The following is a 288,358-nucleotide window of genomic DNA, read 5'->3' on the forward strand; positions in this document are numbered from 1 at the left end:
GAGGTGATATGACCCATATGACACAAATGAGAAAGCAGTGCATAATGGATGATGGAAACATTGTCATTATTATGAATAAATTGCATCACTAAGGCCCTAAGTTATTTCTGCAGTTTGCAGCAGATGATCCTGAACAAAGCATTTTGATCATCCATACTAAAAATACAATCAAAAGCTCCAGAAATGACAAATGAAAATTATGGTTAGTGCAAGGATTAGGACTAAAGGTTAAAATTCAACCGGGGTTAGCATAAACATCAAGATTGTTGGTACTAATTACCTAGCAAAATTGTCAGGGTATACATTCACATTCTAACTGGCATAAGGAAATTTCTTCATTTGTAAAGATCATTTGGAACTCAGTACAACAGTCACTGACTGCCTTTAGTGACTGCAGTATAAGATCTTGATGGCTTGGACTGCTTTTTGACACAAGCTAGGGGCTGGATTCAAGGCTGTTGGTACATATATATATTTCTTTCTATTAACATACTCATCTGTCAGAATGAATCACAGATGCGAGGATAAATTTAAATGAATGGAGGTCAATGTGGGATAGGTTAAAGCTGGTCCAAAAATAAATCTAGTAAGAGTCAGAGAGAGAGAGTTGATGCTTTCACCCCTTCTAGAGTATAATTATACCAGTGTGTTGATAGTCTAAAAGGGCTCCAGTAAATGGAATGAGATTGAAAGCCCACCATTCTAAGAAGTCACATTTTAATGGACACCCAACAGTGAAAGATGAGATAGATCACTCTAGCACAGTGTAATTCCCCATGATTCCTCATCTCCATTAGTCATTCCTGCACATTTTATGACACATCAATTGTGTCATCGTTTAAAAAAAAAAGTGTCAGACTTATCAAAGATGATCGGATGATAAAAACCAAAGATAGTTTATTCAAACAAAAGCAAACCGTCCAAAATGGAGGGCAAAAGAATATTCCAAAAAACAGCATAAAGTCAGAACCATGAATAGAGAGTGACACCCAAGGTGATGGGACAAAAAGAGGAAAAAACACCAGGAGAAGCAAGGGCAAATATTACACATGGGACAATAAAACAAAGAGTACAAGCAGCTGAGATGAAACCTGAGATTTTTACAGTTAAATGAGAGAATTGGCAACAGGTACAGGCAATTAGAAAGCAACGGAACTTTAATGCTGGTGACTAGAATAGAATGGGGAAGTGGGCGACACTGGAGGATTCTGGGAATTGGATCTTCTGGGGGATGGAGCGGTTGTGACAAATAGACTTGTGGATGTTAGTGGGTGTAGGATAATTTTTAAAACACTCCAACATAATGCAGTTCAAGGCTTATATGTAAATAATAAATGAAAATTAAATACTTGTCTTTATGACTTCTAAAGTGAAATGATTGGACAACATGTATTGTGCAAGTAGGGATTTGGCAGCCTGTGTAGATTTAGTTACTAGTCTTAGTGTTTGGTCAAAATAAATAATAGTGATATTTTACTCATTTATTTGTTCATTTTAGTCAACTACAGCTGAACAATTTAGTTAACATAAGCACCCCCCCCCCCCCCCACACACACACACACACATAAAGTCATCAAAAGATATAACACAAATGGAACTACCTTAATAGTTTAGCATCTTCAAAGTAGACACCCTTTTTGCCTAGAATTTCCAGAAATGTATTCTACCCATTTTCTCAACCAACTTCTTGAGGAATCCTCCTGAGATGCTTTTTAAACACTATTAAAGGATTTCCCACCTACCACTTATTGGCTGCTTTTCGGAATATTTTGCTCCAAGTAATCCATTAAAATTAAAAAAAAAAAAAAAAATAGTAAAGAAACTGAAAATGAAAGAAATGAAGATGTTGGCACAAATTGTTTTGTCTACAACACTGATTTTAAACATTTAATCATACACTTTCAGTTTTTAAGATCATGAGAAACATTTCAGACAAGAGTCTCCAAACTTTTGACTGGTAGTATATGTATATATATATATATATATATATATATATATATATATATATATATATATATATATATATATATATATATATATATATGTGTGTGTGTGTGTGTGTGTGTGTGTGTGTGTGTGTGTGTGTGGGTGTTATTTATAATATAACATTTGTAATGATTTGTAATTTGTATAATATGTGTGCTTGATTTGCAACGGTGTTAAGGTCGGTGGCATGTGTCAAAGTAACATCCACATGAATGCCAGGACCCAAGGTTTCCCAGCAGAACACTGCCTAGAGCATCATACATGTGCATTGGACCACTTTTGGTAGGTACTAACTAATGCATACCAGGAACACCCCACAAGACCTGCCATTTTGGAGATGTTCTGACCCAGATGTCTAGCCATCCAAATTTAGTCCCTGCCAAAGACCCTCAAATCCTTATCGTAACGAGATAATCAATGTTATTCACTTCCTATATATATATATATATATATATATATATATATATATATATATATATATATATATATATGTGTGTGTGTGTGTGTGTGTGTGTGTGTGTGTGTGTGTGTGTGTGTGTATGTCTAAGACTGCCAAAAATAGGGGAACACTTTTCCATATTCTATTCTTTACAACGTGTGTAATTATTTATGGAATTATTGTGATGACACATTTATTTAGCATGCATAGAACGAGTCTCTAGTGCTTTGTAACATTACTTTAGGTTTCTCGTCATGGTGAGGACTTCTTGCCAGAGAATAGTGTGGCTCGGGTTGTGTTTCTTCTTTTGCCTTTTTCTGTCTTCTTAAATTCAGAATAAACTGAGAGAATGACTCCATACAGCTGCTACATGTGTGTAAGTAATAAGATGAACTAACTTGTTTAGTGGATGTTCTACAACATTAAATGCAGAAAACTATACACACATAAAAAGTACTATGTCCAATGTACATAGTACAAATTTGTACAAATAACTAAAGTACAATGTACAAAGTACAGTTGCTAACATTTGCAAATTACTGTGGTATAAGCGGAATAAAGCAGTTCAGGAAGTGTTCATAGGAAAAATAATAAACTTGGGGGAAATCATGGCCTTTCCATCATTGATTATTTTCCCAGAACTGCCCTGTCTTGTTTTTCTTCCCTACTTAAACTACAATTCATGTGTATAAATTTCAACCTTGACTTATGTTATGTGGGATGTGTACTTATGGGTATGCAGGTTACATAATTCATATGTGCATAAAAAAAGTCCTCCTTTGACACACAAGGATTCACCACCTACACATTGACACATGAGTTTCACTGAGCAGTGCTACACAGGAAGATGGAGTAAAAGAGCAAGAAACCATCACTTAGCTTAGGACAGAATACCTGAGAGACAAAATGGGCTGTTGAAAAATTATAGGAACATTTAATAGCACTTGTAGCAATGTGGATCACTTGGACTGTCTCACTTTCCTTTAGGGTGAAACAGTAGTTTGGTCTATGACTGCAAGCTGTGATTCAGTTCTACATTTTATTGATTCTGAAGATGGACAGATAGACAGGTCAGACAGAAAACAATACATAAAAGTTTAATTACCACACCGATCGAATTCATTAGTCTATAAAGCTGCATAAGGTGTGTTTCCATGCATGGTAGACCACTTACATTCTAACTTGAAAGAACTGCCATTGCATAGCTGGACTTAAACATTATTCAAGAAGTATTATGGTCTGCACTTATATAGTTTATTTTTATTTTTAACCTTAGCGGTTCTACAAAGCCCTTTACACAGGTTCTCACTCACCCATTCACATACACACACACACACACATACACACACACACACACACACACACACACCAATTAAATTATTAGTGTCTTAAAAATATATTAAGGTTGCCCAAAGCTTGTTATGAAAGCAATATTTGTTGCTGGATGTAGGATTTTACAGATCTGACACCCTCTCTGATTTCTCTTTAATTACAAGCTACAAAAAGAAAAAGATTTCATAACATGAGATGTGCTGTGTTATTCACTACACAGATTCATCTGATGACTGTCCCAAGCTGCATTCTACACACTATGCCCATGTGTTCAAGCCTCAGAGGATATAATTACTGTATCTGCTACTGTTATTGTCATCTCCTTAATATGATGAAAGCTTTAAGAATAAACATTTTATTGTGCATTTTGACAGGTCTGTCAGTTCCAAAGTGTTGGAGAAAGTGCAATCTCTCTTGCTTTTAACAAGAGCTATTTGCTGTGTGCGCTATGCTACAATCACACTCTGATGATGATGCCTCGATCCTTGATGTCATGTTGGGCCTATACAATAAGTACAATAAGTGTCACATATTCTTCTTTTTTCTTTTGATATAAAGTTTCTTTTGATATACTAGCATGTCTAAGTATACATGAAGAGATATATAATAGGTACCAAGAAACATATATTGATTTTAGATGCACAAATGCATAAAGAGTATAAATATTTAGTTCAACTTTTATATTAGGCCCATATTTGATTATAATATTAGATTATAATGTGAATACATTTTAATCTACTACATAATGTATTCCGAATGCATTTTAGCATGTTTTTTTTTTTTATTTATTTTTTACATTGTATTTGGAAAAGAAACTTTAAATCCCCTTTAATCAAATTCTGTTCTGTTATCATAAAATCATGAGTTCAAATTCCAGCAAAAATGTTGCAATTCAGTTTGACAGGCACCATCTGCTGATCATGAAGCTAATTCAGTAGCTCTCATCATTAAAAATAAACTGTAACCATGCATCCAGTAAAATTACTGTTAATTTTGTCTCAATATACCTGCCCATTCCATTTATATACTTTATGTATTTTCACAGGGGGATGCACGGTGGCTTAGTGGTTAGTGAGTTTCCCTCACACCTCCAGGTTTGGGGGTTTGATTTCCTCCTCCACCCTGTGTGGGCAGAGCTTGCATGTTCTCACCGTATTTGCGGGGGTTTCCTTTGGGTGCTCTGGTTTTCTCCACTGTTCAAAGACATGCATTGTAGGTTGACTGGCATTTCCAAATTGTCCGTAGTGTGTGAATGAGTATGCGATTGTGCCCTGCGATGGGTCTGCACCTCATCCAGGGTATCCACTGCCTCGTGCCCGAGTACCAAGGGATAGGCTCCAGGCTCCCCACAACCCCTATAAGCAATACAGAAAATAGATTAATGGATGGATGGATGGATGTATTTTCACCAATTTTATAGCCTATAACTACACAAGACATGCATACATAGATGAATTCATACAAAAATCCCCAAGCAATATTTCTTTACACTTTATTTTGAGGGTACCTACATATGATCTTCATAACACATTCATAACCATTACATTAATCTTTTATAAAATAATGTCAGTGGCTTTAAGAAAGGATTATGTCAAAACTGGTCAGGTGAGGTTTTTGTTTTCTACAGCTATGCCATATTGTAGTAGAGGGGAGCTACAATCTGAGTTCAAATGAATAGACTAAATGTAATGTTTTTGTCACTTTACTTTAAGAGCATCAAAATCATTCATAACATTGGCATATATGCTTCTTAAGTTCATAAATTTATAAATGGGATGGACCTCTAGAGGCATTGTATTCCTACATAAATGAAGTAAACAGTTAAAAAAAAAAGAAAGTAAGTTGGCATATACTTATTTCAACACATCCCAAAGCTCATATGTGCTCATGTGTTATCTAACTGTCTATCAGTCACGAGAGGCCTTTTGTCTCCGCTCCTAATCTGAGATATTGCATATAATGTCACCTGACCAGATTTGACAAATATATTTTTTTATAAATTGTCTAATGTTGCTTAATAATAGATTTATGTAAAGTTTATGAATGTTTTATGAACTGGAACCCTTTTCTCTCCACTCCTGTGACATATTGCATGAAACCTGGAATGTCACCTGATGAGTTTTGACATAAGCCTTTCATAAAACATCTAACACTTTTTAATTAAAGCTTAATGTAATGGCTATGAGTGTGTTATAAAGTTCATATGTAGGTACCCTTCAAATAAAGTGTTACCCAATTTTTTTATTATGTCAAGAATGATGACAAGGATTAGCTAACTAGCTCCGTACCTAATGTAATACTTTGTTAGACCTATGGAGATATCATAATTGCTGTAATATTGGAAACACTGTTGATCAGCATTGTATTATTTTGCTATTTATTAAGTGAACATCAACTTTGGGTAACCTCTGCTCAGTATCTAAACAGGGATTTATTTAACTATTAGGAATAATGAAAGAAGTTAGTCAGTAGTTATTCCTTGAAGCCAGACTTTTCATACACCGGTGAACAAAATTGGCTCCTGCTTTCAGCTTTGCTCTCAAGCACCATATAATATTTATAAATAAAATTAGCCCACTTCTATGCTACTGTAACATTTGATTATTTGGTAAATAATAATAATGACATCTCTGGTTAAACTGAATGCCCATATTTGGATATTGAACAGGATAGGTACTTATAGTTTATGACATAATAACACACTGCAGTCACATGTTCAATAGTAACTCAGAGTTCTCAATGAGCTTCTCTGGCTTCTTAAAAGAAGGTAGCAAAAAACATCTTGGGCGATTTTTGAAGGGTTTTTTATTTTTCTTTGCAACATCTGTACTGTTCTCAATACAATATTTTGCTGGACTCCTAAGTACATTAAAGAGTACATTAAAATTGAGCCGTACCATAAAAACGAATCCGTGTACCAGTTAGCTTGAATTATAAAACAAAACAAATCTAGTGTCAAATAGTTGGCAATGATATTTAGACACTTCCTTTTGCAGCATGATTTTCATACATTTTCACAGTTATCTTTCAAGGCAATTTTTGGCTGAAGTAATAACACATTAATTTAGGACACTGAGTAGTAAAAGCACTAGGAGCTCTGATCATTTCAGCAGATGCGAGGAGCAACAGAGGGCTTAGTTCTTAGACATGATACAGTGGGCATTTTAATGAAAATGTACTGCTCAGCATGGAGGAGCGTCATCCTCCAGCCTCTCAACTGCACTTTTCGATGATCAACCCGACAGAGACACAAATGAGCAGATTGATTTAAAGCCTCCAAACGGGCAGAACCCATTGCACTGAGAAACTCCATCCGTCAGCACGGCACAATAGCTTTCTCAAGCACATCACAGGTAAGAATCACTCCATCAACTCAGGCTTGAGAGATGGAGAGCTGAGACTAACTACAAATGAGCTCTCTGTCTCACACACTAAGGAAGCCATCATGACAAACAAAGTAAATTCCAAGAAGTGGAGAAAAAGTGGAGTGTTGTCGACAGTTTAGTCTGCCATACTGTTTATTACACCTTTGAGATTTCTTGGTAACAAAGTGAAACTGTAAAGTGTTTCACAGAAATAGGTACACATCTAATTCCCCCTTTTCACTATTTCGCTGACTTCTTTTTAAAGTTAGTCATATTTCTTAAATGACATATTTTGTGCCCCTGTTGAGCTGTTGAATAGCTGTATGAAAATGGGAGCACTGTGTCCCTATAGAGTATTAAAATAAGTTGAAATAACATATTAAACAGAACTGTAGCTGGCTGTATCTACTATCCATTTACTTCATTCAGAAAAGAAAAAAGTCAACTCAGTGGAAAAGTGGATCACTTCATTCAAATAAGGTTGAGAACACATGAGTAAAAGCAATGTTCTTCATCAACTGATGAATAGAAATGATTTAAAAAAGGATTCAGTTTAAAATCTGCATAAATATATTGTGTGACTGCATTGTCATAAATGAAAAAGAAAAAATGATTAGTTGATGCTGGAAACTACACAGTAAAATCCCTAGTGTTCATTTGTGTCCAATGGACTTATAAAAACACTGTAGGGTGTAAATTCAGCATTCTGGGTGTTAAATCATCACTGGGGATTTTGCTGTGTATGATGCAACCATAACTGATTCGCAGTTAACATTACACTTCCTACTTCATTCCTACTTCCTTTGTGGATTGATCCATATTAAACCAGATTTTTTTTTACTACTTTTTGTGCTATAGTAGTGTCCTCCTGTGAATTACATACATTGTTCCAGATATGCATAAATATTGCATGATTTTCAGAACATTTTGATAGAATACTTTTCAATACAAATACAATTCTCAATACAAACTGTTTAACTCAATTTGAGGAAGACTGCTAATATGTATTATTTTACTATTTGCGAACAATTCAAGTGCAAACAACTCAATTTGGTGTCCTAAATTTACTAACTGTACTATTAGCATTTTCACGGCTACATTTATTTGAGGTAAATATACTGTACAACATATGCCATGTAGTCATGGAGGCTAATTGGTTCTGCCTATGCATTTTTACTGCAGAATCCTTGTGTACCACAATACATTGCACTAATTTGATTGCTACTAAGTTAATGCTAGGATTTTGTATTTTTCTAGGATTTTGTAATATGTTTTGTAGGCACAAACATTTGTAAAACATTGTTTAATATTCTGCTTCCAAATTTGCTGACAAAATCACAGTTCTGCGATTTTCATTGGAATGGGAGAAGAAATTGATAATCAGGCCTACTAAGATTTGACATAGCCAAGCAGAACCCTGGCAAATTACATCTCATGCTTCACTACACTGTCATTCAATCTCTAATGGAAAGAAGATTAATCATATGCACATATCTCTAAAATAATTTGCACTATTAAAGATTGAAGGAAGTGTCAAAATTCATTTGTTTTAGTCATTTCCTTTTTTTGTCAAAAAAATCAGCTGTATTTTTCTCTAGCTCTAAATGCTTTAATACTGAAAGCCAAAGCTCTTGCTAGTTTTCCCCCCCAATTCATTTTGCCGCTGAAAATATAAATCAGTTTAAAACAATATTGGACTGTAAATGACTGATTCCACTGTCATAAATGTTTTAGGCAGAGTAAAGTGAAGCAATTTACGGTTCTCTTGCCTGTACAATATCTGTCAGGGGGCGGCTCGCCAAGGTGCTAGAGAGAGGAAAGATGTGGAGGGAATTTCAATCCGGACCTCTCCTGCATCAGCCTTTTTCAGGGTCACCACTTTGACATGACTAATGCTTGGTGAGTGAGACTTCTTTCCTGACTCCATTTTCACAGTTATGTCTTTTGAACAAAGGCCAAATGCTGGATCCTGATGATGCTACTATAGAAGGATATTTACTGTAGATACAATATCAGGAATGGTGTTGGAACTGTCCTTGGTATTCCAGTAGTGCTTATGTTAGGAATTTCTTGTTGTTATTTATACTTCCAATTGATGGCTACTTAAGTGTGAGTAAATATTATTGTCATATGTCCAATATTTGTGTACATTTTGAAGTAGGTTGAAGCAATATTATTGATTATGTCAGATCCATCATATCCAGGTTAGTGCTGATGGCAAATCATACAGCAACACTGTGAAAACTAAGGAACTGATCAAAATATGTTACAGGTGTCAAGAACCATACTGTAGTTGTTACCACTCCCCCTCGTTCAGTCTGTTATTTAGTTAGTCTAGCAAAAACAATTTAATGTGAAGTTACTTATGCTATTATATTGAGGAGTAATTTCTTCTTCTGAATAACCTGGGTTCCTTTAGGCGGCATTCCACATTCTCATATTCATATTAATGCTGTGCAAAGTTGACAAGATTTCTAAAATAACTACATATAAACATTCTGTTTTCTGCAGTTTCTCAGACTGACGTCCACTGTAGCCAATTAGCAACAATCATGTGACGTTCAATAAGGACCTAGCCTTTCTGTATTGAGTTAGCATTGATATCTTTGTTATTTTGCTATTGTGTTTTCACATTTGTTGTGCTGTTTTTGGTTTTGTTGCTGTGTCGTTGATCTGCTGTTCTGGTTTTGGTTTTGTTGTTGGTTGTGTTTTTGATTTGCTATGATGTTTTTTTTTTTGTTTGGTTGGATTTTTGTGTTTTCTGATTTGCTGTTTTGTTTTTGGGTATGCTGAGGCCTGTTTCACGAAGCTGGCTACCAAGGTAAGTTTGAGTTTAGTTTGAGCAAACTCTGGTTTTTCGGTCTCAACAAGGTGGATTGGTTTTTAGTGGGTTTCATCAACATGGTAACTTATGCTACAACCTAACCTGCTATGGAGCAGGTTTTATTCTGGGTAAGAAAGCTCAAACCCAAACTCAAACTCAGAAGAGGTGGCTACAAGGTTTGTGTAGCTCGGAGTGCAAATAATAAAGGTACTTTGAAGGGAAATAACTTTTAGAGACAGACACAATCATCTTGCTTTTCCCGATGACCATCTATACAAAAGATTTGGGGCAGTCGGTATAGTTTATCTTTGCCATCTTCTTCAGCCACACATTAAAAATCTAATGCGGTGAAGCTGCTCTTACTGTACCGCAAACTGTATGTATTGCTTTTACTGCATTGCGGTTCTTTGTGAGTAATACATAATGTCATGTGGTGGCATTATTCCTGTCTTAATATAATGTCACAAATTTATATTTATTTATTAATATGTAATTACAATAATTTATATTAAATGAAACTGGCATGAAATATGTTGGGGTTATAAGTTTTCAATCCATTTATTCTCATTGTGAGCCTATAAAAGTGGACTTACACATTTACTCAGTCAGGAATTTTCCTAATCTTTGGCAGCCACAATGATATGATTTTTGTGGTTAGTGTAGGTTTAAATTGCTCTTCAACTGGAAGTATGCACACCTGTTTTTTTCCACGTTGAATGCTACTGGCTGTTTACTGCAAACGTCTGACATTTATGTGCACGCGCACTCTGAGTAAACCTCGATTTAGAGTTAAAACCTGGCTTGACTGAGAAAATTGATAACCAGCGACATGAACCTGTTAACCTTAATTAACCAGGGTTGGATTTGTTTGGTTTTGTCAACTCAAAACTTACAGTACTCTGCAACACTGAGTTTGTTCAACTCACTTTGTGAAACAGGTCTTTGTTATTTTAACCATTATAAAGGATAGATCTATAGCCCCCTCTGAAACTATTGGAATGGGAAGGCCAAGTCATTTCTTTCTTTTTGCTGTAGACTGAAGACATTCGCGTTTGAAATCAAAAGATGAACATGACAAGAGGGTTTAGAATTTCAGCTTTTATTTTGTGGTATTTATATGTAAATGACATAGAACATAGCACATTTTGTATCAGACCACCCAATTTGTAGCCAAGCAAAAAATATTGGAACTTGTGACTGACAGGTGTTTCTTGGTACCCAGGTGTGTCCTTTTAGATTGATTGTTTAAACAATAAATTTCTCAAGAGAAAATCTGCTCTTGGTTTTAGCCTTCAGTTTCACCTGTGAAGACTGCATTTGTTGTTAAAAAGGATAAGTCAACATGCAGATCAGGGAGCTGTCTATAGGAGAAAATCAAGCCATTTTGAAGCCAAGAAAAAAGAGAAACTCGGTCAGAGGTATTGGACAAACATTGGGCATAGACAATAAATACAACAATTTGGAATGCCTAGAAAAAAACGAAAGCCCTGGTGTACTGAGCAACAGACACCGAATGGGTCAGCCATTGGGTTTGCTTTATTTTCTATTTGCTGTTGAGTTTTTAGTTTTACCATTGTGTTTTTAGGTTTACTGTTATGCTTTCTGATTTGCTGTTGGGTTTTTGGGATGTTAATCAGTATTGTACTTATTGCTTACAGTACACAAATGACTTATGAATAAGTATATTAGTTGGCTCATCTCTATCATATAACTTATGTATTATGTAAACTGATTCTGATTTAAACTGAGTAAACTGATTTAATATAGAATGAACCTATTATCCCAATGCCAGCCAGAGCATGATAGACAGCCTGCCTTGAGACTTGGTCACTTCTAACGCTTATTCCTCCTTCTGAAGTGTTTTTATTCTTGCCCAGTCATCCTTGGCTTTTTTGCTGCGGATTTACTCACTGATGTCTGTGATTTTGTTTTGTTTGTAAAGGTGATATACAAAAATGAATATCACTTTAGTTTCAGCACACGCTTTATGTGGTTATGATGTATCCTACTGTACACTGCTGGTACTGGATAGCTTTAATAAAAGGGAAAATAATTAGGTAGCAGAGTGTATTTGAGATTGATCATTATACATACAGTATGGTAAACAGGCATTACAAGAAGGTTGCAATATGATTGCTCATGAGTGTTGTTTTGAAGCCATTTGAGAGTATTTCAGTAATGAAAAGGATGGTGTGTCTCTGATCAGTGGATACATAGAGGAAAAAGCAGCAGTGAACAAAAGAAAGAGGGTATTGTTAGAGACAGATATGAGTACAGAACAGAATCACAGTGACCACAGAACAGTGCATCAAACTTCTCTCTTCAAGAACAAAGCTCCTTTCTGTCAGTGCAGCCAGCTCACAGTGATGGCTGCTGCTACCCGAGCTGAAAGCATATCTGAAAGCATATAAGCTCAAAGTGATCTTCACTCTGAGTACACAGACAAATAATCATTTCAGAGAATTTTTTTCCACCAATTTTTCTATTTTTCGGTTGTTTCTCTGGCAATGAGCCTATGTCCCTTCATGCGAATGGTGTACTGCCTATTGGTGAGGCTGCTGCAGTCTAGAGTCATCTCTGAGAGTGTGTGTGTGTGTGTGTGTGTTGGAACATTTTAAGGTAGAGAAGTAGATCAGATAGGATTGACTCTAGATGCAGGAGGCAATTCGTCAGGACATTGCTGCTGTATTCTATCTCTTTCTACACCTCATTCCCAAGTGCCCCCTCTTTACCTCAATCTCTTCTCAGTGTAAACCTGAATTAAACACAGGCTCATATAATGTGAGGGCATGATTGCAGTGCTAGATCGATAGGTTTTTAATCCCTTTCCCATTGCTCTTCTATCCACTCAGCCGTTTTTGGTATTGTAGCTAAATGCACTTTGGCTATCATTTTGATGCCTCCTGTACCCTCTTACCCGCTGGCAATTTGTTCTGGTTCAACATTTTACTCCATGCCTATCTCCTGTATTCTTGATCAAAGTCTCTCTCAAAGTCTCTCAGTGTAATTTTCTTCTTGTCTGAGGAACAGATTCTTTTTGAAACCCTATCTCTTTTGGGGGAATGTTTCGTAGCTTTTGGAACATTTTGCATATTGCAACCTGAAAACCTAGTGATTGAAGGTTGATATTGCATCAATACATAACAGAGCTCCAACCTACATCAGGTTATGTGTAGTGATACATTTCTAATACACATGTGCAACGAATAATAAATAATAATAATTTAAAAAATCACCCTTTTCTGTTTTTGTGTCTTCCACTGTCCAAATATGTGAAAGAAACAGAAGAGGGTTTTTTTTTTGTCAAACTTAATTTAATGAAGATTCTTTCTTGGAGTGTTATTTTCTGACATTTCTCTAAAGGTTGTGTCACATCACTTGGTGATATGATTTAATGAAGCTTGTGAGTCGTGTGGAAAATGAATGAATTTTGATTAAGACACCAATCCAAGGGCCTTAGGCTTGTTTACCCACATGCCAGTGATTATTTATGCCAGTGATTATTTATTATTTAAGTGATTATGCCACTCTATTATTTGGACATTAAGGCAATGAGAAGTTTTTTATCCATGTTCAGAGTTCAGAAGGTCTATCTTTTGTAATGGATCCTTTCTTCAGACTTTCTGTGTGTGGTCCTGACTACATAATGCTACACAGTGCTCATGCTGGCCAGACTCATGGTCAGAATTTCTGTTTTCTCCTTCTCCCAGTGCTGTGTCTTGATATATCTTGCTGTGCCTCTTAACCAGTCTATTATAGACACCTCCAGTGAAGAAGAAGAGAACAAAAGAGAATATTCCATCTGGTCTCGTATGAAGTGGCACCACACACAGAGCATTTCTAATTAGAGTCAGGGTCGACTAATTATAGACTGGGAAGAAACCTTTAATTTTGCTTTATTGAGCGGGGTGAGGTGGGGGTGACAAAAAGCAAATGGAAAATAGAAAAAAATATATAATTTTTCTAGTTCTTCACCCCCCCCCCCCCCCCCCCCCCAACTTTTTCTTTTCAAGAAAGAAGGATACTGGTGTCAAATATGGCTGTAGTCCCTTATTCTCATTAGGAGCAATTACATTGTTGGCTAAAGTGAAAGGAAATATATATTATAGTCCAAACTTGTATTGGTCATTGGTTTCTTGAGTGATCATATTAAAATGCATATATTATGCCTATATGTTAGTCACAAACTGGTCCTTGACTCTACAGGGTGTCCGAAAAATCAGGAACCAATAAGAATAAAATTACATACACTTAATTCTATATTTATTATCTACAACATATGCTCTACATGTTCACCCTTACACACTACACATTTTGTCAGCCATTCTATCATTTTTCTGCTAATTTTGAACAACATATTCAGATTGACATATTTACTTAACATATTCCCATTGGTTCCTGACTTTGTGCCCACCCTGTGTAATACTCCTATAAGTACAGAGAATCTAGAGAATATATTTCACTCTCATAGAATATTATTGATCATCAGACATGGTCTGTATATTAAATTAGTGATGTTGCAAACCAGAGGAGCTTGGTTTTTTATTCTGACAGAGAATAAACAACACTTTTGTTCTAAATATGGTCTTCCAAATTTCAAATTATTTTAAACTATACATTGTGTTCAGTAGTTCACTAAAAGCATTGGTTTGGTGGGTTTAGTCTTACAGGGACTTCAGGTTTTGCTCTGGTGATTAAGTCGGAATTAGTGGAACTGAAATTACATAAACCGAAGCCTTGAAGGCAGCTGCTTCACATCCGCAATCAATAGTCAACATATATATAAATATATGTATATATATATATATATATATATATATATATATATATATATATATATATATATATATATATTATTCCCTGCCAATTTTTCACATTTACTTGGAGATGGGGAGACCAAGTGCACAGAGGTTTTTCAGAGTTTTTGGCTTTTCTGTTTACCAAAAAAAATGTTGTCACCTATTTTGGAATTCATTCACTATCTCATCTTCAGTAACTGCTTAATCCTGTTCAGTGTCACAGTAGATCAAAAGCCTATCAAGGAACATTGGGCATGAGGCAGGATTAAACCCTGAATGGAATGCCAGTTCATCGCAGTGCACCTCACACATTCACAGTAGCCAATCTATCTACTGGCATACTTTTGGAAGATGGGATGAAACCGGAGAACCCAGTGGAAATCTACATGAACATGTAGAGGACACAGAAAATCTGCACAGACAGTAATGTGAGCTCAAGATCCAATTTGAGATCATGGAGCTTTGTAGTGGCAATGCTACCTGCTGTACCACCATGCATGAACAATGTATATTATACAATAAGTATGTATTGGGAATTTATTATTAATTTCTGCAATACAAAATAATAATTTGCCGGAGTTTGCACTACAGCAATAACAACAAAATGATATAATGTACCTGAGCTGTAGATACGGTGTGCAAGTTAATTACATTCTGTAAGTTACCTATGAGTTCTTTTACTAAAGTGCAATGCATTTCAAGACAATTATGAAATACTAGGAGAAGCAGCCAGTGTCCCACTAGAGAAAGACTGGAGCATTAACTCCTACTTTACTTTATAAATAACAAAAATGATTCTTCTGTTGAAGCTTGAATTAGAGATGAGTAGATGTTGTGCCACTTACATCCAGCCTGAAAGCAGAATACAGTGCTGCAGAGCTGTGAATGTAGGACTGATAACTATTGGTGATGTGCATCAGTGCATAGCCGTTACTGAATGCATAATGATGCCTCTGCCTTTGCTCACACTATATCCACGATGGATGAAGGCAGGAGGAATGAAAAGTCTATCATCTATCAAAGGAAAAATCATTGACAAATACATCACTGATAGATGTGGTTGATGTTTTGGTTATGTTTTATTAAAGAACATTGTGGAATGCTTCCTACCTAGTACTTCTCATACTTTGTACAGTTAAAGGACATTTGCCTCATCTCTATGATAATCATACAACATTGTAACCAATAAATAGTTTGTAATTATTTTTTTGTTATTAATAAAACATGGTACTCTGAGTGTGTTTGTATGTGTAGAGGTGCTAGGTGAGTATTCAGGTTTGCCATCTAAAGATCTATCTTTCACCCATAGTGCTTGACTGTTTCCACAGTAACATTAAGGAGACACATTCCAGTAAGAGGCATGACAGGCTGTGAGAGCAAGAGCTGATAAAGACTGTAGGGTGCTCCACCTCTGTCCTCATGTGGGCCAGTGGTAAGCACCCAGGCCTCATTATAGACCTAACAGAAGATTCTGCTGTCAAAAGGCCTTATTAAAACCATCCCACATCAAAAGCAGCTGAAAGGTTGTAATGACGTTAATGTATAAATAACTGACACAAGATACAGCCCTCTCTGAAAGTAATAAATGTTAAGGCTAATTGTTTGTTTTTGCTGTACACTAAATACTTTTGGGTTTGCTATCAAAGGATGAATATGAGGCAATATGTTAGATGATGACATCTAGATGTGTTAAACAACTTAGAACATGGCACCTTTGGTTTGAACCAACTCATTTTTCAAGTGATCAAAAATATTGAACATGCGACTGACAAGTTTTTCTTGTTGCCCAGGTGTACCCTGTTAAATTGATTGTTTAAACAATGAATAGCTCTGAGTGTCTACTCTTGGTTTGAGCTCTGGGTTTCAGAGCCATTGCACAATCATTGGGCCTTAGCCAATACAACAATTTGGAACATCCTGAAAAAGAAAGAAACCACTGTTGTACTAACAACCAGCCATTGAGCAGGTCAGCCAAGGAAAACGTCTATTACATTGTTAGATATATTATTTTATACCACAGAACTTTAGAATTCTCAAATCTGATTGTTCATATTATTTCTACAGTAACAGCTAATTTAGGCACTTGTATGGCAGACACTCTGCATAATAGTAATAATAAATGGATAAAAGAAATAACATTGTTTAACAAAGAACAATGTTTTCTGTAAGGAGATGTTTATTTAATATTTATGCAAAGAATCTCCAGTGTCAGTGCTTTGTAACAAACAGTAAGCTTTCCACCGTGGGGAGAGTCTACAAGACAAAAGAGAAGCTGGTGAAGAGAAGCTGGTGAGGGGATGACACTTTTTATTTGCTATAATGTAAGTGATAACAGTCTTAAATGTAGTTATAAAGTGATAAAAAGTATGACATTCATTCATCATCATTTTCAGCTTGATCCTGTTCAGGGTCAGGGTATTCTGGGGAATTCACCCCACATGAGACCCCAGACCATCACATGGCAAATGTATGACATGGCTCTTTTAATTGCTAAGAAAATGTAATCATTGGCAAATTGGTGTGATGCTAGAAGAATAAAACACTTTGGGGAATGGTTATAAGAAAATAATTAGCTTTGGGTTGCATGCCGTTTGGCCACATCACACCACCTCATTATTCATTGTTTTCCTATAATAGCACATATTATATTTATAATATCTATCTTATAATATAATATCATGTTTTGTACTTGAATTGGTAGTAACAGAGTGTAGCAAGCTTGTATGTTTTAAATAATCTTTTTGCATTTAAATAATTTAAATTTCAAGACCACATTGGAATTCATATTCACAAAACTGAAGTAGTGTAAAAAAAACAGCTATTCCCATAGACCTGCATTTCCCCAGACATCATTCATGTATTAAAATGTTGCACTTAGGCCTGTTTTGTATGCTGCTTAATCTGTTTCGGGGTTAATCTGGTTGACTTTCAGCCCTGGTTGGCTGCTATGTAAGCAGGTGCTGAGGAACTTGCTCATACTTTCATTCTTGGTGTTTGTTGCACTGTCTGTGTGTGTGTGTGTGTGTGTGTGTGTGTGTGTGTGTGTGTGTGTGTGTGTGTGTGTGTGTGTGTGTGTGTGTGTGTGCATGTTTGTGTGTGTGTGTGTGTTTTGCAGGTTGGGTATTACTTCCTCCGGCAGATTAGGTGAATAATTAATTTCCTCTCCGATATGGAAGACTGGCTGTAATTAAAGAGACGAAAGAGGCAAAGAGAGTGCCTCCCACCATCTCTCTCTCTCCCTCTCTCTCTCTATCTCTCTCCCTCACTTTCTTTAATGCACACTTTTTTTTTTAGCTGTTTCAGAAATTTTGGATCACTTTACTTAAAAGAGAAAGAAAACAAAAGGAGCATACAAAAATATACTACCATATGAATCAGCCAATTATCATAACTATAGCTTAACTTCCCTTTTTGAGTCCTCTGGGTTCCAGTGAGTTCTCCATGTCTCTCCTTAGATACACTTACATCATTTAATTGTTCATGTTCTGTACCTAATTTTTCCTAAGGGTCGTGGTGGATCTGGGGCCTATCCTGAGAACACTGAGCATGAGGTGGAAATACACCCTGTATGCAACTCTCTCTCTCTCTCTCTCTCTCTCTCTCTCTCTCTCTCTCTCTCTCTCTCTCTCTCACACACACACACACACACACACACACTTATTCACACCTACAGCAATTTAGTTTGGCCAACTGATATGATATGTTTTTGGGTGCAGGGAGAAAATTGGAGAACCCTGAGGAAACCTGCTGCAATGCAGACTTAATAAATCATAAATAGCTGTGCTTTTTGACCAGATCCCATGAGAATGACGAACTATAATGCAACTAGGAACTCAATACAGTAATGCTGTTATAGGGACATTCATTTTGCACCAAGGACCAAATCAGACATGACTGTCAATTTACTTTTCACCAACTGCCCTCCTGCCACAAATATGCCAGGGCACTACCTTGTTTTGTCTTCTGTGTTCCAGAGACTTCTCCTTTTCTCTCCTTAGATACATTTGAATATCATACTATTACATTAATAGTAGATATATTATTTAAATGCAGATCAGTTAAGATTAAGAATCAACCCCTACGCTTCATACATAAAAGGGAGAAAATCTGTTATCACATTTTAATATTTCATCCCTAAAATGACGTGTAGAAAAAAACAACAACAACGGGTTAATTGTCCTGTTTTGATAGTAAGACACCCGGAGGATGCGTCGCACCCCAGATAGTCTCCGCGTGTCTTTAAGCAGAGTGCGGTTTGACCGACAGGGGGCGTGGCTTGTCCACGGGCCGCGCGGCGAGAAGAGAGAGCAGCCTTAGCGCGCGCTTTCCTCTCCGCTCCAACGGAACAGCTCAACTACTTCCTCCGGCTCTGTGACTGCACTCCAGCTCGCGCGGCTTCTGCCAAAGCAGGTAAGTGCCTACTCCTTTCCCGTTATTTATTCCGCTAGAACTGCACGAGGTGACAGTTTTCACTGTGGGACTCTTAAAAAAATGTTACAAATGTGAACGACGCCTTTGGGATCCGGTAACTCATGTTGCGGTTTGAAACCTCACGAAAAAAAACAAACAAAAAAAAAAAACCCAAACGACGCACAGTTGAATTGGATTGAAACTTCTGACCTAGATCGGACAAATTTTCTCCGTGATGACGTGTTAAATATCTCGGACGGTTATGATTGATAGTTAATAACCAGTGCCAGTGTTGCGTGACCCCGAGTTGGTGATGCCCTATCATCATCAGCCCCCCCCCCCAAAAGTAAGTAAGTAAGTAAGTAAGTAAATAAATAAATAAATAAACATCCTTTGCATTGAGAAAATAGGATGTGATCATTAAATACTCACCATTACCTATACAGACTGTCAGCGCAGCGACGCGGCACTGCTTAGACGATCCATATCTAATCCACTAAAAGTGAACCTGTGTGCAGATATGCGAATTTCCCTGCTTATTTAACCAATCTATTGGGATAAAGTTGATAAAAAGCAGGAGGCATATTTTTTTGGCGTCGAGGTCAAAGCCATTCGCCATGAAGACGGCTGGCCAGAAATTCAACTAAAGCGTGTGCTTTTAATTGGAGCGGTAGTGGGGCTTGATGTGAGGCAAAAAGTTATGATATGATAGGAGTTGTGTGCCAGTTCCCTGAAAATAGGTATAATTTATGGACGCTCCAACACGAGCGCGTTTCGTCTCTGCTCTCACTGCTGTATTGAAGAAGGAAGAAGAAAGCTGAAGTAGCGACTTTGAGGAAAATCTTCACTCTCTTGGGATGTTTTGATTTAAATCATTAGAGTCCACATTAGAGCAGTAAAAAAGTTCAATACTCGAGAGGAAAATAGCCTATGCATGAGGACTTTTAAACGATCGAGGAAATGAAAATAATAAATAAATAAATAAATACATAAATAAATAAGTAAAAGAAAGACGGCTTTTAAATGCTGCATGCCTGCTGCTGCTAATAACAAGCTTTAAGTTGTGTGGTTTCAAATGCTATATGTATCAAATGGCTGTTTAAGCCTTTTAGGTGCAAGGTCTCAGGCGGTGTGAAATGCGTCGAGAAAGCAGAAAAATATCCTACAAGGCCAGTCAGGAATATGGGCAATTGATAACAGTGCATATTCGCAATTCATGTTAATACAAATAATCAATCAGGCTTCCATTCACTGGATCCAGTGCAAGCAGAAATATCTATCTAGAACGAAGTGACAGCTGAGAAATCCTCTCTCAGTCATATCCGTGTTCCTGACGCGCACAGAAACAGGCCTGTGTTAATAAGCGATATGTTTGGTCGAAGGAATAAACTCGGTACTTATCACATTTTATATTTGCAGTGGTTTTTATAAAACACAGAACATTGTATCTAACTGCTCGGCAGTATAATCACGTTTGTCTCGCTTTAGGCCGCGCATCGCTGTCCATGGTGCTGAAATCCCTTCGGCCCTTCAAGGAGGCGGAATTAAAATCTTTTGATCAATTTAATAAACGGACTGTGCATTCTTACATGATATATATTAACTACATCATTTAATACATCTCAGTCTCAAACATCCAATGATACATGTCGAACAAAACTAGGAAGCCTGCAATACTAGTTTATATTTCACAGTATAAAAGTAGCCTATACTCATGGCATCTCTCAGTAAACTGGGCAGGTCAAGTAATGTGAAGGAAAGCACACAACATAGAAAATCCAAAAGTATGACTGCCAATATTAAGTGCATTATGTTTGCTAATACATTGCGGCAATATATATATATATATATATATATATATATATATATATATATATATATATATACATACTATAAAAGCTGGTTTGATTCCGTTATTTGTTACTCAACATATCTTAACCATAGTCCAAACTCTTCTACAATCAATCAGTAAAGAATCAGTAAAAGCCTATTCATTACAAACACGGGAGTATTTATGTCCGTGAACAACGCGCGTGCTGTGTGTCGCTTATAGCCGAATATCTCCAGAGTACAACAATACAACAACCCCGATACAAACTGTTGATTTTTTCCCCCTTGATCTTTATTCTGGACCCGTTTACGGGTCTCAGGCTATAATCCAAAATCCACAGATCGATATATATAGCTTTACGACACGCTGGATTCAGGGGACCACATCTGATGAGAAAATTTGCGAGATTAGCGAAGACATTTGGTGGCAGGCACGCGGCAGAAAAGCGCCGTGTTTGGGGCTGATTTATGGAGGCGGATCGATGTGTGGTGATCGGCTGCAGTTAAACATGCCCGGTGTCTCCCGCTGTGCCTCTCATGCCGCCGCTGATCTCGGCTCGACGTCAGAAGGTGCGCAGCAGTGCAGCACAGCGCCTGCATTAGGCGAGCGAGCAGAGCTCAAGCGCAGAGCTCTCACCTCCCGCGGTCCGCGCTGAATCACGCGGCTCGTTAGTGGATCTCCAATATCCTTCTCGTTGCTCTCTTTCAGGCTGCTCGCGCATGGATTTCGGCTGGATTTGTGCCGTCTGACATGGATGGCCCGAGGCTCGCCGAGTCGGAAGCCCGTTCCTTGGTGCAGTGAGAAGGAAGGACACGCGGCGCTTTTCTGGAAACGGATGCGGGACGCGAGCGCGCGACTCCTCCGTAACCATGCCGTGATCTCTGAGCGCTGGCCTTCACCCCTCCTAGACGACTAAAGAGCAATTCTGTGGGGAGTTTTGCAATCCAAAGGAATTAAAACGATGTACATTGCAGGCATCATGAAGATTACCTCCCCGTTGATAACTCATGCGAGCTTCAGGCGATCCGTCAAGATCCTTCTGCTGCTTCTGTTATGTGTGGGATACTCTCGCGGGATGCCACATGTTTTAAGATTCGGTAAGAGCATGCTTCTGTAAGTAAATACTCACCACGACGGCGATTTGTTTTGGTCGCCATAGTTCGCGGTGCTTCCCAGTTCACATGTTGCTGTGCCACTCACATACTGTTACTGTAACAGGTTGTGCTTGTATTCCACACCTGTTTGCATTCCTCTTATCTGTTATTAATATTTTATTTATTTACAAAGTACATCGTCGTGAATGGCAGTACTTAGTTTGGACACACACACACACACACACACACACACACACACACACACACACACACACACACACAATGTTTTTTCACTTATTAGATTATTATTAGCTATAGTGTTTTCCCACTGTTAGTGGTTATGGTGCTGATGAAGTTTAATGCATTTGAGGCAAGTTCCACAATTCTTAAAAGAAATCAGAAAAAAAATCTCATAGCAGAAATCATACAGACTTACTGTATATAATTATTATAGAATTACAATATCTTTCAGAGTTATAGACAGCCATTTAAAAGACAGGCGGCTACTTAGTCCGCTCCCTCATACTGCAGTTTTACCATTATGTGTCATCTTTTCAAGTGGATCTCAGGGTAGTGTGTGTAGTAGTAAGCTCTGAGCAGAACATCTGAAGTGCAGTCTCTTTGTACAACAGCATTTCCTCTCAGATGTTGCTATTAGCAACCCCTTCAAGGCATGCTTTGTTCCTGCTCATGCGTTGCCATTAGCTCTCACATACAGGAAGTTAGGTTTATAGACCAAAATATAGACTTCTAATGTTAGTCCAGTTATAGAAGCTAATATTATCTAGCCCACTTAAACGTTCGGGACACTGAGAAGAACGATTTTTATGACCATGTAAATTGAGCTGCTGTAGCTCTTAGGGTCAGGCCGGTGTGTGGAATTCTCCTATTCTTGGTTCTAAGTCAGTGCAATCATTTTCCTGTCAAACAGGCCAAGGGGAATTTTGCACCGCAGCTTGTGGTTTGCTTTAATTACGTGCCGTGTCAAAGTGATCGGCCTATAGCACCAGCTTTAGGGCTTTGCTAATTTAAGAGGCACAACAACCAGTGAAGGCTGATGCTGGATGGACTCGACCTCTCAGTCTAATTTCTCTTACCTTTCTCATAGTAAGAGTAAGCTAGCTACAATCTTAGAAAAAAACTTTCTTCAACGATTCTTTAAAGGTTCATTTTATAATGAACCATTGTATTTTGTTCACTACTTAGCAATTGATGTACTGTTCATGAGTCATATAACATTTTTGGTAGCTGAGCCAGAAAATAATATTTAAAATCACTAACCTGAATAGATCTATGTTTTCGGCGAACCATAAAGACACGCAAAAGCCCTTCTTATGCCTGGGGATGCTAGCAGCAAGTGTAATCAGTGTAATCAGGCACGAGTGAAAATAAGACCTGGAGGTAATGTAACATACAATGAATTCAGCAATTTATGTCATTTTTGGTGTCAATTGAGTGTCAGTTAATATTTCACCGCTTCTTGTAATCTGCTTTTATTCTTGGGTTATAATGACCCAAACATAACCTGTGTCATACAAAATATAAAGAGGTGGAGTGGGGTGTAGCCTACAGCAGATGCACCAGAAGCAAGTTTGTGCTTTTTTATGTTCAGTAGTGAAGAAGAGAAAGGAAAGAAGCCAAAATGAACAAGCACATAACATTTCATGTTTTAAAATAACTATGGTTCCCCAGTAAATAAAAATGTAAAACATGTCAGTTTGACCTGACAAGAACATAAGCGTTAAGGATACGTAGCTTCCAAAACAAAAAAAGGTATCGTCTCTGTTTTGGGCTTCTACATAGAACCTTTAAGGGTTCCCAAGTGAGACAGTGGAAGAACCCTTTAAAAGTTCTAAAATGTGATATGGCCTAGCTATTCTCTCTAGTAAAAAACCTAGCTAATCTCTCTAGTCAACTGTAGTGTCATTTTGAATGGATAAAGCATTAGGTCTATTCACATCTTCTTTAACACATCAGTGTAAATTCAGTTCAGTTCAAATCAAACCCTTACTTAAACTCGGAGCATCTAGAGGGATAACCCTCATTTGCAATGCAGCCTCATAATGTAACTCTGAGCCAACCTGATCCAACTCATGAATTATTTGTTCATTAGCAAAAAAGAACTGTGCAGAGAAGTGGATTCGCAGTGCTGGAGTCGAGATCCTTAAATCATTAAAAACTCAACACTCAAGCTGTTACCTATAAGTGCAAGTTTAAAACAATGATCCCCCAGGAGGTTTGACTAAAAGTATTATAACAGTATCATTATCATTGTACTGTAAACAATTCCTAGTAGTGCATCTTTATTTACCTCTTTGCTGCATATCACGATTAGAGCTGTTATAGTGAGGTACGGGAGCTCAGAATCTCACCAGGCCACAGTAGAGACAGATCCGTAAGGGTTCTTAGCTTCCTGAAGCACACTGTTGCAGAGTTTTATGTAGAATCTTTAAGGGTTCCCCAAAATTCTTAAGTCAATTTGAAGAAACTTTTAAGGTTCTTGATTTATGCAGTCTAGTTAGAGGGGAAAATGAATTCCTTTCCTTCCTTCCTTCCTTCCTTCCTTCCTTCCTTCCTTCCTTCCTTCCATCCTTTGAGATTTTTCTATCGTCACACCACCAGTGTAATGTAAATAATTTAATGAGTAACACACATATATGCATTTTGTCCATAAATACATAGTTTGAGATCAATTATTATTTTGAGAATAATATGGTTGTTGTGAACTTAAGGGTAATAATGAGGCAGTTTTAAGTTGCTTAGTGTAAATGCCAGTTGTTAGAGTCATTGGAATGATACATTCGAAAGATTTTAGGCCAGTTGGTGCTCAGCTACTGTACTGTGGGAAACACTTTTCGAATGTGTCTCCTTACCAATAGAGTCCTTAATGTAAGCATACGCTAATATTGTGTTTTGATATTTTGTTTTATTTTGTTTGTAATGACAATAGTGCATGCTGACATGATAACTTAAAATGTACAAATATGGTGCGGCAACGTATTAATCTTAGCTAAGCTACTAATGGTCTCTCATGCTATCATGTATCTTCTACTTGGTGGTATTTGACCACATACTTGTTAGAAAAGCAAATTATTAATGGGTTTGATGAACTGCAATGCTTCATTCGTTATTCACTCAGGAATGTACCAAGAAAAACGCATTTCATGAACATTATATTATTAATAACAAAATATATATATATTTTAAATTGAAGTAGTATTAGTAATATAATTTCTTTTGAGTTAGGTAACGTTTCTTCCCACTGCACAATCATCTTCGATTTATCCAAATGAACACTTTTTCCCCAAATCACAGACTTGTCCTTTTTAACAGAAATGGTTGAAACTTCAGCCCTGTAAAACTAGATGTGCACATTTCATGACAAAAGTCATAAAATAGAATGCTAATAAAGTTAAGTAGGTCTTTGAGTAAATAAAGAGAGTAAAAGGGGTTACATGGCTTTGGAGATATTTTCAGCCATTACCTGACAGCAAGAGAGTAATGTGCACTACCCCTGCCCTGAACATGGTGTGTAAATAAGAAGATTTACAGAGAATTAAAGCTACTTAGAGACAATGTGTGGATAAGCGGATCATTGAGCAATGGACTTGGATACGAAAACAGAATGATAAGCAGGGAATGTCTGTATTTCACAAGCTTAGTTAATCTGTTTACCCTGATCGATCATATTAAGAGTGTATTAATGAGATGCTGAGATCATTTTAGCAAGAAGGTACTCATTAGATAAGACTGTGAAAGCACTGCAAAGTGAATTTCATTACAATGGCAGCCACTATTTCATTCCCCGCAATCATACAATGCTTCAGATATAACAAATATAACAAACTCTATTAAATTAAAAGCTGTTATTATTGGACAGAATATATATATTTTTAAACTTCTGTTGATTGACAGGTCAAAAGAGAATGGGGGCACTGGGCAATGCATGAGAGTTTGTCATTTTTTTCTGTCATTGAGTTTCTTCTGTCCTTTGTGGTGCTGACCATTCATTTGGAACGACACTGACCTTGTGACTCCTCCCTCAGTATAGGCATGCTTCTACTTCCACATCAATGAGTTGTGTGTGTGTGTGTGTGTGTGTGTGTGTGTGTGTGTGTGTGTGTTCAGTCATCTTTAGTTACTTGCTTACGCAAGAGGTTTATATGGTACTTTATACTGTATCTTTGTCCATTTTGACCCACTGCAGCTTTCTCTTAAACCAAAACATTGTGATTTTATTATCCAATTGTTTCAGATGATTACTTTTATGGTATAGTATCATAATAACTGAATGATAATTGAATCTACACATGGAAAGAGGTTTTGCCAGTGGGGGAATTTAAGACATTTGACAGAACTCAGTATCTTTATGGAAATATTTTCCTGTAAAACACATGTGCTCCTCCTTCTGCAGTTCCCTTTGTTTACTTTCACTATATAATTTCCAGAGTTATGTTTTCTCTTTCCTTGTGCCAATTTTCTCTGGATTATGTGCTTATAAAATTTCTCAAAGAAAAAAAAAATCTTTAAGTTAATTCAGTTAATTGACTTTTTGCTTAGTGCTGCCAGTATGAATGATCAGCTCTCTTAAATAGACTTTTTTTGTGGGTAGAAGTTTTTTGTGTGCACTACATCCTCTCCTGGCCTGGAGCCGGAGAACCCAGAGTCAATATAGCTATTTAAATCATCACTAAGCTGCTTAAAGTAGTCATTTTCAGTTTAAAATAATTTACAGAATTGTGAACTTCTCTCTAACTTAGCAATCAGTTTTACACTTGAAAAATATGTCTCCATTTTCAGGAACAAAAACAGTAAGTAGTACTGGTGAATTAAATGACTTGCACACAAAGAAACAGAGCGAGTGGTAGTTCTGATAATGATGGATTTCTCTAAGCATTGTCTTTTCCAATGACCTTAATTCTTTGATGCAAGACGTAATTTAATATGCTTTTCTGAATGATTACTCTAATACCTCTCTCTCTGATTTGAAATTAGACTATATTTATGGTAGAAGATAGTAACAGTTAGAGGTTGTATTTGTTTTACCCACACAGCAGGAGTAGCTCTGTGAACTCAGGTCTATCACTTACTGGATTAGCAGTGGCTCAGTGGGCAAAGAATTGTGGGTGCCAATCTGCCAATCATGGACACGGATCTGTCAGATGTGGAATTCATACTGAATGACTGCAGAATGTAATGTTCCTGGCCTTCCTTTGACCCTGCCATTATGCCCATGAATAAGACAAGTTGTTCTTGGCTGCCTTAACATAACACCCTTGTCACTACACTTTCCTTCACCCCAAGGGCTTGCTTGTAAATGACGATATGTTTTCAATGGGCTGTCGAAGTAAAGCACACTGCTGTAGCCTTGCAAAGATGGTCACTGGGCTTAATTGAATTTTGAAATGGCCCATGGGATTTTAAGAAGGTCATGCTTCTTTTACAGCATTTGTTCAGCTTTAGCACTTGTGAGCTGTCTCTCTTTCTTAAATTATTTCCAAACATAGAAGACATTTCTTTTTTAGGTGCATTAAATCATCACCGTGACTCTGTTATGTTTCTCAGTTTGAATTTCACTGAATGTTGCATTGATCAAATGCAAATGCAGGCTTAATACCAAGCCTTACATATTGACCACTGAGTATGTTATAATTCAATCAGCATCTAATGTGATTGATATTGATACAGACTTCACTATATGTTATTCCCACAGTATTCTATTCAACACTCCCACCAAATTGAAGGACACACTACCAATCAATGCTGACACACACAGTTTTTATATACTAATAATGCAGCACATCAACCTACAGAGACGTATCTTTACTTGCCAGTAAAGTGATGCCATTGTGGAACAATTTTTGGTTTCCAAAAGACCCTTTAAAATGATGGATCTTTAACATTTTTACTGGTGCAACAGAGATCGAAAAATTCCTAACATAAAGGTTACCATTAACGTAGAAAGCTGTTTATACTGGAAACTGATTATTTCTTTTATTGAAGCCAAAAACAATGGCTAAAGGATCTTTGACTGAAAGATGTTTTTAGGGAACCCTCTACTGTATCCCTCTAAAGAACCTTTTTCTGGAACATTTATTTTTGGAGTGTAAAAATTAATTCACTAACACTATTAACACTCTTGATATTGCTGTGCAGATTTCATATACTATTTATATAGCTTTATTTGGAATGGTCATTAGTCTTTCCAAATGACATTAGTAATTCCCAATAATGTGTATAAAAACTGGAATCATTTTGGGATGTCTATCTCTGTAGATAAACCCAGACTCAGCAATAAACTAAATTGTAACAGAGATTATGGTGGTAATGGTAGTAAAAACATCTCTAATGGATTATTTAAAGAGCTTTACATTATTTCTGGAAAATGTTTTACATATTACAGCTTACACAATCCACACAGTGCATTTGAACATACCTGGAAGCTTTAGAGGAGTTCACACTTTGTATCCACCCACACATTTTACACTTTAAAGAGGAGCTGGAGTGGGTAAAAGTACAGCAGATCAGCTCAATTTATCCTGTAATATGCATAAAGATGTAGTGGCTCCAACTGCTGACTACAGAGTTAATAAAATATTAACTGACATGAAACACACATGGTAGTAGATTACATGCTTTTACAGAAAATGATCATGATTAGGCCCACAAGAAAATGGCATCAGTAAGTTACATTTCATTGTAATATGCAGTAATTGGATTGTCATGAGAAGTGTGTGAGAGAACCAGTGGCATGCTTCAGGCTGGTATGACATTACTGCATTGGTAGACACACTGGAGTAAAGCCACGGCACTGGGTCCTGATTGTGGAAGAGGTTTTGGCACATGGTCATCCATGATCTGGTTGACTTCTTCTGACCTTTAACCCCAAGTAGAACATGAGCGATGCTCTGAATCACAGCATGAGGACATGCCACTCTCCCCCCGCAAACAGCAAAAACGGAATCCGGATCTTATTCAGAAATGATTAAAACTCACATTTAGATACACAATGGCTTTTTAATCATGAGTGCACAGGCAGTGTAGGTGACAAAAGTTTCTGATATGTAAGTGCCGAAGGACTCTTCGATGTAATTGCTTTTCCTCTTGTGTTATTTTCGGGCTACTGAATGGTGCAACAGAAAAGAGCTCACCCTAATGTCAGGAGATTATGAGTTTGAATCCTGAAGATTCTACAGCCATCTGTGGCCTGGAGTCCAGAAGAGTAAAATTGGCTATGCTCTCTTGGTGGGACAGATGGCGTACTCTCTTCCCTGTCAATCAGAGGGACACTAACCAATTGTGGGCATCTGTGAGCTCATGTATGCAGAAGAGGGCAGATAGCACTTTCCTCCAAGTGTGTTGACCATGAGCAGCAGTTCAAAAAGCTCTGGTAGCTGACTTTACCTGTCTCTGAGGACTCATGGGCTAGCTGTCATGTGATACTAGGAGAGATAGCTAGTGGGTGGGAATTGGGAAATGACCAAAATGGGTTTTAAAAAGCTGTTATATAAGCTGTAAAGCCGTTTTTTGTATTACACACCTCAACAAATTGTTTTTTTCCTCGTATTTAAATGAATTGTGTCCTTATAAACATGACCCTTTAAAACCAGATGTATAGGTATGTTTTATTTTCATTGGAATAGTGTACATCAAAAAGCTACTGAAAACCCCCCACAATTCAATAAAATGTATATTAAGTAGAGTAGCCTCAGGTAGCCTGAGAGAGAGAGAGAGAGAGAGAGAGAGAGAGAGAGAGAGAGAAAGGGAGAGAGAGAGAGAGAGAGAGTAGTCTGAGAGAGAGAGAGAGAGCATTGCTTGTGACTTGGCTAGCACAATCATCTCTATTCAGTTTACGAGAAGCTGAGAGAAGAAGGAGAGGGGGCAGGACAAGGTCTTAGCCCCCATCACACCCTGCCATGGGACATCCCTGAGTCAATAACTCATTTGGAGGGTTGTGAATTAGAATGATCTGGCTCTGGGGAAGGTAGATTCTGGACTGTATCCTGCCTCTGGTCCCAGAAGAAATCAGAATAATAATCTACTCAGAAGAAAAAAAATCGAAGTAGAATACAAAGCCAAATTGGACAGATATCAGACGTCCTCGTCTCTATTATTTGGTCCAACCCACCAAATGAACAAATTTCGGCCAAAGTGGTCTTCAAATTCAATTTAGAAAATCTTTAAAAACGATATTATATCATTTAGTTTGGTTTGAGTGTTCAGAGCGACAGCTGTTCTCTTGAGGGCAGAGATTATGCAGCCCGTCTATTTCAGTCTAGCTTGCAGGGCTTTCTTTTAGTATAGCACTTCAAGAGAAGTATCACTGTATTAAATAGAGTGAATATTACATTAATATTAACAAAAGATATATATATATATATATATATATATATATATATATATATATATATATATATATATATATATATATATATAGAGAGAGAGAGAGAGAGAGAGAGATAGATAGATGGTAAATGGCGCACTTATATAGCGCTTTACACTGTGTATCATTCGCCCAATATATATATATATATATATATATATATATATAGAGAGAGAGAGAGAGAGATAGATAGATAGATAGATAGTGTGTGTATGTGTGTGTGCTTCCCTACACCTGACATCCTCTTTACGGCTTATTCCCTGGGGGAAAATATTTAATCCTTTCTTTATTTGCCTGAACCTCTAGTTTTCTGTTGCTCTCTCTTCTTCCTCTGTAGTTATCAGTGAATATGGCCTAATCAATAGCTGTGCAGAACTCTAAGTTAGTCTTGTCCTGCTCCCTCTCTCCAAAGGAAAATCATCAATAGTGTTCCCCAGCAGGTCAGGGTGCTTATTAAATGCCAGTTAAGCTGGGCCAACAGTCATCCACTGAAAATTTCAGATAATTTTACTGGAACATTGGGACAGGGAGAGCAGTTCATAAGCAGCAGTTCAGAAGGAAGGAAGGAAATAGGAGGAGGAAGGAAGGAGGTGGAAAGATGTGAAGTGTGTTTCCCTTTCCTTGTCCATCAGTCATGTGTTGAGCTATTCTGGCTCCAGTGTGTGTGAGCTTTGTTTTATGACTGACACTTGACCCTTCTTTCACTTTGAGTGACCAAATGGCTACAAGGCAGAGTGCAGATCCTTTAACACAGCTTCCCATGTCCACAAGCAAGGAGGAGGATTTGTCTGGAAGTCCATCCTTGTGTATCTAGAAGGTTACCATCTCACACACTGACCACAGAAAACTGCATGATTTCATCAATAAATTGACAACTAATATAATAAACACTCATACAATCTGGATATTGGATTATACATAGTACAACAGTGATATCCACTATCTGGCCAAAAGTATGTGAGCACTTGCCAATCACACCCATGTGTTCCCATTCCAAAACCATGGGCGTTAATATGGAGTTGCTCCCCGCTTTGCTGTTATAATAACCTTCACTCTTCTGGAAAGGCTTTCCACTAGATTTTGGAATGTGTTTGTGGGAATTTGCTCATTCAGCCCCAAGAGCATTAGTGAGTTCAGGCACTGATGTCAAGTGAGGAGGCCTGGGGTGCAGTCACTGTTACAATTCAACCCCAAAAGTGCGGTTGAGGTCAGGGCTCTATGCAGGCCACTTGAGTTCTTCCACATCAACCTTGGGAGACCATGGCTTTATGGACCTTTATGGTAATGATGAAGCATGTTTGGGCCTCTTAGTGCCAGTAAAGGGAAATCTTAATGCTGTAGCATACAAAGAAATTCTAGACATTTGTGTGCTTAAAACTTTGTGGGAACAGTTAGGGGAAGATCTACATGTGGGTGTGATGGTCAGGTGTCCACAAACATTTGGCCATATAGTGTGTATCATGAGGTGTGGGTTAGCGTTAGCATTTGCATTGTCACCGGTTATATAGATTTTTTTGAAAATAATTTTTTTTTACCGTAATTTAAAAAAAAATCCTGTCCTCAAACAGCATTTCTGAAAATATCTCTGTCCACATGACAATGAAAAACCAAAAAAAAAACAAAAAACAAACCCACTGAAAACGCTCCCATGAGTGTGCCAGCCCAGCGATAGTATTTCATGAACTAGTCCATTAGATGCCTCAAGAATGACATTAATAACTGATATGATTAATGACTAATAATTGAGCAGTAGAGAAGCTTAAATGTGGAAAAAAACAACAGTCCTCTGCAAAAGGTTGTAATAATAAAGCAAAGTGAATTTAAATTGAAAAGTTATCAAATAAGAAATTACAGATCACAAACTGCAAACTGGTGGGCAGCAATGAGTCCTAGTAGATTCATAACACACGAAAAACCTCAATGGGCAAATGCTGTGAAGTCAGCATTTTCAAAAAAATGTTTTTTCTTTTCTCATGATGAAAATTGTATCTACCTTTCTGGAAAATATCTCCAGTATTTTTGCAAAGCCTTGTTTTCAGTGAGTTCACATGTTCACATTTTCATGTGGACAGGAGGCCAAAAATGCAAAGAAAAAAACAAACTATGTTTTCATAAATATCCATATACTACATGCGGTGGAGGCATGAACTGGTGTCTCTCTATGCATGTGATTGTGTGCATGTGTGTGATTGTGTATTAGAGTTGATGGGTGGTGGGTGGTTGAGAATGTACAGTCGAGTATATCTGCCTCTGCACTAGACTTTAGTCGTGCCTTTTTTAACTCCCAGGGTCCTATCTGATTTCCATGGTAGCCCGTGGAGAATGCTATCAGACGCCGAGAGGCAGAACTCAGTACGACTCCTCTGGTGTTAGGGCCCGGACTGGGAGGATTTGAGGTATTTGTGTTTGTGTGTGTGTGTGTGTGTGTGTGTGTGTGTGTCTGTTTTTCTGTGTTTGCACTGCCTTTACCATAAGGGAGTGGTAGAGCTTTGATTTCCTTCTATGTCACAGTTCATCAGGTCTTTTGAGCCTCATCAGTTCTTTTGAGAAGATGACTAGGATAGTGAGCAAAAGACAGACAGAGAGTGAAACAGAGTAGAAAAGATAGAGATAAAAAGAGAAATAAATAAAGCATGTTTCCCTTGAATTAAGCATGATGTTAAAACGCTCTGAGAGACGATAGTGACTCTGTTCTTTTTTTGGCTAGAGAGCATCCCGACAGTAAGCTGCTGCCTCAAGTGCTTTGGATTATTGAGGAAGATGAACTGATGTGGGGTGTGTTGGAGTATGTGTAATGGAAGTGAAGAATGCTTGTGGGATGTAAATAAATGGTGTGTTCCGTGGGGAATATGCTAGAGAAATGTGAAATATTAGATCACAGAAGCGCAAGAAGGCCCCTTGATGATTTGAGAAACATATGCGTTGCACGGATAGAAAGCTGTGCTGCGTCTGATGAATTCAACTAATCTACACTAGCACTGGAACAATAGCAAGGGGAAAACTGTGAAAATTGCAATAAACAAGTACCCCTTTTCTGGGTATCACTCCTGATAATACTTCAATTTAATGATAACTCAATTGTAAAGTAAGCTGAAAATGCTCTATGGCACAGCACAGCAAAATTTCCACTTGCTGGCTTGATTGATATTTGTTTAAAATTAGTGTAATGCCTATGTTAATTGTAGATATTAATTAGCCTTTGTTCCTTATTAGTTGACATAATAGTTATTGTAACAACATGCTTTCACAATCGCAAAAACTATTTGCATGATCAATTCATATGAAAAGGCACAAAGTGAGACAAAAATGACCTAGTGGAACCTTTCCTGGGACACTGGGTGCAAGGCAGGGAAGCTACTCTAGAGATAAAGAGAAATTATTGTATAAACTGTGTAATTTACAGTACAGTGTATTGGTATAAAAGTATAACATTTGCATTTTTTATATTTTGGAGTGTTACAACCTTGAGTTAATATGTACTTTGTTACACCCAGGGTGTATTCCTGCCTCGCACACAATTTTCCCAGGACAGCCTCTGTACTTACCATAAGCCTGATCAGGATAAATAGGTTATAGTGGAGATGCATGAAGGACTGTACACAAAATCCCCTATAATTGTGATTGCACAAGTATTGACCTCCATTGCTGTGGAGCCTCTAAATTAGCTCTGGAGAAACCAGTTCCTGTCAGACCTCACATACTTAGCTGAATGTAGTTAACCTGTAAGCAATGAAAGTGTCACATGGTCTCTGGAAATCATGAAAACCAAGGAGCAAAACAATTCCAAGATCTGGAAAAAAGTATCAATCAGAGTTTGGTCATAAAAACATCCCAGAATTTGAAAATCCTGTGAAAGTCCATTAAATCCATTATTAATAAATATAAAGAATATGGCACAACCACAAAACACTTCTTGAGGAAGTGAGGACCCTCTGCAAAGCTTGGCTTTATGGAAGAGTGGTGAGCGTTATAAAATTGCATCACTACAAATGGCAGAGTATTATCAATACTTTATACAGCCACACAAATATATATTATGATACTGCTACCAGTCTGTGAACCACATTTCTTAAGGTTAATATTATAAAGAAAACCCTTTTGGAATAGAGTGTTTCTGTGTTCACCTTGATTTGATATGAGAGAGTGAGCTGCTACAGACATATCACACACAGTATATCACAGTGTATGAAAAAGATATGTTTAATAGTTGGAAAAGAAGCCATGTTTAAATCTTACTTCCTCATCAAGTGAAACGATGTAGTGTTTTGCTGTAAAATGCTTGTCTGGCCATTTAGAAAGAACTAATCAACGTAGAGAATGTTTGCTCATTTCCTGTGATCTCAAGTGCACCTTAGTCATGACAATATTTTTGACAATGAAAGCTGGACAGCTACTGTTAGGTCTAGCTCGTTTCCTCTCTACATATTGCAAAAATCCACCAAGACTTTCTCTTGCTCCACATGGTTGACCTGTCAGATTCACTTGAAGAAGAGATCGATAGAAGCATGTCAAAGCATCACCGAATCAAATGAGTTTGACGTCATTGCTATCAAGGATTGAGGATAAAACTTAACATGATCTTTAGGGTCAGTAAAACCTTTTATGAGTATTTTTGGAATCTTTTTATCTGTGTACAAAAATAATTTCCACATTATTTTCAAAAGTCAGAGTTCTCTGAGTATGTTGGCTGTGTGGAGGGTGAAAGCAAGCAAACTGTCTATTTGTCTAAATTGCTTGTGCTTTTCCTCTCTTGCTGTTTATTTAGTGACCTATCTTCTCATCATTGAACGGTTTCTTTTCTTTTCACATTTTTTCTACAGTACAGTAGGTCTTGAGTGCTTGTGCAAAATCATCTTTTAGATGTTTTGTAATGTGTCAAGATTCAGGTACTACTCCATCAACTCATCTTTTGTTTTCTTTGAATGTTAACAATGGTCTAGTTGAATGTTGACTGTCAAAAACCAGGTTAGTGATGTGCTTATCTCTAATTTCGTTTCATTTTTATTTAATGGCTGGGTTTAGGAGAGGTTTTCAGGTGATTTAGGGCTCACATTTTTTCTCTTTTTATTATTATTATTTTTTTTGCAAAAGGCACTAAAATTCAAACGACCCAGAAACAGGAATTTTACTTACTGTGGCTTAAGATGAATTCTGATAACTGTATTACACTGACACACAGTAACTGATGTCTGAATCTGACTTTACAAAGACATACCTCTCAGTGTGTTTGAGACACAGGGATCAGAAAAGACACATGCCATTAGTTGTATAGTATAAATGGGAAATATTTGGACACAGTGTGCTAAAGCAGCATCTTCAATTAATCAGAAAAGCCAAAACACAGAGTAGGTGCATCAATTTTTGGTTACATGTTTTGGTTTAGTTAAAATACCATTATAATGAATTATATAGAGCCCTGGAGAGGCCACAAAACCAGTTTATGCAGGTGTAGATCAAGTGTCTGCTATTAAAATATTTTTGTCACCATATGGTGACATATTGAGACACTTTGCCATTGAATCCCATGGACTTATTACATGATATTACACATGCACAAGTTCCACCATCATTAATATTTTGATTTAGGTGAGGTTTTTGACTTTGTTATAATACAGTTAAGGCAAGAGGACATACATATGCCTACAGTATACACAGTCCACCTTTACCCTGTCTATCAGTAGAAAGGGACCACTATAGGACCACCTATGAGCCTATAATTTTAGGAGGTGGACCATTCTCAGCATAACATTGATTCTCAGCATATCACATTATTTAGTGTTGCTCTGGTATGGGTGTATCAGATACTGCCATCTTAGTTTGTTAAATGTAGACTTAATATAGTCTTCATAAATATAGTCAAATGTTTGGATTTATATGACTTTTATATATACATTTTTATAACATCAATCTGAATTGTGATCATAAATTTCAGAGAATAGCATGTGGCACTTGAAGCAGAAAGATCTACAGAACATCTTATATGATATATTGGATATTTATATTTTGTCACATTAAATTGTCATTTTAATGTACATTTTTATTTTCAGTAATCCATTCCACTGAAGAAATGTTTTAACAGAATGTTTTATGCAGTTTTTCTATTTAGTCACATATAAATGTTAGATCTGGAAAACTTTGTAAGGAGGGATTTGGTGTTCTTGTGGTGGTGCTAGATAAATTGAAACTCCTTTTAAGTCTGTAAATATTGGAAGGAATCTTCAGACCTTCCTAAGTCATAAAGTAGATAATGAAAACCCAAATATAGCAAACAGCACAAAATTACAGAGTTCCATTTTGATATATTTTTTTTAAATTATAGACAATTATCCAACATTAAATGTTTTGGGTGGCATGGTGGCACAGCAGGTAGTGTTACCGCTTCAGCTTGGTTACTGTCTATGTAGAGTTTTTACATATTCTTCCCAAGTTTATGTGGGTTTCCTCTGGGTTCTCTGGTTTCATCCCATGAGGGGTGACTGTGGCTCAGGTGGTAGAACAAGTTGTCCACTAATCACAGGGGGTTCAATCCCCGGCTCTTCCACAGTAGATGGATTGGCTCTAACTTTAAATTCATCTAATGTGAATGAGTGTGTGGATGTGTATATATGCATGGTGGCCTGTGATGGACTGGGGTCCCATCAGGAGTGTAGTTTGTCCTTCATGCCCAGTATTCACAGAACAAGCTCTGGATCCACCTTGGCCCTGAATGATGAATGAAAGAATTAATGATTACATGTCTTCATCAGGAAAAAAAAAAATACTGCTGGGATTATCAGTTCAATTAAGCAGATAATTAGAGTCAGGATTTTCAATCAATGGAATGGCAGTGAAGTGTGAGTGGTCTTGTCCTATTTAAATTTTAATATAAATTTGAATCCTAAAAAAATTCTAGTCTTCACCACACAAGTTTGGGAACCCATGAAATTCAACAAATCATATTCAGAGAGTTTTGAGGATGTTAGAAATGAGAGTTCTCATCAGGGTGGAAAAGATTACAAAACAGATTTGTGGCTTTAAATTTCACTGTCAGGCAGATAGTTTACAAATGGAGAAAATTCAATGCCATTGTCACTCTCCTAAGCGGAGGTCATCAAAAGAAAGAAAGAAAGAAAGAAAAAGAGAGAAAAGCTCCAAGACATATAATATTGTGAGACACCACGGGGTAACGTCTAAAGATTTTTTTGTCTTGTATGATAAAAATTATGTTTGGCTAAGACATTATACTGCATTCCAACATACAGTAAGAATTATTATGGTTTTGTTGTCAAAGTACATAACAACTTGACATCATTGATGGAACTATGAATTCTGGGTGTCCATCCATGAACTCCTGCTCAACTGAAAGGATCTTGAAACACTCAGCCTCTACACACGTCAGGTTCAAGCAGAAGAAATTTCACATTTTGGACTGACAAGGTTTAGATCGTAACTGAAGAGAAATGTTGTGGTAGACCTCGAACCTGGGAGTTAAAGAAGACAAAGGTTACTGAGGAGCAATAATACACACACACACACACACACACACACACACACACACACACACACACACACACACACACACACACACACACACACACACACACACACACACACACACTGTATATAAGAGTATAAACACAGCATAGAAAAAGAGATGTCTGTGTGAAGGACTACAACTTTCTATCTCATTACTCGCTTCATTTTAACATTATTACCATTCAGTGCAATTATAACCAAAGCACTGGCTCTCTGTTGGAGCCCCTCAATAATGGATGCCAGCAAACATTAAATGCTTTAGCACAGGAATTAGCATTTGACCTTTTAAGTTCGGAAGAAGATAATGTCTGAGTAGTGACTAAGGAGAGAAGATGCTGCTGAAAGGATAGATATTAAAGTTGTTACAGCAGAGTGAGAGTGGAGGGAGAAAGGAGGTGGAATAGTCTTGTATCTACTTCTTATTATAAAACACTAACCTTTCTTTGTCTGAACGATATCTCTCACAGGGGCTTTATTCTTAAGACCAGTGGTTCCAGTAGTTCATCAGACACTCTCATAATATCTCTGATAATATTATAAGATATAAATCTTATAAAAAAACTAGATAGAAATAGTCCCTCAGAAATACCAGCTTCTGACATGCAGTAAAAGTATGGGAACATAAACTCTAATAGTGCAAGAGTGGGGAAATACGCTGTGGAAGAAGAGCTACACTGAAGGATAAAAGGAGAGAAAATGAATTTAGAGTGTGGGGAGGGGATGAGAGCGGAGAAAACAGGTGGCTTTTATCAGCCCACAAGGCCTTTGTGTTAGGATTGCTTCTGTCAATGCTTCTGTACTTCTATACTCGTTCTACACTCAAACAACCATGTAAGGTTCTTTGCTGTGATACTTTTATGCAGAGTGTAGGGAATAGAACTGGTTCATTTGCTGAATAAATAATGATACACAAAGGAAGAAAAATACAGAGGGAGACTAAAGCTGGGACATGGAAGCATGTTAACTGAAATATGGAGAGAAAGTTTAAAAAGAACAAACAGTTCAAGGCTGAAAAGCAGTTTTCCTCCAAGGGGTTTATGTAGAAAGTGCTATGTAAAAATCTGTTCAACATATTTTCATTTTAAGTTTAATCAAGCTTCAGGTTGATAGTATTGATAGTTATCTAAAAACTAAATCACATCATTTTGTTTATTGAACTGTTGATCACTGAATTGTAAAATAATTGTAAATGTAATGTTCACTGGATGAGCAGAAATGCAGGCATGAGCGTCATTTTTTTGGTTGGTTGCATTTAATAGGGGGTAAATGGTGCTAGCTCGTGTAGATCTGTGGGACTCTTGGCTCTTGTGTTGAAACTGAGTGCCTGTTTTGGAAGTAGAGTATGTGCTCCATATGGCCTGGGCAACATCCCTGTGAGCTTGTCCATTGCCTCATTTGCATTCTGTCTGCTGTAGCAAATTAGCAGTGCTTGCACTTGTTTAAGCCTAATAAAAAATCAGTTTAGAGAAAGCACTACGATGAGGTCACCATCTGTCACCTGCCTATACAAGAAGAAAGGAGAACTTAACTTTTCTCCTTCTTTCTCTCTCTTTCCATAATTCTTCCATAAACTTTTTTCACTACTGTATAAACACATGCACATACTCAATCACATGCAGAGAGATGAGCAAAGCTCCCAAGGCAAAATTTCTGAAGAATGTGATTGATTTTCCTCTCTGGTTGTAGTTGCAGGGTGAAAACGGGCCTGTCATATTTTTCAGTGCTTTGTGTTTTAATATTGCATACAAAGGAGAACATTTTTCATGGGCTTGTGGCTGTTACCATACTGTAGCTGCAATGAAACAAGGTCATATGTGAGTGAGAGATTGTCTGTGTAGCATTCTATTAGTCCTGCTAATAAATGCATTTAAGTCCAGCAGTCAAGTAAAGGCAGAGAAATAGGTAACACTGTCACATACAATCTGTGAAATTAAAAAAAAAAAGATCATTGCAAGCAAGCAAATGGCGGGGCGGCTGTGGCTCAGGTGGTAGAGTGGGTTGTCCACTAATCGTAGGGTTGGCGGTTCAATTCCCCGCTACATGCCGAAGTGTCCTTGAGCAAGACACTGAACCCCAAGTTGCTCCCGATGGTAAGTTAGCACCTTGCATGGCAGCTCTGCTACCATTGGTGTGTGTGTGAATGGGTGAATGAGAAAAGTGTAAAGCACTTTGGATAAAAGAGCTATATAAGTGTGCCATTTACTAAAAAATAAAAAATCGACACACAGAGGACCACAAAACACTTTGTTTTCTTGGTGTTGTGAAGTGAATAGAGAGACTGTCTGTGTTATTGATTCAGGTTTGTTTTTTTAATACCTGCAGTATTAAAAAGTCAGCAAGGTTCTATGGGCCGTCTTTCATCTATGCCTCAGAAAACAATATGAAGAATGCTGAATAAAGACTCCATTAAACATGTTGAAAACATATTGTTTTCTTTGTGGTGCAACATTGCATAGTCATAATGTGCAGAACAACATATGTAGAACATATTCATTTTAACACTGTAATGTTTGTAGAAAAAACAATCAAACAAACAAATAAACAACATGGCCAGTACCCACCATTTTCTTACTGGAGCAGTATTACTAGAATTCTCACACATTACACATAGCGCACGCTCCATCTGCACCACTGACATGACAGTGCACTTAATTATTATAAAAAAAACTAACACTCAAATGTACAGCAATGCCTAGGGTTAGGGTTAGGGTTAGTCGATGTTAGGGTAGCTATATTTAGAACGCATTTCACTTAAATATGTGACATAAGACAGTGAATAAACCACAAATTAGTGTTTATTCTGATTACCCATAACACAATGCATCTACTGGCGGCACAAACATGACACCGTTATATATTATGATTTTAAAGATGACTGTATATAAACAGCAGAAATGTTCACGTCCCATGTGCTTGACTCTAGTTATGCTAATTGTATAATATTATTTACAGTTTATTCAATTGCAAAGAAGCATTTTCAGTACTAGATCTCTTTTTCAAAATGCTTCACATGCTTAGCACAACACTCTATTTATTTAACTAAATAATGAACAGTTTTTTTCTTATTTGAATGCAACAAGCATTCACAATTTCCAAAATTGTTTCATTCACTTTTCACTCTATCTTCAGCAAAACGGTGTATTTCCAAAACTAATATGAAAATAAATTAGATATCAGATATAGATATATTTCTGATTCACAAATACTATGTTGGACAACAACCAACGCCCAGAAACTGTTATAGAGACAAACTGCTTTGAATTTTGAATGTAAATAGGATAGTCACAGCTCATTCCCATTTGACTTCTGTACATTATATACAGTACACCTGTACATTATATATATATATATATATATATATATATATATATATATATATATATATATATATATATACAGTTTTGTCATTTTTATTGTAATGTTTATTTTATCTATATATTGTTTACCCTGTATAGACCAACCAAATAATAATAAACTAATTATAATACTACACAAACTACAGAGCAAATAATTATTTACTACTTCATTGTCTATGTAAATAGTGGATGTACATTAATTCCAACAGTTAGTGGTTCTTAGCTAACTGTGTTGTGATTGACAAAGTATTCTTGTTACAAGAACACTAATGTTGAAGCTTTGGGGAAGGAGTTTATTTTAAGATGTGTTTGCAGTGTTTTGATCACTGCAGAGCATTTTTGGGCACAAAATGAACTGTTATGCCAAACATATCTATGTTTAGGTGTGGGAAAAAGTGAATGCACTCCCAAAAGATGCTTATTAGCAGTTGTAAAAAACTGCAAACACATATTTCGTCTTTTTTTTTTTCTTCAGAAACCTCAAACACAAAAGATACACTAGTTTCAAACTTATTGGCCTCCCATAACAATTAATATTTTTGACACCTGCCCTGGAGAGAATAACAGCACTTAACAAAAAGAGAACAGAGTCTGTTTCTGTAATGTATATTGTGAGACACATTTGTAGAGTGATCCTGATCCACTCCTCCATGTAGAACATTATAGCCTCCTTTATATTCTTAGGTTTGTGCATGCATATGCACAGATTTTCAACAGGGTTAAAATCCAAAGTCCGAAATGGTCAAAAACAAACAAACAAACAAACAATCAAAACTACCCACAATTTTGATTTTCTTTAACCATTTCTGTGTTGATGTGAAAGTATATTTGGCTCATTGTCTTGGTGAAAGGTCTATTTAAGTCTGAAACTCCTGGCAGAGGCAACAAGGTTTTTGGCTGAAATATTCTGGTTCTTAGCAGAATTCTGAATGTCGTCAAGTTTCACAGTAGCCCTAGAACCACCAGTTACAAAAGAGTCCCACCTCCTCTTCTTCTTTCTTGGCCACATCCTTTTACTTGCTCTCTACCTCGAGTTCTCCCTGTCACCTTTTTGCTTTTTGCCATTACAGCAAAAACAGCAAAGGTGCTTACTTTATGTATGTATTCAAAGTGCAATACTCTAGAGCTAGGTATGAACAGTTAAGTTGGTTAGTTCTTATTCCATGACAGCTGTGTAGTGTTTAAGTTTCATTGTAAACTGAAATGTTGTGGATTTTCAGCATGACAACATAAGGTTAAATGTGCTTTGTGATGACACATATAATTACAGTTATGCAAATGTATGTTTAAGGTTCGTGGAATTGATGTTCAAGTTACTGGAATTTGTGTGAAGATGACTGAAATAAACTGTATAAAGCTAAATAGTCCATTTGTTTCTGGGTATATAGGCATGGGTAAAGCAAAATATCAGAGGCTTATGAGAAGTGTTATGAAAATAAAGAAATGGTACTGTGTACCAATGAGTATTAACCTACACTTCAAACCCTGTGTAAAACAAAATATTTTTACCAGCTTTATTGGATTTTAGCTTAGATGAACAGATGATATTTTGAGTAAAATATTCACAGAATTTTAATGGGTTCACAAACTTTTTAGCACCACCGTATGGTTATATTAGAGCCTGTGACTGGAGCCTGAGCTGCTGTTTATTATGCAGATTTGCATAATCATTCCATTCAGCATTAAGTGGCACTTCTCCAGATTACAGGCTTGACTGAACCTGTGTATTTTTACAACATCTACAGAAGGAGGCCATAGAGCCTGCGATATTGACACAACACAGGTTTCAAAAGATTGCATACTGCAGATTGTGCAGTAGCACACCTTGCATATGTTATTTTCATTACAAAGTTCAGGCTTGTCATATCCAGTTTTTAATAATACAGAATCAGCAATGCATTTTATTAGGCGATACAAGACATGCCGTTATAAATACAGACTGTGAGCACAAAAAGGACATAATGTAGATCTCAATTCTGAAAATGCAACAACTATAAAATTCATTAGCCCCTAGGCTTAATTAAAATTGATAGACTATATCAGGATTTGATTAGCACTGAGAATTAAGATTCTTAATTGTGAATAAATTACATTTCACTTGATTATCCTGTGAAAATGAAACCATCTGTGAGATTATGCTTTAATGTAAGACCATGGTTTTAGATGGGAGTAAAATAATATGTTCATTTAGCCATAGATGTCCTTGGCTATTTTTTTTTCTTCCAATGTGAATGTCTTATAGTTGTATTTTTCTGCTTCATATCAGGTGACCTGGAAGGCTATAATCCAGCAGTGTAGGGATTTCCATACTCAAATACATGCCCTGTATGTTGTAATCAAGTAAGGAATTCAGGTTTAACCACAACACACATAATGAGTTAGCTAAATAACCTCTGACATCATTCTATTCTATGGTTTTAAGGTTAGATCTTGAAGTTTGACTATATGACTATATTTGCCTCAAATGACCAGTTTGGCTGAACGATCAACCAACAATCAATTGACTTGAGTAGTTCTTTCCAAATTATACTTGAAATGAAGGTTCTACTTTAGGAGTTCTTTTAGGTTTCTGGAACCACTTTTATGCCGTTTAGTGGTGAAGAACCCCTAAGACATCTTCCCTACTTCCATCCATCCATCCATTTTCTGTACTGCTTATCCTAAACAGGGTCGCAGGGAGTCTGGAGCTTATCCCAGGCGGGGGACATCCTGGACAGGGACCTATCCCATCGCACACACACAAACACAAACACACACACAAACACACACACACACACACACACACATTCACACACCCATTCACACCCTACAGAAGATGCCAATCAGCCTATAGTGCATGTCTTTGGACTTGGAGTACCCAAAAAAAACCCCAAAGAGAATATGCAAACTCGGTGCACACAGGGAGGAGGCAGGAATCGAACCCCCGAACCAGGAGGTGCAAGGCAAACATGCTAACCACCAAGCCACTAAGCAACTTACTTTTTATTATTTTAGAAGGGATGGATAGAAACTACATTATAATGTTTTTGAGTGCTTAACCATGGTCTCAATGTGTTTTGAATGGAAAGGAAAGGAAAGGAAAGGAAAAGAACAGAAAGGAGAATAATGATCTCAGTGGTCTTGAAAGCAAAGCAAAGGAAAAAAAAATCATGATATCAGTGGTTTTAATGGAAAAGAAAGGAACAGAAAGGATAGAAAGAGAAAGGAAAGAAAGGAAAAGGAACCGAAACAGGGAAAATAATTACCCCAGTATAAGATGGTGGAGGAACAGCAAAGATATTAAGCTGTATATTTCTGCTGATAATTAAGAAAAATATATTGCCAAAAACCATAATTAATTTCATCACCATAAACTAAATTATAATGGTAATAAACTAGGTTTATTACCATTCTCTCATCAATTAGTTTAGAAGCCAGCGCTAAAAACCTAGTTAAAGTCTACTCACTGGTATGAAATGTACCCATGTAATAGTTTATGATACTTTGGATCCCAACTACTACATGTTAATGCCACAGAATAGTCCTAAAATTGGTGGTGCTTTCAGAGCTCTCTATGTCTGCACAGTGATTACTTGAAGATCCAAACAGAAATAGCAACCATACATTGGAAAGGTAAATTAGTTAGAACGTGATTAGTGATAAAACGCAAAAGTTTTTCTTGCATGGCTGAACCCAAAACCCGAGAACATTGTTCCATGGTTAGGATGTGTTGAGAAGCTAATCACAGAACATGTTGCAGTTGCTCTAAAGCAGCACCCTCATTAACCTACAGATTGTACAGCAGGAAAGAATGACAATCATCTGATTAAGCTCGGTCTTCCTGTTGTTCGCTGTTTTCACTGCTCATTTTAACATCTTAATGCTTCCATTCTTGCTTATCACCTTTGTTTCCAAACAGTGTGCCTCGGGACAAAAGGTACCAGGTGCATGTTTTCAGCCAGAGGTCATTCCCTCTACCTCTGTCTAACTTACTTATTTTTGGCTGTATGTCAGTCTGTCTCTCTTTCTCTCCCTCGCTCAGTGTGGTGCAGTGCCGGGGCTGTAATCACCTGCTGAATTGTGATGACTCTTTCAGTTGCAGAGTCCTGCTGTTTTTTCTTATGCCTTAGGCCTTCTCTAGATGCATTTCAGCAGGATAAAGCTTGGTTTACATCACTATAACTGCACTTGACATAGAAACTGCTCAAACTATGGGCTGCATTTACATTTGACACATTTGCACAAGACTTTTGACAGAATTTGTTCAATTATTCATTTGCCGTATTGGCTTTCCAAGGCTTGCCTTGTTTTACTAGTGAAATCAAATGGATTTTCTAAAAGGTATAAGGGCATCACTGCTAAAGGAAAATGATCCTGCAAACCTGTAGACTTCTCTCTGCAGCACTTGACTGTAGGATCAGATTTCTTTAGCAGATGCCTTTATACAGAGATCTGTCTACAATACCTAAATGAAGAATGGAAAAGCACATGGGCATGCAGATTCCCTGGACATCCAGCAAGGTTTGGTGAACGCAACACATTTTGATGTGGATATACTGCACCGTAGCATCAGCAATGTGACATGATTGATTGTTTCCTCTCATTATATGTGTTTTGTATGCTATTTTACTTATGAAATATTGAAAGCAATTATAGACATTGTAGATTCCCCTCCCTTTACCTCCCCCTGAACTTGCAAGACAAAACTGACTTGATTCTCAGTCTTTTCCATTTTGTAGGGAAATTGGTTCCTTGCTGAAACATTAATCCACTCTCACTGATTCTAAATCCAGTTTCCTAATCTGTGCTTCATTAAAAATACATTGCATCACATGCTTTATTTCAATGGAGGTGACAAGGGCACATGTGTAGGCAGTCTGGAAGGAGAAGCCAGCTTGATCCAGCCTGAGATGGTGGATTAACTTTATTTTGAAAAATGTTGACTTAAAAAGGATTTCTTAAAAACCCTTTGAATGTTAGATTTATAGAGAATCCTAGATTGATCTCTATCTCTCAATATACATATAATAGTAAACAGTAATCCACATAATTGAACACAAAACAACTATGATGATAAGCAACTAAAAACTTTAAGCCTTAAGTTATGACTGCTCAACATTTGGCCTGTTTAAGGATGTGCAATCCCAATATGACAAGTCTTTTCCCTCTCCATTTCTCCATTTCTGCCTGTGAGGAAACTGAAATGTGTCCATACACAGAGGTGAAAGGTCACTAGTTAGTGGTAGATGAGAGGTTATTGACTTACAAGGTGAATAATGAATCGACTCTCTCTTTATTGATTACTGTAACAGCTTGGGGATGGAACACATGATTTAAATGGTCAATCCAGATTCAACACTGGTTACACTAGGAGGCAAAATCATGGAGGCTAGTGAAGTGGATAATCAATATTAAGAATATGAGAGTTCTAACTAGGCATTTCTTTAGGCAGACAACTGCAGCACACCTCTTTCCTTAGTTTCAGCTCTTTCTTTAGCTACGAAATTAAATCAGACAGCTCTCATTTTTCTTTAGGCTTCACATGCGCTGATTTGTCAAAGTGTGCTCTTTCGTATGGTACCTTCACACTTTCTGTAGAGTTTAGGAAGCATTTAGAAAGGTTAGGCTGCATTGTCTGGATGAACCATCAACATTCTGTCTCATCTACTGAGATAAAAGTCACTTGCGGCATTTATTCACAAACTTCATTGTTGTCTCTTCACTGGACTAACCGCTGTCTGCTCTTACATCAGTGCAGAAATAATCACTGATTCATTTAGCCATTTTATTTTGTTGGATAAATTTCTTGTGTTTTTATTAGGTCATTTACAGTCATGTGAAAAATAAGTACACAACCTTTTTCTGAAGGCCTTTTCAGATCTTGGCATGATGACACCATATACCTCAATAACAAAGGGAACACCAGAAACTAGATATGAGAGGGGTATAAATAAGACAGGTTCCACCTGCACTCCCTAAGCAGCTTCTAATCACTTGAACCCAATCTTGAACACCTGATTCTGATTTTATGGATTTGACGGTGTGATCCATATATAGGGGTGTATTTACTTTTTCCTGTTTTTTGTTCATTTAAATTGGGAAAATTACTACAAAAGGTCAATTTTATGTGTCATTTCATAGAGTGTCTACTTTATTAATAGGTACTGTTTCAAAGAGGCTCAAATGTTTGCTTGTCCAAATATGCCAAAAAAGCCAACAATTTCCATGGGCTATGCTTATTTTTTTCACATGACTGTATACATTTTTACCCCTTTGTCTGATACAGAGTGTGTAAAAGCTCTTCTTTGTTTTGACAATGTAACAGCACAGGTACAGGATGGAAAATCTAAGGGTGTTTTCACGTTTGGTCCGTTTCAGTGCTTCAAGTGGTCTCAGATCCATGATTCAGAATTTTTGTGCATATAAAACAAAACAAATTAAATCAGACCCCTCTAAAGTGACCCAAAAGTGAACCATACTCAGACCACCTTCAGAGGTGGTCTGAGTACAATTCATTTGTGGTTCATTTTGTGGTCCACTTGATTTGTGCATTGTGTCTTAGTCCACTTCACATTTTGACAGAAAAAAAACAACTCAAATGGCTTTCCATGAGGTAATGTGGTCCCACAACAAGGTCAGCAGTGTTAGGTAGCGACATAGCAGATAAGCTAATAAAGCCACTATGGCACTAGCAATTATGCTTTAGAAATTAAATTGTTAGACAGCAGTAATAATAGTATTGTGTCAGTGACATAAACAATAGTTATTGTATAATACTTTTAGTATACATCATGTGCGTAATATATGTAGTGTAATCATGTATTTGGTCTACCCTAACCACTCACATCAGCATGTAGTACACTGTGTAGCTCTGTGGCATGAAGCATGAGTTGATCTTGATGGTTCAGCATCAAAAATGTTTCTGGTATTTCACTTTGACTCTGTTTCGTCTGCTCTGTTTTTCAGTCAAATCATAGCATTTCAGCCAAATGTAAAACAACCATTTAGAATGATACTATTCATTGTTACACAGATTCACTATTAAACTAATAGTGGATTGTTGTAGTGTGAACAACAAGTGGTCTGAAATCTCATCAATTCTAAAATTTTCCGAAAGTCCCCTGTTGAGTCCACTTGTAATTTGAACCCCCAAAACACTGAGGCCATTTGCAGCAAGTTCCCTTTTGGTTCCACTTTAACAGGGCTGAGTATAGTTCATTTAAAAATAACTATAAGTGAAAACACCCTACGAGTTTTACAATGGCACAACTATCCAATGATTTGATCAATGCATGAAATTCATGTAAGAAAAGTCAAACTATATTATTGGAAGAAAACTCGAGTTTTCATCATTTTCCAAAACATGTTTTCCTTTTTCTCACATATGTGCATGTAAACATATTGAAAATCTACTACAGCTCTTTTTCTGATTGTCTTCTAACCGAAAGAGTACAGTAGTTATTGTCATTTAGCAGCACAACTATAAAGTGCCCATGATCTAAAAGAAATGGCAGATGAATTTTTACTACCTAGTTGCCTTATATAAAGTATGTTATTAGTTCCATGTAATGTCAAATTTGGCAACACATTGTGACAGTCTGTCACAGACACTCTGCCTTTCCGTGGTGTGACATGATGCCACAGCGAATGCGTTCACAGCCTGACAGCACTGTGCTTATGAGATACCCAAATCTACTAACACATATTATTATCTTATGTGGGTGAGGCGGCATAGCAGCTCACACAAGGTTGTTATTACACTGTCTGGGCATGCAATGCTAAAAATCTTCTGTCACACATCCTGTGGTCTGTGTGTGTTTCTCAGCTTGGGTTCCTGCTTGGATAGAGTGTGTTTGTATTTCAACTCTGAAGTATCTGCGTGTGTGTTTGTGTGTGTGGGCAGTGGAGGTGGTGGCAGAAACAGCTTTAAACCCAAACAGGTGGAGACGGGATTGTGTAGGAGGTCTGAACTTGCACCATGCTGAGAAGTTGGTGGCTGCTGTTGACTGTGTGGGTTGTGGTGTAACATGGCTTTTGATTTGACTCAAGAAAGTCCTCTGGACCAGAGAGTGTGTGTGTCAGATTGCAATCTGAATAGTAAATCTGAACTACCTTTATTAAAGCATAACTTTATCAGATGAAAGGGAAAGCATAGTGAAAGAGACATACTGTAGGTGTGACTTTGTGTGTGAGTGTCTATTTTATTTATATATATATGTGCTCTATAGATATGCTTAGATGTTGATCTCACTCCTACAGAGAGTGTGCACCTTAATTGTGGGCTGGTGATCTGCAGTTTCCAAGTCAATTAGCACCCATAATATGCCTGTGTGACTGAGCCTCATTTATTTACAGACTTACACACACATGCCACTTAGAGGCTTCATGCCACTTAGGGGTTTCCCACCTCCATTTACAAACCCCAAACATGAAAGCGTTTTCTGTGCCACACACTCCACGTTTCTGTCTCTGAAGCTCACTGATGCCACACAAACACGACTCACGCAGCAAATTTTCCCCACACGCCTCAGCATTTTGAATAAATAGGCAACATTATGCAGAACACTGAAAGTGATTACCTGCCTTTAAGAGCCTATATGAATATTTATAAAGGGCTACTGTCACTACGTATTTCCAAGGTTTTTTTGTTATCCTGGTCAGGACTCCTAACATTATTTGAGCAAATCTTTGATGTTCTGTCTTGAACATTAAGAGAAATCTGGGGTTGACAAAGTCTGGGTGATATCACTGAACACCTCATGGAGAGAGAGAGAGAGAGAGAGAGAGAGAGAGAGAGTGAGTCAGATGTATTTAGACCATGTGTGGATTTCCATGGGGAAGTTGTCATGGCTGGTTAAAAGATTTGTTTATTTCTTGATCGACACCCAAGGCTTTTTGATGCCTTGATGATGAAAACCAAACTATTCAAGATGTGCCAAAATGAAAATCACAGCCCCTGGCATATGCTGAGGGGGAATATTATTACATCTGTACGGAAGTAATAAGAACAGCTTTATTTCTTGAGTTATGGATAGTGACATGGCTTACTTGTTTCTGCTTCTTTTGTTAAAAACTCACTGCAGCATCTTCTGCATATAGAACAGTTTGACGATTTATGGGAACTTAAGGATTTCTGCATTTCATGCTTTTCATCATGGTCATATGAACTAGGGTACTCTGTTCTACCTGTGCATAAAATAGGCTACTTGAGGCTACATGAGGCTACAGGGAAATTTAGAGGCCTAACTGTACCAGTCATCTTTCCTTTTAAAATCTTAGGGAGTGAGTTAATTACTGCCATTCTTTCCCTGCATCTTTCACCCATCTCAAAGATTCCCAAAGAAGCATCTAGAAGAAGGCAGGGGTGTGTGTATGTGTTTGGGGGTGGATGTGTCGGTTTGCAATAGCTTGCCCCCACTGCAAAGACCTGCAAAGGTTCCTCCGTTGCCATGGAATCCATCTGCCCATGACCTTGCAGCTGATCTGTAGCTCATTAGTTAAAATAAGCAGCCATAGTCCAGTCACTCAGCCAGGGCCAACTGACCAGGATGCAAAGCCTTGACCCTCGTCTTGTTATGAAGGAAATGTGTGAGGAGACATGCAGTGAACACACACACACACACACACACACACACACACACACACATACACACACACACACACTGACAAGTCCAGCATGTCAACGAACACAGCTGATAAGAAACAATGATATTTGCTAATTCTACTGAGAAATCATGCTTGATGTTTCATATTTGATCACAGCACAGAAGAAAGTCTTCGGTGTCTCAGTCATGTTGGCCTGACATTATAATTCAACACACATTGAGGTTTCTTTTTTCTCTACCAGAAAATAGAATTTCTGTCAATTTGATTTGCTGCCCTTTGTTTTCTCATTATCTGTCATCCAAACACACCAGCGACAATTTTATAAAAACAAAAACAGAAACAAACAAACAAACAAATAAATAAATAAAAAACAGAAGGGAAAATATTCATCCTGGATTTATAACCAAATCCACTGTTCTGATATCTTCACACACACACACACACACACACACACACACACACACACACACACACACACACACACACACACACACACACACACACACACACACACACACACACACACACACTGCATCGGCTCAATTTTATCCAGGCACCTTTAGAAATTTTCAAACGGATAAATAGGGTCCCGGCCCCAATTCACACGGAAATGTGTTCTGAACAAGATGACAAATGTGCTGGGAATAATTCTCGACATGATGATGGAAGCACTTCCCTTTAAATAGGGTATGTCTTTGTAATGCTAACCCTCTTTTTCTTCCAGGCTCACAAAAAATAGATCCTTCTGCTTCGTGGGACTAGAATAGCTCTTACTTGTCCAATTGTTCCAAGCTGTGGATCGTAGTCTTGGGAATCACATATGCTTCTTTGTAACTGTGAAAACCAACACCCCTTGTATTTTCACAGAAAAATATACAATTTTTTAAATAAAAACAGGTATAACAGTCAATGAGAAGTTGGTTCAATCTGCAAAGCTTCAGCATTTTCTGTTTATCCTTTTATATTGCTATTCATGGCTGTTTAAGAGTTGACCCTTGTGCAGTAAGTGTTAAGAAGAGAGCCTATAGATCCCCCTAAAGATGACTATGTACTGTATGCAAAAATGTACAGCTAGATTAATCGTCACTACATACGAGATCACTACCGGCTTGATCATTTACCCAGGCTCCCACATTAAGATGATGACCCTCATGAGACACATATTCATATCTCAAATTTAAATTGAAGAGGGATTATCATGCAATACTGTGTCATGGACTAAACCATGTAAGAAATGAGTGAAAATGATATCTGGGCACTTCTTCCCAATCATATCTCTATCCATGCTGTTGAGATCATATCACACATATGACTGCAAGTGGAAAATCAATATGCTATGGCTAAGTTCAAAAAGAATGCTCATTAAAAAAGAAGAAGGCAGCCTTTTTCGAGACTCTCATGGAGCTGTTCCAAAGTAGGGGGGTCAAGCTGGAGGGAGTCTTAGCATTGTTAGGCAAATCGATTTGCTGAGGGGAGGCATAGGGAGGAAGAGAAGTAATAAGATTTATGTTGAAGTGTATACACAAAGTGGTACCATCCAAAAACATGAAATGAAAGAGCATACGGCCAGCGCGACTAACTGCTCACCTCAGCAGGTAGGAAATTAGCTGTGTTAACACAATATGTTCTGGTGTGCTCTCATCCATTTTGTCAGCTTTGTTGCTGAGGATCCTGAGCGTTACTCCCTGGTGTATTCACAACTGTCTAAAGAGCACTTTAAGCTAGAATTCCCATTAATCTGTGGGTCAGATACATTCTTTAGAATCAGCTTTTCAACATGTGGGCAATGGACTCATCTTTTGTGTGTTTAGTTTTTTGGTTAGTCACACTCTGCAGGCTTCCTTTGATCTGACCCGTGACCTTTTGTTCATAACCATCTGTGTGAAAAAGTTTCTTTTTCATAATTGAAGTCAAAAGCCAGTCTTGCTGTGAAGTTTTATTTTACTATGAATCTTCTCAGTTGAGGAGAAAATAAAAACGATTAAACATACTAGATATCATTTATTTAGCGTTGTCTAGCAGATGGTGAGTTGTAGGTCAGTTTTCAAGGTTTCACTTTGGAAAGATTTGCTGTTAGAACAGTTTTAGAAAAAAAACTTTATAGAATAAAATAGAGATTGCATCAGTGAATTTCTGAGTGTTACATAATGCATTGATTAGATCAAATGGTACTAAAAGTTTATGTGTAATTCACTAGTGGATCTTTTGTCCTTATCCAGAAGTCCATCCATCCATCTTCTATACTGCTTTAACCTATTCAGGGTCACGGGGAAACCTGGAGCCTATCCCATGGCACACCCTAGACAGGGTGCCAATCCTTGGCAGGGCACAATCACATACACATTCACACACTATGGACACGCCAATCAGCCTACCATGCATGTCTTTGGATTGGGGGAGGAAACCAGAGTACCTAGAGGAAACCCCCGCAGCCCAGGGAGAACAAACCCCCGCAGCCCAGGGAGAACATACACACACACACACACACACACACAGGGCCAACGTGGGAATCAAACCACCAACCCTGGAGGGGTGAGGCGAATGTGCTAACCACTAAGCCACCATGCGCCCCCTTAGCCAGAAGTATTAAATTAAAAGATAATAGTGATTTATAGCGGTGGTTCTTAAAGTGGGATCTGTGAAACATAGCCATTATGTTGGAAAATCACAACCTACCTGTCATGGTTGTGCCGAATACGGTGCAGGACTACAACTCCCATAGGCCATTGCACCTCACTTGCTCATGACACGCATGTCACGTGACTGTTTTCACCTGATCCACATTTATGTTAAATGAGCACTAGTATTTAAGTCACTTCTTGTACTGCACTCGGTGTCTAGCATTTGTCTTCTGTTGGTGTCATTGTACCTGATTCAAGTCATTTTCATGCTGTTGCCTTGCTTCGCCAAGCATTGTTTTGTTTCTCAGTCTTTGTGTTTTGTCACTAGCAATAAACTAGTCTGCACTCACATCTGCCTCCTCTACCAATTCCTGACACCACCATTATTAATGTTATTTTATTTATTATTGAATTCTTATACTTATTACCCTGTTTGACTGGTCTCTTGAATCAAATGCATTTAATTAAATTCAAAACACAAAACAAATAGGCCTATATGTAATGTCAACTTGGACATAATGTGTTGTATTCAGTTGTATTCAGAGTGCATAGTTCAGGAACAACTCTATGGCTTCAATAAATAGGCAACACATTATTGTATACCTTTAAACAATTATCCTAATATAAAATAGTTACATTATGTTCATAAAATATATCTGTGGAATTTATTTACAGTTAAAGTGTTCCTGGTTACAAAAAGATGTGTAGCTTTGAAGATGAATATCTGGGTGAGGAAATGTTAATTGAACAAGTGGGTTAGGTTATATTCTGGTACCATTATGATGGTCAGTTCTCAGTCTATATTCCTCTCCTGTATTTGTGTCCACAGTGTCAAGACTCTTTCTAGTAGATGAAGTTAAATCAATATTATACTATTTGTTTGCAGGAACATAGAAAAAAATAGATTGCCTAATTTTTTATTGGATACCCACCTCTGAGAACTACTTGCAGGACATTAGAGGAAGTGTATTAGTGTAAGTCTGCTAATCTCCTGGTTTGGTCAATATTGAGGACTAACAAAAGCCAGTACTGGGCACCAGATTTCCTCACATCCCTCAGCCTGTTCCCTGTCACCTGAATCACAGCTTCAGCTGTGATAAAGATGGAATATGTCCTATAAGCTGTTTACACTATGCTATGCTTCTCGTTACGCTGGGCAGACACTATGACACTGATAGCCATCAAGCTGTCACTATCAGGAAAAAAGAAAGAGGCAATGCGAGTATCCTATTTTCCACATAAATAAGCTCTAAAGCAACATCAAGCAGAAACTAGCACTGTAATTAATTTCTCTGGGGATTTTTTTCCTCCTTCAAAACAAATTGAGATGGATTATACTTCATCTTTGAATCTCTGCCTAGTCACTATGATGGACAGATGCAGAGATTAGCTATGCATGTCCTGCATGCTAACAAATAGTGAAAAACAAGGGATTAGAGAGTTCCTATACTTTTCATGACAAACATACTGTACAGTTTACGAAAAGAAAGATGTGGAGAGAGTTTGCCATGCACTTTAGATGCTTCAGCCCATAATTAATTTGTGCATGAGCAGTTTATGGAGCTACCAGGTAGTTATTAATATTTCACACTCATTTGAGATTGTATGTGGTGTCTTATTAGGGTTAATCTAAGACGTTTCCAAGAAGTTAGTTCTTGGAAAGGCATCAATTGGAAAGTGTATGGAGAGGACCTACCTCAGATAAACAGCTATGGGCAGTTAAGCGTAAGATATATACAGTACTGTGCAAACATCTTAGGCACCCTATTTTTTCAGTACAAACTTTTTTTATACAAGCTATTTATAGAATTATGTCTGAGATTGATGTGTATAAAGTATGCAGAAAGGTGTAATGATAATCCTGTACTTCTCCTATACTGAGTGGCCATCATTAGTGATATTTGTAAGAAATTTAGCAAGAAGATGAGTATTAGATTGAAGTTTTCAGATACCCATATATTAAGCACATGCAGAAGATCAATAGAGGATCCTAGTCATCATCAGTTAGTTGGTGTATGTGCCCTTGAACAGAGCTTTTAAAGTGTGTAAGAAGCTAAGGAAAGGAGGAATGTGTGATGAGTTTTTTGGGCCCTTGATTTGAAACAAGCAAGACTGAATGCACCGTTGCTTTTGCTTCACACTAAGCTAATATATGAGGAAATATTGTATATGGGCTAGTAGGAGGTTACATGCCAAGAGACAGGTTTTCTATGAGCTAGGCACATGTAGTGGAGAAATGAACATATAGTAGAATCTAAATGGAGGCAAGAGTATTACCCATAAAAAACTCATAATAATCTTTAAATTCCCCATTTGATTCTCCCTAATGGAGAATCACTACAGCACATATACACCAATATAACCCTAAAAATCTCTGGGAACTGTTTGGTTGTAAACTAGATTGATGTTTCATTCCAAAAACAACATATTATATAATGGTGAAACATGAACACACATGAATACCTGCCATATCACGTGTCAGTACTTGAAGATGTGGGTGTTGTTATGCCAGATACAGACTATTCCTGTATCCATTAATTTATACCAGTGTTGTGAGAACAAGCCTCATAGCAAACTGGAATTTTATTTAAGGCTGAGATCTGATTGTGTATGTAAGTTTTGCCTGACATACAATGTTTATAACATTAACATTTTTGGGGAAAAAAAACAAACTGCACACTCAGAGGAAAATGGAGCGATCACCAAAATGGGAAAATTCCTGAACTTCCTGATGGGTTTCTTGACTAGATTTAAAAAAGTGCCTTTTTGACTGGACAACACATGGTCTAAGGACAGCTTATTGTGGGCTATATTTTGAATCAGGACAGTACATTCTCTTCACCTCATTAACCAAATTAATGCCCCCAAAATGCATTGGCCACTAAATCTGGATGGTACATCACACCATGCACTTTTCTGCAAGCCAGAATGTTCTTGTATTGTAGAACGAAAGGTTAAATGACTGCCAGTGGCCTCATTCTTTAACACAGACTTTATAATCTACAGGTTTGCTGAGTTTAGGTGAAATAATTAGTCTTATGCTGTATCGGAAAGATTGGGCTTGATAGCTCTGACCTTGTTTCAATTATATATAACTGCTTACAGCTATTTTCTGGCACATATTGCATTGAGACAAAGGCCATGTTGCCGATCTCTCTTTAGTTTATAACTGTTCCCAGTATAACATGTAGATCTATGTTAGTTTAGGTCATTTTGAAACTGCACAGCTCTTGTATATATGTGTGAGCAGTGATTTTTTCAGTTCCAGGAACATAGTAAGTCAGAGTGTGAAGTGTTATGCTAGAATATTCACATAGACACCACAGTTTTACTCCTCTCTCTAATTCTATTTCAATCATACTGTTTGGCGCTAAACCAATCTGAAACCCTCTGTCCTATGCATCTCAGTTTCACTGTTCAGATAAAGTCGTAACCCACAATCAAAGCTATTATAGTTTGCTCAACAGCATTAATACCCCCGATTGACTGGATTACTGAATATATTTATCAAAGGTAGCCTCACAAGCCTTTTATAGTGAAGAGCAGACATGCCAAGATAGCAGCAAGTGCATCTATTGATTCCTGTGAAGCATGTGGAATCTTAACATATAAAAGAGAGCAAGCGAGAGAGAGAGAGAGAGAGAGAGAGAGAGAGAGAGAGAGAGAGAGAGATGATGATGCTAAAGATAGAATGCCCATAGTGCCCATAGTGCTTTAGCATTAAGTAATAATGATGCTTCCACTAATGATGTTTCCCTGTCCACTAAAGACAGATGCACAGTAACTCAGTGTCTATTAGGAAAAGTCACTTGGTAATTCATAATTAAATATAGAGCTAGCTTCTTAAGTACCACATTGTTAATTATATCCTAAATGTGTCAGAGTCAGATTTCTGTCTTTGGATGAGGATTATGCAAATGTAATCTTAACACAAATTTTGTGTTCAAAGTGCATTTAACTTTCTTCTCACCTGCAGCTTAAGCTATGCAAACAGTTGGATTTATGCCTATACTGAGAGACTCACACTTCTGCCCGTGCATGCTAATGTTTTTATAGAAAAAAGTGTGTGTAAATGGCTAATCTGCTAAACATTTTATTGTGATTCTCTGTGAATTTTTTTTAGCTGTAATTTTCAAAGTAAAAGGTGTATCTATCCAGACCAGAGAGAAAATATTCTTTGGAGTTACTAAATTATGACTGTAGTAGCATTTGAAACCATTCCTGTGTGGAAACTGCTTACCTCAATCATTATTTTCTTGACCAAAAAAGTGATATAAAATTAAATGCTGTTGATTTAAACGGTCAAATATAAAACCAGCAACAGAAGATCGTATGCAAGGTGTCTGTTGTTGGGCAGAGAATATGAAATTGATGTTCTATGGAAATTCTATTCAGTGGTCTAATAAGAAGTAAAACAAAAAATGACTGCTGAGTGTTACAGCTATTTTAAGGTTTCTAGCAAGTTTGAATCTCTATGAAGGCACAGCCAACTTTGTATTGGAGTCTAAAAGAGCATAATTGCCACTTCTTTGTGAGTGAGTAGAATCACTTTATTTCCCTCTTCCTCTGTTAATTAGGGCTACACTAGCCAAATCCCTGTTGTCTATTTGTTTGCATAAACCAAGCACATTCAGCTGCTCTGACACTGTAAGCAGCAGTTTGAAACAAAGAGGTGACTTTCTCTATGTCATCACCCTCCTGTATTGCTGTCTGGTATAGAGGCCTAGAAAATGAGATGTGACCAAATTGGGAGAAAATTGAATTTCAGAAATGGAAAAAAAATCATTATTATTCTTATAAAATAAATAAAAATTCATACGGGAAAAAAAATATGAAGCTGAAGTCAGCTATTTGTGCATATTGCTGGATAGCTGTTTGACTGGAAAGGTCATGGCAGTGATGCCTATTTAAAGGAATAGTCAACAACGATGTAACATTATACGTTTTGTAAGAACTTGCATTATCAAATCTTTGCGGAAGCAGATACATTTGCAGCTCATGTGTTATAGACAAAATTGAGGTACTCAACGTTGCATGAACTTTATACTGTGAGAAGCACCCTCACGTGTGACCGGTATCTGAAGCTTGTGTAACATCATGACTATTTATAGGCCTGCCGTGATCAGGTGACGTGGCAATTAAGCTCGTTGCATAATATAAATCGGCACCTGTGAACCCGACCATCAGTCTTATTATCTTCAGCAAGACTACATGTCAGTCATTTGTGTAATGCTCGCAAAAAGACTCTTCATTTCCTCTCTATCTTTTCAAAAAAAGGAAATAAAAATCTCTTTCCTTTTCTGTCCCTTTAAAAAAAAAGAGATAAAAAAGGATGAGTGAGAGAGAATTTAGGAAGTGTGTCACGCCTTGCTCCATTTTGATCATGGGGGGACAGACACCCTTCCTGTGTGAACTGTCTAGGGTAGAGCACGCCAGGGCAGCCCTTGATTGGTCTGACTGTGTGCATTGTAAACACCTTACAATTAGGCAGCTCCGCTCGTGGCTCGCTGTCTTCTTGGCTGAAGGGAGTTGGGTTTCAGAGCCTCACGGATCTGGGCTGGCCATTGCCGAGGCAGCCAGCCGACTCAGGTCCTGGGGCTCTTGTATGGATCTGGAAGAGGAGCTGGAGACGAACGCTGCTCTATCTCTTGCTCTGTCTTCCAGGTCCGGCTCTCCGGTGGATTATGGAGCTTGCGTCGCGACTCCGAGGAGCCAGAAGGGTGTGCCAAAAATGGAAAGCAGCTCTCAAGCATTTAAATAGCTGCTTGAAATGATGACTAAGGCTGGACAAGCTTTTTTCTCTCCAGTGAAACTAAATCTCCCTCTCAGTGCAGAAAACTGCCTTTTCTCCAGAAGTGCATGACGAAATATCAGGCTTCTGGGGAAAACCATACATAAGCTGTATTTATAACCCCACAATGTGGCCATCATGGGAAATGAATGGCATGGCTTTTTAGCTATGCCAAAGGTGAAGGAGGCGCTTGTGAGCTACCTCTCTCCATTGATGGCAGGTAATTTAGGGGGGCCGTCTTTGCCATCTAGGCCATGTAAGGCCACATCGGCGCTAGTGGGCAAGGCCTGTGTGGCAGTGGATCTTGCGTGTGGGTGACTGCACACAATGGCAGTGTTGTAGGCCTACCAAGCAGACCTGCTGAATGAGCTCGACATGCGGCGGCATTCAGCTTTGTCGTGTCGAGTGTGTCTTTGCATCCACGAGAGGAGCCTGGGACAACGCAAGTGCATGGGAGGCACAGAAGGCGAGTATGGCAGCCCACTTCCCCCCGCGGAGAGCCAGGGGAACCGGGCGGCCACAGTCACAGCCTGTTAATAGGCGTGATCTGAGAATGGTCATAAATTCCAAGCAGACAAATGAGGAGCATTACTGAGGGGCTGCGGAGGGATGTATCAGGGGACACGAGGTTGTTAGGGCAGATAGCCCCCAATACTACTGTTGGGCCTCCCCTAGCCAAGGCTGTCCCAAGTTTTCAGTATTCTCTGGTCAGCAAGCTGTCACAGGGTAACGAAAATCTGATGCTTTCCCTCCAATAGAATGTGTAAAAGTTAATAACTCTAAAAGACCATCTGGGAACTACTGCCAAATGTGTCTACATGGGTTCTGTTTACCATGGAAAAGGTTTACCGGGCCAGTTCAGAGCTCGACCCCCCGGGTTCATAGGTATGCTCACCTCAGTCAGCACTGAGCAGAGCCTGATGTCAGAGCAGGAATTAGTATACATCTTGGACAAAGGGGCCATAGAACATGTACCCCGTTCGTGTGGGAGTCAGGTTTTTACAGCCGTTATTTCCTGGTCTGCAAAAAAGATGGGAGTATGCGGCCAATTTTAGATCTGCGTTATCTGAACCGTACTCTTCGGACATACAGGTTCAAGATGCTGATGCTTCAACTTATTGTTCCACAGATTCAGTTTGAGGACTGGGTTGTGAGGATAGATCTAAAAGACCCATATTTCCACATAGAAATATTGCCCTGCCATAGGACGTTCCAGAGGTTCATGTTTGGAGGTGAAACATACTAATATTGGGTTCTTCCCATCAGGCTAGTTTAATGCCCTCTCACCTATACAAAGTGCGTGGATGACGTTCTGGCTCCCTTGCAACTCCAGGGCATCCGTTTACTAAACTAATTGGATGACTGGTTAATTCTAGCACGATCCAGGGAACTCTCAATTCAACATTGAGATGTTGTTCTCACCCACATGAAGAGCTTTGGGCTCAGGTTGAACCTCAAGAAAAGTATGCTTTCTCCAGTGCAGAGAACTTTTCTAGGGGTTATATGGGATTCTACTACGATAAGGATGTTTCTATCCCCAACATGCGTAGGTCAATCCTATCAACATTGAGCAAGATAAAGCTTGATCTGTGCATCCCCTCCAGTCTCTATGAGAGACTGTTGGGGCTTATGGCAGCAGCAGCTAATGTCATACCGTTGGGCCTATTGCACACGAGACCATCTCAGTGGTGGCTTAAAAGTCCGGGGTTACGTCCGAGGACAAAACCTCTGAGAATGCTCTGTGAGTGCAATTTACATCCCGGGCAAGCAGAATGTGGGGGCAGACATCCTGTTGAGGCAGGGGCTGAGGCCCGGGGTTGTGGGCTCCATCCTCTAGTTGTTGAGTCCGTATGGCGGTGGTTTGGCCAAGCTGAAGTGGATGTGTTCGCCTCCGAGGAGACAACACACTGCCCGGTATAGTTCGCCCTCACTCCTCCCGCACCCTTGGGGATGGGACTCCATGGTGCTCACATGGCTGAGGTCAAATCTATATACTTTCTCACACCACTCTGTTCTAGTGCGAGTTCACCAAGACCATCTACATCTGCTTCTAGAAGAAACTTATTTGCCAGCTTGAATATGGTTCTCAGAGATAATATCCTTGCTAGACAGCACTCCTTGGAGGATTCCCGTCCACAGGGAGCCAATGTCTCAGGCCAGAGCGCTGATTTATCATCCTCGGCCGGAACTATGGAAACTGTAGGTCTGGCCCCTGAGGGGCACCAGTTCATATTCTGGTCTCACAACTGAGGTTTTGGAGGCCATGTTGAACTTTAGAGCACCATCCATGGGGAAATTGTATGCGCTCATGTGGCGACTTTTTGTCTCGTGGTGTGAGGAACGTCAGCTAAAGCCAGTGAACTGTGCAATAGCTACAGTCCTGGAGTTTTTACAAGGATGTTTCTCAGCAGGGTTGGCTCCTTCTACAATCAGGGTCTACGTGACCACCATTTCGGCCAGCCATGCCCTACTGATGGAGGTTTATGCATGATGTCATGTGGCTGAGGCCCGTCTGCAGACCACACACACCTTTCTGGGACCTTTCTGTGGTCCTGGAAGGTCTGTCAGGTGCCCCATTTGAGCCCTTAGGGTCAGCCTCTGAGAAGCTTCTGACTCTAAAGGTAGCTCTTTTGCTGGCCCTGACATCTCTCAAGCGAGTAGGAGATCTACAAGCTCTCTCTGTTGCCCCTTCCTGCCTTGACTTTGCCCCTGGATTAGCCAAGGCCTTCCAATATCCTAGGCTGGATTATATTCCTAAAGTGCCTACATCTGCTGCCCAGCTAGTAGTGTTACAGGCTTTCTGCCCTCCTCTGTTCCTCATACCAGAACAAGAGAATTTGCACCTATTGTGTCCAGTAAGGATTCTGTACTTACATCCACAGCACTGGCCAGTGGTGTAAATCAGAACAGCTGCAGGTCTGCTTTGGCGGCGACAGTAGGGGTGATGTGGTGTCAAAGCAGTGCATCTCTAATTGCATAGTGGAAGCATTCTCTATCGCTTATGAGGTGCTCTGTCTCGCTGTGCCTCTGGGCATAAGGGCTCATTCCAGGGGGGGTTGACTCCTTGAAGGCTTTGTCCAAAGGGGTACCCTTACAGGATGTATGTGCTGCAGCGGGGTGGTCTATGCCGTGCACATTCATTCAGTATTACAACCTATATATATGTTCCACCCCAGGCTCTAGTGTCTTACGGTAACCCTTGGGCTCTGACCTTTTGAACAGGCCATGCCCTCAGTATGACAGCGTGGGTATTCTCTTTCCTACAGCGTAATGCTTACGCATCGTTGAGTTCCCCTTGAAAGGGAACGTCAGGGTTACGCAAGATGTTGCGTAGCTTCGGCATCCTGGGGCATGCCTGTGAATTGCGTCTTTGCTTCAGATAATAGATGCTTACCGCATGGTTCACCGGCACCGTTTTTATATGACGTGATGCGCATAATTGCCACATCACCTGATCACGGCAGGCCTATAAATAGGCATGATGTTACACAAGCTTCAGATATTGCTCTTTATTGTCACACTGGAAGTATCCATTTGAGTTCCTTTGATCCTTTTCAGGAGGAAAATTGCTGCTTTTCCTATTCTTTTCTTCTATGTGAAATATAAACACTGGGAAATCTCTGCCTCTTTTAAGTAAGTGTTTCCATTCAGTGCAGCAATGAGTCTGTTGTGCTATTATAGATTGTGTCGCTGCTGTGGTTGAGAAGAATATGTCAAGGCTGCTGAGTGTACTATTGAACGCCGTGTCACACATGGGTTTGACACATGCTGCGGGCAGACACAGGGCATTGCTCACAAGACTGGTGCCCAGCTGAACCAGATCAGTCATTGCTAGCCCTCAGGCTAAATGACAGCAAGGCAGGCAAATCTGAGCTCAATTGTGAGACTATAATGAGCAGACGTGCAATATTAAGCACACACAAAACACAGCATTACACTGGATGACGGTTTTCATTGTTACTGACATCCTGGTAGAGCTTCAAAGCCACCACTTATAGACTTATAGAGGTTATTGATTAATGAATGAGTGTAACCCCTGAAGCCAAATGAAAGTTATGTCATGTCATCTCGTGACCCCTGAGTTGTTACTGATAATAGGGAGAAGTATATGCATGTTCATGATTTATTTCCACAGTTAGTGAAATTCTAGCTCGGTAATTCCACCACACAAAATTTTTTAAATGATGATCAATCATTCTAGACCTAGTTTGCTTGCTAATGACCAAGTGGCTCACTAATAGGAAGATAAGTTAACCAGATAATGGTAGTAGATAGCTAGCACCATGCATTTACATAAGATGATTGGCATGGTAAAAGAATTCTTAGGGTAGCTAACAGAGTTCCATGAAATTGCTAAATTACTTAGACCTAGCTATATATATATATATAAAACCTTTTATATATATATATATATATATATATATATATATATATATATATATATATATATATATATATATATATATATATATATATATATATAAGGTTTTACCTAGATATTTACATTTTCTCTTAACAGTGACTACGTTTACATGGACAGCATTAATCTAATTAATGACCACGTTCGCCTCCCACCGCCAGGGTCGGGGTTCGATTCCCACGGCTCTGTGTGTGCGGAGTTTGCATGTTCTCCCCGTGCTGCGGGGGTTTCCTCCGGGTACTCCGGTTTCCTCCCCCAGTCCAAAAACATGCATGGTAGGCTGATTGGCGTGTCTAAAGTGTCCGTAGTGTATGAATGGGTGTGTGAGTGTGTATGTGATTGTGCCCTGTGATGGATTGGCACCCTGTCCAGGGTGTACCCCGCCTTGTGCCCTATGCTCCCTGGGATAGGCTCCAGGTTTTCCATGACCCTGAAAAGGAGTAAGCGGTTGGAGATGGATGGATGGATGGATGGTGTTTACATGAGTCGCTTATAGAATACTCCTGTCATGTTCCCGTTTTACATGTTTTAGAACATAATTAGATTAACAGCCCGCATCATTACCTCTCCACGCCAAGCCGTCCGACGTCCCTCCAGAATTTCACGTATCAACATATAGTTGGTCTTCGTTATGGTACCGTATACAGTTTTGGATGTTTTTATTAAATTTTTTTACGAACGTTGCAGTTAATTATTTGTCATGCTGTACGTGCTTTTAGACAACTGCTTCAAGCCGTGGGCTGCGTCCCAAATCGCGTAGTTACCGTCTACAAGGTAGCCGAGATACATGTATTTTCCCCACTACAGACCTATAGTAGGCAAGTATGCGATTTGGAATGCGGCCGAACTCTCCTGTTCGCCGTAAAACTGCCGTGTGTGATCGTGTCCTGTCGCAAAATGCGGTGAAAACTCTCACACGACGTTCATAATGTGATTAAGGTTTTTACATGTCTGTAATACACGCCCATAATGCGACTAAAACAGGAGTACTCCACCTGTCTTAATTAGATTATTGCTTACTTCGATTATGACGTTAATTAGATTAAGGTAAGTAAAAATTGCTGTTTACATGTTAGTTTCTTAATTAGAGTATGGTCTTAATCGGATTAAGAGTGGATTATTGTTGTCCATGTAAACGCAGCTAATGAGCATATATAATGATTGAGAGGTGCAACAGAAAAATGTTTGCCAGTGGGTGATTGCAAGTTTGAGTCTCAACAATGCCACCTGTAGGCAGGAGAACATTTGGCCATGCTCTCTGGGTGGGAAGGATGTGAGATCATGTATACGGAAGAGGGCAGACAGCACTTTACTCTGAATGTGTTACACTATCCTTTGATGCAGCTGGTTGCTTCACATGTCTTGAGGGAAGCATCTGTTTTCCTTCACCCTCCCTGGTTGGTTGGTTTCATATGATGGGGAGAGCTGGCTTTTGGAAAGGGTGAAAGTCTAAAAAACAAACAAACAAACAAAAAAACAAAACAATATACAAAAAACAATGAAGAAATATTCAAAGTTGTTTATGGGGTGGGTGAAATTGTAATTTAAGTAAAAATCTGTTACTATCACTATTGCTGAGCAGGTGCAACGGCGTAACCATGGTATGGACATTGGGGGGGGGGTTTACTAGCCCCTCCAATATCCAAAGTTTGATACTGAAAATTCGCATATTTAGAACATAGTTTTAGGTTTACAGTTACCATTTGAATTCACGTGATTTCTGAGTGATAGAAGCTCCCACAGCATGGGGAAATTGTGGGGTGCTGTGGACGTCCTGTGGGCAGATGTATTCTCTGCTCCATTACCTACCATGAAACCTACCATACCAAGTAGAGGCGAGCTAAGATGTTCGCAGGCAAACCACACACGCTAACATTTAAACACGCAATCACGACTTTTAAACAAAGTCAGAAAGGATGGCTACGAAACTAAATTCAACACTATATATGTTGTAAATACAATTTCCCCACGGATGCTTCCAAGCAATGTTGTGCTGCCTGCATTGTGACCAGTTACCATTATTTTCCCAGAAGTGCAATGACTGACTTAGATGATCATTTTAATTTGAATAATAATAAACTGAATATTTTGTTTGGGTAACTGGTGTCATTTATTATGCTGTTTAGCTTGCTATGTAATAAGTGTACAAAGTGTACAACAATATATAGTGGTAACCCGAAACGTTAACTATGTAAAGGGTACTGGAGTTGTCTTTTCTTAATTCTAAAGACAAACTGCCATAACTAGTTCTGAATGGATAACTACAATATGACCACAACTCAGATATTAGTTCCATATCTCTCGTTGCCAAGCTAGCACATCTCAGCATTATGCTGAGCCTTATATTTGTAAAATCACTTAGTTGTCCTTAGCCCAAATGTAGTGTAAAGGAACGAAATGCTGTGCAACTTTCCTCACTTTCACTCGCATTTATAACAGTCTGTCACAACGTGACTGTTCACAATGAACTCGGCCGGAGGATATGCAAGGGAATGTAACGTTAATGGTCAAAAACTGGAACTGACGTTAGCCTAACCTACTTCGTGGGTGTGCAAATATCAAAAGTTAATTGACGTTCTTAAGAACAAACCAAGCCATCTATACTAAGCTAAGCTTACCTACTATTTAGGTATCTAGTTACTTACTGTCTGAAAAAAGCTTGTATGTTCTGCTGCACTTTTTTATGCATGGCCGCTGTCTCCATTTCTTACAGACTGAGCTGCTAAAATATATCAACGAACTTGCGTTGAGTGTGGGAGCAACCAAGTGTACAATTGCAGGGGGGGCACACACCTATTTTCCTTAACAAACGGAAATATTTTAAAAAGGAATTGACATAAATAAATAGAATAGATGAAGAAAAGACAGATCCGTTGGCAGGGTTCATTAAAGGGGGACATATAGAAAATATTTTCTACTGTATATTGGGGGGACAGATTGGTATTTCCTCAACATTGGGGGGGACACGAGCCCCCCCAAAGAATGCGTGGTTACGCCCATGAGTAGGTGTAACTTTTATGGACACATCCCCTTTTGCTGAAAATAGTGTTTTTACTCAACCATATGTGCTGCAAATGTATTCATTGTATTGTGACTTTTCATTGCCTTCTTCTGGTCCAAATTAATCAGTCATTATATTTAATATGAAAAAAGATGGACTATTCACTAAAAATCTCAAAACACTGGGAACACTGGGTGAAATAAACATGGCATGGGATTTAAAGAAAAAACATTTTGAGAGTTAAAACCCAGAAAACAATTGAATTTGTGTGTTTCCCTAAAAGAGAGGGAGGGAGAGCTTAGAAGAGGAGACATCTCTTTAAAAATCTTCAACACTTCACTTCAGCACTCACCCAGCTTCATACTCCTCTAGTTATTTACTAGATCCTTTATACTACTCTTTTCATTTTCAATAATGTTTCCTCTACTTGCCTGTCCACCCTGCATTATCATTTCATTCGAGCCAACGGTAGGACTTTAGCTGCAAATGTGCTCCCTCTGTGTGAAAAGATGGTTCCAAATGCAGACTTCCAATTATAGTACATCCCTCTTAACTGATGGTTATTAATTCCTTCAAACTCATTATGCCATGCAAAATAGGCTTCCCCCATGGGAGGAATATTAATGAAGGAGAAACTTTGCCACATTCTTGTTACCATCACAGACCTTCTCTGTTTCTTTACACTCTGTGTTACTGTATATATAGAGATTATTATGAGATATGTTTTAAAATTGAAGAGTACTGAATGGAGCTTTTGCAAACTGCAGTTTTACAATAACATGAAACAGTATATTTCTTGGCTATCCAATCCACATATGAGCCATATTTCCTGTCTATTACAAACACGTCTGAGCCAATTAATCTTTATTCATGCTTGTTTGTGTGGAAAAAAAATAGGTTGCCTACAAGAGAGGAGAGAATATTGCTGTATGGTATGATATGTATATGGGAGCACTGGAATTCTGCACAAATTTCATGCCCGATAACTTACCATGGCTGGCTGGTAAATTTATTTGATACATTTATTGGAGATAATTTGCACTCACATGAAGCAATTCATTAAATACAGAGTGACTGTATTGTGCAGCTATAACAATATAACATATGTCAGTTTGCACTCTGCTGGTGATTCATTAATTGACTATTCCACATAGCAGCCTTTTAGATATAGTTGATATTTTATTAGAAAATTACTTTATAAAGTTTATATATCATATCAAGAAATGTGGTGCTATGGTGGTGCAACAGGAAGTATTGTTGCCTCACAACTCCAGGATCCTGGGCTTGAGCTACTGTCTGTATGGAGTATCACATGCTCTCCAAGTTTGCGTGGGTTTTCTTGGTTTCCTCCAACCTCCTAGGATCTAGGCAATCCTGTGTAAATTGTGCCCTGCAGTGGCCTGGTGTCTTATCCAGGGTATGTTGCCACCTCACACACAGTATTCCCTAGACAAGCTCCAGATCCACCGGGACACTGACCAGGATAAAGTGGTTACTAAAGATGAATGGATGAATGATTTAAGAAATTGCCTCAAGAGTTATATACATTGTGAGGCTGAACCCTCTAAGTAGAGCAAGTAAAAATGAAGTCCAGCTTTACACTCACTTTACACTGAGCAAACAGGGCCAAATCACAGGCTGATCCCAATAAAACACTTCAGTCTCTCCTGGTCATGCCTTACTGCTCCCAGAGGTCTTGATTGATTGAGCCGCTGGCCAATCAAGACACATTGATCTAAGAGTCTCCAACATGGCCAGCATCCAGTCATCTAGTTTCTGTCAAAACAATTCTCAAGACAATGGCTGTGGTGTAGCCGACTCTCTTGCACTGAATTGAACTTGCACTGAGCAAAAGGACTATATGTGCACTTTATGACATTTCCCCTTTCTGTAATGGCTTTACTTCTTTACAGTGTAATTTGTTTTATTTGTTTGAACTCCTATGCAGACAACAAAATTACACTGAATAAAAAGTTATATTTATAAACATTTAATTATTTCATCTGGTAAATAAAATACAAATTAAGCATAATGTGAAATGAAACCTTTTTTTCTCTCTTTTTTTCTCTTCGTTCTAGGGGGGATATTTGAATCCATTGAAACTGGGCCATCTGGTGCTGAGGAACTAGCCTTTAAATTTGCTTTAAATACAATCAACAGAAACAGAACCCTACTGCCGAACACAACACTAACATATGACATCCAAAGGATAAACATCCATGACAGTTTTGAGGCTTCCAGAAAAGGTATGGCACTCAAGTTATTATGTGCTCAGTGAGTCACACTATTATAAAACCCACATGAGAAGACATGTGGGTTTTATAATAAGTCTTGTTAATAAGGGAAAACAATGCTGGCAACTTGGTAGGTAGACAGGGAGATTGGAGATAATAGAGAAAGCTACTACAGTCAGGGATAAAAATAAACTTTAAATAATCTTTATTTAATTATATAGCACTTTTCCAACAAGTTATTACAACAGAGTGGCGGCACAAAAGTAATTTTTGGTAAATTTTTATTATTGTTTACATATACTTGATCAAGTACTGTATATTAATATGCAGTATATTCAAGTTTTTTTTTTCTTGTTTCAATTAAACTAGTACTTAAATATACTGTATATTTGGAAAGTCAAGATAATTTTAAATATATGTAATAGAGTTGGTAGATTAATCTAAAAATAATTTTAGACTGTTATTTATGATAGATGGTTGTTAAATATTAGTTTATTACTTATTTAATATTCTACCATTATTAAGTGTTGCATTCCTTCCCTAGCATGTGATCAACTCTCTCTGGGAGTGGCAGCTATTTTTGGCCCCTCTCACAGTTCTTCAGCCAATGCAGTCCAGTCCATCTGCAACGCACTGGGGGTGCCACACATCCAGACCAAATGGAAGCACCAAGTGTCAGACAACCGTGACTCATTCTATGTCAGCCTCTACCCAGACTTCTCCTCCCTCAGCAGGGCCATCCTAGACCTGGTGCACTTTTTCAAGTGGAGGATGGTCACAGTGGTGTATGATGACAGCACAGGTGAGAATTCGCTCATTTGCATCCCATACACACAGAGTAGCCACTATACTGTGCAGTATCTTAAGTAGCTTTATCTTTCCCAATCTGACCCACAGCGTTGGATTTTAAATGATTCCTTGGTTTCTGTCTGAGCCAAAGCCTCAGGATGACACGTCCTGTTATAACAGCAGGTGCACATACCTCAGCAGTCAGGCTACATATGCCATATGCCAGGGTTCAGCTTAGTAGCCAGCAGATGGGACATCCTGCCAGCTTTCCTGGAGTGTACATACAGGATTTCTCCAAGCTCCCTGTTGTGTGTAGCCTACAGCCATTGTGCAATACAGTGCTCTCATTTTATATGCATTTTAGGCATTGTGAAGTTCTATAGCATGCTATCCAACTTGTCTAGAGGTGGAAATGTAAGGTTACACTGCCTATGGCATTGAGTTTTGCTGCAGGCACTGAGGTCTCCTGGCACAGTCTGAACTTCAAGATAGAATTGATCACTGTGTTTTTCAATCCTTAGATTAATTAAGGGATAAATGGACATGGCCAGCTTTCACCGGGGTTAATAGTGCCTTGATTTTCTGTCACCAGACCTAGATATGTGAGCGAAACCCCAACTGAGGACCAAAAACAAGAGCCACTTGTGAAAAGATGCTGTAAATCAGGAGCCTTTGACTGTGAGGGGGAAATAATAAAGATGTGCCTGGGTGGTTGCATGGATGAGTCCACCTGTAATTAGAATTCATGAATTAGCCATGTTTACTGCTAGATTAATAGCTCATTCAAGCATAGTGGTTAACCATGAACAAACACATAAACAAGCAGATCAATAGCCATTATTACATTCAACTAATGTCTCAACTTTGTGTATTGGAGAAGCAGAGCAGGCAGAATTGGTCTCAGCCTGCCATTCTTGAGAGATTACTGAGTTTAAAATGAGTCATACATGGAATAGACAGATATGAAGACTGTCCAGAAGAAGAAGGAAATGACCATTTTCATCCTTTTCATTCTTCTCATCATGACAGTAGAGAGTGACACTTCCCAAACCAAACATGAGCCCTTTATGAGACCTTTGAATCTGGCAACATGACTTTAAAGAGTTGTTTTTGAAATTCTGTATTTTTTATCCTGTACTAGGCTGACGTTCCCTCTGAAAGGGAAGCATATATAACCAGAAAAATAAAATGGAATTGGCTATATAAACCGCACTGTGGTATACTTTTTTCCTCTGTAGAAAGGTAATTTACTGTGTGCCCAAAGCATATCAATTACTTTTTTCTGATAAATTGCATAAAGGTCAGTACAGACTACAGACCAACAATAATGGTTACTGAGGACAGAACCTGATTGTGGGGCTGTAGGCCTAATGGACTTGCAGTATAAAGTTATCTGGGATGATTAGGAGCATTTTCACTCCAGAGTTCACACTCAGTTACATTGTGGTATATAATACATTTCAAATAACTAAACTGAAAAATGATTAACACCAATAAACATTAAAAAAATCTTAATGCAAGTTCTGTGCACTTTCTTTTTTTCAGATGAATTATATCATGTCTGTGTTCATATTTAGGTCTTTGTAATGACCAGATTTAATTACATTTTTAGTTTATGGTTAGGGCTACAGTATGGGGTATGCATATAGTGCCCTCCACTAATATTGGCACCCTTGCAAATATGAGCAAAGAAGGGCGTGGAAAATTGTCTTAATTGTTTAACCTTTTGATCTTTTGTTAAAAAAATTCACATAAATACTCTGCTCTCATGGATATCAAACAATTGCAAACAAAACAATAAATATAGGTGTGGAACAATTATTGGCACCGCTATGAATTCATGTGAAAAATATATTTGAAGTATTGATATTTTATATTTTTTAGTATACCTGGATGACTCGGAACAGGAAATTGTTCAACCATAACTTGATGTTTCACAGGGGTATAAATATGAGGTAACACATATTCCAAATTCCCTTAGTCACTCATAACAATGGGTAAGACCAAGGAATATAGCTGTGATGTGTGACAAAAGGTTGTTGAGATTCACAAAATGGGAAGTGGCTATAAGAAAATAGCACAAGCACTGAAAATGCACATCAGTGCAATAAAGTTCCAGTCGACTGGATATTTTATGAATAAACCTGGAATTGGACGTGTGTATATATTGTCTCAACACACAGTGAAAAGGATGGTTCATGTGGCCAAAAAATCTCCAAGGATCACAGCTGGAGAATTGCAGAAATTTGTTGTATCTTGGGGTCAGAAATTCTCCAACACTAAAATCCGAAGTCACCTACATCACCACAAGTTGTTTGGTAGTGTTTCAAGAGAAAAGCTTCTACTCTCATCCAAAACCAAACTCAAGCATCTTCAGTTTGCCAGACACTACTGGAACTTCAAATGGAATCAGGTTCTATGGTCAGATGAAACAAAAATAAACACCAGACGTGGTTTTGGCACACACTCTCTGTAGCCATATGGAAAAGTACCTCATGCCTATGGTTAAATATGGTGGTGGCTCTTTAATATTTTGGGGCTGTTTTTCTGCCTGAGGACCTGGACATTTTGTTAGGATCAACAGATATTAAATGAAAACCTGACTGCCTCTGACAGTAAGCTTAAAATGGGACGTGGTTGGATCTTTCAGCAGGACAGTGATCCAAAACATACATCAATATAAACACAAAAATGGTTTACTGACCACAAAATCAAGGTCCTGCCATGGCCATCCCAGTCCTCTGACTTGAAATCCATAGAAAACCTGTGGGGTGGACTGAAGAGGAGAGTCCACCAGCGTGGACCTCGTAATATGAAGGATCTGGAGAGATTCTGGATGGAGGAATGGTCTCAGATCCCTTGCCATGTATTCTCCAACCTCATCAGGCATTAGAGGAGAAGACTCAGAGCTGTTATCTTGGCAAAGGGAGGTAGCACAAAGTATTAACTAAAAGGGTGCCAATAATTGTTGCACACCTATATTTAAGAATGTAAGATGTTTTTTGGATAATCCTGAGTTTTGTTTGCAATTGTTTGATATCCATGAGAGCAGAATATTTTTGTGAATTGTTTTAACAAAAGATCAAAAGGTTAAACAATAAAGACAATTTTTCACAACCTTCTTTGGTCTCTCTCTCTCTCTCTCACACACACACACACACACACACACACAGACATACATATATATATATATATATATATATATATATATATATATATATATATATATATATATATATACACATACAGTATATATATAGTGTGTGTATGCACACACCTATGCTAGGCTAAAGCTGAGTGTGTCAAATATATTTCAAGTTTCAAGCTTGAGGCAAGAGCTTGAATTGAGACAAGCACTGCTGGAGTGCACCCAAAGTCTCCTAGGACCCCTTCAGTAATCTGTTTCAATTTGATCTGTGTGAGTGCACCAAACCAGCGGCGCCATTCACAGTAATGAAGGAGCCAGCCCATCATATGCTTGGCTAGTGTTCCCTAGATTGTTTAGAGTGTCACGCTGCCATTTTTCCTAAGTGGCATTGTAATTTAAGGCTTCTACATTTGTGCCCTAATAAGTGCTTTGATGATTTCATCTCTATAAAAGAGCCATTTTCACAAATACTCGTAATGACATTTTAATGAACATTTCTACAATTTGTGGTTCTTCCGTCTCGCTTGTTAAATACAGCCTTGCCATAGTTTGCTTTAAATCAGCGTTATACCAAAAATAAGACAATGCCAATTTTAATTACTGCTCAAAGCCCATGCTAAAACAAAATGTCCTTGAAAGAGTTACTTCGGTGTGAAGATGGTCTAATAAGATGTTGACATCTTATATTAAAAAGACAGCACCTTATGGTAGTACCAGCAGTACATCTATGTGATACGTTGACAAGGTGTTTAAGCATACACCAGGCATGACGCTGCAATGCAGATGTTCTTCTAGAGTCGCTAAACGACTTGTGGTTATGCTCTCCGCTCCAGCCAAGGCAGCAGTCTGGTGGAAATTCTCTCTTCACCCTCATCTGGCAGTGTTGTGGACTCCTTATTTTCAACTCTATTGCTGCTGAAAGTGAAAATGGGAATGAAAAATTACTGAGAGAATGCAAGCATGCATGTGTGTAATTTCCACAAAGTAGAATGCCTCTGCCCTTCAAGCTGGCTATTAAAATCTGTGACCGGAAACTTGCTGTAATCTGCCTACAATTTGTTCAACATGTTTAATTGAACTCAGATAAGCCTGCCCATGCAGCAAGGGCTACCTTCACGTCTGACCTGTACTGTATGTCTGCAGCTCTCTGGGACAAGCTGGCTGTAACTCTGCAGTGCTGTTGCCAACACAAAATTTTGCCCATCTGCACCCATTAAAGTACTTTCTCTGGTAGGAGCTCTGTCAGGCAGTGTTTTGGGTACTTTGGCAGGGAAAACTCATTAAGCAATTATGTCTCCTCACATACATTTATCAAATGTTTTTCTGTTTTACACTTAAGAGGCTTCTAATAAACACAGTGATGGGAAGACATGTCCACAGTGAGTTAAATATGGAGCTAGGAGAAGGTGGGAAATAGTACTTAATACAGATCAGCAGTGGCAACTGATATTTTCCTTTTGAGTTCCTGCCATGTTTTCTGTGAGTACATACATGCACTGTTCTACACTGACAGGGCAGAGGGGATGAGCAGACATGACAGAATAGCAATGATAAAGCTAAAGACAACTACACCAACAGGAACTAACGATTTAAGAGAATTGGTGTCAAAGTAGGTGACAAAGCTAGGTTGACTAACTAACTGCAGTGCTGTGATCTCTGCAGTCTTAGATGTGCACCTCTATATATCTTAGATAGCATAAATAAATGACTGGATTTCAAAGCAATTTTAGCACACAAAGGACTTACTGTTTAGTATTAGAGAAATGCTGGATGTTTAGCAATAAAGAATGGCATCTATTAGTGCATTTTTCTGCATCATGCACACCTGTGAAAATGACATTGCGTTCATGTACAGGACAGAGAGCTCTATTCAGCAAACTGGTGTCAACTTTAATAACTATGTTCTTTTTAATGTGATGTTTAAGATTTTTGTACATCACCTGCAAGTTTTATTACCCTGATACAAAGTTGACCTGTACATATGCATATGTCCAATGTGCTCAGTGATACATGTTCACCATGTTAGAAGTTCCTATAGGTTTCCATCATTTGTGTAATATAGAGCATTTATTTGACCTTATATCAAAACCACTATGGCTGAACAGGAGTAAATGAGTAAAGGGCTGGTGACAATCTTCAAGGGCTATATTGATATATAATGTCCTCCACTAATATTGGCACCCTCGGTAAACATGAGCAAAGTCATCTGTGAAAAATTGCCTTTATTGTTTAACCCTTCACAAAAAACTCACAAAAATGTTTGTGAATTTTTGAACCAAAGATCAAAAGGTTAAACAATAAAGACAATTTTTCACAGCCTTCTTTGCTCATATTTACCAAGGGTGCCAAAATTAGGGGCACAGTAAACTGATGGGAATACTGATTCTCTTGACTGAGTCTGATCATTTGGCTCAGCTCATAAATAAGAGTTGACTCTTTCAGCTCCCAAATAACTCATTGTTATTTTTTATTTGTAATACAGATGACATTTAGTGATATTGTGACTGGTGATTGTTCTATGACTGAAATTATTTCATGAAATCTTACTCTATCTTGTACTTAACAAAATAACATTAATTTGAATTATATTTGATAAAATCTATTTAAATGCTTGTTAAAATACAGTAAGAATTCCTTTATTAATTTTATTGTGCTTGCTGTCTATGTGCTTTGTTAAGAAGATTAATTTACATTTATTATAATAACTGCTTGCCACCCATAAACACATAGAGTACATCTTTGACAAGCAGCAGTGCAGTAGATCCTCCCTGTCATGCTACCTCACACATCTTACCATTCACACTAATGAACAGTTCAGGAGTTGAAAGAAGTTTCCTTGTTAGCATTTTGATTAAATTGCACTGCAAGAGTAACAGCATGAGTAACAGGTTGGAGAGTTGGCTCTAAATTTTCACCTAAAAAAGCAGACTTACAGGTGACCAAGGAAAAACCAGTATCTACTGAAATACTGTAGCATTAAAGTAAAGTTAACATAAAGCGTCAATGCACCTTGGCATAGATTCTACAAGTATCTGGTTCTCTCATGAACTCTCAAATCCAAAAGTCTATAGGCTCTGTGCTGCAAATTGACAGGCAAGGTTTGTAATCAAAGAAGAGTGCAGAAAATATTTAGGACTGGATTGTGTGACAGTAGGAAAGACCAAGACAGAAACAGAGAATGAAAGAGGGTGGGGGGTTGGGTAGAGAGAGTATAGCAGTCGGAATATTTCAGAGAGGGATAGATTTCATTAAAATTAAACTCATATTAGTCATCCATTCATGGGGCATCCTTATCTTCTTCTAATTAAAGTGAAGGAAATCAAATGAATGAAGAGTATAATTTAAATTATTCTCAATCCATATTTGTAATATGTATGTCGAAACTCTGAGCCAACTCTGAATGATAGTGAAAATTCTGCAAGTTATGCATTTACAAAATCTAATTTCTCTCAGACTTTGTTAGTAACAGTGTTACTAATGATCTCTCTCTTTCTCTCTCTCTCTCATTCTTTATCTCTCTCTGGCTCTGTTCCTCTTCGTCTCCCTTTCTTTCAGGTCTTATCCGGTTACAGGAGCTCATTAAGGCACCCTCTCGTTACAATATCCGGTTAAAAATCCGACAGCTGCCAGCAGAGACAAAAGACACCAAGCCACTTCTTAAGGAGATGAAGCGAGGGAAAGAGTTCCATGTGATCTTTGATTGTGGACATGAGATGGCTGCTACCATTCTTAAACAGGTGAGCTTCAAATATATAGTACAAGCATAAAAATCAATCCTGCTCATTAGTCCAATATTACCAAGTTTCATTTTCTGTACATATCAATATTGAAAATTGCCTTTTGTTTTAGTCTGAGGCTTCAGTATCAGACAACAGAACTTAACAGACAACAGACATCAAATTCAGCTGAAAGTTGTCATGTTTCTCCAGAAGAGATAGTTAAATATTAAAGATATCATGATTCACCCCTTACAGGAATATTTCTAATAAATTTCTGAATGCAGTTATTGTAAAGAAGGTCAACATTGCACATCTGAGCAATTTGTGTTTTTCACAACACATCATAGTACTGTCCTAGTTTCCTCTAAACCATTTCTAGGCAGCTATTTATTATATTTATTTTTTCCAATGCAAAACAAAAGACTGTGATTGTGGACAGAAATGTCTCACTGATTAGTGTGTGACTGAATGAGGCTCAGTCCTTCAATAAGTCACACTACTGGTCACATGGCATGGTGAAGCCCCTTGGCATGCTTGGAGCATGCTGCTGAGGCCAAACTAACCAAACTGGCATCAGGATGTGAGGGAATTTGCCATCCAACATTTAAAATGAGGATGTGGCCAGTTGTGTTCTCTCTGGGACCCTTCTCACAGATGGCACACAGTCAGAATTAGGCATAGCTAAGCAGTGTGTTTAGCATGTGAGACAAATATGGGCCAATAATATGCCTTATATGACTTTCTGGCAATTCTTGCAATTCTCGTTTTCCTTTGCAAGAGAGTTTTAAATATGCTTCGACTGCTGATCTACTGTCCCAAAGCCATATGGCTTAAAAGGGTGGGGATGCTCAGTCTTAGGTAGAGCAGCAGTTTGTCTCATGATGTAAAGTATTTACTAATCAACAAAGTCTACTGTAACAATCAACTGTAAGAAAATTCTACTAGTTAAGACAAATTCAGTACTTATCATAATTTACTGATTTGAAGTTTTTCTCATGCTTAAGATATAAGATGCATAAAATAGGAGTCGGGAACAGTCTGTGTCTATTAAGCACCACTTTGATTGTTTTAGTGTGTTTTTGAATATCATTGGTAAGTTGGGAGGTGTGAAGTGTGTTGGGAGTGGGTCGGCCACTCAAGCTATGATTTACTATGGGTTTGTGTGTGTAAAAACGTTTAAACATTCAAACAAAAGAATATATGTAAATAATAATAATAATAATAATAATAATAATAATAAGAAGAATAAGAATAAAAATAATAATATAAAGCCTATTGGTTTACAGAGGTTTGCACCTATAATCTGAGTAAAATAGCATGAGTTTGCATGACCATTTTGTGTGCTTGCCATAATGTATATGCAATTTGGAGCATTTCTGTTCATTATTGCAAAATACAGGGTTGTACTGATGCAAATTAATTCATTTTACTTAATTCATGGGCAAGTGGTAATTTTGTGGAAGCCTATTTCTGCCAGTTGAGGTCAATATAAAACCATTATTTTATTAATTTGTTGAAATGTTGTCTCAATATCTTAAAATGATACCTTAATATTACTATAAAAGTGGTTTCATATTAATGTTTGTTGCATGTACACATGTCGATCCCATCAGCATTTAAATAGAGCATGTGGAAATGGTTCCATGTACGTTTATTTTATGAAGAGACTGCACACAGTCTAAAACTCTTTTATTTTGCATTCATATTGTATTTTGAACAGTCTACAGGCGTTATACATCACACATTTGTGTATAATATATGTGTAGCAGGTTTCACTCTTCTGGAAATTTCTGAGATCTGAACTTGGCACAGTTATTGAGAACATATAGCATGTGCAAAAGCCTCATTTACATATTGGGCAACACTTTCCATAATTTTTTTGTGAATTGTGAATTCACTAATGAATAATAATTTAATAGTGTATACACACATTAACAATGGCATGACCTATCATTAACAAACATTTGTTAATGCTTACATTCTGATTGCATTATGATTTGTTCATGTTGAATTATGTAATTATGTATTGATGAAGGTTATTAGAAAGTGTTAACACATATTGGTTCCTCGCCCTACTTTGCATATGCACACATTTACTGTATGCAATTATAACTGCAACACGGCCACCGACTGTACACAACACATTCATCAGCTTGCACATGCAAATTAGTGATCTTTATTTAAGATCTTAGCAATTAGGAAGGCATACTAGAATTTGTCAGATTAAAGCTCGATTTCTGTGGCTATAAGAAACAGCGTTCATTTGTGTCCAGCTGAAAATAAATGAACCGTTGTTAGTGTTTACGCAACATAGTGAGTGTCAATCCAGCACTGGGGATTTTGCTGTGTACACTGCTGATATGAATGCTGCTTTCTGAAATGTGTGTAAGAGTGTCCCCTCAATCAGCGTCAATTGTCTCCTGGAGTTTTTTGCAGTCCACCTGGACACTTAGCCGCCTGACACAAGCTGCAATTACTGTTCTGACCCTGAGCCATTCTATTCGCTCTTACCTTTCCCTCACTATAATAATAATAATAATCTGTGATTCATAATCTGTTCAGCTCTCTGTACTCACCTGCTCATCTACAAGTGCTGGTTTATGCTGCATGGCACACAGCCAGACCAGTTAATGGCAGCCCTACACCAACGCAGTCCAGGACTGTAACGGCAACAGAGATGAGTGCACCACTAACATTTCCATTTGCGTTGGTACAAAAGCAGGAGGGCAGCTTTAGCCCACTTGTCTGTTCATTGCAGCCGTTCCAGCCACCTGCTCTTTCTGAGTGTAGCCTGCTGAATTTTTCATGCTGCCCCCAAGAGGAATTCTGATGAACTGAATGATTTGAACAGATCAGACACTTAAGCTCGCCGATTGTTTCTGTATCGTTCCGCAGCACAACAGCTTGGCCCACAAGCTAATTAGCATTATGGATTGAGCCATCTATCTGTCTGTGAGGGATGCTAGCAAAATGCAGGTTTGGGTTGGAGAGTAAACCTGAGAGCTCGTTATCATTATGGAGACATACTGAAGAAGAGCCAAATCAAATCCCATCTGCTCGGTTGTTAGATTACTCAGTCCCAGAACCCGCTGGCTGTAAACAGGAAATCCACACTCATACCTCATGCATTTCAGCAACTCTACTCTGTAATTGAAAAAACAACAACAACAACAACAACAACAACATTTATTATTCCAAACTGTAGTCATTTAGAGTAGGTGAGTGTTCTGGATGGACAGAAACAGAGTGTGTACTTCAGAGGACAGAGGACAGGCATTACTTATTTAATCTGATGCTGACATAATTCATGTTTCAAGACATATACAGTACAATACTGCAATAGAGAAAAATTGCAGTATTTTCAATCGTGATTTCCTTGTAAGGATTTGTTTCAGATTTACACCAAAGCAGCACCATTTCTGCTGTCAATTTTATTTATATAATCATTGTTCTCCTCTCTCTCTCCCACTCTCTCTTGCTTTCTCTCTCCCTCTCTCTGTGTTTTCAGGCTCTTGCTATGGGGATGATGACAGAGTACTACCACTATATTTTTACTACACTGGTAAGAAGCAGTCTGTTCACTAATTGCAATTTATTCATTCGTTTTCATTTTCTTTTATATTTTGACTGTTTTCTACCAGTTTAGAATAATAATATAGACGTTAACACTCATATGGAATTTTTCAGTAACCAAGAAAATCTAAACTATGCTACAATTTAAATTACAATTAACAATATCTTGTTAAGATGAAGTTTTAACTGTATCCTCCTGATGAAAATGTACACACTCTTGGCATCTTCTTAATCAACTTTGTGAAGAAGATTTACTCTTTGTTGCCAAATATCTATTTGTTAACAACAGGTTTTATGCAAAAACTACTTAGAAATACATTTTGATTCAGAAATAAATTTATACACACTTCACTATTTACATTGGTCTTACAAACAAATGTCAAACCTAAGCCTTTATCAAAATGTGTGTCTGAATGTTTGACTGCTAGTGTAGTCTTTGAAGCTTTTTAATATATAAAAAGGACAGGCAGAAAAGTGTACAGGGAAAAAAAATTATTGTGATAAAAGATTAAAAAAAGTTAGTAAAATATAAACTGGTCAAGAGATCTTGATATACAACATAAATATTCATGATAATATCTGGCAAAGAGGGAAGGATGAAAAACACAATAACCTTGGCTAAGATTAAAATGAGAACAATAATAAAAAAAAAACATTAAATCTATCACATCCAGAGTAGGACTAGAGTGATATGAAAATGAGTGATGTGGCTGAGTGTCGCATATTTTCTCAAGTAAAGTGCAGACCTCTTTTATACACCATCCACTACACTTTTATATATGACTGCACACATCACTAGCGAACTGCTTCAGGTACAAGCCACATTCAGATGAAAATGTTTGACGAATGTTCAAACAGCGGTAATATATGCATTGTAAATGAATGGGCAGTGAAAATTGCATCCTGCTTTGGAGACTATATCTGAGAATCTCCAAGTCCTGATGGGCATTATAATCTGTGTCTGAATGATACACAGTTATGAAACTGAGAAGACGAGGTGTGAATATGGACACAAATTGTATTCTTCAGGTTTTTCTGTTAAGGTCTAATGGCAAAAATCATAATCAGATCATATATATTGTCTTGGAATGATTTGAGAGTTTAAATGTGTGAACCGCACTTTGGTGAAAAAAAAAAAACTAAATGTTTTTGATGATCATGGTTACTGATATGTGAAAAAAGGATGTAAAATATAGCAAAGCTATAGGGATGTTTTGCAGAAAATACAATTTCAAGAACTATTTGTGTATGAACAAATGAGACATCTGTGCAAATTTACAGGGTGAACTAGCATTACATAAAATGTTTTTTGTTAATTTCTTTATGATGTGCATACTCATTACTGTTTATTGTGCAAAATTATAAGACATCTGTAGTGTTACTATAAACTCAATAGACAAACAGCTGCTATCTTAATGGTCAGGAACGATCTCCTGTTCACAAAAAGAGTTATTAGCCCTTCCTAGCTAATGAATGCCTGCTTGTTTAAAAATACACTATTTCACCAAAAGTATGTGGACCATCACACCCATATGTGGGTTTACTCCAAACTGAAAAAAAGGAATATGTACCCAGCCAGATTTAAGAGAACATATTATGTACGTGGGGGGGTCAGAGTGGATTAGTGGTTAGCACGTTTGCCTCTCACCTCCGGGTTTGGCATGTCGAATTCCACCTCCACCCTGTGTGTGGAGTTTTCATATTCTCTGTGTACTTTGGGGGGTTTCCTCCGGGTAATACGGTTTCCTCCCCCAGTCCAAAGACATGCGTTGTCAACTGATTTGCATATCCAAATTGTTTGTAGTGTGTCTGAACATTTCGTTCAGGGTGTCCCCCGCCCCTGGAATAGGCTCCAGGCTCCCCGCGACCCTGTGTACAATACTTGGTTTGGAAAATGGATGGATGGATTATGTATAGTTTATGTGATTTCAAAGCAAAACTTCAATGCTTATACTTAATTGCTTATACGTCATTGTTTATACTTAATTGCTTTTCATTGTGATTTCATTGCTTATACTAAAACTGAAACTTAATTTACAATTTTGTAATTACTAGATTGAATGGAGAGTGAGTGTGATCAATTCACGTAGCATTAACGTAAACCACATAAATGAGTGGCCTGACCTCAACCCCACTGAACACCTTTGGGATGAATTGGACTGTGACCCAGGCTTTCTTGTCCAACAGTACTGCCTGATCTCACTAATGCTCTTGTGGCTGAATGAGCAAATCCCCACAGCCGTGCTCCAAATTCTAGTGGAAAGCCTTCTGAAAAGAGTGGAGGCTAATAATTACAGCAAACTAGGGACCAACTCCATATTAATGCTAATGTTTTTGAAAAGGGATGTTCATCAAGCACACCTGGTTATTATAGTCAGATGTCCATATACTTTTGGCTATATAGTATGTCATCACATTTATAATTCAGTTTTTCTGATCATCATTAAACAATAACTCATCAGTGCTCTATTGATGTGATGCTACAGACAACCTTATTTCCTCCCTTCTTGTTTTATTTTCATATACAGGTCTACATGATGCATTTGCACATTTGTCATAATGTTCAGGGGCAGCTATTTTTAACCCCCCCCTCTTGTCTTAAGGAAAAACACATCAATATCAAAAAGACATCAGATCATTTGCTGTCACAAGGTGGATTATTTTGGATTTTTGTGCAAACAAATGTATCAACACCACCAATGGTCACAAGAAAATGACACAGAACGATATGAAGACAATTTCTTACTAGTCCAGACTGTAGATTCTTGCAGATTCATCAATGATGGTCATGTCAGGTGCTTACACAGAGTGACACGCCCCATAGATTGTGTGTGCTTTTCAGATGATATTTTTCACAGTCCACGTTGCTGACACATCTGACAATTGATTGGTAGTGATTGAGAAGGCACACGTGAACCAAAGTCACCATGGTAATGAACTTGAATGTAGTGGATTATTTACTCACCCTTTCCCCATGCTAAAATTCATCTGGAGAAGAAACCAAAAGTACATTGTCTAAGCACATGTTGTCCAATGAAGTACAAATTGCAGAAAAGGACAGACAGATCCGTAATGTTACTGTTTTTTTGGTTTGAACAAAAATGTTACATATTTTATGTATTAAATTTCATATTCAGAGGAAACATGGTGTGATCCCAGAAGGGCATTATGAAACACTTGAAACACAAAATTAGAAATCACTAATGCAGCTGCCTGTCTGCCATTAAGTGTGTGTGTGTGTGTGTGTGTGTGTGTGTGTGTGTGTGTGATAGTTTTCTCCACATCATTGTCAAGCATTAGCTTATATTATATATTTATATACAATAGATATTTTATTTTAGCCCTCCAATCTAACATTTCAGCCAGCCATCACTGTACAAAATACATGATGTTCTGTTGTTCACTAGTGTAAGTTTTGGTTTGAAAAAGACTGAAGCCACTGATGACAAGTAGCTACAAAAACAGAAAAAGAGAGATTAGAGAAGAATGCTGACATTCAGCACTTGTGTAACTGACATGGCCCTTGGCCTCATTCAGAGGACTCTTCCCTTCCTGAAATTTTGACAAGTACTCTTGTTCTCTGTCTCCATCTCCCCATCTTTTCCCTAATCTTCTCTCCACTCTTCTCTCTTTCCTTTTCCCTTCTGCCCTATTTTCATGACTTAGACATTATTAAAATTAAATTTTGATTAAGGCCATATCTCACATATATCAGTGAGAAGCCTGCACTTGCTGTTTCTCTGCGCTGCCTGTTTCCTTGCAAATTAAAACCCTCCAAGCCCTCTAACTTACAATGATTATGAGCTGTATCCTCAGGAATAATAACAATGCATTTACCTGCTAATACATGATATTTTTGTTTAATTTTATCTGAAATAAGCACAAGATGAAAATAAAATTTGTTTGATACACATGGACAGTCATATTTGAAAATTTTAAAAGAGGAAGGATATGACTGATGACTGAATGTGTCTGACAGCCGAATAATTAGTTTTGCCAATAGAGAGCTTGGCAGATAGAAAACTCAGAACTGTGAGCTTAATTCACCCAACAGAGTGAACAACCGTGCTACAGAGAGGCTGCATATGGACTCCATTTTCTGCCAGATTTTCTTCCCCTAACTACTATCAGTTCCCCGTCTGTGCGTGTGAGAGTGAAAGACAGGCAGAGAGAGAGAGAGAGAGAGAGAGAGAGAGAGAGAGAAGGAAAAAGAACAGAGAATGGTGCATGAAGTATTAAATAATAGGACACATCGCAACACATCTACTTTGCAAGTCTTCTTTCTACACAGTAGCCTCTTTACTAATGTTATAATATATTTAGGGTGCCACTATCTGTATTAAACAATTATATATCTATATGTATTCAGATTCAAAGTGGGCGTGGCCTTTTAAAAAAGTACAGATCTGTATGGGTCTTTCATTTATTTATTTATTTGTTTGTTTGTTTATTTATTTATTTACACTTCCAAAGTTATTATTTTTGTTTGCACCTTTTATTTGCACCTGCAACATTTTCTAACGAGTTTAGGTGGAAAGTAGAAAGCTCCTGCTTGTGTGACTTTTTTGTTTTCTGCAGGATCCCGTTGCCAATACACACGTCTAGTCTCAACCAGATGCTCTGTGGACATTTCTGGCAAGCCTTGTTAAAGCAAGCAAACAAACAAACAAGCAAAACAATCCAAAACCCAGAATAGTGAACCTCATATTCTTATATGTATTTGTATCTGTTTAGAAAACATTGTGTTCATTCCAAACAATATATTCATATTTGGTTAAATATTTGTTTACATCCCTATAATATACTGTATGTATAACATACATTATATCATAACATGACATGATCTAATTTGTATATTATTAAGTTTTGTTTTCCCTTTTCGTGCAGGATCTGTTTGCGCTGGACGTCGAGCCTTACCGCTACAGTGGGGTGAACATGTCAGGGTTCCGTATTTTAAACACAGAGAACAGCCAAGTGTCCTCCATCATTGAAAAGTGGTCCATGGAGCGCCTTCAAGCACCTCCCAAACCTGATTCTGGCTTACTAGATGGCTTTATGACGGTAAGGCATGTTGGTTCACATGAGTTTGTCATGTTTTATTGTCATTTGTTTCCATAATTCAGGAAATGTTATTACTGTTATGCATTGTATTGTCTAGTATTTGCATTGTCAAATCATATTCTTTAAATGGGTACTGCAGTTGGATGTGAAGGGAAATCAATTGAGGAAATAGTAGTAATCTTTAGTGTATAATTGATGCTGAGGCCTCTGATGCAATAAGCGGTTTTGCAGCGAAACACAGCATTTCCCAGAGGACGCGAATACACAACCTCCGGGGGTGTGCTGAATTCTGAACCTCGTGTGATAAGCAGGGCCTCTGCCTCAATGATCTAAACGCTGTCTGATAGCAGCATGCTGGCAATAATGACTTCTCCACAGCTCTCACTCAACACTGCCTCTCTGATCTGGGAACAGCGCCAAACCTTGAACTCACCAGAGACACGACGAGAGGAAAAACAGAGAAAATCTGCCAACACAACTGCTGTAGGTTATAAAACAGTGACATGACTTACAGAAGTGTTTAAGACCTTTCAGTTTGGATTGTGCTTGTTCATCTAAATTGATAAGTCTTTGATTGCAAGCTTTGATTTTGACAGAGAGAGAGATAGCAGTATTGAGATTTAACAAGTGAGAGTTGCAATGAAGTAAATTTTCTCTTGGCATTTTTAAACACAGTCAATTAACAGCTGAAAGAGTATGGATTAGCTGACTCAGTCCCCAGTCGACATGTGTGTATACACACACACCACACTACGGTAGGGGTATCTGACAGTTTTGTCCCAATGAGAAACATTTATAGTTTTTATTTACAAAACAAACATATTAAAAATATTTCCTTCTGGCTACTAATGTAAGGTAGAGTTAGATTTCGGGTGTGACATAACATTAAATCACTGCATTAATAATAATTATACCAGATGAAGGTCCTCAGAAGGAGAGTAAGACAAACATGTGTGGGAACATTTGGTCCCGACTGATATATATGTGAAACATGTGCCCCCACACACACACACACACACACACACACACACACACACACACACACACACACACACACACACACACTGAGTAACTCTACCTTATTGAGTAATCAGTCTTTACTGATTTACTGAAATCACTTAAGATGATCTCTCTTCCATAGATCTGTGGGTTTTTTTTTTTCAATTAAAATGTTGGCTTGGCAGTCTGATTATTATTATTATATATATATTTTTTTATCTTCTGTGGTTTCAGTGTGACAGCTATTAAGGAAATAATGGTATGTGCAGTTGAAGGTGAGAATTGATTAATTGCACAAATGACAGTCAGGCAGTGGCTAATGCATATCGACATGGTGAAAGGTTCTGTAAACCTTTGATTGACAACTTCATTTGTTTGTAGTAATTATAGTCCTGTATGCTTGAGTACTGGCCTGCCACAGTGCAACTTATGGACCAGAGATAATGACAAATCACTCCTAGTGGAAACAAAGAGTCAGGAATTTTGAGATGGATTCATTTCTGTGTGAGACTGCAGTGAACAATCCTGTGAGCCATGTAAGTATGTCGATTGAGGAGAAATCCTGGGCTGCAAGGAAATTTAGGAAGGCTTTTACAAATTGCCCATTTGGTGTGCCACATTTGTCATTTATTTGTGTTTATTTGTCTCTCTATGCTCAGATTAACTCACAATTCAGCAACCTGTTATTTTGTTATTTTAAATCAGAGAGATTTTTGTGGCCCAATAAGGCTGTTTCCAAGAGTTGCTTGAGAGCACTGCTTATGAAATCCATTTCTCCACCTTTTCTCATTGTACATAATTAATCTTCCTTTGGAGAAACCCTGCCCCAAGTCAAGGCTTAACATGCATAATGAAAATGACCTAACAAGCTCCTCAGGCTTATTAGCATAATTTCTCTCTTTACTAATTACTTTAGCTTCTGTTTGATTTACTTCGAGAGAGTTAATCTTTGGCAGATTTGGAAAACACTCAGGGATGGAGTCCCCGGTCTCATTTTTGAGAGGTCCTTTTAGGAATGGGGGAAAAACAAGAAAGACTTTAAGGCTGAAGATTTTTTTTTTCTTGTATTCTGTGTCTGTGGAATATGGATGCTGATAATATTTTCACATTATAAGTGACCTAACAAAGTTTTTTTTTTTTCTCTCTAAGTGGTTTATTCATTTAATTGCTTAATTATTCTGTGCCTTGGGTCCTATTGGTTTGGTATCATACACACATTCATGTGAAAAATAAGTACAACCTCATGGAAATTATTGGCTTTTTTGACATTTTTAGACAAGCAAACATTTGATCATCTCTGAAACAGTGCCTGAAACAGTTGATAAACTTAAACAAAACTACAAGGAAAATTATCTTTTTCAATCATTTATTCAATAGATGTGATGTTCTTCTGTAGAAAAAGTAAGTACACCCTTGACCTCAGAAGCTAGTATTGCCACCTTTAGCAGAAATAATTCTTGTAGGCATTTTGCACAATTGTCCACCAGTCTCTGACATCAGCTTGCTGGAATTTGTGACCACTCTACTATGCAATGTTCTTTCAATTGCAAGATGTTTGAGGGTTTTCCATACTGTCCATATCAAATCCCCCCACAACATTTCAATGGGATTCAAATGCAGGTTTTGACTAGGAGATTCCATAAGCCTCCATTTCTTCTTTTTGAGCCATTCCTTGGTGGATTTGCTAGTGTGCTTAGGAAAGTCCACTTTCGGTTCAACTTCAATGTTCGGACAGATGACCTCACATTATCTTCAAGTACTCTTTGATATGCAGAATTCATAGTTGAATCAATGAATGCAAGCTGTCCAGTCCCTGAGGCAGCGAAACAACCACAAGTCATAACATTTCCACCACCGTGCTTCACAGTTGGTATGAGGAGCTTCTCCTGAAAACTGTCTTTCATTCGTCTGTCCAGAGCACATTATTCCAAAAGGACTGGTCTTTGCCTATATGTTCATCGGCAAACTGTAGTCTTGAAAAGGCTTTTTCTTGGAACGCCTCTCATGCAGGTCAAAGTTTTGCAATCTCTTTTTGATTGTAGACGCATGCATTTTGACACCAACAGTTGCAAGACTTACTAGCAGATCCTATGATTAAATTTTGGGGTTTTTGGAGACTTCTTTTTGCATCAAAAGATCTGCTCTTGGGCTAGACAAATTGGCAGTCATTAGAAATCTGTGCTACTTGCAGATTATTTTCCTTACAGTTGAATGATGTATTTCAAATAATTTGGAGATAATAATTTGCCAGACTCATAGGCATCCTGAACCTTTTTTTCTGAAGGCCTTATAGAACTCTTTAGATCTTGGCATGATGACACCACACACTTCAATAACAAAGGGAACACCAGACACTAGATATGAGAGGGGTTTAAATAAGACAGGTTCCACCTGCACTCCTTAAGCAGGTTCTAATCACTGGCACCCAATCTTGAACACCTGATTCTAATTTTATAGATTTGAATGTGTCATAAATGTAGGGGTGTATTTACTTTTTCCATGTGACTGATCTGTTTTTTGTTAATTTAACTTGTGAAAATTATAACAAAAAGTCAATTTTATGTGTCATTTGAGTATATCAACTTTATTAATAGGCACTGTTTCAAAGAGGATCAAATGTTTGTCCAAATATGTTATAAAAACAACAATAATTTCCATGGGGTGTACTTATTTTTTCACATGACTGTATATAGTTCAGTGGATGGATGAACATGCAGAGGAAATGAGAGTGTTAAAATTGCTAAGACTGAGAGACAGGTATGGAATTTCCTTTCCAGTATCTAAAGTCCTCAGCTCAGCCTTACAGTATCTCACAAAAGTGAGTACGCCCCTCACATTTTTGTAAATATTTGATTATATCTTTTCATGTGACAACACTGAAGAAATGACACTTTGCTACAATGTAAAGTAGTGAGTGTACAGCTTGTGTAACAGTGTAAATTTTCTGTCCCCTAAAAATAACTCAACACACAGCCATTAATGTCTAAACCGCTGGCAACAAAAGTGAGTACACCCGTACGTGAAAATGTCCAAATTGGGCCCAAAGTGTCAATATTTTGTGTGGCCACCGTTATTTTCCAGCACTGCCTTAACCCTCTTGGGCATGGAGTCCACCAGAGCTTCACAGGTTGCCACTGGAGTCCTCTTCCACTCCTCCATGACGACATCACAGAGCTGATGGATGTTAGAGACCTTGTGCTCCTCCACCTTCCGTTTGAGGATGCCCCACAGATGCTCAATAGGGTTACCTTCACCCTTAGCTTCTTTAGCAAGGCAGTGGTCATCTTGGAGGTGTGTTTGGGGTCGTTATCATGCTGGAATACTGCCCTGCGGCCCAGTCTCTGAAGGGAGGGGATCATGCTCTGCTTCAGTATGTCACAGTACATGTTGGCATTCATGGTTCCATCAATGAACTGTAGCTCCCTAGTGCCAGCAGCACTCATGCAGCCCCAGACCATGACACTCCCACCACCATGCTTGACTGTAGGCAAGACACACTTGTCTTTGTACTCACCTGGTTGCCGCCTCACACGCTTGACACCATCTGAACCAAATAAGTTTATCTTGGTCTCATCAGACCACAGGACATGGTTCCAGTAATCCATGTCCTTAATCTGCTTGTCTTCAGCAAACTGTTTGCGGGCTTTCTTGTGCATCATTTTTAGAAAAGGCTTCCTTCTGGGATGACAGCCATGCAGACCAATTTGATGCAGTGTGCAGCGTATGATCTGAGCGCTGACAGGCTGACCCCCCACCCCTTCAACCTCTGCAGCAATGCTGGCAGCACTCATACGTCTATTTCCCAAAGACAACCTCTGGATATGACGCTGATCACGTGCACTCAACTTCTTTGGTCGACCATGGCGAGGCCTGTTCTGAGTGGAACCTTTCCTGTTATACCGCTGTATGGTCTTGGCCACCGTGCTGCAGCTCAGTGTCAGGGTCTTGACAATCTTCTTATAGCCTCGGCAATCTATATGTAGAGCAACAATTCTTTTTTTCAGATCCTCAGAGAGTTCTTTGCCATGAGGTGCCATGTTGAACTTCCAGTGACCAGTATGAGGGAGTGTGAGAGCGATGACACCAAATTTAACACACCTGCTCCCGATTCATACCTGAGACCTTGTAACACTAACAAGTCACATGACACCAGGGAGGGAAAATGGCTAATTGGGCACAATTTGGACATTTTCACTTAGGGGTGTACTTTTGTTGCCAGCGGTTTAGACATTAATGGCTGTGTGTTGAGTTATTTTGAGGGGACAGCAAATTTACACTGTTACACAAGCTGTACACTCACTACTTTACATTGTAGCAAAGTGTCATTTCTTCAGTGTTGTCACATTAAAAGGTATAATCAAATATTTACAAAAATGTGAGGGGTGTACTCACTTTTGTGAGATACTGTATGTTGATGGTCCTGACTGTCACAGTGTCTCACAGGAGATCTCTGTGAATGGCAGCGCTTGGTGGGGAGAGAGCAGCACACTGCAGGGTAAGCAGTGACCCTCAGCACAACCAGCATGACTTTCTCATCAAGCTAACCCTACAGCATGACCCCCCTTCTTCCTGAACCCATTTCAAGCTCTCTAGACCTTTTTGTATTAGTTAAACTGTCAGTATGAAAACAGATGGCCATTTTAACTGCTCCTGCCATCCCTTTATATTATCTCCTCTCAAACAGTGCTGTACCTAACTGATGTTTAATCACAGTCTCTAGAACAGGGGTTTTCAAAATTTTTGCATACAGGGATCTCTTTAACTATGAAATGAATTCCACAGACCTCCTTAGCACAGATGTATTGCATGAGCATTATATAAATTTGTGCAATACTATTTTGCCTGTTTATTAGAGCCATAGAGCTTATAATTCCTGAATTTTCTACTGACAGAACACATTAGGTCCAATTTGATATTATTTATATACCTACTTGTTTAGGAGTTATTGAGGTTTGGATTATATTGGAGTAAGTTTGAGATATTTGATAGGAACTCAATAATAAATGTAATAATTCATAAATGTGGGTTGTGATTTGCACCACTGTAACTAAGTTAAAAAATCACAGACCCCCTAGCTATGCTTCTGCAATGTGCAATTAGTTAAGGCAGGATGCAAGTGCAAAATAAATGTGCCTTATTCGGGTGAATGCAAGATTCATCATGAAGGTCCATAGCTTGAACTGTGTTCAAAATGGAATCTCCATTATCAACAACAAAAACATGAGCAAGGTTCACCAGTAAACATATAATACAGAAAAAAACACTTGGATGTAATGGGACAAATGCACAATAAAAGTTCATAAAAGGGGACAGAAAACGAGGGCATAAATAGACAAACTAATCAAAAGCTTAACACGGAACAGGTAAACAAGTTAGGGTAATCATCCAATCTAAGGAATAGAATAGAAACAAATGCACATGACATAATAAACAAAAGCTCATGAAGTGAGCTCAAAATAAAAAAAACATGAAAGCAGAGAGAGGGGGATTCATGACAGGCCCACTGACGCTTGGGTTTTTTTCCAGTTCCCACTTTGAGAACCAACAAACCAGAAGGCTTGGACATTCCTTTTTGAAGTTTTCAGTAGCAACCCTGGAGTGGTTAAGATTAGGGTGTGTATGACAGAATCAGCGGTATTCTAGCTAAGAGTTGCACATGACGTCTGATGAACACTCCAGAGTCAGTGGGCGAGAGTATGTGGTGTCACTTTTGGCTGAGAGTTTTCTCTGTAGTGACTTGGCTCTATCTTATGCCAGATCTTGGATATGTGAAGAAAGCTCCCTAGCTGTTGCTCTGCATGTGAAGCCGATTTAATCCCTTGTCCGCTTGCCTGTTCCTCAGTTTGGTGGCTGAAGGGTTTTGATTTGGAAGGGGGGGACTGGGCTTTGGCACTGACTCAGCCCACATGCTATGGGAGGTTTTTGGGCACGTCTGTTACTGAAGCACTATTCCAGCAGCTGGGTTGGCAGGATCATAGCCTGGGGTGCTCTGTACCACTCCTTCACAGGCCAGGCCAGAGCATTTTGCCATAGGGCTGACCCAGGGCCAAAGCCCTGATGCATGGCTTTCCAACACACTGCCAAAGGTCTCATGACACCACTTTTCTAGTGCAAGTGCAACAAACATCTTGGTGCTATAAATTACCTGATGGTGCTCCATTTATTGACTTCAATTCATTACAGTTGTCAATATGTGTACCTCCTGTTAGCCTTGATTGCATGTTAGGTCAGAGTGCATCTTTTGTGTTTAAGTGTTCCGAATCACATTAAAATTGATCCAATTCTGTGATGCCAAAGTGACACAAGCCAAAAGGGAAATGACAGTACTATATGTCCCATCATGGTTGTGTAATTATATATATATATATATATATATATATATATATATATATATATATATATATATATATATACCTGATTATGGCATTGCAGTGCAAAATAGATACATGCCGTCGCATGGTTAGTGAGCAGACACATGAAGCATGATTAATGACTCTCAGCCCTCCAGTCTCGCCCAAAGGTAGCTGGCAAGGCAGGTGTCCCTGGAGAAGAGTTAGCCTGCAGACAGAAGCCATCCTGTTGATTTTGGGAGCAGAGCTAGCATGATGAGGAGGTCCCTCATTCCATTCTCTCTTGTTCCTCTTTTCTTCTTAGCTTTATAGGCTGCTCCCTAGAGCCCTGCTGTGTTTCATTGCACTTCCACCCTCATATCTGTTAGCTCTGTGTCTTTTTATCAAAGAACCAAGCAACCCTTTGTCCTGTTTCAGATCTGAGGTTTTGTCTCACCTAAATGTAATATTTTAATTCAGCTTGAATTAAATTTGATGAGTTTTTATAAGCCAGTTGTTTTTTTTTTCTATTCATATTGTGTAAAATGTTCATTGTTTAACTTGAAGACAACTTGAAGTAAGTTTCTAGGGAATTTTCCATGACATAGTGTCAACAACAAATCCATTTGTACTTCATTCAGTCAGTACCACCAGACATCATTAGATTGGTTATCCTCTCTGAATGGCTGGAAGGTCTAACCTGCACTGTCTCCACATGCCAGCTCACTGATCCTGCAGGCACACACACATACACATACACACACACACAGACTAATATATATATATATATATATATATATATATATATATATATATATATATATATATATATATAAGAATAGGGCATGGTGCAGTGGTGAAGGGGGACTGTATTGTCAAGGGAATCACTGTTCCATATCACTGCATTGAGACTGAGTAGTATTATTGCTACACTATTTTATTATCGGCATGACATTTGAAGCAGAAGAAAAGAAACCGGTATTTTATTTCACTCAATTTCAGACCATATAGCCTGAAAGTTGGGTTAGAACATATCTTTGATGTGCATAATATAGGACATATCACAAAAAAACACAGCACTAGTCACTGAACCCCATGGGCCATTAGAATTGAGTTACATGCATGCGAGGATTTACTACAAAATTTGGACATATCGAGTAACACAGGCATGTCTTGATTACACACAGTTATGACCCTGAAGTTAGGGCAATTTTTCATGTGTTTACAGGAATGAAAAAAAAAATTCTTTGTTCAATCAATTAATTTTTTAACCCCAATTTTTGGGGCAATTAAAGGCAAGAGCTTTAAATGCTGTGGTCTAGTCACTCAAGAGTCTGAATGGGGCACCTAGAAAATAAATTTCATTACATGTGTAACTCAGTATTGAGAGCTGAGTTAAGCAGGATTTCCTCGCAAACTATTGACTTTTGAACTTAAGTTGCCAGCTTAAGTTTTCACCTCTGAATACTGAAAATCACCCAAATAAGCTAAATAGTTTCATTAATGTCATTGAAATGCAGCCCATATTCTCCAATGTGCAGATTCCTCATTTTCTTCCTTATATGACTTGGGGGGGAAGCATCAGATGCAGCAGAGTGTTTAAGGCTATTAGTCCTTCTGACACAGCGTCTTAGTCATGCTACTGTGATTTCTGCTAGTTAAGCACACTGGTAAAGGCTCCATTCAAGTCTGGACTGCCCATGCAAGCAAGCACACAGTTAAAAGCATAGCCATTTATATGCCTGACAGAGTGTGGTTCTTTTTTAATTGGAAAAGCTACCTTTAAAGACCTAAAACTCATTTGTGTCTCCCAGAGTGAGATCAAACAGTACACTGGGAGGGGCTGATCAGCTAGTTTCATAGTCTTGGTCTGTCATATTCACTCAGCGATGGGAGACTGAGGCTGAACTCACAAAAAAAGATTTGGATATAGGTAGTCTTGTATATATTGTGGCAGCTCACTACTGATTCCTTCTCCATCTTGAATTAAGGTTGTATTGGTTGTACCTGACCTGAAAAATGAATGACTTGTGTATGATCTTTATCTCTGTCTTGGAGTGTTCGAGTAGAGTGTGTCATATAATAAGCTTTGATTTGACCAATTAATAGGTGGCTCTAATATGCTTTATATAACATTTGGTTATTTTTTTGTCGATAAAACCATGTTTTCTTCCACTTCTTTGTAACAGATGTAGAGTGTCTCTGTGATCAGGAAACAGGATGCTTTATATGATGCAATAACAACATTAGAGAGCTGGATCTGAGTGAACAGCTGCAGGTAGCATGTCTCACTGCTGCTCAAAGCAATTTTAAGTACAATTACCTGAGAATGCTGCCATGTTGGACCATGGCGTCTGCATGGAATAACTGTCTCCAGTACCCCATTTCAATGCGACTTTAAATCTTTCAAATACCCAATGAAATCTGTTGACGAAATCACAAATGCCACACAATTTGCAGTAAAATGAATCATTCTACAAAGACAGGAGTGTGTGAGATATTCCTTTATTGCTCTGCTTTTTGGGATTCAAATGGCTTTCCATCTACAAAAGACTGCAGAAAAGAGAGTCACCAATGGAACTACTTTCTTTGTGAATGCCACATCGTATGAGACAATATCCCAAAATGTTTACTGCCAAAGATGAATGTCAGATTCAGAGAGAAAAGGATTAGGCGTTTTCATATCCAAACCCCTCCAGATGGATAACAGGAAAACAAATAGAGCAGTTGTGTTTGTTCTCTGGTCCTGCTTTAGATGGACTGAAAAGTGGAATTCTGGGTTATAATGTTTAGTACTAGAAAATGTTGTACAATGTAATATACCTAAAAAATGCATTAATCTATAATAAATCAAAAGAATAGAAAGAAAGAAGAAATAAAAAGAAAAAAACATACAGGGAAATGAAATCACCAGAAAGAATGAACAAAAGAATGAACAGGCTGAAACAGCTTATAAGGGTAGCGTTTTTTTCCCTCAGTCTCATAACACCTTGTTTGAACTGCACACATCCTCATAACGAGAGGAATTCAATTAGGCAAATTAACCATTTACTCGCACTTAAGGTATAATGATACTCAGTGGAAACATTAGAAACTTCAAGTGTGTGTAAGTGTGTGTGTGTGTGTGTGTGTGTGTGCGTGTGTGTGTGTGACAGAGAGAATAAAAAAGCAGACATACGCTCTGTTTTACACACACACACACACACACACACACACACACACACACACACACACACACACACACACACACACAGAGTGCACAATGTGTATGAGTGAAATTCCCCAACATAAAATACTCACTTTTTATTTAGTCTTATCAGAACATTTCATACAAAAACTTGTTAAATTCCCTGTGCCGTTTAAGCTCACTGTAATCGGAGCCTCCTGCTCCCTGTTCTGTCTTTAGATGAGACAAGAGAAGTGCCAGGCTGACAACACAGTGAAGTGAAAAGGTTTTGCAAAGCCAGAGGCTATCTCTCATGGAAACAACCTGACAGCAGTTTCTGCCTGGATTTCTGTTTTATTATTTTTTTTATTATGATTTCCCTCCAACCTTATGGTTCTTCTTTTTGAATAAAAGTGGTTATACAGTATATTAAAAATATATTTGAAAAAAAAAACAACTAATTGCTTATGAGAAAAATTTGATTATGACATTCTAGCAAAGAGTTAATTATGATATCAGTTAAAACATCAAATCATTGAATCCGAACTAGTGTGTGTGTATAATTAGTGAATGAAACAGTTATTTGGTAACTTTAACAGCTTACTAATGCTTTATTTAGCCTTCTTATATTCTTAAATTGTGGTAAGTTTTATCTGCTTGTCCTTAATAACTGCTGTTTTTGGAACCCTTACAATTTTAGCCTTATCATTCATTTTAATTATTTGAACAAATACTAAAGAGAATTGAAATCGATCTGAATATTCTTTTGACCCACAAATTAAATTGTTTCACTAATGTCTCCTTTAATACTTGATGCATGGGAGAAACTCATATTTTTAAACTCTAATTGAGTTTAACATCTTTTCACCTGACAGAAATACCCAGTGCTTTGCTGTAAAACTTTATATATGTAACCAGGTGGTAAATGGTCTGTTTATTTTGTTTCATTCCTTGCAGTATATGAAATCTATTTAATGTTCTGATGAACGTTTCCAGCTAACTATAAAGGCAAGAAAAGCTGTTATTGCCTAAGTTATCCTGGAGGTGTCAGTAAGTAGCGATGTTAGGTACAAGTGGAGAGGCTGGACACACACACACACACACACACACACACACACACAATACGCAATCCTTAGTGAGAAGTGTGGGAGAGAAGCATGCTCCGGGGTTTTGCTTGGTAGATTTCATGTCATCCAGTGGTAAATGTGATAGATCATGACAATATTTTGGTGAAATACCACTTCTGGATATTTTCTGGTTTTATGACAATGAAATATCATATTGTGAGAGTTATATCATGTGTAATGTCCACGATGGTATGATGCAATACTATGTGGTGCATGTGTACAACTAAAATGTTAGGAGTTTCATCTCATGTGTACTGAAGGTATCGTGTGGTGCAGGAGCTCATAATTTTTCCCACTACCGCGTTGTCAGATGTAACTAGTTGAAATGGTTTGGTCTTGCATAATTTTAATTTTGATTGCCACATCTGGTGATAATATACCCTGTCCTATGATATAACATATTTGAAGTTATACTGTGAATTGCACATATGGTTGTTAAATGTAAATAAAAGCAAACTGAGGGAGAAAGTAGGGTTTTATTATCAGCTCTGTAAATTCTTGTTCCAGATATGAATGCGGTTTTTGCCAACTAAATTTGTTAGCAACACTAGAGTCAAATAACTTTTCTAATCAATTTCTGAATAAATTAAAATCTAAGAACCCATTAAATGTGTTCCTGGTGGTAAATCTAAATCCGTGGTCACACATTTTTGCTACCAGGAGTGGGGTTGTTTATTTAATTTGACCAATGTGCAACAAACAGCATAGCTAATCTAGACAAATACGGCAGTGATGAAGATCAGAGGCCGGCGAGATTGTAAAGGATGTGATCAGCCTGGGACTGTCGGAGGGTTTCCAGTGTACTGGAGCGTCAGTTACTGCACGGCCTGGCCCTGCATGGAATAGTTCTATGCACATTATATATATATATATATATATATATATATATATATAATGTATGTGTGTGTGTGTGTCAGTGTTGCAATGGTGTTTTAAAAGCAGAATTACAATGTTACAATATATATATAATGTATAGTGAGTGTGTGTGTGTGTGCTCGCAAGTGCATAAAGTGCATATAAGGAGGGCAATGACATTAAAGCAGTGGCAGGAAACTGACAATTTCCCATTTAACACCTCATTGAGTTCTGGGTTATTCCATGTCTTGGCTAGAACTAAGATGGTAGCAGTACCTCACCCGTTTCACAATAATGCCCCTCCTTCTTTCCTCCACAATGGAGTCAGGGAGAATAGACATGCTGCACTGTGATGGGAAAAGCCATCATGCCCTCGTTCTTGAGAACTAACAGTGATCTACCTCTAAGTTTACTGCCATTATATAATGAAGAGAGAACCATCTATAAAAGCAATCACCAGATATTTTGGTTATCAGTGTGGTAAAATTTGCTGGGATGTTTTTTTTTTTTTTTCTGAAGCAACAGTATCATCATGTGTTTGAAGATTTGTTTTTGAAGGAGAAAGATAGATGAAAAAAGAGACGTTAAAAAAATCAAGGTAATTACTATAAATAGAAACAGTATCTGGCCTAGACCTGTTTGCCAAACAAAGAACTGGCAAACTCAATTAAAAGGCCGATTTCCCTCAGGAAGCAAGGCGATGTGAAATTATCCCTGCCTGTTAAACCTGTCACTTCATTTCACTCTAATTATTCTTTCTGATCCCAGGGACCTTTTAGCTAATTGTTTTTGCTCCTTCTACTTTAACATGTTTGATGTCATAGGAAAAAGCTGGTGTGTGTCTTTTCACATGTACACTCTTAGAAAAAGGGAAGTATTCAGGGCTTCTTTAAGGTTTCAGTGAATAATGAAAATTTCTTAAGTTCCAAAATTAAGGAGCATTTCCCTGTCCTTTCAGATACAAAAACACTCCATTGTAGTGATCCCCATTTAAAGTGTTCTAGCACAGAGACAACCAAAAAACCCTTTGCTTTTGATAAACTAAACATTAAGAGTGGTGTCTTTTATTTGTGTAAAGGCAGTATATCATTCTGCCTTGTGCCTTGTCTTTCATTGTTTTCATGTAACAATGAATATAATCAATTTCTTTAAATATTCATTATAATATTTATTTATACGTTACTGTCTGATGGTCAGATGACTTAGCAGGTGAGATGTGCCAGTATATAAAAGTAAAGTACTTTCCCAGTTCAGTGGCTGCTCTGAGCCTCTATTAGTCACTATAGAACTGTAGTGTCTGAATACTGATGAGGTTTTCTTCCGCTCCCATCAGCGTGCTCACCCCAAGGAAATATGGGTCTTCGGATTAGGCTTTTTAATTCGAGAATTGAAACTCAAATCATTGTTTCCAAATTTAGCCTGGCCTTGTTCTTCAACTGCCAAGCAAAACCACTTGGAAAGGATGGAAGAAGGAAAATAGGTTCAGTGGAAATTATTAAAAGTAATATTTTATTTGTATCTGTTAACATGCCCTCATAATCTCCCAAAAGAAGGGTGTGAACGGCTTTCATTGAATTTAGCATTACGCATTACACAGTGGCAATTTAATTTAGAGCATAACTGTGGTCTCTCAGGTGTGCATTGCCAGATGTGCTTTGGTGTGTTTGGAGGAGCCTCCACATGATTTCATTGTTTCAATAAGAGAGATTATATCAAAGCAGAATGTTATGTCTATTGAACATTTGGTTCTGTCAGGACAGTGCAGGTGCTTTAAGATGATTAGTCATTGTGCAAATCACTTTGATGAATTAGGTCATTAATTGTGGAGGAATTCAGGATTGAATTATTGCTCCTCAACAGTGGATGGTGAAACCTCAACATGCATATGAACACATGAGCGTGAATCACACGGATCTAATTAAACTACATGGACATGTGTCTGAGTGCTACTCTGGGTCAAAGGATCATGGGATAGAGAAAGACGAGGGTGGTGCAGCCGTGCAGTACATTCTCCCTTTGTTTGCATGGGTTTCTGGGTTCACTTGTTTCCCCACACTATCCAAAATATGTTAGTAGGCTGACTTGCTATACTAAATTGCCCATGGGTGTGAATGAGTGTGTGTATCGTGCTTTGCAATGAACTGGCATACCATCAGGAGAGTGTTGCTGAGCTAGGCTCCATTATGACCCTGACCAAGATAAAGTGCTTATTGAAGATGAATGAATGAGTGAATGAGAGAAAGAGCAGTATGAATGAATTGTATGCTCTGTATGTATTAATGTTACGGATGCATTTGATAGTTAATTTATTTTCTCATTTTACACGCACAAGGCTTGTGAGATATCGATTTTCCCAGACCACAATTTAAAAAAATGTTTTAATCAAATCTTTAATTAATTATTTAATAATCCAGAACATCCAGATTAATACAAACAAAAAATAAAACCTAAAGCTATGGATTGCTGCTGTTAAGTGTCATTAGGTGTACATGTAAAAAAATAAAAATCAGCCATCATTGCAGGAGCAAACTTCTGGAAGGCAACCAATTATTACTGTTGTTGTTGTTGTTAGGGGGCCAAGCATTGAAGGTGCACAGGCACCTTATTGTTATTCTGAGAGACCTGTCTAAACTTGGACAAAGTGGGAAAAAAAGGCACAGACTGATGAGAAAAAAAACAAAAAATACCTTAGATATTTTTATTACTATTATTATTATTATTATTATTATTATTATTATTATTATTAGTAGTAGTAGTAGTAGTAGTAGTAATCTTTTTATTTGGTTATGCCTACTACACACACTTTAAAGCAAGACCAAGTACTGTACTTACTGCTTTTAGGCAGTCTTTCCATCTCTGGCTGATTCTATCATACTTTATGGAGTTAGAAAAAGTCAGGAACTGCTTGCTGGCAGAGGAAATCATGAAAACTCAGCTGGATATTGAATTTTTAGGTGACTGAGTAGATAGTTGATGGTAGTGTGATACTATATTTGGTGATGACTGCATGTCATCATGATTTTCAGATTGACTGGTTGACCCTTTTCATTGGGCTTGAGGCCAAAAATTGCAAAATTGGAGCATTACAAGTTCCCTTTCAAAGGGAACTTTAATGTTGCATTTAGCATAACACTATGGGAAGCGCCTCTCGCGCATGACCGATATCTGAAGCTTGTGTAAAATCATGCCTATTTATAGGCCTGCCATGATCAGTGCCAATTAAGCGCGTCGCGTGATATAAATATGGCACCTGTGAACCGCGCCATCAACCTTTATTTTCTTCAGCGAAAGACTGCATGTCAGTTGTTTGTGTAAAGAAACAAAAAGACGCTTCATTTCCTCGCTATCTTTTCTCAAAATCTCAGAACTTTTCTATCCCTTTAAAAAAAGAGAAGAAAAAAAAGGAATGAGCGAGAGAGAAAAATATGAGTGAAAGAATTCAGGAAGTGTGTTACGGCTTGCTCCCGTTTCATCACGGGGAATAGTGCACACTTTCTGGGTGAAGTGTTTAGGAGTGTAGCATGCGATCGCAGCCTCGAGAGGCTGTGCATAGTAATGCCTGCATTAAACAGCTCGGCTCGCAACTCACGCTCTTCTTGGAAGCCAAAGTGAGTTGGGTTTCTGAGCCTCGCGGATTTGGGCCAGCCACTGCCAGGGCAGCTAGCCGTCTCAGGTTCGGGGGATCTCTTATGGATCCGGAAGATAACCGCTGCTCTATCTCTTGCTCTGTCTTCCGGGTTTGGCTCTCCGCTGGATTTTGGAGCTCGCATTGTGACTCCTCCTTCCGCTATGGAAAGCCAAAGGGAGGGGAAAAAACCCCGCACACACACAAAAATAATAGTAATAATTCCTCTCTGACTCCGAGAAGCCAGAAGGATGTGCTAAAAACTGAGAGCAGCATATAAAGAGCTGCTTGAAGTGATTACTAAGGCTGGATGAGCCTTTTTCTCCTCAGTGAAAGTAAATCCCTTACACTGCAGAAACTCCCCTTTCTTCCAGAAGTGCATGACAAAATATCAGGCTTCTGCGGGAAAACCATGCATAAGCCATATTTATAACCCCACGATGTTGGATTATTCGGCCATTGTGGGGCATGAACGGCATGGTTATTTAGCTATGCTGAAGGTGGAGGAGGCGCTTGCGAGCTACCATCAATTACAATTGATACAATTGCTATCCATCAATGGCAGGTAATTAGGGGGGCCGGCTTGGCCACCGTGGCATTGGTGGACAAGGCCTATGCAGTAGTAGTCTTGCTTGTGGGTCACTGCAGACAATGACAGTGTTGCAGGCCTACCAAGCAGACCTGCTGAGTGAGCTCAACATATGGCGGCATTCAGCCAGTTCCTTCCCTGTTGTCTCGAGGTCATCCGGGCATCCACGGGTGGAGGTTGTTAGGGCAGGTAGCCCCCAGTGCTACTGTACGGCCTCCCCTAGCCAAGGCGGTCCCCAAGTGTTCAGTGTTCTCTGGTCAGCGAGCTGTCACAGGGCAATGAAAATCTGATGCTTTCCCTCCAATAGAATGTGGAATAGTTAACGTCATTAAAAGACCAACTGGCAGCATGGAAACTGCTGCCAAATGTGTCTCCATGAGTTCTGTCTACCGTAGAGAAGGGATACCAGGTCCAGTTTATAGCTTGACCCCCCGGTTCAGAGGTGTGCTCACCACAGTAGTCAGCACAGACCAGAGCCCGACGTTAGCGCAGGAAGTAAGATCCCTCTTGGACAAAGGGGCCATAGAACATGTACCTCATTCCCTGAGGGAGGGAGGTTTTTACAGCCGTTATTTCCTGGTCCGTAAAAAATAGAGGTATGTGGCCAATTTTAGATCTGTGTCATCTAAGCTGTACTCTTCGGACATACAGGTTCAAGATGCTGACGCCCATACTTATCGTTCCACAGATTCAGTTTGAGGACTGGTTTGTGACGATAGATCTAAAAGGTGCATATTTCCACATAGAAATATTGCTAGCTTTATCACCTTGCACCTTCACAAAGTGCATGGATGTCACTCTGGCTCCATTGTGACTCCAGGGCATCCATGTACTAAACTACCTGAACGACTGGTTAATTCTAGCACAATCCAGGAAACTGGCAGTTCAACATCGAGATGTTGTTCTCGCCCACATGAAGAGCTTGGGGTTCAGGTTGAATCTCAGAAAAGTATGCTTTCCCCAGTGCAGTGGACAACTTTTCTAGGGGTTATAAGGATTCTACTATGATGAGGGTGTTTCTATCCCCAACATGCGTAGGGTCAATCCTATCAACACTGAGCAAGATAAAGCTGGATCTTGGGAGACTATTGGCACTTATGGGCCTATTCCACAGGAGACCGTTCAGTGGTGGCTGAGAAGTTGGGGGTTTCGTCCAAGGACGAAACCTCAGAGATTAATCAGTGTCACATGGCGATGCGTACGTGCTCTGAGAATTTCAGTGTCCCCGGTTTCTAGCCTTGGGTCACACTTTAGGGGTGTCTCCTTAGTGCAAGACAGTAATGACAGACACCTCCCTCTGGAGGTGCGGTCCTAGACAGCTGTCCAGCTGACGGTCTCTGGAGCAGGGTGGCTCCATCCACAAGTGGTGGAGTCCATATGGTGAGGTTTGGTCAAGCAGGATTGCATGTGTTCGCCTCTGAGGAGACAACACACGGCCCGCTGTGGTTCGCCCTCACTCCTCCTGCACAATTAGGGCTGGACACCATGGTGCACATGTGGCCGAGGTCACATCTGTACGCTGTTCTCCCATTGCTCTGTTCCCACAAATTCTAGCGAGAGTTCTCCAAGACAGTCTATGTCTGCTGCTAGTAGCACCTTATTGGACAGCTTGAATATGGTTCTGAGAGATAATATCCCTGCAGATGGGATCCACTGTAGACCCAGTGAATTGCGCAATAGCTACAGTCCTGGAGTTCTTACAAGAACATTTCTCAGTGGGGTGGGCTCCTTCTACAATCAGGGTTTTACGTGGCTGCCATTTCGGCCAGCCACGCCCCTGTTGATGGAGCCTCTGTGGGGCAACATCCTCTACCTTTGAGGTTTATGCGTGGTGTCAGCCGGCTGAGGCCCATCTGCAGGCCGCGCATACCTTCCCGGGACCTTCTGTGGTCCTGGAAGGTCTGTCAGGGACCCCATTTGAGCCCTTAGGTTCAGCCTCTGAGAAGCTTCTGACTATAAAAGTAGCTATTCTGCTGGCCCTGTCATCTCTCAAGCGAGTAGGAGGCCTACAAGGTCTCTCTGTTGCACCTTCCTGCCTTGACTTTGCCCCTGGATTAGCCAAGGCCTTCCTGTATCCTATGCCGGATTATATTCCTAAAGTGCATACATCTGCTGCCCACCCTGTGGTGTTGCAGGCTTTCTGCTCTCCTCCATTCCCCACACCGGAACAAGAATGCACCTGCTGTGTCCAGTAAGGACTCTCTGTATGTACGTCCACTGCTCCGGCCAGTGGCATAAGTTGGAGCAACCGCTGGTCTGCGGCGACAGTAGAGGTGATGCTGTGTCAAAGCAGCGCATCTCTAATTGGATAGTGGAAGCAATCTCGATTGCTTACGAGGTGCGCGGTCTCGCTATGCCTCTGGGCATAAGGGCTCATTCCACTAGGGCGGTCGCCTCCACGAAGGCTTTGTCCAAAGAGGTATCCTTACAGGATGTGTGTGCTGCTGCAGGGTGGTCTACGCCACACACATTCATTCATTATTACAGCCTGGATGTTCATTCCACCCTTGGCTCGAGTGTCTTGCAGTGACCCTCGGGCTTGGGTCTTTATGAACAGGCTGTAAACTCGGTATGATGGAGTGGGTATTCTAATTCCCATAGTGTTGTGCTAAACGCAACGTCGAAGTTCCCTCTGAAAGGGAACGTCTGGGTTACCCTGTTCCCTGAGAAGGGAACGAGACGTTGCGTAGCTTTGTCATACCAGGGCAGGCCTGTGAATTGCGTCTTCGCTTCAGATAATAGAGGCTGATGGCGCGGTTCACAGGTGCCATATTTATATCACGCGACGCGCTTAATTGCCACGTCACCTGATCATGGCAGGCCTATTTATAGGCATGATTTTACAGAAGTTTCAGATACCGGTCACGCGCGAGAGGCGCTTCCCATAGTCTTATGCTAAACGCAATAACACTTCTCAGGGAATGGGGTTACATGCGTAACCCAGACGTTCTTTTACACAATTTTCTGCTCACTTTTTTTTTTTTTTTGTATTCAGTGTTACTCCCACAAAGTGTCTAAAATCTGTGTTCCTAAGGTTTATGTGTACTTATATTAACCATTGTTTGGCTAACCTAACCGCAGTTTATTACGGTCACCATTGATGGATTTATAACAAGGTCCACAGCATATGTTTGAAAAGGTATTTTATGAAGCTGGTTAATAGCTATATAGTTAATAGTGTCAGGAAAGGTAGTTGGAGATGGATGCAAGTGCCGGTAAATGTTTATTCACAGTAAAACAAAATGAAACACAAAGACTAGAAAACATTAATGAGAAATAATGAGGATATACAGTAACATGAACATGACATGAGAGAATGGTGACAACGACTAAAGACTAACAAGGAGTACTATACAAGACGTGACTTAAATAACAGTGATAATCAAACAACATCATGTGACATGCAGTGCATACAGTGAACATACAAGGTGCAATGACTTATGGATGCTGTAGTCCAGTGCCATATCTGCAATATGACAACAGTGAACGCAAAACTAACAAGAAATAAACTAAATTGAGAGTAATTGCTCTTTTAGAATGCACTTTTACAACTTAAAAAGCTTAAATTCAGGTGTTAAATGTCAAACTTGTACTATGTTTAATATAATTGGAATAAAGGTTTCTGAACCTCATGGCAGTTTAAGGTCATGTTAGAACGATTAAGTCATTATAACCTAAGAGCCAGTCACACATACCTGACTCTGTGAGCTGACCCCTAACTGATTTTTCACAAACTTCTACCTGCTCACCTTTTTCACTACTCTTCTCCATCTCTCTGTCCGCCAGCCTTACCCCAAAAGTCATTCCCTGTACTCCATCTCCCTCTGTCACTGTATTTCTTCAGGGATCATTTCCCTCTATCGTTTTTCAGACAAGCATGGTGATGAGGTGCACGGAAAGCGTATTGTCATTACAATGGAAAGCCAGCCATAATAATACGTTTTACACAGTCAATTTCCTTCCCCATCGAGCAGTGTCCTCATGAAACATTTTAAAACCCTAATGGCGAGGTGCGCCGGTCTTTTGCATCTTTCCGTACTCTTTAATACTCTTGATAACGTCTTTCATCTCGAAAACTCTGAACGATTTTGGGTTTAAGACAGGCATTTGTGTTTTAAGAGGCATAGAGGAACCAGGAGGCAGCAGAGACAGTGGGAGCCATGGGAGAGATTGCAGTGAATGCATTCATTCTAGCGAAAGAAAAGAGTGCTACGCTCTATCTGGAAGATTGCCTCTGGCAGAATCAGACAAACAAACAACAGCCTGAAGGTAGTCCTCTTTGGTTAGACTTATACAGGCAACACACTTGTTTGTGTCTATTTATGCTTTCCTTCATCTGCTATCTGGTTTTCATTATAGGGAATAAAATGCACAGCCAATTAAAGAGGTTATTTATAATAACCATCCCTACTGACATTTTCAAATAGTAACCATACTGTCTGGCAGAACTGCTGGTAAATAAAGCAATCAATCTGTCAATCCCAGCGTGAACCTGGATTCTCAATATGCAGGTGCTTGATTGACAAGTGAGTATTATTTTGTGAGCGCAGCATTCTGGTTGTCACCTTCACTCCTGCCAGGAAGCCACAGCGCCATAACAAACTCATTACAGGGAGCACAAGCCTGTTATAACACCCAGAGCCTAGGCAATTTTATGATTCATTTAGTTCAATAAAGGGCATTTATTAAAGTTTACTTAGTTATCAATAATGGCTTTGCTATTTTTAGACTTAGAACTGAGGACTGAAGAGGATTGCAACTGATTGGTGAAGATGGAGATGTAAATGAGTCTGAAGGGGGGGGGGGGGGTGTTGGGATGCTTTTTGAGAAAAGAGGAGATGATTCAGAGGAAAGAGACTTCAAGCCATCTTATACCACCTCTTATATTATAATTTCAGAGGAATATGTAACAAATGTCCCGTGGCTTGTAGACAAAGGAGAAATCTCTCTCTCTCTCTCTCTCTCTCTCTCTCTCTCTCTCTCTCTCTCTCTCTCTCTCTCTCTCTCTCATGAGTGTGAACATGTGTGTCTGTAGAGCTCTGCTGCCACAATGGTCAGAACTGGAGTGATTAGAAAATGAACAAACACACTCCTTGGATTAAGAGCTGTGAGCTTTTTCTGATCATGAAGCCAGGAGAACAAGTTGCATCAAGGTCCAGGAATGAAGGCACACACACACACACACACACACGCACGCACGCACACACGCGCGAACATGTTTGTTTTTGTGACTTTTCAGGACATGCTATTATATACAGTGTAACATGCAATAGTGTGCAAAAGGTACCCACATTATTTAATTATTAATTTTGTAGAAAAATAAATGTTACAAAAATAAATATTTGTATGTCAGTAAAGAAGTTAACATTACATAATAGATTAAACAATGGATGCTCGCTGTCAGGGATTACCTGTGAAAATAGAAGTAAGTGTGACAGTTAGAAGAACTATGGTAGATTCTTCAAGATGCTCATGCTGATGCATTTTTAAAGACAAGGTTGCCATGCCAAATATTGACTCCGTTGACTTCTGAGCTGTGTACTAATCTTTAGAATCGAAGCACTTAATTTTCATTATTTTTGAAGGCATCTTAGCTTTACAGCATTTCTTTCCATACACCTAAAACCTTTGCACAGTACTATATATTGCATAAATAACTCTCCCTGTTTTTTTTCTGGTTTTGCTACGTAGGCAGGACATTTAAGTCCAAACAATTTATGAAAAAGCACATGCACAGTGCCAAAATATTTTACCATCCACACAGTTGCTGTCTTAATCTGCCTCTACCTAGCTCATTAATGAACAGAGGATATTCATGATAAATTCCTTCTCTTCCCACCCACTTTCTCTTCTTGTCCTAACACTTTTCACTGACTCGTATTACAGCTCTCATTAGAGCTCTTTAATCAAACATAAAGTTCCCGTTTAACACAAAAATGTAACCTAAGGTGTCTCTTTCTATTCCCAGTGTAGAAAGTTGTACTATAGTGAGGTTTTGTAATAAATTGTGGTCTTGTTAATACAGAGAAAAATATCTAAACACCATTAATACACTAAAGTTGTAAAATCTTTAAAGTTGTAAAGTCTTTATGTTATCCCGATATTTACTGTTGATATATTTATTCTATAATCCTTGAACTACAAAGGATAAATCCCAACCAAGCTTTTGATAAAAAGCACAATCTGCGCACACACAGGTCTAGCTGTGATTCACATAATCAGGCCTTTTCTGCAGACATTCTCTGGCAGTGCAGCCATGGGTGACAGCAGCATTGATGCACAGTGAGCTGAGGGCTCTCAGAGGGAAGGTTTCCGTTTGTGTACATCTGGATGCTATTGATCAACCAGTCACTCTGGGCGTGGTGTTCAATACATTTGCGTAGCCTGAGCATCAGATGTGATTAAAGAAAAGGGAAGCGACTGTCTGCATGTTGAGCTACTCTCTATTCATCAGCACTCCCTCCCTCATGTTTCTGCAGCTGCTATATCACCTAATCACTGCTGATCAGAAAGATGAATGTTGAATTCTGAACATTCCGCTCATTTATGCACAGGGCTAGAGCAAGCAGGAATATTATCTTAGAACACCATTTGGTGTATTTGATGCATGCATCATTCTCTCTCTCTCTCTTTTTCTTTTAATCTCTTGTCTGTTTGTTTTAGAACAGAGGATCTTTCAGATTACATGTACTCGTAGTTTTGCTGTGTAGTATTCTGCTTGAACAATCTGAAGCCTTATCACACTTATTTTGCTGTATTTATGAAAAATAACAACAAGGTCTTCTTGAAGTCATATGTCAAAAGACAAATGAGCAAACCGGTGATGTGCATGAACTGCAGTGAACTGTTCTCATTATTGTTTGCAAGCCTGAAACCAAACAGTCACCCGTTATCTCTGAGAGAATGCAAATGTGTGTGGTGAGGGTTATAGTCAACATTGGCCAGTTCCCACAACAGCAAATGAAACTGCACAGCTGCTATTTTATCATTTCAGTGTATTTCTGTATCATGTTTGGTCTTTTATTTTTTTCAGTTTCCCGAATATGTTTGGTTTTATTATCTGCATATTTTAGGGATGTTCAGGTTCATTTATTAAAGGTTACAGATCAGTGCACAACAAATTGAAAGCAAAGCCCAAAGGTCTTTATTTTCTTAGTTTGCTCAGTATAAGCCTGTTATATTAAAGAAATTCATATCGATTATCTGATATTATACTTCCATATGACAACCTGCGACAACCTGTCAGATGTCACATTTGGGGGGGAAAAAAATAACAACCCAAAAAACAAATAAACAACAAACAAATGTGTTGTTTTCTGCCTATAGCTTATCTATCATACAACAATTACCAACTAAGGAGTGTGAAATCTAACACGTGCTTCCTCTGAGAGGATGTGAAGCCACTTTTTTGAACTGCTGCTCATGCTTCGCAGGACAGTATAACACACTTGGAGGAAAGTGGTATCTACCCACTTCCACATTCAGTACATGAGCTCACAGATGGCCATGATGATCTAATGTCGCTCTATGGGGCGACAGGACAGAGAGTATCCCACCCCTCCCATGCAGAGAGCCAAGCTAAATTTTCTATCTTTATTTCAAAGCCAAGGATGACCATGAGAATCTCCCGACAAAATAATGCAAAAGCTTTTTTGTTGCACCACTCAGGAGCTGTGATAACGCATCTTAAACACTAAATATATTTCACCAAAATGTTGTAGAATTTTACTCGTTTGTTATTTTTTCATCTTGTGCTATTTACCTTTTAACCTTCCATAGTAATAATCAAATATATGATATAAATATTTATATGATAAATATTAACCCTTTATTTATACAAATAAATATACTATAATTAAATATGGAATGCTTATTTGCTTTATAAAGTGCCTGTGTGTCTGCAGGCTATGAACAAAGGCTTTTATAGAGACAGATATGGTTTTATGGTCATATTTAGACACTTTATATTCTCATTTATTACATATGAAATATAAACAAAGTGAAATTAATAAATATCACTTGCTTTGGAGCCTTTAGGTTTATTCAAAACATTTCAATTCACTAAATGTTTAAGTACAATTCTGTCCCTTTTCCTTTTTTTTGACACTGACCAGATTTTAAAATGTATAACTTTATATCAGACTAAGATATGCCTCAAAGAGAAGCTGAATTTGGTTCCAAAAAAACATCTAGTATTACCATGTGAAGGTTTTGTGATGTATTGCTGTAAGCTCTATTTATCTGATACACTCATGTTTTATCTGTGATGATGTATCATTCTAGCTGCATACAGAATAGCAAAGTCACATATGTGCTTGCAAATGAATGATTATGTAAATATGCCACAAAACATTTGTTTGTATTTGTTTCTTATTGTAAAGATTTTTGCATAATTGGTGCAAAAATCAGGAGGTCTGAACCAAGAGAAATCTTTACCCTGTAAACTGGAGTAATGATTGTGGGCAGCATCACGCACATTAATCTGACCTCTGAATGCTGATCTGCTGCAAGGGACTTGCTGTTGAGAATAAGATTGTTCTGTGTTTTTCTGCCTTTCTTTTTTTATTCCACTGGGCTGGTCATAATGGCATTTCCGCAGAGCCTGTGGCAAACTGGAGTGTTCCTTCTCATTGCTTCAGAGTGCATCTAGTTTTTCAGGGTGTTTATGTTTCTTTATGTTTCAATCAAAGGAGCCAAAGCAGTGTGACTGTGAGCAAGCTGTGAGTGAGCAGTGCAGCCCCTTCTCACAAATAAATTCTGCCCTGTTACACAGACTTAGTGTGGCCGCCTATATACTGAGAAAGCTCTGGGACTCAGGGGAACACTAGCCTACTTTATGGTACTATACCCTGAAATGCATGTTGCTGAAAGGGCGGCTGAGATTTCCTTCCATTTCCTAACCCACACAAGCCACCGTGGTTCAGCTTTACCACTCAGCTTGAGCTGGTTAAATCAATATGCGGAAGGAAAAGGAAAAGGGCAGATCTATGACAATGAACAGATTGCAAGGTGCAATAATGTACTTATACCAGGTTTTTACAATATTTTTTTTTATCTACAATGTCCTCATCAATTATTGCCACTCTTGAGAAAAAGTCATTATATAAAATAAACATTACACCCAATACTTCAAATAATTCCACTCAAACAAGAGGAGGAACTGTTTATATTTGTTCTAGTAAAAGTCGTTGTTATTAATAATAGTAATACTTTCATCCATCCATCCAATTTCTATGCCACTTATGCTGTGATGGAGGGTCGCATGGAAGCCTGGAGCCTATCCCAGGGAACTTGGGACACAAGGCAGGGGACACCCTAGACAGGGTGCCAGGGCATTGCAGCATTAGTAATACTTTTTAAATAATATTTTCTCTCAAAAATATGTGCGCTAAGGAGTATTTTACAAATGCAAACAAATATTTAAAAAAAAGGTTTCTCTGGAGTGTAAATGAAAGGTTACACACATAAAATCCCCTTGTCTGACTTAAGTACCATGGCAAAAACCAAGCAACTTTAACACAAAAGAGACAGATAGTTGTTGACCTGCACAAATCATATAAAATACATAAACAGTAAAAAAAAAAAAAAAAAAAAAAATATTAAGCACTATTAGGTCCATAACAGAAAGTTTCACAGTTTGAAATTTGCCAGGAATTGGAACCATGAGCACAGTGTCTTGCCAAAATATTAATTGCTGGTCGTTTTGAAACGAGTGTTTTGTAGGAAACATTGTACTACTCAAAAGCTTTTCATGTTTGAAAAGAATGCACGCAAATAAATGTACGTTTGAGGTCAAAACATCAGTTATTCTTTTTATATATGAAAGGGTGGCAATAATTCTGGAGGGAACTGTATACAATTAAAAGTAACAATTGTGTTATATTAATATAAAGTACATTCTTTAATCAATATGGCTGCAATCAGTTAACCTAAATAATAAGCACCACTGTTAAAACCCTCTGAATGTAATGGTAAATAAACTATGGAGTGTGTGTAACATAATTGTAGTGCATCATGTTAAGTGTATTTCAGCTGTCATTTGGGTCATAGTTCTTTGTGCTAGCATGTGTAATGTACTGTAGTTAGAGGCAGAAAGCAAGTGTACAGTATGTGCACCATCATCATCATCATCTATCAACTCCCTTCTCCTCACGCAGCAGTTGATAATCTGGGGAATCTGGATCTTCCAGTTCAGACACTAGCATTTTAACAATTCATAATAGTGTTAAATCCAGCTGAAGCTGGGAGATTTATTAAATCTATCGAAGCAGCCTGGAAAAGTAAGCGAGCATGAAGAGCAAAAAAGCATAAAAAAGGGAACTCAGCAGGGGTAATACTTACATTGGCTGACACATTTATCTTTAATTTCATTCAGGAGTGACATAATTGATTTTAATGAGATGTTTATAGATTGAAGTGGCGGTGTTGCTAAATCATTTGCCAGTCTGCCTGTTGGGCTCTGCTGAGCGTTACGCTGGGGAAATGAATAGCACTCTCCAGCTCGTACAGCCAAAATTCACTAAGATAGTCTGCCTCTTTTCTTCTATCTCCTCTCTTTCTGTTTATCTATCTATATAGCGGTGCCACATCACCACATATAAAAAAGTTATCTTCCCCTTTAATTGACTTAATTGTGCAATTCATTTTATAAAATAATCAAAATTATATAGTTCTGCTCACACTGCAAGTATAAAACAGTTTAATATTTTTTCCTTTGGTTTAATACTTACCCAATACTTAGAAGTTAGCCAGTCACATCTTAGAAGGTGGATTTCTTTTAACAAATACGATAGATGGTAAGTTGGCAGCCGTCTTGATCTGTAGCATGCTGAAGTTACAATGTGAGCATATCAACTTCTCAATTTTATACAATTTCTGCCTGGCAAATAATGCCAAATAAATAAACGAATAAACAAATAAAGACACAATAACATACATACCTAATTTAAACTAGCTACGTAACCATGCAAGCATTTGCACAGAGATAAGTTATTTAAATTGCTGAACCACCTGCTGCCTGTCTAGGCCAGTTGTTCAAATCTTCTGTCTCACAATTTTCAAACTCAGATTTATTTTATTCATACATATTTATCTGTTTAACTGATCAATTGAATTTGCAGAACCCCTCCTTTAATTAACCAAAGTTCAATGAGGTGAAATCAGTTTACAATTGGTTGAAGTCTTAACTGAACTTAACCGAACTGTTAATTCTAACTAAAGTTTGCATGTTTGTTTTTTATGGAAATAGCAAGTACGATATCTTGGCTTGCCACATGTATGTTATTTTGCTGTTATGAAAAAGAAAATGAAAATAACAATTTGTTGTCCATGGTTACTTAAGGAGATAAACAAACAAACAAACAAACAAACACATACATACACACATACATAGATACATACATACATACATACATACATACATACACCCAATATTGTTATGAAATTTTTGTGCCAGTTTGTGTTTATAATAGTTCAAACCCACCCCCCAAATCTGCAGTGATACATTAAACAATTTTCAGAAAAATTCAAAGGCATTTTTAAAATGCAGGGGATGGGCTTTCAACCCACTCCCTTTTCTGTTCATGGTCCCCAGTGATCAGTATGTAGTTCTATCCCTCCGTCTGCCTTTTGGCCTGCTATTCTGTCTGTCTGTTATATGTTTTAAAGACATTATGAAATATATTCAACAAATGTTGAACATACAACAAAGCTTGCCTCCCAGAAGAGAGTGTATGCACCATGAAGGCTTTGATGATACGCCACTGTTCTACACTGGTAGAAGTAACCGAGGAGAGAATGACGATGTTCACTCAGTATTCAGTAGGAGGCCTTGTCTCCTGCTCCTCTGGTGTTATCACTTATTTATTATTCATGATGCGCGTGTGGCGCTCATCGACTTTTTGCTGTGACTGAGTGTGACGTGTGCTTTCTGCAGATGGGCAGCAATGCTGCTGAGAGCTAGTGTCGTCTCGTCTGACAGAGCAGCATACACATCTCCCCTGGGACCCTTTGGTGTGATGGTCATGGAGGGTTAGATGAGGTGGTGGATGAATAAAGTGTAGAGTGAAATCATGGCCTCTGACATTGTCTTCCTCCTATCCCAGACTCTTTCTCAGACTAGCAGGTGCTACTTTACAGTCCAATCTAACTCTGATTGATTGAGAGGCTCAGCGTCGCAAACAAATGTGTTAGACGCTGCAGTCTGTATTAGTGAGAGGCAGCTCATTCATGTCCTTTCACACTCACATTCACATTCACACTCACACACTGCACTCAACTTCAGTCATTCTGACCAGAAATTGTTTCTCCAGGCCCTGCTTTAGGAGTCCATAGGTGAGCCTTCAACCCCACAGCATTTTCACATCTGCTGTGTTTCATCAACACTATATTATTAATATAATACTCTGTCCAGCATGTTGAGTGTAAAGGGACCTTCAGACCCGTTTTGATAGGTGAAACACCTTTAATAACTGTCTCAAAACACATTCACATTCTCAATACCTTTCTCAAACACAGCTTTCGTGATGTGAAACTCTTTTATGATCACTATGTTCACCTAACCTACTCTCTTGGTCTTCATGTCTTATTGTCCTGTGTGCACGATGGAAGATGTTCTTATAATACAGAGCATTGCTGGTGCACTATCAGACTTGATTTGTTGCTAGTTTCTTATTTGGAGACAGTTTGACTCACAGTGCTTTATGGACGCCCAGGTTCAGATGTGCTTTTGGTAAGGGGAAGCAGTTTGCTCTAATAATGGAGCTGCCCAAAGAGACTGATGAGCTTTCAGCCAATATATCCTCAGCCATCCTGATTGTTCTTTGATTGATATCAGCACAAACACGGAAACATCCCCCAAGTGATTCTCCCATATTATTGCAGCAGAGCTGTCTTTAGTCCTAATGCTTGCAGGCAGACAATCAGAGAGAAAAAGCTGGAAATGACAGGTTTGGCCATGATTTATTCAACAGGATAGTGATTTCTGACACACCCCTAGGCATGATTTCCATACCAACAAATGTTGAGAGCTGCGGTGATTGCTTTCCAATCATCTGAGACAAACACTAATTAGATTTTTTCCCCCTTTTTTTGTCCTGTGGAAGGACAGCTTTACAATATTAGACGCATACAAGCATGTCTGACATTGAACTGCCAGATACTCACACCTACAGGTCTTGCCAATCTGCTAATGTCATTATTTCCCTTGGAGCCATTGACAGTGACTTCTTTCTGTTACCACCTCAATTAACACGAAAAGTGATACTCTAACAGAACAGAGTTGATATCTGGGTGTAAAACTTGTATGGTTGTGTTTATGTGTTTTTATGCCTCCAGACGGATGCAGCACTGATGTACGACGCAGTGCATGTGGTGGCCGTAGCGGTGCAGCAGTCTCCACAGATCACAGTCAGCTCTCTCCAGTGTAACCGGCACAAACCCTGGCGCTTTGGTAACCGCTTCATGACGCTCATCAAAGAGGTATGTTACCACACTGACTTGGAAGTGTATTTACTGTGTGTGTCTGTTCATTCTACCTGCTGCTCCTTAAAACAATTCTCCCACAAAAATGTATCTTAATGAATCTTCCACATGCCAGCTTGAGAAAAAACCCCAAAACAAAACAGCTTGCCTAATCTGAACCCTGGGTGTCAGTGCAGGATTCTGCTGTTTATATTTAGACTGGATGGATAATACCCTGGGCTTTCTCTGCATGATATCACAGGTTGGCTTAGACCAGTGTACTGCATAAGATTCTAACACATTAAAGCACAAAGAACTGCTGCAGCAGTTCAAATCTCTCCAGTTGAGCCTAACCCCAGTGTGCTCTCAGCTCTTCTGACCTCTTTTCATTCCTTTTGTGCCAAACTAGAAGCACAGATATGAACAGTATGCTGGAGCAGAGCTCTGAAAATGTTTTACAATTTGATAACTGGTGAACACCAATTGTGGAAATATTTGTATAAGCTGCAAAGCAATGAAATAATAATAATGTTTTTTTAAAAATCAAACAGCATGGCAGAGCAAAGACACTGGAACGTTAAATTACTAGAACACTAAGAACACTAAAACAAAATAAGAGCAAATTGATCTCTTATCTGCTTCTAGATCTCTTTCTATGTTTAGAAATAAGCTAACACTCAGAGAAGTCCTAGAAAAACACTCCTAAATGTGTCTTTGTCTCCGTCTGTGTGTGGAATATTGTGTTTGATCTCTGTGTGACTGTGAGAGCTGTTTCTGCTTTTGTGGCCTGCTTGAAGGTGAGCTGTGTGTTTCAATGAATTATGAATTTCTCCCGTTTTTGCCAAAGATGGGTGGAATCTTCTTAGCCAGTGCTGCCTGGTGATGTTAAATATTTCTCTCACACTCACAGGCCCACTGGGATGGTTTGACCGGACGGATAAATTTCAACAAAACCAATGGCTTAAGGACAGATTTCGATCTGGATGTGATCAGCCTGAAGGAGGAAGGACTGGAGAAGGTAAGCTGTGTTCAACAGGGTTTAACCTGAACATCATTCATTGGAGCACAGAGTACACATTTGCACACATATACATACCCACACTCACAGTCTCACAAGAGTTTCCTTCTCACCCTACTGTGACCTCCCATCTCGATGGCACATGTCTTGGCACCTCCATGAACAATTTACTTGATTAATAAAAGAGCTTCAGAAGCCCTCCAGTGTCATAAAACATGAATTAAAGAGTTGATTTGCAATTATAAACTACAGCTTGGACATTTTCTGAAGACATCTGAAGCACTTTGTTTTTGAATTGGTGAGAGTGTACGGCCCGTCTGTGCGTTCTCTGTGGAGTGTAAAGCCCTAAAGTGCATCTTCAGGATTAATTGTGCCAGGCTTAAGAGAGAACACAGTGTGGTTCTCTCTCTCTCTCTCTCTCTCTCTCTCTCTCTCTCTCAGGACAAGTTTACATCAGCCATCATCTCCTGTAGACATATTGCCAGTAATGACTTTACACTGCAATATTTTCTAAAGCTTAGAGCTAAAAATAAACGTAATATAACAAAAATATCAATGTATCTTTCCTGTATCACCAGTATTTCACCGTGTTATACTGTTCTTCTCCATAAAACATGTTTGCTGTAATTAGGCCTGTGTGATATAACGATTATATATTTTTCTATAAAGCATTACACTGCCACAATATTCATTGATATTCACTCCAATTATATTGTATTACCAATTCTGCCAACCTTTATGCATTTTGCACAGGAGCTCCGCAAATTAACATCAGAGTAAACTAGTGTGTTATCATTCAAAAATATACCAAAAGAACAGTCTATTTCTTCCCAACAAAAGTGGAGATGAGACAATCAACATTTTGTATTGAACTCATTGAAGTTAATTGACACATTGATTTTTCATTAATGTAAACTAAATTTTATCACTATACAGTATGTTCAACTTAGCTAATATAAATACATATGTAGTAAACATCAGTTATCTATATTTATTAAGGAGTTGCCAGTGAAAATTTTCAAAATGGTCAAAAAAAGCACTTTTGGTGTTCGGTCAGAAGAGAAAAATGGTAAATAATTTGGACCTAAAAGGATTAATTATGGTTACAATGAAGTGTCAGATCTAACACATTACAAATAATGTTAATGGTGAAGTGATTAAAAATAAGCTTTTTTTTTTTGATCTCCTCAGATGTGTTTAAAACATGAGTAGCAGCATTAACAGAGAAACTGTCAGCCATGTGGATTTTAGACAACTAATTCGTAAAAGAATTATATTATATAATACGTATTACTGTAGAATCACATAAAAATCCACCATTCAGTTGAGTTTTTGCAATTCACATTGCCAGCAGTCAGTTCTGCACAGCTTGTTATATTGTTACACTCATCCCTTTTTTTAGTTTGAAATTGTGGAAATGCTCCTTTTTCTGTCTGTCTTTAGTCTATCAACTATGGGCAATTAAATTGTTTATTACAATTTATTTAAATGGTAAATTATGACCAGGGGAAAAATCAATATGACACAAGTTTAACTGTAATGATGTCACATTAATAATATTTGGTATGATTTTTGCAGATTGGAACATGGGACCCTGTAAGTGGCCTGAACATGACTGAAAATCAGAAGGGAAAGATGTCGAACATCACAGACTCACTCACCAACAGGACACTATATGTGTCTACAATACTGGTAAATATAGCAATATGTTTTGGAAGAGCATCTTTCTAAAGTTATCGCCTTTATATAAAACCCAACATTTAAAAGAAATTAAATAGCAAGTAAATAATAATAGTGCCATGCAGAATGTTAAGATGCTCTATCAGTGTGTTTCAAATGGAGGAAAGCCTCCTAGGTAAGCAGCACCTTTGGCAGCTTTTGCACATTCTCAGGAAATGTTGGTTATTTAGTGAATAGTTGTATAGTTAGTGAATTTCAAAATCAACACATAGACATATGTAGTTAAAGCTTTTCCTAATATATGGAATTATTTGTAAAAGGCTTTCGAAAGAATTTCTGCACTGTTGCATCACTTGCAATATTTTACTGCAAAGGCTGGTTCTAGTTTTTTATGGATTCTGTGAGGTCCTGTTAAAAATAATGTGACGGTTTAAAATGATAACATTAATGGCTACATAGCAGCACATGGACTAAATATTACCCCAGACGAGTTTTAAGTCAAAACAGGTGAATGCCTGTATGTTTTTCTGTATTCTTCTATATTTTCTGTAAAATCAGCACAGCCACTTCCCTAACATCCAGATCCCAATCCAGGATAGTTAGAAAGCAAAAGGATATGCGGGCATTATGCTTTGCTGTTTTGGATTGATAGCCATGGCCGTGATAGGCATGTTGTATTTCATTCTTCAGCTTCATTAATGCAAATGAAAACAAATATAAACTAAACATAGATGTTCATGTTGATCCTAGAATCTACACTCTGCTACTTTCTCCCAGTAGGAATTACATCATGTGTCCTAAGTATGAGAAACAATTATTTCAAAACTGAATCCAATGTGTGGTGTCTTATTTACTCTGCACAAACAATGTTTGTGTGGCTGATAAAGAAAGATACAAATTCTTGGTCTTTTTGAAAGGTGTCTGAGGTTTAAAGTTATTACAAATGAGCAAAGAAAAAAAAGAGAGGAAAATGCAGGGAAAGAAAGGTAAAAGGGGTGAGGACTAAGTGATTAAAGTGAGCCCTTTCATCAAATTTTAATGCACTCAGGTTTGCTAGAGCTTCATCTATGTAGTTCCTTTGTAGAAAGTGTTTTTAATGGGCTGTAAATGAATGCAAACAGTCTGGAGCTCTGGACGTGTCATGATCAAAAAGACTTCCCCAGTGAATAAAGGGAAGTCACATTCTTCTGAGGTGAAAATAATAATACACATAGTAGCAAAAAGTTACTTAGTATTCAGTAAGTTTATGTGCAAAATAAGGTAAAACCATTAACGTCTTCATTCTATTTTTAAATATACTGTTGGTGGGTCTGCTCTAATCAGGAGCTACTCTATTGCTGGGTCCAGATTTGCCTACTATTTGTCCTAAATCGTGTCCCAAACTGTTGAATTGAGTATCCCTATGGTACCCGGACAGTCTACTATTTGCAATAGATCTTTTGAATTGTGGATCTGTGGATGTGTGGAAGTATGGATTTGTGACAGTTTGCTTCGCCGAATTAAACCTGCAACCTGTAACAAATTTAGAGAGGTGTACATGAAATGTGGAAAAATAAATCAAGTTAATGGTCAATTCAATTATATAGCATAAATTATATAAGGTATAATGAATGAAGAAAAGCTGAAACGGAATGGTGTCCCAGTACTTGAATACTTTTTTGCTGCACACTCAAATATGTATTTTTTCTTCACAAAAGAGTACATACTTTTAGCGCATGGCATACGTAGGGGAACTGGGATGCAGTATACGTATTGTATTAGACGAAATCTATACACTATATGTAGGACATCCATATGACCCACCTGACCCTGTATCTGAAAATGTGATCAGAGACATTTCCTATTCATGACATGTTTTACTATATTTTTAGACTTTTAAAGGCGTTAAGCTGTGATTCAGAGAATAATGGGTTTTAATTCAATGTATTTACTGATGACTCAGTAACGGCATTAAGCATGGGAACTGATCTGGGATCCACCATTTAAGCATCAGTAGTTACGAATCTGTATTTAGTATCTTGTATATTACATTTTTCTTATTAAAACCCATAATCCTATTAACTAACACACGACCCTGCAATCAGAAACAACAACACACACAGGCATGCTGGCGCATGATCAGTGAATCTAAAATAAATGCTTAAAAATGGCCCACATGAGCCAGTATCATTTGTTCTTATTTAGACACAAAATCCATTTTTTTAATTTGGTAAAGAAGAAGAGGAGTATGACTTTGCATTTTAGGAAGCTATCTATCTATCTATCTATCTATCTATCTATCTATCTATCTATCTATCTATCTATCTATCTATCTATCTATCTTTCTTTGGAGGTCATAGGCCCTTATCATACATAAGTTTGTCAGTTACTACACCCATCCCCCCAAAAAACAAACAAAAAAACCAAACAAACAAAAAACACCTTACACATGCATATTTTAAAAAAGATTCATGCAGATTTCAGTTTTATTCACTCACATCCAGTAACTGCTTTAACTTGATCGGGGGTCACTGTGGCTCTGGAGGATATCCCAGGAACACTGGGTGTGAGGTGAGATTCAGAGTTTTACTTAACCAAAAAAACAAACAAGCAAAAACAAACAAATACAAAAACAGCTATAAAAGAAGCATCACCATGCATACATTTTAATACCAAAACTCGACTTAAGCATAAGAATGCTAGAAAGTATGCAACAAATAAAGAATAGAGAAAGCTAGTAGGAGGAATTGAATTGGTTGCTATACCTCTGACAAATTGTAGCTTACGGAAAACATGAAAGAGAATAAAGAAAGTGAAATGAACATAATTTACTTAATTAAATAGCCAAGAGCCATGTACCAAATATTGTATGTGTAGATTTAAATTTGTCAGAATAGCAAAAATCACTGTACACCTGCTCAGCTGAAGATTGCAAAAAATACCAGGCACTGTTTTTCCAATCTTCCAACTGTGTAGTTTGGGTGAGCCAATGCCCACTGTAGCCTCAGATTCCTGTTGTTTGCTGACAGGAGTGGAACCCTTTGTGGTCTTCTGCTGTTGTAGCCCTTCCACTGTGTATTGTGTATTCTGAGAGGCTCTAAGATTGCTTATTTGAGTTACTGTAGACTTCTTGTTAGCTGTAACCAATCTGATAATTGTCCTCTGACCTTCTCATCAACAAGTTGTTTCCACCCACAGAACTGCCAGTTACTGGATTGTTATTTATTTATTTATTTATTTATTTATTTATTTTTTGGTGCAAACTCATGGGAGTGACAGTTTCTGAAATACTCAAACTAGCCCATCTGGCAGCAACAACTATGCCATGGTCAAAGTCATTGAGATCGTTCTGATTTTTTATGTGAAGCTCTTAACCTGTATCTACATGATCATATGCACTGCACTGCTGGCAGATAATTAGCTGATGGGATAATTGCATGAATGTGCAGGTGTACTGGTGTTAAAGTGGCCAATGTGTCAATGTTCAACCTGCTAGCCTTATGTCTGAACAAATCTGAATACAATATTACAGTTGAGTCTGAATTATAAAGTTGTAAGTTAAGCCTCTTATATAATTTTTGGTCTACACCTACTGCACATGTGAGAAAATAACTTTTAAAGCAGTCATGTATAATGGATAATAATGTTTATAATGGATATTGGCTTAAGGCTAAAGTGTAGAAATAGCATGAGAAATGGCACATTTTGTGAAGGTTCTTCTGGCACTCCTGAATACTTGAAAATTTAATATTTCTTCCAGTACTGCTATTTTTAGCTCTACACTCACAGTCAGTTTTGCAATGTATGCAACTACTTAGAAGCTTTGCTGGATATAAGGCTGATATCAAACCTCTGTCCTTATGTCTGCCCTCTGCCCTCTGTCCAACACAGAGACACATAGCTGTTCTATGACTATCCTTAACTACAACACAAATCAGTGTCCTAATTTTTCTGCCAACTTACAATTCACAAACACATCGCGCAGTACATATATAAATATGAGAAAGATGGATATTTAAAAAAGAATATTTCAACCTGGATCTCTTGGGTGTTTGAAATTCTCTCTGAAGAGATTGAGTTATTCAGGAAGCAATTGAGAGACAATCTACAGCCATATTTTCAGTGCTTACTTCAACTGCATGGTGAAGTGTCCTCCATGTTTTAACACCGAGTGACATTCTGAATGCCTTGAATGACAATGTTTACCCCACCGCTCATTTCTGTTGCACTGACAGGTAGACCTTCTGAATCTGACTTGGTTCAACCATAGTAATTGAAAACATGAATAGGAGACCCATCTTTGGTTTGCATTTTTTCTTATAACTGCAGCATCGACACACAATAGAGCTCAGTTCATGGTGCGTCCTCTATTCAGGTCCACAGATGAGTCACTATATGATGTGTGTTTAAAAAAACCTTCAACCACAGTGATTTATTGCTGCTGTCCGTCTCACTCACTGCTGTGAGACACACACTCTACTGCGGCTTTGTTACCATGGCAATACACACATGTGCAAACAGAGCTTGCAGACACACAGAGCACAGGGGGGGCATTTGACAGTGCTTTAGGACATGGAAAATCATATCTGCTGCTGTATTAGAGACAAGATTCCCATGGGAATAGGAAGCTAGCATGTATAAACAAAAGGCCATTCATACTGCCCCTTAAAGGCCCCCAAGTGAACTCTATATTCAGCTCACAGCAAAGCTGCCATACTGAGGAAAAGGTTTATACCAGCTCCACTTTAATAGATAGGCCCTAGGTACATATTGCAATAGAGCATAGTGGCACTGTGACCTCTCAAATAAATAAACTGAATATGTACATAATGTTTTAAATTAGTGAACTTTGCAGTTAAGAGGTAAAATTGGTAATGTGCAATAAACAATTTACAGTAGACAGTTTATTTTAGATTCATCTTGTAGCTCTTAAGACAGTAGTAATTCATATAATCTTGGGAACATAAAGGTAATTACTGTATATCCTGGTAGATTAGCTCTAACCTTACTTATAGTTCAGCATACTCTGTATGTCTAGTTGGTATCCACATTAAATGAGCTTTAGTATGCATGCTCTCACATTATACACATATACAATATTATAATATACAGTCCTATCCAAAAGTATTGGTACAGCAAGGCCAATTCTGTTGTGTTCTCTATACTGTACATTGATGACATTTGGGTTTGAGATCAAAGGATGAATATGAGATGATACATCGTAATTTCAGCTTTCATTTCCTGATCTTTACATCTAGATGTGTTAAACGACTTATCCACCCAATTTTTAAGTGAGCAAAAGTATAGGAACAAATACTCTTAAAAGGAACCCCGGCTATGAAGAGTCTTAACCTTAACTCTCCTACTAAAATACATGAAGGTAGAAACACATGAAATATGTTCATTACTAAATCCTTAATATTTAATACATATTATAACCATGGAGGCCGCCATTATGTGGCATGCGCAATGCACTCTGAGTCGAGGATGTAAAATGGTTGAGCACTCAAAAGAATGCCACATTGTGCTGCTTTTGGCAGTAATTTTCTAGTTCTTGTGTGCTGTGATAATGATAATGGCATATACATTACAGCATAATGAATTTCTTTTCTTCACATAACCCAGCATGCCTGGAAGTTGGGGTCAAAGCGCAGGGTCAGCCATGATACGCCACCCCTGGAACAGAGAGGGTTAAGGGCCTTGCTCAACGGCACAACAGTGGCAGCTTGAGCCCCCAACCTTCCGATTAGTAACCCAAAGCCTTAACCACCAAGCTACCACTGCCCCAGTACAATTTTTCTGTATATTCTCATAACATAAAGCTTGTGTAAAATTAGCCTAAAACGCCTAGCCAAGGCATACCCAAAGTAAAATTAAAGTTGTTCTTGAACCATTTGGAGTACATGCAAAGTTTTGGCCTCTTTTGAAAGGTGGACTAAATATTTTTACATAATTGGATTGTTTGGACTTTTGCCAGCGTAACAAGTTTTTGTCTGGATGTTATGGATCAGATGACTACTATGAGGCTTCATATGAGGCGAGTTGCCACCGTTTCGTAAGTGTTTGTTTGTATATCGGTGGTCTGACCGAGGCATTGATTGTAGCTGCTGTTGTGATAGTATCTCAAAACTGTTTATTTCAATCAAATCACAAAAATCATAGCTTTCCAAAGATATGAGTACCTTCGTACACACAGAAGCTATGTAGATAGCATAGATTTGCTCATAACATGACGACAGCGCGCTGGACGTCGGAACTTTAACAGGATAAAGTATACGATGGCGCGATGGCTGATAATCTCTAAAATTATTGATATTAGAATACATTTCATCATAAAACTATAGTTTAATCCATATGCTTACCTTAAACAACAAGCGCTCTCGGTTGGCATATACATGCAGTTGCTACACAGACACCATGAATTTTACCCTACTCTCGCCTCCTTACCTCTCTGATTGTCTTCCTTTTGATGTACATTTTGAGTAGTGTCTATAGTAGCCTCATCGCTTATGTTACTCTTGGGTTCAAATTGAAAAGGCAGAAGACATGTTTATATTACCTTAGGGCCACTGAAGACTCAAGGTCATTGCAACCATTTGTCACTATCCAGAATGCATTGTGACGTAAACAGCAATGGCAGCCTACGAGTGCAAGGATTTTTATTATTTAAAAGAAACCTGACACCTAGCCTCTATATTTCTGAACTCAAAATCTTCAGGGAATGGTGGATTATAATACCTTCACCCCTGGTTTACATTTATTAATATTAAATGTTTAGTGTGGGTGCTTTGTATAGGTCAGTAAGTTTTCTATCAATAGAAAATCAGAACAGTGTAATTTGCGCTTTCTGCTTTCTCTGTAACACAACAACCTTTTGGGTTTTTTGTGTCTTTTTTTAATCTATTGTAGCTGGTGTAATGTAATGCGGTGTGACGTTTTCACGTTCCACAACATTAACTGGAACCAAAAACATCTGATGCCATTCTTTAATTTATAAGTAAAATAACTTATTTTTAACATGGAGTAGAATTCCCCACTGTAGTTAAGAATTATTAAGCAAATTAAGAAAAACTGTTACAAACTATCAGATGAAAAAGAAGGAAAAAACCCAAATCATTTTCAAATATTTTTTTCTCCTTTTTGTCCGATAGTCTGTAACATAGGTTGTATCTTACATTATAACATTTAATATTAGGGACAGCATAGGAGGTCAGAAATTGCATATGCTTTCAGTGTATGTGCTTTTGTTGTACAATTTTGAATCAGGCAATTTTGCTTTTAATGATTCAGTTCTAGCCACCTTTTGAGCTTTATGAATACGTTATTGAGCTATTGCTTCATAACAGGCCATTTAATCTTGGTGGACTTCCAGAAATTTTCAGTTTGGTTTCAATCAGAAGCATTTCCTCCTGAAAAGATGCTCACGTCACCAGCTTATCTGTTGTCTTCATGATCTAAGTGAAAGATATCTCACTGTGCTGTGTGCAAAAGTGGAAAGCAAAGTGAGAGATGCTGTGCATTCATATTTGTAAATAATAAGTTCAGCTCTGCGATAGCTACTCATCGTTGGTTCATCTTGGCTGTGGATATGTCAGAGCTGGGAGGGGTGAGTGCAGATGAATGCTTATCTCTCGTTTGACACGTTCCACTGGCACGACACACATCCCTGGAGCGTCACACAGGGGGTGAAGGACTGCTTGCAGAGGCATCTGATAGCGTAAGCTAAATGCCTGCAGTCTCGCTGGGAAATGTCTAATGCAATCCAAAACAGTAAGATTCACTGCAGTCCTCTTATAAAAAAACATGACCTGGACTCTAATGGCTAAAGTCTATACATGTTTAATTATCCTTATGTAGCACTTGTTTCTGTTACAGAAAAGTCACATGTACTTGCATGTTAAATTAACACATGGGTTTTAGACACATCATATGTGATATTTCACACATTTTTCACATGTACTGGGCATTTCATGTGCTTTTATTTTCATGTCATTTTTGTACATGATTCATTTATTTTAAGATTTATACCTGATTCATCTCTATTCATGTGAATTGTAGACATGATTGTTCTATTTTTACATGTAATTTTTTTTTTAGAAACAATTGATTTATTTTCACTTGTGGGTTTATACATTATTTATTTATTTTCACAGAATTTGTATACAGTATATTATTAATATATTTTCACATGTGAGTTGTATGATTATTATTATTATTTTTATTTTTACCAGTGATTCAATTGCTTTCACCTGTGATTTTTCAAAAGAAAAAATTATTCATTTGTAATCATGTGTTTTTATATACTATTAATGTATTTTCACATGTCAGTTTTATATATATAACTCATTTATTTTCACAGGATTTTTAAAATATCTAGTTTCAGATATGAGTTTATATATGATTAATTTATTTTCACATATAATTTTCATATACCATTTTACTTATTTTTTGATGTTAATTTTCCATGGAATGCAGGGCATGTGGTGCCATTTTTCCAGATTCACTTAATTGTTTTCACATGTGATCACATTGTTCACATTTAGTAGAGTTTACACATACAATTTCAGGGCATGATGTACTTCCACATGTTTTTCACGTGATCACATACTACTCAAATAATCACATGTAGAAAATCTTGATCACATGTGAAATGGGTGTGATTTTTCAGTCAGAGTTGATAATAAGTTTATTGTTTGGTCTCATACAAATGGAGATGCAGAGAGAGAGAGAGAGAGAGAGAGAGAGAGAGAGAGAGAGAGAGACAGAACCACAGTTGTAGATTCCTAACAAAAATACTAGTCTGTATCCTGTGCCATTCACCACAGTATCTGCACATCTTATCTTATTTTTAAAGCATCTGCTAGGAGTGGACAGAGCAGTTCTAAGGTGCACCTCTCGTCCTTACTGTGAAGTGAGTGGTAGAGTGGGTAGATTATCTCTCGTTATGGACACTGTCTCCTGTTTTTTTTCTTCTGATACTGAGAATGTATGAGAGTGTGTGTGCATGCATCTCCTTTAATAGCGGTAGGGTTTCCATCCCTTCTGTGCCAGTGTAAGTTCATGCAAACAAACCTCAAAGCCCTGTCAGACACACATCAGCCTCTTTGCTCACATGGTGAGTAGAGCTCAGAAATGCCTCTCACTATGCAGGAGGAGCCCTATGTGATGTTCAAGAAGTCAGACAAGCCTCTGCATGGCAATGATCGTTTCGAGGGATACTGCATCGACCTGCTGCGGGAGCTTGCCCACATCCTGGGCTTCATCTATGAGGTGCGGCTGGTCGAGGACGGCAAGTACGGAGCGCAGGAGGAGAGCACGGGCCAGTGGAATGGCCTGGTGCGCGAGCTCATGGACCATGTGAGTTTCATCCTTTGTTCAATATGCAGCAGACACTTATTGACTTATCACATTGCAAGTCTGTTGTAACTGTGCAGGAAATGCTGATTATACTGCCTTTAATGATCATGCCTGAAATGTATGGGAGATATGAATGGAGTTGAGGATGTAATAATGGGAGAAAGTCTAGCACTGGCTGCATACAGCATACAAAGTGAAGCTTCTGGCATAAATTTCCATCGTATAGCTACACACACACACACACACGCACACACACACACACACACACACACACACACACACACACACACACACACACACACACACACACACACAAAATAAGCCCCAAATAAAAAAAAGAGCTCTACACAGGCAGAAAAATAACAGTCTGTGCACACCCAATATCTAATAGCTGACCCCATTACAGACACACACCAATCCTTCTGCTCATCTCATTGCATTTCAAACACTCACACAATTCTTTTTGACAGCTGATCTATTGATCACATACTTATTGCGTGCCATGAAAACAATCTATGTTATGAGACTCAAAGGAGCAAAAAAGGAGATGAGGATCAGTTTCCCATCATTTCCCCCTTTCCCTGTTTATCCAGGGTTTTTTAAAACCATTTTTTTTTTCACATCTTGGCACGTCAAACGTCATAACTAACAGTCTAGGAGGGGTTGATGCATGCTCCTTGCCTGTGCGCTTCCTCTCCCCAGATAAGAGCATGACAGATTCTAACTGGCCCAGACAGGTTTCCAGCAGTCTGCAGTCTCTAATTTGCAGAGAAACAGAAAATGCATTGAAGTGTAGAATATTAAAAATATCCCGTCAAAGGAGTGACTGAAAAACAAGAAGTAGAAAAAAAGGGAAAGGAGCAAGACAGTACCTGATTAGACTTTGCATTAATTTACCTCCTATGAGAATATTTACAATCTAATCATTTATATTACACAGCCTAATTTTGGCTTAAAATATAATTATCTAAATGGTTAAAGAAATAAGCTGCTGTTTTGTAGTTGAAACTCATTTAATTTAGAATAATGTATGGCAGTCTTTCTGTTTTTAGTTAGATAAAGGCTATTTATGTATGTATGTATGAACCTGTAAGTATGTATTTATTTATTTATTAGTAGTTAGCATGTTTGCCTTGCATCTCTGGGGTTGGGTGTTCGAATCCCACCTCCGCCCTCTGCGCACAAAGTTTGCATGTTCTCCCTGTGCTTTAGGGGTTTCCTCTGGGTACTCCAGTTTCCTCCCCCCAGTCCAAAGACATGCGTTGTAGGCTGATTGATATCTCTAAATTGTCCATCGTGTGTGAGTGTGTGTGCGATTGTGTCCTGCAATGGGTTGGCACCCCATTCAGGCTGTCTTCCACCTTGTACCCCGAGTTCTCTAGGATAGGCTCCAGGGGGTGTATTACAGAAAGATACTAACTTTAGAATCCTATCTTATCTTTTTGGTAACCATGGCAATGTCAGTTAGGACCTCATTTAGGACAAGACCTATTACAGAATAACCTTTCCTAGGTGCATTATCTTATCTTAACTACAGATAGGAAAAGGATCCTAACATGACAAAGAATCCTAAAAAGTGCCTTAACTTTAGGACAGCGCCACTGGTGTCCTAACTTAAAACTTTTTTGAAAGCCAATGATAATAGTCACATTACAATAGCCTTGTCCACGAATGGCTAAAGACGAAGAACTTTGGTGTTTGATGGTGGAAAGACTTTTGGAGTACCCAGATGATGTGCTGTGCTTTGACAACAAAACACTGATAAATAATTACCATGAAATATGATAATGCAGTTAGCACAAGAATTGTGACCATTACAGAAGCCAACAAACCGTCACTGAGCATTAGCAGTCATAGTGCAAGTGATTTTACTATTCAACACACTCCATTTTAATCAAAAGTGTACTTCACAGTTGTTGGTTGTAGTTGGTTGCTCTGTAACCGACCCGAAAGTTGATTATCAAAATTGATGGAGCAGATTTTGTAAGATAAGATCCATCCATCCATTTTCTATACCGCTTATCCTACTGGGTCATGGGGAACCTGGAGCCAATCCCAGGGAGCATCGGGCACAAGCTGAGGTACACCCTGGATGGGGTGCCAGTCCATCACAGGGCAGTAAGATAAAATAAGAATTCTAAATCCAGTTATTACTTCTGTAATACAAATTTATGAAAAATCCTAATTTAACTGATCAGATTTTAACTTGACTTAAGATAGGACGTGTCTATAATATGCCCCCAGGCTTCCCCGTGACCCTGTGTAGGATAAGGGGTGCAGAAGATGGATAGATGGATGGATTTATTTATTACAGGGTGTCCCATAAGTTCAACAACATAGGAGACAATTTAAAAACTGCTAAACAAAAGCTTTTATTTACAGAGCTTGATCGATATTTTATCTTTGGCGTCAAGTCCTTTGAGCAGAATTATTTGGATCCATTCTTCCTTGCAAAACAAAAAAAACTTTGATAACCCTATGATGCTGGATTTATGGGACACTTTATAGTTTAATAGATTATAGATTAATTAAGTAACAGCAGTGTACAATCACATCAGTTGATCTTGTGGTAATGTTTATTATGAAAGTTTAACTACTGTATTATAAATACAAGCTTTATAACAAATGAAAATGATGCATTCAGTTCTACATTATTCACAAAATAGCCTAATTTTTATTCCCATGAGGTGTTTAATACTGCAGTTTAAACATGAGAGAAACTGATTCTTAGCCATAAGAATCGCTGTACATGGTACAATTCACTAACTGCTGAGCCAGTAGCAGCTAAATCAAGCTTTGGGAAAAGAATGAGAAAGAGAAAGGAGAGCAGGAGTGGGAGGGCTTTAAATTTAAACTTAAGTGCTGTGAGACAGTTGGTGGGGTGTAAGGATTCTGTTTTCTTAATTTGATTGCCTCTAAATGCTTCCTTTAGCCCTGATGGACTGCATATCACTCTTCTGCCATGTCTTTTGTATTGACAGAAAGCTGATCTTGCAGTGGCTCCCCTAGCCATCACCTACGTGCGGGAGAAAGTCATCGATTTCTCCAAGCCATTCATGACCCTGGGGATAAGTATTCTGTACCGCAAACCCAACGGCACCAACCCAGGGGTGTTCTCCTTCCTCAACCCTCTTTCCCCCGACATCTGGATGTATATTCTGCTGGCTTACTTGGGTGTCAGTTGTGTGCTGTTTGTCATAGCCAGGTAACATGTCAGTTTTGCCAATCTCAGCCACACATGCAGACATATCCAACATTTTAACCTCATTCCATTAATAGACTAATCTATGACTAAAAGCATCTTCCCTTGATCTATTACTATTACATTTAAAGCTTAAAACCCCACTCACTTTAGATGTAGCTTCACTGCCCTTGGCTGGGGATAAAAGAAAATGTTCAAATGCTGAAAGAACATTCTTCCCATGTTCAGACCGATGTGCACTATAAGAACAGGCCAAATCCTCAGGGAGGAGCCTCCTCTGACAGAGCACAAGAGGAAGAAATCCCACTACTGTGAATAGCACAAAAGAGAGAGGTGACTCCTCTGACCCAGACTGAGAGAGTGAGTGAGACGAGTCCTTTTTGGACAGTACACTGGGGATGTTAAACGATTCCTCCACTTTCTCATTCTATTTATAATGACAAGCTGCTGCTTGCAATACTTAGCAGCCAATGCTCAATTGCACAAATCACACAAGAAAACATGTGCAATCAAAAAAGTGTGCATGAATGCAAGAGGCAGAGAAAGAGAGAGAGAGAGAGAGGGAGAGAGAGAGAGAGAGAGAGAGAGAGAGAGAGAGAGAGAATGGGAATACTTGAGTGTAGGTGTGAGTTCGAGTGTTTGGCATTTTCCGGTGTGAATGGCAACCTCCCTCATCCCTCGCTGTTTCCTAGTGTCTCCAGCTTTTGTTTGCTTTTCTCTTTGGGTGTTTCCACACTCTGCTTCAAATGTCCTTGGCCACGTCCTTTGTGATTACTGGAATGCATGTGTATTTCAAGCTGATAATCTTCACTCATGTTTCTGTGCTTGTATCCGGCAATACCAGAAATATAAACTGATAAACAGAAGAGAAAAGGGAAAATCTTATGATATTAAGAAATAATTATTGATAGGTACTCAGTTGCATTAAATGGACATTGGTTTGATTGTGTATGCTCTCAAATGTATTATTAAAGACAGACTATTAAAGACACAGACTAAAATCCAGGTTATTGGCACATGCAAGCTTTTCTTCTTTAAAACAAGGCATTATATGAGACATCTCCAACACCAAACCTACATGATAATATAATGTATAAACCAAACTATCATATGCCATCATTCCCAGCTTGGCACTAGAGGCATTCAGATATATCAGCAGAAATACTCTTCTTCAAAGCATCGCCCTAATATAACTTCTAAATAGTATGTATTTTCAGCCCTTCACAAATGATGGAAGGAAGCACTTTCAATGAAGCTCACTTAAAAAAAAAAATAAAATTATTATAACTGTGATTATAATTCTTTGCAGGTTGATAATGATTCCTTGTGAGCATTTTTATAAGATCAAATAATGTCTCATAAACCTCTAATATTGTGCTGTAAATAATTCCTTCATAACTTATAATCATGTACCACATTCCTTCTTAATTGTACGATTCATTCATGTACTATTCATTATAATGCCACATGGTGTACTGTACAACCTTTATGACTAACACTGACCGGTGCGATTAATGTTACATAAAAAAAATAAAAATAAAAAAAAACCCTTTAAGTTGTAAGACACTATATACTTTATTTTTGTAATGTATTATGGAAACACTTATTCTGTCCCATTTGCAGTTTGAAAAGTTTAATATCGAAATTAAAAAAAAAGATTTAGGAAGCATTATTAGTTTATAAAATTAATATATGAAATGCTTACAAATAATCATTATCAACTTAATATTGAAAAATGAGCACTCTTATGTGAACCAAAAAATATTAAAAACTATAAGCACAGTTATGTATATGATATACAGTACATGTATGTATGAATATGAGCTTCATAGAATGTGTTACTGAAATCTATCCACCTAAACAGCTATAAGTATATGATCTATAAGATCTGCAAGATTAGAGAAAACCAAGCATGTCTGAAATAGTGTGTAATATGGCACAAAAAACAGATTTCTTTGTATTTGCCTGTGGTCATCATTTGAAACATGGTGGAGAAAAACCAAATGAAAAAGCTTCAAGTTAACTCTAAAACTTTTGGGGTGGCTCAGTCATGCTCAGTTAGCCCAGGAGTTTTATGGTTAATGCACTTGTGTTTTCTAAATGTTACTGGCAATATGATCACATACGAGAATTACAAGCTACAACTGTCATCTAAGTTGGTTCAGAATATGCACCCATCACCATTACTGATTTAAGTTTATGCTGGGTAAGTCAAAGCAGGTAATTTTTTTCACATTGCTTTACACTCGTTTGATTGAAATGCCAAGCTTAGCCACATTAGTAAGTAGCATGTTAATCTAGCCGCAAAACCATTATATTCTTCACAAAACCTTAACACAAGAATGCAGGTTTATTGTATGTGTCTGTGTGTACACATTTATTTGTGTGCATGTATTACTGCTTTATGTGTATGAGCTTTAAATATGGTGTGTGTGTGTGTGTGTGTGTGTGTGTGTGTGTGTGTGTGTGTGTGTTTGTGTAAGAGAGAGGAAGAGAAAGAGAATAGGCAAATCTGTGTTCATGAGAGAGAAAACGAGAACTCACAGGTTGACATAATGAGGAGTGGTTGAGGGTTTCCTAAGGCTTTATGCTCACCATAAGGTATTTAGAATGTATTCTTTTGGGTGCAGTATGAAACTCAGATACTGTACGCACCTACTCAACATGTTGCTTTTTTCATATAACTAGTTCCTTTCATTAGTGTTATTGTTGTTTCCTTTTCTCACTAAGTTCCCCCTCTATTTTTATGTGACACAGGGGATGAAAGCTGAGTAAGTCTAACATGAATTTATCAAAGCGATAAGCCCCCTTGCTCCTGCCCCTATAACCCAAAGAACTATTAGGCTGAGACTGTGAACGTGCACCAAAGGCAATATATACTGATGTCGAATGCTGCACATCCCATCTCGCTTTGTCTCCCCAAAGAAACTGTGCATGATGTGTCAGTCTCTTCAAAGGCAAACTCATCACCAAATTGAGCAATGCATTAATAAAAGCTATTCAACTAGATACAGCAAATATAGTTCGATTTAAAAAGAAACTGTTGAAGCTGCACACAAAGTCTTCAATGAAAAATAGTTTCATCTGACTATGTTCTCAGCTGGGTTCAATTTGCTATTATGGTTGCTGCAGTGCAAACATCTCAAGCATAAGAAACAAAACTTTGTGTGCCTGGCTGGAAGAGTAATGTCCTCTGCTGAGCGGCTGCAGATCCTTATCAGATCTCCTTCATGTCCAGGTGGAATATGCTATAAAATAGGTTGTGGTAGAAGGGGTTTAACCAACAAAAACAGGAGGCACAGGGGACTCTAAACCTAGGGCAACAAATGAACATTTTAACAGAAGATTAAAGTCAGAAAAGTAATGCCTACTGGATGAACATAAAATATTTAGGCTTAAGCCAAACTGAAGGATTCTTTGATATATAGTGCATTACGTAAATAGGTATATAGATATTAGGAATGTAACCAAATATGATTACATTATTTGGAATTAACAGGTAGTGTGTTCTAAACAAATACAAATTACAATAGGAGGTACACTTTATATATGTTCATTCTCTGCTGGTATTTAAATTGCTATGGCAAAATTACTGTTTTTATACTTGTTCAATCATTAATCCTATGAAATCATGGTTAGCTACTAGAGGTTCTATGCATATCAAGCTGTTAGTCTTTGATAACTATTTTAGCACATTGATTGATGCAGATTACTTGAGTCATTGAATCAAGGTCATCCTTATCAAAATGTATAAATACAGCACATTAATACTGCTGCTTTCTTGAGTAGGAGGGAATGATTATATTGGATTCAAGAACTACAACAGTATTCTGATATTCAGTTTCCTCATCTAACAGGCTTGTGTCACTCTATCTGTTCTGCCATGGCCATAAACACTGTGCGATCAGACCAATATTTGGAAAAAGATAAAAATGCCTAGCATTGTCACCACCCAGCTGTATACATGTTTCCTCATTCATGGCTTATCTCTCCAGATTGACCTTGCTCAAAGTTTTTCCCTCAGAGGCTCAGATGACCTGAGATTACAGAAGGTCAGCGTAATTGGAACAGAGTGACAGCTAAATGGGCTTCGTTTCATGGGCAGGCTAAACCGCTAAACTCCATCTCTCTCAGATGCAGGCTGCTTAGGTGTGCTCTGGTCATGTGCAGAGGGGTGGGGGTGGGGGTGAGGGTCGTGGGGGGTTTGGGGAGGCGGGGTAGTTGTCCGATGTATTGTAAATGTCACAATTCATTTACAAGTTGAAAATCTGCTGTGAACTGTCAGAGCACACAGGTTCATTTAATATCAAGGATTCATTTAAACACGGAATCATATGCACATTCATGCGTCTGAAAATTCACAAACAGGGGTCATGTAGCAAGTCAATTAAAAATAAATATGGAGTAGAACTTATGTAAGGAATAAAACATGACAGGAACTGTTTGAAAAACAATCAAAGACCTGGTGGAATATTTTCCTATTCTGGCACATCCCAAAGTGTTTTAATCTCCTTAAACCAAAGCGATTATAAAGCAACTAATTTTTTTTTTATGAATTAAAGAATGATACATTTTATGATTATTTTAGCAGGCTATAGTCACATTAATGTTATGGAATATTGGCAGGACAAGTTACAATTTACAGGTTAGCTCCTGTTATGTAGCAGTTACAAAGTCATTCCTTCACCAGCACCTTCTTATTTTTTCTCTTGAAGTTAATAACACTAATAAAAATAAGTTTTAAATAAAACGTGATAAACTGGGAAGTGAAAACTCCTCTGTCCTGAAGACTTTCCCATGGTAGAAAACTGTCTGCCCATTACAAAGTGCTGACACCCAGGACTCCTTCCATAAATGCTAAATAAACAACTCTTTAAAGCAAACTCCAAGATATCAATTATTATACCTATTCTTTGTTAAATAACAGCACATTATGTGGAGCGTGTACCATACATGTTCCAAGTTCCTGTGAATTAGCTTTCTATAGAAATGATAACAAATTACAAAATATAAAACTTTTGAATCATTTGAATTAAAGAGCATCACCACTGTTGAGCTGCTGTTATAGAAACACCTTCTGACCAATTAGATTCACAAATTCCATCACACTGTGGTATAAATGGATTAATTGGATAGTAAATGCTGTTAATATATTTTAATGACAATGACTAGTAGCAATAATGTTTAGTTAGATAAACAACACCAACTTCAGTGGCCTTGAGCAAAACTCTCCATGGAAATACTGCTACATCGAATTCCTTACAGAATGTGTACTTCTTACTTTAACACAAGTTCAGTGTTTGGGTTTCTATTTACCATGACAGAAAAAAGGACATTGCATCCTAGTCTTGATTGCTTACTCTTGAGCTTTTGATTACTTACTCTTGTCTTGCTCTCAGGCTCAAGATTCCTCCTAATTCCAGCACTCCAGCACAACCCAAATCAGGTCATGATGCTTAATTGTAGCCCAATCAACCTTTACTAATGCAATGTCACTTTTGTTTAACATGAATAAATGGGAAATCTTTTTTTTCGCTGTGGATAAATGCAGACGAAAGAGGGAGTAGAGTCCTGAGATGATGGGACAGACTCGTTTGATCTGCCACATTTTAATAAGCTTGTAAGATTATCTGGATTATTTGATTTTCATGTGGATATAGTGATTCAGATGGCATCGATTAAATTAGAGTGCCAACTGCCTTCGATGTGAATGTGTCAACATGTTAACAATTCTCTGGGGAAATGAAGAAGAAGGGATTATGGTCAGAGTGAATGGGCTGCTTATATTAGTGTTTCTGTAGCAGTATTGCTGCTTCATGTGACACTAACACACTCAGGCTTGGGGAGTAACGGAATACATGTAATGGAGATACATAATCAGGATACAAAAAACTGGTAACTGTAATCTGTTACAGTTACATCGAAAAACAATATAATCAGATTACAGGTTTGTAAAAAAATGGGAATACTATCAGGATAATTTTTTTAAAAATTTAAAACCAAAGAAATTAATCTTTTGACATAACACAATATAGGCAACTGCTCACATGCACAACCTCCTGGTGAATGCACAAATAAAACATTTTGCACAAAGCTAATTTGTTAGAAATTAACACAATTTTTTCTCTGAAATTGTTTTGTGATGCACAACCCCAATTCCAAAAATGGATGCTATGTAAAATGTAAATAAAAACAGATTGCAAATTTCATAAACCCATATGTTATTCATAATAGAACATAAAAACATATTAAATGTTTAAACTGAGGAAATGTACCATTTTAAGGGGGAAAAAATGGTAATTTTGAATTTGATGGCCGGAACACGTCTCAAAAAAGGCAACAAAAATCTGGAAAAGTAAGTGTTACTAAAAAGAAACAGCTGGGGTACATTTTGCAACTAATTAGGGTAATTGGCAACAGGTAAGTAACATGATTGGGTATAAAAAGAGTATCTTAGAGAGGCAGATTCTTTCAGAAGTAAAGATGGGATGGAATCCGGATGGAAGCATATGTTGCTCAAAAACCTGTATATACCTTTCAGCATTGATCGTGCCTTTCCAGATGTTAAAGCTGCCCATTCAATAGGCACTAATGCACCTCCATACCATTAGAGATGCAAGCTTTTTAACTGAGCGCTGAGACAGATGAAAAAAGACAGATTAAAAGACAGATGGTCCCTCTCCTCTTTAGTCCTCTTTAGTTTAGAGGATTTCATATTTCAATTCGTCTGACTACAGAACTGTTTCAATGCAGTGCTGCCTGAGGGCCCGAAGATCACGGGCATGCAGTATTGATTTTCACCCTTATTCCTTGCCCACAGAGATTTCTCCAGATTCTCAGAATCTTTTGATGATATTATGTACTGTAGATGATGCGATATTCATAGTCTTCACAACTTTAGGATGTACATTATTTTTTTTGAGGAACATTATTGTGAAATCGTTCCACAAATTATAGATGCAGTTTTTCACAGATTGGTGAACCTCTGCCCATCTTTACTTCTGAAATACTCTGGATCTCTCAGATACTCTTTTTATATCCAATCATGTTACTCACCTTTTGCCAATTAACCTCCAGCTGTTTCTTTTCAGTAACACTTATTTTTCAGCCATTTGTTGCCCCGTCCCAACTTTTTTAAGACGTGTTGCAGCATTAAATTAAAAATTAGCTTATTTTCTTCTTAAAACGGTATATTTACTCAGTTTAAATATTTGATATGTTTTCTATGTTCTACTGTGAATAACATATGGGTTTTTGAGATTTGCTAATCATTGCATTCTGTTTTTATTTACATTTTCCACAACGTCCCAACTTTATTGGAATTGAGGTTGTAATGTTACCTGCATCAAGGACAGTGATCTTTTATTTATTATTTTATTAAAACAAATCCAAACACTGAAACTGTTTTAAGATCTAAAGTATTTTAGATCATATTGCTTTTCTCTTGACTTTATTTACATATGTGACCTTAAAGTAATACAAAAAGAATCAGATTACATTACTTTCATATTGTGATTATGGATTACTGATGACATTTTTTATTAAGAAATTTGTAACTGTAACGGAATACATTATTTAAAGTAACCCTCCCAACCCTGCCTACACTAAAGTACATCAGATTAATTTACCTGTCATATGTCTTACATTTAAATCACCAAAACACTGACCAGATTAATAATGAACAGTCAATGTGAAAGATAATGTGAAATTGCTAATCCGTGTTTCTTTCTTTATCTCTTTAGGAGGATCCTCCTTTGTTGAGTATTTATCTCTTTGTTTATTCTTTTTGACTAAAAAATATGTGTTCTCTGTTGATTGCCACAGGTTTAGCCCCTACGAATGGTATAACCCCCACCCATGCAACCCCGACTCGGACGTGGTGGAAAACAATTTCACCCTGCTAAATAGTTTCTGGTTCGGAGTTGGAGCTCTCATGCAACAAGGTAGACGCCTCTGCCTGCCCACCCTAAGCACATGTCCCACTCTTTTGCTGGGGGTCCAAATTGCTCTTGTCAGGCCCATAACCCTGCATGGGTGCCTCTGTGCATGTAGCTAGATGCAGACTGGTTGCTGGTCCATGGTATGGAGGGATGGTTGTGTGAACTAGAAGAAGTGGATGTGGATAGAGAGGCTAGGTGCATCTACTTTATGCATGATTTCCTCTCATTATCACTATTTCCTAAGGTCCTGAGCAGGTAAGTCTAACAGCGGTGCCATAGTTTGCTGGAGAGCAAGAGACAGCACTCTGTGGTTTAGCCTGAAACTGTGGTTGTGTTTCTTCTGACTAAAGCCTGATGCCACATCTTTTCCATTACCAAATGCCATAATGTGAGATTGAAAAAGGAATAAAATGTTTCTGATCTAAAAGTAAATATGGTGATTTTGTTTTGCTATTACTTTACAAACAAACTGCACATCCTTTTGTTTTATTATAGAGTATAATATCTGTTTACTAGGGAAATGTAAAATTCTAGATCATAAAAGAGTAATGGGTTCTATGGCCAAGCAGCATGGTGTGCATTCGCACTCCATTTGGTGACTGGAACAGAGAACAGAAAGGAAACTCTGTATTCCTTTCTCATGATCCTTTGAGACTTTAGTTATGTTATATGCAGCATCTAGTGTTTACTGCATGTAGAGAAGCTATAGCATAGGTATGTGTTGCATTTGTAGCAACAAATAGACATTATAAAGGGCTTCAGACATGGGAGGCAACAATCACTCATCTTCCTATATATTTTCAGTGAAGTCTTTCTTAGCTAGTAGTTAAATCATCAAGCATGTAACATAGCTAGAGAGAAATGCACACTTATTTCTGTTTATAAGCAGACCTGCTAGCAAAGCTATGAATTTTGAGTGTGGTCACTAACTACCTCAATTGCAGATTTGATTGGCTGATTTGTGAATCTGAGTGACTCATTCATATTTCTACAGAATTTCCCCAGCATATAGGTTTATTATTATAAGGTTCTATCTCCCATTCATTTTTAATCCTTATAATACTAAAGTCATGATATATTTTCTGTCTTTGACATGTATCCAATTGACAAACACTAGCACTGTGCTTATCATGAGAGTAATGCTTTTGCTTGCCATATGAAAGGGTATGTTGAGCAGCGGATATTCTAAACTTGCATATGAGAAACAGCGAGAGCACAAATTGTCAAGCTGTAAATTGTCAATGATTTAAAAAAAAAATTGTGATATGATACAGAATTATACTTTCCTTATAACACTATCATGAAATGTCAGGTAAACCGGAAACATTCTGATGTATCGTAATACCTGATTACCAATAAGAACCTTGATGAGCTGTGACAAAGATACCTTAATGGTAATGATAATTTAATTAGGCCATTTATTAACATTTAAAATTGCATTATGTGTGGATTATGGGACATGTGTGTGTATTTGTGTGTTTGTGTATTGCATCAGAAGATGTGGTGTCAGGCTTCAGAGCAAGGACTAGGCTTTACACTTTGTGCTGCTCTGCATGCTCATCTCTATACTCAGTGAGTAGCCCTACACTGTAGAGAGGCTCCCCTGCCCGTGGCTTGCAAGCCCCCAGAAAACTGTGGGATGAGGTGTTTGGACATGACGTTACCTTGGGTACATGACAGTCAGCCCCAACCAGTTTTTTTTTTCTAGGTCAGGCTGACTATGGCCTGTTAGGATTAGAGAAGCCCCTAAAGTCCAGTGGGGCAAGGACAAAAAAATAACATGACCCCTTTCTCTGACCTGTGGGTCCCTGTGTGTGTCACCTTTTGTCTGTTTTTTATGTAACTGTCTGTTTGTCTGAGCCATTTTGCCAGTAAGCAGTGTGGACTGCAGGGCACCTTTTAAGAGATGATTATATGATATGCTGAATCATGTATGACTGTGCACTGACCTGAGTGAAAGCATGGATAGCAGTTCAGGCATGTGCTGATAATCATCTATAACATATACTATGATATTATATTTATTTTGAGGTTTTCATGAACACCTCAAAATACTGCCCCTGTGTTGCATTTTTGGATGCAGTCTTGACATCAAGGACGTTCCGTGACACAGCTGTCTTCAGCTGTCTTGTACTTTATTTTGACCAAATTTGGAGGCACAACTACACATGTCCTTCCTAGTGAAGTCAATCCCATGGTCAGTCTGAAAAACAAGGCAGACAGAACTAGAACTGTCACCCGAAACAGTTCAGAGTAATACAGTGCTGTGAAAAAAGTATTTGCTGATTTCCTCTGTTTTTGTGTATATCTTATAATAAATAGTTTTAGATCATCAAACAAAATACAGCATCAAACAAATGCATCCTGAGTAAACACCCAATACAGTTATTTTTTTTTTTTTACTATTGAAGCAAAAAAAAAGTTATCCAACACGTATCACAAATGTGAAAAACCAATTGCATCCTTAAATTTAAAATTAGGTTTTGCCACCTTTAGCTGCAATAACTGCAACCAAAAGTTTCAGGTAACAGGAGATCAGACTTTCACTTACTTCTAGGACTAGGACTTACTCCTATGCTTTGGATCATTGTCTTGCTGCATAATCCAGTTGCATTTGAGTTTCAATTTATGGACTGAAGATCGGACATTCTCCTTTAGGATTTTCTGGTAGAGAGCAGAATTCATGTTTCCCTCAATTTTTGCAAGTTGCCCAGGCCCTGAAGCAGCAAAGCATCCCCACGACATCACACTTCCACCACCATGCTTGACTGTAGGTATGATGTTCCAAACAGTTCCACTTTCGACTCACCAATCAATTGAACACTCTCCCAAAAGGTTTGAGGATCATCAAGGTGTGTTTTGGCAAAATTCAGATGAGGCTTAATGTTCTTCTGGGTTAGCAGTGGTTTTCACCTCACCCCGCTTCCATGGATGCCATTTTTGCCGTGTCTTTCTTATAGTGGATCATGAACAGTGACCTTTATTTATCCAAGGAAGGCCTGTACATCCTTTGATGTTGTCCTTGGCTCTTTTGTGACTTGCTGGAGGAGTTTTTTAGGTATTTGTGTTTTTGCTTGTATCTTTCTCATTTGTAAGTCGCTTCGGATAAAAGCGTCTGCTAAGTGAATAAATGTAAATGTAAATGTAGGAGTTGTTGCTGGGCTCTTGGAGGAATTTTGGAAGGTTGGCCACTTGGGAAGGTTCAGTACTTTGTTGAGTTTTTCTTCTTTCAACTTTGGCATAGTGTGTTACTGGGTAAGACCTTTTAACCAACTCCATGCTGTTGAAAAAGTTCTATTTAAGTGTTGATTTGATTGAACAGGGTTTGCAGTAATCAGGCCTGGTTGCGTCTAATCCAGCTAAACTCCATTATGAATGCAGTTTCATAGATTTAGGGAATTAGTAACTATGGGGGAAAATAATAATTCCTTAGATTTATATAGCGCTTTTCTAGGCACTCAAAGTGTTTTACACTGTATGGGGGGAAATCTCCTCAAACCACCACCAGTGTGAAGCATCCACCTGGATGATGCGATGGCAGCCATAATGCACCAGAATGTCCACCACACACCAGCTATTGGTGGAAAGGAGATTGATGTAGCCAATTCAGGGATGGAGATTATTAGGGGCCATGATAGATAAGGGTCAATGGGGTAATTTCTGGAACTTTTAATGACCACAGAGATTCAGGAACTCAGTTTAACGCCTCATCTGAAAGATGAAAAAGCCAGTGCTGTTTTTACAGCATAGAGACCCATCAATATACTGGGATATAAGGACCCACACAAACTACAGGGTGAGCACCACCTGCTGGCCTCACTAATACCACTTTCAGTTGCAAACTTAGTTTTCCCTAGGAGGTCTCCTATCCAGCTACTGGCTAGGCCCAACCCTGCTTAGCTTCAGTGGGAAACCAGGTGAGAGCTACAGGGTGATATGGCTCTGGCCAAACACACTTTCACATAGTCCCAATTGGTATTGGAAAACGTTTTTGCTTCAGTGAATAACTATCATTTAAAAAGTGTATTTTGTGTTTACTTAGGTTGCCTTTGTTTTATCTTAGATTTTGTTTTAATTTCTGAATTTAGTATGAGTATAAAAAAAACAGAAGAAATCAGGATCTGGCAAATACTTTTTCACAACACTGTATGTATCACTTAAAAAATAGATAGATGCTTCTATAATTAGCTTTCATTTGTTTTTATTTAGGTTAAGATAAAAATTACAAAATTAGGAGTAAAAGAGAATTGATGCAAATGTATAGTGACATGAAAATGTTATATCAGCACAAATTCTACAAATCCAGAGAGGCTATTACTTAGTATTTATATTAGTAGTAGTATTGTTATTAGTATTTGTCCAGTTATCTCACAATCATTAGTCAGTTTCCTTTAGGGAACAGTGAGATCACAGCTTATAAGCATAATTGTGTAATTGTGTAATTCACCATGCAGAAACTATGTGGGCAGAAGTCTGGACCTGGATTCGCTGTCATGTCCAAACTCTGGGCTTGAATGATGGGTCACTAGGCAGACTGTGAGAAAGTCAGTGTGGAGCCTGATTGAATCATAGACAAAGCTCAACCCTGATTCACAGGAAGCACATCTTTCCCACAGTTCATTACTTGTACATGACTATTCCTGAATGCACAGACCCAAAGCTTACGGTTGCTTCTTAATGCTTGAGAAAAATTGCTCTCTGACCCTTCCTACTCTTCAGCTTTAAAATCCCTTTCTTTCCCTTTCCTAACCCTATTCTCACATATACCCACTTCTCCTGCATGAAAGTTTAAAGAAAGCAATGAGGCTAATGTTTAGAGAATATTGTGTAAGAGAAGTTAAAGAGTGAAAATATCAGTTTATTTAAGCTTGATATTAACATAGTCACAGTTCCAGAATGACACTTCAGTATATAATGGAATACCCAGTGTTAGATAAAGACAAGTAAACTTCTTTCATGTTTTTGATTTTGTTCAAAGATCAATCCAGAGTAAGTACACAGTTAGCATGGTTGTTTCTCACAGACTATGATGTTTTGTGTATTAGCAGATTTATCCTTGCCCTGCAGCTCTACTCTGCTCTGCAACAGGGTGCTCAGACAAGACCATGTCTGGTTCTGCATGGGCAGACCATCTCTAACTCTGATGTCGATCCTTCTCTGACTACTTTCTCTACTCCTCTCTAATAGGATCTGAGCTCATGCCCAAAGCCCTTTCCACCAGGATAGTAGGAGGTATCTGGTGGTTTTTCACCCTCATCATCATCTCCTCCTACACGGCTAACTTGGCCGCTTTCCTCACAGTGGAGAGGATGGAGTCTCCCATTGATTCAGCTGATGACCTGGCCAAACAGACCAAAATTGAGTATGGTGTGGTGGAGGATGGCTCCACAATGACCTTCTTTAAAGTAAGTACTTTAAAGTGAGTTCTTTAAAGTGTTAAACTTCCAACCAAAGAGTAAAAGGTTTGTGTGTAGAGATATACTATGACATATTTGGAGCATTTATAAATCTCACATTGTTGTACAATGGGCTTTTTTTCTGTGTAATGCATCTACTGTATGTATCTATATCTATCTAACCTATACCTAGATATTTTTTTAACTGCAGTATATTTAGAAAATGTCTGATTGTGGCATACTGGTGCAGCTCCAGAGCTCAGGTGAAGTTTCTGTTCATGCGCTCCCTGTGTCTGTGAGGGTTTACTCCGGGTGCTTCACTTACATTACATTTATGTAAATAGGGCAGACTCCCTTATCCAGAGCGACTTATATTTCGCTAATTTATATAACTGAGCATTTGAGGGTTAAGGGCCTTGCTCAAGGGCCGAGCGGTGGCAGCTTGGCAGTTGAACTCGTGACCTTCCGATCAGTAGTCCAACGTCTTAACCAGTGAGCTACCACTGACCCCACGTTCCTCCCACTCTCCACAAAAACATGCTGGTAGATGTATTGGCAACTCTAAATTGCCCCTAGGAGTGAATGAATGCGTGTTCATGATGTCCTGCAGTGGTCTGGCTTCTCATCTAAAATGTATTCCTGCCTCATGCCAGTGTTGTTGGGATAGGTCCTGATCAGGATAAAGCACGTACTGAAAGTGAATGAATGATTGTGGGCCTGATTTAATAAGATTAAAAATTTGCTTGTGCAATAGGATAAATTGCATGGTCAAATAACAGGCTCTATGTGACTTACAGAGAATAATTGTGTTAATTACATCACATGCAAATTAGGAGGAAACAATATGTAAAAATAGTTTGGCATGGGGCACAGTGGCTTAGTGGTTAACACATTCGCCTTGTACCTTCGGGGTTGGGGCTTTGATTCCTGCCTCTACCCTGTGTGTGCGGCGCTTGCATGTCTATCCATGCATCGGCGGTTTCATCTGGGTAATCCGGTTTCCTCGCCCAGTCCAAAGATTTGTGTTGTTGGCTTCCAAAGGCATGCGTTGTAGGCATCTCTAAATTGTCTGTAGTGATTGTGCCCTGCGATTGGTTGGCACACCCTCCAGGGTGTCTCCCCCCTTGTGCCTGAGTTCCCTGGGATAGGCTCCAGGCTCCCTGTGACCCTGTGTAGGATAAGCAGTACAGAAAATGATGGATTGGAGGATGGATGGATGGGTTGTGTGTGCATTAAATGTTCTCAGTAGCCATGGCAAGTTCAGGTCTCAGAGACACCCAGGTTAACATAGAGTGAATTATGGGAGTGATGTTGGAGTGGTGACAAGCCTTATCTTAAATGTGTGGAAATAACCGTGTATGTACACATTTGGATTTTTTGAATGTGGTGTTTTAAGGAGCAAAAGACTAAAATACACTATAGTTAAATAATCGTATACACTGGAATTTAATTTTGAGTATGACCATTTAATATGCTTCTACACAATGTATAAATACTGTAAATCTGTAGATTAGTTTATTCAGTAAATCAGTGCTCAGAACTCAGAAAAAATAACCCTGACAATGGATAGAAATATAAGAATACAAAAGACTTATATGTTATCTAAGCTAATTATAGGCAGGATTTTTTATCACTAAGGTCTGTCACCAAGAATAATGCAGTATGCTTTTCAGGTCAGTACAGTGTTAAGTTCTGTCTGTGGGCAGCATGCTAGACTTGGATATACTCCCACAATCATGTGAAATGTTTGCTGCTATGCATAAATGATTATTACAATGGCAGTATTTTAGAAGACAGACTGCTGCTTGGAAATCATGCCTGCTGCGGGTTTGAGATTACTCATTACCGACTCACATTCGCTGAAGGAGAGAGAGATGGAACACATGGCCAGCTCTATGCCAGCAGGGAAATCTTTCCTATCTGCAAGGTCTTGTGTCCTTCCCTATCCCACTCTCCTTTACTCTCTGCAAAAATTGAGTGACTTTAAGGTTCATGTGCATATAAAAAAGAATGCTGCAGCCATCAAACACTGCAGAAGACATTTTGCCATGGCATGATATTCGAATACTTTCATAAAACAGGAAAGGCATAATTTCAAGGGCACATTTCACATGCAGTATAGGCTATGTCTGATGAAATTCATCTCAGTTGCTAGAAACTTGCATTCCCACTTTAACCTGGTCATGATAACCTGGCTGAAATATAGCCATACTGTAGCACTTATTGACACAGGGGCAGTAAATGTGATGAGAGCTTTATTTCTAAGCATGTCCATGTTTGCAGGTGCTGATTCATTTATGCATTGATAGTCTGTGAGTCTGATTGACAGCTGGATGAACTGACTAATAAACCAGTAAAGTGAGCTGAGCGTATTGAGTGAACATATTGCAATGTTGATGTACAGCCAGTCAGTGCTCCCATGAGTAAAAATAACTTTTAGGCCTAAACAAAATGAATGCACTTACATATAGAATGGAACAACAACAGAAATCCCTCCAGTTTATGTAATTACTGTGTTAGATTTACTCAACGAAAACAGACAATTAATGATACCTGATTATGTAAATGTCAGCATGGGATATACTGTGAAACTGTAAATAAGGTGCCACACACACACACACACACACACACAGCCCTCCACCCCACCAACCCAACCTACACACACCAGCCGGTTTGAACTTCCCATCCATAAACAATAAATTATTCAGGTGAAGAATCTCTGGCGTACTATTATTGGATCTGGCTTGTGAGATGTCATTGGGTGGCTACTGCGGGAGGAAAGGTCTTATGCCAACAGATGAGAGAAATTCCTACTGTGATAGGCCCTGATTATTACACTCATTTTGCTTATTCTATTCAATGGTTCTGACAAGTGTGTGCCTTGGGTTCCTCATTGTTTAGTCACAGAGAAGTGAAATAAATAGACCTTCTTTCTGATTGCTGTGGTTCCTCTATTGAAAGGGTAAAAAAAAAAAAAATCTATACAAATGTCTTGCACATTTCAAATCATCTTTGCTGTTTACTGTTCTACTAAAGAAGACAAGGCAGTCTGACTTCAAATAATAGTGAGGCATTGGCATGATAAACTACTGTACATGTCTTTCATACCAAGACACTCTATCAGCTAGGTATATGTAATTAGTAGAGATGATTCTTTAAAAACTACTAAGTTTTTAAAAAAATGTAATTGTTTTTTTTAACTGAAACACTTTTTCCAAACAAAAAAAAACACTTACATTGTAAATGTAATATATTAAAAAGTATGTACCAAAGCATAAAGTGTAAATATAATAAAATCAATCCTCCCAAAAGAAAAAAACAGAAAAAGTCTGTTTATACTGTATGTAAAGAGTTCCAAAAATAAATGTCTTTTTAAAAATCCAACTCCAATATTTCTCCGATATCTGATACCCCATTTTTTGGTGATATCGGCTGATATAAGAACATAAGCATGTTATATACTATAGCTACACAATATTTTATAATGCCTGCCATATTGTTATGTTACAAGTCCAATTCCGAAAAAAGAGTCATTTGAAAATTCAATTCACCCTGTACTATATTGAAAGCACATTATTAACACATTATGTGATGTTTTACTTTGTGACTTAATTTATTTTTTGAAAATATACACTCATTTCAAATCTAATGACTGCAACACACTCCAAAAAAGTGCGGACAGTTGACTGTTTACCTCTGTGTAACATCACCTTTTCTTTTAATAACACTTAAGCGTTTGAGCACTGAAGACACCAGTTGGTTAAATTTAGCAAGTGGAAATTTCCCTGATTCATCCATTATGCATTACTTCAGCTGTGCTGTACAATGCGTTCATTGCCTTATTTTGCACTTCATAATGTGCCACACATTCTTAATCAGACACAGGTCAGGACTGCGGGCGGGCCATGCTAGCACCTGCACTCTCTGCTTATGCAACCATGCGCTTGTAATCCGGGCAGAATGTGGTTTGGTATTGTCCTGCTCTAAATGGCAGCGTATGTTGCTCCAAAATGTGTACATATTTTCTGCTTTAATTGTGACCTCACAGATGTGGAAGTTACCCATGCCATGGGCACTGACACACCCCCATACCATGACAGATGCTGACTTTTGGACCTGATGCTGATAACAGCTTGGATGGTCCGACTGTTTTGTCCAAAAACTATTTGAAATGTTGACTCGTCGGACCACAAAACACGATTCCACTGTGCTACTGTCCATCACAGATGAGAAAGAGCTCAGAGAAGTCAGCGGTGCTTCTGGACAATGTTGATGTATGACTTCTGCTTTGCATAGTAAAGTGTTAACTTGTATCTGTGGATGCAGCTGCAAATGATGTTTATTGACAAAGGTTTTCCAAAGTATTCTTGAGCCCATGTCAGGATATCCATTACAGACTCATGACGGCTTTTAAGACAGTGACATCTGAGGGACCGGAGATCACACACATTCAGAAGTGGTTTTAGACCTTGACCTTTACGCACTGAGATTTGACCAGATTCCTTGAATCTTTTAATTATATTGTGCACTGTAGAAGGTGAAATTCCCAAAACCTACCAATTTGTCTTTTTGGAATGTTGTTGTCAAAGTGTTGGATTATTCGCTGTTGTGTCTGTTGGCAGATTAGCGAGCCTCAACCCATCCTTGCTCTTTAACGGCTAGGCCTTTTTGGAGACTCCTTATATACTATGATTAGACAATTGCCTCACCTGTTTCACATCACCTTCTTATTTCAACTTGTCACATCTCTGTTAGTCCTAAATTGCCCCTGTCCCAACTTTTTTGGAAGGTGTTGCATGCATCAATCTTCAAAAACTTATGCAGTTGATTAGGTAAAACATCAAATACCTTTATACGTTTTTATTTAAATCCAAATCAAAGTACATTTATAAATCACTCCTCTGTGTTTTGTCTCAACTTTTTTTTTGTATATTCTTTGTATATAAAGCATTAAAATATCTGTTCATAATAACATTATAGGAAATAACCATGTAATGCACTGTAATCCATACTCTGATGTAGTATTACACATTATAACATGCAGTTTTGGTCTTGGTTTTTTAATTTTACTTTAAGTGGTGATAAAATTATATTACATTTATATCTAAATATATTTCTAATTTAATGTGATTTAAAAAAAAAAAAAAAAAAAAAAAAGCCAAGTTAGCATTTAAACCCTCAGTATTTAATAATCTCAGTATGTATAATCGGGTAGTGTATAATGCACTATTATTTAAATCTTGTTGTACAGATATTACACCAGAGGCTGTTATAGTGCATTAGAACAATAGTGTCTGCAATGATGTTATGAATATATACTGTAAAGAATTATGACAAAGTATTATAAATGTAAATATATTCAAGCAATTATGCATGTTTAATTATGCATGTTAGGCATAAGTTAGTTAGATATAAGATACAGTATATATGCTTCATAATATTATAAATGTATTTATAATTTATTAAAAAAGAAGAAGGAAGGAAGGTGTCCTTCAGTCTTTCTGCTAAGTACAGCAGTACACTCTTACTTATGTTCACCTCCTTTACTACTGCTTGGGAGCTGCACCTTCTCTTACACTCCTCCTGGAGGGAGAAATCCCTCCTCCTCTTGCTCCCCTCCTCCTGCTGCTGTCAACATTTCACTAATTTGTTGCAGAGGATTTCACACAATCAGATAAAACCTCTTTGCTCTCTCATACTCACTTACCGTGCACACACACACACACACACACACACACACACACACACACACACACACACTCACACTCACACTCTCACACTCACTCATGCAGATGCATCTGTGTATTTTCCACATTCACATATTTTCTCGCTGTGTTCTCCTTATCAGGCTTCAGTGCACCTTATTTTGCTGTGGCCCATGAGGTGGATCCCTGTAGGACTGGTAGTGCTCAGCACTGAGTTTATAAGCTGTGATAGAGAGTGGAGCTGAATCACTGCCACTGATGCAATCTGGCCAGCAGGCATGGAGAGCAGCTATAGCCACAGGGGAAGGAAAGGGTCTGAGAATAGAGCCTGCTCTGTGAGTCAGCCACTGTATAACTAATATGACAAAATGCTCCAGAAGCAATGCATTTAAATAGAGATTTAATGTGCAAGAAATCACAGGTTAAGAGATAGCATTATGTGGGCAGGTCATATATTCATTCTGTAACAATATATTGTGACTATATGAATACTCAGGTTGGCCAGTTTTCCTGTGTTCCTTTGTATATTTTAACAATAAACCCTATTTATGGTGCTCTGATATATCCTCATAAGTCCTGTATTACAGACATCTTCACCATTGTTCCATCCCTTTGTTTTTATTCCGTGATGCTTTCTCACCTTATCTTATCCCTATCTGATAAGACAGGTCAATAAGGCCAGACATTTCCCTGATGCAGTCCTTTCGTTTTATCTACATACACCATGAGCCAGACCACTCAGCTAAAGGTCAACACCCAGAATAAACTAGTTACAGTCTGAAACATCGGATATATGGCTAAAGCAACAACAACTACAGTCACACTCATGTGAACACACACTGCTTTAGGGTCTGAATATTATTATGTGTCTAGTACAAACATTTGTCCCATTAAATTGTGTGTTTTTAATGCTGTCTTTGAATTAAGCATTTATTCTCCGTTCACATGTTGCTGCTTCTGTTTAACTTAACAGCACTATGTAATTATTATCATATAATTAATCAAAATAACAAAAGCAAGCATCTTACAATGGATCCACTAGAAAATCTGGAGGCTTTTCTTATCTAATCTAATGACAAATTGTTTGTTGATAACATCTTATCGCCAATATTTAGCAAATGTGCATTGTTACATATAGTAAAGTTGATCGTGTTGCATTTTATGGCCTTTCTTCTATTCTTTTTGATTACATCCCACCAATATATATATATATATATATATATATATATATATATATATATATATATATATATATATATATATATATATATGTATGTATGTATGTATGTATGTATTTATGAACTACAACCAAAGTTCAGTTAAAGAAAAACTCTCAAATAGCAGCCAAACATCGTCATTTCACACTGCAAACTCATTTGCCAAGCAAGCCCAATAGAAAATCTATCGGTACAATTGTCTCTCCAACTGACATGCACTTGCACTCAAGTAAATCATTCAGGGTGCAAAGACCATCCATTATGTGGAAACTGAAAGCAACCATTTTACATGCTCTCACATTATACTAATGGCTGCAATTCAAAACTATTTACATGTTACTGAAATGGTGGCTAAATCTCGGGTGGGGGTGGGAGTCGGGGTGCTTAAAATGCTCAAAATATCCAAAATCAAGGACAGACACACATTTTCATTGCTTAAACGACAAATATTTATCTACAGTTATAAGCAGTTTATTTGACTTCCATGAAAAAACAAACACACATGACGGTTACTAAGTAGGCTGTAAATGCATCTCTGATCTCTGTAGATATCTCTGTAGACAGACAGATAGATCGGTAGGTAGGTAGGTAGGTAGGTAGGTAGGTAGGTAGATAGATAGATAGATAGATTGATTTAAATTCTTAGAAATATGTAATAAGCGTGTACTATATCTCCCCATGCAATGATGAACAAACTTAGTCATGAATTGGCTCACCTATGCTATTTAATTTAAGCACTGAATGCATTCTGCTGGTTTCAAGTGTCTCAACCACCTGCTAAGCCACAAGAGAGCCTGTGTAGTTAAATTGAGAGGCCCTAATGGTTTATTGTTGATTAAAGGTTATAACTGCATGTTGTCCTTTAGTGTCCCCATTCATCACTGCCACTACCATTAGCATCACAATCCCAAAATATTGGATTTACAAGAGGAAATGTCCTCAAAGCAGTAACCAATAGCTGCACCCCAGTCCATCTAATTACCTCACTGAACACATGCAGATCAAGGTGTCAGTGACAAATAATGGCATGTTGTGGTCTTACAGGTCTCACAATTAAAGCTTGGGGAGCTAATTACAGACTTTCTAATACTGTTCTATCACAAAGCAGTATAGTGACATTTTTGTCTTCAAATCAAATGTAGACCAAAATGACAGGTAGTGAAAAAAAGAATACAATAAGAAGTTATATTTTGCTAAAATTGTCCTTATAGAATGAAGGGTTCTGTTTTCATAATAATTGCAAACACAACTAGATGGTCATGATATTGTATGAATAACTGAGGTTATTTACATTCAACTAATTAATTAATGTGTCTGGAGGATGTATGTAAGCTTTTCATTACATATGACAATAAACTTACTTAGAGTCCACCCATGTAAATATAAAGTATCAGGGATTGTAGAGGGAGGCGGATACAACTGCAGATAATTTATTATGTGAAGTACAAAAAAAAACAAAACCCTAAGACTGTAAAAACAAGAACCGTAAACATCAACTGTGAATACAAGGCAAAAAACATATTCCTTGATTATGCAGTATGGAACCACTGGACACTGTGAATACTGTGCTATCCCATAATGCAACGGGACTGATGCAGAATAACTGCCAGAATTTTTTTTTATTGATGCTTTCCACTTATACTGATCAGTATGTACTGTATCCATGGCCAAGCAGTAGGTACTGAATCGAATGCAGTAGGTACTGTCACAGTATGCGATTTCAGATGCAGCCACACATATGAATAGTTCAGCCAGACATTATGCTTAGTGTAAATTTACTGTACATTTATGCCATTTGGCAGACACCCTTATACAGAGTGACTAACAGAAGTGCTTTGAAGTCTTTACATCCTGATACTGGTTCACTAGGTCAGGGACTAAGAGTACTATCAGTGCAAAAAAGCCTATTGCGTAGGTAGTATAGTATGAGAAACACAAGATAACAAGATTTTGTTGATTTTTTTTTTTAAATAACAAAAGTTCTATGTATTTTAAGTTATCATTTAATGTTGCTGAAATACAACACTTACACAGCTGCATTTAAATAAATTGTATTTTTGTGTAGTGTAATTTTAATTAGGCTACTTTATTCAATGTACATGTATTATTATTATTATTAATGGACATGTAGTTTCAACTTGAATTTTAAGTAGAAGAGATGTAACTGGACATCTTGTACACCATCCATCTATCCATCCATTTTCCAGAACTCATCCTATACAGCATCACAGGGAGCCTGGAGCCTATCCTAGGGAACTCCGGGAAAAAGGTGGGGGACACCCTGGATGGGGTGCCAACCCATCGCAGGGCACAATTCCATTCAGGCTGGATTGCCACAACTCAGGAAAACCACACAAAAAGACTTGAAACTAGCCTATTTTATTTCTCAATCTTTTCATGGGAAACATGTTCACCATTGTACACATGAATATCTGATGTGCAGTATCTTCTAAAAGCTTCATTATCACCTTTTATGACTATTAACCACCCATAATCCCCCTTTCCATCTCCCAATCTTTGCAATATAGCTTACAACAGAAAATGTTCTGTGCATTGTAGATACACTGTCTCCACTTACATTTTCCATTTGTTTACCATTACAGATTTACAGAAATTGATTAAATTTAATTTTGATTATTTGCTTTGAAACAAGAGATTGGTGGCCATGTAATATTTTTAAACCAGCATAGAAAACCTCCACCCAAAACTTTGCCTTTTCTGCCCACAAACTTGTTCCAAAACAAGCCCAATTTGGCATATAAACTGAGACCTTGGCTACCCTGCATTCAGGGTATATTCCTGAAACTGATTAATCTAGGCCAGCCTTCATAGTTTGTTGCATTTTTTTAATGCTCATTTTTTAAAATCTTTATTTAATTCCACTACTGATGCAGACTTCACTTCCTGTCATCTCTAGCTTGTGCTTGATAGTCGTCTCATTGGAATGTGGTAGACACCATTGTTTTCTGAATGTTACATCTCTGATTGTGGTGCGTATCAAATTAATCAAAGCCTCAGATCTGATATGGAAGTATGAACAGTGCCAATCTGTGGCCACTTGAACATGATCAAAAGATTAGAGAAATCACTTATAATCAGACCTCACACTCGGAGCTCAGATGAAATAAATCTGCATCAAACATGAAAATTTGACTGTGTTAGAGAGAGAACACTAAGTAGAATGATAATGAATAAGATGGAGTTGGTTATTAGAGACGTGAGAGATAGAGAAATGAATGTTTATCATCTCATATCATGGGGATTCTTGAAGTGTCTTCAGCCCTGTGTGTTGTTGGAGATCTTCAGGTAACTCTATAACAAACAGAAATAAAATCTTATTAATGATTGATATGAAATTATCATAAAAAATGCTCCAAGCAAAATTTGCTGCATGTAACAAAATACTTTTATTGTTTTTCATAAGAATCAATAAGAGGATGTTCTTTTAATATTAAAAGTAACTTAGATTTTGATATTCTTTTGTTATGCATCTGTGTGTGTATTGGGAGGAACACAATGGCACTATCTGCATCTGTTTCTGTATTTAGATTTAAGTGGACATGGCTTAAAGCAGAGGGTTTTTTTTGTCTTTTTTAATGAACCATACCAGTATGAATCAGTGGAAAACACTTGGGGAAAACAGAAGTAGAAATGCCAGCACTGTCAGCATGGTCTGTGAATTCTGGCTCAAACAGTTTATAATTGGCCTTAACTAGAAATTTTCATGTAACTGTTTATTTATGTATTTAAATAAATAAATAAATAAATAAATAAATAAAACTAATTTGCTCAGTTTGTACATGCCAGCAATGTTTTTTAAAAAACAAATTTAGTTGGTTCTATTTCCCAAAATCTGAATGAATTAGTAACCTGATTTAAACCACCAAGACCCTGACCAGACAGGTACTAAGGATGAATGAAGTGATGTAAACATACTGCACAGTACCTGCATGAAAAGGGGGAAAGGCAGAAAAAAAAATCACTTTTTGGAGTCCTGCTGGATCCTAGTCCAAGTGCACAACTCTAGTCTCAATAAAATGCTCCGTGAAAAGTTGACAGTGGACTTCATTCTTATCTGTATTCATATCTGAACAAATCTGTTCATTCAAAGCAATGTATTCATATTCACTTATATCCCTAGTATGTTTCCACAGAGAGAGTGAAGCCTAGCACATTCCTCCAAAGAGAAATGGTGAGCTCACAGAATTATTAAACATGCATGGAGGAGATGCTAACTTGTCTCTTTTTTATACACTTACCATGCACTTAAATACATGCAGGTGTACACAGAGCTTTTTTAGAGCAAAGTCACAGTTTTACCCCATACTGATGTTTGGTGAGCACATTAACTGAAGGTCTTGACCTGTATCTGCATGATTTTATGCATTGTGCTGCTGCCACACAATTGGCTGATTGTAAGTGCAGGTGTACCCATTGGTTGGCAAGTGTACATGAATGCAAATGTATAAATTTGATACATGGGATTGTTAGATGAGAGATTAATGCCATCCTTCCCACTCAAAGAGCTCCCAATCATAAAGTGAACGTTTGTCTGTTGCCAGAAAGCGATAAAATCACCATTTCCAAGTGATTTTGCTTGTGGTTAAATTTGTTAGTATTGAAGCTAGTGTTACAAGCTAACATTCTATTTATGCAAAATACACTGAATTGATATTAAAATCTCAGTCTGCTGTTATGTTCAGGAAAAATATTGTAGGTAAAAATGAGCCAATCTGATGAACAAAAAAAAGCTAAATGTCTGACAGTGTGGGGGAAGTCAGGGCAGGGTTGAGAATAGGAACAGAACAGATTGAATAGAATCTTCAAGCTTTTGTGTTCGTGGGTTTGTTTGAGGGAGAAACAGACACATAACACAATTATCACATGCTCACATTCTAACTATGCTACAAGAGTGTTAGATCAAATCACTTGTTTTAGGGCGGGTCAATTTTACCCACCAACACAGGGTCACATCACCAGCAGAAGGAACTATTAAGACATCAAGCTTTGCATGATCCTCTTCCGAATTAGGCGAGCAAAAAAAAATAAACCTTTACTTTTGTCTTAAACTTATTAGCATGGAAAACTACACCCTTAAGTAATTGTATGTAATTAGAAGTTGCCAATTTCCCAGATTACATTTGGAATATATAGGTGTTTGTTGTAATGTTTTAGATTTTCTTCTGTTGTCTGCCATGCTGAGATAAATTGAGACTGTCTCAAGTTCTGAAAATCTAACTGTTGGCCAATTGTGCAAGATTGGTGTTGGAGGTAAATTTCTCTGTACTGTTTTCTCTCTTACACACTTTCTCTCACCCTACCTCAGTCTGGTGTTTCTGCCTTATCAGCACTCTATATTCTGCATGCTCAATCGGCTGATTTGTCAAGGGTGACTCCAAAAGATTCTGATAGGCACTCGGAAAATCACCCAGTTGATCTAAAATATCGAACCACCACAAGAAGTCATTACACACAATAATGGCAGGAGAGACCTTGAAGATGTGACTTAATTAGGTTTCAAATGCCTGTAGTATGGTTTCTGAGGGAGAATAAAACTTGTGTTCTAAACAGCAGTTTAATTTGCTGAAGTACAAGACAACATTACCTGGCATATTACATTTTTTTTCCAGGAATTTTTTTGCAGGAAATATCTATATTTATTATTGACAAACTAAGTTGACCTTTTTCAGTATACCTTTTTGGACGTCAAGCACATATTCAAATGCAAACACAGGGAAGAATTTATGGAGTACATCAAGGCAGACAAACCAAAGGGGCAAAGCAGAAATCCACAACAGTAAACAGGAAGAGAATCAAGAGATCAAAATGAGGCCGGAATAGAAAACTAAACAACCCAAAGAACACTGCAATAGCATTACAATTACATACTGACTGAAGAAACCTTAGTAACATCTCTGGCAAGCCACAAAACTGAAAGACAAATTTGACTATGTTATTTAAAGGGGGTGGGGGGTGGGGGCGGTTGTGATTAGTCATGTGATGGGTTTTGTAGTCTTTGGCTGGCTGAGAGTTCTGGGAAATGGAGTTTGGGTTTTGAAATGAGCGACTTGGCAACTGAATGTAGTATGATTGCCTTACAGAAAGTAGACTTAATTTACCATAACACATATTGAACAATTGAAAACTACTGAAAGTGGCATAAATATTTAAATAAATATACAACCTCAATTCCAAAAAAGTTGGGATACTATAGAAAATGCAAAAAAACAAACAAAAAGAGACCTTTGAAAATTCAATTCACCCTGTATTATATTGAAAGCACATTATTAACACATTATGTGATGTTTTACATTGTGAATTTAATTTACTTTTGAAAATATACACTCATTTCAAATCTGATGACTGCAACACACTCCAAAAAAGCTGGGACAGTTGACTGTTTACCACTGTGTAACATCATCTTTTCTTTTAATAACACTTATTAAGCGTTTGTATATAGTGTTTCCAAATAGCATAAAAAATAAATAATTGAAAATGGCATTTGGAGCCCTGGATTTAGGGTCTGGATGTTTTATGACGTTAAATGGTTTTCCCTTAATGGGTTGTTTTTGTTACCAGGAAATTAGAATATTAGTGCATTTAATCTCAGTTTATTTATTTATTTATTTACTTATTAATATATAGGCTTGTTACATTATCATATTTCCATAATAATTTTACTTTCACCATGATTCAACATACAATGTGGGAAATTGAAAAATACACTTGCTTTTCTTGAAGTAAGTAGGGTTCTGCTACCTTGCTTTTTTGAATAGTGCTGAGTACACCTCTCTGCAACCAGAAGAAAACAAAGTATGATATAGACCAATGGTGACCTCTTCTTGGAGATCTACCTTCCTGCAGGTTTAATCTCCAAGATCTAACACACCTGTTTTAGTTGATAAAGAACTTCTTAAGACAATGATAAGTCTTCAGGAAGGTAGATCTCCGGGAACAGGGTTGGTGACCACTGATTTAGATCATACTTTAACACATATGCTTTGAGTATAGAATATGCATTTCCTGAAGATTAGGCTTCTAACACTCTTTATTTTTTACATAGGTGCTCAGTTTATATGAGAACATTTTTAATTATGGCACTATTTTCATGTCATCATGTACCACTGCTCTTCATGATCATGGTATATTCTCTGTATTTCCATGAGCATCAGTGCAATCAGTGAAAAAAGAGTTAATACATTAGCAGAAGTGTGTTTATGTTATGCCTCAACGAACTCGCAGCTGCAGTTCCCAGCGTGTAGTGCCGCCCATGGACATGGCGGACGAGGACTACACTTCCCAGCCATGCCCGCGCTCGAGTTCGCTGGAGATCTGATTACGGATACCTGCACTACATCAAAAGTTATAAAATGGCCTCGTTAAGGTCAGCTGCTTGCGAAGTAAACGCTCAGCAGCCTAGTCTCTTTTCGTGCACTAAGCCTTAATTTCATATACGTTTACCTGGTTTCGATATTCGCTTGTCTTTAGATTACGCTTCTGCCTACGCCCTGTATAACCCGATTGCCCAATTATTCTGACCTTGATTTCGTTCCGTCTGTCATCTGCTCTATGTAATCCAGATTGCCAGTCCGCGTTTGTCTTCGCCAAGGAATCGTAACAGTTTAGTTGTTGCTATCCGATCAAATTAGCTCTTCTATTTCCCTTTATGAACCATGTGCAGTGCAGCACAGTGTCATTTTCATAATAACATGGCATTATTTTTCACTTATAGATTTCATATGATATTTAGTGGTAGTGTCAGAGAGATACAGTTGTGAACAGTTTAATTTAAGGAGCCAACAGTCCAAAAATGAGAAAAAGGACAAAAGTTATAGATACAATAACATTACAATAACTATCAAAAGATACAATAACTCTCAAAAACAAGAGTTGGGTATCATTATTAAAAAGCAAACATTTGCTGCAAAGAACATCAGCGACAAACTGCACAGTCATAACAATGTGTAGATTAAGTTGTTAAAGAAAGCATATAGTCAAGTCATGTGGGTTTTTATTATCATTCCTCTATATAGCTTGTATAAATTGGAATGAGATGACGTTTCTTTAGGAGCAGGTGCAACATGGAACAGTGCGCAAGACTACATAAAGTGCAAATACACAACATGTGAGATGAGTGCAAAAAAATAAATACAAAGAACAAAACAATAAATACACAGTAGAATAGATACACAGAACATGGACTGTAAATTGTAACCATGGCCTGTAAGCTGTTGTATAATGTAGCAGCACAAATATAGCAGCAATACTGGCAGCAAAAACAAGTTCCATAGTATAAAGTGACTGATGCAGCTATGTAAAGTGCAGTGTGAGTGGTACTGAGTCTTACTGGTTAGTCCATGTGCAGTGGTACTAAGTCTTACTGGGTTAGGTATTTGGCTAGCCCAGGTGAGCGTTGGGAGGCAGCAGGGTGTTGAGTAATCTGACTGCCTCAGGGAAGAAACTGCTGCAGAATCTGCTGGTGGTGGCGACACGGATGCTCCTGTACCTTCTGCCAGATGGCAGGAGGGTGAATAGTCCATGAAAAGGGTGAAACGGGTCGATCACAATACTTGTGGCTTTGCGGATACAGCAATTGTTCAAGGAGGTGTAGATGGTGGGTAAAGAGACCCTGATTATCTTTTCAGATGTCCTCACAATTCACTGTAGTGAAAGTGGAAGTATGTGATTTAAATGGATTTATAGGCAGTGTAGGTCTTATTCATGTCCAGAGCTATAATGAAAGGAAAAACAGGACAGATGGGGCTGCAGTTTTATGTAAGTGACTTGCGCCTCTTTGAGCTGGCATGGATTTAAAAATTGGTTAAAATAGAAGTGCATCTGTTCTGTGAAAGGCACAACTAAACTATGCTTCAGTAATGCTTTTGGTGTGAATTAGCCTTAATGATCACTGAGCCAGTGGCACTGATGGACGACATACAGAAGATCAGAACATGAGGAAACTAATTGGCTGATATAAATACAATATATCTGCCAAGTCTGAGTCCGGGTTCTTTTAACATGTACAGTATTGTGCAAAAGTTTTAGGCACATGTAAATAAATGCTGCAGAGCAAAGATGCCTTCAAAATAATGAAATTAAATGTTTAATTAAAAAAAAAAATACTGTAAAGAGCAGTAAACAGTATTAAATCAAACAAAGTCAATATTTGGTGTGACAAAAAAAAAAATACAAATAAAAATAGTAGTCTCTGGTACAATTTGTGCAGTTTTATAAGGAAATGAGCTGTAAGTTTTATTGAACATCTTGCAGAACCAGCCACAGTTCTTCTGGAGACTTTGACTGTTGCACTTGCTTCTTATTTTTGCAGCAAAACCCAGCAGCCTTCATTATGCTTTGTTGTCTGAAAAGTGTTCTCTTACATAATATACTGCTTTCTTTACTGACATACAAACATTTTTCTGTATCATTTAATTTTGTGCTGGAAAACTAATGTTTGGGAATCTAAAATGTTTTTTGTATTGACTTGATAATGTAGGAGTCATAAAATAGAAAATCTATAAGAAATTTTGTACTAAAAAAAAAAAGTGTGCCTAAAACTTTTGCACAGTACTGTATGATTATCTGTATGTAATGACTCATGAACTGATTCACATTTCACAACTAAATTCTTTGTTTTTATTTGTTAAGGGTAGTTAACAGTTAGTTGTTATTCAGTTAGTTGTATTTCTTTACCAGTTGGTAAAGCAGCTTATTCACTGTGATTTGTGGGGTGACATAAACGTTGCACAGTGACAAGGCTGGGCTGTCAGAAATGAGGCAGGACTTTTAAGCCTGCTGTAGGCAGGAAGATATTGTTTTAGCATTGTTTGTGCTAAGAGGTAGTTAGAGACCAAAGTTGGCTTGAAAATCTCACTGCACCATCAGATTTTGAATGTCACCCCACTGGTCTACCCATGTCTGTACCTGTGTGTTTATTTCTGAAAAGGAAAGTAGCACAAATTACAAACTGAGAACAAAGTAGAAAAATGGCTTATAACCAAAATAATTAGCAACATGCTGGTGTTAAACCAACATATTGTGCTTGCACTGAGATTGAAAGAGAGCCTTCAATGTTTGTATTTTACAATTGCGATAAAAATATAATTTTGTAATATTCATATAGATAAAATATTGCATAAATTATATTGTATAGGTAGATAGCATATACTATTGTTAATAGTAGCCAAGTTGCCATTAACAGTGTTATCACTGAATATGACTTATGGCCTTCCAGTCAAATATATCAGCTACAAGCACGGAGTGTGTGTTGCTGGATTGTGAAGAACACATTCAGCATGCTGCAAAGTGTATTCAGTATCAGTGTATTCAGTTTCACTCCCCTGTGAAATCAGTCTACATGTAAATGTAACTGTTTCCGATAATGGATTTCTCACAGTTTGCAATAACCTATTGTGAAAATCAGCAGCCCTCTAGGAGCCATCATTTCTCACTGTTCCATAATGGCCTGTAATTTGCCTAATGTTTTACTGAAATCTCCTCTCCAGAAAACAAAGATCTCCACATACGACAAGATGTGGGAGTTCATGAGCAGTCGCAGGCATTCAGTCATGGTGAAGAGTGTGGAGGAGGGCATTCAACGGGTGCTTACCTCCGATTATGCCTTCCTCATGGAGTCCACCACAATCGAGTACGTCACCCAGCGCAACTGCAATCTCACGCAGATAGGCGGCCTCATTGACTCCAAATCCTATGGTGTTGGTACTCCTATGGGTATGTATACAAGTACACAAATGAAAATGTGCAATGACAATTTTACTACTGCATTATTATAACTTTTTATATTATTTCTATGATAATGATGCCTCATTGCTTTTAGAGCAAAGTCAGACTACGGTATTGTTGTGTTCAGTAGTGATTATAAAGTCAGAGATTATCTGTAGCAACTGAGATTTAAAAAACAGGATTGTGTAATATTGCTTGTACCATCCTTAATTACATGCTGATGAATGCCATAATAATGGGCCTTTAGATCTTTCAATGGTCTGGATAAAGCTTCTTTCACAAAATTGAAAATAATACAGTTCATTAATATGACTGATAACACTATACAGTGGTACTACAACATGAAAATACTGACTAATAATCAACTTACACAGTGTGTGTTACAATTACCCTCTGTAAAACTGCACTAATGTGCAGTATTTCTGCATGCCGAATATATATATATATATATATATATATATATATATATATATATATATATATATATATATATATATATATATATATAAAATAAATTTTTAAATCCAGGAGTAGACCTCTTTCCTCTTTCCCAAGTGTTCAATCAGATTTTATTTAATTCTGATAGTCAGGCTGTCTGATTAAATTTGCCTATGTGGTCCTTGCTCACAGAATGAGTAGGAAGAAAAGGGGGTAGGGGTGTAAACATGCAAGAAATTGGTAATGCATAAAATAGTAAGGAAATGAAAAGGGTGATGGAAAGACATTTCCATTGCAATGTGGAGGAGCGGAATTTGATTACCAGGCTCGGGCGCAGATTGTCTTAATCCTGTTATACATGCAGCCCTCCGGCTGAATTACTTGTAGAAATGGGGAAAAGAGTCACTGCTAAGTACCTGTGTCTGGAGAAAAATCCAGCCTTGAGACATTTTTGCACAATGACCACATGTATAATCTTTGCTTATCACATTTCTGTGGTGAAGGAATTAACAGTTTACCATACCACTGTTAGAATCCTTATTGCATAGATTATAACCCAAATAAATGCTCAAATAACACATGAAACAGCTTGGGGATCTTTGGTAAGCTGTTGCTGTATATTATTTCTCTACTATGAACATAAATCAATGAATAAGTAAACCATATGTGTGCAATATTTTTTGCATTTTTAATTAATATTTTTAATGCATAAAAAATGTCATTAAAAAATTACAGTGCAGTTTAGGAAGCATTGCTTTGAAAGCACATCAGCTGCTTTGATATGAAAAATAAAAGGCCTTTGGACCACTTTAGGAGGCAAAGAACACAGACACAAGTAGTTATCCAATCCTTGGAAAGGATCCTAGATTCTTATTGTCAGTGAGAGTTTCCACCTTGCTTTAGTGTGATGCTTTAACCAGGTGTGTTTTGAGGTTTTAAATCTGCTTCACCTCTCTTAACTGCTTATGTAAAGGCAGTACATCTTCATATGAACACACAGAATGTGTTTCTGGTTTTTAAAATGTGTGTCTTTGGATGGAGTTGGGAAGAATACACACAGGGCATTTAGAAAAGGGTGCTTAGTATTATCTTTCCCCAGTGTGCCTTTTCCAGGCAGCTCAGCATGAGGCATTTAAATTGCTAATTGTACTGTTTTAGTATCTGTTGCCATAGGCAGGCAGTTCTCCCTACCCGAGATGCCATTTAGTGTATATATATATATATATATATATATATATATATATATATATATATATATATATATATATATATATATTGTTTACTTTAACATGTTTGACAGGCTGCATTAATAATATAATATTTGATGCTGCTGGATGAAGAAAGTTGTATGGCAGAGTTCCATATGCTCTAGTGGACAGGTTCAAAAGCATGTTTTGTGCAGTTGGGACTTCCAGCAAAAATAAGATATTGGTTCCTTTTATTTTTTATGAAGCAGCAATGCTTGGCTTGGAACTACATGGATAGGATTGTACAAATGAACAGCAAAACATGCCACAGCAATACAAATGACAGTGATACTTATGACAGCAATACTTATTACAGCAATACTCAACGCAGTGATACATGTCAGAGTGGTACATGTCACAGCAATACATATCATAGCGATACTTATCAAAGCAATATATATCACAGCGATACATATCACAGCAATACTTATCACAGCAATACATGTCATAGCGGAATATTTCACAGCAATACATATCACAGGGATACTTACCACAGCAATACATGTCAGGGTGGTGCATGTCGCACCAATACATATCATAGTGATACTTACCACAGCAATACATGTCAGAGTGGCTTATTTCACAACAATACATGTCACAGCAATACTTAAGACAGCATTACTTACCGCAGTGATTCATGTCACATCAATACATATCACAGCAATACTTACCACAGCATTACTTATCACAGCCATACATGTCAGAGCGGTACACGTCACAGCAATACTTACCATAGTGATACATGTCATAGCAGTACATGTCACAGCAATACATATCATAGCAATACTTATCACAGCGATACATGTCAGAGTAGTACATGCCACAGCAATACATATCACAGCAAAACTTATCCCAGCAATAATTATCATTGCGATACTTATCACAGTGATACTTATCACAACAATACTTAACATTGCAATACTTATCCCAGTGATACTTATCACAGTGGTACATGTCAGAGTGATACATGTAAAAGCAAAACATATCACAGCGATACATGTCAGAGTGGTACATGTCACAGCAATACATATCACAGCAATACGTATCACAGCAATACTTATCATATTGATACTTATCACAGCGGTACATTTCTCTGACTGGTACAAGTCAGAGAAATACGCAGCAATACTTATCACAGTGATACATGTCACAGTGGTACATATCACAGCAATAAATATCACAGCAATACATAGCGATACTCATCACAGTGAAATTCTTAAGTATTTTTTGGTTGTCCCTCTGTGGGAAACATTAAAGTTTTGATGTAGAACCCTACAGCTAAGAGCTGCCTGATCAAAAAGGGATCCATGAAGCTAAGAAATATCTATATAACTCACACCTATGTAAAGAACCCTTGAGGTTATTATATTTTGTAAAATTATTCTGATGTTTCAAATTTCTATGATTAATGATATTTGAATTAAATATTATCCCAAAAAAAAAAAAAAAAAAACACATGAGGAACCCCTGAAGGCTCCATTGTTTAAAACTTAAACCCCTTGAATGGCTCTTAATTATGATGCTACTTTTTATTTCCAGCTGTAAGAAATTTTATATAGTCGTGAATATGTTAATTGAAAGTTAATTGAAATAAATAATTATGTTAATCTACCTTTGTTAGTAAATAAATTAGACAATAATCTGACAGGGCAGCTCTGCATTCAGAAACACACAGCATCTACGACAACAGATGAATCCGCAAATAGTATATTAATAGCATATTCAAATGAATCTAAATTCCTCCTAATTAAATGGCTCTGAGTGCAATGACAAATGCTGTAACAGAAAATGAGCACTGACTTATGGGTAAAATAAAATAAAGAATAAAACGAAACACCAGGCCTAAGAAAAATATTTATCCTGAAATGTACTAACAGATCCTCACAATTTACTATAATACAACACATTATCATCCCTAATTATAATTGTTTTCACTTCATTACAAAGCTAATTATTATCGGTCATCAGTAAATTACATAACAACATTTGTTTAAAGCTGCAAAGAATGCAAAGAAGATGATTATCTTTTTTGGTCATTGATTTCCACAGTGAACATTGTACATTTTGTTTTGTTGTTCCTAATCTCTCTAATAAGAAGTCCAAGGAAGATTAAACTCAATTGCTTAGTTTGTGTTTTATGGATATAGGTATGCCATTTGAAAAATAGAGATTGCTTCATCATTATCCATCAATAATTATACAATGCATATGAGAACTGGTCTGCTGATTTTTGGACCATTTATTTCTGCTTTGTCTTCTATCTAAGCCTCTAAATCAATATTTCATCCAAAATAATAGTCTGATATCTGAGACATTGTGATACTCATCCATCATTCACAGATTCAAGAACTCTAACATATATTGACCATGTGTGCCTGTAGCTGTAACTGAAAATGAGCTGCAGAGACCATATAATGGAAAGCAAGATGGAAAAGAAGTGAGAGTCATCTCAGTATCTGACTATTTTGGAGGGACATAAATACTGCAAAAATATAGAAAGCACATTGTTGGATAATCAATACAGTCATGGTTGTATTGAACAGATGAAATGTAAAATCTGCTATGATCATATTTAGAAAAATGCAATTGCAGGTTACAGATTTACTCTCATGTTTCACAGGATAAAGAAAACCCAGTTTTAGTTTGGTTTGCTGGCTCTTTGAGGCAGAGAAATCCTAATCGTAAATGACAAATGAATTTAGTAATTAACTTAATTTGAGCCCAAACAGTTTTTAAAGTAAGAATTTGGGTGGTACCCACATTCAGCCTTCATAACAAATTCATAATTATTTCATAAGGAGTTTTTTTTGTATATAAATTAAGGCTGCATAATTTATATACAGTAAGGTTTATGACAAAAATGGTGGGTGCCATTAGAGTTTTTATGTAGCATGACATATAAAACAGTAAATAATTATACAGGTTGACTGTTCAGTAATTTGAGTTGAAACTGATTAATATACAAGTCTATGTTCCTGTTTGAAGCAAATACAGTAAATGCACTAACCAATAGGTAAGATGACAGGATGATCATTCATAGAAAATTACTCAAAGCTAATAATGTGCTATTAGTAAGTACAAATGAAAATAAACATCTTGTTTGTTTTTTTTTTTTTTTAAATAAAGACAAAAAAAAATCATCTTACAGTCTTGAACACTATATGTGTAATCCTAATTGAGGCCTTTTATCTCTTTACAGTCACTACATAAAAACATTCTCACAAAGTGTCTGGACACAAGCCTTACATAAATCATCTAGCTTTACTTTCTAAAAGACATGTGAATGTTTTATAAAGGCATTGTTTTATGAATATTTAATTTTTTGATAGAGACTACAAAGCACTTCGGCAACTTGTTGGATAAGGACATGTGTTAAATGCTGTAAATGTAAAGCAGTTACTGAAGATGAATGAATGCAATTTAAGTAGCCCATAATTACCAACTGGTGTTTATACCATTTTGATAGTAATATAAAATCTGATATTTCACAAAATTGTTGCAGGTACTCAATCAACTGAACTGGTAAATCATGTTTACGTAAATGTGGAAAAAACAGTTTATGATAAAACATAATGGCATACATCAATGTAATTCAAGACAGTTTAGTGCAGGGGTGGCACTGTGGCATACCAGGTACTGTAGTGCACATTTCATAGCTGAATTCATATAGATCTTTAAAATAATCGACCAAATTTAATTATCTGAACTGTAATGAATTTGAACTGATACATAGGAACACCAACTGGAGATGAAATTCCTTTATTCCTGATCACATCATCATATAATCAAAAAGGCCCCTGTTTGCTCTTTTTTTCTTTATTGTATTTACCTAGTGTCTAATAATTGCTACTGGACCATTGTGTTTGTCCTCTGTGTATTGCAGAAATAGAAATCACCCCAGTCAGCTTTCAGAGAACATGGCATGCCTTTTCCCCAGAGGGATCATTAAGCAGAGTCATGTACAGTACCATGTCATCAAACATCTGCCAGGGGTGTGTTGGTTCAAGCTGGAATGATAGCGTACAAGTAAACTGTTTTCCTTCTGCCTTGTCTGTCCATTTCTCATAGGAAACACACCCACCTCCCCCAATAATCCCTCTACTGATAATTAGTATAAATCTGCATTGCAGTTTACTGGACACTGTTAATCATTTTCTGGTTAAGCAATGCACATCTTATTTGTCAACTATTTCCCAGTAGGCCATTCATTATGTTTAAAAGAGTCACAAGAGTACCTAACAGTAAAAGGCAGAGGAAAATATTGACAGGGCCAAGCCTTGAATGCTTTTTTTTAATGCAATAAAGCATCAGTAAAGGACCATGAAGCAATTGATGAGGTATTTTGATCGAGTGTTATTATATCTAAAATATAAAAACATGAAATCTTTCTTTTCTATTGATACTAGAAGAACAAATTTTGAAACATTCAATGGAAATTGATCTGGCTGAAACAGGCCAACATCTCTGTTTGCTGTGTTGATGGGTCATTTGAATTACTATGAGGATTTTATGGCAGGACAGTGCCTGAGAGATTCATTCTCTGTTGTTATTCTTCATTTATGTGACAGAATACAGCTGTGGGTCTTATTTGGAATTCACTCCAGCCTGGCATGAAATACCCCTCTTTTGTTTTGACTGGAGGATTAGTTAATGGATCCCAAGCTCATCTTCATTGCTCATTTAATATACAGCATACAAACATGCTGATTTACTAAATTCCAACTCATGTCCAGTAATTTGTTATACAAATCTTTATTATGTTTTAAAGTCATAATAACAATAATGTAAAGGAATTTTTTAGTATTGCTCTTACAATAGAACTCTAGTCATTTGTCCCAGACCTCAATTTACTATATTCTTCTGCTTGATTTTTATTTTTGTTTTCAAATAGTACACTCTTTTCCCCAAAGCTGTTGAGTCCAAAGGCAAAATACCAAATAACACAAATAACAAGATACAAAACAAGAGCCTAACAGTATATGAAAAAAAGGTGTCATTTTCACAGGACAGATTGCTCATGTAAGCAACAATTGTTCCTAAAAATATTAAAAACCCTTTGATATGTATTACATATCAGTTAAAATTGTGTGTTAGCATTGTCATGATATATATAGAAGAATACTCTAAAAACAGGAGTACATTTGTCCAAAAGGAACTTGCGGGTGAATCCAGCTCAAATACAAATACAACAATAGAGAGTAAGCACCAATAACATACTAATCTATTTCTGTAGTTAAATAAAAATAGTTCAATATCATACAAGCAAAAATAAGGAAATGCGAAAAATACTGACTGGTAATTTACTTTTTTAACACCTCTTAGGAACCCATTCAAGACTTGTCTTGACTCTTATTTATGTTTGTTAAAAGTTGGTTTTGCAGTTTTATCTAAATACAGCACTCCAAATACATCAGACTCATAAGATCAGATAGAAATATGAAGTCCTTTTCACGTGGTCTTTTGTTAATTCAAGTATGCTGGTATTTTTACTGTCAATTCTTAGTGAATTTGTCAGTAATTGTGAATATTGAAATGAATCATTAATCATTAAAATTATGCATAATTTTAATAAATAACTGGGATCTAGCTATGAGGATTTCACGTACTCTTACTCAGTTAAGATTAGTTAACTGAGAAAGATGGTTTAAATGACTATACAGGATCTACTGCTGCACTGCACTTCCCTTCATGTTAATCTCAGTTCTACAACAAAGAGGATGAAGTCAGTTCAGACGATCAGTGTTTCACAACATCACAGTGTGTGTGCACTGAGGTGGATTCAGTGTGAGTTTGATGTGGGTGAGAGCACAATACAATTTTAAATAAGTTGGGCAAGATTAATAGCCATATTATTTAAGCCCAACCACAGGAACATTATCATCAGAACACTGACCGGTTGGAATGAAGAAATTTAAGTACCCTTGCTCTGTTTCACCTGTCAGTTCAAATAAAAAGTACCCTTTCCTGATGGGTTTTAATGAATAGTGTGGAGTGGATGGAGCATAGCCAGTTTACCTGTGCATGCAGTAATGGGATGCGGGAAATCAAGGAGGTTTCTCTCATCACATGCTGGGGCTCAGAACAAACTAAGACCTGCAGTGGGAGAACACTTCAAAGCTCATTTTGGGAAAACATTTATTCTCTAAGCCAAAATGCATACTGGAAATGCTAAGTCAAATTAAGTATGGCGCCTAGTTTAATTAGACAGAAAATAAATAGATAAAACAAAAAAAATGCAGATGCCTGGAATGTAATTGGGTTTTATTGGTGTGTTATCAGTGGCACCCTGGGAGCTAAATTTCAGCAAGCGGCATTCAGCTAGAGGGCTTCTTGTGGCTCATACAGTGCTCCAGTTGCATTTGCTCTCTATCTTTCTTCATCTAATCACCAGGCTTTCATAAAACATGCAGCATTCTTGCCACAGCAACTGATTTTATTTCTTAGTGTAAATCCTTCTTTGTCAGTTACCCAACTTTCTCCCAATTTGATAAATTTGTGTTTAAAATAATTGGACAAAAAGAGTCCTCTGCTCTGTTAGTCATAATTCTTTTCCAGTCAAAAGATGTTGATTTATTTTTTCTTTCTTTTTGACCTCCCCAGGCTCTCCATACCGAGATAAGATCACCATAGCAATCCTGCAGCTCCAAGAAGAAGGGAAGCTGCACATGATGAAGGAGAAATGGTGGAGAGGGAATGGCTGCCCGGAGGAAGAGAGTAAAGAGGCCAGTGCCCTGGGTGTGCAGAACATTGGAGGAATCTTCATTGTTCTGGCTGCTGGACTTGTTCTCTCTGTCTTTGTGGCAGTCGGGGAGTTCCTCTATAAGTCTAAACAAAACGCACAACTTGAAAAGGTAAAGAAACATTTTCACATTTCTGGACTACAATGAAAATGTGACAGTTGTCTGGTATTATGAACTGCAGCCATCCATTGCAACATTGCACCAAAGAGCTTTAAGTTTACTCTATTGTGACGTTTTTGTTTTGACAACATGCTTTATTGCTTTTGGGAATCCAGCTTTTTTCACTTTGTTTTTTAATTCACTCATATGTAAGGGTTACAGTAAAAAAAAAAAGTGAAATGCGTTTAATTAACAATATTTTTCCAGACTTTGCCAGCTGGAGAGCCAGCAACTCTCCTTGATGTATGTCTCTGAAGACAGAAGGGATTTGGTTCATATGCTCAGATGGCCACCATGCTTTTCATCTTGTCTCTCCTCTACAGCCTTGTCTCACATGCCCCATTTCACCTCATTTTTCCTCCCTTGCTTTACTAAGTGCATGGGTTAAGTGAGGAATGTTGACACATTTGAAACTAAATCCGAATCAAGTAGTTTGTATATTTGAGAAAATATTTATTTTTCACGAGTACTCTATGTGATGTTTTTTCAAATTCACATTCAATTCTTACAGTGGTGTTTGCTGATTTCAATTTTATCATTTATATTTGTCCACAGGAAATATATACATTGTTTATAATACAAATAAATGCAGCGTTTGCAAGATTAATGACTCAATCTGTGAATTACCAAATCACTTCGTTAACCAAACAGTCTTTGTTGACTAGAGAAATCTTTGGCACAGATATCAAGATATACATCCTACACATTAACCTCTGCTCAGCTTAACAACTATCTTCATTTGACCTGTTAACCATGTAACAACATGAAAAACAAGACTACGTCCTCAGCTTTTTTTGTTGTACACTGGTGAAAGCTGCCACTACCACTGTGAGTTGTGAGTTCCACATAGCCCCAATTAGCCCCTCTCAGCAGGGCTCTGGCTTTAAGAGCCATCTCCAGCACCCTCCATCGATCTCTTCCAGTGGTATTGTTTATTCACTGAAAGCCACCATATCGATGTTTCAGCATATCCTGTTGTGAGGTGTTATTCTGTAGGCAAGTCCTTAGGTTGACTTAAAAGGAGATGTGAGCCATTGGCACACAGTACTGGCAAATATTCAATCTTTTAAAAAGCAACTGCAGTGTATTTCATGAAAAGTATATAAAAACAAACAAAAATACATGATGTAAAAATGTATTATCTAATATTTGGATTATTTACTTGTTTACTTTCTAGAAAAGTATTGTTTCATTACTAGTATATTTTATGAAAAGATTGGTGGTTGGCTTAGACATGAGTGCTGCACGTTGACGTCAGTCCTGAAGGAAGGGCTTATCTCATTCTGACTGTCAAAACCTTTATGCTGGTCTATCTAACACACTCACCAATCGCACTCTAGTGAGAAATCACTGAAAATCAGGCCTTGTTAATTTAATTTTAGAGGTCAGATAGTGGTAGGAGGCTTAGTGGTTTGCTTTAAATGAGACCACTTGAAACCAGAGAAAATTTGGGGATTAAATCATGTTTCTACCATAGTAGTGAAAAAATACAAATGCAACTGATGTATGTGTTGTACTACATAGTTTATTGCAAAATAGCTGACATGCAATGATAGTGCTCCTTGGTGATCATGGGTTTGAATCCTGATGCCCTCTGTGTCTGGGAGCCCAAAGGATCAAAATGCGGAAGTGGGTGGATCACACTTTCCTCTGACTGTGTTACACCACCCCCAGATTATGCATGAGCAATTGTTTGAAAAGATGCAGTTGGAGGAAGCACGTGTTAGCATTTTCCCTCCCATGTTGGCTATTGTGTGATAGGGGAAAGCTGCCTGATGGGTGGGAATTGCCCATGACTAAATTAAGTCATTAAATAAATCAGAGGGAAAACTTAAAACATCAACAGATGTTGAGCACCAAACAATGAAAATTAATCTCCTTAGAAATAGAGCTGTTACCTTTATTTAAAGTACTGTACATGTCAAGCTATTTAGTTCACACTGATCACATTCAGTTTCACACTGTCTGGGATGTTATTCGATTTATTTGAGCTTAAAGCTTCATGCTAGATGCTTTCCCACCACGAGTGAGTACATATATCATGCAAATTGTCAGTACTGGACTGCCAGAGTATCATAAACATGCATTACCACTGCATACGATCAAATAAAATTTATTACCTCAACAAAATAAGCTTAGTGTGCACGAAGCCACTCTCCATGTGTTGGGTGTAAAAGGGACATTTATTACACAGATGGTGTCTGAACATGGGGGCGTGACAACAGGAAAAGAGGCAGCTGGAGTTGCTCTTTAATGAACAAGGCAATATGGTCATGGCAGCAGCTTTTGAAAGCAGCACATGATGTAAAAGATGGATACTGCCTAAAAACATGTTCCTTTTAACATGGAACAAGACACGATTAACCTAGTGAGACCGATGGAGATATATATATATATATATATATATATATATATACACAATTGTTTGGATATCAATGAATTGCAAACACAACACAGGTTTACCCCAAAAAAATCTTTCTTAAATATAGGTGTGTTGGCACCCGTATGAGTTCATATGAGAAAAATATATTTGAAATATATTCCCATTCATATGGTATTTTTTTTTGTACACCTGGGTGACTAGGAACAAGAAATTGTTCAACCATGACTTCCTGTTTCACAGAGGTATACATATGAGGTAACACATAGACCAAATTCCCTGAGTCATTCATAACAATAGACCAAGGAATATAGCTGTGATGTGCAGCAAAAGGTTATTTAGCTTCACAAAATGGGAAGTGGCTATAAGAAAATAGCACAAGCACTGAAAATCCCCATCAGGGCAATAAGAAGTTCCAGTCAACTGAAAATGTTATGAATCAACCTGGAATTGGAAGTGTGTCTATACTGACTCAATGCACTAGGGATCACAACTTGAGAATTGCAGGAGTTAGTTGAATCTTGGTCATAAAGTCTCCAAAATTACAATCCGAAGTCACCTACATCACCACAAATTGTTTGGAAGAATTTCAAGAAAAAAGCCTCTACTCTCAAATGTCTTTAGTTTGCCAGACACTACTGGAACTTCAAATGGGATTGGGTTCTATGGTCAGATGAAATCAAAATAGAGCTTTTTGGCAATAAGCACCAGAGGTGGTTTTGGCACACAGAGAGGGGTAGCCATATGGAAAAGTACCTCATGTCCATGGTTAAATATGGGGCTGGCTCTTTAATGTTTTGAGGCTGTTTTTCTGCCAGAGGACCTGGACATTTTGTTAGGGTACTTGGCATCATGGACTATCAAGCAACAGATTTAATATCAACAGATATTAAATGAAAACCTGACTGCCTCTGGCAGAAAACTTAAAGGGGGCCGTGGTTGGATCTTTCAGCAGGACAGTGATCCAAAACATACATCAAAATCAACACAAAAATGGTTTACTGACCACAAAATCAAGGTTCTGCCATGGCTTTCCCAGTCCCCCGACTTGAAACCCATAGAAATCCTGTGGGGTGAACTGAAGAGGAGAGTCCACCAGTGTGGACCTTGAAATATGAAGGATCTGGAGAGATTCTGTATGGAGGAATGGTGTCGGATCTCTTGCCATGTATTCTCCAACCTCATCAGGCATTATAGGAGAAGACTCAGAGCTGTTATCTTAGCAAAGGGAGGTAGCACAAAATATTGACTAAAAGGGTGCCAATAATTGTTGCACATCTATATTTAACAAAGATATATTTTTTTGATAAACCTGTGTTATGTTTGCAATTGTTTGATATCCACGAGGGCAGAGTATTTATTTATTTTTTTAATTAAACATCAAAAGGTTAAACAATAAAGACAAATTTTCACAGCCTTCTTTGCTCATAAATGGTCTGCACTTATATAGCGCTGTTATCCAAAGCGCTTTACACTGTGTCTCATTCACCCATTCATACACACCAATAGTAGCAAAGCTGCCATGCAAGGTGCTAACTTGCCATCGGGAGCAACTTGGGGTTCAGTGTTTTCCCTAAGGACACTTCGGCATGTGGAGTCACATGGGCTGGAAATCGAACTGCCAACCCTACAATCAGTGGACAACCTGCTCTACGCCATAGCTGCCCCATATATATATATATATATATATATATATATATATATATATATATATATATATATATATATATATATATATATATATATATATACACACACACACACACATATATATGCACACACACACACACACAGTGCCCTCCACTAATATTGGCACCCTTGGTAAATATGAGCAAAGCAGGCTGTGAAAAATTGTCTTTATTGTTTAACCTTTTGATGTTTGATAAAAAAATTTTTTTAGAAAATTTATATATATATATATATATATATATATATATATATATATATATATATATATATATATATGTGAGCATGCTAAACAAGATTTCTTCTGTAAGGAAGTTTCTGTCTAGGAATGCTGCCTTTTTTTTTTTTTTTTATACAGAAAATACAAAAATGTGATAGTAAACAACTCTTTTCAAAATGTAGGAGTCAAAACAACAATCCTGCACCTTAATTTTTGAGTAAAAGAAAGTGTGGATGTTAGTGATATCTGTACGACTATGCATCTCATATTTGATCAATTTACCATTTTAAATTTCTTTAGTAAATAGTCAGTAGGATTGGTCAAGGATTTGAATGATTTATTTGTTTCATTCCCACCTGATTACTTCACAGCTTTGCATATCAAATTCTTTTTTAAATGCTTTCATCACTACTTTGATTCTGTGCATCTATGCAATACTGCCCTCTGTTAACCTTTTATATGCACTTAAATAAATGTTTTACAACAATAATGGCATTTTTTCTTGTTCCTGTTTTTTATGCATTTTGCCTCCATGATTTTTTTCTGTCATCCTTCCTCCATCTTCCTCCTTTTCTGCCACCCACACTTTCCTGTGTTAAATCTGTGCTCAGTGCTCTCTGAACTGCTTAAAAGTAAACCTGTCTCCTGAGAGTCAGGAACAAGCAGCTGAGGGTGAAGAAGTGAAAACACACACACACACACACACACACACACACACACACACACACACACACACACACACACACACACACACACAGATAGAGAGAGAGAGAGAGAGAGAGAGAGAGAGAGAGAGAGATGGTAAGAACTATGTACTAACAATTCTGTTACAAAACTTCCTCCATTGTCTCCAACCCTTTATGAAAGCAATTTCCTAACAACACACATATCTATTAAACTTTAAACTTGTATTACATAAAAAAATATTCCCCCCCACAAATTAATATTACAGCAGGACATTTCCCCGTAATTTAGCAAATTTGTTTTGCATCCTATCTCAAATCCAGAACTAGCTAAAAGTTGCATGTTCTACTAAGCAATCAAATATGCACACAAAGCTGTAGACATAAAGTACATTCACATTTACATTTATTCATTTAGCAGATGCTTTTAACTAAAGCGACTTACAAATGAGGAAATACAAGTAAAGCAATGTATCAACCGGAGAACAATACAAGTAATGCTACCAAACAAGATCTTTAATTGAGTTCTAGAAAGCAAGTGCCATAGTAGGTTTTATTTATTTATTTATTTATTTTTTTAAGGATAATGTCGGGATTGGCATTTTAGGGGTTAGTTAGGTGTTCACAGAAGAGGTGGGTCTTTAGCTGTTTTTTGAAGATAGTGACAGATTAAGCAGTCTGGAGAGAGGTTGGAAGTTCATTCCACCACTGAGGGACAGTTAGTGTGAAGGTTCTGGAAAGGGCCTGTGTAGTCACTACTAAGCGGCAGTCATTAATTGATCGCAGATTGCGTGAGGGAACGTAAGCCTTCAGGAGAGTGTTGAGGTAGTGGAGTGCTGTTCCAGACAAGGTCTTGTAAGTGAGCATCAAAGCCTTGGATTTGATACGGGCAGCTACAGGAAACCAGTGGAGGGAGATGAAGAGGGGTATAACATGGGTCCTTTTAGACTGGTTGAAGACAAAACATGCTGCTGCATTCTGAATCATCTGAACAGGTTTGATAGAGCTGTCTGGGAGGCCAGAGAGTTGAGTAGTGTGTTGCAGTAGTCCAGTTTTGATATGGCAAGAGCTTGGACTAGTGGTTGTGTAGCATGTTCAGTGAGATGTAAACCAATGTAAAAATGGAACAACATATCCAAAAAGTGTTTACGGTAATTTAAGTTTGGTCAAAAAAGTTACGTAGACTTTCTTTGGTAAGCTTTCATCGATATAAACCAGTACGTGTCATCTTCTTGGTCTCTTCAAAGCTTTATATTCACCATTTTGCAATATATATGCACCATTATTTGTTTATAAATACTAGCAAGTTAGTTGATGGCTTGTTAGTTATGCTATTTTCCTATCTTTTATAAAACATCTAAGAGAAAATGAAGACATCATAAGGTGTACCTGAATTTAGGACACTAGGGTATTTTGGCAAAAAAATCTTAGAAACTTATTTTCTATAAAATGTGAACTGAAATGAGATCCCAACTAAAATAGTCATGGTTACTAAACAGATAACATGGGATTTCACAGTTGAGATTTTTCTGTTATATGGCATGTTGGATCATTTAATTTGGGTTGACACCTTTTGTACAAATATTACAAAGTAATTATATCAAAGTTACACTTAAAAATAAGTGGATAGTTATGTGTAGTTATGTAGCATCAAATTACAGATTGGAAAGCAATAACACAACACAGTACAGCTACATGTTATGTACATTTCTTGAGTGGTTGCACTGTAAACACCCTCAGTAGATTGTAACTCTATACTCCCTAATACCAAAACTCATAAAAATGTAATGTGCACATATCTGAGAAAAATGGCTTTAACATCTATCACAATTACACTGTAGCCCAATGTGTAACTACACAGGTGGTAGAAGCACAATTTAAAGTGGGAACAAAATGTCTCCTAAAAATCTTCCATCATTATCCAACCAAGGCATAGGTGACCTTATCCTTCTTTCCCCAAAAATACAGTCTATCAATCAAGAGGGAAAGTCGAGTGCAGATGGATATAATGAATTGAAAACTGTCTAAAAAAAATCATTGTATCCATATAAGTGATCTTGATGTTCATTGTGCTGGACTGGTTAAATTGTAGCACTTTCAAAGCCAGGGGGAAAATACATTTAAAGTGGAATGATAAATACTGTGCTATCAAACTAATAACACTTCTATTAATGCAAAGATCTCATAACATAAAATGGACTATCCAATGTGTGTCTCTCTCTGATGTAAATCTATGAGTTTGAATTAGCATAAAAGCTAGTGTGAATGTTCTATTTAATGAGTATTCTATCAACAGTATTCTAGTGCAGACTGACAGAGAGAAGATGCTGTAGGTGGTAAAAAAAAATGTGTGTAAGAGAGAGAGAGAGAGAGAGAGAGAAGAAGTGACTTACAAGCATACAAGTATGAAGAAAATCAGTGTTTCTGAACACCCTTCACAGGTTCTTACCAACTTACAGAAAGCATAAAGCCTTGTAATAATAACAAGAATACTTTGCATTAATATCATTTAATGTGATTTATTGTGAACCACCAAATAACTAAATATAAACCAAATCATCAAATATAAACATTAAAATGATTAAAATTATACATTTAGGCACTTGATGCAATCATTGACTTGTATAAAATTTTCCTGCATTCAGATCTGAATAATAAAATATTCAAGACCTTGTCAGCCATTCTGACTTTTCATCTTAGTGTTGGTTATTCACTAGATTAAAAGTTATATTCACTTGTCTGATTTCTGTATAAAAAGAAAGTCCACAAGAACTAAGACTACAGAAAAGAAAATTTTGAATATAAAGCACATGATCAATTATTTAACAGGGGACATTTTTTTAGGAACAACAAAGGATCTCTCCTTGTCTGATTGTTGAATGCAGCATTTACAAATGCCACAGTGTCTCTGGGAGAGCAAACATGAGGAGGAGGGAGAGGAGAGGTAGCAGCTTAATTGGCCATGCAGCTTCATGGGATTTGAGTCTTAGGAAATGTAATATGCATCAACAAGTCATGGTGCTGCAGCAGCAAGGCAGGAAAAAGGAAGGGTGAAATCCATAGAGAAATCGCTTTAGTTATGATGTGCTTTGTGTGCATCCAGATGGACAGCAGCATTGATCATAGCTCTCCTCCTCCCTCATGCCTCTGTATGTCTAAAACCCCTTAGCATGTCCATCAGATCATACATGCAACTCAATGCATTAGATAGCCAGTAGGAATCATGTGTTTTAAACTAATAAGAAATATCTGATCAGCTGCCTTTTCTTTCTCATCCCTCACAGAGGTCCTTCTGCAGTGCTATGATGGAGGAGCTGCGAGTGTCCCTCAAGTGCCAGCGCCGGCTCAAACACAAGCCTCAGCCGCCTGTCATGGTCAAAACGGAGGAAGTCATCAACATGCACACCTTCAATGACCGGAGATTACCAGGCAAAGAGACCATGGCATAAAGCAGACATTTGTTCTCTCTCTTTTTAAAGACAGAAGTGAAAAAAAGAAGAGTCGTAGAGCAGGGCGATAGCTACATTTATACATGGGGGTGGGAGATTAGGAACATGATTGTTCAGTGTTAAATGTCATTATTGTTTTAAAACAATTAGATATTTGGGGGGGAAAAAGAAACTGCAAAATATTTCCTGTGGAAATAACTTGATTTTGGGCAAAATTAAAGTGAGTTACCTCATCACTCCTGCCACCAGGGCAAGGGCTGATTGGTGTTGTGGATATTTTATGAAGACAATGCTGAGCTAGATAAAGGAATGAGATCAACCTGTATATGGCTGAAGGTGGACTATCCCTTCATTATGTTCATGTTAGTTTAGGTTTGTGAATCTGTGATCTCTTTGGGCAGCTTGACCATTCTCTGTCTAGAGGCCACATGGAGAACAGTTGAGTACATTAAAGAGAACTAAGAGACTGATGTAGACAATATGGGTATGGGGATTCTCTAATTACATGGACAAAACAGTATAAAACATTTTTAATGTGTATATTTCTGCTGATTTTTTATGGTCAAAATCCCAGTCATGGTAAGAAAAACCAAACATAGTTGATTAAAAATCCTGAAATATATTTACAGGCACAACAGGACTACTCTGTATTAAAGACATTTCTTGAACTCAATCAACTGAAAGGAGGAAATATATCAGGCATCAGGCAATAAACAACTTAATTTGCTTGCATTTCAATTCACTACCACCAGAATTTTTAAGGACGATTGAAGGGAAGATTCATCATGGTTACTTTGTATTAAGCATGTACATTAATAGAGTAAGAGAGTATCAATAAACAAGGAATGTGCCTATTACTGGCTCATGAAGAGTCCCAGGATGCTCATCACCACTACAACACAAAGATTAGTTCCGGTAACTGGGGGGAAAAAAAAACCCAAAACAAAACAAAAAACCCCCGAAACAACCCTCACCCCCTCCACGCGCACACACATTCTACTAAAAAACAAAACAAACAAACAAACAAAAAAAAACAGGAGTCAAAGCTGTCATACTATATTTATTCAAGTATTTATTACTTTATTTATTGTTTTTAATAAGTTGACAAACTCTATCTACATACATTAGTTAAAACACCAGTGCATTTTTTTTTCCACACAGTCTAATTCATTCCAGTGTCAAGTTTCCTGTTTGTAATTTTTTGTGGATTTTATTTCAGGAAATGAGAATCCTCACAAACTTGTGCAAATGCAAAATTTATATGAAGTGTTTTTGTATGAAGAAAAACAAATCAAAATTTTGTAATAATTTTTATCAACACAAGATTGACCATGGCCATCTTTCTCTTCTTCTGGTGGAAGGGATGCCATCAGGAATAGCCAAGACTATAAATTTATGGAGGCCCTGGGACTGCTGTGTGTCCACATGGACCAACTTCATTAGATCACACAAACACACCCAGGACCATAGCACCAGGTCTGTATAAAGAAGATATAGAGTCAGTGTCCATGATACATTGCCTCCATGGACATGAGTCACCTTTAAGGTCCATGAAAAGAAAAGTGTGCTAAGCATGCCAGGCATTGTTGAAGTGACACACATTTTGGACAAATCCTATTTTTATCATGTAAAATAATCATATTTAAAGAAAGATATTTTTACTTGGGGTAAATGATGGTAATGATATACACACACACACACAAAGAGATAAATGATAGGGATGACCACCGTTGCTTTTCATTATACAACCCTGATTTACAATAGACTGCTAGGAGTACAGAGAACGTCTGAGTAAATGGTTAAAATGGATAAGATGTCTTTAAAATATATCAAGATTCTAAACTAATTTTGACCATGTTGTGAAATCAGAACCAATTGTGCACACAATTTACTGTCTAAAGTTGATGCACAAGTTTAAAGAAAATCATTAAAAAGTTAAACAGACTCACCTCTTAGTCTCCATCATTTTCTTACATGTACAGAAACTATAGCTACTCGTGATTTGTGTACAAATCACCACTATATTATCTATTTCTTGCACAGATAAATTATCAGTTGTAATCAGATTCATTAATCAAATGAGTAAGGAATAACACATGACAGGTTATGCTGTTTTAAGAAACTAATCCATTTCCCTTTTGTGACACGACCCAACATGACAAATTATTTTAAGTGTTTTGCTCCTCTTGTACTACATTTTACAATGATTAAAATTGTTTTTATATAGCAATGAACAACAATGACTTTTGACTTCAAGTTAAGACAAAAAAAGATGCCAGGAATCTGAAAATCCTCTGTCCTGTGGTGGAAAATTTACTGACACCACAGAATCCTTCCATAAATGTTAAATAAACATCCTAACAATGTTTCACAATATCCATGATTATATATGTCTCTCTGTTAAATAAGGAAACATTTAAAAATATTTTTATTATGAGCCTTAGATTATGTAACTTGTCACCACACAACTACCTGTGAATAAGCTATTACTACAGAAAGGATACGATATTACTGTTTTTATCTCAGGCTGTTATAGAAGATTAATGAACACTTTCTGAACAATTAGATTTGTGAATTCAACAGTGACATGGTACAAGGTACTGAATAAGCTGAACTTTCAAGTCTTACAAATAATAAATACTGATGTGAATAGAATACAACATTTTTTGACAATGACAAATGTAAATTGCTATAGAATTCGAAGCATGGTAATTATACTTTATTATACTCATTAAACTGTATGACTATAGAGTGTACTAATTAAATATAATATAATATACTGTAAAGATTTTAAAATGTCATTATTTTTTTTTAAATAGAGAGACCAGGACATTTCCAATGACTGGAGATGGCCCCAATCTCTAATTTTTTTTATTTAAATGAATACAAGCTATTTTAGTGCTATGTTGAAGTGTCATTATAACTGAAATTAACTGAGAATTAATGCAAATCTCATAAAAAAAGGAGTATCTTAAACATTACTCTCTCTCTCTCTCTCTCATATATATATATATATATATATATATATATATATATATATATATATATATCATTATATTCTATTGTAGGAGAGAGAGAGATTTTTTAAAATTTATTTATTTACTTTTTACAGTTCCATTAATGTATCAGTTTTACATGATTAAATATTTACATGTTTTAAGAACACCCTCAGATCCCCACCCCACCCCACACCCTCCCACGCAAAAAAAAATCCAAAACCCCCTTTAGTCTTATACTAATTTCACTTTAAATAAATCCATAAGAAAAGCCTATAGTCCAGTTTAAAGAGTCTTCTGTGCTGCTGATGACCATTTTCTAAATATGTATCTCCTGCATGGTGAGAGTACTCTTAGATTGTCATTTCTTGTGGTGTTTTGTGCTGATTTAACACATTTTTCCTTACTGGGGAAGTATCTGGAAAGTGAGATGTGAGTTTTTCCTTTTGTCTGTTCTAAACAGCAGTTAATTTGTGCTGTGGTGTACAGATCTTCAGGCTGTTGGTGTAGGGTTTCTGAACTGTCACATAATGCTGGTTCATCTGATTCAAACTCTCTCTATCCTCTGTATGTGTGAGATTTCCTACTGTAGTACCTGTGCTGAACTCTGCTCCTTCACTCTCCTGCATCATAACAACATTCCCTGATTCACTGCAGTTTTTTGGTTTTCCTGATGGTTTTGCAATGTTAATTGTTTCCTTGCTTTCAGTTGTCAGCTTTGCTGTAGTGTCCTATGCTTTATCATTGTTATGCAGTGCCTGTGAGTGCTCCTGCTGCTGTTGTATGGGGTCAGGATCATCCTTAGTGCAGACATTAGGGATAGGGTCACTGCTAGCGCTATCACTTGTAGCAGCACCGGGTTTGGCGCTAATGCTATCTTCAACATGAGCGGTGTTTGTGTCAGTGTTAGCATCAGTGCAGGTGTTGGTGTTATTCCTGGGTGCTGCGTTTTTTTCAGTGTTGCTGTTGTGTTTGTCACTGACTTCTTTCAGCTCTAGCACCGGCACGTCGTAGCTCTGTGAGTCATTTTCTCTAGGCTCCTGTTCTCCGGTGTTTTCCTGTTGGCTGTCCATGCGCTGCTGCTGCTGTAACCTGGCCGAGTTGCCTCCAGAGCTCCTTGGCTGCACAGCTCTGCATGGGCAGCTCAGCCTTTTAAGCCTGATATCCTCATACCTAAAACATTTCAGACATTCAGTGGTGGCAAAGACTATATAACTGCTGTTGCCTTCTTTGCACTTGAAGTTTACATCCAGTGTTTACTCACGATTATTTAGAAACATGTAAACTAGTCTGCAGAATGACAGGACATGTTTAACTGCAGAGTTCTTACAATCAAACAGAATGGTTGTCATGAGGCTGGCAAACTTTCCAAAGCAGGCCAGCTCCTTCATGATCAGCTCATTTTTAATGAATGAGGGCACGTTGGAGATGACGACTCATGTTGCAGGCACAGATAGAGGGGCAACGTGTATCATGACACCTTTTAGCCATATTCCATTTTCAATTAATGCACTGGCGAGTCTTTACTTTTTAGGAACACCACCACAACTTTGTTCATGCAGGACACAGAATAGATGTTCTCACACCCGATCTGCTCACCCACTGCTAGCAGCACCTCCTCCACCTGTGCTCCATTTTGCAGCACACACCTGACGCCATGAAGGACAGACAGCGTCTCCCCACCAGCCTCAGAGGCCATGGCATCCTCACCTGCTCTCAACGTTTACCGACCACTGATAACTCACTTATAACTTAATATTTAAATTAAAGAAAAGCAAAGAAGACAGTCTCACAGAAAACTTGGCAAGATGCCAAAAGCTCTCATGCTCTTTGCTGCATACCACATTCACTTCTCCACTGTGCATGCACAGAGAGAGAAAGAGAGAGAGAGAGAGAGATAAAAGAGAGAGAGAGAGAGAGAGAGAGAGAGGGGGTGACTGCTTGTGGTCCTTCCGTTGGTTTTCAGGGATTTTTGTTTATAAGGTTGCCGCCATTTTCAACCACAGTCCTTCTTAGCCATGTTCTAATCTTCCTGCCTCTGCTTTACCATACATCGATAATGAATGTAGATGCAGGATATCGTTAATTCGCTAATTATCATGGCCCATGAAGACTGCCAATGATCTAGGGATCAGGTGTAAGCTTTGTTACTTCCTTTGTCTTGTAGCCACTGGTGTACTGTACAGTAACAACATAGAAACACTTGAGCTTACTGTACTTAAGTATCTATATTTTGTTCTAAATTTTTTACTTCTGTACAATTTTAAAGAGCATCTATTATGGTTTTGTACATGCCTAATTTTGTTTTAAAGGCCTCATACAGTAGGTTTGCATCCAAGGTCAAAACACACTTTAATTTTCTTATAATTTACACTACAGCAATACCTTTTTTCCTAGTGTCAGAAAAGACTCATTCTAGGATCCCTTCATTCTAAAATCCTCTTTTCAGAGAGCCTATTCTGCTTTGATTGGTCAGATGTCCCAGTCTGTTGTGATTGGTCTACTGCTTACAACGTGTTTTGGAAAGGAAATGCCCACCATCATATCCATAATAACATCGGTTTTACCTTACCAATTTGAGCCAGAGTCAGATAATCATGCATCGGAAGATCAACCCAAACCAGCATCACAAGCACAATGAGAACAGGATGTTTCTCAGTGGTAAGTTTATATGTTGTTTTTTGCTATAACCTGAGTTAGCAGAGGCTAACAGCTAACAGGCTAATAGGTGTGCACTGGCTGTACATGTATACAACAATGTCAATTTTAGCCCGAGTCCGATAGTGATACATGAGAAGATCAACCCGAACCACTATCACAAGCACGATGAGAACAGGACGTTTCTCAGTGGTAAGTTTATATGTTGTTTTACAATAATGTGAGTTAGCCGTTTAGCAGGCTAACAGCTAACAGCTGTGCACTGGCTGTACACAACACAAAACCACACATTTGGAACACTCTGTAAAAAAATATATACATAAATAATTAATCATACTTACAGGTTGTGATCCAGAGGCGCAAGATGGTCCAAATAAAGTTGGTACGACCCTATCTTTAATGAATAATCATTTCGGCAAATCCTGCATTGACTTCAGCTAGATTTGAGAAGCAGTTGTCAGTGAAATGTTGGTAACACAAACAAAAGTCAGAGCTGATCTGCTGTGGTATAATTTTAAAAATGAATTTTTAACCACTGATATTTTACATCCTCATCCTTTGGGAGTCCATGCAAAGTGGTTTTGCTTTTGCAGCGCAGAAAACAACGACTTCTAGACATGAACTTAACTCTTTCAGGACGCAACCTCAACCACAGTGTTTGAGGGCGGGTCAAAGTACACTCATGGCCGTATGCAGGGTTTAAAAAATACAGAGGTCCAAAAATTAGTAAAAGTTTTCTAGCAGGGTTGGGGTAAAAATATTGATTTCCCTGATTGACATATGTGCATTTTAAGATGTTGGATAATAATAGCTTTAAAACCATGTCAGTGTGCAGTTGCAAATTAAAAACACCTTTATTTAATCTTGTGTTTGAGTTTGCATCATTTTGGATTTGAATTATAAAAATGTGTCTCAAGCAGTAGATAAACTAAGGAAAAATGTGTTTTATACAAAATGAAATTATAAACTTAAAATGAACCTATAGGCTTCACTGTAATTAGCAAAGAACATATATCTCTGTGGTAATTAGGCCTACATTGTTTGAATGAGATCAGGTCAGTTTTTGTTGATGTTAAACAGCACAGTAACATAATCCTAATCATATTCTGGGCACAGTGGGTAGTACCTGCTCTTCCTCCCTCATCTGCATCATCTTCTTTTTTTTTTTTTTTTTTATCACTCAGTCTCATCTCAGCTGCCCATCTTATGGGTGGCTGTGGCTCAGGTGGTAGAGCGGGTTGTCCACTAATCGTAGGGTTGGTGGTTTGATTCCTGGCCTGCATGACTCCATGTGTCGAAGTGTCCTTGGGCAAGACACTGAACGCCAAGTTGCTCCTGATGGCGAGTTAGCACCTTGCATGGCAGCTCTGCTACCTTTGGTGTGTGTGTGAATGGGTAAATGAGACACAGTGTAAAGCGCTTTGGATAAAAGCGCTATATAAGTGCAGACCATATTGTCCCCTGTTGCTTCACTTCCCAAAGCTTAGCTTCAATTGATGCAGTCTTTTCATTTTCGTCTGTGTCAGTAAAGAAATTAAACACAGGTTAAATTGATGTGTATTTGCAAATGTTACCAGCCTCTGCTAGGATAATCTTGCAATGAAAATAAAAATATATAGTGGTACCTCATCAGTTTAACATGCATTTCAATCCTACACAAACTGATATGAAAGAAAAGCATATTTATTATCATTTATGTAACGATACCTGTTGGAGACAAGAGCGGACGGGCAAGGTAGCGTACGTAGAATCGACGGAAGAGTAAACACGGAAGACAGACAGAAGTCAGGCGATCAGGCGAACAGTCCAAACAAGGCATGGCAGGGAATTGTAATCGATAAACAGGAAGATATGTCCAAAAACCAGGAAAATCCAGAATGTAGCTAAAGGCTTGGTCAAACAACTGAGTTACGAGATCTGAGCATTTACTTCGCGCCACGCTAACATTGACAAGGCCTTTTATAACTTAGGGTAAATCACAGGTGTTCGCACTCAGTACTCCAGCGAACTTGAGCGCAGGCATGGCTAGGAAGTGTAGTTCTCGTCCGCCATGTTTGTAGGCGGCACTGCATTCTGAGCACTGCAGCTGCAAGTTCACCGAGACGTAACAGAGACCCCCCCCAAAGGGCTCACTCCGGGAGCCGAATCCCTCCGAGGCCTCCCTCTCCTCCGGGGTCCCGGTCTATCTGGGTGAGCAGCATGGAATTCTCTGTGCAAGTTTGTCTCCAGAATGTCCTGGGATGGGATCCAGCACTGCTCTTCTGGGCCATATCCCTCCCAGTCCACCAGATATTCAAGTCTTCCTCACCTATGTCTGGAGTCCAGGATGTCGCGGTTCGCGGTAGGTTGGGCGGCCTTCAATCTCCAGTGGGGAGTCATCTGGCACCACCATGGCCAAGGGACCCGGTATTACTGGCTTGAGGAGAGAAACATGGAATGACGGGGCGATGTGGCTGTGCTTGGGCAGGTCCAGCCAGTACGTGACTTCATTAATCTGCTTCAGGATCTGGAAGGGGCTGATATACTTGGGTTTAAGTTTTCTGCCCAGGAGTGGCGACTTTAGATCTCTTGTGGAAAGCCACACCCTGTCCCCGGGTTGATAGTTGGGGTGATTCCTCTGGCGCCGGTCCGCCTTCTGTTTGGCGGTGCGGGAGGCCTGCACCAACTGTTGATGGGCGTGAAGTCTAGTGCCAGGTGGGACCACAATGGCGGCTGATAGCCCAAGACACACTGAAAGGGGGTGAGCTGGGTGGCGGAATGTTGTAGAGAGTTTTGTGCGTATTCCGCCCACGGGAGGAAGTGGCCCCAGTCCTTGGATTGGTGGCGCAAAAGGTTCGGAGGAATCGTATGACTTCTTGATTGGCCCATTCTGCCTGTCCGTTGGCCTGGGGGTGGTAACCGGAAGTGAGATTAATGGTGATCCCTATCTTCTCCATGAAACTGGCCCAGACACGAGATGTGAATTGCGGACCCCTCATTCTCCTCCGGGATGACGAAATATCTAAACGTGTTGGAAAAGTAGTTCGGCTGTGGCAAAGGCAGATGCGATGGCCGGTAGTGGAATTAAACACAGGGATTTCAAAAACCGATCAATGACCACCAGTAACACAGTGTTACCTTGTGACTCCGGCTGGTCTGCTATGAAGTCTAGTGCCAGGTGGGACCACAGGCGTACAGGTGTGGGGAGAGGTACCAATTTTCCGGCTGGTAGTGCACGAGACACTTTCAACTGAGCACAGGTGGAGCAGGAGGATATGACACTCTGTACCTCCCTAGGCATGTAGGGCCACCAATATTTCTCGGCCAGCAGTTGGTAAGTGCGACGAGCTCCTGGCTGACCTGTCGCTTGATCTAGGGACCACTCTATGGCGCCAACAATACAGGAGGGGGAAAAGATATGATCTTCGTGGTTCTTCCGACTTTCAGGGGAGTGGAGTCGAGATAGAGCATTGGCCTTCGTGTTCTTTGCTCCTGGCCTATATGACATGGCCTATATGGCGGGGCATGGGCCGTTTGGCAGTCCTCAGGTACTCTAGATTTTTATGGTCTGTATAGATTATGAATGGTTGGACGGCACCTTCCAGCCAGTGTCTCCACTCCTCTAGGGCCAATTTAACTGCCAGGAATTCTCGGTTCCCCATGTCATAATTGCGTACTGCGGGTGACAACTTCTGAGAGAAGAACGCTACGGGATGCAACTTGGGTTTGTCTCTGAATCTCTGTGATAGAATGGCCCCCACTCCCGCCTCCGAAGCTTCAACCTCCATGACGAACGGTCTGGAGGGATCCGGGTGTCTGAGGATGGGGGACGTGGTGAAGGCCCGCTTAAGCTTATCTAGAGCCTCCTGGAAATTTGGGGTCCAAAGGAGCCGCAGGGGCTTACCACGCAGGAGGGATGTCAGGGGTTGTGCTATTTTGCTAAAGTCTGAAGAATCGCCGATAAAAGCTCGCGAACCCAAGGAAACATTGGGGTAAATCACAGGTGTTCGCACTCAGAGTACTCCGGCGAACTCGAGCGCGGGCATGGCTGGGAAGTGTAGTTCTCGTTCTCATGTTCTCATGTTTGTAGGCGGCACTGCATTCTGAGCACTGCAGCCGGGAGTTCGCCGTAACGTAACAGTCTGTCATTGGATGGATGGAATTAATGTTAGCTGGCAGCTAGCTAGTTAATTCACTCATGATGGACGGCCACTGTTTAACGAAGCATGGCCGTGCACAGGAGCTATTTGTCAGATGATGTCTGACTGGGTGGGGATGAATCATGGCAATGAACTATAAGCAGATGACTAGTAATTCAATTAAATTCAATTACATTTTATTTGTATAGCGCTTTTTACAATGGACATTGTTTCAAAGCAGTTTTACAGAAACATATAAAGACAGGATACAGATTTTAAAAGTATGAATTTATCACTAATGAGCAAGCCGGTGGTGATGGTGACAAGGAAAAACTCCCTAAGACGATATGAGCAAGAAATCTTGAGAGGAACCAGACTAAAAAGGGAACCCATCCTCATCTGGGCAACAGCAGATAGTGTGAAAGTAAAGGGAAGTTCATTGTAGATTTTATATGAAGTCTGTTTTGTCTGAACTGATCCACTGTTTACTAAAGGAGACTTGAGTGCAAAACTGTATGTGGTAATAGCAGCAAATGTAGTCCCAGTGACCACAGCGAAATTGTCCATGTGAAATTGAAGTCCAAAACCATTCCCATGGTTCTTCAAGTGGTGCCATCCTCAGCAATCTCAGAAATCTTCAAGTTGCACCACTTGGGATCATCCTCAGTAGCAGAAAGTAGCCTCCAGTTGATGAGACTCCAACCAGAAGTAGGGCATCAGGATGTATCAGGCAGGTCTGGAGAGCAGAAAGGGTTAGGATCACTGGCATCTCAGGAGTATCATGTGTAGCTTGACAGAAGGAGAGAGGATGAGGGAGGGAAAAAGAGGGAGAGATTGTTATGTATGCTTATTGTCCAGTAAGGGATAAGACAGTGTACTTTGCGTAAATAAAAGTCTATTAATGAAAAGCTTGAGCAAACAAATATGTTTTCAGCCTGGACTTAAGCACTGAGACTGTGACTGAGTCCCGAACACTAATTGGAAGGCTGTTCCATAACTGTGGGACTTTATAAGAGAAAGACTCTAGTCTAAAATTCTCTAGTTACCTCAGTAAATTGTAAATGTAAAAAAAATGTAAATGTAAATTAAGGTGCCTGCCCTGCCAGTTTGTTGACATATTCCTGCACAGTGGAGTGCAAAGCCTGCCCCTGCAGCTGATCTCATTGGTCAACTGAAGCAAGCAGTCACCTGCGAAGGTCAGTTATCTTTGTGTTGTACAATCTTTGCGGCACCAAAGAGTAATTATTAGGCAATTATTTTATGACTTAATATACACCTCGGAAAAAGATACTTAGGTCTGGACCTCGGTAACCTCAGTGGTGGATTTGGCTATGAATACACGTTGTTCGCAAGCAGCCAATGAAGACCAGAGGCAGATATTTTGTTACCAAATTATGTAGGCTAGTACAGGAAGTCTGGAATTACTAATGACTCATTTCAGGTGTTCATAACTGGTTCTTTCTTTTGGGAGTCAATAATTCCACTTGTCATGCACTTTTGGTTTTTTAAACTTTGCACACTTTTTACATTAACAAACAGCTATATAACACACTAAATGAAAGGCAATATCTGAAAAAGCTAAATAGGTGCACTTTAAAAAGCAAATATCTGATCATTTTCAACTTTAATTTTTCAGTTATTCAGTCACTAACTGTCCAGCAAAAATGACAAAATAAGCTACAATGCCTCAGTTTTAAAGGGTATGCAGTGGCAGAACGGATATGATGTCAACTGTTGTAGTTCAGTATGGCAAGTCTATTCCAGTTTTAACAATTGTAATTATTCGTATCCAGAGGGAGAAACTATTTAGCTAGATTTTGTCAAATAATTTGATGTTATTCTAAACACTATAATGGGCCAAATGTTGTTAAAGTCCAACAACTTACAGTAGCAACAAAAGTCATTTCAGTCAATGTGTGCAAACATTTATGTTTAACAGACAAGAAATTTTGCACTGTGTAATGAACTTGAAGCAGGCTGAGGAGTAGAATCCATATGAGAGTGTTTATTATATAAAACAACAGTTCCAAGCAGATAATCCAAACACTCAACAAAAGGTGTAATCACAGTCCAGTCAGAGGTTGTAAACATGACTGCATCAAACAATATCAAACAACTCCAAAACAGAAATCCAAACTTGTAAACCCAAAAGACAGGCAGGGTCGGTATACCTGAGGTGACCAATCACATGAAACATACTCAGTAAGGCAGGATAGAACCAGCAACAATTCACAATGAATCTGAGAATCTGCAGAGCTTATATACATATGAGCTAATGAGTAAAATAGCCACAGAAGTGTGTGCAAGATGGCAGGGACAAGGATTCTGGGAGATGTAGTTCATGAGAAGGTAGTTTTCGGGAGATGGCTCCCTCTGGTGGTTAGCTGACTGATCTGTGAGCTGAAATCCTGAAAACATGATTGAACAGAGCTTCAGCTGTTTCCATGGCTGTTGATAGACCTTTCAATGAGAGGAGATGACTTGGAGAAACAGTCAACTATAACTAAAATAGTAATGAAGCTATTAGAGTTAGGCAAATCAGTAATAAAATCAACTGCCAAATGAGACCATGGTCATTGCGGAATGGTTAGAGGTTCCAGCAGGCCTGCTGGACATTGCCGTGGTGTTCTTGATTGTGCACAAGTATTACATGATCTAACACCAAAAGAAATTATGTACCAGGACAATTGTTCTGTTAATACAAGAACAGTTACAAATTACTTCATAAAAATGTAATCAGTAACATAATCCAATTATCACAATATGAAAGTAATTCAATCTGGCAAGAGAGAACTAGAACTATAATCAAGCAGCTATCTATATTGTTTTAAAGATTCATTTCTTTGGTTTTAAATGAAAAAGAAAAACGGATTCCCATTGTATTCTCATTTTTTAATAAATGTACCTGTAATCTGATTACTTTGTTTTTTGACGTAACTGTAATGGATTACAGTTACCAGTTTTTTGTATCCTGATTACATAATGCCATTGCATGTATTCTGTTACCTCCCAAGCCTGGGTATTAAATCTGGGTATACTATGTGCTTGTATCTCAACTCTGAATACAGCCTTCCATTTGTTGATAGTACTTCTCAGAATCTCTACTAAAACTTAAAGATGTCTGTAAGGACAGCCATGAGCTGATCAGTATGTCCACTGAGGAACTAGCCTGCTATGTTTTTTGGACTGGCAGCCTTAAGTGGGTTGACTCTGCATAGTTTTCCTAAGTACTGTGGTAGATTCCCTCAGAGGCATTGTTATGCTTCAAAATGTGCATAAATGGCTTTTAGCACATCTGGGAGGGAGGCATTACTGTCACAGGCTAATAGTGTTGTTCTGTAGTCAGTGATGGCATGAATACCATATATACTGTCAGCTAGATATATGCATGTCAGCACAAAACAACTTGATTTGTCTGAAATGAACATTCAATTTACTAAGGCTCATCTCACAAACTCAGATTGCATGTTTAGGCTAGTATGCAAGTTTCATACATAACATGCAAGGCCTTTCATCAGAATGCATCCTAATTACATCTGAAAACAGGTGCAAACAGCTTAGAAAATATGACCCTGTGTCCAGGAACTGTATGCCATTTTATGTTTGTAAGTGCTTTTCTGTGTTAGCATTGGACATGTTGGCTCTTGCTGTCTTGAGAATGATTTGAAAGTAGTATCAGGGGTTTTCAGCAGTACATGCAGCTACAGCTTCTGGTTGGCACAGGTGATGTCTTGTAGGCAGTAAAGTCTGGAAGTCAAAACAGTTGTGAAGTGCTGAGATGGCCTCCTTAGGCCAGGTTCTCAGTGGTTTCAGAACTTTTGCACATCAAGACAAGTGAACATCTTTGAAAGCAGTGTTTTCATACCTGTGATGTGCACACCCTTGAATAAGGGCTTGGGAAAGCAGTTGGAGAATTGGCAAAAGGAAATTTTAACTACTGGTTGTGGGTAACAAATAAGAGGATGTTTTTAAGCCAGCAGTGGTGCTTTCTAAAGGAGGTTTTCACTCGTCATTTTGGGTTGTGTATAGTTTCCTTTGCACTTACTCGCACTGTATGTTGATTGTAACCATGAGCCAATTAGATTAGAGTATGTAAATATTATTCAAATACAGCTCATTAAATCAAATAACGCTTAAACAATTACAATTTTTAGAGGGAGCTGGGGCACAAGTGCATACAAACATTGGTAGCCATGTTGATTATGTCAATTACCTGACCTCCTTTTCTGTCCTGTAGTAAAGCAAGGGACAAGTTGTGTACAAATTTCTTAACACACACATTTTTCAGCAAATATAATCTGGATCTGTTTACTATGTTAGATTTGTTTATATTTCTCTGTATTATACACAGTTTATGTGATTTTGAATGGCTTCAAGAGAAAAGGTCAACACTGCACAGAAATAACACCACAAGGTAATTATTTATCAACTCATTACATTCCAGTGTCAAAGTTTTTCTTAATTTATTTTTGCCTTATATAAAGTTCAGAAGTACTATAGTATATTATTAATTGCTGTAGTATTAATATCACACAAGCAACATGCTCCATGCTCCATGTGCAGGCTTTAGGTGCTGATTTACAGTCCAGTACATAGCTCTTGCCCAGTGACTCAAATTCTGTATGCAGAATAGTGATGTATTGTTGGATTACTAGAATAGTGAATCCTGTACATATAGTACATTATGTTTTGCAATACATCAATCACAGTTTAGTAATCCAGTAGCACATTAATGCCCTAGTCTTTATATAGATACAGTTCCCTCCACTAATATTGGCACCCTTGGTAAATATGAGCAAAGATGGCTGTGAAAAATTCAAAAAACCTTTTGATCTTTTGTTTAAAAAAATGCACAAAAATACTCCGCTCTCATGGATATCAAGCAACTGCAAACAAAACACAGGTTTATCCCAAAAAAACTTTGCTACCTCCCTTTGCCAAGATAACAGCTCTGCGTTTTCTCCTATAATGCATGATGAGGCTGGAGAATACATGGCAAGGGATCTGAGACCATTCCTCCATAATCTCTCCAGACCTTCAAATTTTGAGGTCAAATTAATTTTGCACTGATGACCTGCATTTCCAAAGGATTAGCTTCAGCTGGCTTTAACGGGAGAAAATTTGTCCCTGAAAAAGGAGATGATGCTGTTATATTCATTGTGATTGGCCAATAGCACCAAAGATGTTTTATTGGGAAAAAGTTCGAGACATGTCTGTGGACTCACTCCAGTGTATGGGAAATTTGCCCAATTCTGATTCTTGTGAGGATTATTGTGCTTGCAAAAACCTCTCTGGATCTACACGATTCACATAAATGACATATTATGATTCAAAACAACCAATGTCCCCAAAAAACAACTAGTTTGCAGGTACGAGTTTGCTAATGAGCATATAGGCAAAGACCAGGCCTATGGAATAATGTGCTCTGGACAGATAAATCAAAGGTAGAGTTGTTTGGCCACAGTAACAGCAGACATGTTTGGCGGTGACTAAAGACAGCTTTTCAGGAGAAGCAACTCATACCAATTGTGAAGCACGGTGGTGGAAATGTTATGGTTTGGGGTTGCTTCACTGAATCAGGGACTAGACAGCTTGCATCCATTTATTCAACTATGTATTCTGCATCATATCAGAGTACTTGAAGATAATGTGAGACCATCTGTGCAAAACCTGAAGTTGAACTGAAAGTGGACCTTTTAAAAGTGGATCCTAAGCACACTAGCAGTCCACCTTGGAATAGCTCAAAAAGAAGAAATGGAGGGTTATGAAATGGCCTAGTCAAAGTCCAGATTTAAATCCGATTGAAATGTTGTGGGGGGGATTTGAAACGGGCAGTACATTCAAGAAAACCCTCAAACATCTTGCACCTGAAAGAATATTGTATGGAAGAGTGGTGAAAAATTACAGTACGCCTGGTGGAATAGTCAGAAGAGTAGCCCAAGAGCCAAGTACTACTCAGAAAGAGCTCCAGAAACACTTGCCATCATCACAAAGAAAACAATAGTCAATGCACTCCACTGCTAACGCTCAAGCCGCAAGACTCAAAGCTTGTTTATAGTTTACTACAGCTCATTTGGACAAGCCTGTGAAATACTGGGAGAGTGTAGTCTGGTCAGATGAGAGCAAAATGTAACTTTTTGGCTGTCATACTACACACCATGTTTGGAGAAGAAATGGCAGTGCACATCACCCTTAAAACACTATGCCAACAGTGAAGTTTGGAGGTGGAAGCATCATGGTGTGGGCCTGTTTTACATCACATGCTACTGGCAGACTTCATTTAATTGAAGAAACTATGAGTGGAGCCCTTTACTGGGAGATTCTTGAGAAGAATCTGCTGCCATCCACCAGAACGATTAAGATGAGACGTGGGTGGACCTTCCAGCAGGACAACGATCCAAAGCATACAGCAAAGGGAACTCTCAATTGGTTTCAGAGAAAAAAATCAAGGTGTTAGAATGGCCCAGTCAATCACCTGACTTGAATCCAATTGAACAAGATTTAAATACAGTATGTTTAGAAGAATGGGCCGAAATCACACCTGAATACTGCAGCCGATTAATTTCTTCATACAGGAAGCGTCTTGAAGCAGTCATTAAAAACAAAGGCTTCTCCACTAAGTGTTAAATAAATTTCAGTTATTGTGTTCAATGCTTTTTTCCTGTGTCATTCCACTTTATTACATATAACTTTATTTATGGACTTTAATGTTGTGAATTCTTTATATTTCTGGATTTGTTGAGTTAATACTGCTGATGTCTGGTGAAAATTTAATGTGAATAGACTCATTGGAAATATATTTACTCAAAAAAATGGTGACGCATCCAATACTTATTTCCCCCCACTGTATATGAACTATTGCACTGTGTTATTTAATGTGGCTGTAATCCCTAAAAAAAATGAAATGTTTGTATGTGCTAGCCACAAAACTCAGCTATATTTATCCATAGCTCAAACCTGTGTGATAAGTACTAGCTACTACAAGATAACTACTAGCTTTTACACTATAATCTAAGGAGAATTTTTTTTGGCTGCCCCTTGTACATTAGTAATAGTTGGTATAACATGTCAGTTGTTAGCCAATTAGGTCCAATATTTTTTTTCATTCATTATAGTACATTTTCTTTTACATACATACCTCAACAGTAAAAAATGTGTGGGTTATTTTTTCGTTTGCAACGGCTAATTTTTCACCTGTTATGTTACCAAAGGCTGAAAAGGGTGGATTTAGATTTTTTGAGCAAAAATAATCTCACAATGCAGCCACTTTAGTAGTTAAGGTATGATTTCTTTATTTAGGTTTTACTGTTGAGTATACAACACTGCTTGATTATTATTTGGGTTGTCAGCCCAAAGCTTTAATTTCACAAATGTAAATATGGGAGTAAATAGGCCTATTCTTGTCATATTGATGTGCTTGCTAAAATGCTGAGAGAAAACAGACCCTAAATTACATCATCCACATCAGAAACTGTGCTACAATAACAAAAGCAACAATATCACACTTATGCCTGTGACAGTGTGATATAATGAAACATGAAGCTTAATCCCCTTAGGGAATGCCAGTGAGAAATAAGAGCAAGACCCAAGACTGTTCTGATACTGCACTGTTTTTAGTGTGAAAATGTACTGGGGAAGACGAAAGACTTACATTTCCCAGCTGCAAAAGAATATCAAGTTCAACAGTGTAAAGCCACATGAGCTAGGCTTGTGAAAAGAAGAACTGACAAAAATGTTATGCTCTCCTGAGACATGGGTGTTACAGACATAATCCCAAATTACACTTGAGCTAGGTCCACCAAACCCTGCAGAGTGTGACAGCTTAAGCTAAACCTGGTCCACATATATCTAATGGACCATGACCAGATTACGCACAGCTGTGTGTCACTCCCCCAGCCCAAACACAGAGGTAAGCAATAAGGCATTACAGATAGAGGGAGTCTCTTGAGCTAGTTCCATGGCTATTAATTGCTTACAGTGTCTAAACTTGCTGCTTTGGACAGTAGGTAAAGTGAATTTCAAGGGCTCTTTAGTATTTATATATCTTAACAGTTGTATATTATTACACGTGTGTGTGTGTGTGTGTGTGTGTGTGTGTGTGTGTGTGTGTGTGTGTGTGTGTGTGTGTGTGTGTGTGTGTGTGTGTGTGTGTGAGAGAGAGAGAGAGAGAGAGAGAGAGAGAGAGAGTTTGCATTTGGATTCCATGCTACAGCATGCTGTATCTATGCAGCAATACTGTTTTATTAATTTTAATTTTTTTAATGAAATTTTTATTTGAATGTAAAAAAAAAACTATTACAGAACTGATTTGGTGATGTTTGTTTTGGGTAACCCAGCAATTGTGGGTGTTATAATAAAATGAGAACAAAATGGATCATGCAAGCTGAATGATAGGTAGAAGATTTTATTCTACCTAAGATTTTATTCTATCTATCATGATAGAGAAATGTTTAATTATCATACACATTCAGAAAGAATCCAACTCAGGTCTTTAGCTGAACTTCACCTCATTATAGCCACAACAAGTGGTTATGAAACAACACTGACCAAAAATATAGGCCACATTTTAAATGACAGTCATATACAGTGCCCTCCACTAATATTGGCACCCTTGGTAAATATGAGGAAAGAAGGCTGTGAAAAATTTTCTTTATTGTTTAACCTTTTGATTTTTTTGGTAAAGCAATTCACAAAAATACTCTGCTGTCATGGATATTAAACAATTGCAAACAAAACACAGGTTTATCAAAAAAGATATCTTTGTTAAATATAGGTGTGAAACAATTATTGGCACCCCTATGAATTCATATGAGAAAAATAGATTTGAAGTATATTCCCACTGATATTTAAAAAAAAATATTGTATACCTGAGTGACTAAGAACAGGAAATTAAACTGCAACTTTAAAGAGTTAATAGTAGAAGTAAAGGGTTATAAAGTGCTGTTAAAATTGTTTTCATACTAAATAGTTTTAGATCTTCAAAAAGACATGAAATAAAACCAAACATGATTAAACACACTACACCAAAACACTTATGACCCATGTGAAAAACTAATAAACTTAAACCCCTTAAACTTAAAATCAGGTTGTGCCATCTTTAGATGCAATAATTGCAACCAAATACTTCTGTTAAGTGATAACTAATCAGTTTTTAACTTATTCTAGGACTAGGACTTACTCCGATGCTTTTGATCATTGTCTTGCTGTATAATCCAGTTGCACTTGAGTTTCAATTTACGGACTGAAGACCAGACATTCTCCTTTTGGATTTTCTGGTAGAGAGCAGAATTCATGTTTTCCTCAGTTATTACAAGTTCTCAACCTTTTGCAACCAATGATCGCAGCCCCCAAGCCTTCCCTATCATGTGCCAACCCCCCCACCCCCCGCCCCCCACACACACACACCGGAGGAGACCAGGTATAATGATTATCTATTCTATATAAAATCTATCAATCTAGATAGAATTTTTTTTTTTTTTTTTTTTTTTTTTTTTTTTTTTTTTTTTTGCTTTTGTGTTTTTGTACTTTAATTACGTTTTATAACTTGTTTAAAAAAAATAAAACTTTTAGGACTTTTGTAAAACTATATAATGGACAGGTATGGAACATGAATGATCAAAAATGTTTCTGAACACTATAACTACCTTGAACAAGAGAACTAGGTTGTAATGACGTGTACTATTTTACATGTAAAACATCTTGCATTACATTCGTCTTGTGTTCTAAAACCATTTGCATAAGAATAATGTAAATTGGGACAAGGGCGCGTCCCGTTATCCATGGCGTTGTTAAATCTCTAGCAATCAGCCACTCACTGAACAGAGCAGATGTAGAGAGAGGTGCGACTGCAGTGGGAAAGCAAGACCTCGCGCTTGCAGGACAGTACTGGCAACACTGGTCTGCACTGACAGCTAGATAAAAGGCAGGCTATGCTCCGCCTCACCACAGCAAAAAGAAAATGCAGTGGAGAGAGAATGCAGAGTGTTTCATATATGCACATTCTATTTGAAAAGCAATAAAATACACAGAGTACCCTAATGATGCCCTGTCTGTTTTTTTCTTGAAAAAATGTATGCCCCCCTTCCGATCTCGGTGCGCCCCCCTGGTTGAGAACCACTGTGCTATATGTAACGGAACCCTTGTCTTCCAAATGGTTCCACTTTCAACACATCAGTCCAGAGAACATTCTCCCAAAAGCTTTGAGGATCATCAAGGTGTGTTTTGGCAAAATTCACATGAGTCTTAACGCTCTTCTGGGTCAGCAGTGGTTTTCACCTAGCCACTCTTCCATAGATGCCATTTTTGCCTAGTGTCTTTCTGGCAGTGGAGTCAAGAACAGTGACCTTCATTGATACAAGAGAGGCCTGTAGGCATGTGGTTCTTTGGAGTCCCAGAGCCTTTCAAATAGCTTTGTAACCCTTCCCAGGCTAATGTATTTAAATTACCTTTTTCCTCAGAATTTTTAGAATTTATTTAAACTGGCATAGTATGTAACTGGGCAAGATCTTTTAACCAACTTCATGCTGTGGAAAAAGTTCTATTTAAGTGTTGATTGAACAGGGCTGGCTACGTGTAGTCCAACTAAACCCCATTATGAATGCAGTTTCATAGATTTGGGGAATTAGTAATTATGGGGCAAATAAATTTTTAGGCCCAGTTGGTAATGGATAATATTTTTGCTTAAATAAACACAGTGGGGGAAATAAGTATTGAAAACATCAACATTTTTTCCAGTAAATAAATTTCCAATGAGATTATTCACATGAAATTTTCACCAGACATCAGTATTAACTCAAGAAATCCAGAAATATAAAGAATTCACAACATTACAGTTCATAAATAAAGTTATGTGTAATAAAGTGGAATGACACAGGAAAAAAGTATTGAACACGCTAAGATAAGTCAGTTCTCCAAGACAAGGTAAGGCAAGAAACCAGCTGAAATTCGTAAGAAATTATACCCCCTATCTTTGCAAATTAATATCAATAGCTAGGTTAGTATATTTATGGTCTATAAAAAGGCTTTTCATTACCAAGGTGTCACACAAGAAACATCTTATGATGGGTAAAAGCAAAAGCTTTCCCAAGACCTTCACAACCTTATTATTGCAAGGCATATTGATGGAATCGGATACAGACACATTCCAAAACTTCTGAATCCTCTAGTAAGCACCACTGGGGCCATTATCCGCAAGTGGAAGCAACTGAACAAGATTTAAAGACATTATGTTTAGAAGGCTGGGCCAAAATCACACCTGAATACTGTGGCCAATTAATTTCTTCATACAGGAAGCATCTTGAACTGCCATTACAAACAAAGGCTTCTTCACTAAGTATTAAATAAATTTCAGTTAACGTGTTCAATATTTGTTTCCTGTGTCATTCAGCTTTATTACACATAACTTCATTTATGGACTTTAATGGATTTTGTTATATGTGTGAATTTCTTGAGTTAACAACAAAGTCTGGTGAAAATTTCATGTGAATAGCTTCATTGGAAATATTTTTACTGAAAATGTTTTTTGACGCGTTCAATACTTATTTCCAACACTGTAACATTAGTATATAAAATTATATTTCTATTAGATTTTGTTTTATTTTCTGAAACAATTTAGTATGAGATACATAAAAACAAAATAAATCAGTAAATACTTTTTCACAGCACCATGAATGCAGGCTAGCCAGTCTGCCCTGATTAATCTCTAATCATCCTTCATGTGTAAAGCACAGAAAGAACACTGTGTGCTACAGTATTGGAAAGTATTTTCAAATATAGAATGTCTGAAAAAACTAGTGAACTGTACTGTCATTTTTTCTTAGTGTCTTACTTATGCATCAGTTGTCCTTATTTCTATTAGAAAAGATGGGATCTAGATGTAATATATGCCAGAAAGGAAGGACAGCAAAGGTAAAGCAGTTGGCTGGATCCTACTCAAGTTTCTACTGAAGATCCTACTGAATCTCTGTGAGTGGAGCAGATTCAGTTGCTTCATCAGCTTGATATTCACTAACTGCCCTGTAAATACAACCAATAAGCTTATGTGTACCCTCCTCTCTTTTGGTCACTTGCATTTTTCACAAATCCAGTAGTTGTGTGAAGAGAACACAATCTACACAATCCTGTAATAGCCTCCTCACTGCACTGTATAGGCATATCACTGCAGATGTTTATGCCAGATCATTGCATAAAAATAGTCCCCATCAAACAATTTCCTTGTAATCATACTTTCTTTTCTCAGCACTAAGGGTGTGTTACCATCAGCTCAGCAAAGTGATTCAGGATGTGAATGAAGAGACCTGCAATGATTTTGCGCAGATACCAGCACTCCAAAATTGAATGAATTCCAAAATAGCCGAGCATTGCGAGAAGCTGAATTTAATAGGACAGACTTAGAATATATAATATTTTGCCTGAACAAATGATGGTTTCAACAACATAAAAAAGGAAATGAGTAATTTTGTCCTATTAAATCCAGAATTTTGCAATGCTCAGCTATGTTGGTATTCATTCAGTTGGGAGTATTTTGTTGAAGTTTTTTATTTATACTACTTTAGATTTTAGGAGCCATTTTGTCAAGTTCATCAAGACATGTCCATTTTTAAATGCTGAGTGTGGGTCTAATGTCTGCCAATGTACCTGCCAACATTACGTTTGTTGAGAATTACTTTGGCAACTTTTAATAATCAATTATTAAACCAATATATGATCTTGGCATATCATATTATATTTTCTTATCATACTATATAGGTAATGTCTAAATCTATTTTTTTTTTAAAATTACAAATCAGCATTGCTAATGCATAACAGAATATCTCAGAATGGCTATGTAATCAGTAAATGAGTGGGACATCATTGAGATTAGTTTTCTGTCACACATTTCCCATTAAACATTGGTCTTGGTGAGTAAAAAGTGTATATAAATCGTTGGAGAAATATACTCCTCCTTTATATCTCCCTAAAGAAAAAATGGCTTTCAATATTCAGGCAATTTAAGTATATCAGCTTCTACGAAGTTATTGCAGGCCGAGGCCCTTATCACTGCACTGAGGAAAATTACAACTCTATCTTCTACCCCAGAAGACATGTCACCAAGCTGGTCAATGGATCTCTCTCTCTCTCTCTTTCACACACACACATACACCCCATGCACACCCCTATCTTTTGCATTATTGCATTACTACATTATAGTACTATCTCCAAAGACATTATGACATAACCTCAGCATAGGAAGCTTTCTAACTGCAACCTCCTGACTTTTTATCAAATCTCACAGCCACTACTATCTATACTTCTTTTACTGAATTATTAATTGATATTAGAAAGAGATAGGCCAATTTATGGAATATGAATGGGTACATAACGTTATGTAACACAATTTTTGTTCCTGGGTAGTAAGTGTTATTTTCTAATTGCTTATGCCTCAAAAATATAGAAGATGACTGCTAATTTCCTCAAACTTTGCTTTTGTGACACAGACTTTGGTATTTTGAAATTTACCCATTTTCATTGGGAAAACAGGTGAATTTGAGTCTTTTCAACAACCATCCCATCCATCCATCCATTTTCTGTACCACTTATCCTACAGAGAATCGCGGGGAGCCTAGAGCCTATCCCTCAGGGATAGTTCAGGGCACAAGGCAGGGGACACCCTGGACGGAGTGCCAATTCATCGCAGGGCACAATTGAAGACACACTCACACACCCATTCACACACTATGGACAATTTGCACAGGGAAAACATGCAAACTCCACACACACAGTATATCCTGGTGGAAGCGCTTGCATAGTTCCTCTGAATATGCTCCCATGTTCTCCTTGAACCTATCAAGATGAGCATCAAGGACATGGACTTTGAGAGACATCCTGTAGCCCATCGTGCCATAGTTCTTCACCAGAGTTCAACAAGATCCACATTTTTGGTTTTGTAATTGCCCAGGAAGCCTCAAACCACTGCAAAAAATCTGTTCCAAGCCACTTTCTCCTTCCTAGTGAGCTTCTTGGGAATTCCTTACACTGCAGGATCTTTTTTTTATCTGTGGTCCAACAAAGACAACAGTTTTGACTTTTGCCTCTGACAGCTTAGGAAAGAAGCTTTCAAGGTACTTGAAGCCTGCCGACTACTTATCGAGAGCTGTGACAAATTGTTTCATAAGGCCCAATTTGAATGCAGTGGTGGCATCAGCACCTTCCAAGGGTCCAGTAATGGCTCCTACTTGTCGGTGTTCCTCTCCACAGCAAATCTGGTCCACTGTGGTCAGTCCTGCCATTGGTAGTGCGCCTTGGTGTCCCAAATACAAAGATAGCATAGAAGCTTGGTAAAATTTCATTAGACACATCAGGAATGCCACTGTTTTGAAGTCTCTGATGACCTTCTAGCAATATTCATCATACTCCAAGATGCCCAGCTATGTCTTGAGGCTGCTGTAATCCTTTTTGAGTTACATTTAATGAGTCAGGGGAAGAGATGGGTACCTGTTCCCCTTATGGAACAACACAGCTTCGAGGATCCTGGATGAGCTGTCAATGAAGAAGCATCACTCATTTGGGCTATGAACATTTCAGATTGCCTCAAACAGAATGGCCAGATTGTGGTAGAAGCAAAACAGGTCTTGATGGGTGAAGAAGATGGAAAAATCTTGTAGATGCTTCCTATCACCTGCAACCTATACACTTTCATCCAACAAGTTCCACTACATGAGCCAAGGCATCAAACATTTTGGCATTGGACTTGGTAAGACCAAGATCTCTGGTCAAATCATTGATGTCTTTTTGGTTGGGGTAATATGGGTTTCTCACCTCAGCTCCACCTCTGAAATCGTTATCTGGATCTACAAAGTCTTCCTCACTCTCTGACTTGCTACTCGTTTCTGAAAATGTCCTCTGTATTTATACTACCATTTATTACTAGAAAATTCTAGAAGTCTTGAAATGTTCAGGATAATATATCTGGAATGCTTTGGGAAATAACATATGTTTAAATGTATGCATTTTACAGAACCTTCTAGATCAATTTTCCTGAACATTTTATTAATGGATGAATTTGCATTTTTTAATTCGCCTAAAGTCAGAAAAAAACATATTTACATACATTAGTGTAATTTAAAGCCTGATCAGGAGAAAAAAATACACACCAAATATACACTATGGATACAGACCATCAAAGTCAGAGTGAGGACATATGGAAGTGCTTGTGTGACTTACACAACAGCCAATGTTCAAGATATTCCACATCCCAGCCAAATCTTAACAAACCCGAGAGGAGGTTAGCAAGCTAGCTAAATAAATATGGAGAACAGTGAAAAATTAAAGATAGTCTTTTACTCTGGAGAAGCCCCAATGGTATACAAAGATGTAATCACATTCTCTCTCAGGTCTGAGGAAGTGTCATGTTCCAGCATACCTGTCACATATCCATAACCTCTTGCAAATTCCTCTAACTTCAAAATGAAAAAATTCCAACATTTTTACTTCAACCAAGCTATAGTTTGAAAAGGGAATACTGTGTGGGAAGACGCACAGCCAAAAATGCAGTGACATATGTTTTCTGCTAATGACTTTCTTGTAAGACATATTGTTTTCTGCTAACTACTGATGCTAGAGCAAGACCCACCTCTTATGGGCAGGACATATATAGTCAAGAGAGCATCTAATTTGATGAACATAATGTTTTGACCAGATATGAATCAGATGTAGCATTGTCCATAACACTAAGTGACAGGTACAAAAAGCCCAGAGACATCCATTTTGATTTCAGGGGCACATTAAAGGTACCACCATGCCAAAAGCATCATTAGTGTAACTTTAGCACCATGAACAGCCACCACACCATTAAGAAAGCATATGGTACCAGTATGGATCTCATTGCTGGGGGCTGATAAGTGCATCAAGTGTACTAGGGTGGCAACCAGTGCTTAAAAATAAATAGGCAGAGATTAAGACTGAATACACCACAGACATTTCATTTTAATGTTTGTATTCTGACCATTTGGTCATTCCCAATCCCCACCCAATAGCTACAAACCAGAGAGGGTGAGGACAAAAACATAATTCCTATGAGACATGTACAGCTCTGCCAGGTCATTTCAAATTGATGCTTATACAGTGTCACTGATCCGCTCAATGCACTTTGAGAAGATTCTAACTGACCTCTCCTGTGCCCATAAGCTCACAAATCCCTATGATGGGTTAGTGAAGCACTGGCAATAAAAAATATGCCCAAACACAATATTAAATATCAATGCAAAATTTATTCATGTCCAAATCTGTAATTGGGGCAAAACACTTTTTTTTTTTGCATTGCTTTTTTATGTGAATTTACATTCTGAGATTGATTGTGGTTGTCCATTGTTTCTTTTGCAAAATGGTTATTAAAGGTGTGTCACGTACTGCAGTATGAACAGTGTTTATTTTAAAAGAGAGACAGGCAGGCAAATCCAAAACGTGATCCAAAAACATAATCCAAAACAGGCACAGGTCAGGCGATCGGCAAACAGGCATACACAGGGTTAAACATGAATCAAGGTCATGGTCATGGAAAACAGGGTTGATAAACAAAACGAGAAACCTGAACTATGACAAGGAACTGGGAGCGGATAATCCAGCGTGAACTAACTCTAAACATGGACCGTGACTATGACTACTAAACGACCTAATCTAACTCTACGATAATCTTCCGCGTTGTGCGCTGGGAGGCGCACGGTATATATGTAGACATGATCAGCGTCTAAACTGCTAGCAGCTGAGGGCAATACAGACACACATGAAATCCCAGCCAATGACAGAACAGGGAGGAGACATGACAGAAACATAAACAAAACACACGTGTCCAGATGTCACTACTGTCAACAATGGAAAAGCAGGTGCTCGCGCATTCACGCTTAGAGCACGCTGCTTCAAGGGGGAATCATGACAGAACCCCCCCCCCCCCCCCCCCCCCCCCCAAAGGCACTTCTCCCGGAGTGCCATGAGTCATCCCCCTGGGCTGAATATCCCAAGCAGAGCCAGGAAACCGCATGGTGTTCTTGGTGGCGCAGGGAAGTGGAGCGACGTCCCTGGCTGAACAGGGAGGCAGAGTAAAGACCACAGCCGGGCAGACAGGCTGAGCGAAGTCCTCGGCGGAGCATGAAGGCAGAGCGACATCCTTGGCTGAGCAGGAAAGCAGAGCGACGTCCTCGGCTGAACAGGGAAACAGAGCACTGTACTCAGCAGAGCAGGGAAGCAGGGCGACGTCCTCGTCGGAGCATGAAAGCGGAGCGACGTCCCCGGCTGAAGTGGAAGGCAGAGCGACGTCCTTGGCTGAACAGGTAGGCAGAGCGACGTCCTCGGCGGAGCCTGCAAGCTGAACTTGGCTGGTCATGTCAGCCGACTGGGATGTGAGCAGAGTTTGGTTGTCCGTGTCAACAGACACTTGGTTGTGCATGTCAGCAGATGTGGACGTGAGCAGAGCTTGGTTGTCCCCGTCAGCTGACTTGGGCGTGAACATAACTTGGCTGTGCGTGTCAGCAGATTCGGGCGTGAGCAGAACTTGGCTGTGCGTGTCAGCAGACTCGGGCATGAACATAACTTTGCTGGTTGGGTCATCAGACGGGAACATGAGCAGAGCTTGGTTGTTTGTTTCAACAGACACTTGGTTGTGCATGTCAGCAGACATGGACGTGAGCAGAGCTTGGCTGTCCATGTCAGCAGACTCGGGCGTGAGCAGAACTTGGCTGTGCATGTCGGTAGTCTTGGGCGTGGGGTGAACTTGGGCGACCGGGTCAGTAGACTTGGGCGTGTGCTAAACTTGGGCGACCGGGTCGGTAGACTTGGGTGTGGGCTGAACTTGGGTGACCAGGTTGGTAGACTTGGGCGTGGGCTGAACTTGGGTGACTGGCTTGAGCAGAACGTGGTCGGCTGTGTCGTTAGACTCGGGCGTGAGCAGAACTTGGTCGGCCGTATCAGTAGACTCAGGTGTGAGCAGAACTTGGTCAGCCGTATCAGTAGACTTGGGCTTGAGCAGAACTTGGTTGGCCATATCAGTAAACTTGGGTGTGAGCAGAACGTGGCGGCCATGTCAGTAGACTTGGGCATGAGCAGAACTTGGTTGTTAGGCTTAGATATTAGCGGAACTTGGTCAACTGGATTAGCAGGCTTGGATGTGACATCAGGAACTTGAGACTTGACTTGGACTTCAGAGACTGGAGACTTGACTTGGACCTCAGGGACTTGAGACTTGACTTGGACTTGGACCTCAGGGACTTGAGACTTGTCTTGGATTTCAGAGACTGGAGACTTGACTTGGACCTCAGAGACTTGGGACTTGACTTGGATGTCAGAGACTTGGGACTTGACTTGGACTTCAGAGACTGGAGACTGGACTTGAACCTCAGGGTTGAGCTCTGATGCTGGGGCCGCCCTGTTGACCTCTAGCTGGAGCTCGGCAGGTGAGCCCACCTCGTGGGTCTCAGGTTCGAGCTCTGAGGTCACCAGGTTAACCTCCGGCTGGGGCTCTGCATGAGTTTGCCTGTAGTAGTGGGTAAACGGAAGGTCAGGTTTGCCTGCCAGACTTACCCCCCCGAAAAGTTGTTCTAGCTCGACCCTCGCCTCCGGACTCCCAAACCGCATCATGAACTCCCCCACAAACTGTTCTACACTGTCCAGGTTCCTACAGTGCTTATCCAGTTGGAGCTGCACCCACTGACGGGCCGGTCCAAAGAACCGGGACCACATGAATCGGAGCCATTGCTTCTCCTCTGGCTTAGGGTCTAACAGGCTGGAGAAATAGAATTGACAGTCTACCAGAAAATATTCTGGGGCACCGAAAAATCCATCAAATGGATCAGGAAGCTCCATAAATGTCCATTGTGGGAATTGGACTGAGTCCATAGCGGGGACGGTTGGCGTCGACTTCCGGGTTCTGTGTTTTCTCCATTCTCCTGCTGCATCCATGTTTTGGCGGAAGATTCTGTCACGTATCGTGACGGAGCGGAGATAGGACGGATGCAAGTGCAGTATGAACAGTGTTTATTTTAAAAGACAGGCAGGCAAATCCAAAACGTGATCCAAAAACATAATCCAAAACAAGCACAGGTCAGGCGATCGGCAAACAGGCATACACAGGGTTAAACATTAATCAAGGTCGTGGTCACGGAAAACAGGGTCGATAAACAAAACGAGAAACATGAACTATGACAAGGAACTGTGAGCGGATAATCCAGCGTGAACTAACTCTATACATGGAACATGACTATGACTACTAAACGACCTAATCTAACTCTACAATAATCTTCCGCGTTGTGTGCTGGGAGGCGCGCGGTATATATGTAGACATGATCAGCGTCTAAACTGCTAGTAGCTGAGGGCAATACAGACACACGTGAAATCCCAGCCAATGACAGAACAGGGAGGAGACATGACAGAAACATAAACAAAACACACATGTCCAGATGTCACTACTGTCAACAATGGAAAAGCAGGTGCTCACGCATTCGCGCTTAGAGCACGCTGCTTCAAGGGGGAATCATGACAAGGTGACGATAACTTTTGCAATGAAATCCCTTTGTACAGTGCCCTCCACTAATATTGGCACCCTTGGTGAATAAGAAGGCTGTGAAAATTTGTCTTCATTGATTACCCTTTTGATCTGTTGTTTACATTTTTTTTTTTTTTACAAAACAAACTCTGCTCTCATGGATATCAAACAATTGCAAACACATCACAGGTTTATTTAAAAAAAAAAAAAAAAAAAAAAAACTTTGTTGGTGTGCAACAATTATTGGCACCCTTTTAGTCAATACATTGTGCTACCTCCCTTTGCCAAGATAACAGCTCTAGTTTTCTCCTAATGTCTGATAATGTTGGGTAATACAATGTAATGTATCTGAGACCATTCCTCCTTACAGAATCTCTCCAGATCCATCAAATTTCGAAGTCCACGCTGGTGGACTCTCCTCTTCAGTTCACCCCACAGGTTTTCGATGGGGTTCAAGGCAGGTGAGTGTGATGGCCTTGGCAGGACCTTTTATGTTGATTTTGATGTATGTTTTGGATCATTGTCCTGCCAGAAGATCCAACCATGGCCCATTTTAATCTTTCTATCAGAGGCAGTGAAGTTTTCATTTAATATCTGTTGATATTTGAGTCCATGGTGCCATGAATCCTAACAAAATGTCCAGGTCCTCTGGCAGAAAAACAGCCCCAAAACATTAAAGAGCCACCACCATATTTAACTGTGGGCATGTGGTACTTTTCCATATGGCTACCTCTTTGTGTGCACCAAAACCACCTCTGGTATTTATTGCCAAAAAGCTTGGTTTTTTCTTGGTTTCATCTGACCATAGAACCCGATCCCATTTGAAGTTTTGAAGACTTTCTGACCCAAAGACGCAACCAACTTCTGCAATTCTCCAGATGTAATCCTTAGAGATTTTTTGGCCACTTGAACCATCCTCTTCACAGTGCGTTGAGACAATACAGACACACATCAAATTCAGGTTGATTTCCAGTTGACTGGAACTGCTTAATTATTGCCCTGATAGTGGAAATGGGCATTTTCAATGCTTGTGCTATTTTCTTATAGCCACTTCCCATTTTGTGAAGCTCAACAACCTTTTGCCGAACATCACAGCTATTTTCCTTCATCTTACCCATTGTATGAATGACTAAGGGAATTTGGACTATGTGCTACCTCATATTTATATCCCTGTGAAATAGGAAGTCATGGTTGAACAATTTCCTGTTCCTAAAAACATAGCTGTACAAAACAAATGTAAAATATCAATGGCAATATACTTCAAATATATTTTTCTCATATGAATTCATGGGGGTGCCAATAATTGTTGCACACCTATATTTAATAAAGATATTTTTTGTTAAACCTGTGTTACATTTGCAATTGTTTGATATCCATGAGTGCAAAGTATTTTTGTGAATTTTTTAAACTAAAGATTAAAAGGTTAAACAATAAAGACAAATTTACACAGCCTTCATTGCTCATATTTACCAAGGATGCCAATATTAGTGGAGGGCACTATAAATAAATATAATAGTTTTACACCACTTCTATGCAGTCAGTTATAATACAACATGGTGATATTCATAGTGCTCAGATTTGAATTGTTCATGTTGCAGCAGCTGTTATTAAACAGCCATTTCCATGTGAAGTATGAGTTTTAATGCCATCAGGCAAGATAGCAGCAGCTCAGTGAGGTGAACAACAGAGACCCCATTAACACCAAAGCAGCCTGTACACATCTACTCTCTGTCCTAAAAAGGCTTCACCATGAGATGAAATTCCCACCCTCTCTTTCCATGTCTCTCTCTCTCTCTCTCTCTCTCTCTCTCTCTCTCTCTCTCTCTCTCTCTCTTCATTATACATTCACATCCCCTCATGGATTTTAAAACTTCATTCTCTGCTCATCCTTCTCATCCTCCATCAGTGTAATGGGTGTCATTTGGGCATCATTTTGAGGCACTTGACAGTATCTAGGCTCTTTATACTGTTTTCACAACTTCAAATACATCCCCAAGTCCAATGCACATTAAAATAAATGGTAACACAGGAGTGTGGAATAGGGTGAAACAAAATGCAATACACCAGAATAAATGCAAACTTGTGGTTCATGTGTTAAACCAGGCAAGTATTTTTATGAAAGCAGTAAAATAGGTCAATACATTAATTTAAACTATTTTGTAGCATTTTAACAGAAAGGTCTCAGAAAGACCTAGGTTGTGCAGGTGGAGGGTTGAGCTACAGTATGTAGCAAAACTGTCTGTATGCACACAAAAAATCCAAGGGTTCATGAGGGGCAGTCTCCTCCTGCCCGATTAGACCCAATTAAATTCTGTACTTTTATCCTCTAATAAAGGTGATTGATTAGGCAGTAAGGAGAGAAGTGAAGACATAAACATAGACAAACAAAAGGGCAAAGTAGACACGAACACTAAGGATCAGGCTCTAAGTTATATGAGTTAGTTTGTAAAAGTGGTAGCCCACTGATAGGAAATGTTGCATAAAACATATTTCTTGAATGGGGAGATATGAGGTAGCAAAAGAAGTGAAAAGAAAAAGAGCATTAAAAGTTTTGTCAGGTCACAGTGATAGGTGCAGTGGGCAAACTAGCAGTAAAATCTACTGCATGTTTTGGGAGTCTACATGTTGCATGTGGTGGAAAAGACACACCCCACAAATAAATAAATAAATAAATAAATAAATAAATAAAAGAGACTTAGTTGGAAATGACTGAAATGATATATTTTGACACTGCTAATGTTTGGTATTCTATATGTAGTGTATTCTGTCTACAAACAGATGCACCCTGTTGTAAAGCATTGCTTAATTGTGCATGCTGGCATGTGTCAGCCTGCACTTCCTTCAAGGATCTTCAGAAAGACTGATGCCTTGCTGCCAACGTCCTTCTCCATCACATTAATAGAGCAGCTATAGCAGTAATAGGCCTTTAGCTGATGAGATCATAACAGAACATACAAGGAGTGTGCTCTTTTTTCTGTTATTCTTTTATTATATGATAATGCACCCTGAACCCCTGCAGTCCCACCTCATCTAACATCAACAGCCTATTTGCTGTGTCCTTGGGGGGACGGGGCTGGTGGTGAGAGCTGGCGGAGACACAGCCAATCTTTCAGCTGACCCGCATAAACAACAGCCCTGCTCTAATATGTTTATTTACCCCTTATTTAACAGGATGCTATATCAATTATCTGCTCGCAGCTACTATGACTCTGCACCAATCTATCCATTCAATTTTCCTGACAGAGGAACAGGCAGCTACACATATGTTTCTGTCTAATGTCACTGCAGCAGGCTGTGCTTTTTCTACCTCACTCATTCTCTCTGCCCCTCAACAAATATAAAAGCATGTATATCTCCCTCTATCTTTCACAAACAGATACACACAGAAGAATTAGGATTTTTGCCTATAGGAGGCTTCACATATAACACAACATTATGCAACTGTCAGAGTTTTATATTACTTTGTGTGAGGCAGCAAAAGCATCTCACTGTGTTCCAGCACGGAGCCACCATCTGCAGAGGTAATTGATGTGAATGTTGTTTGTGTGTGTGTGTGGGGCATGGGAAAGGAAATAATTTGTAACCAGTGTGTCCATCTAGCCAGTAGCCTTTTGAATGCAACACAGAGCAGGAAGGACACATTCATCAAGTGCATCTTCCTGTAAAGCAAACCACAGTGCTTTGAAATACATATTTACTTGACTGCTTTGTCAAAATAGATGTTACAAATGAACTTGATTTTACTTCTGTAAGTACACACGCACACACATTTGTATGCTTCAGGTAAAGATAAATATGAGGCTTTGCAAATATTTGTTTGTTTGATGATTAAGCGGCCTGTCCAGTGGTGCTCTCCTCCACCTTTTCTGAAACATATTGACAGTGCACACAGACCAAACTCAAAGAGCTCAGTGAAGATCAGTGATATAGGCTGAAGTGAGATTTTGTAATTCTGCACCTACAGTATATGCAGTTGGGAATTGTATATTTGCAATATTTATCTCTAATTCCAGTTTGTATATCCCTGTACATAGATAGTTACTTACATTCATGTGCTAGCTTATCTAAATTTCCATCATAATTTGGAAATCATGATAAAATCAAGATCCAAGATGGCGACATGGCAGAAGCATGCAGCTGCCTCTCCGGATCCAAAATGGTATTTTTGTCTCTTAGCTCGATTTTTACAGCAAATTGGTGTCCGTGTCTACCATCACCAGACACTGCTAAAATTCAGAAATCAAGCAACCTGCATGATGATCTGCTGGAAAAGCTATGCAATCTTAGCATGTTGCATGGACCAGTCCTCCAGTTCACTGCGTCATCTGATGCCGGTGGCTGGGGGATGGAATATCATAAGCATCATGCGAGGAAGCAGAAGCATTGCAAATGGGCGGGTGTCCATTCTAGGCTAAAAACAAACCCTAGCTGGCCGGCTCTCCCGTCCATTCTGCTCTCCAATAACTGCTCTCTGGACAAGAAATTGGACTACATCTGAGTCCAGCAGGCAATGGGCGTGAGTTTTGAGACTGCTGCATCTTTGTTTTCATGGAGATGTGGCTCAGTGACAGAGTTTCGGATGCCGCCATTCAGTTAGGTGGGCTCGTCTCGTTTCATGCTGACAGAAATGCAGCTCTGTGCGGTAAAGCTTGTGGTGATGGCTTATGTGTTTACATCAATACTGACTCATGCAAGAACTTGGTGATAGTCTCTAGTTATTGCTCATCGCTGGTGGAGTTTGTGACTGTTAGATGCAGACCATTTTATTTACCATGGGAATTCACCACCGTTCTTATAATCGGAGTGTACATTCCCCCCAGTGATAATGCTAAGAAGTCTCTCGGTGAGCTGTATGAGGCTATTAGTGAACTACAGAACACACCCTGATGGACTGTTTATCATCGCTGGGGATTTTAAGCATGTAAATCTCAAATCACTGCTCCATAAATTCCATCAACACGTGGACTATGCAATGAGAGGAGCGAACATGTTGGATCTTGTTTACACAAACATCCCTGGTACATAGCATGCAGAGCCCCATCCCCACCTCAGCTACTCAGACCATATCTCTGTTATTCTAATCCCAGCATACAGACCGCTCGTCAGCAGCTCTGAACCGGTTTTGAAGCAGGTGAACACCTGGCCAGCAGGAGCAATCTCTGCTCTTAAGGACTGTTTTGATCACACTGACTGGCACATGTTCAGGGATGCTGCAACCTACACCGACTCCACCAACATGGAGGAATACACGGCATCAGTGACCAGCTGCATCAGCAAGTGCATTGATGATGTCACTGTCTCCAAGACCATGACCACATGCTCCAACCAGAAGCCATGGATGACTGTGGAGGTGTGTGCACTGCTGAGGATCTGAGACTCGACCTTCAGGGCATGTGACAAGGCAGCCCTAAGAACAGCGAGAGCCATACTGTCCTGGGCCATCAGAGAGGCAAAGTGTGCACACATCCAGAAAATCCACAGCCACTTCATGGACAGCGGTGATACAATGTGGCAGGGCATTCAGGCCATCAGCAACTACAGGACAACATCTGCCTGTGACAGTTATGCCTCCCTTCCAGATGTGTTGGCGAGGAAGATCACTCCTCCTACCAATGACCAGGTGCTGTGTCTAACCATGGCTGATGTGAAGAATACTCTACACAGATTCAATCCACGGAAAGCTGCTGGACCAGGCAACATTCCTAGCACAGTGCTCAGAGGATGTGCAAACCAGCTGGCAGATGTACACACAGACATCTTCAACATCTCCCTGAGCAGTACCGTTGTTCCAACATGCTTCAAGGTCACCATGCTGAAGAAGTCTTTAGTGTCCTGCCTCAATGACTCAATGTCCTGTTGCACTCACACCCATCATCATGAAGTGCTTTGAGAGGCACATCATGAGGCACATCAAGACTCCGCTCAGTTCAGCATTCAACACAATCATTCCTCAGCAAGTGATTGGAAAGGTGAATACTACTGGGCTGAACACCTCCATCTGCAACTGGACTCTGGCCTTCCTGACTGGGAGATCTCAGTCAGTCCGGATCAGGAACTCTGATCAGGAACTTCACTCTGCTGACTCACGACTGTGCAGCAATGCACAGCTCGAATCACATCATCAAGTTCGCCAATGACACAACCATGGTGAGTCTCATCAGCAAGAATGACAAGTCAGCATACAGAGAAGAGGTGCAGTGGCTAATGGGTTTTTGCAAAGCCAACAAACTGTCTCTGAATGTGGACAAAAGAGATGGTTGTTGACTTCAGAAGAGCAGGGAGCAACCACTCTCTGCTGAACAGCGACAGCTCCTCTGTGGGGATCATAAAGAGCATAAAATTTCTTGGTGTTCACCTGGTGGAGAACCTCATCTGGTCCCACAACACCAGCTCTATAACCAAGAAAGCACAGCAGCCTCTCTACTTTCTGCGAAGGCTGAAAAAAAAACATCTCCCACCCCTCATCCTCACCATGTTCTACAGAGGAACCATTGAGAGCATCATGAGTAGCTGCAGCTCTGCCTAGTTCGGAAATTGCACGATATCAGATCGCAAGACCCTGCAGCAGATAGTGAGGACAGCTGAGAAGATCATTGGGGTCTCTCTTCCCTCCACCATAGACATTTACTGTACACCACACGCTACATCCGCAAAGCTATCAGCATTGTGGATGACCCCACACACCCCTCACACAAACTCTTTACTCTCCTGCCATCTGGAAAAAGGTACTTGAAGCATTCGAGCCCTCACGGCCAGACAGTGTAACAACTTCTTCCTCCAAGCCATCAGACTCCTCAATACTCAGAGACTGGACTGACAAGCACACACACGCGCACGCACGCGCACACGCACGCACACACACAATCCCACTCCCCTTGCAATTTTTGCACATTTCTCTACTGACAACCTGTATTTTTGCTGCTAATGTACTTATAAAAATATTATGTTCAATTTCTTGTCACCACTATACTCTTTACCTGGCTGCTACCGCAATAACTACTATGTCCACACATGGTGTAAGCTAATCTGCTGAATACTATGTCATAGTATGTTATGTTTATATTCACTTTTTTTTAAATTATATTGTTATTATTTTGCAGTACCTCTTATATTGGACACTTCCATACTAGACCTGTGTACTGGTCAGTGCTAGACTGTCACTTACTGTGCATATTGTCTTGTTTTAGTAGTTACTGTACTGTTGTGTTGTTTGCACATGCACTTTATGTAGAATGTGTAGGTCTTTTTTTAGTTCTGTGTCATCTCATGTGGTTAACATGATGGTAGAGAGTTGAAACTCAGAGTGCACTTATGCCTTTGCTCAAGTGAAGCCAGAATTTTAATATATTCAGTAACATTTTGTAAGGCATAATTGTACAAACCCTTCTCTTTCATACAGAGCTTTGCAGCTGAACTGAGTAGATTGCAAATGTTCCTAGTTTTATGGCAAAGTACATTTTCAAAATGTTAATTTATGAGATGCATTTTCCCAAAACAGATGTGTTCGAGAAACACCCTTCTGAGTCCAGAATGATAAACACACTGTGAGGAAGCTCTTAGTGCCACCTGCCCTGAAGAACAGATGCCCAATAGACACACAATTTTTATTTTAATAAGCAGCCATGTCATTTACATACAGTATATATGTAATTAAAAAGGACATCTGGGTACATGTGCATGGTGAATGACACTGAATGAGAAATATGAAGAAGGTGAAAGATAAGCAAGCACAAGAATTAACTTAAGGTCTTCATATAGTAATCTCTACCCAGATACAGAATAAGTGAACATTGCGGAGACTTCACTAGAGAAAACTCTTCACAAAGTACTGTATAGTAGTGTGTAGTAGTAGTAGTAGTATCGTGTGTGTGTGTGTGTGTGTGTGTGTGTGTGTGTTTGTTCATAGGCATAGATTATATTAGGGACTCTGGTTCCAGGGGACAAAGTTTTCTGGAGGATTTAGACATATACAGACAGACAGATAGAGAAAATCCCACATGCATTGAAAATTTATCCAGGTTAAAAATGAGAGATAATGTGTTTTACCAGACAAATATTCCCTTCTAACTAAATCCATTTTACTATGCAGATGCTTTTTTTTATCTTAATGGAAAGAACATTAGTAAATATTATGCAAATGAAATGTCCCTTCCTCTTAATTTTTTGAGGCCTTGGGGTTTGACAGTGATTAGCGATGCTCTCAAGGAATTACAATTAGTCAAGAAAACTGATGGATGGATGCAATCCATGAATAGTTTCAATACTGCCTACAAATGTCATGTTATTCCATATGTGTAACTGATATGTCTGAGATGTATTTGTGTATAAAGTTCAGTAGTTTAGATTTAAAATTATGAGATGTATATGGACCTATTGATAATTGCATTAGTCACTTTACAATTTCATCATTTCATTTCACTGCATGAGTTTTGTCGACATTTTGCACATTTGTATCTACCTTTAAGGTGAGATACACATTGTGTGGAGCTTGAATATTAGACAATCACTCCTCTCATTTCATTATGAGTTCACATAATCCCATTATAGGTCATGGCAATATGGTGCAACGTGTGATTGTGAATGTGGTGTAATGTATCAAGTGATTTCATGAAAAATATTTAATTAGTGATGGTCAAATAATTGGAGTTCATAGCTTAGATACAATCCCAATTCCGAAAGAGTTGGGGCTGTATGGAAAACGCAAAAAAAGTCATTTTTTCAGTTCACCCTGTACTATATTGAAAACATATTATTAACACATGTTAATCAATGCTTTACTTATTTTTGAAAATATACACTCATTTCAAATCTGATGACTGCAGCACACTCCAAAAAAGTAACACTTATTAAGAGTTTGGGACTGAAGACAACAGTTGGTTAAGTGTAACTGTTACATTACCAGGTGGGAGGCAAGTGTGGGCCGAGCAGTGACAGAAAGGTGAGGGAAGCGTGAAGCGCAAAGCACACAGTCTGAAGCAATCGAAAGAATCCAAGACGAGATCCGAGAATCGTAAGTCATAAACGAGGCTAGAGTCCTTAAACCAAGAAAGTTCGAAGTGTAGTAGGAAGCTTGGTAACTTACTCGCTTTTGCGGAAAACTGAGCGTTACTTCGCACCCCGCTGTCGTTAACAAGGTCTTAAATAACCTTGGGTGGCACACAGGTGTTGGCACTCAGTACTCCGGTGAACTTGAGCGCGGGCGTGGCTGGGATATATAGTCCACGTCGGCTCAGTGGCTTCGAGTTCGCCGTGGTGTAACAGAGCCCCCCCCAAGTCCACGATCTCCCGGACGCGGTAAGCTGGGCGACCCTCAATCTCTAACGGGTCCGGCGGGGCATTCTCCGGAACCGCCGTGGCTAAGGGGCCCGATGTCACCGGCTTGAGGAGGGAGACATGGAATGAGGGGGCAGTGCGGCTGTGTATGGGGAGGTCTAGGTGGTAAGTGACCTCGTTTACCCGTTTCAGGATCCGGAAAGGCCTGGCATACTTAGGTCCTAGTTTGCTGCTCGAGAGAGGTGCCTTGAGGTTCCTCGTTGAAAGCCACACCCTGTCCCCGGGCTGATAATCGGGGTGAGTCCCGCGGCACCTGTCTGCCTTTCCTTTGGCAGTGCGGGAGGCCTGTACCAGCTGTTGATGGGCGCGTTCCCAGACCTGCTCGCTGTGGCGAAACCACTCGTCCACTGCCGGGGAGTCAGTGGTGGCGGCGTTCCAGGGGAATGGCGGTGGCTGATAACCCAAGACGCACTGGAACGGGGTTAGCTGGGTGGTAGATTGTCGCAGCGAGTTCTGGGCGTACTCTGCCCACGGAGGAAGTGACTCCAGTCCTCCGGGCTGGTGGCGCAGAAGGTTCGGAGGAACCGGAGGATCTCCTAATTAGCCCTCTCTGCCTGTCCGTTGGCTTGCGGGTGGTAGCCGGAGATGAGGTTAACAGAGACCCCCAGCTTCTCCATGAAGCTGGCACAGACTCGAGATGTGAACTGGGGGCCCCTGTCGCTCACGATTTCTTCTAGGATGCCGAAGTAGTGGAACAAATGCTGGAACAACAGGTCAGCCGTGGCAAAGGCAGAGGGAAGGGCCGGCAGTGGAATCAGGTGCAGGGACTTAGAAAATTGGTCCATGACCACTAGTATAGCCATGTTGCCTTGTGATTCCGGTAGGTCCATTAGGAAGTCCAGGGCCAGATGGGACCACGGACGTGCGGGTATGGGAAGTGGTACCAGTTTCCCAACAGGTAAGGCACGGGGCGTCTTTGAGCGGGCACAGGTGGAGCAGGAGGACACGATATGCTGTACCTCTCTGGGCATGTGGGGCCACCAATATTTTTTGGCTAGCACTTTGTAAGTGCGTTGGGCCCCCGGGTGTCCCGTCGCTCGCGTCGTGTGAGCCCAGGTGACAAGCTCCACGTGGTAACGTTCTGGCACGAATTGCTTCCCTGAGGGACAGGCTGCTGGGATTCGTGACCTGGGGAGGCGAGCTAGGGCTTGGTCCAGGGCCCACTCGATGGTACCCACAATGGAGGAAGGAGGTACGATGTACTTCTCCTGATCTGCCAGGCCCTCGGGAGAGTGCATGCGGGACAGAGCATCAGCCTTCGTGTTCTTAGTCTCTGGCCTCTATGACAAGGTGAATTGGAGCCGGGAGAAGAACAAAGACCAGCGTGCTTGGCGGGGTGTGAGCCGCTTAGCCGTCCTCAGATACACGAGGTTCTTGTGATCAGTGTAGATCATGAATGGGTGGTCGGCACCCTCCAACCAGTGTCTCCACTCCTAGAGGGCCAATTTGATGGCCAGGAGCTCCCGGTTCCCCACATCATAATTATGCTCCACTGGAGACAGTTTTCGCGAGAAGAAGGCCACGGGGTGCAGCTTGGGTCCGTCCCTGAACCTCTGAGACAGGATGGCCCCCACTCCCATCTCAGATGCGTCGACCTCCATGACGAATGGTCTGTAGGGGTCCAGGTGTCGGAGAATGGGGGCAGTGGTAAACGCCTGCTTAAGCTTCTTCAGGGCCCCCTGGGCGTGAGAGGTCCAGGCGAGGCGCCAAGGTTTCCCCTTTAGGGGGCACGTCAGGGGTTGTGCGATCTTGCTAAAATCTCGGATGAACCGCCGATAAAAGTTTGCAAAGCCCAGGAAGCGTTGCAGCTCCTTGACGGTTCGGGTGTGGGCCACTCCACCACCGCCTTCACCTTGCTTTGGTCCATGGCGACCCCCTCTGGACAGATGACATACCCCAAAAACATTATAGTGCGTTGGTGAAATTCACATATCTTGGCCTTCACATACAGCTGGTGTTCCATCAAGCAGAACAGCACCTCTCGGACCTGCTTGATGTGTTCCTTCAGGGACGTTGAGTAGATCAGTATGTCGTCAATGTACGCGACGATGCAGTGCCCCAGTAGATCCCTCAGGACATCGTTGATCAGATTTTGGAACACTGAGGGAACGTTAGCGAGTCCATATGGTATGACCAAATATTCATAGTGCCTGGAAGTGGATCAGATTGTACGCGCTGCGTAAGTCCAGCTTCGTGAAGAAGGACGCGGACCTCAGCTGTTCAAGGGCTGTGGACACTAGTGGCAGGGGGTAATGGTACTTAACGGTCACCTAGTTGAGACCCCTACAGTTGATGCACGGTCGCACCCCCTCCCCTCTTCTCCACGAAGAAGAACACAGCAGATGCAGGTGACGTGGACAGCCAAATGTACCCCTGTAGGAGTGCCTCTTGAATGTATGCGTTCATGGCCCGCTGTTCGGCTTGGGAGAGCGGGTACACTTGACCTCGTGGTGGGCTGGCTCCGGGGAGGAGGTCTATGGCGCAATCATAGGCCCTCTGTGGAGGTAGGCCACTTGCTCGTTCCTTACTGAATACCTCACGGAGTACATGATACTCTGATGGCACGGTGACAAGGACAGGGCACAGGGGGCTCTCCACTGTGGTGACGGCTACTGGAGCTGTGGGGCCCATCAGACAGTGATGTAGGCAGTAAGGGGACCACCTGGTTACCTGTTTGGCCACCCACGATATCTGTGGGTCATGGCGCTCGAGCCACGGTAAGCCGAGAATGATGGGGTGACGAGTAGATACCGTGACATACAGGACGATGGTTTCATAATGGAGGGCACTGGCTTGCATGGTGATTGGGGCTGTACAATGTGAGATGACCCGACCTCCTATTGGGGACCCGTCGAATGGAGTGCACCTCTCGTGGCTGGAACAGGCCTTGGATGGGGAGGAAAGCAGTCTTTAGTGCCGGCTCATTCCACCCACTCCTTGCCGCAATGGTACAGAACTCCAGGGCGTAATCCACCATCGCCATGTCGCAGGGGCCCTGCGCAATCGTAAGGAGCTCCTGACCGGTCTCCCAACTGTCTGGGGAATGATCAAATGCGTGTTGGAAGCGGGCGGAGAACTCTGTTGGCGAGGGTCTGACGATGTCTCCTCACACCCACTCTGCCGTGGCCCACTCCGGGGCGGGTCCGGTGAGTAGCTCTATGAAGTGTGCCAACCAGCGTGCCTCTGGCATCTCCAGGTTGTTCTCAAAAAACAAAATGCACTGAAAGCCCTGCATCGTTCGGGCTTGCCAGCATAGCACTCTGGTGTCGGCAGGGGCGGGTAGTGCACCAACGGCGGGGCTGGTGCGAGTGCCGCGTGCGTAGCTCGAGTAGATGCGCGGGGAGACGCGGGAGGAAAGACAGCAGCAGCGGGGGGGGGGTCACGGTTTGCTCCTCGGGGACGCAGAGACGCTCCAGTTGTTCAGTGAGGCGTGCTATCTGCTCATGCTGCGCGCTCATCACCTGACTTTGTTCTTGACCAGCGCGTGCCCAATCTTGGTTGTCCGCTGCCTCCATGATAGGCGAAGTAAACTGTTACGTTACCAGGTGGGAGGCAAGCGCGGGCCGAGCAGTGACAGAAAGGCGAGGGAAGCGTGAAGCACAAAGCACACAGTCCAAAACAATCGAAAGAATCCAAGATGAGGTCCGGGAATCATATGTCATAAACGAGGCTAGAATCCTTAAACCAAGAAAGTCCGAAGCGTAGTAGGAAGCTTGGTAATTTACTCGCGTTTGGGGAAAACTGAGCATTACTTCGCGCCGCACTGTCGTTAACAAGGTCTTAAATAACCTTGGGTGGCGCACAGGTGTTGGCACTCAGTACTCCGGCGAACTTGAGCGCAGGCGTGGCTGGGATATGTAGTCCACGCCGGCTCGGTGGCCACGAGTTCGCTGTGGTGTAACAGTAACAAGCAGAATTTTCCCCCATTCAACCATTATGCATTTCTTCAGCTGTGCAACTGTACGGGGCCTTCATTGCCTTATTTTGTGCTTCATAATGCACCACACATTCTCAATTGGAGACAGGTTAGGACTGCAGGCAGGCCATGCTAGCACCTGCACTCTCTGCTTATGGAACCATGTGCTTGTAATCAGGGCAGAATGTGGTTTGGCGTTGTCCTGCTCTGGGTGGCAGCATATGTTGCTCCAAAATGTGTACATATTTTTCTGCATTAATGGTGCCCTCACAGATGTGCAAGTTACCCATGCCATGGGCCGTGACACACCCCAATACCATGACAGATGCTGGCTTTTGGACCTGATGCTGATAACAGCCTGGATGGTCCTTTTCCTCTTTAGCCCGGAGAACATGACTGCTATTTTGTCTAAAAACTATTTGAAATGTTGACTCATCAGACCACAAAACATGATTCCACTGTGCTAATGTCCATCTCAGATGAAACCGAGCCCAGAGAAGTCAGCAACCCTTCTGGACTCTGTTGATGTATAGCTTCAGCTTTGCATAGTAAAGCCTTAACTTCCATCTCTGGAGGCAGCAGGGAATGGTGTTTACTCACAAAGGTTTACCATAGTATTCTCGAGCCCATGTCAGGATATCCATTACAGACGCATGACGGTTTTTAAGATGGTGACACCTTGCTCGTTACACACTGAGATTTGACCGAATTCCTTGAATCTTTTAATTATATTGTGCACTGTAGAAGGTGAAATGTCCCAAACTCTATTGATTTGTCATTGTTCTCAAAGTGTTGGATTATATGCTGATGCATCTGTTGGCAGATTGGAGAGCCTCGACCCATCCATTTACATTTACGGCATTTGGCAGACGCCCTTATCCAGAGCGACTTACATTTATCTAATTTTTTTTTTAATAGAACTGAGCAGGGCCTTGCTCAAAGGCCCAACAGTGGTAGGTTTGTGGTCCACTGTCTTAACCACTGAGCTACCACTGCCCCATCCTTGCTCTTGAAAGATTTTTTTTGAGGCTCCTTCAATACTTCTATATATGATGTTTCACATTACCTTCTTATTTCCACTTGTCACAACGCTATTAGTCCTAAATTGCCCCATGTCCCAACTTGGAATGTGTTGCATGCATCAATTTCAAAATAAACATTTATCTTCAAAAAGTTGTGCAGTTGATGAGGTAATACATCAAATGCCTTGTCTTTATACAGTTTTTTGTTTTGTTTAAGTACAAGTCAAAGTACATTTACAAAACACTCCTCTTTGTTTTTATTAGCATTTTCCAAATTGTCCCAACTTTTTCGGAATTGGGGTTGTAGATAGATAGAGATAGAGGGTACTTTATTGGTCCCCAAGAGGAAATTAGGCAAATGAAAACTTAATGGGGTAATCCATAATCAAAAATCCAGACAGACAGACTAGGGCTTAAACCCTTGCTATGTCATCTTTACACATACAATAATTCACAAATGTAGACTAAGAGTTTATATAGGCAAATTAGGGAGGCGTAACAACAACAGGTATATTATAATAATAATAATAATAATAATAATAATAATAATAATAATAATAATAATAATAATAAATAAATATATATATATATATATATATATATATATATATATATATATATATATATATATGTATGTGTGTGTGTGTGTGTGTGTGTGTGTGTGTGTATATATATATATATATATATATATATATATATATATATATATATATATATATATATATATATATATATATATATATATATATAAAAGAACAGAAAACATTGACCATTCAAGAAATAAAGAAAGCAAAGGGAACAAAATCAGAACAGTGTACAGGGTATGGTAGATGATATGACAATGCTCATCAATCCCCCCCCCCCTTTTCTAGAATGTCATTGTTTTATTGTTAATGGCTGATGGATGCTGTCTATTGGCATGTGCCCATTGCCCACCAGCAAGAGAGATGCTGCACTATTCAGCAAATCTATTAAAATATAATTCCTGAATACAAGTGTTGTTGCACAAAATTGGATACTGCAGATTGATACACTACTGTATGTTACTATGTTATTTAGATGTGTTTAGGCTGCACTTGATGATTCACTGATTAGTACATGAAATTGTAACCTCTATACCTATACTACGCATGAAAAAGTGCTAGGAGTGAATTTATTTTTATGTACACCAGTGAGTTTAGTAAAAACAGTGAAACAGAGTTCACTTAAAACCACAATATTGGGTTAATATGAGTTTTACATTCTTACAAGCACAAGTGTAACTTCATTTGTACAATACTGCCATGTTGAGAATTTTTTTTGTGAGGCCAATTTTCCCCTGTTGCTATGTGGTTGCTATTTTTCATGGTCATAAATAAATGTGCCTACAGTGATGTAAGCAGAGCAGCATAACAGGCTCTGACATTTCTATTCAGCTGACACAGCTGTATTTTTAAACCTACTTTGGTCAAAAACTTCATGGCCAGTGCCTTTCAAAACCCCTAAAAACAAATGACTTACAATTATGCCACACTGAGTGCAGTTTTAAGCATGCAATATTTAGGAGTCTTTAACAGCAGAGGCAAAAAAGATTTGACAATTGAAGCATGTGTGCTATATGTATTTTAGCAGTTAATGCTATGTTTGAGGTGGAAAGTAACAAACTACGTTACTGTACATGGACTCTCATTACAGTACTTGAGTATTGTTGCATTTATTTACCATTACAGAGTAAAAGTAAATAATTAATTTAATAATACATTTAATTTGTTTAGGAAGACTGGCAATTAAAAAACAGCATGTTATTTATTTTAAATACATTTCCTAATGAAAGTTTACACTTCAGGTACTAAATGCTTAGCAGTAGCAATAGCCAGTGCCAGCCACTCCACTATTAATAGACAGTGGAGTGAGATGAACGTCCCTGGCCCAATTTATCAGGTAACTCCAATTGTATATGATTCAAAGGAAATATGGCTATATGGATAATATGGGAGCAAAACCTGTGGAGATACCTACATTTTACAGCTCATCATCCACCCCATGGAAACACATAGATAAAATATACATAAAGTATATCATATGTATCTTATCTTAACATGTACATGTAAGCCATTAGTTAGCTGAGTAAGCCAGACTAGCTAGCCAGATGTTTTACAGTATGGAAAGCTTTGTATTAAACTAAAGATGTCACATTGATGTTCTGTAGCAATTGACTGTTGTGCTAAATATATCTAAGTACTGCTATAACTTATACTATAGTGGGTAAGCTTCAAGAGAATGTGCATGGGGCATCTTTGTGACATAGCTGACAATGTAGCTAGAACCTTGTATGAATTAACACAAGCTAGCTAGCCAACTAGCAAATAAAATAAAATAAAAATAAAATACTAGCAAGCTAATAAAACCCCAACAGCATTTTACTAAGTCAGCTAGACAGCTCAAAAATGATTAATCAAGAAGTGGTTTTTTTATTATTTAATTGTTTATTTATTTATTTATTTATTTATTTATTTATTTTTTAATCAAGATGTCTTATTTACTCTCACTTAGGTAATTTTCTTGATGACTACTTTTACTTTTACTCAAGTGATTTATTACTACAGTAGCATTACTTTTACTCAAGTCAGTGTGTTTTGTACTCTTTCCACCACTGGCTGTGTCATATTATCAGGAGAATTAATCCCAACATTTGAGAAAGCAACCATTAGTTGAGGAAATTAGCCACAACCCCTCTGTGTATATATGCGATACACTTTTGGATAAGATGTACATTTTTACAGTTTTCTGTTCCTTCTTTTTAAACTTTTAGAATGCACAATTAGGCACCATTCCAGTAAACAAAGTAGTGTAGACAAAGCAGCAAAAAAGCCCCAATTAGGAATTACTGCAGCTGGCAGGCAAGCTAGTGGCCCTACAACTGAAGAGGATTTCAAATAAATGAGTGTATTACTGGTTGTGTCCCTTGTTTGAGTGATTTTGTAGATTTTCTCACACAACCCTCTATATTATGTAAAACGTAGCTGAACATTGCATCTAGGAATATGTTATTTCATGATGCTTTAAGGAAATGCATATTTTATAAGACCTTTACTTGAATTAATTTTGACTTTTCCCCCCTCAGTCCTTACCACACTCTGATTGGTGTTTGCCCTAATTAATTGATTTTTTCATACTATGAACCTTAACATTAAATAAATAAATAAAGTTGTAGTGAATGATTCTCAAGCAGTCTTTAGCCAAACCAGCAAAAATCATGTAGATCTAATGAAATCAAAGAAAGGCAATGAAAAAGATTACATTCAGGCCTAACTATATTATTACATTTAGAAAAATCAATAAAGCAAACTCTGGACTAAGTGGGAAGCAAGGCCTCATGTCATTTGTAATTCTTTAGTGAAGGTTGTTTATTATTTTTCACTTAGTGCAGTGTTGGTTGCTGCAGCCTTGATCAAGCAATTTGTCAGTTACCTTGGTTACCATTTTCTCTCCCAATGCTTCTCTTGTCAGCAGTTTCAGAAGGCTATTGTTCCTCCAAATGGAATTCAAGGACGGCATTACATTCCAGCTAAAGTAAGATTCTTTATAGCAACTAGTAACTACAGCAGGTCCTAATTTCATCTCATATTTTATAAAGTTAAACTAAAATTGTCAAGTTTAAAATCAAATAAAACTGCACTGGGTACAAACATGATAACATACAGTTCATTATTTACCAAGAACAGCACATCCTGAAGTGTTTTATTCCTTTTATATGACAGCAATTTGCTACTGATTAAACTCTTTTTATAACCATGCTCCATGAGACAAGTTAGTCCCTGTCCTCTATTCACTTACAATGTAGCAACTATAAACAGTCATCTCCTCATTAGTCACTTTTTTTTGTCTATTTAATAAAAATATACAGCAAAAGTACAGCAAAACCAGAAAATGCAAAAGTTCTCTATCCTGAAGATGTCTCCTATGCCATAAAACCTACTGATCATTACAAAACACTCACACTGTAGACTCCTTCCATAAATATTAAACAAACATCTCTTTACAGAAAGCTAAGTCAATGATTATATGCTTTCCTTTTCAAATGCATTTTATTATTATTAGACTTGGATTATGTGGACTATCAACCATACAAGGACGTGTAACTTCAGAGCTGTGCTGTCCAGAGAAAAATCAATCAACACTTTCTGACCAATCAGATTTTAGAATGATATGGTGTATTGGTGGAATTCACACTTCTTTGCTTTGCCATAGAGCTGATGCTTGAAAAGTCTCTAACACTTGACACACGTGAAGGATGTGTTCCTCAGGGATATTGGAATAAACCAAGAAGTCTTCGATGTAAGTGATTACACATTTCCATCAACAGGTCCCTCAAAACACTATTTATGAGATGCTGGAACACTGAGGGGGCGCTAGAGAGCCCGTACGGCATGACCAAATACTTGTAGTGGCCGGAAGGGGAAATAAAGGTAGTTTTCCACTCATGTCCCTCTCTGATGCAGATCAATTTGTATGCACCGTGAAGATCTAGTTTTGTGAAGATGGTTTCAGATCTGAGATGTTTCAGGGCTGCAGGAACCAGATTCAAGGGATAACGGTACTTTACAGAAACTTGGTTGAGACCTCAATAATCTATGCATGGCCTGAGGACACCTTACCCTCTTCTCCACAAAGAAGAAACCAGCTGAAGCAGGGGATATAGTTGGTCTAAATGTGCCCTGGTTGGAGAACCTGCTGAACATATTCCTTCATGGATCGTTGCTCTGCCACTGAGAGAGGATTCACCGTTCCCCGAGGTGGACTGGTTCCAGGAAGCAGCCTGATAGCACAATCATATAGGTGGTGTGGTGGTAGTCCGCTGGTCCTTTCTTTGCTGAATACTTTCATTAGATCCTGATATCCAGGTGGTTATCTGGCACTGTATCCACCAATGATTTCAATGGTGGTGGCAGCTAGAGGGAGGATGGAGACCTGGAAACAGTGTGCTTGGCATTGCAGAGACCAGCAAGTGATTTGTTGATCTGTCCAGGTGATACAAGGATTGTGTTGATCCAGCCATGGGAGGCCTTGGATAATGGGATGGATGGCAGAGACCATGTTGTAAAAAGTAAGGGATTCCTTGTGAAGCATGCCGATCTGGAGTGATAGAGGCTCAGTGCAGTGTGAGATGATCCCTTCCCCGATTGGAGCTCCATCTATGGCTTGAAGCTTGCATGGCTGAAGCAATGGGCGCATGGGGATGTTGAGCTGGTTGGCTGTCTCGATCAATGAAATTCCTTTCCGCTATCTGTCCCACTACAATCATTATCCAACTAGCCTGGAAACACTTAAATTATATATAGGATATTTTCAGCAGATAAAGGGAGCTTTTCCACATGTCAGTTATATTCCAGTAAAGCAAGTTGTGGTGTTTGTGCAAAGTTATTCTTCCCAAGACAAATTTTATACTGATGTTCATCTTTGACTGGAAGTGAGCTAGGGTCTTCTTCATTTCCCATAATACTGTAAAAGGTAGAAATTGTATTTTACATTCATTCACCGGTGAGAATGGTCTCGGGTTAGTGCTCAATGTTTATTTTCCTCACTCACAGTGGAGTAGTGAGTTAGGCCATGGAGCAGGGAGAACTCACATCATATGACTACAGTCAGAGAGCAGCTCACAGGGGGCTCACAGCATGAAGCCATCAGTAGTCTTAACACATCCTCGTGTTCCAACCACAATTTCCACTGTGCACATAACTGAGAGAGCAGAAAGAGGGAGAAAGTGATAGAAGACAGAGAAAGACAGAATTACAGAAGTCACCTCAAAGCAGGAGGGTACTAATGGAATAGCAGGAGTCTGTGGACTGCACTGAAGATGCGGAATAAGGGAACCCTGCGCAGGTGGTAATACAATAAGGCCCAGGTAATTGCACCCAGGCCAAGACTGAATGACAATGTCTCAGCCAAAAAAAAAATTGATTTATTCTTTGATGCTCTCATGACTGTAAAACAATTCTCTCATTTCTGTTCAGGCACAGCCAAAAAGCAAGAAAAGAAATTTCACACAAATAAAACTCCAGGGCTTGGTAATACTTGGACAAGACATATGAAAAGGGGAAAATGTGTAATGATTAAATTGCTTTGCTCAGTGATAAACAGGAAAGCATTTGCCATTTCACTCACCTAATTGCAATATTCTCACTCCGCTGTTCTCTGGTGCACTGAATGGCCCCACAAAAGAAAATAACTCAGGGGGCTAGAGAAGAAAGTATCGCATTGCAAACAACTGTAGGGTTGTTTGAGTTTGAATTGTGCTTATAATGATAGATATCAGACACTTTTTTGGTAACTTTAATTGTCTGTGTAGATGATAATGGCCAAGAAAACAAAATATGACTTCCTTCACCTTTTATTACTTTTGTTTCTTTCCTCATGGAGCACACTCCCATTTTAAGTGGTTATAAAGAGCCATAAAATGTAAGGCTGATTTCCTTTATATGTACCAATTACATTTATAATCTAGTCTTTTAGGGTATGTTGATCTTGCCAAAGAAATAATAAAAATAATAAATTATTTACAATGTTGCTAGTATATTTACTCTATTTGGCCAAAGGTTTGTGGACACCTGATTGTTACACCCATAACATTATCACACCCAAACTGTTGCCAAAAAGTTGGAAGCACAATTGTATAGAATGTCTTTATATGCTATAGCATTACAATTTCCCTTCACTGGAACTAAGAGGCCCAAACATATTCCAGCATGACAATGTCCCTGTGCACAAAGCAAGATCCATGAAGACACGGTTTGCCAAAGTTGGTGTAGAAGAAGAGTGGCCTGCAGAGATCACTACCCTCAACCCCGCTGAACACCTTTGTGTTGTAGGTATGTGTTGTTCATTTTGAATTAATCTTTATTATGACTTGGGAAGAACGGGTTGTCTTAGAGAGTGATTTGTTTATACATAACTAGATTATTATAGTCTGCTGAATGAATGAACAATGAACGAAATGAATTGGAAAAAAAAGATTTGTTCATTTTGCTGAACAAGATTCAAAGATCCGATCAGTAATATGATCCGAACTTCCCTTTATTATTGTGTTGGATGAATTAAAATCCTGACTGCATGCCAGGCCTCCTCGTATCATGATGGGAGTCCAGAGAGGCGGATACAAAATGCAGAAATTCTATATTCAGAGACAGACACAGGGTGGGTGGGAGGGTAAGTACACCAGTTGGGAAGGGCAGGGGGGGGGAAGAAACCGCCATAACTAGACCATAGAGCAGAGTGATGTCCTCAGCAGAACACAGAAGCGGAGAGACAGCCTCAGCAGGACATGGAAACAGGGCAATGACTTCAGCATGATATAGAGTGACGTCCTCATTGAACCCCGAAAGCTGAACAACGTCCTCAGTGGAACCCGGAAGCTGAGCAATGTCCCCAGCAGAACACCGAAGCCAAGCAGTGTCCTAAGCCGGCGGGGGAATGGGAGGGCCGACGATCTCAATGGGGCGGGGTGAGAGGGTACCGGAGAGCCTCCAGCTCCGAGCTCAACCCCTCTCCTAGTCCAATCTACCCCACTATGTCCCTCCTGTTGGTAACGGACTCTTAAGGTGTCCCCGCATCACCAGTGCTGAAGTTCTGCCATGTCCATGAGTGACTGGAGCATTCGGTCATGAGGGAGTCCAGAGAGGTGGATACAAAACGCAGAACTTCTTTATTGGGACGACAGACACAGGGAACAGGCTCAGGGAAACAGACTTGGGAAATTGGCTTAGGAAAACAAACTAGGTACAGGGGCTTAGTAAAAACTAATCAGAAACTTAGTACAACTAAATACAAAACCCTAAGAAAACACTAACTAAAAACAAACAGTGCAAAAACTGAACAACAACAACTGTGAGCACTCAGAACCACAAACATAGTCTGACTTGATGCACTGCTCCAATCACTGAGTAGAAAAACCAGGAAACTTAAATAGAGAACTAATCAATCAGGAAAATGAAAACACATGAGAATGGTTAAGACTCTCCGCAGTGGCAGTCAGGGTGCCCTCTAGTGACCAAAGAAGGACTTGTCCCTGAGGGCCATAACACCTTCCTCCCCTAACATCAGTGCCCAATCTCACTTGTGCTCTTGAAGCTGAATGAGGAATACCCTATACTAGCTCACTGCTGTTGTGCATGTGCAAGTAATAAGACTGGTAACATATTTTGGCCTTTGGAATAAATAATTAAATTACATTAATATTATATTTTACAAATACTGGATAATGTACCTCAATATTAGTTTAAGTAAATTTGTGTGGGCTGAATGAAATGAGGTGGTGAGCCATATTTGGTTTGACACCTGTGCTCTAATAGGACTCAAAAACATTGTGTTTGACTGGTGGAGTAGCATCAGTCGAAATGTGTTAGAAATGTGTTTTTATGATGTGGGCTGAAGTGAAGTGTTAAACTTTGTCCAAAGCACTTTATGAGAAAAGTTGAATGATTACAGGAATAAATAAGTAAGCTGCTAGATAATTTTTTATATTGACATAATGATAAAAAGAATATTGGTCAGTGTTTATACTGTAAGTGGTAAGTGAGCTGTATTTAAGAGCTGTTTTTTTTTTTCACTTTCTTGTAGTACAGTTGTCCCTTTAACCCAGTAACAACACTGATCTGTAGTATTAAACTGTAAGGCTGAAGTGTGCTTTCCTGAAATATGACACTCAAGACAGTGCAGTATTAATGTATTCATCTTCACTAACCACTTTAGTGGTTTTTTACATCAGAGAAGAATGAAAACTGGGACAGGAAGTTAACACTCAGTGAGGAACATTCATGTATCCAGTGATGCTTGTCTTTCTCCATATCAAGTCACCAAATAAATATTACAATAGGAAATTATGTATTAACTCAAGTGAAATTATCTTGCTAAGACAACAGTAGTTCAACATATTTATATTACAATAATCATGGAAATACATATAATGAGCAGTTAATGAATATAATGATTTTTCACAGCTGTAAATTGACAATAAACAAACAAATCAATCAATCTATTAATCTTCTAAAGTAATCACCTTATTCTAGTCAAGGATGCAGTGGATTGGGAGCGTGTCACAGGAACACTGGGTGTGAGGCAGGAATACACTCTAGGATAGGATAGTCCATCGCAGAGCACTCATTCACATCTAGGAGCAATTTAGCACAGCTAATACACCAACCAGCATAGTTTTGGGAGGTGGAAAATACCAAAAAACCCTTAGTAAAAGTTCACAGTCACAGTGAGAACATGGTTTGAACTAGGGACCTATGGAGCTGTGAGGCAGCAAAGCTACTTTCAGCATCACTTCGTCACCCGAAGTTTATAAGTTTATTTTTTTTCTTTTATATCTTAAGCTCAGCATATGAGCATAGCAAATAAGTAATATTTCTTCAGACATCAAACTATCACACTCCTATTTTGAGTTCTAATCTTTATTCCTCTAATAGAATACATCTAAGCAGTAGCTCACTTCAAATATTTCAATAGTGTCGCATCATACAAAATGCATTTATGTGCTTTTTGATGTTGCACATATCACTAAGTTGTACCATAGCTTTGATCTCACTTTCTCAGACTTGTTCAAATATCTTTCATCGCAGTGCATGCCCTCTGTGGTTATTGTCCTACTCCAGTATAATTATTTCTGTCAGTCATTGTAAGATTGAAGCTCAACACAAAATTACAACTTGCATTGATCTTTGTGGCATGCTGTGAGCTTGATTCTAATCATGAGCCTATGACATGATGCTCTAACCATCAGCCTTACTAATGACTTCTCAACAGAGAACAAAAAAACACGAAGCACATAATTTGTGCACATGTTAGTTTGAAATTATTACAATGTGTTACAGGGGTAAACTACATTAAAATATTTCAAATTGATGAAATTTCAGAGTGTTTTTTGCCAAAGGTATAGTAATTACTTGTGGAGATGCCAAGGACTATCCTCCAGCATCAAACTCAGGTCCTGTTTAACTCTCACTCTAACTTTCTGTTTGCTTTCAGTCTTCCTATGGTCAAACATGTTACTATAGCAACAGATGTACTGGATACCTCCGCAACAGGCCTTTAAACAGGGTTGATCATGAATGAAGTTAACTCTTAGGTATTCTCAAACTGAGAATGTGAGAATGTTGACATTCCTAGTTTAAAAGCACTTGTGAAGGATAAATTGAATTAAATTACTTAGAATTAAATTATGTCCATATGCTGCCCTAATAATTACATATCGTTGTCCTTATTAATACGAGTTAATGGGTTCGATTTCACAAGTGCCATTTCCTGGTTAATGTTGGTGTAATTCTATTTTTGTTGAGTTTAATACACATATCTGTGTTTGTGCATTGTTTGCCTTTTCATTGCTCATAAATTAACATGCTGAGCTGAAGTAGACGAATTGGTGCAAATGGGGTTGTGACATTCAAAATCTTCTAGGGTAGTGGGATTTTCAAACTCATTTAGCTCCAAAAATTTGTTACTGCCTTCCAAGACCCCATATAAGCATAGCATGTTATTACATTTTACTGACTTCAAGTGCAGTTTAGTTAGCAAGCAAGCATTCATTCATTCATCTTCAGTATAGTAGCTGCTTTATCCTGGTCAGGGTTGCAGTGGATCTGGAACCTATTCCAGGAAAACTGCCCACGAGGCAAAAGGAATACACCCAAGACATCATAGGGCACCAGGTACACATTTTCACACATGCTTATTCACACCTATGAACAATTTAGCATAGAATAATTTGGGGAGGTGGATGAAACCAGAGAATCTGGAGGAAATCCAAACAGACACAAGGAGATTGGTACAACAAAGGTGGCAACTCTACCCACTGAGCCATTGTGTCACCCTGTAACCATTTAAAGTAAATAATATATCTGAACAAATTAGTAAGATTTACTCTCCTAATCTTTGTTAATGTGAATCAATGTGTTATAGTTCAAGGAATATAAAATAATATTTTTCTTAGATAAATTCATTTAAAAAAAAAAAAAAATCATCCATCAAAATGTATTAAAGTGTTTATATTATAAGGACAGTGGTGAGATGTAAATGCAGAGAGCTTATTAATGTCCAAAGTCCAGAGGTTATTAATTATTAATGCCCAGAGCTTAACACTTCATCCAAAACGCAATCCAAAAGTAAATAAATAAATAAATAAATAAATAAATAAATAAATAACCCACAGAGCAACAAAGTAAACAAATTAAAGTAAAAAAAAAAACAAAAGACAGATGTGGACAACTGGAGGGAAAGGAAAACAGAATTTTAAGAAATGTCGACATATAAATAGCTCAAAATTGTAAACTAGCAAAGGAAGGGCAAAACTTTGTGAAGCGATGAAAGAAGCTACAACAAGTGAGAAAATGTGGGGATGATAATCAGAAGCCCAATGAAGCAGAATGAGGAGAAACACTTCAGAGAAGGCGTTAATATGTATAGGATATGGAAAGCATCACAAACAATTCTTATTTATCTGTAATCGAAACCATCTGATACTGTTTTATGGATAATTTAAAGTAAAGTAAGAATATAGACTACTATATTCTGAACTACCTCTTCATAATACAGATGGAAAAGGATATATTAGACTGGATTAATGGCATTTGAATGCTATCTAGTGCATTATAAAGAACAAAGCCTATTCCCTTGAGTCTAAGAAGATTTATTTAGGTTCAATATTAATTCTAGCCACAGTGGAAGAGATTTTTCAATATGAGTCAAAACCTTTATTGACAAGGGGATTGTCAATAAAGGTTTTAATTATGATAAGTCAAATCAAATTTGTCATTCTCTTTCCCTCTCAAATAAGAAATAATCCCAGTGGTAAAATGAACAATGGGATGATGAGAGGAATTTCTCCCATTTTAAATAAGACAATTTTCACTAAGCTATATCTAATATGAAACAAGCTATTTCTTACAGAATGTGATTTTAGTAACACTTTAATGCAATGGTTGGTAATATAAACTATTTATTAGCATGTGATATACATATGCTAATAAATATATATAGATATAACAATATACATAGATTAGTAATTAAAGATTTCAGATTGTATCTAAATGGTTTAATTTCTAAATATATTCGCAAATATTGTTAAAAAGGCCTGCATTAATTAAGCAATTTGAGATTAAAAATTTGTAAGGTCATCAGAGATGTCTTGCAAACATTCAGGTTTTTCTTTGCACCCTGTTTTGATCAAGCAACCATTTATCAAAAAATTAAACTTTAAATCATCATTAAATATTTAAAAATCATTAAAAATGTATTGTTAAGTCTTTAATACCTTTAATACCTTAATATGAATACATTATATACATGTATTTTAATAAAATAATTGAAGGTAATAATTATTAGCTAAATAATCAGCAATCAATCATTGCTTAGTAAATTAGGTATTACTTAAATAGGTTATTACAGAACCCTTTTAACCATCTGTTAAGTAAAATCTATTTTGAAGAAATCTGTCAGTTATGTGTATATATATATATATATATATATATATATATATATATATATATATATATATATATATATATATATATATATAATTATTATTAGCATTATTATTCATTCATTTTATTTTTTTTCCAGATAGTCTTTAAGAATGCCTTTGACAAAGGAAGAAAGTAGTGAAATCATTCTCATGGCTGTATCTGGAATATGTCGCAAGGTTGCAATGGACTTGCAATTACATGCAAAAAACCAGATGTGTTAACATAAGTTCATGTGCATCATGAAATACTACTTCTAATTTTATGTGCAGCTCTGGAAATGCTTAGTGTAGTAGATGGGGGCATGATTTAGCCTTAGATTGCAATGAGAGAGCGATGATTTGGGACAGGATAGAGGGGTAATGTCTAATGTAACACCTGAGCCCTGTTGTCCCACGTAAATTTATGTGATCTCCTTCTCTTGCTGAACATGTGTGTTAAAGTCAAAGTCGAACAGAAAGTGTTGAGCAAGCTGCAACATATTTGCTCTGCAATGTTATGTTACTTTTACCCTGGGCCTGCTGTCCTCTCTGAGCAGTGTGCTGCTAAGGTTCTTACAAGTGGATAATGATGGTGCTAGTTAGGCAGCAATGCAATATCTCTGCAAAATGCACAGGAATTGTAATTAGCAATAGCAATTTTAGTAAATGTTATTTACATTTTATTTAATTATATACAGCAATTCTGCATTTTATTTATTATACTATAACAATGTAAAATGTAAAAAATGTAAAAAAAAAAAAAGTCATCAAAGCAATGAAGATTCATTCTTACCTTAAATTTTCATAACTAGATTTGCATTCTTACAGGAAGCCTCAATTAAAATATGTTCAATTCAGTTAAATTTTATTTATATAGTGCTTTTTACAATGGGCATTGTCTCAAAGCAGCTTTACAGAAACATAAAAACATGGTATACAGATTTTAAATGTGCAAATTTATCCCAATGGAGCAAGCCAGTGGCGATAGCGGCAAGGAAAAACTCCCTAAGATGTTATGAGGAAGAAACCTTGAGAGGAACCGGACTCAGAATGGAACCCATCCTCATCTGGGTAACAACGGATAGTGTAAAAGTAAAGGAAAGTTCATTATGGTTTAATATGAAGTCTGTTTGGCCTTAGAAACAACCGTAGTCTAAGCAACCACAGTGAATGTGTCCATCAGGAATTGGAGTAGATGAGAGCTCCATCCAGATGTAGGGCATCTGAACGGATCAGGCAGGTCCAGAGAGCAGAAAGGATCAGGATCTCTATTATCTCCTTAAAATCGTGTGTGGCTTGACAGAAGGAGAGAGGGAGAGAAGAGATTGTTAGGACTGTGCTTTGCGTAACAAAGTCTACCCATGGTAGGCTTGAGTAAACAAATACATTTTAAGCCTAGACTTACATACTGAGACTGTGTCTGAATCCCGAACACTAATTGGAAGGCTATTCCATAACTGTGGGGCTCTATAAGAGAAAGCTCTTCCCCCTGCTGTAGCCTTTGTTATTCAAGGTACCATCAAATAGGCTGCCCTTTTTGATTTAAGTAGGCATGGCGGATCATAGAAAACCAAAAGGTCGCTTAGATACTGTGGCGTGAGACCATTTAGTGCTTTATAAGTTAATAATAGTATTTTATAATTAATGCGTGATTTCACTGGGAGCCAATGCAGTGTTGATAAGATCAGGGTGATGTGTTCATATCTTCTTGTTCTAGATAGGACTCTAGTAGCTGCAGTCTGGACTAACTGGAGTTTGTTTATGCTCCTACTGGAACATCCAGACAGTATGGCATTACTATAATCTAGTCTAGAGGTGGCGAAAGCATGAACTAAAATTTCTGCATCATTTAGTGACAATAGATTTCTTATCTTAGCAATATTTCTGAGATTAAAGAAGGCTATCCTAGTAATATTATCTACATGAGCATCAAATGATAGACTGGAGTCAATAATCACTCCAAGGTCTTTTACTGTTGCACATGACAAAACAGAAAGTCCATCCAGAGTTACTATGTGATCAGAAAGCTTACCATAAAATACACCTGTTCTATACCTCTTACTAATACATCCATCTCTCACCATGTAGTGTATCATAATTTCATGGATATTATAAAACAATCCACTGTATTTTTTTACAGAACACTTGTTGCTTGTGAATCCTTGAATATGAAAGGTCACCAAAAAATCACAAAAAATTCTAACTACACAAAATTTGACTGTTACGAAACGGGAGGTGAGGCAGAAGCAGGTGCAGATCAGTGTCTTTATTTACAAACAACAGTCAAAATACAGAAGATGCGGTCGATGCTGGACAAGATCATCAATGTTAAACATAAGCTAAAGTCGAGGCATAGAACGAGAGCAGGACACGAAAATAAGACCGCTTAGAATGCGTAACGCATTCACCACTACATTCAGGTATATGTATAATACTGCGCGAAGTACACAGTAACACGAGGCCTTTAAATAGCAAACATAATCAGGCTGGAACACAGACAGCTGGGACAAATAAAGACACACCCTCAAATATCAACCAATGCTTGAACAGAACGAGAGCCAAAGCCATAACAAAGGCACGTATCCATATACAAGAGTTCAGTCTCGTGCACGCGCGCTCTCTAAAGCCGCCCGTGCATGTCGACGCAGCAGTGCCATCTGCCGGCAAGAGCGTAACATTTACAAAAACAAAATATCAGAAAATATACCTTGTAAATATGATGTCCTCTACTAATATTGGCACCCTTGGTAAATATGAGCAAAGAATGCTGTAAAAATTGTCTTTATTGTTTTGATATTTAACCCTTTGATATTTTATGTAAAAAAAAAAAAATTTCAAAAATACTCCTCTCTCATGGATATCAAACAATTGCAAACAAAACACAGGTTTATATATATATATATATATATATATATATATATATATATATATATATATATATATATATATATATATATATAAAAGAAGTAAAATATAGGTGTGCAACAATTATTGCCACCCTTTTAGCCAATACTTTATGCTACCTCCCTTTGCCAAGACAACAGCTCTGAGTCTTATCCTATAATGAGTGTTGAAGTTGGAGAATACATGGCAAGGGTTCTGAAACTATTCCTCTACACAGAATCTCTCCAGATCCTTCAAATTTCGAGGAGTCTTCTCTTCAGTTCACCCCACTGGTTTTCTATGAGTATCAAGTAAGGGGACTGGGATGGCCATGGCAGGACCTTGATTTTGTGGTCAGTAAACCATTTTTGTGTTGATTTTGATGTATGTTTTGGAACATTGTCCTGCTGGAAGATCCAACTACAGCCCATTTTAAGCTTTCTGGTAGAGGCAGACAGGTTTTCATTTAATATCCGTTGATATTTAATCCTCTGGCATAAGTAGAGTCCCAAGACATTAAAGAGCCACCACCATATTTGACTATGGTCATGAGGTATTTTTCCATATGGCTACCTCTCTGTGTGTGCCAAAACCACCTATGGTGTTTATTGCCAAAACCTCTATTTTGGTTTCATCTGACCATAGAACCTGATCCCATTTGAAGTTCCAGTAGTGTCTGGCAAACTGAAAATACTTGAGTTTGTTTTTGGATGAGAGTAGAGGCTTTTTTTTCTTCTTGAAACCCTTCCAAACAACTTGTGGTGATGTAGGTGACTTCAGATTGTAGTTTTGGAGACTTTCTGACCCCAAGATGCAACTAGCTTCTACAATTCTCCAGCTGTAATCCTTGGAGATTTTTTTTTGCCAGTCAAACCATCCTCTTCACAGTGCGTTGAGACAATATAAACACATGTCCAATTTCAGGTTGATTCATAACATATCCAGTTGTCCGGAACTTATTAATTATTGCCCTGATGGTGGAAATTGGCATTTTCAATGCTTTTGCTATTTTCTTATAGCCACTTCCCATTTTGTGACGCTCAACAACCTTTTGCTGCACAAAACAGCTAAATTCCTTGGTCTTACCCATTGTTATGAATGACTAAGGGAATGTGTTACCTCATATTTAGAGGGGCAGAGGGAAAGAGACAAAAAGAGCAAACAAAAGGAAAAGTACATCGGCCACTCCAAATTTCGAAAGTAGAAAACTTATTTTATAAACAACATCATATTATCATCAAAACACAACAGCAGTTTTGTCATTTCTCATTTTGTCATGATTGTCAGGTTAAGAATTATGACCTAAAGTATATAAGTAGAGGAAGGTAATATATAGTTAAGGATACTATGACCAACACAGTCAGGATTACAGATGAACAATCATGGCTTACATTAATCTCCGATTTAAAAATTACATTAAGAGTGAGCATTTCTTCAGTTCATTCCTATTGGGTTATAAATGCAATTACTAAATCACTGTTCTTTTATTGAGAAGACCTCCATTTTATCTTGCAGAAGCACTCTTAATGTGACTTTAAAAAATCAAAATGGCTAAAATCAAAATGGTCTCACAAACACACAAACTCTTGTTTAAAACATAGCTGGGTCAAAAAGTATTTGGACATCCACAGTTTACACAGTTTTCATAATTTTTCCTCTGTACACCCCCACAGTGGATTTGAAGAGAATATGATTGAAGTGTAGACTTTGAGCTTTAATTCCCGGGTTTACAATATATATATATATATATATATATATATATATATATATATATATATATATATATATATATATATATATATATATATATATATATTGTCGCGACGGACCGACAGCCGGCGCGCATAATAAGAAAGTCACTCCTTCCCCGACTGCTGCACTGGCACGAAGCGGACAGCCTCGTGCCAAACACACCATCAGCCGGAAGGACCGTCACGGTGGGGCGGAACCGTAGACGCTACACCGGCCGGCGACTGGGGAGTCCGTTGGGGAAATTCCATCACTCAGGCGACGGCGGAAGAGGATAAAAGGACGCGCTTCCGCCCGTACGAGGAGAACGGCTAAGAGACAGACTCCGTGCGAGTGCGGAAGAGACCGCAGGGTGGTGAGATCACGTTCGACGGTGGATGACGGCACGGGAAACCCACGCACACGTCTCGGGAACCCCGACACGCCCTCGAGAACGTCACAACGCCAGCCACACCCCCACAAAACCCCTCACACTCACACACACTCACCTCCTCACTACAGACAGCTCCCACACAGACAAATAAAACACCCGTTTTGACTGCAACCTGTCTCTTGTGGGTCTGTGCTCCGCCCTCCCCCGGGCTAATTCCCCTAAACAACAAAAAAAAAAACAGGAGAGACAGAAAAAAAAACCAAAACAAAACAAAAAAAACAACAACAAAAAAAAAACCATGGACCTCGCACTGAAACACCTGCTGGAGACTAGCATCCAGCAGCAAGCAGTGACACAGCAGCTCGCTGAAAGCCTTCAGGTCGCAACCCAGACGCTGATTGGCCTGAGGACTGAGACCCCCGCCGCCTCCATACCCCTCCCCGACCCGGGACGCGAGATCCGCCGCCTGCTTCCCCCCCTCGCCCCCGAAGAAGATCTTGAGGTGTACTTCGAGGCCTTCGAGGGTATTGTCCGCTGGGAGGGATGGGACCGTGACGACTGGCCTCGCGCCCTCGGCCCACTGCTCACGGGAGAGGCACGCACGGCCTACTATGCCCTCGAGCTGGAGGAGGCTGCTGACTATGCAGCAATGAAGGAGGGAGTCCTGGCATGGTGTGGGCGAACCCCCTACCAGGCAGCGACAGAGTTCCATCGCTGGGCTTATCGACCGGGGGCCCGACCACGCGGACAGCTGAACACCCTCGTTCGGATAACCAAAAGGTGGCTCTGGCCGGATCGGCATACCGCCGTGGAGGTGGCGGAAAAAGTGGCCACTCTCCGGAGATCGCCCGTTCGTATAACCCCTGTGGAGGAACCCATGCCTACGGAGCCGGAGATGGAACCTGCCCGGCCGCTTCCGAAGCCATGGTTAGCGGGCTGCGCCCTCCATCTACAACAGCCACCGGAGGGTCCCACCATGACGGTGTGGGCCGAGGGGAACCCGGTAACCACCCTGCTGGACACCGGGAGCACGGTGACCCTCGCCCAGCCCTCCATTCTACCCAAAGGGCGTTGCCCGGGGGGGGTTCTCACCGTAACCTGCGTCCATGGGGACACCCGGGAAGTTCCCGCAGCCGAGGTCCAGATCCGGGGCGAAGCCGGGATCTGGCCCCTCCAGGTGGGCCTGATCCCCGAGCTCCCAGTGCCCCTGCTCCTTGGAAGGGACTGGCCAGGATTCCCGATGGGCCCGGCGGCCGAGTCCAGCAGGCTGCGGCGACGCACGAAGAGGACCCAGGCCCGGCAGGCCTACCTGGCCCAGGACGATGGAGACGCCACCACGGAAGGTAAGGCCCCCCAACACACTAACCCTCTGTTTTCTGTCTTTCACCAGGTGAACCGGGAGGGGAAGTTTGGATGGGAGCAGACGGAGGACGACTGCCTGAAGCACTGCTGTGCCCAGGTGCGAGTGATAGAGGGAGTCGACCAGAGCCCTGACCTGAGACTCCCTACCTCGTACTTTCTCGTCCGGAGCGGTCTCCTCTATCAGCGGGCCTGCCGCCGCGGGGAGCAGGTGGACCTACTGGTGGTGCCCAAACCAAAGACTCAAACCGTAATGCATCTGGCTCATACCCATCCCCTCGGTGGCCACCTGGGGCCACGAAACACCCTGGAGAAGCTGAGGGATCGCTTTGTGTGGCCCGGGATGGACACGGAGGTCCGGGCCTTCTGCCAGCAATGCCCGCAGTGCCAGCGCACTGCCCCACGGAGGCCCCCGCTGGCGCCCCTTATCCCTCTGCCCATTATCAGCGTCTCGTTCGAGCGAGTGGCCATGGACCTCGTGGGCCCCCTTCCCAAGTCTGCCCGGGGCCATGAGTACATCCTGGTCATTGTTGACTACGCCACCCGGTACCCCGAGGCGGTGCCGCTGCGCAAAGCCACCTCCTAGAACATCTTCAGGGAGCTGGTACTCCTGTTCAGTCGGGTGGGGATCCCAAAGGACGTGCTGACCAACCAAGGTACGCCTTTTGTGTCGAGACTAATGTCCGATCTGTGTCGACTGTTACAGGTGAAGCACCTTAAGACGTCGGTCTACCACCCGCAAACCAATGGGCTGGTTGAGCGGTTCAACCAGACGCTCAAACGGATGCTGCGCCGGGTGGTGGATGAGGAGGGGAGGAACTGGGACCTCCTCCTCCCCTACGTGCTTTTCGCCGTCCGAGAGTGCCCCCGGCATCCACGGGCTTCACCCCCTTTGAGCTCCTGTTCGGATGGCACCCGTGGGGACTGTTGGACCTGGCCCGTGAAGCCTAGGAGGAGCAACCGTCCCCCTTACGCTCAGTCGTCGAATATGTGCAGGAGATGCAAGCGAGGATCGACCGGGTAGCTCCAATAGTCCGGGAGCACATGCGCGCTGCGCAGGAGGAGCAGCGAAGGGTATACACCTGTCCAGCACAGCCCCAAGAATTCCAGCCGGGGGATCGAGTCCTCCTGTTAGTGCCCAGCAGCGCCTGTAAGTTCCTGGCCCGGTGGCAAGGCCCGTATACAGTCCTTGAGCGCCGGGGCCCTGTCAACTACCGCCTGCAACAGCCCAGTAAGCGCGCGGAGGAGAAGCTCTACCACGTGAACCTTCTAAAGAAGTGGGTGGAAATGGCCCCAGTAGTGTCAGCGTACGCGGCCCGGGACACAGACCATGGCAAGTGTACCTGGGTCGGTTTGGGGGAGGACCTTACCCCCACCCAGAGACAGGAGCTCACTGAGTTGGTAGACCAATTCTCTGATGTGTTTTTGGCCTCCCCAGGGATGACACAGCTGGTCCACCACGAGATCAAAACTCCTCCCGGCGTAGTGGTGAGACAAAGGCCCTACCGTGTTCCAGAGGCCCGACGCAAAGCCATCGAGGAAGAAATTGGCCGAATGCTGCGGGATCGCATCATAGAGGAGTCCAGCAGCCCCTGGTCCAGCCCCATCATCGTCGTGCCGAAGCCGGACGGGAGCATGCGGCTTTGCAACGACTTCTGGAAGCTGAACCAGGTATCGGAGTCCGACAGCTATCCCCTCACCCGAGTGGACAACCTCGTGGAGAGACTGGGGAGGGCCTGGTTCATGTCTACCTTGGACCTGACCAAAGGCTACTGGCAAGTTGCGCTAGGGAGGCCGGCCTGACAGCCAACCCCAAGAAATGCCACCTAGGGCTGACTGAGGCCCAGTACCTGGGATACCGCATTGGCCGGGGGATGCTGAAGCCACAGACAAAGAAAATCGAGGCCGTAAAGGACTACCCTCGACCCACATCAAAGAAACAGGTACGTGCCTTCTTGGGGTTGGCGGGGTACTACCGGAGGTTCATGCCTAACTTCTCTGCTGTAGCTTCCCCCCTCTCAGATCTCACAAAGAAGGGCCAGCCAGACCGGGTTAGGTGGTCAGCCGACGCAGAGAGGGCCTTCCAAGCCCTGAAAGGTGCCCTCACCAGCGCGCTGGTACTGCTCAACCCGGACTTTGCCCTCCCATTCATGGTGCACACCGATGCGCCTGAGACCGGGCTTAACACAGTCCTCTCACAAACCTTCGACGGCGAACACCTGGTCCTCTATATCAGCCGGAAGTTGTCCCCCGCTGAGAGGAAATACGCAGCCGTCGAGAGAGAAGCCCTGGCAATAAAATGGGCCATCGAGGAGCTGCGGTACTACCTGGCTGGCCGGCACTTCGTCCTCGTAACGGACCACGCCCCCCTACAGTGGATGGCCAAGGCCAAAGACACAAACGCCCGGGTAACCCGCTGGTTCCTCGCCTTACAGGACTTCTTGTATCAGGTTCAGCACCGGGCGGGGGCCCAACATGGTAATGCAGATGGGCTCTCGCAGTGAGACGCACTCTGGGCCCACCAGCGAGCGTCAGTAGGCTCGGAGCTGGGGGGGGTACTGTCGCGACGGACCGACAGCCAGCGCGCATAATAAGAAAGTCGCTCCTTCCCCGACTGCCGCACCGGCACGAAGCAGACAGCCTCGTGCCAAACACACCATCAGCCGGAAGGACCGTCACGGTGGGGCGGGACCGTCGACGCTACACCGGCCGGCGATTGGGGAGTCCGTCGGGGAAATTCCACCACTCAGGCAACGGCGGAAGAGGACGTGCTTCCGCCCGTGCGAGGAGAATGGCTAAGAGACAGACTCCGTGCGAGTGCGGACGAGACCACCAGGTGGTGAGATCGCGTTCGACGGTGGATGACGGCAAGGGAAACCCACGCACACGTCTCGGGAACCCCGACACGCCCTCAAGAATGTCACAACGGCAGCCACACCCCCACAAAACCCCTCACACTCACACACACTCGCCTCCTCACTACAGACAGCTCCCACACAGACAAATAAAACACCCGTTTTGACTGCAACCTGTCTCTTGTGGGTCTGTACTCCGCCCTCCCCCGGGCTAATTCCCCTACTATATATATATATATATATATATATATATATATATATATATATATATATATATATATATATATATATATACATGTATGTGTGTATATATATATATATATATATATATACATATATATACACATATATACATATATATACATATATACATGTATGTGTGTATATATATATATATATATATATATATATATATATATATATATATATATATATATATATATATATATATACACAATGAGGGAAAAAAGTATTTGATCCCCTGCTGATTTTGTACGTTTGCCCACTGACAAAGAAATCATCATTCTATAATTTTAATAGTAGTTTTATTTGAACAGTGAGAGACAGAATAACAACAAAAAAAATCCAGAAAAATGCATGTCAAAAATGTTATAAATTGATTTGCATTTTAATGAGGGAAATATGTATTTGACCCCTCTGCAAAACATGACAGTACTTGGTGGCAAAACCCTTGTTGGCAATCACAGAGGTCAGATGTTTCTTGTAGTTGGCCACCAGGTTTGCACACATCTCAGGAGGGATTTTGTCCCACTCCTCTTTGCAGATCTTCTCCAAGTCATTAAGGTTTCGAGGCTGACGTTTGGCAACTCGAACCTTCAGCTCCCTCCACAGATTTTCTATGGGATTAAGGTCTGGAGACTGGCTAGGCCACTCCAGGACCTTAATGTGCTTCTTCTTGAGCCACTCCTTTGTTGCCTTGGCCGTGTGTTTTGGGTCATTGTCCTGCTGGAATACCCATCCACGACCCATTTTCAATGCCCTGGCTGAGGGAAGGAGGTTCTCACCCAAGATTTGACGGTACATGGCCCCGTCCATCATCCCTTTGATGTGGTGAAGTTGTCCTGTCCCCTTAGCAGAAAAACACCCCCAAAGCATAATGTTTGACGGTGGGGATGGTGTTCTTGGGGTCATAGGCAGCATTCCTCCTCCTCCAAACACGGCGAGTTGAGTTGATGCCAAAGAGCTCCATTTTGGTCTCATCTGACCACAACAATTTCACCCAGTTGTCCTCTGAATCATTCAGATGTTCATTGGCAAACTTCAGACGGGCATGTATATTCCCTTTCTTGAGCAGGGGGACCTTGCTGGCGCTGCAGGATTTCAGTCCTTCATGGCGTAGTGTGTTACCAATTGTTTTCTTTGTGACTATGGTCCCAGCTGCCTTGAGATCATTGACAAGATCCTCCCGTGTAGTTCTGGGCTGATTCCTCACTGTTCTCATGATCATTGCAACCCCACGAGGTGAGATCTTGCATGGAGCCCCAGGCCGAGGGAGATTGACAGTTCTTTTGTGTTTCTTCCATTTGCGAATAATCGCACCAACTGTTGTCACCTTCTCACCAAACTGCTTGGCAATGGTCTTGAAGCCCATTCCAGACTTGTGTAGGTCTACAATCTTGTCCCTGACATCCCTGGAGAGCTCTTTGGTCTTGGCCACGGTGGAGAGTTTGGAATCTGATTGATTGATTGCTTCTGTGGACAGGTGTCTTTTATACAGGTAACAAGCTGAGATTAGGAGCACTCCCTTTAAGAGTGTGCTCCTAATCTCAGCTCGTTACCTGTATAAAAGACACCTGGTAGCCAGAAATCTTTCTGATTGAGAGGGGGTCAATTACTTATTTCCCTCATTAAAATGCAAATCAACTTATAAAATTTTTGACATTCATTTTTCTGGATTTTCTTGTTGTAATTCTGTCTCTCACTGTTCAAATAAATCTACCATTAAAATTATAGACAGATCATTTCTTTGTCAGTGGGCAAACATACAAAATCTGAAGGGGATCAAATACTTTTTTCCCCTCACTGTATTACATTAACTGTTTAGGAATTACAGATTTTTTCCCCAAATACTTATGGGCACGAGTGTATCTACGTAGACCTAATCATACCATCTCAATAATTCTCAGTTCACAATTCCACTGACAGTTTTTTTCTCTGGCATAAACATGACCCCACCAATTAAATATTCAAACCAAGCCAGTCACCCTCCCCCTCCCACCAGAATGCAGAGAAAATGAAATACTAAAAGACTGTTAATTCAAGGGTTTTTGAGGACTTTTATTCTCATTTTTACTTACCAGGCATTTTGCCAAATCCCACTTGCATAATTTCAAACACCTCTTTCTCAACACACTCTCTTCATCTCTGAAACTCTGCTATGCCATCTGTCAGAACTGGACCCTCATATTCTTGCAGCATCTTGCTATTAAGACCTTGGCACACAGCTCAGTTTGTTGAAGATATCTTCTTGCTCCGTAGTTAAAGTGTCTGGTTTTAACAGATTTTTATGTAGTTAGAGTTCTGTAGGTATTAATAGCTGCAATCATTAAATTGGATTTACCCATATTTTCAAGAACACAAGTTAAACATTTTAATCCATCAGATAACCTTAAAGTATGTGTCTAATCATATTTGATCTCATGAAAATACAATATAAATGTAACAAAAAATGTGATGTGTCTTTTAGTAATAAAAAGTCAGGTATAACCCAAACCTTAATTTAATCTTCATCACGTTCCATACGGAACTATGTGAATTGTGAGTGTAAGGGTTTCATTCTTTATGCAGTGGTATACACCACTCAGTATATTCTTCAAAAAACTTTAGAATCTGCAGGTTCTCCATAAAGTAACTGGTTTCAGCAGCTGTAAAGTCAATATCTTTTTGGGTCAAACCTGCCCTACATTTACAAAAGATCACCAATTCTTTTTTTTCTTTTCTTTTCTTTTTTTTTCTTTCTTTTTTTTTTATAATTAATTAATTTATTTATTTATTTTAACTCTGGTCCATTTATCTTGTGTGTAGAAGAAGTCAATTTCCAGATACCTCAACACCATAAGATACTCTGATGACCTACATATGCACCACCAGAAACACATACTGTAGAAAGTCAGATGGAACATGATCTATGATTGATGTGAGCTGATTTGTTTTTCACAATATATTTGACTAGCTTTATGTGCCCATAAACTGATTAGATTAGTAAATCAATTGACTAATTGTTTGATTGATTGCAAACCATTATCTTTCGCATTTCTATTACCATACATTAAGAGAAAGCCTAACATCAATGTACAGCATACGACTTCTAATTATACTGCAAAATAGTAAAGTAACTTGATGACTTGCAGTTATATATAACTGACAAACAAAAGTGAATAGGAGTCATATGGCTTACAATGTTTGTGTGACTTAAAAACACTGTGGAAAAAGGGCTTGCAAGAAACATTAATTCATTATAAATGAGTCACTGTCAGTCAGCAACTAGCCTAAAAAGAACCCCAAAAGAATAAATGCCATGGCAACAGTGGATACTTAGAAAAGTTTACAGATGAGCAAAGAGGCAGCCCCACTCCTCAGCCAGTGGACTGTAACAGAAACACATTAATTGGAAGTAAATCTGACAGCTCTATGGGGGAAAATAATAATAATAATAATAATAATAATAATAATAATAATAATAATAATAATATATATATATATATATATATATATATATATATATATATATATATATATATATATATATATATATATATATATATATATATATATAATATGTGTCTGTGTGTCTGTGTGTATACAGTCTCACTATATCTCATAGTAAATTGTTTCAGAAATTAAAACAAAGGCAACCTGACTAATCACGAAATACTTTTTTAAAATGATAATGTTATTATTGAAGCAAAAATGTTATCCAATACCAGCTGTAACTGTTTGACAATGTATTTGCCTCCTCAGTTACCAATTCCACAAATCTATGAAACTGTATTCATAATAGGTTTCAAATAGACTAGACACAACCAGGCCTGATTACTGCAAACCCTGTTCAATCAAATCAACACTTTTTTAACAGCATGGAGTTAGTTAAAAGGTTTTACCTAGTAACACACTATGCTGAAACTGAAAGAAATTCCAGAAATGATGAGGAATAAGGTGATTACATTAGTGTGGGAATGGTTACAAAGCTATTCCAAAGGCTTTGGGACCCCAAAGAACCACAGTGAGAGCCATTATCTCCAAATGGAAAAACTCTGTGCAGTATTGAACCTTCCCAGAAGTGTCCAACCTCCCAAAATTCCTCCAAGAGCACAGCAACTACTCTTCTAGGGAGTCCCAAAAAACCCAAAGACAACATCAAAGGACCTACAGGTCTCTCTTGCATCAATAAAGGTCACTGTTCATGACTCCACTATCAGAAAGACACAGGGCAAAAATGGCACCCATGGAAGCGTGGTGAGGTGAAAATGACTGCTAACCTAGAAGAACATTAAGACTCATCTGAATTTGCCAAAACACATCTTGATGATCTTCAAACCTTTGGGTAGAATGTTCCATAGATTGATGAGTTGAAAATGGAACTGTTTGGAAGACAGGGGTCCTGCTACATCTGGCATAAACAAACAAAGAATTCCACAAAAAGAACATCATACCTATGTTCAAGCATGGTGGTGGAATGTGTGATGGTGTGGGGATGCCTTGCTGCTTCAGGGCCTGGGCAACTTGCAGTAATTGAGGGAAACATGAATTCTGCTAACTACCAGAAAATCTTAAAGGAGAATACCCGGTCTTCATTCTGTAAGTTGAAACTCAAGCGTAACTGGATTATGCAGAAAGACAGTGGTCCAAAGCATAGGAGTAAGTCCACATCTGAATATCTCACAGTCCTGACTTGAACCAAATGAGATTCTGTGGCAGGACCGTAAACAGGCGGTTCATGCTCAACAACCACTATCTACTGCAAACCAAAGCAGTTCTTCAAAAAAGTACTCACCAAAATTCTACCACAGTGCTGTTAAAGATGATCTCCAGTTATCGGAAGTGTTTGGTTGCAGTTATTGTTGCTAAAGGTGGCACAACCAGATTTTATGTTTAAGGGAGCAATTAGTTTTTCACATTTGACATAGGTGTTGGATAACTTTTTTGCCTCAATAAAAATGTAATATATAAAAACTGTATTGTGTGTTTACTCCGGTTGCCTTTGTTTTGTGAAACTGTTTAGTATAATAAACACAAAAACAGAAGAAATCAGATATACAAATACTTTTTCACAGCACTGTATATATATTTATATATAATAGAGTATCTACTTAATGAACAGGACTAAATGTACCAGAAGAAGTGAAAGAGAGAGGTACATACTCAATGTAGAGTTCATGAGATACTTTAGATAACTACACTATGACACCAAACATGCTATCCTCATTATTTGACCATTATTTGTAACATAGTGCATGCTGCTGCCCTATTCATGTATCTGTGAAAGGAATGAGAGGAGGAAGTTGAGACATTGTCTGCCTTTACTATTTTTGATGGTGAGAAGTAATATCTTTTGAAGTATAATTAGTAATATTTGCTGGCCTTAGTGGAAGAGCTGATGGATGAGTAAAGTCTTTTTCTTGACAGGCTGAGGAGGAGGGAAAGTTCTGCTTTGGAGTTTGCAGGCTGGACAGAGCTTTTTGAAGCTGACAGTTTCCCTGCCACCTAAAAAGCACTCCAAGAAGTTGGAAGGAAAATACTGTGTATGAAAGAGAAGGAGGCCTGTGCTGAAACCCACTGCCAGAAAAGTGTAAGATAAAAGCAAAGGAAACAGTTGTGGAGATGACAGGGGGCGAGCAAGCGGAGACAACAGATAAGAACCATTGGGGAAAATAATATACCCCCCAATTCTGAAAAAGTTGGTACAGCATGGAAAATTCTAATAGAAACAAAGAGGAGTGATTTATATGTGTACTTTGACTTGTATGTAAAAATAAACATATAAAAACAACATATTTGATGTTTTACCTAATCAACTACATAGTTTTTTTTGAAGATCAGGTCCAAAAGCCAGCATCTGTCATGGTATGGGGATGCGTCAGTGCCCATGGCATGGGTAACTTGCATATCTGTGAGGGCACCATTAATGGAGAAAGATATGTACACATTTTGGAGCAACATATGCTGCCAGTTGTCCAGAGCAAGACAGAGAGTAAAGTGTAAACAGAGAGTGTGGGTGCTAACATGGCCTGCCTGCAGTCCTGACCTATCTCCGATTGAGAATGCCCAAATGCTTAATAACTGTTATTAAAAGAAAAAGTGATGTAACACAGTAGTAAACAGACGACTGTCCCAACTTTTTTGCAGTGTGTTGCAGTCATCAGATTTGAAATGAGTGTGTATTTTCTAAAATAAATTCAATTCACAAATGAAACAACAAATAATGTGTTAATAATGTGTTTTCAGTATAGTCCAGGTTGAATTGAATTTTCAAATTACAAACTTGCGGTTGTAAAAGCTTTATACAGCTTTATACAGCTTTCCACAAGAAAGATGGATTTAATTAGGGACTAAATGTACCATTTATTGTTTTTTAAACGAATGGTGCCCAGAAGAAGTGAAAGAGAGAGGTACATACTGAATGTAGAGTTCACATGCTCAATTAACTATGGACTATGAACTTACACAGCTAGTGAAGAATTGAGAACTGTGTGTGGCAGCTTTTATCAAGCAGAATTATAATTGGGATCCTTTAAGAAATATACAATGTAGCTATATAATAAGTATATAATATAGTTGTAGTAGGACTTACTTCAATTGTTAAAAGAATTATCAGTAATGAGGGGAAATTTAGTATAGTACACTCAAACCATTTTCTTCCATGTTCAGTGGAGCAGTGCACCAATTGCACAAAATCAATGTCACTTTAGGAATTCAGATTAAGAGAAAATGGTGAATAGCCATGGCAATGTTCAAAATCACACTTGGTGGTTTGCAAAATATTTTTTTGACTGTATGCAAAATATCATTGAATTAAATAGCAAATTTCATTTAGAGGCAACATTTACCATTTTTTGTTTTGCCTTTGGACCGTTAAATGATTCCATATGAGATTATTTTAAAATATTTGAAAGCAGGCATCAAGGAAAACATTCACAGCAGAGCAATATAAGATGCCAGGCCTTTGTCAAACTCGTCTCTTTGTCAAACTAGTTGGTAGGTTCTTAGGATGCAGCCAAAGGCCACTAATTGATTCCACTTAATAATAAACCAAGAAGTGATTACCCTTATGATTAATTAAAGCTGGTGGATTGTGCATCTGAGCAGCTTTCTGGACTCTGAGCAGGTTTTTAACTAGCAATGTAATAAAGTAAATGCATTAATCAAGACAGTGAAAAAGATTTTGCTTCAATATCTAGATGGTCATTAACTGAATATCATGTTATCAGTAAATGAAAACATCCAGTGAACAGAATAATAATAATAATAATAATAATAATAATAATAATAATAATAATAATAATATACAGAAGAATTATTTGCTGACAATTGTCAAATTCATTATCCTGTGAGATATTAAGAGAGTGGAAAGTAAAAGGAAAAAATACTCTGAGAACATTATGCCTTTCCCTCTGTTGCTAAGCAGCAGTCAACCGAGGCTCAGCTGACAGGCCTAAGACGTCCTGAATATCATGGAGCTAAAACATAGAGGGTGTGTGTTGAAAAGGGTCAAAGCATGCCAGCATACCATAAGAGGGGAAATATGACATGTCTTTAGGTAGAATAAACTTGAACATCATCTTACACTTTATTTATTTACCAATGACATAGTAAGTGTTGGTCACACATCACTTAAGGTAGGTGTATGAGTGTGTCAGATGATCCCTCTCTCCTTTTACCTTGGTGCACCAGGTAAGGATTTTCACCTTAACAGTATGAGAACAATCCAAAAGGACTGTTCAATAAATTAGAATCAATGTGAATTAGAGGGAGGTTGCCACTAACTTATTTGAAGGATTTCTGAGATTCTGGATAACTAGTAGAGATTCTGATCATCAACACAAAGAAGAAACAGATGTAATAAAATGCATTTTATTAACACTAGATATGCAAGAGTAAATTACTAAACTACTACTAAAAGATACTAATAAATGAATATGCACTGCTAATGAATAATAAACTAATGACTAAACAAAACATGGCAAATTAACTCATAAAACCAATACATGAAGTGAACACAGAATGGATAAATGCAATGCTGTTGGGTTGAATGTAGCAATGGAAGAGAATTATGTAGTAGCATACATTTTATCGGGAAACCACATAAAGGCTCTGGTGAATGACGATAAATAAACACTTATTTATCATTAAACAAATAATCTTACTATTAATTGTTAAGAGCTGACTCCAGATAAATGTTATCCAAGCAAATTAGACAAACATATACTGCAATTATAAACTAATGCCAAGGTCTCTGCAAAGAGGTTTGGTAAGCTTATATTTACATTCCACACAGTTGGATGATCAGTCCGGTGGCAGAGACGTCTTCCACTGGTGATGCGGAGTGCATGCAGTGGGAAAGGCACAGAGTCACATTTCAATAGTCATTGCCATGCTGTGCTGGAGAATGCTGAACTCCTATCATGTCAGGAAGGTCCTTAGAGTCTCGACCATGCAGTTGGGTCAGATGAAGAAGTCGTCATAGGGTCCTTTGCAGGCTGGGCTGCATCACTAAGGAGCCGTGTGGTTCAGGCAATATCTACCGATGCGGGGATCCTTACAATCTGGAACATGCAGCTGAAGGAGCCTTGAAGGGAAGGTTTTACTATAAAAGCTTAACCTTAATCATACCATGTCCTCTCTCCTTGTCAAATCAGAGATTCAGGATGGTTGTTGCTGTTAATGTCTTCTACTACATGGGCTGAAGACTCAGAATGCAGTATTTCTGTTAATGTCTCTTTCCTCGTCAGGTTAGAAACTCAGAACCAGGAGGTGCCAATTGGGAAGATACTTTAATCCCTTTCTGCTAAGGAGGAGATTGTAAACTGGTGCCTTTCCATTCCAGCAGTGTGACTGGCTATTGAAGGTAGTAGTGGCCACAGTGTAGCCCACCCTAGTGTGGAACTCATTTGCATAGTATACACAGTGTACATAAAGTACACAGTTGGAGAACTGTCTGTAAAGTTTTGCCAATGCATTTTATCTTTTCCAAACTTCTTTCACAATATTATAAGCATTGTGCTGAACACAGAGTCCAATCATGATGAGAAATGGTTGAACTATCACCCATGCATTCATTTGTGTTTTAATAGGTGGGCAGCTTTGGCTGAGGTGGTAGAGCAGGTTGTCCCCTAATTCTAGGGTTGACGGTTTGATTCCCGGCCCACATGACTCCACATGCTGAAGTGTCCTTGGCAAGACACTGAACCCCAAGTTGCTCCTGATAGCAAGTTTGTGCCTTGCATGGCAGCACTGCTACCACTGGTGTGTGAATGAGACACAGTGTAAAGTGCTTTGGAAACTGCTAAGGTTAAAAAGGTGCTATATAAGTGCAAACCATAGGTCAGAACATAAGAACATAAACTGTTCTTCACATGACTGTGAAGTGTCACAGCTTATGTCAACTTTAAGGATTCAAAACATATGTATGACTGTATTTGGATTGTTTTTTTGGGGGGGATTTCTTTTTTTCAGCCACTGCTGCTGCATCCAGAGGTCCTAAGACATATTTATGGCAGTGCTGGTATCAACCTGTGGTCCATTGAAAAGTCATTCCTCATGCAGATGTGGGTGAATGGGGTCTCCTTCCCTCTACTGTAAGAGGTGTCTGGCAGTTGTCTTAGCAGCTTATCTGTGTATACCAGGTATTTGTTTATGTTCATTCACTACAGGCTATGGTATGTGTATTTTATATTTTTTGTAGCCATCTGAAATGCCATAACTAATAGCTTGTCCACTTTTGAGCTAGCTAGTCAGCTCCCTTGATGTCTCCACTCTATCTTCCCACACTTCGCCACATATTAAGCCTACTATTTTAAACAGATTACTGACAAAACTCTGGGGTTGGAGCCAAGACTTCTTTATTAACTCCAAGCCCTCTTTCCTCCCCAAAAACTAAAGAAGATCATTGCTCATCAGATCAACTGCCATGAACTGATCTGTCACATGGGAGAGACCCTTTCTAAACACAGATTACCCCTACTGTGATGTGCAACTCTAAATAGAGCACCCCCCCCCCCCCCCCCCCCCATTGATTCCCATCAATAACAAGGTTGTTTACACTAAATGTGTATAAGTTTTAATCATGTACAGTGTGCATTCATTTGGACTACTATTATGCCCTGTGTAATTTGTTTTAATGAAATAATCATTTGATCAGAAATGCTTGTGGATGATAAACAGATAGATTAGCCAGAGAGATGAATGGATGGATGGGTAGATAGATAGAAAGATAGATGATAGACAGAAGATAGATATGTAATGACATTGCAGATATAACAAATCTGTTTTTTTTTCAATGCATTATTATTTTTTTATTTACTTTAAATAAATAAATAAATAAATGTTCAAACCAAATCTACACCCATTCAGTTGTTACCCTTCCTGAGACAGATATGGATGGACCAACTGAAATGCAGTCACCATATCCCTGTGCATGGTGCACTTCACACACACAGACACAAAGCATTAGAAGCAAAGCCATATGACATGAAGCAGCTTACATTTACTTTAAATAACCCTCCCCCTTCTCTGTTTGGTATCAGAGACAATCCATCAACAGGCCGATCTGCGTTTCTATCAGTAAAAAGACTCATGAATTTTTCAGCATTCAAATACCTTCAAGCATCAGAGATGGATGTGAAGTCTCTATCAGCACCATGACAACAAAATCATGATTCATAAAATAAAAGAGAGAGAGAGGGAGAGAGAGAGAGAGAGAGAGAGAGAGAGAGAGAGAGAGAGAGAGAGAGAGAGAGAGAGAGAGAGAGAGAGAGAGAGAGAGAGGGGAATCAAGTGTTTCTTCCCCAAGCATTGAAACCTGGCTGAAGCAAGGTGGCTGAAATCAATGATAGGAAAAAGGCTGAGTGATCTGGGTGCAGAATCTTATCATGTCAGGAAAAGCATGTTGTCATGAGTTTAAGACACAAAGGCAAATTACCTTGTCTATTACATGCACAATAACTGCATGCAAACGTATCCTGGCATCTAGAGAAGTGAGAGACACATTTTTATGATAATTTCCATCCCACCTATTTCCTAATTGAAGGCCTTAGCATACTTAATGCAGTCATAATAGCTGAGAGGGTTGTGCAAAGACAAAACCAGCTTGGCAAACATAGAAGCTTGCATACTCTTTATGGTTTCAAATTGGCCAGTCATGAACAATGTTGCAGAACTGAAGGTGGCAGTATTAAAATGTCATGAGCATTTTCATGACAGGAAGAAGATGAACCACTCCTCACTTCATCCATCTTGGAATGAATTGGATTGGGCCTATATATACAGTAGACCATTGACAGAACTTGTGTAGGATATTCATTCACAGCAAACGGGTTTTGAGAAATAGCCATGTGCACAACGTAGCAAGTGAAGCCTTCAGTTCACTTCTCAGTTATATCATGTTGTTCATAGTAGCCATTCGAACATTGTCTCTGCATGTATGCTGAGACCTTTCGAGGTCTAACCACTGAATTTCGCTGCCCCCCAAAATTAAACAGCTTGCAGCTAAAATATACATAATGTGTGATTGTATTATTATTATATGTATTATAAACTATACAGTAGGCTACTGTTGGATTTTCATTCTGTTAACTGAATGTACAGATTTTTGCATGCAGGGTTATTGGAATTCACTGATCTATGTCTGTTCACGTTGTGATTTTTAATGACAGACACAACAAAGTAAAACAAGTCTAGGCTCAGCTGTGAGGTGGAGTTTTTAATTGTTTTCTCCAGTCTGCAGATGCCACCAGATTCATAGGAAATTCCTCCTTCCTCTGAGAGATTATGATAAACGAATGCCTTTCTTTCCCTTTTCACAAGCTGACTACACCTTCCCTATTTATCACCACCGCCAATAAAGATAAAAGATGGCCTGGGTGTCTTGTTTCTTCCATGCAGTGGATGGGGAGGTGGATGACTAATACATTCCTACAAACCTGTGGAAAATGTCAGGGCTAACAGACCTGTTTAAGCTGGTGGTGTTCTTATGCTTTTACTGACAGTCAGACATATTGGTTGAATATGTTGAAATAAAATATAGCTCCAGAGAGCTTTATAGCTTTATAGCTTGAGTGATATGGCTGTGAGGTGCTAATTGCTTAGCTAATGATGTACTTCATACACTGAAATATACACAAGAAGTCTGCCATGACTCCAGCACTGGTAGGATACAGAAATAGTTTTTTTAGACAGACACCTCGAGATATACTTCACAAAAATCTAAGTGTGTTAAAAGCATATGCAAAATGCATGAAAAACTAATTATAGTGGAGAAATAGAATCAATAAACCACTGATATCAAGTCTACTGGCAATTATGAATTGTATAGATTGATATAAAAACTGTGCCTTATATTGATACATTCCTGTAAATACAGAGAATTAAAGGCGTTTCTGAAACTCTTTGCATCGGGTCTATTAAATATTCAGCTTTAGTATCATAAGTGACGACGGCAAAGCATGGTCACTGAAACTTTAAAGGAGTTGTTTGATGTACTGCATGCTCACAGTCTCTGTCAGACAGATGAAGCCAGATAGCATTGATTTGTTTCTGAAAGTTTATTCCAACTGTGGAGGCTTATGTTCAGTATAGTACCTGACTTGAATGCTGTTTAAATCATCATAAATTTGCTTGCTAATGGATCCTTACATCTGACGTTAATGAGTCAACCATATGTCCTTAAGAAGGGGTTGGCCAACTCCAGTCCTGCACAGCTTAGTGTCACACAAACCTAGTAAGATAATTGATAACTGTGGTGTGGGATGTCTACAGCCCTCATTCAGAGTTAAGTTACACATAGTGAGGAGGTAATACTGAAACTGCAACCCAATCTCACAGAAAAAAAAAGAAAAAAAGAAAAAGCGAACAAAACAAAATTCATGCATGCATTATCTAGAGCACCTTCTTTACATTGAATATCAACGATCTGGCACAAGCATATGTTGCACAGCAGAATATAGTATCAAACTTTCATTCAAATAGGCTACTTAAACACACCCACATCTACTACTATGCTATTTGAAGATTTTACCTCTATTTTAAGCATACTGAGCATATGTCACATAATGAGGGTTAGGACAGATGCAAGTGCAGATAAGAGCTTTATTAAAAGAGAGGAAGGCAGACAAATCCAAAACATGAATCAGAAGTGTGGTCAAAAACAGGCAAATGGTCAGGGCTAAACTATAATCGGACAACGAGATCGAGATCGCGATCGCGATCAATACTATGGCACAGAAACAAAGAACACCAGTTTGGTATTCGGAAAACTCGTGCAATACTTTGCGCTGAACATAGACACAAGAGGGGTTTAAATACCAAATGTAATCAAGGGTGAACACAAAACAGCTGAGACTAATGATGACACATAAGGGAAACAACCAATGACAATACAGGGGTGGAGACACGACATAAACCATAACAAAGCACACATGTCAAAAGTAAACAAAGTCAATGTCACTGAAAAAGCAAGAAGCTTCGAGCTCTCGCCCTTTGGATTTCAGAGCACACTGCATGTTCCAGTGCTTTGTGTGAGGGGAAATCGTGACAGCACACACCACTGCATGCATAAAGTTTGTGCTTTTTATGAAATGTGGTTGGACTTTTTAGGCTGGAAATTCTCTAGGCTAATTAGAATACTAGAAAGACTTTCCACGTAGACATTCTGTTTATGCCAGAACACTTATATTCATCATATGGGAGGTGCTGCATTTAGTGAATTTTTTTTTTTCTGTGAAATGGGTTACATCAGACAACTACTTGGACAGCTGGTGGAGCCAGAGGGGTGTCCAGGGTGGCACAGGACACACCTGACATCCAATTGGCCACTTCGGGTGCCAGCCCAACATTTTATTCGCTACTGGCAGCTGCTGATGCTGATTTCACCTCTTGTTGAAAGAAGAGGGTTTTTGTTTTTTGACGTTTGCCTGCAGTGTGTGCAGTTTTCAAATCAAGGACGAGCTGAGGATGAGAGAACATGGTTGCAGGATACTGTAGATTTAAAAAACATCATATTTGAAGTAAGTTTTTAAGGTTTAGCATCATGTTTGTTTGCAGAATAACTTTTATGAGATGCTGTGTGAGTTAATAAGTCTCCAGTAGGCTACCTGTAATGTTAGGTACTTATAAATGAGGTGATACAAGCATGGCTCCGTTTAGTTCCTTTTATTAAACAACATCCAACAGCCTTTAACAATGTCTGTGCTCCTACAGTTTTATCTCTGTGTCTCCGCCGATTCATCACTGCACTGTCCCTATTTGCCATGCATATCACTAACAGTATATACCGTACTCCCTGTATTACCAAATATTACCATACATGTCCCTATGATACCATTACACAACCAGTTCAGCAGATTAGAGAGAGTTTGCAATTTAACATAACAATCCTTACGCTTACATTTGTGCTAGTAATACACGCATATACCATGTAGTGTGTTAGTTACAGTATATAGATGTTTAGTTAATGTGGGGAAGTAGGCTACTGCAGTCAGTGTTCAGAGAGTTAACATTTAGCAGTTTGAAATCGATTAACTAGCTCAGTTACTTCAGTTCAGAGGAGGGCTAGTAAACATGTAACTTAGACTGGTAGGTGATTTTAATGTACAGTTATGAAAATGAGGATTTGTAATTAAGATAAAAATGTTGGTAATTGGATGATTAGTTGTAACCATAGACTATCATATTTTTGCACAGGATCAGTTAAGCATGAAAAGAAAGGGAGAGATATCAGTTCTTTTTAAAGGAGCACAGACAGGCAGATCAGGTGAAAACAGCCCTGTTTGCTTCATGCCTGCTATATCTAGTTGCAATGTGTGTGTGTGTTGTCGTTGTTTTTTTTTTGTTTTGTTTTTTTTTGTAAATGTGAGATTTTTTGTAAATAAACTCAGCAGTTCATGTAACAGACACATGATACTTTATCTCATCTCCTTAGTGCTTAAGCTTTATTTTCTGAAAATATTTTGGATGTTCAACACTTAGACACAAATAGGGTGATCCAGTGCTTTCCACTATGTGAGTACAGTGTGTGTGTGTGTGTGTGTGTGTGTGATATTACTATCAATACCAGAAATGTTTAGTCCCCAAGTTGAAAACAGCTTATAAATCATACTAAATCATACATACTACATCTTTCAAATGTAAAATGCATTTTTGTGATGTTTAGGTGATAGATAGGTTTAGGGGATAGAAGATACAGTTTGTACAGTATAAACATCATTATGGAAGTTCCCCATAAAACATGGAAACATTGTGTGTGTGTGTGTGCGTGTGTATGTGTGTGTGTGTGTGTGTGTGTGTGTGTGTGTGTGTGTGTGGACCCCTGAAAGTAACAGTGGCCACCCCCTGGCCACCCCATATATAAAACTCTAGTTCCACCACTGCCAGTCAAGCTCTCTGGACCTGCTTGATCCATCCTGATGCCCTACCTCTGGATGGAGCTCTCATCAACTGGAGGCTACAGCCTAGAGATTGCTTAGGATGATACTGCTTGAAGTACCATGGAAATGGTTTTGTACCTCAGTTCCACATGGACATTCTCACTGTGGTTGCTAGGACTACAGTTACTACTATGGCCTTGGGACATAACAGTGAACTAGTTCAACAAACAGACTTCATGTGAAAACCATAATGAACTTTCTTTTACTTTCACACTATCAGTTGTTACCCAGATGAGGATGGGTTCCCTTCTAAGTCTGTTTCTTCTCAAGGTTTCTTCCTCATATAATCTTAGGGAGTTTTTCCTTGCCGCGGTTGCCATCGGCTTGCTCAATAGGCAAAAATTTACACACTTAAAATCTGTATCCTGTATTTATATGTTTCTGTAAAGCTGCTTTGAGACAATGTTCATTGTTAAAAGTGCTATAGAAATAAATAAAATTGAAAAAAAAAATTTAATTGACTTGTGCACAAGGGCTAGAGCTTGCCAAAATTCACATTTGCACATAAGTACATAAATATGACTCTATTAATTAACAATAAAATGTATTGTAGTAGAAAGGAGGAGACAGCATCTTAAATTAAGACACTGCTTATCTCAAGTACCACATTTTAAATGAATAAAACTAATGAACTACACTTACTTAATGTGAGCTGCAACCATAGCCGATGAGTGTTTTGGTCAGCTTATCCTTTAAACCATTTAACTAAGACAGTTTAAATAAGTTTCACTGAAATGTCTGGAAAGGTCATGGTTCTAAGAAAAGGACATCATGATATATCTCACAAGACGTTGAGCACAATTACGAAACCTTATAAACAATAGTCATATTTAAGAAGGAACGTACATTGACAATTTGGAAATGGGGAAAAAAAAGAGAGTGCTATGGTGTTGAGATGAACAGGCAGATGGTTTATTGTCATTAGCCAATGTGTTTAAAATTCAAATGGCTCATTACAGCAACTGTTCTAGCCATAGACCATTGCCCAAATGATCTGGTTCTATTTACCAATTATCTCAACGTCACTCATGTTGAATTGATGGCATATCATCTGTTTTGACATCTACTGTATGTGAAAATAAAAAATAGAAAAAGTTAATTTCACATGTTTCAAATGTGTGAAAGAAACAAGGAAAATGGACTGTCATACAGAAATAGATAGACCAATAATTGTCTCACTTCTTTGTCTTTAAAATAGCCAAGGTGAAAGCTGATGTAACCTTTGCTACTGTCTTCATTACGATCAATCACATTCAGTACTTAAGAGCAGGTAATGATTAGCATAAACCCTAATCATTGTGAGCATTCAGTCTTCTGCAGTCACACTTCATACTGACAAAAGCAGCAACATAATGATGGACTATAATTGGCTGAAAATATTGTATGTAGTTTATTTTTCCCTAGTAGTCTATGAGGGTATACTCACAGCCAGTGAGTGCTGGAAACAAGGTAAGGGTGGAAAGGAATAAGAAGTCTATTTCATCTTACATAATCTATGCTAGTGAACAGGAAAAAAGACTCATGAGAATACCAACTATCCAGGGATGTTTATGAAGACTTCAGCTAACTTAATAAAGACATACTTATATTTTTATGATATGGACAGGAGGGAGATATTGGTATTTGATATCTTTTATTTATTTTTATTTTTTTTAGTCACTGTAATTATTCATCAAACCACCACACATTACATTACACATTACTCCTGGCTATGAAGCTGCTCATCATTTGTCTCCTGTGAAGAAACATGGCACACATTCTGCAATAACATATTAATAAAATATAATGTTGACATTACAACATGCTGCTATTCTATGAAGTTCTGGGCGGGGGGGTGGGGGGGGGGGGGGGGGGGGGGGGTTTGACGACTGCTATTCATAAAAACTGCACATTTTACCCATATTTCAAGCAAACAAAACAAAACTAGAAACATGAGATCATCTAGTTAGAATATCACAACACAGAAAAAAAATAGCTGATCAGCTTGACAGCAACATCTCTCGTTGTCAAAACCTAACCCTGAAGTCTTTATGGTGATAAAAGAGATTCTTATATCTGCAGATGCTAGAGTGAGCTTCATGCCTGAAGACACTGGCACAAAGTCTTTCTGACTAATAAGTAAAGTATGTTTAATCCCTCTAGAGGAATCTATTTATACTGCTGTATAATTCACTTCCTTCCCAATAGGAAGCAGTGACTCGCTCTGTGAGATGTTTTCAGACCACAGTAGCATCATGATACTCCTAGCACAACATTATCACTGGAATATGTTATTCTTGCAGTTGTTCTTGACTATCTTCAAGTTAATGAGCTGCAATAGTAATAATTTAATTCTGTTAAATGTTTAGAGATGACAGAGCTTGTGTGTGCTAAAGTTTACAAATGTAATATAGTTCACCAATAAATATAATGTGGATAAATATGGACCATTCAGCTGTATGTACAGCATAGTACAGAATATGCTGACACATATTAAACATGCTATATTACACATGCTTTAACACTTTAATCGTTACCACTCAAAACTCTAATCATAAAGTAAATTTTATTTAGATAATGCTTTTAACAATAGATATTGTTGCAAAACAATAACTTAATTACTAATCATGGTAAAGATCCCAAGCCAGAGGCAACAGTAGCATAGGACAACTCACTAAGACTGCATAAGGAAGGAACTGAGAGGATCTAGACTCAAAGGGGAACCCATTCTTTTCTGAGCAACACTGGATAGTGAGATTTTGATAATTACAGTAAACAGGCATACCGACACAGTGCAGAAAGCATGAAATACGTTGAAATATCTAAATACAGTACTATCCAAAGGTATAATACAAATTTTGTCTTATATGTTTATTTTACACCCAGTCCAGGGTGTCCCCCATCTTGTGCCTGAGTTCCCTGGGATAGGCTCCATGGTCCCTGCGACCCTGTGTGAGATAAGTGGTACAGTACATAAAAGGATGTATGGATGGATGTTTCCTATCCATTGTCACCCAGATGAGGATGGGTTCCCTTCTGAGTCTGGTTCCTCTCAAGGTTTCTTCCTCATAGCATCTCAGGTAGTTTTTCCTTGCTACCATCGCCTCTGGCTTGCTCATTAGGGATACATTAATCAATTTATAATTTATATCCTGAATTTATATATTCCTGTATTTTGGGACCATGTTCATTGTTAAAAGCTCTATACAAATAAAACTGAAGTGAATTGAATTGGATGTTTATTTTATGATTTATGATTTATTTATGAAAAAATTCAAACATTACTTTTCAAAGATAAATGTTACAAAAACATATCTGTATGTCAGTAAAGAAAGTAAGAAGCAAGTATGACAGTCAAGGTCTCCAGAAGAACTGTGGAAGATTCTCCAACATGCTTAGAAATCCTTACTGCCTATTTTCTTGTACCTCAGACCACTGATGCATTTTTAAAGGCAAAAGTTTGCCACACAAAATAACCAAGTTTGGATTATTACTGTTTGCTGCTCTTTATAGATGATTTTTTTTTTATTTTTTTTTTAAATAATTTTTAGTATTTAAAAATGTTTAATTTCATTATTTTGAAGGCCTCTTTGCTTTACAGCAGTGGTCACAAACCCTGTTCCTGGAGATCTACCTTCCTGGAGACTTTAGCTCCAAACAAAATGTGCCCACTTGACCATCTAATAATTGATGTTCTTGATCAACTAAAACAGGTGTGTTAGATTTTGATTAAACCAGCAGGAAGGTAGATCTGAAGGAATACATGTGACCACTGATTCACAGCATTTCTTTACATGGACTTTTGCAAAGAACTGTATACAAATATATTGCTTTAGTTTATAAATCTTCCAACTTGGCACGTGATTAAACACACTGTCCTTAGGATTCGAATTCGGTGTTCGATGGAGTGAGATGCGAAGTTGGAGGCTCCTGCTGATTTCGATTAAAATTGTAATTAATTAGCGCTTTTTGGTCATATAATATATTTTGACTTATTCTACTTCGTTTCCTTATTTGCACTTCTAACTTTGTGGCGCGTTAAGATGTCTGGAAAGAACACGAAAACCCGTGGTTGCATTCAGACACGACTGAGACCTAGTGTGCGCGCCGTGAGCGAGTCTCCTTCTCCCCCTGAATCTGCTTCCCCGAGCTGTGACCCTGACTTCGCCGCACTCAAGCTTGAGTTGCTGGCTTCACTGAGGAAGGACATTGCCGATATTTTTAAAAAGGAGTTTCAGGCGAAGTTCAGGGATGCGCTGTCTACTTTCCAGCTTTACCTGCAGGCCGTGAAAACACAGCAGGCTGGTGATAAAGTCGCTACCGATGCTACCATATCAACACTGAAAGGTACTGTTGGGGAAATGGGGCACGCGCTCTCCGGTTGCACCGATGACATAGTTCATATGAAGACTACTATCGGGTCTCTCACTGCGACCGTGACTCAATTAGAGAATAAATGTGAGAATTTGGAGTCGAGGTCACGGCGCAATAACGTTAGGATAGTCGGAGTTCCAGAGGGTGCTGACACCTGTACAACTGCTGCTGTAGCGGCCTTGTTAAAGGAGGTGCTTGGTCTGGAGAAGGAGCCGGTTCTGGACCGGTCCCACCGGACCCTTCAGCCGAAGCCCAAGCCTGGTGAACGATTACGAGCTATTGTGTGCAGATTCCACTATCACAGTGACTGTGTTGATATTTTACGCCGTGCGAGAGAGATCCAGCGGATTAAAGCGAGGGATTTGACCATCTCAGTTTTCCCTGACTACACAGCCAAGACAGCCCGAGTCCGGGCCGTGTTTAACGAGGTTCGGCATCAACTTCGTGGTATTGAGGGCGCTCGCTATGGAATACTTCACACAGCTCGGCTTCGCATTACATAAACAGTGTCCAGGACTTCATTTCAGCGGAGGAAGCAGGAGACTACGTTAAACTCTTGATATTGGGCTGAACTGCATCACCTATATAGTGGAGTTTTTCTTTTTCTTTTCACTTTTATTCTTTTTTTGCACTCGGCCTTCCAGCTCTACAGAATTCGGATTCTTATTGAAGATATTGTCGGTGCATTACTTCGCCTAGATTTTGTGGACTCACTCCTCATAAATTTACTTCTGTATTAATGTGCTTCTCTGTTTTGATGCTCTGACTGGGTTAGAGTTTATTTCATTTTATTAGTGTTGTTTCCTCATCTTTACGTGCTACACTGTGTTATGTTATTTGTTGCAAGTCCTTAAAAGGTAAAGACATTATATTTGTTAAAGTGCGCAGACTATTTATCAGATTTGAAGTCAGTAGGGGACTTTTCTCTTACTGGAATTTTTTTTTGTTTAGGTAATTTAGTTGATTAGTCCGGCTTACTCTGTGAGTTGTTTTCACATTGTGGACAATTGTGTTTTTTTTTCTTTTTTTTTCTTCTTCTCAATGAAATATTTGGGAAAGGGAAGGGTGGAGAGAAGAGAAAAGGTAAGTGAATCACATGAAAATGAATCACATGTAAATGAATCACACGTAAATGAATCATATGAAAATGAATAAATAAATTAAAACGTAAACACACTGTCCTTGGTTTCATGTTTTCATGATTTACTGTTGTGACAGATTAAAAAAATTACAATTAAATAAATAAATAAATACATACATACATACATAAATAATAATAATAATAATAATAATAATAATAATAATAATAATACCTTATATATTATGGACCGAAAGGCATGCTGATTTTTTTTAGGTTAATTTATTCTGCCCTATTACTGATTCAGTACTTTGTAATCAACATCTAAAACTCATGAATAAGGTATGAGAATTATGTTTGTAAAGTCTAACATGCGCTTCAATAAATATTGTCAGTATAACAGTCATGTCAGATGGTTTAATTGTGTATAGCTGGTTCTTGTTTGCTGCTGCACTGTAACTTTTTTAGTCTGTTGTCTCGTATGTTTTACTACAAAAAAAATAAATTGAGTAAGTCCTGTAAATAATTCCTTCTCCTCTGGAGCCTTACATGCTTTCAGTGGGTAAAATGCTTTTATGGTATTTATTACACGTTTGTATCTGCAGAATTTATACCTATTCTTGCAAGGACTCGACTGCAAGCTTTTTCAAGGCCCCATGGATTGTGATAAACAGTCCATGCTCCTTAGAATTTATAGGAGGAATGTATAGATACACAGGCCTGCATGTCAGGGGGAATGTCCAACAGCTGCAGTAACACAGGGAGTGCCTTCATCCTCAACAAAAACAGCTTTTTATACCAACACCTGTCATCAATTACAGAGCAGGATAAGGAATGGAGGCAAGACATGCTCATGACATAACTGCACCACACTGGCAGCTCTGACAACAGCAGGTATGAAATGGTCTAACTTTCACTTACACATAGTGTTTACACACTACACACACCCTGCTGCTGGTAAAAAAAATCCTCACACATCAGCTGCTCTGGTCTGGCTCCTCACGGGGTGTTATTGGTTTGTGTGTGCGTGTGTGTGTGTGTGTGGGTGTGTGTACAGTATCTCACAAAAGTGAGTATACCCCTCACATTTTTGTAAATATTTGATTATACCTTTTCATGTGACAACACTGAAGAAATGACACTTTGCTACAATGTAAAATAGTGAGTTTACAGCTTGTGTAACAGTGTCCCCTCAAAATAACTCAACACACAACCATTAATGTCTAAACCACTGGCAACAAATGTGAGTACACCCCTAAGTGAAAATGTCCAAATTGGGCCCAAAGTGTCAATATTTTGTGTGGTCACCATTATTTTCCAGCACTGCCTTAACCCTCTTGGGCATGGAGTTCACCAGAGCTTCACAGGTTCCTTCACAGAGTCCTCTTCCACTCCTTCATGACAACATCACAGAGCTGGTGGACATTAGTGACCATGTGCTCCTCCACCTTCCGTTTGAGGATGCCCCACAGATGCTCAATAGGGTTTAAGTCTGGAGACATGCTTGGCCAGTCCATCACCTTTACCCTCAGCTTCTTTAGCAAGCAGTGGTCGTCTTGGAGGTGTGTTTGGGGTCGTTATCATGCTGGAATACTGCATACTGATCATGCTCTCTTTCAGTATGTCACAGTACATGTTGGCATCAGAACACAGGACATGGTTCCAGTAATCCATGTCCTTAGTCTGCTTGTTTTCAGCAAACTGTTTGCGGCTTTCTTGTGCATCATCTTTAGAAAAGGCTTCCTTCTGGGGCGATAGCCATGCAGGCCAATTTGATGCAGTGTGCGGCGTATGGTCTGAGCACTGACAGGCTGACCCCCCACCCCTTCCACCTCTGCAGCAATGCTGGCAGAACTCATACGTCTATTTCCCAAAGACAACCTCTGGATATTGCGCTGAGCACATGCACTCAACTTCTTTGGTCGACCATGGCGTGGCCTGTTCTGAGTGGAACCTGCCCTGTTAAACTGCTGTATGGTCTTGGCCACCGTGCTGCAGCTCAGTGTCAGGGTCTTGGCAATCTTCTTACAGCCTAGGCCATCTTTATGTAGAGCAACAATTCTTTTTTTTTCACATCCTCAGAGAGTACTTTACCATGAGGTGCCATGTTGAACTTCCAGTGACCATTATGAGGGAGTGTGAGAGCGATGACACCAAATATAACACACCTGCTCCCCATTCACACCTGAGACCTTGTAACACTAACAAGTCACATGACACTGGGGAGGGAAAATGGCTAATTGGGCCCAATTTGGACATTTTCACTTAGGGGTGTACTTACTTTTGTTGCCAGCGGTTTAGACATTAATGGCTGTGTGTTGAGTTATTTTGAGGGGACAGCAAATTTACACTGTTACACAAGCTGTACACTCACTACTTTACATTGTAGCACAGTTTCATTTCGTCAGTGTTGTCACATGAAAAGATATAATCAAATATTTCCCAAAAATGTGAGGGGTGTACTCACTTTTGTGAGTTACTGTATGTGTGTGTGTTGATGAGCTCAGCTTTTTGTCTAGACCTAACAGAGTTTTTAATCTAAGCAAGGTGTGGGAGTCATTAACCCAATGAATGACGCTAGAGGACATTTTTTAGAAAACATTCCTTCATTCAAAAAAGAAAAAAAAAAGATCCAAATGAAGGACATGAGTGGTGACGGAGGACACTTAAGAACTGGAATGTTCAAAGCTTATTTTGAAGGCATAAAGTTCATTCAGAAATTTTAAAGACAATAGAATATGGACATGAAACACAGATGTTTCATGTTTCGCCTTATTTTGCTAAATACTGAAAAGAAATTTAAGGTTAAAAAAAGCTTTCGAGGATTAATGTTTCCTGATGAAACTAGAAACTATGTCCACACACACACACACACACACACGCCCATACACACACACATGTTTGTCTTATTATCCTTGTAAAGACCTTCCATTGACATATTAATGCAGCTAATTTTTTTTTTATTAAAAGCTTCAGCAACTATCCTATTCTTGTGTGAACATCTTTATAGGAAAAAGTCCTATAAAGTCACCCATACACACACACACACACACACACACACACACACACACACACACACACACACACACACATTTTCCTCATTCCTAATATAACACCCTCACAGTAAAATGAAGTTAAACATTAGAGACTCACCGGTACAGGTACTTCTTCATGTGTCATTTGATTAATAGATTAATTTACTGGTAACATGTTCTTTTTCATTGTTTTCTCTGGTGGGACGTACCAGGGAAACCTTGATTAATGGGACTGGGTGAAGAAACGGTAATCTGCACTTTTGAAATTCGTGACCTACTTTTTTTTGCACTAGTTTAATTATTTAGCATTATAACCTGAACCTTCTATATCATACCATTGGAAGTCACTGTGCATTATGTGGCATTCATAGGTTGCCTATGCTATGCCTAGTGATAAATCCTAAAGGATGCTCATTGCAGTGCCAAAAATAAAATGTTCATAATGCATCTGTTTCAAACATTTATTAAACACCATATTCATAGCAAACAATCTTACCGTGTCATCTATGACTTGTTTTTAATGGAATGACAAACCTTGACATACTACTTTTAGAATTTCCCAGATGGATGGCAAAATTCTTCCAGAATTTGTACTTTTTTATAATACAAACAAGCTGCCAAACATGTCTGCCATGCAAAAGGCTTGAAATAAGTTTAGTGATGGCATCCTTCTCTTAACACTACTGCTACATTAGCGGCAGAAAAACAAATGATGCCAGCTCGAATGTAACATAGTTTTTTCACTACTCAAACAGGAGCAGGAGCATCAGAGTATCACACACACACACACACACACACACACACACACACACACACACACGGCTAGGAAACATCAATCGTCAACATCAAACATTCAATTCTGATAAAGTAACACACAAAACCTCTGCCATATTTGATGACTCTGCATTTGGAAGTGAATAAAAATGCAAGTTCTAATAATTGAAAAATGTTCAAGTTTAGATAAAACCTTCAGTTTGTAACACAGACAAAGGCCATTTTCTTTGAGCAGTAATTTTTCTTTTACACAGTCTGCAGTATCTAACTATGACAAGAGACTCCTGTGAGTAGAGTGCATAGTGCCAGTAGCAATCTGTAATCTCTAGAACAAACTCATCTTCTGCCAAATTCACCATATACTCTCACCATAAAAGGCTCTAATCAACACTATTATCAACTCGTCAGAAATACGCCAGTGGAGCAGGAACACAGAGATTGGGCAGCCGAGAAAGAATGATGATTCCGCTCAGAACAAACTCACAGCTGTGCTGAGCAGATAACAGCCTGACTGACCAAACAATTTGTGGAGACACTGTTACACACATATACAGTACATACATTAGATCTGGTCATTAGGACTTAACTTCATTAGTTACCACATGAGTAGCACAGTGAACAGTAAATATTCTGTTGCTTTAATAAAGCATAAGTACCCATTAGCTTCAATCCCTTAGCAACAGATAAAGGCAAATTTTTAGGAATGAAGTATGAGGAGACTGTGTGATGAGATATGAGAGCCTTAAAATGAGCATACAGCTCCTTAAATCCTTAAAACATATTTGTGGCTCATGGAGATCATCAAGTAATATTTTAAACATGCTCCTCTAATATGTCATTGCTCACATTATTCTGTATGCATGAATTATATGAACTTTTTTAATTGCCTGAATTTTATGTCTACTAGTTATAAAATTGTATCATTGCATTCAATGTTATTACTATCATGCCTCAGATGCTAATCCAAATGTTTCTTTTTGGGGATACAAAAATTATAATGCTAAGCAAAACGATTATAAAATATTCTAAACCATCAAACAGATTAAATATGTATTTCAATGATTACAGATAGCAATGTTAACGTTAATGTATAGAACCAAACTGTTCTTTTACACTCAACTGAAACACCGCCACATTTAACGTGCTCAAAAACTATGTTCTATTTGCATGCAGAGAAATTAAATTTCAAAGTCTTCTATCTAGATTTTACAGCATTTGGTTGTGAAGCCCAGGGCGGAAGAAAATAACATCCTGTTTCACACAAAACACTAAATCCAGCACAATCTTATTCACCACTTCACTAAAAGGCATCAAAAGAACATCTTGGATTATTACCATCTAAGAAAGGAGATGCATATTGAAATGATCAAACTAATCTCTAAACATGCTGGAATGCTTTCAAGTCAATTTCTTTTAGGAGCCAAATCATCTTAGTGCTGAACATTGGCTTAAGCAAAACTGGGTCGTTTTACTTAATTTACCTTTAATACAAGTTGTTTTAAAAATGTATTTCTAGAGGCAGTTGCTTGAAGTATGTTTCTAAAATAAGAAATTAATTATGAACAGAAATTTGCATTCCTGCCTATTCCTGTCATGTCTGCTTGTTTTGACTGTCATGGCTTCAAAGATATTTATTTTTATTTTCCACGCACTGTATTGTCCTGCACTGTTGTGTACATTTTTGTCTTATGTGTATTACATTCCTTAAGTGTCATGTGTTCTGTATTTATGCACAGGAATTTGCAGTGAAGAATTCCACTACAAGAATTATACATTCTCTGTATGAGACAAATACAGATCTTGACTTGAATAATAGGGTGATATAATGTACATATCCTTCTGTTTATCATCTCCCCAGAACAAACAAGAAATGTAAAGATATTCTAGGAAAGTCTATGACCACTCTTTGCAAGACAACATTCATTTCTATTTTAATAAGCTCATGCTATTTTAACAGCTCACATGGTCTGATATCTTCTGCCAGACAGCAGGAAGGTAAAGAGTCAACAAAAATGGTAAATCATTTATACATATTTTCACTTCTCATAAATACATAACTTTGCTTGATAATAATACATAGCACAAATAACATAAAATTATTCTTCTTGAATGTTGAAAGATTCTCATTTCACTTATCTATTAATATATGTTTTTAAAAGTAATTGTTCCTTTAAAGCACATTTAGAAAAAGCTTTTTGTATTCACTCGAAAATATGATGTGTACAGTGCTTGAAAAAGTATTTACCCCATCCTGATCACTTCTATTTTTGAGTATATCCCCTACTAAAATGTAAAACAAAGGAAACTCGAGTAAACACAGAATACATTTTTATTTTGATTTTTTTTAATGAAGCAAAAAAAAAGTCCAACACCTTTCACCCACGTGAAAAAACGAATTGCCCCCTTTATAGTAAAATCTGATTCTGCCACCTTTAGCAGCAATAACTGCAACCAAACACTTCCAATAAATGGAGATCAGTCTTTCACAGCACTGTGGTAGAATTTTGGCCCACTCTTCACAGAACTGCTTTAGTTTAGTCACACTGCAGGGTTGTTGAACATGAACTGCCTGTTTAAGGTCCTGCCACAGCATCTCAATTGGTTCAAGTCAGGACTTTGAGCCATTCAGAAGTAGACTTACTCCTATGCTTTGGACTGTTGGCTCAAATTTAGCCTATTACCCAAAAACACTTAAAATTCAACATAGAAGCCAATACTCACATCTACCTCTGAGCCCAGCTGGAGATAGAAAAAAATACACCAGCCGTGAGTGAGAAGAAGCAAGGGTCCGGCTTTATTGTTCCGTTCCACCACACGAGATCCACACCGATGAGAATTCTCAGAGGTGATCCCAATACCCTGAGCTTAAGCTCCAGTATTTATACTGTACTTACCCAGTAAATAACCCATATGTTTCAAGAAGACTATGATCTCACTACCAATAGGGTTAAAAAAGAGCTCATTTACCTTACTCTTACGTTCCAGAAAAGGGCTATTTCACTTACACATAGAATTGAAACCAGGGGTTTTAATTTACACATAAAATCAGAACCCAGGCATTTCTAATAACCCAGAAAATAAAAACCCCGAGTTTTTAGTTACTCAGAGAATCAGAAACCAGAGTTTTGAATTACACAGAAAATCAGAAACCAGAGTTCTGAATTACACAGAAAATCGAAACCAGAGAATTTGAATAACCCGTAAAATAGAAAGTGGACAAGACTAAACAATCTAGAGGGACCTTGGTCTTATTGTTATCTCGCGGGAGCGGCAGCTTGACCCAGCCACCCTTATAACTGGCTCCTCATGGTTCTCTTAAAATTAAGGCCTTCCTTGCGAGACAAGAATCTTAATCTACAAGAATCTTCATCATCTGAATCATGAGTAAGTTATATTTTCCTGTATTTCTAGTTTATATTTTATTTTCAGATTTACTCTATATCTCTTATTATATATACTGCTTGAAAAAACAGTTTACTGTAATTCCTACTTCTTAATATCATTTTTATAAAGAGTATATATATATATATATATATATATATATATATATTATTATTATTATTATTATTATAAGACATTACCCTTATAATATCTTAATATTCCTTTTTATTATTCTTATAAAGTTATAATAGTATGTGTGTGTGAGAGAGATTGTGTGTGTGTGTGTTATGTCTACTTGCCCGCCCTTGACTGTACGCGGGTGTGTGTGTGTGTGTGTGTGTGTGTGTGTGTGTTTTAGCACTCCTCAGCTCGTACACTCCTTTCGACTTTTTGACTAACAACCCATAGTATATTACTCTTAAAGATCTTTAAAGTGTTTTTCCAATTTATCCACATCTGACTAATACCGCTTCTGTATGTCTAGGTGCCGGTGCCCGTCGTCAGTCCCTTCTCTCTCCGTTACTGGACCTGGATCTCGATCTGGACACTCATTACCAGCTTGTGCATCTCACTGCTGATATCATGATGCTACTTAACTATCTTCGCAGCACCCCCTCTAGGAATGGAGATCCGGGGTTCCCCCTTCTTCTTCGATACAGAATCTGCCCCGTGAACGTGCGTGTTGACGCCTCTACACAGTCAGAACCCCCCTCCAGCTTCCAGTCCGAGGATGATGTCTTCTCTGATCCGGGCCCCGACCATTCATCCCTCTTCTCACCTACCAGTCCGCCCGACTCTCAGTGGTCCGTTCACTTCACCCTCGCTGATTTCCCCATGTCCCCAGGACGCACCCCATTTTCTTCCCCCTCTCGCTCTCCTCCAGACTACGCACCCACCCGTCCTGTGAATTACCAATAAAATTACATTTTTCTCATACTAAGTCTCCCTCATGTTTATTTCATGCCATTTTTATCCACAACAGTACCACTGTCTTGCTGCATAATCCAGTTATGCTTGAGTTTCAATTTACGGACTGAAGACCAGATATTCTCCTTTAAGATTTTCTGGTAGAGAGCAGAATTCATATTTCCCTCAATTACTGCAAGTTACCCAGTGTCACGAATCGTGACGGAGCAGAGATAGGACGGATGCAAGTGCAGGATGAACAGTTGTTTATTAGAAAGAGAGATAGGCAGACAAATCCAAAACGTGATCCAAAACGTAATCCACAAACATGCAAGAGGTCAGGCGATTGGCAAACAGGCATACACGGGGCAAGGCAGGAATCTAGGTCAATAAACAAAACAAGAAACGAACTATGACGAGGGGCTGGAAGCGGATAATCCAGCGCGAACTAACTCTAAACATGGACCGTGACTATAACTATGATACGCGTTAAACTAGCTCTAAACATTTAATCTTCCGCGTTGTGTGCTGGGAGGCGCGCGGTATATATGCGGACATAAACAGCGTCTAAACCGCTAGCAGCTGAGAGCAATTCAGACCCACGTGAAATCCCAGCCAATGACAGAACAGGGAGGAGACAGAAACATAAACAAAACACACGTGTCCAGATATCATTACAGTCAACAACGGAAAAGCAGGTGCTCGCGCATTCGCGATTAGAGCACGCTGCTTCAAGGGGGAATCGTGACACCCAGGCCCTGAAGCAGCAAAGCATCCCCACACCACCACAATGCTTGACCGTAGGTATTATGTTCTTTTTGTGGAATCTTGTGTTTGTTTAATGCCAGATGTAGCAGGACCCCTGTCTTCCAAACAATTCCGCTTTCAAATCATCAATCTATGGAACATTCTCCCTAAAAGATTTGAACATCATCAAGATGTGTTTTGGCAAAATTCAGATGAGCCTTAATATTCTTCTAGGTTAGCAATCATTTTCACCTCACAATTCTTCCATGGATGTCATTTTTGCCCTGTGTCTTTCTGATAGTGGAATCAAGAACTCCACTGACCTTTCTTGAAAAACCAGAGTTTTTCCATTTGGAGATAATGGCCCCCAACTGTGGTTCTTTGGAGTCCCAGAGCCTTTGAAATAGCTTTGTAACCCTTCCCAGACTGATGTAATTCAATCACCTTTTCCCTCATCATTTCTGGAATTTCTTTCAACTTTGGCATAGTATGTTACTAGGTAAGAATTTTTAACCAACTTCATGCTGTTAAAAAAGTTCTATTTAAGTCTTGATTTGATTGAACAGGGTTTGCAGTAATCAGGCCTGGTGGTGTCTAGTCCAGCTGAACCCCATTATGAATGCAGTTTCATTGATTTGGGGAATTAGTAACTAAAGGGGCAGATACATTTTCACACAGGCCCAGTTGGTATTGGATAACTTTTTTGATTCAATAAATAACAATCTAAATTATTAACTATATTTTGTGTTTACTCAGGTTGCTTTTGTTTTATCTTATATTTTGTATTAATTTCTGAAACAATTTAGTATAAGGTATAGACCAGAATAGAAGAAATCAGGATCAAGAAATCAATTACTTTTCACAGCACTGTATACAATATAATGTTCTGTACAGTATATCTGTGTCTGCTTTAAATATTATAACAACATCTCCCAAGTCATCAAAGAAGCTTGACAAACTATGTATTAATTTTCTGAACAATAGAGACTTGCTCTTTATGTAGCAGGAAATTCAGGTTAGGACTGAGTACAGAGTAATGCCACCTTCTTGTGACTGTGATGCCTACTTCTCAGATACAGATAATCACATCTACTTACAGCATGAAGCAGTGAACAGTGCGACTATGAGGAAGGCCTCCCTTCCACCAAGTGATTGGCTACTCTGCTTGTCTACATATGCTGTCAGGCCATGAAAGGCTCCTGAATGCAACATAACTCTGTGTGCTCACGGGATGTGCTGATCTGCTCACAGATATCCTTATATTCATCTTTATGACTGAATCTATGACTTCTCCCTGCATGTTTCACCCCCATGCCAGTGCCAAAAAAGGTCTCCTGTCCTGTCTCAATGATTACTGGCCATAGCACTCACCCAATCATCATGAAGTGCTTTGAGAGTCTAGTCATGAGGCACATAAAGATCAAACTCCATCTCTTTGGACCCCCTGCAGTTTTCTTGGCACCACATCAGCTCTAAGGTCACATCCAAGGTCCCCAGGGCTCATCCCGAACAAAAACGCAACTTAAGTGGGATTGCTCTTCTTTGACTTTACTTCAGTATCAGAAACAACAATGATACAAAAGCTGAGGTCTGAACACCCTGCAGCTTGATCATATGTTTCCTAAACTTGAGAACTCAGACAAATTACACATAACCTCCAGCAACACCAAACAGAATCCTGAAGCCCCACAACCGTGTCATGTGTTTTCTATTCATACTGTACTTAACTTTACCAAGAGGTTTTCGACTGACTTAATCCCAGTCCCATGTTTTTACCTGTGCGTCTTCCTTTTTCCAACTATCCTTCAGTTGCGAAAAAAAAAGTTGACACTCAGCTGTCAGTAGACCTTGGTTCAAACATGTGTGCCACAGCTCCAAAAATATATGGCATCTCATTGTCTTGATAGATGTGGCTGAAGGCAGTGTTGATAAAAGCTCCACAACTGAAAAAATGCTCTCATTAAACTCTTCATTGTTCTCCATATACTGTTAGTTTGCTAAGTTACTGTAAATTTTGTTGAGATGTGACAGGGTGTGGCGTATCTCAAACACTATTGGCTGTTTTCTAAATAAGTGAAGCACTTCAACAACCCACCACTCTGACTTCATGTTTCGAAAGGAAATATGTCAATTTAAAGAATTAAAACATGGCTCTAAAACAATTTATAGGGACTTCAATGAGAATAAAACAATAAATATTTTAGAAGGACCTGCACATCAGTGGCACCACCATGAAGACTGTCAACAGATACAAGTTCTCTAGAGTTGACCCTTCCTGCATGAAAAATACTGTAGTATACTTTAGTATTTACTATGGTAATCTGTAGTAAATTGTAGTATATTATAGTATTTACTACATTTTGTTTATATATACTACAGCATACTGTAGTATTACTAAAAAGGCCATACATAACATATACTAGGCCTATACTAAAAATGTGGGTCTGTTGAAAAAATAAACGTTGTTGTTATTGCCCCAAGGAAATAAAAATGCAAAGAAAGCTATTTTCCATTGATTTATCTTACTGGTGATGCAAAAGGGTTAAATAAAATAGGGTGCTCACTCACACCTGATTATCATCCCATTGATTGAAAACCCCTGACTAATTTCATCCCTGACTAGGTTCACATACATTTGCCACTCACATATCTGTAATATCGGATCATTTTCCTCAATAAATAAATGATCAATTATAATATGTTTGTCCAAATTTTTTAATTGGGTTCTCTTTGTCTACTTTTAGGACTTAAAAATCTTTAAAATCGTGTTAAAATCTGATGATGTTTTAGGCCATATTTATGCAGATATACAGAAAATTCTAAAGGGTTGACAAACTTTTAAGCACCACTGTAGGTGTGAGCTTCTGTGATGGATTTACGTTCTGTCCAGGGTATATTCATGCCTTGCACCTAGTGTTCCTGGGATAGGTTCTGGATCTGCTGACCTTGACCAGGACCAAATAGTACTATGGATTTTTTTCTCCATATTACATGCACACATATTTTGCATTTTTTATACAGCAATGGCACAAATACATCATCCCACTGTATATGTGTATATACATGTCAAGACAGTCCACTTCACATGACTAAATCTGTGTTGGGGATTCCACAGCTGGACATGCAGAATCTTGATTCACTTATACCACAAATACTCATAAGCATACTGCCACTGAAAAATAAATGGATTAAATGCAAAGGCTATTGAATTTGCCTGCACTCTCTGTTGTAAATTATGAGTAAATGAACCTGCACCAAAGTCATTGCATGTTCCTTTAGCTCTTTAACTCCTGTGGTGGAGCATTATAGTGTGCCTGACTTCACAAGGCTTTGGCTGTCCCCTGTAGGCCTGATACAGACACACGTAGGATGAGCCTTCACCACCAGTGTCAGTTCGCATCTCCCCACACACAGAACATGCTTCTGAGTTCACACACAACCAAATTCTCCGTTCTGTGCTCCCTTACCAAGGCTTTCCGCTCCCCCTCACTTTTCCTGTACTATGTCATGCCATTTCTGTAACAATTGTAGGGAAAATGATCTGTTAAGTTGTATTCTCCAGCATTATATGTAACAAAAATTAGCTGTTTAAAGTGAGCTATTGTATTCTCCACCAAATATGCAGGATAGACTAGCATATCAGCTCGAAAGGGGAAATTTGGCTAATTTAGTACTTCTGATCAAATATTCACCCAGTGATGAGTTGAACTTAGTGGATTCATTAATTATATTCATGATATTACTTCCATGGCCACCAGTAATAATATCCTAAATACAGTGAGACATCATTTGAAGATCATGTAGCAAGATCGGCAATTCAAGGCAGTGGCCCTTATAAACAAATAAGACACACGTGTTTAAAAACAGACAAGACTTTATTGGACTATTCTATGACAACTATTCTATGACACAGAAACTAATCTAACACATAAACCAGGCCTGTAGCCAACCTAGTGGAAGGGGGGTTCTTTTTTTCAAAACATGGACCTTTCTGCAGTTTTTCCCCTCATTTTGTATTTAATTTTGCAGTTCAAATACTTCATTTTGGTGAGTTTGTATGCACTAATTTGGAATCAAGTGCAGGTTTGGCAGTTTAACAACAAAGTCCAAGGATAAGGCAGAAATCAGTAACCAAAAAACAGGCAGAGGTCAGGCGAACAGGCAAACAGGCAAAACTAGGCAAGGCAGAGAATCGAAGTCAATAGAGTAAACAAAGGTCAAATATCAGAATGGCAAACACAAATATAAGGCTTGGACAACGACAGAGACTAGGCAGTTGACCGTATACTTCAAAAAGTCTAAATGTTCACAAAGTCTCTTATATGCTGTGTTTGTGATTGTGTGTGAGATTGGGTGCAGGTGTAATCCATGGCGGCCATGTTTGTAGGCCGCAGTACAGGCTGGGAAATGTAGTCACAGGTTTGCTCTGATATCACACACACACACACACACACACACACACAGTTCACAAGTTTAAAGAGCACACTAGCAACAGAATACATTTAAGGAACTTTTCTGGAATATTATTAAACTACAAGTTCCTGAGTAAATGGTATTTCTGGCCATCAGACATCTTACGCATGCTCTGTAAGATTTCTTCAACTGGTTTTGTGGCCTGAATGAAAAATCCTAGATCATTAAACATCTCCTTCTCCTGACCTTCCATGACGGGTGTGGGTCCTCCTTACCTTCCCTGAGCTGTTGCATATCTGCTTGACCTTCCCTGAGCTGTTGTGAATCATCTGTAAATATTCAGTATAGGTATTGGTCAGTGATGTAGTTTGGAGTGCATTCAACTGTTTCATTATCTGAAATAAGCTTGCATATTATTTGGCACTGTATTTTATTTTACTAATCACAAATTCACATGTCAGACCTAGTAAACTAACATATTTTGTAAGTGTTTTTGTTTCATGTTGCGTAACTTGAAGTTCTAAATAAGTCACTCAGTTTAAATTAACATTTGTAGTATCTTTAACCTATAATTTGTCAGTAAAGTAAGCTTTTTTTAAAGGGTAAAGGTGCTTTATTTATTTGGTCTATACTGCGCGCGCACACGTGAATGGAGCTCCGACAAAGAGGAACATACATCACACATATATGCAGGTACTGAAGCTAGCTAGTTCCACTGGACAGATAATGGTCAGAATTTACACTGTTCTTCCTTGACCCAAGCTACACCCCTCCACTGAGTTTTGTGAAAATCAGTCGTGTAGTTTTTTGCATAATCCTGACAGAAACAGACACACACGAGTGAAAACATTAGCTACCTTCTGCTCCTGTGGGGTTGACAGCTGTTAGCTAGCATGTAGCTAGCACTGCCTATTTCAACTGTTAGGTTAAGTAGTAAATATAACAAGTTTACCCTGTTTGGAAGTCTTTTTGAACATATGATTAATATTCTGTGACATGACGCTGCTTCCTGCTTTCTCTTCCCTACTGCCCTTTTCACCCCATACCCACTATCCAGCTGGATGTCCTTGGCCTCACAGATTTAGCTATGAGTGCATAATGTCAGTTGCTATGCATGTAATACTCCTGTAAAGGATGATATTGATGAATACAAAAAAACGGACTATTATAATATTTGTAAAGTGGAACCCAAGGGGTAGGTGGAAGCAAAGAAACATTGGGTACTGTACAAATGTTTTAGGCACATCTAAAGAAGTTTTATAAGGCAAATATCTATTCAGATATAATGAAATGAAATATCAAAATAATTACTATACTGATCAGTAAACAATAATACTACAAATACAAAAAATAATTTAAAATATTATTATTATTATATTGATAAATATTATCATCCTACTCGACCTCTCTGCTGCTTTCGACACCGTGAACCATCAGATCCTCCTGTCAACTCTCTCCAGCCTGGGCATCACCGGAACGGTTCTGCGCTGGGTGGAATTCTATCTCTCAGACTGATCCTTCAAGGTATCATGGAGGGGAGGTATTTCTGAAACTCAGCAACTCACAACTGGTGTTCCACAGGGGTCAGTTCTGGGTCCACTGCTCTTTTCTATCTACACTACAACACTGGGGCAGGTGAGTGAGTCTCATGGCTTCTCATATCATTGCTATGCTGATGACACCCAACTCTATTTGTCCTTCCAGCCTGACGATCCATCGGTCTCTGCACGTATCTCTGCTTGCCTGTCGGACATCTCGGTCTGGTTGAGGGAACACCACCTTAAGCTCAACCTGGCAAAATCTGAGCTCCTCTTCATCCCAGCCTGTCCCTCACTCAACCACAAACTCACTGTACAGCTCGACTCAACCACACTCAAGCCAACCAGGACGGCCAGGAACCTTGGGATGATTCTTGATGACAGCTTGACCTTTACAGACCACATCTCAACAACTGCACAGTCCTGTAGGTTCATCCTGTACAACATCAAGAAAATTAGACCCTACCTCACCGAACAGGCTACACAGATACTAGTCCAGGATCTTGTCTGGTAGTGTTATGCTCCCGCCGGCAGATGGCACTGCGGCGCGGCTGTAGAGAGCGCACATGCACGAGACTGAACTGTTGCATATGGACGTACCTTTGTTTTGGTTTTGGTTCTCCTTCTGTTTAAGCATTGGTTGATGTTCGAGGGTGTGCCGTGATTTCAGCCCAGCTGTCTATGGTTTATTTTGGTTGTGTTTGCTATTTAAAGCCCTCGTGTTACGTTGTACTTCGCGCAGTATTTTTTGACCCACTTAATGTAATGGTGAATACATTACGCATGCTAAGCGGTCTTATTTTCGTGTCCTGCTCTCGTTCCTTGCCTCGACTTTGGTTCTACGTTTAACCTTGTTCATCTTGTCCAGTATAGACCGTGTTTCCTGTGTTTTGTCTGCTTTGTGAAAATAAAGACGTTGATCTGCACCTGCTTCTGCCTTACCTCCCATTTCATAACAGGTAGTGCTACTTGTATTGTTCTTTGCTTGATATATCGCTTTGCTTGTATTTTCTCATTTGTAAGTCGCTTTGGATAAAAGCGTCTGCTAAATGAATAAATGTAAATGTAAAATAAATTATCATCTGTAAGATTGTTCCAGCCTTGCAGAAATTGTGTACAATATAAAAAAGGAACACTCTGAATGTTTGATTATAAATCAAAATTTATAATCAATATGTGATTAATCACTATTTGTTTTTGTTTTAAACATCTTTCATCAACATTACCTACAATGGCACACGACTGTTAACCACAGTAATAGTGGAGGCAAAGCGAATTGATCTCTACCTAGAGGGAATGATGCTCAGCACTTTAGTCCTTTAATCTATCCAGCACTCATATCTTTTCACTCTGCCTTAAACAGATACAGGCCCAAAGTCATTTCGCAGATCGTTAACTAGCAAAGCTCGGTCTCTATCTGCAGCTAAGGTCATATAATTGCATTGGATTCTGGAATTTGGAGTCCAGCATTTGCTGTCTCCACTACAATTATGTTAGATTTCTCATTAATGTGACATCGACTGTCACTCAGTAGTGTTTCAATTTTATGGACTAACAAAATCTGATCATCATCCCTTATGTTTGATATAATATTTCTCCTATTAGACATAATTGTAACTGTTCTAGCAATGTCCTCCTGTGACATCAGTGTGGCAAACAACAGCATAACTCTCACAGAAATAACATTTATAGCACCAGAATCGTTAAGCACAAATATTTCACTATAAATATATTTAATGTGTTTCAGGTTGAGGTTTTTCTTTAATATGATCTATTACTTAACAAAACAAAAATAAGTTATTGGTAAAATATAATTTTTGGATTTTTTTTTCTATTGACACATTAATACAGTAGGTATAAAATTAACATGCAAGATAAATTGTGTATGAAATTGTAGGTTATTTATGAATTTATTGCAGTGCTGCATTGTACATACAGTCTATATACACATTTAGGTTCACAAGAACACTCAAGAACAAGGCAGAAGCTAGGACAAGTTTGAACTCTGGTGGCTGATAAATAATTAGGATTAAAATCAAATGAATACATGTTACCATGGCACCAAAAACATCAGAAAACTCCAGAAAAAAAAGAAAAGAAAGCAGTCTTGGATATTGTATTCTGCAGAACAGGATCTAACAATACAAACATTAGTACACAAATAGTAGATGAAGTTATGATATTAAGAGAAAATTACATTGTATACACAAACAGTGTCAAAAGATTTGATGAATTAATGTGTTTCATCTACCAGATTGTTACATGTTATTTATCAACACAAACAACATTTAACAATTTGGTACAAGTTTTTGTCAGTGTTAAAAGTTGGAAGAGAAGATGTGAGCTTCTAATCAACAACCCTTCAACGCACATCATGTTTAGTGGTATTTTAGATAATAGCTTTTGCTGCTGTGATATATTTGTCATGAAAACAAGCTAAAGTGTGTAATACTGTTGATGCCCTGTGATAGTGTGCTATTAACTGCTGACAATTCATTCCATACTATCGCTCAGAAAATTACAGCCACCCTCCCCATGCTTGTTACATCATCAGCAGGGTTTGAGAGTGTTGAAACAAGGTTTTACAGGGTATGAGCACTAACAGGAGGTAAGTTTTAATGAGTGTGGCATTTTATCAGTTCTTCTGAACTTCACTGTTGTTTTGGGGGCAGCATTGACTTTCTGGCATCTTGCATCATTATTCCACCCTGCTCAATGACTCTGTAATTCTGGTGTGGGTTCTTACTGAGGACCTCATTTTCAATCATTGCACCATAGCAATCATGAGACTTGGCTCTGATTAACTATCCATGTACGAACACAACTCAAAGTGCAGAGACTTAGTAAGCATTGTGCACTGCCAATGCAGTGCCACAAGAGGTAAAAGCCACTCTCCGATCCCTCATTAATATGTAAATGTTGGCTATAGCAGTGTCTTCCTGTCATTAGTGAGTCAACAAACTTCTTTTTACACATTATGTTAATGAAGCATGGAAATTACAAAAGAAGAAGAAACAACATTAGGCCCTAGAAAAAAAGCAGTCTATTCATTCTTGCTTGAGGTGCTATCGAAAAGTCCATCAACAAAGTAATGGCACAATCTTCTTTAAGAGAGATAAACCTGACATTGCAGAATTGAGAAATTCTCAAGTACACACATTGTCTAATAATAATGTCAAACAGGATGTTTTATCCCCATTCCTGATGCTTAGCTCTCTCTAAAGCGTGAGTGAACATAAAGTGGAATTCGGAGTAAATGAGGGATGACTGGTATTCAGTAAATATGGTGTAGTAAATTTAATATTATATATACACCTTGCAGGTGTTCTGCCCTCTGTTCACACCCATACAGACAAAAACACATACATACAAACTGATTAGATACAATAGATTGAATATATATTTTCCATCCATCTATCTTCTACTGCTTACTCCTTTTCAGGGTCACAGGGAAACTGAAGCCTATCCCAGGGAGCATCGGGCACAAGGCAGGGTACACCCTGGACAAGGTTCATCACAGGGCACAATCACATACACACTAACATTCATACACCACAGACACTTTAGACACACCAATCAGTCTACCATGCATGTTTTTGGACTGCATTTGGACTGGGGGAGGAAACCCCTGCAGCACGGGGAGAACATGCAAACTCTGCACACACATGGCCCCAGCGGGAATCAAACCCTGGAGGTGTGAGGCAAACATGCTAACCACTAAGCCACCGTGCACCCTTATATATTTCACATGCTTCTAAGACAAATGTATAGTGAATTTAATGTTCATGTAGTCCTTCCTTCATTCATTTGTTCATTTGATCATTCATTTGTTTATCTATTCATTCATTCATCTTTAGTAAGCACTAAAGAGGGTCATAATGGATCTGGAGCCAATCCTGGGAACAATAGGTGTGTGTTGGGAATGCACTCTAGATTGGATGGCAGTCCATTGTCCAAAGTTTATTTTTAATAACTAGTTTTTACATGAAAAATGAAAGTTTTTACATTGAATTGTTTCCCCTAACAAATTAGAAGAAATGCTAAGCCTATTTGGAAACCTTGGAAAAATCCTGAGAAGAGCTCCCTCTTGAAGCTAGTTGCGAAGATGCAAAGAATGTGCAAAGCCATATCAGACATGCTGTTAATATTGTGTGTGTGCGTGTGTGAGTGTTTGTGTGTGAGAGAGAGACAGAGACAGAGAGAGAGAAAGAGAGAGAGAACGAGACCCAGGGACAAAACCCATAAGATCCTAAAAGAGAAGATTTTATTAGAAATGTACCCAGTGAATCAGAGGTAGTGAAACAGAGCAGAGGAGGCTTGTGACAAGAAGAATGCTGAATCCATCATTATTAAGCTATTAGCAGAAAACACAGACTTAACCATAGACCTGTCAGAAAGAACTTCCATCTTACAAGTGAGTTGCAGCAGATGGTTCATTTTAGTGAGTCAGAACTATCCACTTGGGGAGCCAAGGTCTGAAGTACACCAGAGGACCTAAGCATGATGCTGATGTACATGATACTGTGTATTACATCTGGATCCCAAGTATTTTACTAATTATTATACAGGCTTAAACATATTTCATTGTATTTTTAACATAATGTAAATTTATTTGCTGATCTCTTAGACACTCAGTGCACATTTCCATGACTTTTAGCTGAAAATTCAATTTGCCAATGATGAGTTGGTGAGTGCTGTTCGGTTAATTATATATAAATATGAGCAGATTTACACCTACTGTATGTACTTTCATGGTCAAACCAACCTTCGGAGCCAACAGGGGGTGCACATTTTTTGCTGCATCCATATGTTGTGTGAGCTGGAATTGACAACCTTTGTGTTAAATTATACCTGTTCATCTGTAGTCTCATTAGCATGGGTTACACATTTCATTAAAAAATGGGTTGCAAGCTGAATATGAAATCTTACTGAAGGTCAATGTTAGTTTACTTATTTTTTAGGTAGGGTCATTTTTTAGGGGTTACTTTTTAAAGATGCTTATTTTGGTGGGCCAGGTTTTTTTCTACATTACAAAAGTATGATGTCTCTCCTTTTGTGTCTCACAAGGTGTCACTTGCAGGATAGAGATAAGGTTATCTGAAGATCTCTACATAATTATGTGAGGATTCAAAGATTACAGTCTGGACCTCTTCACATTGGGAGATCTATATCAAGAGATTATGGGAAGATAATCAGCCACAGAACTGCCTTTGGGGATTAAACAACTAAATAAAGGAAGCTTTTGCCATAGTTTATATCATATTCTATGAGGAACTATGATTGGTACAGTATGATTGAGGCTGTATTGCTGTTGTGTTAACTATAAATGAAATATGACTGCCTCAGTACTTTTATATTCCTTCATGTCTCTTGTGTAAATGAGTGTGTGTGAATGACAAAAATGGCAGCTTTTGGAGAACCTGTTACAGTTTTATTGCAAACTTTGCTTATCTTATAAAATATGAGCAGTACCACATAAGCAGGTATAATGTCAGCATTGAAACACAAAAATTCTGATGCACATATGCAGAATGTGAATGCAGATAATTAGACAAATTTACCTGAATAATTTGCAGCTTTTAATGTTTGATGTTTTTTAATGTGTTGATGTTCACTGATTAGATCTGCCTATGGGAGGTATCTGTATAAACATTTTGTAATGGTAACATGTAAATGTTATTTTAATATAGTTGTTTATGTAATAGCTTGCTTATTGATATTAAGTTCAAAGTTCTCTCTGGATTATGTTGTGAAGCAATGTCTGGGTTACGTATGTAACCCTGTTCCCTGAGAAGGGAACAAGACATTGCTGGAGCTTCATGATATGGGAAGGGCCCTCACGCGTGACTGGTATCTGAAGTCTGTGTAAAATCACGCTTATTTATAGGCCCGCTGTGGTCAGCTGACTTGGCACATCACTTTACTATAAAACAAGCATATAGGGAAGCCTTGGCTAATCCAAGGGAAGGCAGAAAGGGGCAACAGAGATGTCAGGGCCAGCCAAAGAGTTTAATGGCTCAAATGGGGTGCCTGACAGGCCTTCCTGGACCACAGAAGGCCCCAGGAAGGAATGCGTGGACTGCAGATGGACCTCAGCCATCTGACACCATTAATAAACCTCAAAGTTACAGGATTTTGCCCCACAGAGTCTCAGTCAATAGGGGTTTGGCTGGCCAAAATGGCGGCCACATAGACCCTAATTTTAGAAGGAGCCAACCCCGCTGAGAAATGTTCCTGTAAGAACTCCAGGACTGTAGCTATTGTGAAGTTTACTGGGTCTCACTGGTGTTCCTCACACCATGATAAAAATAAGTTGTGGATGGTACTCTAGTGTTTAACATGGTCTCTACAACTTCGGTTGAGAGGCCAGAATCTATGAGCTGGTGCCCCTCAGTTCCAGCCAGGGGTGATAAATCAAGCCTCTGGCTTGAGACCTTAGATCCATATGAATGGGATTCTCCCAAGGAGTGCAATCCAGCAGAGATATTATCTCCGAGAACCAAATTTGAGAAGGCCAATTCGGTGCTACTAGCAGCAGATGTAGCACAATCTTGACAAACTCTCACTAGAGCCTATGGGAGCAGAGCGATCGGGGGTAAGGCATACAGATGTGACCTCGGTCACATGTGTACCATGGCATCCAGCCCTGACCCCTTCTTTTTTTTGGTGAGGAGGGAGTGAGGGTGAACCACACCGGGCAGCGTGTTGTCTCCTCGGAGGCGAACATGCCTATATGGACTCAACCACTTGTGGATGGAGCCTCCAATCCCCAGGCCTCAGCCCCTGCCTCAACAGGATGTCTGCCAGTTGCACGGAATGTACATTGCTCTCACTGACAAAACATCCCCTACACCAGAGAAGAATTAGTTGAGCCTTCCTGAACAGGGGGCATGAACATAATCCTCACTAGTGGTTGATATATGAGACCACCACTGTATTGTAAAATACATGGTGACTTCTCAACTGAGGAGAAGAATTCCAGTGCTAGGAGCACAGCCCACACATCTAGGTGATTTATATGCCACACTAGATGAGGGCTGCTCCAGAGACTGTGAGGAAGGTGTCTGACATTACCATCTTGTGATAAGAGATGCCCCTAGAGTGTGACCTGAGGCTAGAACCTGGGGACACCTCCAAAATCTCAGAGCACGTAGGCATCACCACATAACACTGATTAGTCTCCCAACTTTCAGCCCACCCTGAACGGTCTCATGTGCAATGGGCCCAATGGTATGATGTTGGCTGTTGCTGCCATAACTTTGACCTAAAGTTGCCCAGACCTAACTTTATCTTGGTCAATGCTGATAGGATTGCCCTACGTGTGTTGGGGATAGACACGCCCTCATTGAATTTGAATCCCATATAACCCCTAGAAAAGTCCTGCTCCACTGGAGAAGCAACTTTCACTGAGGTTCAACCTGAGCCCCAAGCACCTCACATGGGCGAGAACAACATCTCGATGTTGAAACTTCCTAGGCAACACTAGAATTAACCAGTCACCCAGGTAGTTTAGGACATGGATGCCCTGGAGTTGCAAAGGAGACAGCATGGCATCCATGCACTTCGTGAAGGGTTGAGGGGATAAAGCTAGTGAAGGAAGTACCAATATTGATACGTGTTGCCTCCAAACATGAACCTCAGGAACTTCCTGTGACTGGGCAATGGAATATCCGTCTTTTTTAGATCTATCATCACAAACCAATCCTGAAACTGATTCTGTGGAACAATAAGTTTGAGCGTCAATATCCTGAACCTGTATGTCCGAAGAGTAAAGTTCAGATCATGCAGAACTAAAATTGGCCACATACTCCCGTCTTTTCTGTGGTCCATGAAATAACGGCTGTAAAACCTCCCTCCCTCAGAGAAAGAGGTACATGTTCTATGGCCCCTTTGTCTAAGAGAGATCTACTTCCTGGGCTAATGTTAGGCTCTGCATTGTGCTGACTATTGTGGTGAGCATGCCTCTAAAATAGGGGGGTCGAGCTACGAACTGCACCCAGAGACCTTTTCTATGGAGGACAGAACCCATGGACACACATTTGGCAGTAGTTTCCACACTGCCAGATGGTCTTTAGTGACGTTAAGTCTTCCCCATTTTGCTGGAGGGGAAGCATCAGATTTTCGTTGCCCTGTGACAGCTCACTGACCAGAGAAAACTGAAAACTTGACATTGACATTGAAACCCTGCAGTAATACTGGGGGTTAACTGCCTTAACATCCTCTCGTCCCCTGATACCTCCCTCTGGGGCCCCTCAGGAATGCTTCTTTTTGCCTTTTTGGCACTGATTACCATTTTAAAATCAGGCCTACTAGCAGGCTGTGACTGTGTTTGCCCGGTCCAGCTGGTTTTCTGTGAGGGGAGGCAGGCCGCCCCCACTTGCCTTCTGTGCCTCCTTCAGAATTCAGCAGGTCTGCCTGGTAGGACTGCAACACTGGCATTGTATGCAGAGAACCACATGCAAGACCTGCTACTGCATAGGTTTTGCCAACCAACGCCGAAGTGGTCTTACATGGCCTGGATGGCAAAGATGGTCCCCCTGATTTTGCTGCTGTCAATGGAG

General features: G+C 38.8%; 1 protein-coding gene and 1 long non-coding RNA gene across 3 annotated transcripts; both read left to right on the forward strand.

Moving 5' to 3' along the window:
• The first annotated feature begins 19,063 nt into the window (after positions 1–19,063).
• On the forward strand, positions 19,064–180,610 carry grik2 (glutamate receptor, ionotropic, kainate 2). 2 transcript variants are annotated; one of them, XM_017479112.3, is made up of 17 exons: positions 19,064–19,155; positions 21,695–22,083; positions 68,831–68,998; positions 69,531–69,788; positions 76,479–76,660; positions 80,151–80,204; positions 85,103–85,276; positions 115,302–115,445; positions 116,338–116,445; positions 118,024–118,137; positions 127,255–127,461; positions 130,443–130,666; positions 138,488–138,606; positions 143,791–144,008; positions 161,427–161,652; positions 169,950–170,200; positions 178,502–180,610. In XM_017479112.3, the coding sequence occupies exons 2-17, from the start codon at positions 21,948–21,950 to the stop codon at positions 178,664–178,666; spliced, it is 2,748 nt and encodes a 915-aa protein (XP_017334601.1). In that variant the 5' UTR covers positions 19,064–19,155; positions 21,695–21,947; the 3' UTR covers positions 178,667–180,610. The 2 variants fall into 2 exon arrangements, with proteins under 2 accessions (XP_017334601.1, XP_017334612.1); XM_017479123.3 differs by lacking the exon at positions 178,502–180,610 and adding an exon at positions 170,456–174,289.
• A 92,941-nt stretch (positions 180,611–273,551) lies between these two features.
• Positions 273,552–275,828, forward strand: LOC108263389 (uncharacterized). The gene is made up of 2 exons (XR_001812151.2): positions 273,552–274,345; positions 274,946–275,828. It is a non-coding gene; the product is annotated as an uncharacterized LOC108263389 (long non-coding RNA).
• Positions 275,829–288,358: the final 12,530 nt, after the last annotated feature.

The sequence above is a fragment of the Ictalurus punctatus genome, chromosome 1 (genome assembly GCF_001660625.3).
Source record: "Ictalurus punctatus breed USDA103 chromosome 1, Coco_2.0, whole genome shotgun sequence".
Taxonomy (NCBI): Eukaryota; Metazoa; Chordata; class Actinopteri; order Siluriformes; family Ictaluridae; genus Ictalurus; species Ictalurus punctatus.

Bases quoted from the DNA above. Each gene is read 5' to 3' on its own strand.
- grik2 (XM_017479112.3), top strand. From the start codon at position 21,948: ATGTACATTGCAGGCATCATGAAGATTACCTCCCCGTTGATAACTCAT. The intron at 118,138-127,254 runs GTAAATATAGCA...CTCACTATGCAG, and splicing joins TATATGTGTCTACAATACTG to GAGGAGCCCTATGTGATGTT. The intron at 138,607-143,790 runs GTAGACGCCTCT...CCTCTCTAATAG, and splicing joins TGGAGCTCTCATGCAACAAG to GATCTGAGCTCATGCCCAAA.